At 45.5% G+C, this 244435-nt stretch overlaps 17 protein-coding genes across 46 annotated transcripts; 8 read left to right on the top strand and 9 right to left on the bottom strand.

The window, feature by feature from the left end:
* Positions 1 to 1183: 1183 nt before the first annotated feature.
* On the top strand, positions 1184 to 24037 carry LOC114852121 (frizzled-3-like). 2 transcript variants are annotated; one of them, XM_029144262.3, is made up of 11 exons: positions 1184 to 1338; positions 2155 to 2870; positions 15425 to 15621; positions 15707 to 16009; positions 16124 to 16286; positions 16425 to 16724; positions 16919 to 17170; positions 20951 to 21099; positions 21471 to 21585; positions 21758 to 21921; positions 22000 to 24037. In XM_029144262.3, the coding sequence occupies exons 2-11, from the start codon at positions 2580 to 2582 to the stop codon at positions 22220 to 22222; spliced, it is 2157 nt and encodes a 718-aa protein (XP_029000095.1). In that variant the 5' UTR covers positions 1184 to 1338; positions 2155 to 2579; the 3' UTR covers positions 22223 to 24037. The 2 variants fall into 2 exon arrangements, with proteins under 2 accessions (XP_029000095.1, XP_029000097.1); XM_029144264.3 differs by having other exon boundaries at positions 21474 to 21585.
* kif28 (kinesin family member 28) lies at positions 18199 to 29700 on the bottom strand. Of its 2 annotated transcripts, XM_055507313.1 has the most exons (29): positions 29537 to 29700; positions 29140 to 29331; positions 29012 to 29062; positions 28762 to 28914; positions 28656 to 28691; positions 28459 to 28578; positions 28285 to 28392; positions 28064 to 28218; positions 27885 to 27996; positions 27738 to 27805; positions 27510 to 27652; positions 27315 to 27436; positions 27115 to 27205; positions 26964 to 27024; positions 26741 to 26864; positions 26533 to 26668; positions 26347 to 26465; positions 26175 to 26282; positions 25991 to 26083; positions 25789 to 25923; positions 25646 to 25716; positions 25432 to 25566; positions 25184 to 25350; positions 25006 to 25094; positions 24755 to 24887; positions 24552 to 24685; positions 20999 to 24473; positions 19786 to 20769; positions 18199 to 18799 (listed from the first exon to the last, which is right to left on the bottom strand). In XM_055507313.1, the coding sequence occupies exons 1-27, from the start codon at positions 29588 to 29590 to the stop codon at positions 24315 to 24317; spliced, it is 3069 nt and encodes a 1022-aa protein (XP_055363288.1). In that variant the 5' UTR covers positions 29591 to 29700; the 3' UTR covers positions 18199 to 18799; positions 19786 to 20769; positions 20999 to 24314. The 2 variants fall into 2 exon arrangements, with proteins under 2 accessions (XP_055363288.1, XP_055363289.1); XM_055507314.1 differs by lacking the exons at positions 18199 to 18799; positions 19786 to 20769; positions 28656 to 28691; ... (2 more) ...; positions 29140 to 29331; positions 29537 to 29700 and having other exon boundaries at positions 23292 to 24473; positions 28285 to 28599.
* An 802-nt stretch (positions 29701 to 30502) lies between these two features.
* ahctf1 (AT hook containing transcription factor 1) lies at positions 30503 to 47075 on the bottom strand. Of its 8 annotated transcripts, none has more exons than XM_055507392.1 (40): positions 46846 to 47075; positions 44672 to 44798; positions 44324 to 44474; positions 44135 to 44237; positions 43732 to 43912; positions 43380 to 43587; positions 43088 to 43204; positions 42914 to 42998; positions 42611 to 42761; positions 42240 to 42372; positions 41924 to 42105; positions 41710 to 41771; positions 41479 to 41607; positions 41294 to 41384; positions 41085 to 41174; positions 40835 to 40975; positions 40496 to 40600; positions 40277 to 40373; positions 39800 to 39923; positions 39625 to 39681; positions 39302 to 39448; positions 39027 to 39217; positions 38773 to 38917; positions 38491 to 38622; positions 38254 to 38401; positions 38001 to 38151; positions 37810 to 37911; positions 37513 to 37657; positions 37161 to 37376; positions 36433 to 37036; positions 36170 to 36349; positions 35903 to 36011; positions 35679 to 35800; positions 35276 to 35574; positions 33378 to 35090; positions 32997 to 33240; positions 32311 to 32458; positions 32152 to 32239; positions 31968 to 32059; positions 30503 to 31621 (listed from the first exon to the last, which is right to left on the bottom strand). In XM_055507392.1, exons 2-40 carry the CDS (start codon positions 44790 to 44792, stop codon positions 31426 to 31428), a joined length of 7500 nt encoding a protein of 2499 aa, XP_055363367.1. In that variant the 5' UTR covers positions 44793 to 44798; positions 46846 to 47075; the 3' UTR covers positions 30503 to 31425. The 8 variants fall into 8 exon arrangements, with proteins under 8 accessions (XP_055363367.1, XP_029000036.1, XP_055363368.1 ...); XM_029144203.3 differs by having other exon boundaries at positions 32152 to 32243; positions 32315 to 32458; positions 35903 to 36008; positions 36191 to 36310; positions 46846 to 47074; XM_055507393.1 differs by having other exon boundaries at positions 32152 to 32243; positions 32315 to 32458; positions 36191 to 36310; positions 46846 to 47074.
* A 474-nt stretch (positions 47076 to 47549) lies between these two features.
* On the bottom strand, positions 47550 to 52273 carry si:dkey-127k13.1 (PWWP domain-containing DNA repair factor 3B). Of its 3 annotated transcripts, none has more exons than XM_055507395.1 (14): positions 52035 to 52273; positions 51350 to 51499; positions 51017 to 51255; positions 50625 to 50871; positions 49957 to 50103; positions 49793 to 49863; positions 49503 to 49576; positions 49152 to 49212; positions 48993 to 49068; positions 48783 to 48833; positions 48427 to 48665; positions 48054 to 48275; positions 47867 to 47955; positions 47550 to 47781 (listed from the first exon to the last, which is right to left on the bottom strand). In XM_055507395.1, exons 2-14 carry the CDS (start codon positions 51354 to 51356, stop codon positions 47712 to 47714), a joined length of 1593 nt encoding a protein of 530 aa, XP_055363370.1. In that variant the 5' UTR covers positions 51357 to 51499; positions 52035 to 52273; the 3' UTR covers positions 47550 to 47711. The 3 variants fall into 3 exon arrangements, with proteins under 3 accessions (XP_055363370.1, XP_029000038.1, XP_055363369.1); XM_029144205.3 differs by having other exon boundaries at positions 50978 to 51255; positions 52035 to 52272; XM_055507394.1 differs by lacking the exon at positions 52035 to 52273 and adding an exon at positions 51790 to 51810 and having other exon boundaries at positions 50978 to 51255.
* Positions 52274 to 53191: 918 nt separating this feature from the next.
* Positions 53192 to 107191, top strand: kif26ba (kinesin family member 26Ba). 4 transcript variants are annotated; one of them, XM_055507427.1, is made up of 28 exons: positions 53192 to 53882; positions 54720 to 55097; positions 69846 to 70526; positions 75401 to 75549; positions 79543 to 79750; positions 88273 to 88485; positions 88601 to 88694; positions 90817 to 90962; positions 91326 to 91442; positions 92011 to 92197; positions 92601 to 92799; positions 94694 to 94865; positions 95414 to 95731; positions 95916 to 96086; positions 96176 to 96284; positions 96365 to 96650; positions 96718 to 96819; positions 96897 to 97024; positions 97486 to 97665; positions 97821 to 98110; positions 98196 to 98835; positions 98962 to 99845; positions 99922 to 100175; positions 100405 to 100554; positions 100643 to 100857; positions 102592 to 102854; positions 103912 to 104059; positions 104231 to 107191. In XM_055507427.1, the coding sequence occupies exons 1-28, from the start codon at positions 53823 to 53825 to the stop codon at positions 104377 to 104379; spliced, it is 6891 nt and encodes a 2296-aa protein (XP_055363402.1). In that variant the 5' UTR covers positions 53192 to 53822; the 3' UTR covers positions 104380 to 107191. The 4 variants fall into 4 exon arrangements, with proteins under 4 accessions (XP_055363402.1, XP_055363401.1, XP_055363403.1 ...); XM_055507426.1 differs by having other exon boundaries at positions 53196 to 53882; positions 103909 to 104059; XM_055507428.1 differs by having other exon boundaries at positions 53196 to 53541; positions 103909 to 104059.
* A 3337-nt stretch (positions 107192 to 110528) lies between these two features.
* smyd3 (SET and MYND domain containing 3) lies at positions 110529 to 147595 on the bottom strand. Of its 7 annotated transcripts, none has more exons than XR_008694214.1 (13): positions 147369 to 147595; positions 140571 to 140634; positions 140245 to 140352; positions 139991 to 140048; positions 137323 to 137462; positions 119246 to 119313; positions 116745 to 116847; positions 116174 to 116284; positions 115584 to 115671; positions 114980 to 115154; positions 111144 to 113953; positions 110933 to 111041; positions 110762 to 110792 (listed from the first exon to the last, which is right to left on the bottom strand). XR_008694214.1 is itself a non-coding variant. In XM_029145343.3 (12 exons), the coding sequence occupies exons 1-12, from the start codon at positions 147527 to 147529 to the stop codon at positions 110694 to 110696; spliced, it is 1284 nt and encodes a 427-aa protein (XP_029001176.1). In that variant the 5' UTR covers positions 147530 to 147593; the 3' UTR covers positions 110529 to 110693. The 7 variants fall into 7 exon arrangements, 3 of the variants coding, with proteins under 3 accessions (XP_029001176.1, XP_055363404.1, XP_055363405.1); XR_003785436.3 differs by having other exon boundaries at positions 111144 to 111266; positions 147369 to 147594; XM_029145343.3 differs by lacking the exon at positions 111144 to 113953 and having other exon boundaries at positions 110529 to 110792; positions 147369 to 147593.
* A 312-nt stretch (positions 147596 to 147907) lies between these two features.
* On the bottom strand, positions 147908 to 170366 carry cnsta (consortin, connexin sorting protein a). Its single transcript, XM_029145448.3, has 13 exons — positions 170211 to 170366; positions 167957 to 168045; positions 167453 to 167869; positions 165601 to 166175; positions 155721 to 155751; positions 154917 to 155003; positions 154593 to 154671; positions 153678 to 153699; positions 153545 to 153587; positions 152068 to 152597; positions 151408 to 151590; positions 150647 to 150800; positions 147908 to 150545 (listed from the first exon to the last, which is right to left on the bottom strand). The coding sequence occupies exons 2-13, from the start codon at positions 167967 to 167969 to the stop codon at positions 150337 to 150339; spliced, it is 2343 nt and encodes a 780-aa protein (XP_029001281.1). The 5' UTR covers positions 167970 to 168045; positions 170211 to 170366; the 3' UTR covers positions 147908 to 150336.
* A 376-nt stretch (positions 170367 to 170742) lies between these two features.
* On the bottom strand, positions 170743 to 174884 carry tfb2m (transcription factor B2, mitochondrial). 4 transcript variants are annotated; one of them, XM_029145453.3, is made up of 10 exons: positions 174744 to 174884; positions 173384 to 173734; positions 173092 to 173275; positions 172773 to 172864; positions 172496 to 172649; positions 172264 to 172412; positions 172042 to 172131; positions 171854 to 171913; positions 171617 to 171765; positions 170743 to 171483 (listed from the first exon to the last, which is right to left on the bottom strand). In XM_029145453.3, exons 2-10 carry the CDS (start codon positions 173666 to 173668, stop codon positions 171294 to 171296), a joined length of 1353 nt encoding a protein of 450 aa, XP_029001286.1. In that variant the 5' UTR covers positions 173669 to 173734; positions 174744 to 174884; the 3' UTR covers positions 170743 to 171293. The 4 variants fall into 4 exon arrangements, with proteins under 4 accessions (XP_029001286.1, XP_029001284.1, XP_029001285.1 ...); XM_029145451.2 differs by lacking the exon at positions 174744 to 174884 and adding an exon at positions 174336 to 174460; XM_029145452.3 differs by lacking the exon at positions 174744 to 174884 and adding an exon at positions 174267 to 174436 and having other exon boundaries at positions 173384 to 173691.
* On the top strand, positions 174772 to 180366 carry LOC114852802 (saccharopine dehydrogenase-like oxidoreductase). The gene is made up of 12 exons (XM_029145454.2): positions 174772 to 174970; positions 175811 to 175923; positions 176780 to 176860; positions 177323 to 177452; positions 177535 to 177584; positions 177684 to 177814; positions 178179 to 178296; positions 178393 to 178512; positions 178646 to 178702; positions 178805 to 178916; positions 179147 to 179228; positions 179335 to 180366. Exons 1-12 carry the CDS (start codon positions 174772 to 174774, stop codon positions 179423 to 179425), a joined length of 1284 nt encoding a protein of 427 aa, XP_029001287.1. The 3' UTR covers positions 179426 to 180366.
* Positions 180367 to 180532: 166 nt separating this feature from the next.
* On the bottom strand, positions 180533 to 186580 carry gcfc2 (GC-rich sequence DNA-binding factor 2). Its single transcript, XM_029145447.3, has 18 exons — positions 185968 to 186580; positions 185782 to 185883; positions 185530 to 185694; positions 185134 to 185391; positions 184833 to 184930; positions 184479 to 184618; positions 184105 to 184288; positions 183671 to 183794; positions 183301 to 183352; positions 183073 to 183164; positions 182736 to 182935; positions 182500 to 182644; positions 182061 to 182182; positions 181795 to 181871; positions 181603 to 181669; positions 181340 to 181486; positions 181137 to 181264; positions 180533 to 181030 (listed from the first exon to the last, which is right to left on the bottom strand). Exons 1-18 carry the CDS (start codon positions 186431 to 186433, stop codon positions 180898 to 180900), a joined length of 2700 nt encoding a protein of 899 aa, XP_029001280.1. The 5' UTR covers positions 186434 to 186580; the 3' UTR covers positions 180533 to 180897.
* A 204-nt stretch (positions 186581 to 186784) lies between these two features.
* Positions 186785 to 208620, top strand: itsn2b (intersectin 2b). Of its 2 annotated transcripts, none has more exons than XM_029145446.3 (40): positions 186785 to 187017; positions 191698 to 191775; positions 192689 to 192781; positions 192895 to 192958; positions 193069 to 193256; positions 193385 to 193636; positions 194049 to 194151; positions 194661 to 194797; positions 195387 to 195450; positions 195649 to 195786; positions 195905 to 195987; positions 196266 to 196528; positions 196607 to 196756; positions 196893 to 197033; positions 197176 to 197263; positions 197347 to 197486; positions 198144 to 198322; positions 198485 to 199239; positions 199321 to 199442; positions 199539 to 199805; positions 199892 to 200082; positions 200697 to 200731; positions 200904 to 201070; positions 201158 to 201188; positions 201291 to 201412; positions 201552 to 201648; positions 201760 to 201954; positions 204192 to 204304; positions 204549 to 204655; positions 204759 to 204936; positions 205041 to 205139; positions 205217 to 205300; positions 205375 to 205458; positions 205565 to 205627; positions 205973 to 206122; positions 206211 to 206329; positions 206406 to 206488; positions 206571 to 206654; positions 206734 to 206907; positions 206995 to 208620. In XM_029145446.3, exons 2-40 carry the CDS (start codon positions 191769 to 191771, stop codon positions 207141 to 207143), a joined length of 5559 nt encoding a protein of 1852 aa, XP_029001279.1. In that variant the 5' UTR covers positions 186785 to 187017; positions 191698 to 191768; the 3' UTR covers positions 207144 to 208620. The 2 variants fall into 2 exon arrangements, with proteins under 2 accessions (XP_029001279.1, XP_029001278.1); XM_029145445.3 differs by having other exon boundaries at positions 186787 to 187017; positions 199889 to 200082.
* Positions 208621 to 211585: 2965 nt separating this feature from the next.
* On the top strand, positions 211586 to 215671 carry eva1a (eva-1 homolog A (C. elegans)). 4 transcript variants are annotated; one of them, XM_041070051.2, is made up of 4 exons: positions 211586 to 211713; positions 214080 to 214282; positions 214350 to 214709; positions 214868 to 215671. In XM_041070051.2, the coding sequence occupies exons 2-4, from the start codon at positions 214180 to 214182 to the stop codon at positions 214978 to 214980; spliced, it is 576 nt and encodes a 191-aa protein (XP_040925985.1). In that variant the 5' UTR covers positions 211586 to 211713; positions 214080 to 214179; the 3' UTR covers positions 214981 to 215671. The 4 variants fall into 4 exon arrangements, with proteins under 4 accessions (XP_040925985.1, XP_029000555.1, XP_055363426.1 ...); XM_029144722.3 differs by having other exon boundaries at positions 214080 to 214273; XM_055507451.1 differs by having other exon boundaries at positions 211656 to 211717.
* Positions 215672 to 216239: 568 nt separating this feature from the next.
* Positions 216240 to 223290, top strand: xkr5b (XK related 5b). Its single transcript, XM_029144720.3, has 13 exons — positions 216240 to 216590; positions 217420 to 217509; positions 217605 to 217710; positions 217787 to 217953; positions 218037 to 218170; positions 218273 to 218351; positions 218424 to 218593; positions 218677 to 218788; positions 218885 to 219052; positions 219132 to 219322; positions 219412 to 219495; positions 219611 to 219791; positions 220024 to 223290. Exons 1-13 carry the CDS (start codon positions 216287 to 216289, stop codon positions 220641 to 220643), a joined length of 2406 nt encoding a protein of 801 aa, XP_029000553.1. The 5' UTR covers positions 216240 to 216286; the 3' UTR covers positions 220644 to 223290.
* Positions 223291 to 224430: 1140 nt separating this feature from the next.
* On the top strand, positions 224431 to 229245 carry ctsba (cathepsin Ba). Its single transcript, XM_029144273.3, has 11 exons — positions 224431 to 224645; positions 226413 to 226540; positions 226622 to 226707; positions 226808 to 226922; positions 227028 to 227143; positions 227415 to 227500; positions 227576 to 227722; positions 227929 to 228045; positions 228139 to 228267; positions 228416 to 228496; positions 228664 to 229245. The coding sequence occupies exons 2-10, from the start codon at positions 226418 to 226420 to the stop codon at positions 228487 to 228489; spliced, it is 993 nt and encodes a 330-aa protein (XP_029000106.1). The 5' UTR covers positions 224431 to 224645; positions 226413 to 226417; the 3' UTR covers positions 228490 to 228496; positions 228664 to 229245.
* Positions 229246 to 229805: 560 nt separating this feature from the next.
* adpgk2 (ADP-dependent glucokinase 2) lies at positions 229806 to 236079 on the top strand. Its single transcript, XM_029144272.3, has 7 exons — positions 229806 to 230069; positions 231071 to 231230; positions 232585 to 232775; positions 232865 to 232961; positions 233053 to 233189; positions 233292 to 233428; positions 233940 to 236079. Exons 1-7 carry the CDS (start codon positions 229874 to 229876, stop codon positions 234486 to 234488), a joined length of 1467 nt encoding a protein of 488 aa, XP_029000105.1. The 5' UTR covers positions 229806 to 229873; the 3' UTR covers positions 234489 to 236079.
* Positions 236080 to 236439: 360 nt separating this feature from the next.
* Positions 236440 to 239117, bottom strand: efcab2 (EF-hand calcium binding domain 2). Its single transcript, XM_029144277.3, has 7 exons — positions 239007 to 239117; positions 238494 to 238578; positions 238182 to 238254; positions 237257 to 237333; positions 237050 to 237092; positions 236894 to 236960; positions 236440 to 236786 (listed from the first exon to the last, which is right to left on the bottom strand). Exons 1-7 carry the CDS (start codon positions 239026 to 239028, stop codon positions 236668 to 236670), a joined length of 486 nt encoding a protein of 161 aa, XP_029000110.1. The 5' UTR covers positions 239029 to 239117; the 3' UTR covers positions 236440 to 236667.
* A 26-nt stretch (positions 239118 to 239143) lies between these two features.
* Positions 239144 to 243195, bottom strand: cgref1 (cell growth regulator with EF-hand domain 1). 3 transcript variants are annotated; one of them, XM_029144276.3, is made up of 7 exons: positions 242796 to 243195; positions 241770 to 241872; positions 241587 to 241658; positions 241003 to 241070; positions 240776 to 240900; positions 240593 to 240694; positions 239144 to 240353 (listed from the first exon to the last, which is right to left on the bottom strand). In XM_029144276.3, the coding sequence occupies exons 1-7, from the start codon at positions 242803 to 242805 to the stop codon at positions 240090 to 240092; spliced, it is 744 nt and encodes a 247-aa protein (XP_029000109.1). In that variant the 5' UTR covers positions 242806 to 243195; the 3' UTR covers positions 239144 to 240089. The 3 variants fall into 3 exon arrangements, with proteins under 3 accessions (XP_029000109.1, XP_029000108.1, XP_029000107.1); XM_029144275.3 differs by having other exon boundaries at positions 239144 to 240356; positions 241770 to 241869; positions 242796 to 243186; XM_029144274.3 differs by having other exon boundaries at positions 239144 to 240356; positions 242796 to 243183.
* Positions 243196 to 244435: the final 1240 nt, after the last annotated feature.

Here is a 244435-nt window from a genome sequence, read left to right on the forward strand (position 1 = left end):
TGGCCATTCCAGCCGATGTGATGCGAATGTGTCCGCCGCCGCTGGAAATTTATATTTTAATCACAACATGGCTGAGGGGAAAACACTGGATGTGTTATAATATAGCAGATGCATGAAATTATATAGTGACAGTTTTATAATCTCTTGAAATAATTGAGTGCATTTCCATTCATTCGTGTAAGTAGGATGACACTGTTTGGCTCTAATATGAAAAATACAGCATAAATAACGATGTCCCTTCAGACCAGAATCACAAATCTAGAATTTGCCTTATGGAGCTTTATGAATTTGTTTGTCTCTCTTCCAAGAAGGAGAGACTATCACATTTGTACACTGGGTCATTATTTAGAGGTCTGTCCACAGCTTGAAATTTAGGAGGTGAATTTAGACGCCAGCACTAGATGGAATTGAATACTTGTGTGCAGGATACCGGTGGTGGACGACCAACAGTCTCCAGTCTGCTGGACATGTTGGATGAAAACTGTAAAGGTATTATCACCTTTGACTGTGCTTAGTGAAAAATGTATTTCTCCTAAATGCTAATATTAATTATTTTCTTGCAGTATGTACACAGAGCAGCCCAAAACAACCCCCGTGGGTGAAGGTTGAGTCGTTGGGGTTAATATACTGACTAATTGGTGCACATTTAATGTAAATAGCAAACTATTCATACGTTATTTATTCACCATATACTTTTAGTTGAAATGACAGCAGGGCTGTCTCTTTGCACCCTGAAGGACAATCTCTAATTCCAGGATTGGAGCCTGGGCCTTTTTTTTTTTCATGTTCTGTCCTGCAGACATTAACGTCTTAGACTGGTGCTGGGCAATTTCAGGTGCCTGTCTGACCTTGAGAAACATGAATGATTCTTTACAGGCTGAGGGGTTTTATTCTAGTATAACTGCAAGCGGAACAATGTAGTGTGTGTAAGAGTATATCTTAAAATGTAGGCTACATGTCAAATGACAGGCTATAATCACTGTTGTGCACCAATAAACTCCCAATCATCATGTTACACAGAAAACGAACACGCAGCTTAGATAAATAAGCGTGTTCTCGTCCACTTAACACAAGTCGCATGATAAAAAGGTTTATCCGGTATTTGTTAAAATGAAACGCACAACATGCACAATTTCTGCAGCATCAATCACACTGTACGATTATTAGTATTTGATCATACAGTACGTGCACAGCAGCGTGCATGCTGCGCGGGCACGACGAGTCCGCGGTCACGACATGTCGGCGGCGGGCTGCGTGGAACCAGCTGCAAACGGCGGAAGAGCGAAGTGCTGCAGTGTCCGGAGCCGGTGGAGGAGCCGCTCGTCCCCCGTCCGCGAGGTAAACAATGTGTTGTTGTGACGGGAACCGCGCGGCTCGTTACGTTCGTTATTGATCATCGTCGGGCGTTTCTGCGGCGAAGGCGCCGCGCGCGCTGCTGGGGGTGGTGCGGGAGGAGACGCGGCGGTGACAAACGCGCGCCGCTCCCCAAGATTGATGCGCTGTCCTCGGCGTGATCCTCGCGCGTGACCCCGCGCGGCTGCGGCTGCGAACCGCGAAGCCTTAAAAACATGCGTGCGCTTCGTAAAAGTGGACGAAAGGGAGATGGGTCCGGTTCGGTGTGACGTGTAGCGTTAAACGGGCGACTAACGCAAGTTAGCCTTATCAGTTAAATCATTTAACGCTAGCTAGCTGTCAGTTAGCTCCGGTAGCAGCCGGACGCAGGTGCACTCGAACGGCGGCTCCGGCGCTCGTGTCGACACCGAACGCTCATTTGTGAAGTTTGGCGCGTGAGCGAGTGTGAGAGCTCGCGGGGGAGCGCCGCCGTTGCCCGGGCAGCCTCGCACAAACACGAGCGCCGGGTGGGAGCGTCCGGCGGTCCGCAGGTGCGCGGCTCGCGGTAGCGGCGGCGGGATGACGCGGTGCCGCTGACGCGGGTGATCCACGCGCAAAGTGGCTGCGAACCACCTGACGGGCCGGCGTGGTTTCCAGCAGACGCTGTAACTCGGGGCGTGGCTGATGAGACGAACCCACGCGCGGCCTCAACTTTCCAGACCTCTCTGCCTGTCTGGGCGCTTTAAACCTGCAGGACCTGCTGGATTATCTCTCTCCGGTCTGATCGCTGAGTGTGGACTTAACCCTGTGTTGTCTTTGCAGTGGAACCAGTGAACACACTGAAGATATGGAGGCTTGAACGGCTACATTGGATGAAGGCCACATCCAGCCAGGAGGAGGCTGATGGTGGAGCTGATGCCTCCAAGCCATGCTCTGCGCTTGGGGATGGGACAAGGAGAACCTGTCTTTGACCAGAGGAGTACGAAGAGGTGGAGACAAACCACATGATGTTCCTTTGATGGTAAACAACTCGCCGCCTGGGACTCGCACCGAAGCGTCTGCTGAATTGACTCCATTCATGACCCTATAAATGATTTAGCACTTCACCACATGTGAGCGGACCCGCTCTGTGGAATTACTGCCTCTCCTTCATCCATAATCCTAAACATGGCTTCTGATGTCGGGAGGCTTTTGAAGTGATCCCCGCGTTCCGTTCCCGCTGATAAAGATCTACGTCCGACGCCAAGATGCGCGCACCTGTGCAGCGAGGATGCGCGAAGGCGCGTTCCCCGAGAACTGTGCGCTCCAGACGGGGAGGTCCCGCCGGCCTCTGCTGCCTCCACAGCCCCGTCCTTGTGCTCCTGTTCTCCCTGCTTGCACCTGCTCTGTCCATTCATATGGAGGCCATAGAGAGCCACAGTGAGTTTAGCTGTGAGCCCATTAGACTGAGAATGTGCCAGGATCTGCCTTACAACACCACCTTTATGCCCAATCTACTGAACCACTACGACCAGCAGACAGCCGCTCTAGCCATGGAGGTAGGTCCTAGTGTGTGTGTGTGTGTGTTGGATTATATATATCTATTGTTTTTATATATATATATATATATATATATATATATATATATATATATATATATATATATATATATATATTTTACACCTAACGTACAGGTCTTTGTCTGGGAGACAAGGTGCTGAGATTTCAAGGCCCTGCAGTGTTTTTTATTGTATTACCACACATCACCTGAGGACAAAAACACTTCAGATGCAGCATGAGAAGTCAGAAATGACAAAAGTTATTACAAGTGTAATTTCCCCTTGGGCACATTAGTGATTTTAGGTAGGTTATTTATCATGACATTAGGTAGTCTTTTATTTCTCTTATGGTATCTATGCACCACAAGGCGCTACAGACCGACGCGAGGTGCCCTCAGAGCGACAGGGGTTGTTAGCGCTGCCTGTCTCACGCTGAGACACAGCCAGGTAGCCTCCTTAAAATGTCACCCACGGCGCATTATCTGCAGGCCGTGGGAGAACAAATTGCCCACACTGAGCCGCACTCGGAGTGAAGTGGCTTTCACACAGGCATGGAATATCAAAGAGTTAGCAGGAGCAGCGAAACAGTCGGAAAGGGGAAAAGGAGCTCCCCTCCTCACGTTACAGCTCCATCACTTGGCCACGTCGCTGTCCCAGTTACACACAGACCCCGTGTGCGAGCCCGGGCGCTCATTGTGTGCGTGGACGGCAAACAGTACCTGACGGACGGAAAAAGGAAATGTATTGCATTGAGGTTTTGTGCGACTGATACCTGCGCATTGGTTTTAAGCAGCACTGGAGGAAAAGTGCCACATTACAGCCGTCCGGGCGCGAGAGCAGACGCACACTATCCATCTGTATCGTGTTACCCCGTTTTTTTCCCCACTCCTTTGTTACTCCCAGAGAAGCAGAGCGAGCTCGGGGAAAGGTGTTGCTCAATAAAGACTGTAATTACCTGTCTAGAGCAAGTATTTGTTGGTACCAAAGGCAATCTGTGGCACTTTATTTGGGATCTTGGCACGTTGGGGAGTGTTATTTGTAGGAAACTACTGTACTGCTGCCCAGTAATTCCCTAACTGTAAAACTAGATCATTTTAAAATCAAGGACTAAAGGGTGAACCTGCTTTAGAAGGAAGCCAGGTTGGTGGCTTTGTTTTATTTTGTATATAATTATTTTCATTTCAAATATACAAGTTTAATCTTTAGAAAATAGTTCGGGCCAGTACAAGAATTAGGAAATAAAATTAATTGTTTTTCTTTAAAACAACAGAAAATATAAAACACTACCTAATTCTAAAGGACACTTAAATAATAGACTATACAGAAACATTAGTCAATCAAGCAAAAAGCGCAGTTGAATATTTGAAATTCACTCTCACTCTCATTAAAGCAGTTCTCTAACTCACTACATTCTGATCTTCTCACCGGTTGTCCCACATCTTCACAATCAGATTGAGTTGTTTTGTTGTGCAGACCGAACCTTGTCATGTCCGTTTGCGTTACATCTCCAAAAAATGCGGAAGGTTAACCAATACAGTCATCTGAAATAAGTCTGCCTCCAGCTGTGCAGTCGGCCTATTAAATTACCGTTTTGAAGCGCAGATGAATTTAGGCAAAACCACTGGGCTGTGCACTTAGTGAATTTAATCTTGGGGGGATTTTATTATTTTTAGTTAATGCTTAGGTAATATTTCCTCATGTCAAAACCACACGAATGTCAGCCAGAGGATGAACTGAGTATTTAATCACAGAAAATGCTGCTGCTTTGTAAAATACAGGCCCGAAGAACAGCTTTCTCTTGAATTGACAGCCGTTTGTTTTGAATGAAGGCTATTCCTGCCTCAGTCCCAGCCTTCACTCAGCACATTAAGCACCATGAAAATGCTTGAACCACATCAGCGCCGTGCTCTCATGTCAAAACACGCCGCGTCAGCGAGGCTCCGAGAAACGTCTGTTGTCGAACTTGCTTTGACCCACATGAAGAAGCAGCCGAGTAACTGACACGTTCTGTCCCTGCGGTCACGGAAGAGACGCTGAGGACGGTTGAGTAGCAACATATGAGCCCTGTTAGTTTTCCTGCTCTGGTTTGCTTTGACCACAGAGGGGAAGTCCTGGTGGGAACCCAGGAGGAAATTCAATAATGTCTCTCGTGGGACCCTGGCTCCATAATACCAAGCTACCAACCTGTGTGTTTGTGCATGGACACAGACCGACTCAGGTGGTACCTCAGTAAGATATCGTGTCCTAAAGGAGCTAATGTGGGCTTTTAGTGTGTAGAGATTTTAGAGGCATTGGTTAAACTTTAGGACCAAGGGTCCAGCTGGAAGATGTGATTGTGGTGAACTCCAGCCCTACTAGCAGGCGTTTCAGTGATACAGCCACATTTTGATTTCTACAAATGCTGGAATGACCGATCGTCTGTGTCACTGTCGCAGTATCTACGTGGAAGTGAAGCGAAATCGAGCGACATTTGTCTTGACAGACGATGATGGACCTCGCGTCCGCGCTGCTCAGCTGTTGTCTGATTAATGGTGCAGCGCTGGATCTGGAGGCAGGTCTGGTTTCAGAGAAGGCTTTGGAAACATGGGTTCCTCCAGTGGGTTGGGAGTTCCACTAGTTGTAACCAAATATAAAGCAAACAAACTGTGGGATTGCCGTGAAGGATTCCCGTTGCCTTAACGGAGCTGGAGTCACTGTCACAGCTGCTGTCGTCACTTTTTGGGTCACATCACTTGATGCGCATCTTCTCTGTCTCAGCGGCAAAGCGCTCGTCTTTCTTTTAAAGTAGCTACAGTATGATTCTTCTGAGCTGTCAAGTCACGGGATCGTCTTCAAGACGTATGTCGGGACATATGCAGGTTCTCTTTTTAAAACTGCGGAGGCGTGCGCTCGGCTTTTATTTTTACTTTAGGTTTTTAGCAACGCCAGAAGGCGTGTGCATGGTTAAATACAAAGCTAGGCCACTCTCCTAATGGCCTAAGTGACGAGGAGATGGAGAGAAGTGTTTTTTTATTCTAGTGGCTGATCATATTCTAGTGTTTCCTGTCTGAGACGAGAGGTTAACGGTGCCAGCTGTCGTCTCTCCCTGGTGCTAACTAGCTGCTAATCGCTCTCTCAGTTCCACTATGAAGGCATTGATTCCAACAGACCAACCACCACCCCATCTGCCACAATGGACAATTTAACAGAGCGCGACTGAAACACAGGAGGAGACCACAGAGGGGCCTTTAGAATCATATGTATGTTTTGTTCTTAATTAACCATCTTTGTATGGTTTTCTGTCTGTAGTTACCAGAGTATGTGCTATAGGCCATGAAATGATTTGAAGTTAGATACGTCTGGTGTGTTTTAATAATTTAATTAAGACATTACTAATTCTAAACATATCCTATTGGTGTTTAGTAGAGGAATGAAGCAGATAAAAAAGATGATATGCAAAAGGGGAATCTAAAGCCTCAGAAAAGCACAGACACTCTTGTGCCTTTTGTTGTTTTGTTTAATATATAAATAAGCTAATGGGGATGCTTCATGCTCGACTCGCCCTGCCTGGGGCCTCCAGATGCTGGTTTGGCCGGGGACTTTCCCTTCCAGTTAATTTGTAGATATCTGGCTGCAGTAGCTGAGAGCGAGGCTTTATTATTGAAATAAATAATGCAAGAATATCACATCCTCAGAGACTTGGTTTATTGCTGATAATGTGAATATTGTGTGTTTCATTTTTCTTATTTCTATGCTGTAGACAGAAGGGCTGGGCCAAATCATACCGCCCACCAGAATACTGATATAAATTTGTATATATCATATCATGATATGTTATTTAGATAGTATTTTCATTCTGAAGGCGCTCACAACTGTCTGAGAACAAAAGCAGCACATAAACGGAGTAATTAGCTGTGATGTCATTTGTTCATCCTTTTGTTAAAAAATTAAAAAAATGTGGTAGCTACTTTCTGTTTTCAGAATAAGATGTCTGATCAGTTCCAGTCATTAAAAACACTACCAAGGAAATATTGCATACGTATGATACAGCATAATGTCAGACCTAAAGCAGTATTTACTTGTTTTAGAGGAAGTATGCCATTATCTCTCAAAGATCTGTGGACTCTTACTAGTTTAGGATTAATAAGTAGTTGACACTTAAAATATAAGTACATTTTTATCAGGAGATGATGGTGTACATGCTCCAAGAGTCACAAGCTTAAATTATTTTAGTTATTCATTTTAGTTAATCATTCAGCTAAAGTGCTGCTATGTTATACTTACAATGAACAATGTCACTGATGATCTATAATTTGTTAGTACCAATGGACGTCGCTGTCTGTGAGCTGCGTGTGAGTGAGTCATCGATAAATGTTGTTCAGTTTTTTTCTATCATATTGACATTGATATAGATCTCATGATATCATTTTGAGCTTTCATTGCCCACTTTTAATATAGATTTATTTACAAACTATAGAGGAGGAGGGAGCAAGGCCAGGGCAATGAATTTATTTACAGCTACTACTTTTACATTTACACTGCAAAATCAGGCTTAAAAAGGAATCATGATGCATTTGCTAATAATCAGATACATAAATTCCCACTTTTTCAAGCAGAGCTGACAGTTGAGTGTTTAGGTGACAGAAAATGCTGGAGCGGCCTTTGCTGATGTCAGTCAACTGTAACCTTTGGAACCACATTAGTTCTTTACATTTGGGAAATGAAGTTAATGCTGAAGGCTGCAGTACTTAAGTGCATGTAAACGCTATGAGGCAAGGTTCTGATTACATGCTCAAGTGGGCATTTGACAGTAATGTGATGCTAATACGCTAAAGTGGAGGAATATGATTCCACATTAAAATCATGAGGATCCATTGAAATTATTTAAGGTTGAAGGTCGGCCTCTGGTAGCATGTGCTCCTATTTTTTTGTCGATGTTGCTTAGGTTTTTTTTTAATGTCTCCTAAGACTTCAATGCTAATGACTTATTGCTAATTCTTCATGTGACACCATGTGACCTGCTGAACCCTAAAACAGAGTGTGTAATGATGTACTGACAGGCAGGCAGTTGCAAACGTAATTACTGCAACTGCAGGGAAAAGATGCTTAAGAGCTTTTCTGATCCCACATGACCACCCTTGTTTTATAAATCCAGCCTCTCAATGAACAGGACTGAGGGGAGCAGGTCATAATTTAGGTTGTGATCCATATACCAGCATATAATAAAATTAACATCTCTGGGTTCTTTACTCAGAGGAGATGCTGTCTGAGCGACAGGCTGTGTAAAGTCTTTAGTGGCCTACAGTCTCCGGTGTTTGTGTTTCCCTCAGTATGGGTTCTGTCCTAATATAAGACTGCTCTGTTTCCGAAGGGCCACACTGGGGCCACCAGGTCCCAAGACAGAGACAATGTGTGTGTGCCAAACCTTGTCGTGCTTAAATGTGGCCTGTTGTGTGAACACCAAAGCTTTTACGGAGGTGTGTGACGGTTTGATTGTGTGTGCACGCTCGTGGTGATCAGCGCATCTGAAGAGGCTGATTACCCCATTCACTGTGGCAGAGACAGACAGCGCCTCATTCAGGGAAAAAGTTCCCATTTATGTTGCTTGAACTCTTGATTATCCTGCTTACTCTGACAGAGTCTATTGAAGCTGCCAGTCCAAATGAAGCAATCATTTATTTACGCGCAGAACAAAGGCGCTGCCTGGTGCTGTTTGTTGGCAGAGCGTTCCCATCGGCATAGCTGCCATCGCCGCTTATCCAGCTTCACAATACCTCGTAAAGAGAGATTTGAGGAAAGACTGCAGAGGTTTTTCACTGCCCAAATGCTGTGGCACACTGTAACCAGGGGGCTTCACGCCACCATGATGCAGTGGTGTGTGTCCACCTGACTAATGCATCTGCATCAGGGCACAAACAACAACTTTGCTATTTCCCCACTTTTTAACTTTGAACATTTTTCAAAATGAGACTGTAGATGGACTGAAAATACGTATTAATGATGTTTATTAATTACCTTTAGGAAGTTAAAGTCTAATAATAGCAGCCAGATACGAACAAAAATCAACCAGTGAATATATAATAATCTTTAATCTTTTTAGTTCTGCTCTACACCAAATTCATCATTAATCATCTTTTGTCATCACTGCTTGGCTAAAGAAACATGGTCATAACTATTTCTGTCAAACAATTTACAATATGTAGTATATGGTTCTAAATTAGGTACTTTGGGATTCTGCACACAGTCTTAGTTCTCACATCTTCCAGGATACCTGTTTTTTGTATGTCCCCCTGCTTTGTATTTACTCCATGTAGCCATGCCTGAATCTGTCTGATGTACAGATTAGGTTCTGCCTGTTCTTCACTGTGATCCACTTAGTTGCTGTAGAAAACACACACACACACACACACACACACACACACACACACACACACACACACACAGTCGGGTTTGTCATTAACGTGGGGACTTCCCATTGACATAATGCCTTCCCTAGCCCCTTACCCTAACCATCACAAATACAGGCAGACGTCTAACCTTTGCTCTGATCTGAACCAAAACTCAATTCTAACCACAGCCCTAAAATCACATCTTGACCCTCAAAAGCTTTCGGACCGGTGGGAACCTGCCAAGTGTCCCGACATTGTTGCAGTGTCCTCACCTTGATAGCAAAAACATGGTTTATGGTCCCCACGTCGAAGGAAAAACGTGTCCACAAACACACACACCATTGATCCCCTTCTCACGCAAAGCCGCTGAACACAAGGCACCTCTAACATTTCCAGCACACTGCAGGTCAGCACCAGGATCGGTATTAAGGGCTTTAGTGCTACTAATTGTTCACTTATCAAACCACATGCAACTTTTAACTCAAACCTAAAATAGCTTCCACAATAATGCATTTAGTCACATGGATTTTCAACATTAACAAAAGAGAGCTCCTAAAGTATAAATCACTACCTGGAGACCTGCACTATAATAATGTTAATGTCTAATTAATTAATGTTATATTATAATTTAGGTCTACCGTTCGTCTGCTTCATTTTGACTATCCTGTCTTATTTTTTTATTCCTTAAGCTCCAACAGCAACATTGACTGTCTGCATTTCTGTCCAACTGGAACAGCACGTAGTTCCATGTAAGTGGCAAGCAGATGGATATGCACAGGCGGTTTACATGGTGTTAGGACATGTGTGAGTCTATTATTCGTCTCCATTGTCACAGTCTTGGCTCCCTGTCTCCTATCATTTTAACGGGACTCTCTCTCCTTCCTCTCAGTTCCTTTTCTCCTCACTTTCACACTTTCTCTGTTTGCTATACGTCGTGGACGGTTTCACCATTGCTAAAAACTACTGTGTGTGTGCGCGCGCATGGTGTCCTCAATGAGACATGGTCCTGCGAGAGTTTCCACATCACCTGTTGCCATGGCAGTTAAATAGGCAGGGAAGGAAGGGGAGGAATGGAGGGAGGCAGGCGAGGGGAGGAGGGAAATTGGATGATGAGTGTGTGCTCTGGACTAAACCAAGGGGAGGAGGGGGGGAACCACTGCTAATAAAAGTCAGAGGATTCATATTTCTAGCTAAGGAACTTGTTTGGAAAAATGCTCTGAAGGGATTTGGGAAGCAATCATCAGAAATGTGCTGTCAGTGGAAGCTGTGTAAATGTAAACATGGAGAACCACCCATTCCTAGAAAAGACCCCAGACCCTGCTTTCTCTTAGCTTTATTTTTACTAGAGCAAATTGAAACCAGAAGAGAATGCATCATAATATTCAAAACCGATCTATCTTTGTTTGAGATGTGGGTGGCGATTGAAAGATCTGCGACCATGATAATGCTCTTCACAAAGACCAGTGGGCACACAGAACGTTTTATCTGATTTAATATCCACAGCTGAGATTTAGTTGTGAGGTTCGGGGGTTTACAGGAGCAACAGGTCACACAGATATCATTTATATATATATTTCAGGCTTAGATGAGATAATAAAAGATATTTGAAAAGGAAATAAGGGATGAGGACAGTGAAGGACCGACAGTATAAAGAAAAAAACAATGGACGAAGAGTCTCTATTGATCGTGTAATTAAACGGTTTCTGTCAAACAACAAAATGACGGGATGAAAAAGTGGAGGACGTCGATGAATGCTGATGCTGGAAGAGTAAAAATGGTGAAGAGGCGGACGAGTGCTTGTCAGCGTAATTGGAGGAGTAAATGGGAGGCAAGAAAAATAAGAGATGAATGCAGAAGAAAGGGGAGGAGGAGGGGACGGGAACGTGAAGGGGAATGCCATTAACAGCTTTGTCCGGTCCTGGTGACTGAACGATGGATGAACAAGGATAAGCGAAACAAATGAAAGCGCAAAGGAGTGTGAGAGAAGGCTGCCCTTTTCTTAACTGTCTTTTCAGAGATTACGGAGGAGAGCTTCACAGTCTGTTCAGTTCATCTATTCACGGCCAACGCCTGTCTCTCACTCTCTCCCACAAGTGCGATTGGAGAGAGCAGGCAGGCGGCAGCTAGGGAGACCAACGGAGAAAGCAGAATTATCTGAAACAAGAATTCGGCTTAATCCTCGCTACTGATTGGGGAGAATAGAGAGACACTGTTTAAGAGGATATTAGGAAATGGGGGAGGTGGTTCAGAGAGTGGTGAAGACATGTAATAGCTGCGATTGAGAACTAAAATGCTGCACTTATCTCGCGCTGTGGAGACAATGGAATGGTGTCTAATGTACGGCTGCCCTGAAGAAAATTGCAGTGGCTAGTCTGAGTTTAAGGAAGAGAAAGTGAAGGACTGAGTGGCAGGTGGGATCTGGAAGCAAATTAAAAACGTGTTTATTCTGCGGAAAGCCAGAGAGCCAGAATGAGATGTGCAGCTGATGGAGAAGGGGATTGTTATGCTGGAGCCAGTTAATGGAGGCAGAGCTGACGTGCTCTGACAGCCACTGTGCTGCAGGGCTGACTGTCTCACACCGTGACTTACTCAAACAAAGCAGGCGGAGATGGAACAAGAAACAGGAAGAGGAGCCGTGTGTCCAGACGGACATCAGCAAGGTTCAGGAAGCCCGAGTTCTCTCATCCGTCAGAAAGCAGAGGGAAATATAGATGATCAACTACATCAAAGTGTAATAAATAAAAAGGAGAGAGACTTAACAACAGATCAAATAATGACACAAAAACCGCTTTTTGATCGGACTTTGCTGCCGGTTCAGCGGCCAAGAGCCTGTCACCTTGACGTGACCACAACACAAAGCTGGTGACAGCTTCAGGAAGTGCGTTTGTCTCAGCTTCTCACACTTGGAATTCTCCTTCCAATCCATTTGACTCACTAATCCACCGGCAAGCCGCCTCTTTTCCCCACTATTCTCCTCCCTCCCTTCGCCGGCTACGCTTCGCAACATGCATGACTTTCTACGGACGTGGCTAAATGGATTTTCTCCAGCTGTTCTGATAAGCAACCACACAGACCCCCAAACTGTCCCAGATCATTACAGCCTCATACAGATTGGCAAGCAGGGACAGAGGAAAGAACAGATATGTAATAATATGTAATTAGCTATTATAAATAATTAGTTAAAGCTTTTAGATTCTTAGTGTGGTTATCCTGCCGTCAACATGGTTTGTGGTTAGGACCCCTCTTTATACCATCATGGGACAAACTGCTGCCAGTTCAGTGGTTGCAAACCAACCAATTTAAAGCAAACTTCTCATGTAATGTTCCAAGCGTGAAGGAAAACTAAATAGTATGGGACACTCTTATTCAGTTTTGTCTCTGCTGCCAACTTGACAGCAGTTATTAGCGTATTAGCGTCTGCTTGCAGTTTAAACGCTGGCGTCCTGTGATCGTAGGCCTCCTTCCGTCTGTCTTCAGGTTTTCCCTGTTGATTTTTTTACTTAAAGTTTTTTCCCTTTCTCCCCCCGGGTTTCTGTGGAGAGATGAAGTAAAGAGAAAGAAACTTAATCCCTCTATTGAACGAGAGGTGGACCCGTCGAAGCCTTTTTTTTTTTTTTTTCTCTCCCGTTGCTTCTCATTCCACCCTGCACCACAACACGCACGTTAAATCACCTCTGGTTTGATTTTAAATGTGATTTAGATGCTGAATTGTCTGTTGACACGCCGGTGTGTGTTTAGTGGCACTGATTTGTGGTTTGTGCTAACTAATGGACATTGTATAATAAGAAAATGCGCCCAGGAATTCCCAATTCTGTTCATGGCAGGAACTCGTTGAAACATTTCGCTGAGATCGTTCTCACAAACGCAGTTGCCAAATAGCTGAGGTCAAGCCGCCATTCATGCCACTTTAGAGCAGCTATGTGGGGGACGTGTCAAGTGGAAGCGTTGCATGATGGATGGCGTTCCGGTAGCTTGTGGTTTGCATGATAACGATGGGTTTTAAGTGGCGGTTCAGTTATATGTTGTTGAATTTTTAACTTTTTATTGAGAAGTGTTTGCAAGTCTAATATTCACATGCAGCTAAAAGCGCCATCGTCGATGACTGCACAACAGTCATTTATCGTAACACTAACGACCTGTTTTAAATTGTTAACATCAAAAAGCTTCCATTTAAAGCTGGTTATACATGAAGTGGTAATAATTTCGCTCTAACAGAACTAGTCCGCTGTCTCTTGACGGTAGGTGCATTCATATTTCTACAGTCCACTACAGAGAGGAAGCTGATTGCAGGCTCTGATGGACTCCCTACAGCCCGTCCATCTTTTGGCGTTGGTAACGTTCTGTCTTTTCTCCCTCCGGCTTTGGCTGCAGGCTTCTCTGCTTCCCTTATCCTGCTTCTCCATCACAACTGACTATGAAATGCCACATTCTAGTCGGTGAAAGGCTGATTGCCACCCCCACCCCCTCCTCCCTCGTCGGGTGGCACAGTTAAGCCACTTAATATCAATATTCTCTTTGTTGCGGGAGATGAGGGGCAATTGCCCTGACTGTCAGAATAATTGCTCCTACAGTAGATATCTGCGCACAGCCATTGACTGCCACACTGGAAAACCTGATAACTGGGACTTAGCTGAATAAGAACAATGCAGACACATGTAACTACATGCAGAGCAGGAGAGCATCAAATGGGAGTCTTACGTGTTCACTGCAGAGTACGAGGAGACACAAAGAGAGGCTCCGTTCTCCCGGTCAGTGAGACACTCTTATGGAAAGTAGCTGCCGCGCCGTTAAGTGTGGCCTCGGGCTCGAACAAGAACTGTGGCAGGCGGGAGGGAGGGAGGGAGGGAGGGAGGTGGGCAGGCAGTTCTTCAGCACGATGCCCAGATCGCTTTTTGTTTGAGGATAACAGGAGACGTTTTCTGCTGTCATGTCATAAATGACACGACGTTCTTACATTACAGGCAACACAAGTGCCTGGACTCTAACAATGAGTCGGTTGTTGTTGACACATGAAGTGGCTTCAGAAAGCAGATCCATCACTTCACTCGCATCGTTCTTCTGTACACAATGCATTTCTTCGCCATCATCTGTCTCTGTCCGCGATGTGTTGCGGAGGTTTACGGCTGCTCTAGTTCCGTTCTGGTACAAAGTTTTGCCTGACCAAATTTCAACCAGTACATGTTCATGTATATAGATCGATTGTTTACATTGTGTCTGTCTTTGTGCTGTGATTGAGAAGAAAAAAATTAATGGATTGTAAAATGTGAAAATGATAAAAAAGACTTTGTGTGCGTGTTTCTATACAATACCAGAAACTGTGTCACAGCTCTCATGCGCCGCTGCACCCATTTACTGGTGGAGCATCTCTCCAATGAGCAGATTTGGAACACGGCAATTGAGAACGATCAAAACATGCAAGACCTCACTATGCACGCACCGCATTCATGCGTTCCTTTTTGCTTGGGCGCACTATAGTCTATGATCACATACTGCGGCTTTTGTGGTAGCAATCAATGTAAGTGCACTGCTTTGTGCCACATGTACACAAAGTGCTTTGTAGCGAGCGCGTGGTCGCTCCTGCCTCTCGCAGGTTCTCTGGGTTCTGCTCTGGTTTGTCTCTCCTCACTGATGAAACACCAGATATTAATGTAATCTCATCCCGACCAGTGTTTAACAATAATTTTTGTGGAGGAACTCCATCTTCAGCCACAGGAAATACATCATGTGAACATCATCATAGCTGTGGTGTTTGTTGTACCGCTCAAATTTGGTGGCAGAGCAATAAAAAAAACACAAAACTAGAAGGTAGCATAAGGTGATGAGAGCTATGGTTGGTGAGTGCACATTTGCATCATTGTGGTGTATAGCCACAGCACCACCTCTGCAGGAGGCCTAACATGTATAATGGTGTGTTTGTTCAGTTTATTGGCTTATGGCTGCTTCTACTTCAAAGGGATGTTTGGTAATATGATTGCAGCTATACATATTTCATATGCCTCTAAGTGCTGATGGAATACTGAGTATGTTATACACACTCCTCTCCTCTTTGATGGCTATTTTAGCTTGAATATGAGCCTTCGCATCTGTGCCACCGATAGCTGTTAACGTTCTCCTGAGCCTGTGAGTATTGATATGAGATTTTCAGCATCTTCTTTATCTCCGTCTCCCTCCCCGTGTGTCCTGCAGCCCTTTCATCCCATGGTGAACCTAGTGTGCAGCGACGACCTGAGGATGTTCCTCTGTGCCCTGTACGCGCCCGTGTGCACCGTGTACGGCCGCGTGTCCATGCCGTGTCGATCAATCTGCCAGCGGGCTCAGGTCGAGTGCCACAAACTCATGGAGGTGTTCGGAGTAGCCTGGCCAGATGACATGGACTGTAGCAGGTGTGTATTTACACAGATGCTTTAACGTTCCTTCACGCCACCTATGTCACAAACGCCTGGATGATGTGGCGGTTGGTTTTTCTAGGTTCCCAGAGTGTGACGAGGCCTATCCTCGCCCAGAAGATCTGCTCACAGGGTCTGAGCCCACAGACAAGTCGTCCATGACGGTCCAGAGGGACTACGGTTTCTGGTGCCCCAGGGAGCTCAAGGTTGACCCAGAGCTGGGTTACAGCTTCATGGGCCGAAAGGACTGCTCTGCCCCCTGTCCCTCCATGTTCTTCAACCAGCAGGAGCTGACCTTCATCAGATACTTCATCGGCGTCATCTCCATCGTCTGTCTGTCTGCGACGCTCTTCACCTTTCTGACGTTTCTCATCGACGTTACTAGGTGCGTTGCTTGAGCGTCAGCCAACAACATCATTTTAGATGATGAAATCTGTGAAATGCAACGTTATTCAAGAAGATAAATGAATCCTGTGTTTGTTTTGATTTTTTCCATTAGGTTTCGGTACCCTGAGCGTCCAATCATCTTCTATGCTGTGTGCTATGTTATGGTGTCTCTGGTGTTTTTCCTGGGCTTCCTGTTGGAGGACAGGGTAGCATGCAACGCAGCCAGCCCCTCCCAGTTCCGAGCGTCAACCATAACACAGGGCTCTCACAACAAGGTTTGACAAACTTACGTGTTGACTTACTTAACTCATTTCCTTTAAAGTATGGACAAAACCTTTTAGATGATCAGATTGATTGAAGATTGATTTGCCGGTTAATCCGAAGTGATTGCTGATGCTTTCTTCTTCTCTCAGGCGTGCACTCTGTTCTTCATGGTCCTGTATTTCTTCACTATGGCCGGCAGCGTTTGGTGGGTCATACTGACAATCACTTGGTTCCTGGCTGCTGTGCCTAAATGGGGCAGCGAGGCCATTGAGAAGAAAGCCCTCCTCTTCCATGCCATTGCCTGGGGTCTCCCAGGGGCCGTGACTGTCACCCTTTTGGCCCTCAACAAAATTGAAGGCGATGGGATCAGTGGAGTGTGCTTCATAGGGCTGTATGACATAGATGCCCTAAGGTGGTTTGTTCTGGCACCGCTCTGCCTCAATGTGGCGGTGAGTACAGTCAGTCAGAGGATAAATGGGTGAGTGGGTGGATGAAAGCACTGATGGGTGGATTGGATGGCTGTGCAGATTAATGGGAACATGGATGAAATGATACAGTTCACTGTTTGCAGGATTTATGAACTGATGAAAAGCTGTCTCTGGCTCAGCGCCATCACAGACTTTCTGGTCATCTGTCTCTTCAGGTGGGCATCTCTCTGCTGTTAGTGGGCATCGTGGCTCTGAACCGCGTGCGCATGGAAATCCCGCTCGAGAAGGAGAACCAGACCAAACTGGTCAAGTTCATGATCCGAATGGGCGTGTTCTCAGTGCTCTACCTCGTTCCCTTGTTTACCGTGATTGGGTGCTACTTTTATGAACACACCTATCGGACCATGTGGGAGATGACGTGGATGGAGGAGAACTGCAGACGCTACCACATCCCCTGCCCATTCAAGGTAGAGACAATGAGACCTGTTTACTGTATCTGTATTTAATATGGAAACATGTCACACACATCTTTATTAGTGACATACTCAGTATTTGTCACCACACCAAGACTAGCTGGTGTGATGTACTCAGATATGTTCTGTGGAGGATTAGCTCTGTTTTATTCTCAGGTCATATCATGTTTATGAGAGATGTGAGGTGATTTGGTCCTTTTGCTTTCAGTTGTATTATTCCACATCAGAGGCGCCTGTTATTGTCTAGACACAAGCAGTAAACTTTAATGTAGTCGGAACAAATGGATGCAACTGCAAGAAACTGGAATGGATCTCTTAATGAGCTGAGGCTGATGGGGGGTGGGGGACTTGTGTAGCTGAGTGATTGTATTGTACTTGTGGAGAGGAAGAAGCGGAGTGCATTATGGGTCATTAGCTCAGCTAATACAGCTCTCAAAACCGACTCTCCTGGAAAGCACCATTTCTGCACTGACTCTGCGTCTTTGTCTCCTCACATCTCATTTTGTCAGCTGGTTCTCACACACTTCTGTCTGAGCCTCTCTCTCAGGACTTGCTCAGTCATGCTCTGCTGCCAGTTCTCTATAAGGGCTTTATAGCACTGGTAGGAGTGGGAGTTTTTTCTAGTGTGTTGCTAAGTAAATAACCACATAAACATGGAGAACGCAGCACAAACACAAACCGCCACTGCCGATAAAACTGTCTTCATTGCAACAAAATGAAAGCTTTTCTTCATTTTCACATAAGCTGTTGGTCGAGAACAACTCATGTGGGATCGTCCTAGTGTGCGAGGAAAGTGGAATGTAGGAGCTTGTGCTGCTGCTTTTTTAAAGCATACTAGAGCTTTTTTTTTTTCAAAAATACTATTTTAGTGTGTGTGTGATAACGTACTATACTAAGGTATTTTTGATTACATTAATTGGAGTCAGGGATATGACCTTAACAATATGTCTTGATTTTTTAAGACTATTTGCAGTAATGATGATTATAACAGTATATAAAAAAAGAACATGGATGATTGCAGCTCGTAGACAGTCACATTTATTAAACAAACCTGTGTAAACAAAAGGAAGGCATTTCTATCCTACTCTTACAATGAAATACTATTAGTGATGGCAGATTTTACATCTTAAGAAAAAACTGACAGTAAGTAAAAATAAAACTTTGCCAGCCTTTTAGAGGCAGCGCTGATGGTGGGAATGCATAGGTGTTTTTTGGCTGAAGGGCTGATCCGAGGAACGTTTACGTCATGCATTTAACACCAAGTGACAGGATCACTCTTGCCGTCTGTTGGTGGACAGTTCAGGTGGCTGTGAGAGTCAGATGTCATTTTTCTGCCTGTCTTCTGTGTTGCTTTTGTCTCTTGAATTCACCTTGAGTCAGACGGATGCGTGCTGCTGTTTTAAGAGGTTCAGCTGCAACTGTGTGACTTGCTTTGACGGAAAAAATTCTGCTTCACAAACTGCTCGCTTGGATGGCGTTGTTCTTAGTTACGCTCATGTATGAAACGTGATTCAAGCAGAGTTGACAGGTTGATTAGTTCCTCAGTCAACGCATCTCCATATTTGCTGTTCTTGAAGTCCAGTGTAGACTGCTCTGTCAATCTTAAGGTCATTTTGAATGCATCTTGAAAGTAAAGAAAATATATAGATTAGAGACAAAGACTTTGGCTGATTTTTGAAGTCATAACACCACTATGGTGTTTTAATGACAACATACTATACTATGTTATATGGTATGCTTCTTGTTGCTATGTTCTTGTTTTTTGCTCCATGGATGAGACAGCTTGTCAGGAGAGACCACCTTTAAGGCCTATTGTAGTTCTGGAATTTCAATATAGCTACGTGTTACTTAATCTTTACCCTCGGGGTGTTCATGTGTAGTTGTTTGTGTGGTTAAGTGGGTAACGTTGCACATTAGAGGATAATTGAAGATTCTGCACATAAAATCAAAGAACATTTAATCTCTGGGCTAGAAAGGCTAAATCATGTTATCTTACTATTAATACACAGCAATTGTTCTGGATCCTAATTCTTTTCAACCCCTCAAGTTTCCAACATTCTTGTATGTTCTCCCTCCCTTGCCGTAGGAGATTCCTTTGTGACTATAATCTTTACTTTTAATCTTTAATCTCAGAGCTACAATACACATCTTAAAAAAGCATTAGCACAAGACTCAATGACTTGGCTCTGTTCCACCCAGCTGCCTGCGCTGTGCCATGTGCTGCAGGTACAGCCACTGAGAGAAAATAATCAGGTTCACTGAAATTCTCTGACTGCTTAGAGGGTCGAGGTCCTGAATATAAAAGCTGTCCAAAAGGTTGACATTTTGACAAACTCATAACACAGCTTGATTTTTGATGTTTTTTATTATCTTATCCTAATGTTCTGAAGCTAGATAGATAGTTGATAGCTACAGTCCACTTGATAGAGTGATCGGATTTTTCAGGTAGGTACAGTCATGATATAGAGGAAGAAATGCTGCGTTCCTAACTCTTTTTATTTCATTATTCTGTACACGACCAAAAATTTAGTTATTCAAATCATCGTCAGTAACAGAGTAAACGGGGAAACTTTTGGAAGAAGTAAGTGGTAAGTTTGAATGTGACTGACCTCACTGCAGCAACTCTGCCCTCTGGTGGAGACATACTGTCATCAACACCAGAGGTCCAGTGTAGCAGGAGAGAAAAATTCAGACGTTTTTAGGATTTTGTTCCCATCCATCCATCCATCCATTTTCATCCGCTTATCCGGGGCCGGGTCGCGGGGGCAGCAGTCTAAGCAGAGAGTTCCAGACTTCCCTCTCCCCGGACACTTCCTCCAGCTCTTCCGGTGGGACCCCAAGACGTTCCCAGGCCAGCCGAGAGACGTAGTCTCTCCAGCGAGTCCTAGGTCCTAGTCCTAGTTCCTCGGGGCCTCCTACCGGTGGGACATGCCCGGAACACCTCCCCAGGGAGGCGTCCAGGAGGCATCCGAACTAGATGCCCGAGCCACCTCAGCTGGCTCCTCTCGATGTGGAGGAGCAGCGACTCTACTCCGAGCTCCTCCCGGGTGACAGAGCTCCTCACCTTATCTCTAAGGGAGCGCCCAACCACCCTGCGGAGGAAGCTCATTTCAGCCGCTTGTATCCGTGACCTTGCCCTTTCGGTCATGACCCAAAGCTCATGACCATAGGTGAGGGTAGGAACGTAGATTGACCGGTAAATTGAGAGCTTTGCCTTTCGGCTCAGCTCCCTCTTCACCACGACGGACCGATACACCGACCGCATTACTGCAGCCGCCGCACCGATCCGTCTGTCAAACTCACGCTCCCTCCTTCCCTCACTCGTGAACAAGACCCCAAGATACTTAAACTCCTCCACTTGGGGCAGGAACTCTTCTCCAACCTGGAGAGAGCAAACCACCTTTTTCCGGTCGAGAACCATGGCCTCAGATTTGGAGGAACTGATTCTCATCCCAGCTGCAAACCGCACCAGCGCACGCTGGAGGTCCTGGCCTGATGAAGCCAACAGGACAACATCATCTGCAAAAAGCAGAGATGCTATCCTGTGGTCCCCAAACCAGACCCCCTCCGGCCCCTGGCTGCGCCTAGAAATTCTGTCCATAAAAATAATGAACAGAACCGGTGACAAAGGATTTTGTTCCCTTTTTTGTAATTCAAAGGGAGGGATGATGATAATAATAATAAGGGCAACCGTTCCCCTGGCTTTTCCACATGTCAGTCTGTATTTTAGTACTGTGCTGTCATAAACGTATTTATCATCTGTTTTCTCTGTAGGTGGAGCAGCCCAGTCGGCCAGTTATGGTTTTGTTCCTCATTAAATACCTGATGATGCTGGTGGTGGGGATTCCCTCTGTCTTCTGGGTGGGCAGCAAAAAGACGTGTTTCGAATGGGCCAGTTTCCTGCATGGACGCAGACGCAAAGAGTAAGAGCAGATGCCTCATGTTTTCTTTGTTTGTTTCCAAAATGGTATTGAATCATTGAATTTAACCAAGTAATAAATGTGTGAATGTATTCAGATAAAACAGTAGTCCATGTACATAACAATCACTACTCATGTTTCTATGGTGACCATGTGTATGCTCTGCACCTGTGTCCTCTCACCCTCAGTAACGGCACATTGCATTAACTCTCCCTCACCCCCTCTATTGGCCTGTTCCTCCCCCCCTCCACTGTGCACGGTTTCCTGCTAACATCACGCTACTTCCTCCTATCACTCCCCGTCCTCTCCCACTGTTCTCCTCTGATTCTGTGCCTGCCACATCCTGCACCTCCTTCACTGTCTTCTCTCCGCAGCAGTGGGGTGAATGAGTCTCGTCAGGTGCTGCAGGAGCAGCCAGACTTTGCACAGTCTCTTCTGCGTGAACCTAACACTCCTGTTATTAGGAAATCCAGAGGAACGTCCACTCAGGTAGGAGCTGCTGCAGACTCGACTCTTTGTTAATAATCCAGTAGAGCCAGTAATCAAGCAGGAGTAGCTGTAGTACTACAAAACATTTTCAGATGAAAAGTATAAAAGCTGATTTGTTTGACTTCTTTAGAACCTGTTGTCCAAGGTGTAACGTACATGTGTCCTCCTGCAGGGTACCTCCACCCACGCCTCCTCCACCCACTTGGCGGTCTTAGACGACCTGGATGAACCAATCCGAACGCACCACGGACACCCTGCCTCTACCAGGAGTAAGGCCAGCAGCATCCACAGCAAGGTCAGCTACCACGGCAGCCTGCGGCGCCCTCGCGACGACAGGTAGGAGCACACTTACGTGATGCCGGTCATCTGGCACATGGTGCAGATCAAATAAGTACGTCTCCCTTCCCCCGCCAGGAGTGACACCATGGTTTACAGAGGTCCCGACGAGCGCAGTTTCCATGGCAGCATGCCCCGTCTCGACCACCCGCTTTCCGCTCACAGCAGCCTTCTCCAGGTGGACGCTCGCTCGAAGCACGGCAGCCAGCAGGACGTGTCTGAGGCCCCGTCCACACTCATCATCCATGGAACCACCGTAAGCGAGAGCAGAGTCCCAGAGAACGACGGCACCAGCGCCTGAGACCCACAGGAGTTGTCAGGATGCTGTTGATGCCTTTTTAAAGGAAGATTTCCCCCAGCAGATACACACTCAGCTGTTTAGTGTCAGCAGTGTCGCTGAAGGTGGAGAATATAGACGTGAAAGATGTGCTGGTGATTTGTTAGTGGCTAAGGAAAGCTAACAGTTCAGTCACTTAAGTGATATCTAATTAATTCAGATAGGTTTCACTTTAAGCTGAACAAATACGTTTACCTAACTATTTGAATGTACACGTTTACAATCAGGCTGAGCCAGAATCCACCTCCTCAGACTTTGGAGATGGTGGTGGTGGTGGATGGTTTACTGGAGCTGTACCGTAAGGAGACGAATGTTTAGATTGTACGTGGACCAGGAGGTTGGACCAGTTCGACTCAAAAGCAGTTTGATCCGTCGTATGGTGGCATTTCTTCTAAACATAATTTTTGCAGAACCTTTGTGAATATTGTTAAATACATGAACATTGCTGAGTAACAATCTGAAACGCGCTCATGAGTCTTAACTTCTTCCAGCGCGATCGCATTCTGTCTTTATCTTAAACTGCGGCTCTTTAATGAACTATGTTTGTCTTTGTGCAGCTTCAGTGGCTGAAACATTTGGGCCTAATGTTAAACTGTGGACCTCTGTGCTGGAATATTTTTATACTGTGAAAAGTGTCTGTCTGCTGAAAGCTTTGCTGTGTGTGTGTTTTTCACCCTGTGGTGAACGGAGAAGCCAAGAGAGGGAACCTTGCGTGACCCAGAATGTAAAAGAATTGAGTCAGGAAGACGATGAGCTTGTGTGGAGTAAATTAGGCTGAAGTCTGCACCGTGGCATCAAACTGGTAAAGACAGGACGAGCCAGTGTTTGTTCAAACATCAGCCGATGAATCCTAACCAGAATAAAACCCTTCATGTGCAGCCACAGGTGAAGCTTCTGGTCCCAAACCTGCAGGTCCCTGTGTTGATGTGATCCTCAGTGCTACTGTCCATGCTGTGATTGTACGTGCTCATGTTGGTCAGACTGCGACGGATGGACGGATGCCGGACTAGAAAAAGAAGCGTTAGTCGTCGCGCTTTATGTTCTGACATTTATTTCACAGTTGATAAGTAAATACAGGAAGTGAAGTGAATATTGTAAATATTTTTCTATGGTTTGCGTTGCGGTTCCAGCCCCTCGATGCCCAACTAACCTACCTCACCTGCACTGTTAGCCTTCTCTGTACCTGCACACACACACATTGGGGAGCTCACCTACTCGGTACATACAGTAGGCGCGGTGCTGATTTCAAACCACTCGTAGGTTCTGCCTTCCACACCAACACACCAGTAAGTTATGTATAACTACTGTAGCTTCTTCTGTTCCCCTCAGTCTACCTCTTCAGTTCACACCTACCTAGACGACTCTCTGGCCTTCCACCGCTGCCTCTCCTCCCGTCCGCGTGTCCACCCCCCTAGGTTTCTGCACCTCTGCTGTACATATTTCCCCTTGTGTGATGACTAATGTACCTCACACCTGCCTCTCCTGTCATGTGCCCACACAGATCCTTCTTTTGGACCTACAGCAACTGTCTGTGATATAGCGAGTCGTGAGCGCGTACGAGCATTAACTGATGTGCTTTTACTCCTGAGTTTGACTTACTTGCAGTAAAAAATGCTGCATCTTTAAAATCCGTCGCCCACAGACACGAGGAAGAACTGACTCCTGTGTTTAAGTGAACTGCGTAGCTTCAAAACTTTAACGTAATATTGTGAACTCTGAACTTGGTTTCTATTCGTTTGGCTGGTTTTACATGCAGTCTAATAAAATTTTATAACTGAGGGTTTCTGTTGTTGTTCTTGGTAACAAGACTAGTTCTAGTTTGTACATCACACAACATAACATTGTCTCCAGTGTGAATCATTTCCACTGCAATGGAACAGGTTTGGTTAAACCCACAGGTAAGAAAATAGGTGACTGAAAAGCTGCTTGAGCATTTCTGCTGCCCGACTGAATCTTCACCCTGCTCACATGTCACGTCCTCTGGTGTAAAACGACGGGTGAACAGATATGTTCTCTTCTCTTTAATACCTGACGGACTCGGCCGGCTGTGGCTCCGTCAGGACCAGACTCCCGAACGTTCCCGCTTGCGGCGGACAATGGCGGCGACGTCCTGCTTGAGCGTGGACACGCACTGTTCCAGCTGCTCTGAAAAGTCCCTGAGCAGACGGCTGTGTTCGTCCACGAACAGTCGGAGTCCCAGCAGGTCGGACTCCTCCTGGAAGCAACGGCAGCAACAGGCGCGTTAGTGTAGAAACCGCGTGTGTGTAGCCTGAATACAGACGGGCATACGTACGCTGGGCCTGTGTCTGCGCAGGCGCTGCAGCTGCCCCCGGACGGAGGTCATGCTGTGGTAGAAAACCTTGAGCGCACGGGCAAACTCTGCATCACAGCTGGGACGCACCGACCGGCCGCGCACACTCTCCCCCCCTGAAATAAAGAGATGTCTGACGGAACAAATTCACCAGTGAAGTGTCTCCGATCCACTGGTCCCAGTACCTGTCCTGGCTGTGTGCAGTTGTTCCCTCAGGCTCTGGTTTTCTTTACTCAGTGAAGTGTTAATAACTTTTAGTTCCTCCAAGTCCTGTTGAAGAGCTCTGACCGAACAGCTGTCCTCTGCAGAGTCTGTGGGCTGCAGCAGATGCACAGGAATACACTTACAATATCACTATTATTTCTTTTGTTACAAGTAGCTTCTCAAATTTATCCTGCAGTCTTTTGTGTAATGGTTAAAGATTAAACCCACTCACCGCAGTGTTCGCTGTTTCGTCGATGATGAAGACTTCATCCGCTGTCGTCCTCACTCTTTCCAGAGACGAGCTCATGTTGGCGCAGCCCTCTGAAATCAAACAGCCGTCACCCTTTGACCTCTGAGGACGACCGGTGTTGCAGCCAAACATCTTCCATGCCTTCACTCCTCACTCCCACCTTGGAGGCCCCACAGCTCCAGCACCACGGCGCTGCTCTGCAGGTAGTCCAGCAGGCGCTGGGAGGTGTGGAGGGAGGCGAAGTGGACTCTGTGATCCAGCAGAGGGTTGATGTTGTGCCACACAGCTGGAGTGTAGAGAGGCTGGGTGCAGTCAAACAACCTGAAACTAAAGAGAAAGAAAGTGAAAATACAGCCTCAGGCTCGTCCTCTGCAGATGTGCTGCATCCATCTGCTGCTTCCGTCTCACCCTATCTGAACTCCTCTGTTTCGGGCGTCTCTGATCCACCGCAGCCCAAAACACTGCTCTAGGACCAGCTGGAAGTCCAGCCGTCTGCCCAGTAACTCACATGGGTCGATCAAGATGTCATCTTCACCTAGTGGGCTGATTTACAGAAAAGGTTGTGATGATGTTACACACCTTTTATCATTTGGATGATTTCCAACGTGAGCCTGTGTCTTACAGTCCAGAGGAGCTGCAGGGAACCAGCTGTGCTTGCAGGATGGCCTCCTCTGTGCCCTCTGACCCCAGCACCTGCACATATCATTCAGCCGCTGCTGCAGATTGATCGCTGTTAATTACTTGATTCAATAATCTCTGTTTTACCTCCAGCTGCTCTTCCAGAGGGATGCGGAAGGCCAAGGACTGAAGCCAGAGGTGAGCGGTGCCCAGGAGCAGAGGCTCCACTGGGTCCCAGAACGGGTCTTTGTCTCTGGGTAACGCAGACGTCGTCTCTAACGTCTGACCACAAAACAAAGGTCAAGGTCAGGGTGCAATTGTTTAACTTTCAGGTTTCACAGTTACTTACAGTGTCTTCGCTCTGCTCAGCCCGTGCCTGCTGGTAGACCTCCTCCATCAGGAATTTACGGTTCACAAACTTGGTCTTGGACCACAGCCACACCTGAGAGTTTAAACCAAGAAACCAATAAGAATGTAACCTTTAAAATAATGACAGAAACAGTCTGTGTCGGAGGGAGAGAGACGCGGCCGACCTGCTTTGTTCGCGCAGAGTTGACTCTGACAACGATCTCTTTCTCCAGATCGTGGCCTTTTGAATCCGAGAGCGCCAGATTCTTGATCTCCAACCTAAACTCCACCCCCTGGAAGCAGCAAAGAGTTGCATCAAATCTACTCCAAAACGCAGAATCAGAGTTGGTGTTTCACCTTGTTCAGCTCCTGGCTCATCTGGTTGGCGTCGGCCACCATGGGCATGAGTTTGATGTAGTCGTAGAACACGGCCAGCAGACTGGGGTCGGTTTGACGGGAGCCACCGCTGGACTCACCTGAACACGGACACGTGAAACAGAAACGCTCGACCATCTGAGCTGCGGCGCGACGCGTCCCACTCACCCAGGTGGATGCCCTCAGCTGCAGCCAGCTCAGACTGGAAGTAGTCGTAGTCATAGCGGCTCCAGTCGTCGCCGCCCCTCTCGCAGGGAAAGCCGATGAACAGGTAGGTAGAGTTGGACCCGAGGATGAGACGGTCCTGCAGGGAGGGGACAGAACGATGCGCGGGTTCCTTACATCACACAGGGACGAGTCAAACAGTGAGACCCACCAGGTGCTGCAGCTCCGTTGACTGGGAAATAGCGCTGCCGTTAATAATGACCTTTGACCCCGCCGTGGGGGTCAGCGACACCCGCCGCTGTTCGTTCTTAAACACGGCATGACGTTCCTGGATTCTAACACACACACAGCTCAGTGTTTGATAGACAAGTTACACATTCATCCTATCAAACAAAGTGTGTGGACAGATTAGTAGTTTTACAACGTAAACTCACCCTAAACCTTTGATAGAGATCGACTTTGGCGAGGAGTCGCACAGGCCGATGTCCCATTCACCTGAACAGTAATAATAATAATAATAATAATAATAATCCACATTATCAGCTTTCAGCAGCTACAGAGGAAAATAGACAGGGTTGTACTTACCCTCCTGGATGAACAGCTTGACCACCCCAGACAGCTGAGCGTCCTCGTTGATGTTCAGGATGTAGGGATGCAGCTGCATCATCCTCCTCTCCTGCCAGTAAAGTAAGAGCATTTATGCCCAGAGCTCATGTGCTGCTGGAGCCTCTGTGTGTGTGGGTGTGTGGGTGTGTGTGTGCATGTGCGTGTGCGTGTGTGTGTACCTGTGTGATGCTAGCATACTGTTGCTCCCAGTCCCTCAGTGCCTCCTGTAGGTGCTGCTCCCACATGGTTTGAATGGCTCTGATCTGCAGCTCATTGTGGGTCAGCAGCTCACGGAGTTCCTCTGGACACACACACACACACACGATGACCCACTGCTGCTGAGCTCCACCGTCCGCTCTAACCCTGACTCTTACTGGTCTCGTCGCTGGCTCTGCGTCCGTCCTGGCCCAGCCGGCTCAGCCGCTGCAGCAGTCTGGCGTTCTCGGCCTTCAGCTCTTTAACCAGGCGCTCAGTGGGGCTTTCGTTCACCACAGCCCGGTTCTGGATCCGCTTGGCCCTGAAGAGGTTGGGGAATGTAGGCCAGTGAGGTACACAGGAAACCAGAGATGGGTGCATGTTGAGTATAGGTTCGGACCGTTTACCTCTCAGCATATCGGAGGGTGGAGAGAGACTCCTCATAGCAAATATCAGCAGGGCTCAATGTGGCGATCTGGGAAATGTGGGATTAAATGATGTTTGTACCAGATGAACAGCTTTAAGAAATGCTCAGGACGCGGCTGTACCAGTACCATGACGGTGCGACTGTTCCCTCCCAGAGCAGACTGCAGCAGCTTGGTGAGGACGGAGTCCCTGTAGGGAATGTGAATGACCTTCCTCCCCACGGCCACATCAGCCAGGGCGCTGGTGTGGAGAGCAGAGAGTGGGTGATCAGAAGGCGCGGACGGCGCGGGCGCGGCCGGAGGCTCACCTGATGACGTGGCCCAGCGTGGTGAGGCTCAGGTTGATGGCCGTGCCCTCTCTGAGCCGGTCGGCCTCCGAGCTGGACGACCTCTGGCGCTCGCTGCCGGCCAGGTCCACCAGGTTGACGTTGGACTGCTTTGTGACGTTCTCCTTGGAAAACATCTGACAAGACGTGGCTTCAGCAGCGGGCGCGTGGGACGCGGGCAGCGAGAAGCTAATGTCCGGTACCTGTTTGAGCTGGAGGATGATGAGCATGTGCGAGCGGCTGCTGTTGGCGTTCATGTGCGTGGCGGCGGTGGTTCGGGTCCTGGTGCCCTGCTCCATCAGCTGCTCCACCTACGGGAACAGCTCAGACGGTCCGTCCTGCTCTGCAGCTTCGCATCCGACACACCCTCTGTCTACCTGAGCGTCACTGTCGCAGGGGATCGTGCGGAGGCCCTCCACGTAGAAGCCTCTCTGCTGCTCCTCTCTCACTCGGAGACCCCCCGGAGGCCGAGACCCTCGAGACAGCAGGTCCAGCACCTGAGAGGAGACAAACAGCAGTGGCCACGCAGGAGCAGTCATGGTGAGATGCCGCACGAAGCAGCTCCCGCCGTTACCTGCTCGTTGTAGATTTCCAGCATGCTGAAAAACACCTGCGCAGACGTAGAGACGGAAACATTACGACGAACCTCCACCAGCAACACGTGCTCTTGTCTCTGTTACCTGACACTGTCTCGTTTCCTGGTTCTCTCTGATGGTCTGAAACAGCCGGTTACAGAGTTTGGGAACCAGGCCTTTGTTGGGCCCGTAGCCCACCATCGAGTAACTCTTCCCAGAACCGGTCTGCCCGTAGGCCAGCAGCGTGGCGTTGTATCCCTGCAAACACGGTTCAAAGCGAGATGATAAAAAGATAGAGAACACGGTGAGTGAAGCCTGTGTCTGTTCGGATCCACCAGCGTTCGCTCAGCTCTACCTGCAGCGCGTTCTCCAGTATTCCTTCTCCTAGATCCTGGAACACACTGTCCTGAAACAGGAAACGCTGTGAGCTGCAGCATGTACTCCTCTAGTCTAGGGCCTGTCTAATGCTAGCCTGGAGCTGACCTGGTCGGCGTATCGCCCGCCCTGCTCCTCAGCCACATACAGGCCGCTCTGGTCCCGCGTGAAGCCGCTGTGGGACCAGTAGGCGTAGTCGAAGCAGAACGAGCGGCGGTTCTGAGAGTCGCGTGGATCCGCGATGGTGATGGAGCTGGACACCATGGAGACAACACAGTGGCTGCCTGCATCCCGCTCCCTCTGAATGAAGAAGGACAGAGAGCAGCGTGAGTGTGGAACACAAAGCTGGGTGGAGTTAGGTGGTGGTGGGAATTAGCATCAGAAAAAAAAAAAAAAAGAGCAGCCAAAACATCATCATCACCCCAGTACAACTGAAAGCTCATACACATGGATCAGTTATATGACAAATACAGGACGGAATGACAGCTCTCAAAGCGACACTGACCTTGTTGAACGGCCGGACCCGGGCGGCTACTCTCACACAGTCCTTGTTGTGCATGTCTGAGGCTTCGGGCCTGGTGTAGCAGCAGGTCGTCAGCAGCCGAGCGATCGGCTGCCGCAGACCAGAGCTGGGTCGAGTTACACGGAACAGCAGGACGGGAAACGGTGGATGTTTTTTTTTTCCCTCCGTGACTGAAAACGCTGCTTATAATGTGGAAAGTAGGGCCCAACTGACTAGAATGTAAAAGAGTAACAGCTGTGTCCAGGTCAAAATTAAGAAACAGCAGAATTAGATCTGACCCATTAAAACATCACAAACTACTACTATAGAACAAATTTACTACATATATTTCTATTTTATTCGTTGGGCTAAGTTGGTGGTTGAACAGGTTTCACTTTCAGCTCATCTGCCACTATGAATTATTTACAGGGTATTTGGTGTCAACAGGCCTACGTCAACATTTCTGTACCCTTGTAAAGCGAAGCGTTAACACTGAGCCAATTTTAAGCATTAAAGCTGCAGCACGTCTCCACATCAGCTGGTCTGACTGAACAGATGCCTTGGTCACACTTACACACACACACACACACTTACACACACACACACTTACACACACACACACTTACACACACACACACACACACACACACACACACACACACACACACACACACACACACACACACACACACACACACACACACACACACACACACACACACACACACACACACACACACACACACACACACACACACACACACACACACACACACACACACACACACACACACACACACACACACACACACACACACACACACACACACACACACACACACACACACACACACACACACACACACACACACACACACACACACACACACACACACACACACACACACACACACACACACACACACACACACACACACATCGTAAGGAGGAGGAAAAAATTCAAAAAGATTGAGGATTTACCATGTTTATCAAAGAGCAGTCGTCAAAAATAAGACATTCTACATACATTCATCAGAAAACAGCCTGTGTCAGATGGTGGTTGCCATGGATTCAACTAAAGCCTATTAATGTCCCAAAACAAGTTCTATCTACTCCAATTCACCGTGTCTTTGCTCCAACACAACAACCCTGTTACAGTAGTTTAACTCTGTTAGCAACAGTGTACAAGTCCCCAATAAACCACGACTTAAGACTATGGCACAGGCATCTGATTAGAAGATCAAACGCAATGCAGGACACCTTAACTTTGCAAAAGAACATAATTCTTTAGGATTTATTTATTAATTTTATTTGGAACATAGCAAAAGACTATATACAAACATAGGAGTAGAAATGTTTCATTCCCACCGGGTCGGTTGCCTTTCTTCTTAAATAGAAAAAACAGCAGGCCTCGAAATTTAAAAGTAAACAACTACAAAACAAACAAAAAATTAAAATAAAAGACTTTATTAAAACCCCTTTGTCGGAGGTGAGTTCAGTCTCTGGTTTTCCTAACTGGAACTTCTTAAAATCCACACTGATCGGTTGCTCCTTGCGAGAGTTCAGCTGATAACAAGGAGCTTCGCAAAATGGCCACAGACACAATATCAAGTTAAATGAAGTTATTACAAGCAGAAGATGAAAACTCCAAAAATATAGTCCTCTCTCACACCGATGTCCACCAGTGTGTTTTTTGTCGCAAAAATAGATTTTCCTGCCTGCATTTTATTCTCCCACAGGGAATTCGAGATCTGAAGACAACGCCCACGCTTTGAGGCATTTGAGGAAACAGAACCATAAACACTTCAGATGGACAATTTTTATTCAACAGCTCCTGACTGAGGTCAGGTGTCCGTCTGAGGTCCACTGGTTAAAACCACCACAAACCTCGTTTACAGTTTCTTCCTCCGGGTGACGGGTTTGGTGAAAACGTTCTCCATTATGCGCTTGCGCCGGAGGTTCATGCTCGAGGTCGGCGCCTCTCCTCCCTTAGCCTTCTGAGCTCGTGGGAGCGGATCAGCAGGGCTGGGTGGAGGCGAGATCAGGTCCACCTCTGCTACGGGCGGCGGCTCCAGAGCCTCTTTGGATCTGAAAATGGAGAAACCATTAGGTTTTTTTTTTGTCCTGTCCAACAGTAGCAGCATGTATTAGGCTGAATGTGATTACTTTAGTTAAGAAGAGTATATATTATTCATAAACTAATGTTTTGTTTTTATTGGTCGTTTGTGGATAAATAACAGGCTACAACAATTACTGTAGTTTATTGATGGTGACTAATTTTCCACTGAAGCTGCATTTGGATTATAATCATGTCCAAGTTGGTCGTGAGACAAAACATTTTTCTTCACATTATTGCTGATGAGCAAAAATACAGGAAAACCATTAAAACTAAGTTTGTTTTCACTGTTCACTGTTCTGAGTTAAAAAGTCCCACCTGGCTGTTCGTTTGCTTGGATTTTTACTTCTAGAAGCTCCTCCTTTGTCCACCCCCACATGATCATCCTCTTCTACAGAGGTAACCTCCTCCTGGAAGGAAAACAACAAGAGAAAGCCAAAATTATTCTAATGTCTCCCTGATAATTGGTAATTGGTTCCGTCATCCTTGCTGAGGCTTCTACCTGAGCAGCCCCGTCCCGGTTGGCTCTTCTCCTGCTGCGAGTGGCAGGCGTAGCAGGCTCCTCCATTGGGCCAACGGACCCGGCTCTGCTGGCTGAAACAAAGACACCAGATGGTTATTACAGACAGATGGGCCGAGATATGGGTAAAGTGACAAACACTTGCCTCTTGCTCGCCTCCGTGAGGGGGAGTAAACAAACGAATGCTCGCCAGGACTAGTTTCGTCATCTTGAGGTTCTTGCACAGGCTCCACAGACGACCTTGTACTCCGCTGGTTAGTTCTCACCACCTTCGAGAGCTCTACTGCGCCTGGAATTTAAGAGAAGACGACAGATGTTCGTATATTTAATTCAAATTCATTTATACAAACTTTATATGTCTGCACCCTGCTCCCTAACGTACAGTACTTCTGAATGACATGTTGTGCTTCAATGAAAAATATGAAATTACATAGCCTCGTGACCCACTATGATAACATGTATTACTAACCCAAATTCAATATACACCGACATGTATTCACCCATCGTATCAGTACCTTTTTTGTTGTTAACATCAAAGAAGCTCACTATTTCAGAGTTCTTTTCTACTTTAAAGTCGAGACCGAGGTCCAACAAAGAGAAGAGAAAGAGACTGGGTGATGCCTCAGGCAGCTTCATAGACATTTCTTCCATTTTTCATTGGACTGGAATATAGTCAGTCAATTACACTACTTCTAAACTGAATGACAGCAGCAGCACCATCATTTTATGTTTTGGATATCAGTCTTAGTATCTGATCTGACCTGCTATGGTCAGTTTATACAATGTGGGTGTGCTGTCATTTCTAACCGGCCAAACCTCATTCGTACCTTCCCGTTTCACTTCCTCATCTTGGAGTCTTTTTATGAGCGCGTCTGCGACGGGCGTCTGAGAATCCACCTCCAATGGCGAGTCCAGTAAGAGGAGATTTTCTTCCTGGTGGTCCCAGAGTTTGCTCCTGGTGGGTCGACGGGAGTTGGCGCGACTGGCGCTGCTGTTGACTTCAGCCACATGTAGATCCTCATTTTCATTCATGTTTTCAGTACGTTTCTTCCCTCTCGTCGTCCTTGTGCTCTGAGAAAGTGATAAAACAACCAGTTTAATGTAAATTTTGTTATCACCAAGAATGGATGAACTAATTTGATCAACATGTAACATGAAGGAAAGATTTTTTTTGGCTAGCATTAAGGAGACTTTGTTTGAGCGCTTACTTGAGGTAAGGCATTGAGTGAGACCCGGTTGGACTGTCGCGTTGTTCTGCCAGGGCTTCTGATCGGCTGTTTTGTGTCCTCCTCCAGTGCTGACTGTGTCTCTGATGCTTCTGTGTTTGTCTTTCGTGTGCTGCGACTGACAGGTGGAGCAAAGACTTCCTCCTCCTCCTCTTTTAAAACCTCTAATGGTGTCACCTCCACCTCCCTGCTGCTCATTATCTGCCGCTGTGACCTCCGCTTTGGTGTGCTTTCCTGGGTTGCCCTGCGTTTGGCCGGTGTCAGTGTCTTGGAGCTAGTTTGTGGAACAGCTATTTTCTCTGTGACCTCGTGTTCTTGGTTCATGCCTTCCTCAACCTCTGCAGCAGTGGACACCTCACTAACACCTTGGGTCTTTTGGCTGGACCTTGTAGAAGCAGACTTCTGTGCAGTCCTCCGTCTGGCAGGAGAAGCTGCCATAGAAGCAGCTACAGCGGTGATATCATTTTCTACAGCCTCCTTCTCTTCAACCTCCTCTTTAGGAGGCTCCTGCTGAGCTTTGCGGGTACTTCTTCGAGGCGTGGTTGCTTGGACTTTTTGTTCTGCGGCCTGTTTAGTTTTTCTAGGTGTACGACTAGGTGAGGCAGGAGCTGGAATGTTAATCTCTATGCCTTCCCCTTCGTCTGTGACAGGAGAGACAAACGTTACTGTCCTCCTGCCTCTCGTGGTCATCCGTGTTGGGGTTGAAGGAGCTTTCTTCCTGTGAGACATGGGGGTCTCCGGTACAGGTGGTTCTTCTGACTGGCTATTTTTATTTGCAACATCTTTATCTTTTCTCGCCTCATCCTCTTTCCTTTCTTCTTCATTATGCTCCTCTGTTCCTGGCAAGGCTGCCTGTTCTTTCTGCTGCTCCTTCCCAGCAGGTAGCATTTGTGCACCGAGGGCACTGTCTGCATCTATATTAACAGGCCCATTTATTTCAGTCTCTTCCTGGTACTCATCCGGTGCGTGTTTGTCCTCCACTGCTCCCGTCTCCTCCGCAGCATCTTTCTCTGGTGCAGTGTGCTCGTCAGCCACAGCTGTTGTGAGATCTCCCATCGGGGCTGCAGGTTCCTGATCCTGAGGCAGTATCACCGACTCTGTTTCCTTCTGTTCTTTAGCATCTTCTGTAACTGGGTTTGCCGCAGTGTTTTCCGTCTGTAGACTAACTTCGAGTTTTACAGGCTCAGATTCTACAATTCTATCAAACTCTGGTCCATCCAAGCCGTCCATTTGATCGAGCTGCACTTCTTGTGAGGAATCTCCAGTCTGGGGGTGTTCCTGGTGATTCGGGTCCAAAAAAATATCCTCAGGTTTGATCATGTGTTCATCACCAGCCTCCTCTGCTGGACACTGCGAGAAAAGATCAGGAGGCAGCAGATCATTCTCAATGGAGAGGGTGTGCGCCTCTTTATCTACATCCTCCTCCATGTCCAGCATCAGAGAGAAGTTGCTGTGTGTTTCAGTTCTTAGTTCTTCTTGGACAACAGCATGCTGAAGCTCAGATAGACCTAGCTCTGCACCATCGACCAGGTCCTGCTGTTCCTCTACAAGTTCCAGGGGTACCAACAGGGTGGTGGAGGGTTTGAGCTCCACAAATGGTGATGCTTGTACTTCATCCTGATCTGGAAGCATTCCGGCTTCATCTGCTCCTAGTCTCACCATCACCACCTCTCCTTCCATATCCTCTTCTACCATCTGTGAAGGCACAAACACACCACCATTTAATCATTTAGTCTATCAAAGGCTAAAAACTTTCAAATACTTTGAAATTCAGAAACATCTTGTTTTGCTAATTTACTGACATTAAAAACCAGAGAAGTATACAACTTAAAACAAAAATCCAAGTTAGAGTTCACAGGTTTCTGTAACAAACCCCTTACCTTCATCTCTGCACCAGGTGTGATCAGAGAGAAATGAGCCGCCTCCTGCTCTGACACAGTTGGCAGGAAGTGGGTGTGTCCTTGTTGTACAAAGACTGATGTGGACTGGAGGGGGGGCAGCCTCCCATTACCCTGCACCTCTTCAATGATCTCCACCTCACTACCAGAGTCCTCCTGCTCCTCCTCCTCCTCCTCAGCTTGATCAGACTCCGACTCCTCCTCATCATCATCATCATCATCCTCCTCCTCCTCTGACATGGGGCTGGAAAGTTCTTCACTATCGTTTACACTCACAACAGCTAGAAGATGTAAACATGGTGAAGAAATTGTGTCAGATTAAAAAAACAAAAAGTTCGGGTAACATTGGAAGCACCGGTAGTGATGTGTAGAAATGTTTACTCACAGTGGGAGTCTGTGCCTGTCGGCTCCGAGGATGTGACAGAAACAGAAGACTTTTGGCTGCTGAACACTGGGGGAGCTTCAGCTGCAGCCTGCTCCTCCTCTTCATCCTTACCCACAAACTCACTTTAAAAAAAAGCAGAGCAGGGTATTTTAAGCTTGCCACAAAAATAACCATGAAAAGAAGAACTTTTACCCAAATCTGTATTTGCACAAAAGGCAACGTACCTGGTAAATGAAACCTGAGTCAGTGACGCGTCATGGATTCCTGAGCGAGTGAGAGGAGATGCCAGATCACTGCCAAACAGATGCTGCTCCACAAACTTTGTTAGATCTGCTAGAAAACAGTACAAGGATCAAGCATTACTGACAATCCTGCACGATACATCATCCATATCAACATGTTAATAATGTTAACAAGGCTACTACCACAAGACAGTGTAAATCTGATACTATATGTATTATCACACACACAAATCAAACTTAAGGATGGACCTGTTGATTGGTCGACTTCACCTTCTGCTTCATTGGTGGGTTCATAAGTTTCAGATAGTTTGTGAGACACAGTGAATCCAGAGGCCTTTGCCTGGTCGTCCTGCTCAGTGCTGTTCACTTGTTGACCCTCAAACCAAAGCTCTGTGTCAAAGTGTGTGTTCTCTGTTACTTGGTTACAAACTAGAAGCAAACAAAATGTATCAAATCCAAGTTTAGAACAAAACACATTTATTTTTAGAAATCAAGCTTCCTAACTTTCTTACCTTGGCTGTGACTGGGTGTCTCTTCTTGTTCTCTACTTGACTTAACATCATGTTTTTCCTCATCTTCCTTATTTTCGGCCTCCTGCTCAAGACCTCTTTCTATCATATCCTCCAGTGCTTTGTCATCTGTCACCATTGCTTCATCTTCCTCTCTATCCTCAGACAACAGACCAGAGGATTGCTGTGTGGTCGGCGAGGTCTTCTCTTCATTTGTGGTTTTGATGTTGAGTGTGACCATGTCTTCATCTTCCCCTGTAGGCATTTGCCCCTCATCTCCTTCCAGTTCTTTGTACTGAGGTGCATCGTAATACTCCAAAGTGGTGTCTGTTGATCGGGCAGATATGTGACTTGTGTCAAAGCTGATGCTAAGATGTGCTTGTGTTGCATCGGATGGTCGGGTCTCAGAAGCTGCTTCATGGACGGAGGATGCCTCGCTCTCAGAACATCTAAGCTGTGGTGAGGGAACACCACCTTCAGGAGGCACGAACTTAACGCGAGGCTCATCCTCTTCCTCCTCAGCCAGCTGTGAGGGCCACGTTTTACATGAAGCCTTTGACAGAGTCGAGCTTCTGGTCAGCAAGCAGATATCAGTGTCTGCTGCCATCTAGAAAGTAAAGTGGTTACAAAGAAGATTGGAAAATTCTTAATGCAATGAGAAAAATCTCAATATGAAAAAAATATGATGATTGCCAATATATTGTGTGTTTGTATTTAACGCTTGCTCTTACTCCGTTGGTCCATCGAATGCCCTTCTCTGGTTCTGGAGATTCCATCTCTTTTATGAAGCTGATCCGGCTCTCTTTGGTGCGGAGCGGTGGGGTGATGGAGCGCCCTGGTGAAGCAGAGGGTGTGGCGACAGGTGTGGGCCTGAGGCTGCTACGCAGGATGGACTGGGGAGTGAAGCCTGAGAACACAGGGCCCGAAGCTGCCAAGGCCCGCGCTCGCTGCATAGGGCAGGTACAGGTAGAGAGAGAAAATGTCAACCATACAAAAACAGACGACACTTTTATTATATACGCACTCGTTTCACACTACATATTGTGACAGGTTAAGAGAAAAACAGTCTTATTTGTCTTTTACCTTAACAACTTGTGGTGTTTGCAGCAGACTGAGTTCAGGGGCTTTGCTGACCCTCTTTGGAGAAACCCAGGAGCTGGGAGGTCTAGGGGGGCTGAGAAGAGGCCGAGGAGGCTGACAGGAAGGGTGAACAACCAAGTCCAACAGCCTGGATCACAAGAACAAGACATGCAGAGAACGAATCACTTAAAAATTCATTCAGATACAAAGTCATCTTAGAATTTGTGTCAAATTTGAAAAACACAAGTATCTATTTATTAAAATTATTAGTGTCCCTTTTTTTGCTGGAGCTCAACGTACCGTGACTTTCGTTTGGAGCTCATGGTTATAGGAGTCCCCAGGAAGGGATCTGGGACCAAACCCATGGGGCTTGAAGTTGAACTATGAGATGCTTTAGGACTACTAAATGAATAAAAAAAGTAACAAAAAATAAATTCAAATCACAATATAAAAAAGTGATGTGAAATGTCTATTTTGGTATTTGAGTTTACCTCCTGGCTGGGGAGGACTGTGGTGTGGCTTCTTTGCCTGACCACACCTCTTCAATCTTGGTCAGGACATTGCTGATGAATCCAGCCCTAGACATCAGCTTGTCGCTGGCAGAGCGCTTTGTGATAGTAGACAGCGGCTGTGGCCGAGAAACTGCAGCACAATGGTGTGAGAGATGTCTATTACCAATTCTGAACTTTCACTGCCCCCATTGTAACAGTATGTTCTCACTGTGGTGGTTACTTCTTTCCTTACCTTCTCGGTGGACAGTGTTCGGGTGCTGGTAGGGTTTGGATCGCTCCATTGCCAGTTTCCTCTGGACTCTGGGCAGGACTTTGCCATACTGTTCCATTATTGCGTTTCTGGTGATGGATCGTTCTTTGAGCTTCGGATCTCTCTCGTTCTATGAGCACAGAAGCAGACAATCAAAAAATATGTATGATATAATGAGGAAGCAATTTTAAATAAGGCAGTGACTTGAGACAAACTTACCACCAAGTTCATCTTGAGGCTGTGGTTAAGCTGCAGAGCAGGTATGTAGTTGGCGTGTTGGAGGTAATGAACCATCAGTAGTTCTCGGTTCTGGAGGCCTCCTGTACACTGAAGAAACTTCTCCAAACATTCCTGTAACACAAACAAAGTTTTAGAAAAAAAAAAAAAAAAAAAAAAAAAAACAACTTAAGTCATCTAGACACAAAAACTACAAGCAGCTACAAGCTATAAAAACTTTATACTTTTCGAACTTCTGCATTGAACATAAAAATTCTTTCACACCTGTTCATTGGGCATTAGAGGCAACTTTAGCAGCTCCTTGATGAGGCCTAGCTCTTGACAGCTCTCGTACAGGAAGCCAAGCAACTCATCCATGTTAAGACGACTTGAGTGCAGCCGAATTAATGACCATGCCTCTGTAAGACATCTTAGGGGGGGTGGCAAAAAAAAAGTTGATGTAAATTTACTAAGTCAACATTTAAACATTTATGGGCCTAACATTTCTACTGGTGAGAGACAGAGGAGTCTCCTCTTACCTGTTGTGTAGTAATACAGACAAGCAGAGTTTGGCCTGAGATGTGGATGAAATCGGGGGTTTTGTAACGTGGAAATATCTGAGAGCCACTGAATGTTGGCCTTGACACATGAGCGCTTGCAGGACACGTTCATGCTGCCAATCAAACTGACACCGACCGGCAGACGGATGCAGGAGCAGCTCAAAGGAACTCTGCCAGAGACGAAGAAAGATTTTTAACTGCAGGTACAGACAACACAAAACTATTAACACAAAAAGTGTGTTAATCTGTTTTACCTGATGGTCATGATGGTCCAGCAGCCAGAGGCCTTGTACTAACTTTACTAGTCCAATAGGGATGGCAAAGGCTGTAGGAAAAGACTCAATTGAAGCTCCCTCTTTGTTGGGAAACGAGTACATGACATCAAGCAACAGGTAAATGACCTGGGGAGATGAGTCAAGGCTTGTACAAGCAGGAGATTTAATGTAGTTTATTTTACACATTTGCTAATTTTTCCCATCAACAGCAACCACACAAGCAGGTTGAAATAAAGTATTCTAATAATGTGCAATTACATCTGACAAAGATGTAAAAAAGGTCAAAAAGCATTGAAGGATACAATTGCATGTTTAGTGGCTTCATCAATGTTTTCCAGTAGATAAATGTCCAGCAAAGCCTGTGAATTAAACATGCATGATGCTCTTTATAAAATTTGATGTAAACTTATTTTAACTTAATTCGAACAAAATAAATTAAGTGCAAGACCACTTCTTTGTGTTTATGCAAGACCTTACATGTAATGTAGGTGGTGGGTATTGTCCTGTCCCACCCTCATCTCTCTTCCACAGGTTGGTCAAGCGTTCGCCACACCGGTTAACTAAACCGTCAATCATCAGACAGTCTGCACACCACTTGCCTCTGAAGGGTAAATATAGTTTCAGGAAAATCAAGACGTGCTACACAAATGATGTTTCTCTACCGCATAAATCTAAGAGACACTAAACCTTTACATGAAGCTATGGACACTCAGGCCTTGTCATGCTCCAAGTCAAGTCAAGACAGCTTTTATTGTCATTCCAACCATGTACATATAAGCAGTAGTACGAAACTAAAGTTCTCCAGGGACCAAATTGTTAATGCAACATAATGTAAATGTTGTAAATTTAACTTGTACTTTATTATACAGATAGTCAATTATACACTGTAAATGACTTTGTGGCCCAACAATTGGCATGTCTGCATAAACTGTGTAGTGATTATACATTACTCACTTGGCCAGCCTGGTGAGCTCCTCCCTACGGATAGCATAGTAGTTGCTTATGACAGAGTGGGTGTAGAAAGGCCGGGAGATCTGAAGAGTATCCTCATCTAACAGGGAGAGCAGTAAAAGTCAGAGCAGGGAAAAAATGGGTGATGCTTTCTAACACTACTGGTAACGTTTCTAAGTACTGAACTTTAATCTTAATCCTACTTGAGGAAGCCTTAGTTACCTGATGCCTCGGGTAGTAAACCGGTTCGACAGAACCAGAGGACCACCTGAGCGTACTTGGAAATCAGACTGGACACCATGTTCTTGTTTATGAGACCCATCAGTCCTGCACAACAAGAACACAAGTACAACTGACCAACTGCACAGCTGACTACAATGACAACAAACTGACGTTTCATATACTGTACCTAATCAAAACCTTATACCTCATTATTAGAGAGTAGCTAGACATCCCCTGTTGGGTATTATTTTAAAGAAAAGACAACCGGCTAGTGCTAATGTCTGAGTACAGGTGGCAGATAAAGCAATGTAGTAACATGTGACTGTGTGAGCACTGCACCTTTGTGTGTGAGCTCCTGGGCTTCACTGAGCAGACAGTGGAAGATGGTACTGAGGTTACCGAGCAGCCTCTGGCTGTGCTGCAGAAGCTGCAAGGTCTGAGGGTCTGTGAAGTTGGAGGAGCTGTCAAACAGTGGTGCACCTAGGGAGTCAATGAGGGAAGCAGCAGATTTATACACTGAAATCTACGCATTCAACCCTTTGAAAAAGGATAAATTGTCATTTAATTGACAAAGAACTATAATCCATACAAATGCCATCCAGTTCGTCCTTGGTCTGCACTACTTTATTCCAGGCCCAATCAAGAATGTAGCGCAGGTTTAGCGCAGATCCTGGTTGTTCTGTTGGACAAGGATAGGATTTTAAAGAAGAGACGGTAGCGGTGGTAAATAAACAGATTCTAAAATTTAACATTCATGAATCTGTGAGACGAACAATTTTAATAACTACAACTTCCCACCTTCAGCGGTCCACTGCTTGATACAGCCAGTGATCAGTCCCAGGGAGCTTGTCTCCACAGCTGTGGACAAGATGGCATCTAGCTGCTCCTCCTGACCGCCAAAACAAAGTTGCATGAATGCTTTTTTTTAGCTTGTAAAACATTTGATATAGTTAAGTAAGTATTGTTTCTGTTTGCTACTGTACCTGAGAGAGGCTGGAGGCCTGGGTGTCAGCCAGGCGAGATGAGAGTAGACCAGACATGAGACAACGAGAGTAGCTAGTGGAGATGATGTCACTGGAGCAGGGAGCAGCTTTCCTTAAAAAGCTCAGCGTCTAGTTTTAATAACAAGAGTAACTCAGATGTCAATCTTTCATTTCAAACATGTGGACATATTTAAATAAAATCCTTATGGATAAAAGAACAGAAAAACCTGCCTCTTTCTGATACCCGGAGCAGGTTAAGTGCACAATTCCAGAGTTGAGCAGACAGGTTGCATCTGTACCACAAATCAAGAAAAAAAATTATATATACATATAGACATAAAAAAATATTCTCTGTAAGACAAACACAGGCAACAGAATATTACAAGAATAAACTTGGGGGGGAAGCACCGATCAATATCACGGCACATGCCGTGTCAAATCGTACCAAAGTTATAGGTGGTGGGATTAAAATATTGTTCTGGTGGGGGCCAGGTGAATGGAAGTCCCCTGCTCATGCTGCGGTCGTGCACAACCACATCGATGAGGACATGAGGAGACACCATCTGCTCCACTGTGTCCAGGGACCAAACAGCCAGGTAGGGACAGTTTTGGAAAGACTCCCCCATTCTGACAACAAAACACAACACCAAGTGAGATAGCTTCAATAAAACTTGAGTTCATTACCACCAGCTCACATTTTAATCAAACGTTAAATAAAAAGAATCACTAATGAACAGCTCTGACACAAGCTCCCACTGTACCTTAAAGAGTCTGGCATTTGTGCATGGTACCATCGGTTGATGTCAAACACTCCAATGTAGCTAGATGGTCTTCCCTGACCATATGCTTTGACTTGCCAGCTGAAGATAGACACACTCGTATCCGGAGATGCAACTGAAAATGAGCAGCAGTTGAAATATAGTTAGGAATGGCTGCCAGGTAGGTACAGTAAGAAGAAACAGGTTCTGCACTGGGTAGCAGTTTTCTTATCAGAATGCAAAGCTATAACAGAAGTGGGATCCATTGTCTTTATTACCACAATGAAGACAAAACATTTAAGCTTAAAAATGGTTTAAACCTCCAAACATTTGCTTTGCATGTACCCACAGTTTTTGTAGGGAGGCAGCCTCACCTTCATTCATGCTGTCATCCCTGTCAGGGTGGGGTCTGAATTTCTCAATTGTCTGACAATTCAGCAAGCGGATGTTTGTGCTCTGTGCCCTGGCAGGGAAGGCTGTGCCACCCAACTCCTGACTGTAACGTTCCTCGCAGTACTCGAGACCCTGTGTTACAGACAGACAGTCAAAATAAGGTGAGAAGGCAAATAAGTTATAGATTTGTTGGAACTAACACACAATCACCATAACTATCATAAAAGAATAAGTGATGTAAAAAGAGAATTTATGTCATTTAGTATGTTGTCATTAATTAGGACCTCATAGAGGATCTTCCCCGAGGGCAGACACTTTCGTTCGCTGAATGCCAGCTGAAGCAGATGGAGGCTGACCATATCTCCCTCACTGAGTGGAGGAAGACAATATAGTGGAAACATTAGAGCGTCGAAAATTGTCTTGTTTTGACAGAAGATTCTTTTTAATTCTGGACGTACAGATTTTGAGAAGACTGGACAGCCCAGAGGTAGCAGCAGTTCCTAGGATCGTTCTCTGGCTCCTGGAAGGTGAAGGCATGTACAGGCACCCGACCAGCCTCCAACTGGGAGTGGTATCTACACACAAATAAATGTTTAAGGATGCTTCAAAAGGTAATCGCAATAGAACAATGGAATGTTCTAGTTCTCTATGAATAAAAATAAGCATTAGCATTGACATTTATTAAAGCAGTCTTGTTAGTGGTTCCTATATTTTTGTGAAGGATTCTCAAAAAATAAGACAGTGACTCACTCTTTCTTTAGAGTCTTCATGTTCCATAGCTGTAAGTGTCCATCAGAAAATCCCACAGCCAGGTGATTGGTCCTGGAGATGTACTGCAAAGCTGTGGCGCTAACTCCACTAGGCCCATTCAGCTGGAGACAAAGATGTCTGCTCTCTCTGGTGCTGACTTCTCTCAGCCTGGGAATCTCTGCAGGAGCTTTGGTCACTATCTGCAGGTCTGTGAACAGAGAAGAAAGGGGCTCAGACATAAAATAATGAGTGGAGAGGTTAATGGCCTTTATTTGGATTAGTTAAACAGCAGTGACTAAGTGGCAAGAGAAAGCAAAATCATAAACCCAGTTTGTCATCACACGATCATCACCTGAAGCTTCCAGTTCAGTTTGGCTGCAGGACAGGTCATCGAGGCAGAGGTCCACAAGCAGAACATGTCCGAGATCTGTTACTACGGCAGCTATGCCGAAGAACCAGCGCAGGCTCTGGTGTAGGTGCTGTGTTGAGGCGCTTGCTCCACCATAACTCACCAGTGGCTCAATTGCAGTAATCTAGATTAGAGAAATGGTTTGGTGTGTTTAAGCATTGAGTATACCTCTATTCCAAAACACAACTGAGCCTTGATAAAACCCATAAAAAAAATATAAATAACATTAGAAATTTAACTCATGGCAAGAGCCATGCTTAATGTAATATTTGCCAACAATGTACACAAGCTATCAATGCATTCATTTATATATATTGTAGATTAATATGTTGCAAAGCCAACTCACCCTGCCTGGTATAACCACAGCTTTGACCACTCTTGACAGTCCCAAGTCATAAAGACATAGCACGCTGCCCTCTGTTTCCTCTAAGCCAACCAGCAACCCAGACCTAATCAAATTGAATTTGTAATTTTTGTAAGTTAAAAAAATAACAGCCATACTGCTTAAGATAATAATAGTAAAAAAGGTTCTGACCGTTTGAGCCAGCTGAAGTCCCTGGCAGCAAGGACACTTGGTGGGTGTTCTGCTCCACTGCTGAAGCAGTACGCAGACAGCCGTTCTCCTGTCACCGCATGGACAACCTCCAGATGTGGGCCACACGCCAGCCAGGCCAGGCCACTGCGGCCTAAACAGATGAAGAGGAAAATAAAAACTTTAGTCGGTTGTTACCTAGAGTTAATAAATCACCCCCCACAGACACAAACCTCATGATGCAAGATAGACCTGACACCACCTGTGACTAACTTTAAATGGACGGTAGCTGTGATCATTTAACAATGTTAAATGATCACAGGAAAATGTTTTATTTCTACTAATGCTTACCAACAGTGAACCGCCCATGAAGAATAGAGTCCAACGTGATCTCATCCTCCCCCAGAGCATCTGTAGTAACTCCTGGGAAAGGCAGCAGGCTGCTGGTGACCTGTGCCGTCAGGTCATGCATTGTTCACTGCATAAGCAACATAGGACAGAAGGTACGTTGGTAACAGCAGCAAGTACAGCTCTCGCAAAACACCAACATGTTTGTTATGTGGCCAAAAATACCACACCATGCCTTAGTTAATTGGCTCACTAATCCAACATAAATGAGTTGAAACAAAATGACAACCACCCAAAAAACAGTAATCCACTTCGGGGTTTTTCTGCCCAGCAGGGATTTACAGTACAAAGGGATCTTCTTTTCCAAGCAGAGTCGCACCCCCAGTTGTCAGGAAACAAGCTGTCACAGCAAGCGAGCTGACAACTGGAGCAGCAACAACATAAAGCACACGAGCACACATTTGTTAGCAGATGAAGTGTCTGACACAACCTTGTGATAGAATGATGAAATTGGCTCAAACTAAAAATGCCAAAACTTATCTGTATGTTGTCCTGACAATAATAATTTCATCATCAAGACATTCATAACGTGACTAAGAATAATTTTATTAGGAAGTATTAAATTTATTAAAGAAATGATCTCATTTAAAAATAATAATAATTTATAACCCAAAACACACTGAAATCAGTCCAACATCTTATCCAATGTTTTAACATTAACATTATTTTTTATTATCAAATACTATTCTTTGAGTTGCACCAGCACTTTCTCAAACAAGATGACACTATCTTTATCAATCATTATTCAGAAGCCAACTGGGCCTGAATCTAGGTTCTGCCTGGTTTCTATGCAGCAGCGGACACAACACTGCCCTCTGTGACCGTAATGGAAAACAGAGCGGATTCAAGCGAAATCCCGCGCAACGCGCCTGTCACTGCGTGGCCACATGCCATGACTCCAGCATGTAGGGAACCAAGTGCTGCAAGCAAAAAGCGAGTCCGGTCTTCACAGCTAAAGCGTCCAGCTGCAAGAAACAGAGGCTTCACAGCGATAACGAAAGACCAAACCCGGTGCCAGTGGAGACGCTCAGAGCTCACGTGTGTCAACACTTGAGAAGTTGGCGTGCAACAGCACTTCACTTTTGTTGTACTTACAATGCATTACAACCCAAAACAAGTACCAAATAAACAAATCAAACATACGTGACCGGCTTTACACAATACAAATGTCACAACGCCAGTTACTTTGCTAATATTAGCCCTTTCGTTAGCATCTGCTGAGCTTCATCAGTCTACTTGTTAGCACTGCGATAGCTAGCTAGCTTGGCATCATGTAAACAAACAACTAATCGCGGTCTCTGTACAGTAAAATACACAAAGACATCAATACAGGCGTCAGCAGAGGCATGCTTAAAAAACGCTGCTGTTATTTGGTGTCGAACAAGTCTTTTCACACCTTTCTCAGTTACATTAGCAGGCTATTCAGTTAGCTTGCAAGGTCACGGAGGATTGCAGTTTATACGAGTTTAGCGCTGAAGTTGAGCTAGCGTAGCTATAGGAACACACGCACGCCGACTAAAATAGTATCGAATAGCAGTTATTTAACTTTAGATTAAGCAGCGGGTTAACTGAACCACATTAGGCAAGCTGTGAATGTGATTAACATTTAACCACGAAGTTAGTACATCATAATTCCAGGGTCAACAAGTAAGAGATGTGTCAGCGTGGTTAGCCAGATTAGACTTGCTGTGCTAGCTAACTTTCGCTAACGTTTGGCGATCGCCTGCGTTAGCTAATACTTTCCAAACAATTTGCTGGTTTGTCCCCGGTCAACTGCTGACAAGCAGCCGCAGACTTTTAATATACAGGTTAGCCATTGAATCTAGCTATTTGTGCTAGAAAATTAAAGAGCGTTTAAGCAAACGTTTGCAACGGGGCTTTAGCTAAATTAAACAGTTAAGTCTGACAGTAGCTTGTAGTGTTGGGTGACAACACCACTCTACAGTGGATCTTGGCTGGGGAAAATTCATATTCGTACTGTAGATATTCATATGGATTCAGTCAGCTTTGCGAAGTTACGAGAGTTCGCCTGTATAGTTAGTTCTCAGCCAACTGCCATGGAAAACGTGCAACGAGCGGCTAGCAGCTACTAACGTTAACGTGACATTAACAGTTACCTGTGCGACGGCGTTATCGGTGCCACGAATGCTTTGCGTTACTTGACGAATCCGCCGACTCCTTCTGTCATCTGTCATAATCCGCTACTCATAAAATTACAATTCGTGCGCCGAATCCTCTGGAGAACTGCAACTGACAAGCACGGAAAGCTCCCTCCGACTTCAGGCTTCCACAACGTAGAGCGCCATTTCCACAGTCGGAAGGTGCTGAACGTGGTTCTTCTTCGGCAGATCAAGTAGATTATGCGCAGCAGCGACTCGTGGTCGCCTCCTCTGTTCAGGCGAGTTACTGCTTAGCCATTTATTTAACACAAGTCCCAAACTAGTACACTCCTTTCAGATTCATCTAAAGGTTAATTTACAAATGTACTCTTGACATGTGCAATCAAACATAAAAGTGTTATGCTAAATGGCTTATTTAAAAATGTTAATTTGTAAAATAAAATAATTAATAAAAAAATTGTGTTTATAGATAACATATACTATAAAGACACCAACATTGTAGATGTCATATTAGAATATAATGAAGATTAAGCCCAACACAAAAGAATAAGGGACATAAGAACTATCACATTGCTGACTGATGCATAGAAAAAAAAGTTCTGCTGTGTTGCAACATATTGGCAAGACTTTTAAAAATATTAAACACATTTATTGAACACATTTTTTAAAAAAATAAGCATAATGCACACAACAGCAGCAGGAAGTGATTAATGATTTATTATGGGCTCGTTATTCGGTATTTACATGGGCAATGCTGTTTAAATAGGAGACAATAAATCATATTTATATATTCAAAAGGCACACAGATATGGCTAAAAAAATACAAACAAAAGATAAAAAAATAAAATGCAACTTTTGGCAATTTATGCTGTGATATGCTTCGATTTATTTATTATAAGGCGATCTATCATCAAGTCAATCTCTTCTTTTTCTCTGAAAAAGACAATAGAAGAGTCATTGAAATAAATCATTATCTTCTTCTTGCTTCGTTCATTGTTTATACTCATCAACCTCTTACCTGTTACTTAAACAACGCCCTCTTAGGTATTTTTCCTCTGCCTTCTCTATAGAGACATTGTCCACCCCAGCTATGGCATATGTGATAGCCTGTATAGAAAAAAAAAATTTTTTAAAGCAACACTATGTATTTTGAATTAAAGGCTAATAGCTAAAAAATAAAAATCAGCCCTGAAGGTTTGACCCACCTCAGGAAGAAGCACGTCCAGAACAAATGGGACACTATCCACTGACTTATCCACAGCTAGACCAGTGGCAGTGGCAATAGCATTGGTGTAAAGCTCACTTAGGTACCAGTAGACCTGGTCCAACTGATGGTCATCTTCCAGGTATATGTTCACTTCCCGTCTCCGTTTGGCACTCAGAAAGGACCGGAGCCATCTGGACTGCTGCTGCCCACGGATCACAGCCTGCATGGAGGGTGATGGAGTAAAAGCAGTTCCATAAAGGCTTAAAAAAGTATTAAATTTGTATTTTTGCATTGTGGTGGTTCCAAAACACTAAAACCTTTACTATAAGCAAAGATAAGATTTCAGTAAACAAAGGCTCCATTGTGCGTACCAAAAGGTGGTCGTCCACCATGCGCTGTTTGACAATGAAGTGTACAAGCCTCTCATTAGCGCGGTTGTGGGCCGCCTGTGTCCGGTCTGGCAGGAGCCTCTTCAAACTACTGGCCCCCGTCTGCTGCTCATTGAAGCTATCCTCTGTATGATCGTCAGACAGCTCCTCGAACACTGTGTCACTGGCAATACTAAGTTGTTCTGAGGCTGCTTTTGGGTATGTCCTCCTCACTGGATAACCTGGACCAGGAAAAAAAAAATCAGGGGTAAAAGCAAAACCATGATCAAGCAGGTGCAGTCAAGTAGCCTGAAATTCCATGGTGCCATGTCAATTAGGGCCATAACATGAACACTTACTCATGTCATGAGCAAAGTACTCGATGAAGGAGCCAGAAAATGAGCCACATGCTGTAAAAACAAGACACGATTAATACTTGATATGCTTAAAATTCAGTTTCTTTCTATAGCACCAATTCACAACAGTCATCTCAGGGCACTAAAAAGCTTTGAGAGAAGGACTCTAAAGCTAACGATTTACGCACTATATTATTCTTTCCCTCTACTTACCAATCCGTATTCTGTAGTCATTTATAAGCTCCAAGGACCAGTTAATTGCAGCATGATAACGTTCTTTGGCTTTACACTATGACAAAACCAACACAACAGTTAATTTTCCAGGAGGTTAGATAAACACTGGTCTTGGAAAACCAAATGAGCAAATCTTACCACCAGCTCATCATGTTCTTCACAGTCAAAAGGCTTCAGAATTTTTAGAGTCACACGATGCCTTCGGGAACATAAAAAGAAAAATAAAAGTTATACACAATATTTTACATAATACACATTATTTTAGTGCCAGCAGTTTGCTCGTGTTCAAAATGTTTGATTGGTGAGACACATCTGACTGGAAAGAAGTTTGTTACAGCTACAAGCAGTTGCACAGGAATCCTGAACGTTTAATCTCATTCTTTGTGAGGTGCCACTGTGGTCAGATGTTGTGAACACATCTTCTGTAGAACCAGAGTTCAGAGGCATCAACGCGCAAATCAGACGAGGAAAAAACATTTTATATCCTACCCTTTTTTGTTTATCATTGGGTCATCTATGAAAATGATACTGGCTTTTTTCAGCTTATGGTTCACCTTTTTTACCTACAGGGGTAAAACAATAAAACAAACAAACAAAAATGTTAATGCATTATGGTCGGGGGCATTTATTAAATCAACCATTGTGTAAAGTCCAGGTCTTGATTGATTGAATAATGATTTTGCTGATTTAGTTAAACGAGAATTTTGCACTGTTGCATCAAAGCAACACATTTGTTTATGTGAAATCAATTAATCAATCAAAGCAAGTGTTGTACTCACCAGTGCAGGCCAAAATGGGTAATTCCTACATTTATACCACACAAAATGACCGTCTGCTATGCACAGGGCCTCTGAAAAAAAGTCATACAGAGAATATTAAAATACCAACTCATATAAAGTCCCCCTAGGATTTATTTCCATCCAGTTAATGCCTCATCTTTCACCTTTGTCCATCTGCATTGAGAAACTGGGTAACTCATCATCGTCATCGTCATGCTCACTGTCCTCATCTTCCTTAAAGGACATAATTGGCAATGGTTCCTCACAGTGGCTCAGCTCTATTGATAGGTCTGAGGACAGCCAAGAGTCATCTGTGTGGAGCAATCAGGAACAAAAACAACAGAATTAGTAGAGAAACTGTTTCTGACTTGCACAACTTAAAAAAAGTTGGTAGTTAACAAGCCAAAGAGCATTTCCGGCAGTTTTATTTTCATTTCTACCTAGAAATCACAAGAAAAAGACATATGAAGTTGCCTTTCATATAGAACAGCTCTGGACATTGTTCTTTTATTAAACAGAATGACATGATCTTATTTATGTCATGTCCACAGAGGTATTTCTGTCTCTCTACATGGTGGTGTGTTTACAGTCCTTCTCTGCCAAGTAGCTGGGTGAAGATGATAACACTTGATGATAACCAGCCAATTCAAACCATGCTCATTATACATGTTATGGTCATTATACCATGATTTCTTCAAGTGTCCGTCGGGAAAACACTGATCAGCAAAGCAAGCACATTTACACTGCAGTATAATTAGATAAAATCAAAGTAATGACCTACATAACTTGTACAAAGCCTCTGTTGATTCCAAATGAACACTGAGGAACCTACCTTGCTCTTTCAGCTCAAACTTGGGCCTAGAACGCTTAGATGACTGAATGCCGGGATCCCTCTGTAAACTGGCTGTGTCGACCTTCCGCCTCCTGCCACGCCGGGGTTTGACTGGTGGATTGTTGGTTTCACTGCAGACGTCCACCTGCTCCTTCATCGCTCGCGTTCTAAGTTGTCTCGGCTGAGGATTATGAGCCCTTTTACGTTTCCCTTGTGATTTTGATTGGCAGCATTTTGACTCCGACTCCTACAAGAGCGGAACATTAAATGAGTTCAAGGATCTCACCGGACATAAACATCTATCCCGTTAAACTGCATAAACAATATGCATCAATAAAGACAAAACCAAGCACCTTGATCTGACTAATGGGTTCAATGTATTCGACCCCTGCCTGTTTTGCTCCACAAGGTGAGGCTGCGGCTGTGGATGAGCCGTGTTTGGGTGTGGATGTCAGCTGGGCTTCTTGTTTCCATCTTGTTGGAGTACTTGGTAAGGAACTTGGGGTGGTCTGACTCACGGCTGCAATGTCATTGCATGGCACAACATCTGAAACCTCAGTGCTCAGAGATGAAAGAGTTTTTGAGGATTTTTTCTTTCTTTGTGCGGTTTTAGGTTTCGGTTTTCCTCCACCTGAAAAATAAGATATTGTGGCAGTGCGACGTCTCAAGGAGCTCCCTATTTTTCTTTGAAGTTTTAAAGGACTCCAAGAAATAAACTAGATTACCTTTCATCGTTCTAGGAATTGGTGTAGTCCTCTCTGTAGAAAAAAATCATTTAAGATAATTGGATGAATAAAAATGAGACCTTCATTCAGCTGAATGTCCTTCACAGTCTCCAGCGCTGAGCCGATGGACGTGTCAAAAAACACTGGCAGCTGTTTGAAAGAAAACGAAAGTAAAATGTGATCAAACTGTAACAAAGTAGCGAGTGCTGTAAATGAACATTACTAGGCACATATCGAGTGAAGACGTGTTGCAAAGTGAGATAAAATGCCACTTCCACGCCCTTAAGATATTTAGTTAAATGGGCAAAGCCAAAGCAGGAATAAACCACGTCAAAGGAAGCTAACAAGCTGCAGCAAGACATCGCCCATGTCACGTTAGCACGAGCTACTGTAGTAAACAAAGCAGCCACCTAAAAAGAACACACGAGCAGCAACTGTACCCTGTTAAAGCACAACACACGCCAACAAGCTCGTTAAGTAACACGTCCGCTTCCATGTGTACGTAAACGCAGCACGCAGTCAATGTTTATGTTAGCTAACGTTAGCATCACAGACCCGTGGTTAACTTCAATGCAGCAGTGGCTGCATACCAACTAGTGACACACACATGTTTCACCACACACGTAGGAGCGACACACACGACGTTGCAACCAGAACGAGCAGCAACTCGTCTTTAAATCACAACCTCAGCGTTTAGTTGGGAAAACGAAGCCGCCGACGACTCGCATCTGACGCTGTGAGGGGGACTCCAGCCACCGTCCGCACACATTCACTGTCGAACGCATCGACAGAATGTACGGCCATTCAGGATGCATTCAATTCGTAGCTGCACGCTCTTGTGAAAGCGCACGTCCTGCAAAAAGCTGGGCGCAAATAACGCTTGTGCTTGATGTTTGTTGGGCGGCGACGTGCGGCGTCGTGCCACCTGCTGCAGCGGAGGACGAACTGGCCACTGCTCCTTTCAAATAACGACACACTTAGGTTGGCGTCCCTGTAAACAATAAATTGTTATATTTTTATAAATAAATATATTGTTTTATATTTATTATAAATGAATATAAATAAACACAGTGGGCATCTTCATAAATAATAGTCGCTTTGCTATTTCCTCTTTTGTACGTTTTTCAAATTTGGAAAAAGATAAAAAGGACATTTAATCTAATTACAAAAAGCCCTGCATGGAATTTACAAATGTTACAATTGTTATTAATTTATTAATTCAATAATAATAAAAATATTTAAATACCCAGTAGGTATTTTATTCTCAATGCTTGTGTCATAACTAACAGAGAGCAGCAGATGGCGCTGTGCAACCATTTGTGCATTGCTCTGTACAGCATCGTGGATCCTACAGCACTTACACATGTGGGACTTCATGCAGCAGAGGTGACTGCGCCATTACAAACAAACACTACACGCTAAAAACCGAAGGATGGACGGTTTCCTACCGTTTCCTACAGCTAAAGGCCTAGGTTGTGATCCTTTCCTCATTAAGGTAGCCTTGTTTGAAGACGCGTACAGAGCTGTGGATTTCAGATCTGAGGTTGTTCACTCAGGTTGTGCACCTGCAAAATGAGCAAAACTCCTCATTTCATTCCCCGATGTGAGGCTTAGGCTTCAGTTCAGTTTAACGTGAGATTGTGTTGGTTAATAAATGGCCGATGTAACATATTTGCATACTTTGGCACATATGTGCACTTTCTAAAATCGGCGTAATTTAATCACAGCCTACTCCCAGTCCCGTCGTGGCCACCTGTCACTCAGCAAGAGTCTCTGAACGTGGTGTGGCTGACGAGGGGCAGGAAAACCCCGCCCTCATCCAGATGTGCCCCGCCCTCATCCAGATGTGCGGCTCTCTGACGCTTCAGTGCGCTGCGGGATTCGGAGGAGTGCGGAGCTTCGAACGGGTACCAACAACTATAAACTGCAGCATAAGCGGAGACGGGCTGACTCCCGTCCACGCCACCTCCTCTTAGCGCGTCCAGCGGGTCGTGACTCGCGCGCCCGTGAGACCCCGAGCGTCGGCATTTGCCTCGGTCGCGGTCTTTGGATCACCTGGGCAGCGTGAGCCGCCGAGCTGATGGAGAGACGCGGGTCTGGTGCCAGCCTGGAGCGCAGATGAGCGCGGAGCGTGACGGAGCGCGGCGCAGACTCTGCAGGCTGGGAGAGGTCCGCTCTCCCGCACCACCCGCGTGAGTCCACAAAAAGGACAACGGCACCTCCGTGGATTTTTTATTTCCGTTTGTTCGCCGGAGACGCACGGGGGGATGTGACCACTTTCCACATGCGTTTGCGAGTGGCACGAGCTGGTGTCCAGATTGAGAAGAGCGAAAACTGCAGGGGCGTGTAGTTAATTGAAATCGATCCAGAGGTCTCTCTTTTTTTTAATGTGAATCAGCAGCGGCAGAGGTTTTCATCTCCTCTCCTCTCCTTCTTTCCTTTCCTCCTCTCCTTTCCTCCTCTCCTATCCAACATGACTTCACTATCGGGGACCAAGGAGAGGTCTGTGAGCAGCCGGAGCAGGAAACATGGGGTAGGTTGGTTCCAGCAGCGGATGGCTGAACCTAAAGCTGAACATCAAAACTTCTCATCCAGGGCTTCATATCATTACATCAGGGTGGTTTAAGAAACTGTTATTTGTTGACTGTTTCATTTCCCAGCCTGACAGAAATAAGCCAAGCTCAGCAGATCTGTGGTTGATACAGGGGATGATCACGCGCTGAGGAGCGAGCGGCGCTGTCCTCATTCGTAGCATGAGTCACGTCGCTCCAGCCTCCCCACCTATCAGCCTGCCAATTACTACCTTATTATAGAGCTTGTTGGGGCATTACTGTAGCAGCAGTACCCAACCTCTGCAGTCACCACCACATCAATGGGCTTCTCCCTTCTGACTGGCTTCGCAGCTGCAGACGGTCTAGTTTTCATCTTCGTAGTAGTTCATGTGATGCTTTCATGCGTCTGAGTCTAAGTCTAAGGAGGAACAACACAGGTCTGCCTCCACTACGTTGAGGGTCTCAGTGTGGAGATTTTCATAGCAAACACCTGACTAACTTCTTGTTTGTGGGATTTTTGGGTCCATTTGGTTTAATTCCATAATGGTAGTTTAGACTCAAGTCGACCCGCTGTCTTCCCACGGCCTCTGTGCGCCACGGAGATAAGAGCATCTCCTAATATAATCCACTCCAGTCTGACTCCAGCTCCCACCGTGACCTAGTAGCAAACACTGTAGAATTATTACCTTTCTGACAGCTTCAGCCTAAAAACGGAGAAGTTAAAAACACGCTCTGCTCTTTGGCTCATGAGCGTCTGCCCTGGCATTCATGACATGACTTGAACTGCAATCATCCCTTTTTCGTGTCACTCTTTACAGATGCCTGACACGTCGCCCACCAAGTCCGCCTCCTTCTTCCCCGACGCCTGGTACCAGAGCAGCCGATCCGGGACACGTCCCGCTCCAGAGGGTGCCGGCTCCATGCCGAGCTCCACGGGCACCCCGTCCCCCGGCTCGGGCATCTCCTCGCCCGGCTCCTTCTCCGGCTCGCCGGGCACCATCTCTCCGGGCATTGGAACGGGCTCGCCCGGCTCTCTGGGCGGCTCCCCGGGGTTCGGCACTGGGTCGCCCGCCTCGGGCAGCGGAAGCTCACCCGGGAGCGAAAGGGGGATTTGGTGCGAGAACTGCAACGCTAGGCTCGCGGAGCTGAAGAGACAAGCGCTGAAACTTCTGATCCCTGGACCTTACTCCAGCAAGGTGAGAAGCAAACGGGTCGCGTGGGTCTGTTTGTCGTAGATTTTTCTCCACTCCGTCTGTCGCCCACTGGTGGGTTGCTCGTGGTGAAAATAACTTTTTGTGTTATTAACTGTGGCATTTGGACAGTGACACTTATTAACTTGGTTGCTCATGAAAGATTGGGCCTCTAATCATTTCCTTGCTTACTGTGTTGCTGGGTAGACAGAGTTATTGTTCCCATAAATCACAGGCTCCTGTAATTTGTCCAACCCTTATTTGACCAGCTGTGAAAAAAAAGCCGAGACCAAACAGCTTCGGGCGTCTGGGATACTTTCTGTATCTCACGCTACTTATCAATGCCAAGAACAAAATGATAAACACGCTAGATTATTTACCTGATTGATCATGTGACCAGATGTGATGAATTGATTCTATTCTGATGGAATTAATCTGATGGATTATTGAAAGATATTCGCTTGAAGCACAAATTAATCCACATGGATTACTGCCCCTCTCGAATGTCCTTTGACAGGTAATTTCTTTTTTTTCTCTGGGTCCATACAATCAATTTTAATTCCATTAACGTGGTGATTAGAAAAAAAATCATAGACAGCGATGATGCAGACTGTAGGTATCTCATTTTATCTGACTGAGCAGTTAAATTATGAGTAAATGTCATTATTTTTTGCTGCTACACTATAAAATCGTGCAGGTATAAATTGAAATCCAACCCTCCTGGCAGAGGTTATGATTCACCACCAGTTCTAAGCACGCTGCCCCCGGGTCTCAAGTTGTTCTGCTGCACTTGACTGGATTTTAGTTATGTGTACTGTGGGGCCACACATCAGAGTTAATTGGTAACAAATACGCATGTATTATGCTCCGTGGGGCTAATGAAGTGCAGCCGGTGAGGGAGCGTCAGATATACGACAGTGCAGCGAGACAGAGGTTTCCCAGCAGAGACGCGGACGTGGAGACAGTCTGCTCTTATTAACCCAACAACATGATGCTGGAAGTTGTTGGTGTGCCGCCTAATGTGGACGGTTAGACCACAAATTAATGTTATTTCTGAGGTCGGTCCGGTTCAGGCTCGTTCATAGAAGTGTAGGCTCAGAAACTGGTGCGGGTGCTGCGGAAAAGGCCTCTGCATATGAACTATATGACACTTATACACGCCGACTGTCATTTTAGGCCGGCCAGGATTCCTCGGCTAATTTTACTTGCATTACATCTTGGCTCCTTCCCCAGACTCCTCTTACCGGAGTGGACCGACCCACGCAGGTGTTTCGTGTCAGGGGAAAGCAGAACCTGTGTCCTTGGTGAAGCAATGTGACCTAATAATAATGCTCCTCCTTCACCAAATGTGCCAGAGCAGTGTGTGTGTGTGTGTGTGTGTGTGTGTGTGTGTGTGTGTGTGTGTGTGTGTGTGTGTGTGTGTGTGTGTGTGTGTGTGTGTGTACCTTCCTGTTGTGTCAGCAGGAGACCTCGTGTTGTTCTCACAGGGCACTGGGACATACGTGACCCCTCACAGCTAGAATATAAACACACAGAGTCACTTTTTTATATAAATACATTATTGCTCATGCTTGACTCAGACCAGCCACACACACACACACACACACACACACAGGCAATGCTAATTATGACCTTCACCGATTCTTAGTGTTGAACACAGCTTAGTTCTGCCATGTGTAGGGGATTGTGCTCATTTGTGTCCATTTAGCCTTTACTTTGTGTGGCTGTGAATACAGAAGACAGTAAAATAGGAGCAACTGACTACAAAAACGACTGTGTTGCATCATGTTAACAGATTATTTTGTCCTCTTCGCATTTATTAGTAAAGCTTTGCTTAATAATATAAACCATATAAAGTCGTTCAAGAGCTGCATCGACACCTCTAAAACACTTTCCAGAAACTCTACTCGCCATGAAGCTGCATTTCCCTCAGATCTATTGAATTAGACGGCATTAGCTTTAGGGATGTCTACCTGCTGTAAACCGCAAATCGAGCGTACTGGATATATAACACGCACTGCTATGACCTCAATGTTACCCTCAAATTAAATGGAAATCCATTTCAGGACATTTTGCCCACATGCGTTTATTAGTGCTGTTAGTCAGCCATAGACGGAGGGAGGGAGGGAGGGAGGGAGGCAGAGACAGGGAGGTCATATAGCTGGGGGCTGTATGGACGAGAGCACTCTGAAGGGATTAGAGCGGGCAGAGTAGGTTTTCAGGTTTAGGTGCTCGCATGTGAAACGCACAGGGCTCGAAAAGCACATCTGGCTGCACAGCTGTAATCACTTAAAGCCGCTGTGCTGGTGTGTATGTCAGTGCAGCTCACTGTGCATGTGTGCTCATGCCTTACATCCAAATCCAAGTCCACGCTATGAATGAATGGAGGGCGACCTGTTTGCGATTGGTTCAGATTAGGAAAGTGGGTCAGTATGAGACTGCATTCGCTCCCTGAGGACCACTTAATGTCATCTTGAGATTTATTGCGATCGCTATCAGCTCTACATTTTTTTTTAATTTGTCATATAAGCAAGAGGGACTGAGGACCTGATGCCTGCTCATCTAACCAGACTCATGGATGTTTTATTATTAGTATGTATGCAATACATTAATACACATACATTTTCTGTGGTCTTAATTAGGTTTGCATGTTAGCATAATTTACCTGGGTGCGATCGGATGCTTTTATATTGCAACATAGCCCAAAAGCTCCACATCTGAACATCTGCGAGCTTCCTGGTTTATCTGCTGCATCAGATGCCTTTCCAGCCCACAAATGCAAGGGGAGTCAATGCTCTTGCGGATAGAATCAATTTAACTAATCCCAGTCACTGGGTCATTTTCACCACAAACCAGTAATTAACCAGTAATTTGCCTGTAATTAGTCTACTTATCAGATCAAAGGCTGGCGTGTTATTGCTTAGCGGTGTCCTCCGAGGGATGTGTTTCTGCACACAGGTAGCTAGCCGCCATCCCATAATAAGCAAATCCCATAATGCTGCGCAAGCAGGCCTCCGGTAACCACGGCAGCTGGTGTTGCCACGGCAGCGACATGTGACAGATGTGAGCCGCATACATATCTCCATCAGCGTTAATGGGCCCCTCATAGCCGCGTGTGCGTGTTGGTGAGAGGCTGGGAGAGGGTGAAAATATATGGAGCCCGTGTGAATAATGGCACGTGGTAGCGCGCCAGTGTGTGTTTGTGGCGAGAGTGTGGCGTAGTTGGTGTGTTGGGGCGTGCACACGCGCGTTTGAGAGAGTGCGAGAGCGATAATGCCCTCCTGATGCCTTTCAGGTGTGAAAGACATTACCATATAAAGAGGCAGCTTCATCAATAACGATGAGAAGGTGTGGATGGATGGGTGTGTGTATATGAGCAGAGGGGAAGGATGCTGATGCAGGCACAACGGAAGAAGTCACTGGGTTTGTGTCGAATGGAGCCAAAGCCAAATGCAGATACAGTCGCATCCTCCCAAAGTCTAGAGCTGCTCATTTCTTAAGCTAGTGTATATTTCAGGCATTTAATTGGTCGAAAGTCTAATAAAACATAATAAACTATGATCCTTGCTGTTCTGGATTGAACCACACTGTACAGGTGCCGAACAAAGTGGCCAGTGAGTGAAGTGATGCTTTAAGAGAAGCGGATCAAAACATGTGATGTGATACAATCTGAGAGTTACAGTAAGTTCTGTAACAGACGCAGCTCCTCGTTAACGGCCTGATTTCCTTCAAGCCGACAGATGGACCTGTGTCAGGGTGCAGAAATCCCATCCTGCCGCAGCAAAGGTGAGGGACTAGCAGATGGTTCCCTTTATCTAATGGTGAAGTTTGTCCAAGGAACGTGATTCACGTGAGCCTCTGTAGGAGCCTTGCTATTACTTCCTCCGTCATCTACACCGTCTTCAGCTCTCAGTTCATAGTAGTTCGCTGTGTGTTAATGGCTGTTGAAGATCAGTCAGGTCCCAGAGGAACCTCTGTGGAAGCTGTACCTTAAGGATGAGACGCAGCTCTAACGTCTGTGGACGTTAGTGTGCAGAGACATTACACCAGAAACTCGTCTTACTGTCAAACCGTCTCGCACAGACACAGACACACACTCAGAGGACGAGTTACAGTGAAGAAAAGGGACGGAGAGGACGAGAATGGCCCCTAATAGTACTATCACCAGCATTACAGGCGCTGACCCAGAGCGGACACACTTAATTAGACTAACTACCGCAGCCAGCTTTACACATTTAACCACAGTGTGTGTGTGTGTGTGTCTATAAAGAGCCAGGCAAGCTACAAAACACTTTGCCAATTTCAAAAGACAACAGATGATGATTTTGAGTTTGCCAGTGTTCATTAATTGGGAAATTTAACACAAAAACACATTAGATCCAGTAGATGAGTGTGTGAAATGTTGGCACTGTTTCTTGAGCCTCAGTCATTGTTTACTGGCTAATCTTCAAAGAACACGACTTGGTTGTAAACCTCTATTTTGTCTGACATGTCAAAAACTCATTTCATGTTTTTTTTTGGATGTTTTTTTGTGAATTGTACCAAGTGTGAGATGGAGTGATTTGACAGTTGAGCTGTCTTCATCCTACGACTCGGCCTCTACTGTTCAATACACGGAAAAGCAGCAGTCGTCCGTTTAAAGCAGAGAGGAGAAGCCAGCTTCACGTTTATTGCACCTCTGAGTAGCTCACAGGCCCAAACAGTCCACAGACACTCAGCACGTCTGCACACGAACAACACACTGCAATACCAGGGAAATCACACGCACGAGTGAACACACCCAAACACAGACGGGCACTACGCACGGTCACATGAACAGACAAACTGGTGTGTGTGTGTGTGTGTGTGTGTGTGTGTGTGTGTGTGTGTGTGTGTGTGTGTGTGTGTGTGTGTGTGTGTGTGTGTGTGTGTGTGTGTGTGTGTGTGTGTTCAAGATGACGCACTGGATGGTGGTGAATGTGGCATCAGCAGCTGCTGCCATGAGGTCGGCTGCCATGGCAACTGCCTCTCCATCACCTCCAAAATACGGCAATAACTAGACAACACCACACAGTAGTGGTGCAGGTGTCTCCTCTGCCTCCTCATGTGAGTGTGTGTGCGTGTCTGTGATGACACAAAGTCTTTTATTTTGGGTCTGGATCCACCTGCTACATTTAGTCCACTATTGGACCCTGGGGTGTGTGGATGACCCACTTTTTCTCCTGGTCCATATGTACCTAGCCATCTACCTGCTGGTCGGTCCACTGTAGCTGTCGTTTTCAAACTTCTCAATTCCATCATGCAGAATCAAGATGAAAAGCACAAACACCCCAGTGTTCCAGCAGCCAGTGCCAGATCCAGAAGCCTGCGACTCTGTGAAGTCTTGCTCGCTGAACAGTTTATTTGAAGACCTGCTAAATACACTTCTAACATTAGCCTGCCTGCTGTCACATGCTGATATGTCACACACACACACACACACACACACACACACACACACACACACACACACACACACACACACACACACACACACACACACACACACACACACACACACAGTCACAGGAGTCGTTACTTAGTCAGACATAACACATCTATCTTCGATCTCACACTTGGAAAGTCTCCTGACAGGGCGAGGTGCGAATGACGGGGAGGATGAGAACGTTTATCTTTAAGAAACTTTTACAGACATTTAACAGACTTTACAATGATGCAGACACGACATTTGCTTAAAATGATGTCTGCTGTGCACATTTTAATAACAGCATAACAGCTCCAATGGTGGAGCTGTAAGATTCGGTGCAAGGTTTGTTGTTGATTTAGTGAATCTACAGAAACTCTCATGAAACTGGAACAACGAAATTTAAAGAGGGGAGAGAAGAGAGATGTTGAGAAGAAAGAAAGAAATAGAAACAGAGGTAACGATGAGTGTGTGGGAGGAGGTGATGGAGCTGAGTGGCTACTGGCTGAGAGTGAGTCAATGCTGTGTTTTTAGTGTTACATTTGTATGTGTGCATACCTTCCTGACGCTAAACACTGCGCGAGTGCGTATTGAGCAAGACTCTGAATCTATTGTCTGAACAAAGCAAAGGGCAGGAGGTAAAACGGGAACAAGGATGACATTTAAGCTGCGGGTTCCAGGTTGGACCTCACCTGCGTAGTTGTCTAACAATTACCAGGTTCTGTTATTCACACATTAAATTCCAGCCTTAAAAATGATTATTTAAAACCTCAACAACCTTCAACATTTGTGATTTCAGTACATGAGGTTTGGTTTGAAAAATTGCACATTTGTAAATATGTAAACTAAAAACCCACCCATTCTTTGGGTTGGTCTGTTACTCATTCCCGCTGTACTGACTAACAAGAGCATCATTCGATCCATCCTAATGTTTATCATTCATCTCTGCCCAGCAGCATCCCCTGCTTCCTCACATGATTCGTTTCTACAGCAACAAGATGGAGGAAGAAAAAGGGTCAAAGGAAGTTGGAAATACAGCTTTAAAGAAAAGCAGAGGCAATAATTCCTATAAACTACAAAAAGGTGTGATTAAGAGACAGAGACAGAGAGAGAGACAAAGAGGGTGAATCAAATTGGCTGCGTGTTCCCAGTCTGTGCTTCAATCAGACACAGACAACAGCCTCAAGCTGTTAAACTTTCCAATTACCTTGAGCAGATGAAACCTGCAGGGCTCCATTCAGAGGCTTTGAAACGGCTGTTGTTGTTTACTGTTGTCTGTCATTGAGCGTACGTACAGCGTGGGCCAGGCGCCGTCCTACAGCATGGCTCAGCTCATCATATTCATAGTCATCCTAATACCTCTCCCATCAGATATATAGTGTGACGAATGATAAACGACACCTGAGTGACTGAGCGAACCTCTGGAGCGAACATCTGGCAGCGAGAGATGTTCGCTAGTGGACGGACGTGGGGCTTTGATGTCCACGTCCAGCGTGGAGGAACAAGCCTCTCCTCTGTGCGACTCTTCCACCTCCCTGCTCCCTGCGAGGAGCCTGCTGGCCAACAGTGCAGCGCTGTGGTCGCTCTGCGGAGCTCCCACGTATGAAAGAGAGCCACTGTGAAGCCGCGGAGCCTGGAAAAGAGCGGGCGTTCACGGACGGAGGGCCGGGAAGGGCCTCGCGGGGTGATTGACGCTCGCCCCGAGGAGACGCACACAACCTCTTTGTGTGATGCCTGAAGTTGGTTGAACGGCCTCGTCAGTGAGCTTTACTGCGTTACATGGGTTGTTTTTGCTGTAAGCTGCTCAGTAAAGTTATTTGTGGTCTCGTGATCTGTTTTTATTGGCTGTGTGAGTATTTCTATCATTTTTTTTGGAGATTACACAGATGCCCAATGTTCATTCTGTGCAGCAAACAGTAACAGATGCTTGAACAAAATCCTGTCTGTGATATTTAATGTTTGGCTGCAGCATCTTATTGAAATCTAAACGAAAGGATAAAGTCTCCGGCCACTTTATTAGGAACAGCTGTCCGGTCTGACAGTGAAGGTTATAACTTGATATATTGTACGTGTATTGTATGTGTGAGGGTGAAGGTGGTCGGTACAAACGCACATATGTGATTCTGTGCTCGATTTTCCTTTCCTATTAAAAGTTCTGCAGCTGTACAGAAGTTTGCAGCTCCTGCAGTAGCTTCTAGGTTGGGGCCCGTGCCCCTGTGTGGGCACGCGTGTGCACAGTAAGCAGGACCTGTCAGGCGGATCTTTAACTTCAGCTCATCCCTAACCTTGGAGCGGTAGGATGCTACAGGGAACAGAGGAGGGATAGAGGCTAGTTGGGGAGGAGTAAGAGGGCGTTGGAGAACGAGTGCTCGGGTTTGGGATACGACAAGATGGATTACCCCACGCAACAGGCAATTCGTCACTGTCAGGTGGAGAGAGGGAAGGAGAGACTGGGGACAGAGGGAGAGAGAGAGGGCGCGTGAGGGATTTCCTGTGGAGAAGGTAGAGCTGCAGGCAAATAGAGCAGTAGCGTGGATGCGGACGAGAGAAACCCACTGAACCACCAGCCGTAAGTGCGATAGGAGATGAGGTGAAGCTAAATGCGGCTAAATGTTGCTAGGTGGCTTTAGATTCATGCAGCCTGGCATTGAGGGCACCACGCTGTGAAGGAGTCACCCACTGTCAGGAATCACGGCCTGCTCCTTTTCCTCAGGCTCTGACACAAATGGACCATCCATTTACACCGAGGTGAATATCTGGATTGGATCCATGAAACACAAGCGACTCATTTCTGCTCAGTTGAATGCATCATCTTAAACATTATTGCTTAAATCGGGGTTGTGTTATGGAACAAGGCCAAGTGTCTCATTTGCCGCACACCCAGGCACCAGACTACCTAATTGGAAACTAGCGTGGATCCATCGTGGATCGTTTGCACATATAGCATTGGTAGCAAATGCCTCGTTTACAGAGCAGCCCGGGCGCAGATGGTGGAGTCATTTGGAAACAAGCAGCCGAGTTTATATGCAGTTCATTTGCAGACAGGCACCGGCGAGGATTGCCAGATAATTTAAAAACAGGCACCAGCGAGTACCTTTCACACCATAAAACAGCACTAACAACCGTTTCATTTATAGCCGGGCACTTTAAGGATGGCCAGTTAATAAAGAGCAGGCTCTCTTCATACCGGACTGACTGTGGAGGGGGGCGAATGGGAGCTCCCGATGAGGGGGAACATACAGCAACGCACGCTCTGATTGGCTTTAACTGCATCGTGTTTAGCAGAACCCTCTGACGAGGCCTCAGCCCATGATGATGCTCGGGCGGCGGGCTGTGAGCCGCGGCCCGACGCACGTCATCAGCGTGGGCTGAGGGAGTCCTTCAGCTGCTGACGGCGTCGCTGAAAGGCCTTGGCTGTGACTCCGCAACCATTCAAGGGCGATTTCAAAGGCTACAAACATCCACGGAGCCCAGAGCATCAGAGCGAAGCCAGCGTCTCTGTCCTCTGAACTGACAGCGACCAAGATGGTCGTCTTCACTCATCACGTCACATTTTGGGCCGTCACCTGTATGATTTAATTGCAGTGCACCGTTCTCCTCAATCACTGTCATATTTTGTCCTATATTTGTGGTAAACATTCACATTAACATAAGTACACATGAACGCCGTGAGTCTGGAGGAAGACACAACGCAGCAAGTAATTTACATCCCCTATAGCCACTTAGCTGCGTTTGCTAATTAATTTCTGTGTATCGCTATGGCAACACAGGCATTCTAATGCATTTTGCCTGGCTATTAATACAGCATGTCAGCATCACAAGGGAGCGTGTGCGCGGACAAAATTGTGCGTGTCTGTTTATATAAACGCCTGCGAATGCAAATTTATGCGTGCGCCGACACGTGCGTGTGCGTTATTGTGTCCCCACGTCTGCATGTCTGCATCAATCACTGGGTGTGAAGGAATGACCAATTATAAAGGTGACGGGAGGCGATGGGGAGGGGGGGGTGCTCCAGGGGATCAATAATTCGCCCACGCACCCGTGGCTTCGTCGCCATCGTCAGCTTCATTTTCATCCTCACGTCTGCTTCCAGCTCTGAACACCAGTTTCTCTGTCGTGGAACCAAACCTCCTCTTCCTCCTTCTTCCCTCATCCTCACTTTGCCCCCCCCTGTTTGACACAGTCAAACATTCAGTCCCCGCATCATTTTCTGGACGCGGCCGTGATTCAGTTTGATCTGTGACTCTGTTCCTCCACTCATAAATCTCCAGCCGTTTTCCCTGCTTCACCGAGACGCCCGAGCTTTGCATTTATGGCTGGGTGAGAGCGATAGAGGGAAGAATCGGAGGGAACGTGTGAAAGCGCGACACCTGCGCTTGACCTCTGTCGGCGGAACATTCGTCCGTACGCGAGCGCGTCCACGCGCGTGGGCGTAATTCATAACCCGGGTGTTACTGATGTCGCGCCGGCTCTCAATCATCTGCATGCGCACACACACAGACGCGCTGTCCCTCTCCATCATGAGGTCTACATGCGCGATCACGGCACGTTTCAGATTTACTGTGGGCTTTGCTGGTTCCCGGTGTGTTTGTGTGCAGTAGGTGTGTGGGTGGGTGTTTTCAGAGCAGGTGCAGGAGACCGTCTGCAGCTCTTCTGCATGAATTCACTGATCCCAGACCTGCTGAGAAACGGGTGCGTGCGTGTGTGTGTGTGTGTGTGTGTGTGTGTGTGTGTGTGTGTGTGTGTGTGTGTGTGTGTGTGTGTGTGTGTGTGTGTGTGTGTGGGCTATATATAATACATAGTGTATGCAGGAGCAGTAGAGGCAGAATTAATGAGGACAGAGATGAGAGCAGAGGAGGTAAATGAGTAGGGGGAGGAGAGGAAAGGTTTACTTTCCTTGGTCACTCATCTGGAACTGATTACATATACACACATACACATGCCTTTACTCCCACATGCTCAGACGTTATACGTAGATCTAAAGACAGTCCCTGACATGAAGCATTAACTCCAACTTAAGCTTAATTCACATCTTAAACATAAATAGCTTCAAAAACAGCCTAAAGATAAAAAAGACAGTTGAATTTTATAAACATTAGTCACGTACACATACGTGACTCAGGTGTGTTGATTATTTTTTCCGTCTCTTTGCCCTGAACTGGGACAAAGGCGTTTAAAGAAGCATTTGCCACCACAGTCGTGGACAGACAGTATCCTGCAGCTCGTCACACGCACACGAAAACAGACCTAAGCTGTCGTTGCCTTTCGCTCCTCAATAACAGCATGGTTCTGGTCGGCCGTGCACAGTCACTGTCAGAACACGGAGTCACTGAGGTCACAGAGCAGCGGGTCTGGACGCTGGCGCTCTGCTGTAGGTCAGTCACTAGTCCTGCAGTGTGGAGCTGGGGCTGGGTTTGTCTGTGCATGAGGAAATGAATCACACACACGCACACACACACGCACACACACACACACAGATCTATCTTTAGTGCTGAGACTGATTAAGTCACTGCCAGAATACTGATGAATGCAGAGGTGAGGAGACGCCTCGAAGAGACAGTCAGATGAGAAGAAATGAGGAGGAAAAGGGAGGAGAGCAGTAAAAACACTGAATTCATGGTTCACAATGAAAAATACTTAACCAAAACATGATTAAATGCTCTAATACTGTAAAATATTTAAAAGATGTGGAAAATTAAATAGCTTCCCATTACAGCCACTCTGATTGTTTCCTGGACACAGCTCTTGTCTGGCAACAAAATGCTGCGCTAATGAGAGCTTGTATGTGTGTGTGTGTGTGTGTGTGTGTGTGTGTGTGGGTGTGTGTGTGTGCATGCGTGTGTGCGTGTGTGTTTGTGTGTGTGTGTGTGGTCCACAGGAATGTAAACAAACTCAAAGTTATTCTGCAGCCCTGAAAGATGAGCTGAAATTAAGATCAGAAAAACATGGACAAAGCGAGGGCACATGGAGGGAGACAGTATCTGTGTACATTTATCCCTTAATGACGTGTGTGTGTGTGTGTGTGTGTGTGTGTGTGTGTGTGTGTGTGTGTGTGTGTGTGTGTGTGTGTGTGTGTGTGTGTGTGTGTGTGTGTGTGTGTGTGTGTGTGTGTGTCTCCCCATTTCCCCTCTTCCTTTTCAACTGTCCGACTTGGCTGCTCCTCACATCTCAGCTAATTGGGAACAACAGGGTCCTCGTCTCAAGGACCGGAAGACGTGTCCACTTCATTGTTCCTTTGGTCGCCTGTCGGCCGCGCGTGTGTCTGAGCGAGTGCGACGGCGAGATACAGAAGCCAAGAGAGATCAAACGTTCCTTTTTCTCTGAATGCTGGCCGAGCTCCGGCTGTTCCCGTTCTTTCCAAACAGTAAAAGTAGGGATAATTCTCTGGCAGAGACGTGCTTCACAGCGTGTTCGCTGCCGTGAATTTGACCAGCTTAAGGCACATCTCAACATGAATAGTGAGGGTTCTCTGCTTGCTAGCGTCTCTCAGCTTCACACCATCACATTTTCAGGCCCGGGACCCACTGCAGCTCCACAGCTCCAGGGATTCTGGGCAGTAGTGTATGATGGGGACGTGTGGGGAGCTGGAGGTCACACTCACGTCCTTGTTGCTGTGAGGTGACAGTAACTAGAGTGTTTCTAATAAAAAAATACTTTTTAGGTAATTTAGTTTCCACAGGCAACACTGCTTTACTGTGGATTTAAAGCCACCACTGAACATTTGCCAATTTGATAAGACTGCTTCCTTTGTCTCCCACTCTTCCTCTTCGTGATGGTGCCTTTTCTTCCTCGTTCCCGCGGGTCGTGGACGAACGTGGTCGAGGCGACATGACACACTTCCAGTACAGCCGCAGAGACGTGATAGCGGAGTAATTCCCAGCGCTCACGCAGCAGAGGCTCCACATTAGACGAGGGAGACGTGCCAGTTTGTGCTCTACAGATGCTGTGACGAGCCAGAGGGCAGCGAGCGACTGCCGCACATTGGATTAAGAGCACTGAAGTGCGTTTTGTCCTTATTATCACCGCTGCCATTGTCACGGCTCCGTCCTCAGGTGACTGCAGCAAATTTTGTTAGGTCTGGGAAATTACAAAATTGTTGTACACCTCTGGGAAAGCACAGCTATTGAACACGCAGTAAAGAATGGAGCACATGCATTTGGAAATAATGAACCTCGTCAATATCACCGAGCTCATACACTACGAACATAAAGCTGTGTGTGTAAACACATGGTGAAAGGTTGTCTGTATCCACACATGCACGCACGCACACACACACACACACACACACACACACACACACACACACACACACACACACACACACACACACACACACACACACACACACTTGTGGTTTACTGACACAACCCAACAGGCAGCTCTCAGGTTGAGAGGCTGCATTTTCCTATTAGATGAATCGCTGCTTTGTGTGCACGCGTGCTTTACACTCACACAGTGTATTGACTGAGGGAAGGAGAACGGCTCATTGACAGTGTGTTACGTTCACTCTCTCCCTCTTCTCATTTCATTATTAGCACAGAGGCCACCTGAGAAGCCGGCCCCACACACGCCAACCTACAGCAGAGGGAGTAAAACCCGTGACAGCTGTCATCTGTCAGTGCGTTATTATTAATGGTTTCATGTCTGTCAATCATCTCTTTGTCAATATGTCTGATTGTCTGCTGAGAGACAACCTGCGTCCATCACGTGGTTATTGATTGGACACAAATATACACACGTGTACAAACTGAGAACCTTCATGAACCACACATTGATTAACCTTCACTACATAAAGACAACTTACACATCACTTTAATTTATACTGGACTCAGCTTCATTTGAAAAACGCAGCTGGAAGTGTTTTACATTTTACTAGGACAACAGTTTATCCTGTTTTATGGGGAGGTGGTTGATGTAGAAGACAGAAAATAGTTCCTATCATCTGCAGAACAAAGATAGAGGACGACATTTCATTATGGCAGAGATGAACGAACGCACCCAAAATAAAACAGATTGAAGATCATTACAACAAAACTGCTCCTGTGAATTAAGTTATAGCTTCTTTTAGCAGCAGTCAAATACATTCTCCCAATAACACGGCTCCTGGGGAGGAGGCACCTGATCCTACAGGAGACCCGGGTTTGATTCCAGGGTTGTGGAAACAGATTTAGAAGAGAGGGAAGCAGGGAATGAGACATTGCAATTAAAAAAACATGAGATCATTTTTTTCACTCTGTCATAACGATCAGTTGAGCAGAAAAGGCGATGGCTGCACAGTTACCTGATTTCAGCGATGCAGAAGAGGTGGGTTGTTACAGAGCAGAGGGTAATTACAGGCATCAGATCCAGCACCACCTTCCGCAAATGTTGTGTTCAATTACGCAGCTACACTCGCTGATAATACAGTGACACTACACCCACACTTAAGCTGACAATTAGCCGGGAACGTCACGCTCGCTGTTCTTAATCCCACCGTCGGTCTCCAGGGACGCACATAAAGCCAAGCAAGTTCTGTTTAATGACCTTTTGTCACACAAAGTGCTTATTAGGAAAATATTAAAGGATATTTTCGCTGGGTTCAAATGAGGCTTAGACACGGACACAGGTTGAGGTGTTTGGCCTGTTAAGCAGAGAGTGGTTTAGGGGCTTTGCTCTGTGAGAGTGGCTCCGAGGAGGTAAAAAAAAAATGTACTGTAGGTGCACATACGCACACGTGGCCCAGAGCTGCACAACAAAGGGGACAAACATCCTGAGTTCTGTTTGCGGTGAGAGCGGCGTGATTGTCGACCGACCCAACGGGCCTCCTCCTTCTAACGGCGCTGTCGATGTTTGGATATTTGATTGATCCTTAAAGAGAAAATTGCAAATCGCACTGCTGCTGCTTTTATGTTAAACGTGCTCCAGCATCGTGAAAGCTGTAGTTCAATAAACCAATCTGACGCCTGACAATCGTTACAGGGCCTGAATATTTCAAGCTTCCTTGGGACAGAAATGGTTTCTATAATCTTTGTTAAACTGTTTCTTCTTAACTCTTTCTTAACTATTTTATTTGCCTTTTATGATGGATAAAGGGGGGGATTTCACATTAATATCAACGATTAATATTAGATTTAAACCTCATCTACTGAAAACACCTAGCAAAGGAAACGATGGAGGAGGAAATGAGAGCGAGTGTTGTGCTTTTCATCTTAACTCCCATTGTTTCAACCTGAAGGACGCAGTGATGAGTCCCTCTGTACGTACAGTACGTCTTCCCTCCGGCTGCTCGAGGGTGAACATTCACGATCTTGTGTTTGTCTTTCTCCTCCCAGGATCCCTCCTTCTCTCTCCTCCTCCATGACAAGCTCCAGGTGCCCAACAGTTCCCGCAGGGCGTGGAACGAGCGCGACAGCCGCTGCGACGTGTGCGCCACGCACCTCACGCAGCTCAAACAGGAAGCCGTGCGCCTGGTCCTCACTCTGGACCAGTGGGACCTGTCTCCCCCGTCCTCCCCTCCCTCCCTGACGGGACGATACCCCTCTCAAGGTCCTCCGGGTCTAATGGCAGCATCCGGGGCGCACGGGTGCCCAGGATCCCGCGACTGGCCTCCCGCCTTCCCCCCTTCAGCCTCCCCCTCCGCGGCCTCCGCCTCCTCACATCCTCCCCCCCAGTCATCCCAGTCCCCCTCCCCGAGCCCCAGTCAGACCCCGACACCCAGCCCCAGCAACGGACCCGCCGTCCCCAGTCCGTCCGGCAGCGCCCCCGCAAACCCACAGGCTCAAGGCCACAGGCTGGGGTCCAAGCCCAGCTCCCTCGGGCTGGGGGGTGGGACCGACCGGAGGAATGGGTCCCCGGGTTCAGGAAAAGCGGCTGGTGTCCAACAGCAACCCATGACCGGAGTCAACAGCCCGGGCAGCAATAACGGTGGCGGAGCAGTACTGAGCGCAGCCGCCCTGCAGACCCATCAGCACACCAACAGAACCAATGGAGGCGTCACACTGTACCCCTACCAGGTAAGACTCGTCTCCACAGCTCATGTAAAGTCCATCCATCAGGCAACGTGCGCGACGCGTGCTCCTCCGAGATACGGAGGAGCTGCGAAGCAAGGATACTGCATGAGGTGAAAGAGGGAAAGGATCTTTGAAACTCATGCTTGATCGCTGCACGCATTGAAGTTCAACAGTCTGTGAAATGCACTAATCTGACATTGTCAGTGTGACCACTAGAAACGACATTACTCAGAATATCAGGCCTTAGATATTTATAAATTTCCGTCTGTGTCAAAGCAATCCGATGAGCAGAAGCGACTCGTGGCTTCTCATCCTCACAGGTATCTATTGCGTGTAACGCTTCAGAGGTTTGATCAGATTCTCGGAGCTGATCAGCACCGCGTGCGGCTGGTTCAAGGCGGGGCATCGAGCGAAGCAGAAAAGAACAGAGGGTTCGGATGAAAGAAGTGAGGCAGGAAGGGAGGAGAGGATGGTAGGAGGGAGAAACGCCCCCCGGTGACAAGCGGTTAGAGGTTTATGGAGGGAGGCTGAGGCTCCAGGGGTGTGTGCGTGTGCGTTACCATTGTGTGTAGCAACGTGTTCTACAGACGTAATAATTCATACAGTGATAATTAGGACTGTGGGGACTCATGTCACACACCCCCAGTACCCAACTCTCTCTATATACTTATTTCTGAGGCCTATTTATTTCCTTCTGCTTCTTCATAGTCACCCCAGCCTCCATCTTGCTATTTTCCATCTCTCTATAGGTTTGTATTCAGACCGTGACTTGAATCAGTTGCACAGACGGCCTGTGAGGAGAGTTAAAGGTGACCATTATTATGCGCAGTTTCCTGAATTGTCTTGTTTTATTGGTCAGCAAAGACCCAAGTATGAAAGACTTCATTTATTCCAGCTTGTGCTTTGTTCCAGAGATGCAGACGACAACTATTGTTATTTTGAAATGTGCTTTGTGCTACTATGCTAGAAATAATATAGCTAGAAAATAGAAGCCTTCTCTGAGATCCACTTGCACTTGTGGTGTCGTTTACAGCATCAGGGGAACATTTGACCTCTGACCCCTGTAGCTCCATCCAGGTTGGTTCACTGTGATGCGGTCAATGTGGTGGCTACTGACATTACTGATGCCTGAAGACATAAATGAGTGTCCCGCCTTTGCCTTTGCCTTGATGGGGCTAATCATTAACTTCAGGGTGAACTGTGGGTTGATGTTGAGGGTAAGGTTAGGTTCCAGTTAAGGTAAAGGTAGAGTAAGGGTTAGGCTCAGGGCAGGTCCAGGGGAAATGGATGTGAGTCAATGTAATGGCCCTGAGCTGATGGAAACACTATTAGTGTGTGTGTGTGTGTGTGTGTGTGTGTGTGTGTGTGTGTGTGTGTGTGTGTGTGTGTGTGTGTGTGTGTGTGTGTGTGTGTGTGTGTGTGTGTGTGTGTCACTGCGTGCAGTGTTTCTGCTGTAACTTTGCCAGAGCTGATGTCTCATCAGGAAAGAAGGAGCAGAGCATCACAATAAATCACCATCGGTTAGACTCAACCCTGGGAGAGAAGGGAGGAGAAAAGAGATGATCCTAAAATAGGAAGTGAAAGTCGACACGAGAAGATCAAAGGAGACGTCGGCCTGTCAAGTAAATCTTAAACTTAAAGATGACTTAACAGCCGTCTGGATTTGCTGCTGTACAACACTAAGCTTTAGAAGCTCCTTCAGTGACACACGACCCGACGCAGGCCAAGTGTGAGCTCTCCTCCCACGTCTTGTTCTCCAGCAAAGAAGTGAGAAAAGCCCAGTCGCTGCAGCAGGTCCACATTAGCGGCGTCGTTAGACACAGGTAGTGTTGAAGTCACCGTGGCCCAAAGAGCTGACAGAGGGAAAACGCAGGAGGGAGGCGACGCGTCCGCCTGCGTCGCTGACATTAAAATCCGGCTCCGTCAGCAGTTTGAAAGGCGACAGCCTCTATACTTCATGTTTACTGGGTTTTCCTTTTTGGGAGACAATCAACGTCATTTGGTGCGGCAGCAAACGGGCTCAAATTCATCACTCTGAAAAAAGCACCCCCATGTCTTCGTCCTCACTCACCTTCAAGCAGCTAATTGAAAACAGGTTTTTACAGTCCGCTGTTTCCATGTTTGTGTGCCTGATTTTCACAATAGGTAGATTAACTCTCCTAATTGACCACAGATGTTATTGTGCCACAACACACTCCCATTGTGTGTTTGTGGGCATAAGTCATTGACGTACTACGTTCCTCAGCCTCACCGAGTGCCTCGAAGCCTAACTCTAACTCTTCTACACTTTCCAAATTATTGAGGACAACCTTTTTCGTGGGCTTTTCTTCCTGTGTCGCAAGCTGATTGTTCAGATTGTCCATTTATGGTAGAATACACACAACTGTGGACATCAAAACTAGTAAGACACAGTGTTGTAGAAGACGACAGGTCTCCTTATTCCTACGCTATGAGTGTCAGTAAACGCGCCTCCTTACCTCTGTTATTACTAAAAATCATGTTTGCTGCAAACTGCATAGAGTGCAAGTGTTTTTATTTCTGCCATCAAATCTTGCTCCTTGTAGCCTTGAGTCCGCGTCTCATTTGATTTGCTGTATCAGGTTTTCTTCTCTCGCGCTGCCTCTGTCTACACTTACACAGTATTTACACAATGTGCTCCCACTCTTTACTCTCCGCCTCACTCTTCCCTACCACGAATCACCGCGTGCATGATTCCTTTCATGGCACTCGCTCTGTCTCCAAAGTGGACTCATTTCTTGCGTGTCCCCACTTTTCACCCCCACTTCCATCCTCAGCGCGGCCTCCTCCTCCGCTGCCTCGCTCCCCCGCAGTCACTTCAACGCACCGCTCCTACTTTCAACCGTGAGCGCCTCACTCATGGCGTGCGCCTGGAAAAGGATGGAGAAATAGAATAAATGGGAGCGAGACAGATGAGGACGGCGGGCGTTGGAGAAGTGGCGTTTGTGGCGTAATGAAGATGAACGAGCGGCGCTTGGGCCGTTTTTTTAAAAGCAGGTGAAGGGAGGTGTGGATAAGTGATGTGGTGTGGAGGCAGAGGAGGAGTGTGAGTGACAGCAGACGGGCGCGCGCCTCGTTTTTCACCCCGCGTGTCAAAGAACATCAGACGTCACATTAATCCCACACAGACAGGTGGGGTCCCGCGCTGATTATCAACATTCTCATGCAACTACATGATTACAAGCTCGACCTCCTTCAGTGGGAATCTGAAATCAAAGCAACAGAACAGAGCATCAGGATGCAGTGGGCGACGTCTATCTAGGTCTAATGAAAAGACAAGCTGACTGATACGTATCCATATGTAGGTGCAGCCTCGCCTTCTTGCTGTGGACCGTAGTCCTGAGTGGCTTTGTGGCCCTCAGCCCAAGCCCGAGGCTGTGTTTCTGTGCAGCTAATGCAGTTCGACAGCTACATATTATTTAACCAGCTTTACTCCAGTTTGCAGCTCCCGTAACAACCCTCTGTGGGGGCGTTCTTCCCCCCCTCGCATTCATCAGGGTAAATGATTAAGCGGCGCCACCGCGCAGGTTCCCCCGCGTGGCCCCGGACCGTCGCTCCACCCGTTCACCGGTCAGAGCCGGTCCGAGCGCTCGAAACAGGTGTAAACGCACAGGGGCGGACGACACATAAACCGTGGCTGCTCATTTACAACGGGCCATTCGTCATGTGCGCGCGGTCCCCGGGAGCTCTCAACAGTAAATATACGCGCCATGAAAGTGATTTACACGCACGTGCAGCGGGTCCAGAGGTGCGGCCGCATGCAGGAGCAGCACCGCTCACACACACATTCACCGCAGACATGCACGCTTGCAAAACAGCTCCTGCAGGAGAGGGGGGGCTGTGATTTAGGGGCTCTGCTGTGTAGCTGCTGGCAGCGCATGAAGAAGTATGGTCAATAATCCATACCTGAGATGGAGACACACACATCGCAGCACAAAGCGACGAACCAGCAAGACGCACAACAGCGAAGGCTCCACCTGTTCTGACCGAGAAGACGGAGACGTGACGAGCAACTGGGGAGGTTTTAGCGCGGGAGCCTTGTATCAGTTCACACACTCGCAAAGTTCAGCTGCAGCAGGAACCTCTGTTCTCACATCTGTCTCCCGTCTGCCGTGAATCCACAGATGTGTAATAAAGGCAAATGTCAAACATTAACCTTAAGGAATAATGAATACAAAGTATACAAACACGAGTTAATACACACACACACACACACACACACACACACACACACACACACACACACACACTGCATCATAAATCTGATGAAACCTTTCCTCGCAGCAGCATTTCATTCCTGCAGCACCACCAGTTTGAAGGTCTTCCTCTTTTCACCCTCACTGTCTGTGTTTCCTGAATAAAATCCAATAAGGCACAAATGCCAAGAGTCACAATCCAATAATAACAGACGAACGTGAATGAGACGGGACGATGGAATAAGGCACAAAGGCATTGGGTCAAGAGAGAGAAACTGTAGCAGGGGGTGTGTGTTTGTTTGTGTGTTTGTTTGTTTGTGTCTTTGTGTGTTTGTTTGTTTGTGAATATTTGGGACCACATTCTGCTGCTGGTTCACTGTGATCTCTGAGCCTGTCAGCCAGAGAAAACAGACACATGGGCCATAACAAGGCACTGCAGCCACATGCTGGAGGTTTAGGCAAACCGCTCGGCCTCCAGGGGGAAGAGAGGAGAGGATGGTGGTACACAAAACACAGGAAGTCAAACCAAAATGCTGATCCAGCAGATCTAACTATACAATCTCTATCGGTTTAATCGCCTAGTCCTCTGCAAAAAATGAAATATAAATGTCTATTTAATTAAGTCCTGCTTGTGTTTTTTCCATTTTTTCCCTTTTCCACCAGATTTCCCAGATGATCTCTGAAGCCTCCAGGGACGGACTGACTGAAGCCGCCCTCAACCGCTACAACACACACTCCCCTTCACACAGCAGCTCCCCCTCTCACACCCCAGCTGCCACCGCCACCTCTGCCGCCGCGTCCTTCTTTGCCAGGTGAGACGGCGCCGTCGGCTCGCACATGTGGAGCGCTCCGTCCCGCGGGCGACGGGTTCTCGGCGCCAGGACGCCGTGCTTTTATTTTGGCGTTCGGCTGCTGCACACGCGATGGTAGAATAATTGGCTTAGTGATTTCAGCTTCCACAGTAAATTAATTATGCCTGATCTGGTGCACTGCAGAATGTTTTGCACCATATCTCCAGTTCTGCTAATGCGTCTGCTGTTTGATTAAAGAGGCGTTTCTAAATTGCAAAAACCCTCCTGCTAATTCACTACATCGCTGTTTAGCACGCCAGCGTTCGTCTGCGGAAAAGGCTTCGTTCGAATACAATTTTAGATTTGCGTTTCAGTTCATCAGAAAGCTGCAGAAAATGACCGAGGGCGACAAAAGAGGAAGAACTTCACCAGAGCCCGTTGAATTTTAATTATAAGAAAAACCCTAACGTGCCTCACCTCTGCTGCACAAGACTAATGGTCATGAATGTCCTCACATCCCAATATTAGTCATATAAATAGGAAAGAGTGAAACAATGGATTTGGTGGCGATAGAGAACAACATCACATACAGAATGTGCAGCAGCAACGTAAATAAGACAGGTGAATTATTGATGAGTGAACATGGCATGTTTAAAATGAATGGCTGAATTATTCATGGGTAACACCAGGAGCGGGTCACAGAGTCTGAGGTATTGCTGAGACCTTGTATCTAATGAGCTGCTTTAAATCACATTTTAAAGGATATCGATGGTTTTAACGGCGACGCGGACTCCTCTGGAGTTTTATTTCCTCCGCTGCGTTTCTCTCTCTCTTTCGCGTCCCTGTCGATCGTTGGGCGAGCGGCCCGGTTGGCAGACGCACACATCCCACGACCCCATGAACTGTCAGGGAGCAAGGTTGTTACACGCAAACACACACATGATTGACAGTTTGAACTCAGCTGCTGTCTGGGCTCCATTTACGAGTATTAGGTGAAGGAGCGGGTGTGTGTTGACAGTCTCCTCTCTGCGTTTCAGCTCACTCTTCATATGTTTCCGCGTGTGTTGAATAGGTTTTCATTTAAACCCTGACGTAAACGCCTTTTAAACCCGTTTGTGGAGGACGGATGCAGCCGTACGGCGCTTCTAGATCTTGCGACCGTCGTGGTCTTTTCTCCCAGACGTGCGCTGCATGCAGACACCCTTATTAGACAAAGGCACGCACACACTCCAGCCTCCTCTGGCTCCGTGTCTGCACACAGTGAAATCCCTGCGTCCGCCAGGCCTCCTCTCAGCTGATCCCTGTCTCCTTCCTCATCCCCACTTCGACAGTAATTGCTTCCCTTCTTTTACTTCCCTCCACTTCCTCCCACTCGTTTCTATATTTTGCCGTTGTCTTTTTTATCCCTTTCCTAATTTTTTCTCCATCTCGCTGACCTTTGCTTCACCTCGCTTAACGTGCGTGTGAGTAATACCTTTCATTAGTACCAATCTGTCTTTGAATATGTCAGACTCACAGAACGGAGCCCGTCTGCACTTTGCTGCAGTGGCCCTCTGGGGACGGAGGACGGAGGTGTGTGTGTGTGTGTGTGTGCGTGTGTGTGTGTGTGTGTGTGTGTGTGTGTGTGTGTGTGTGTGTGTGTGTGTGTGTGTGTGTGTGTGTGTGTGTGTGTGTGTGTGTGTGTGTGTCTGCTCACTGGGGGATGGGAGGTTCTATCAGTGAAGGAATGTTTGCAGTGTCCACTCCGAGGATTGGATCTTTGGGGATTTGGCTGTGCGTGACCGTGTGTGTGTGTGTGTGAGACTGTGTTTGTGTGTGTGTGTGTGTGTGTGACCGTGTGTGTGCTGCTGGAGGTAGAGGAGTAAATGAATAGGTCCCAAGTGAACCGATGAGGCAGCGAAGCGATATCTTGGATGGATGATGGCTGTTTCTCAGCCCTTTGTTTACCACTTCCTGTCTTGTTGCTTAATTCTTTAATTGATAAATGACCACAAATTAGTAAATCTTACAGCAACTGACTATTTGTAGTAGGAGCCAGCGAGTAGTCAGTGAAGGCCTTTTACTGACCTGCTGTGACACACACTCCATCGCTCCGTGTCTGTCCTTATATCTGCCTCCACTGACGACCTGTTAAGCTGGATGTAATTAGCTGCTGAGCCCACAACACAGCGCAGCGACACCGGTCGTAAATCAGCTCCGCGTGAACCTTTTGTGTTTGCGTCGGTGTCATGAGTCTTGAACCGCGTGCGCGTGTTTGTGATTGCGCGAACACGGGAATAAAACACAACAACAGCATGTTAGTGGCCGTGTTGTCCGTGACCCGCGCGGCTTCGTAACAAGAGAGAGACACATGGAGGGGCAGAGGGGAGGAGAGGCAGTGATGGATGAAGGGATCGATACGCGCTAGGATGTCTGAATGGATGGGAGGCTGCACGGAGGGCAGGGGAGAAGGCAAAGGATGAAGGGATAAATATAATGAGCGGGAGATGAATACAGTAGAGAGAACGACGGGATAAGGGAGAGTTATGAAGTGAGAAGGGATTTAAAATGAAAAGACTGACAGAGGAATGGAGAAGAATGGAGGGATGAATGTGGGTAATGGGGGGGGGGGCGTGATAGACGAGGAGCTGATAGATGGAGAAATTGAGTAGATGGATGGGAAAACAAGAGCCCTTCACTTCAGGGTCTGATTGGAATAGATCCACTTGGCCAAATCCCAGGCCACTTGTCATTAAACGCCACCAATTAGTTTGTGCGCGCGTGTGTTCACCGCGCCTGAATTGTGCATTAGAGCGAAGCGCTCGAAGCGCGGGAGAGCAGGATAGGCTGGGACGAAGGAACGGGGATCCATCGCAGATCGCGGCTCGTCCAACGCACCGCGGATTTGACTTCTGCTCATCCGACGGGACGACCTGTAATTGCTGCTGTGTGCGTGAGATTAGCTCACACACAGTGAAAAGCCAATTACAGCTCTTCTTGGCGAGCACTTGCGCAAACACACAGCTACACCCTGACCCTGGGACAGCGATGCTTCATACCTGCGTGGGTCCATGAATCCCTAGTTCCCTCTCCCTCCTGTCCCCCCTTCCTCCCCCCTTTGCTCCTTCTACCGCTGACTCACCCCCTCACACTCATTTCTGTAACCTGCTGCAGTTAACTGAAACCCAATGGTGTGAAAATATGGATCTTTGACAGAGAGAGTCTCATCTCCTTCTTGCTCCCTCTGTCTTTTTGAAAAGGCAGATTGTCTCATGTCTGTTTAATAAAATAGAAGGCTGCATGTCATTAAAATGATCAGAAATCTGCCTGTTTGGTGCCTTCTTAGATTCTACAGGAGATAATAAAAGATTTACGTCCTAATCGCAGCAAATCACTTCATTATTGCTAGTAGAGACACAGATAAACAATAATATAAATATAAATTCCTTTCACGTACAGTTTGTTAAACCAGAAACAAACATGTGGTGTTTCAGCTCTGGAGGAAAGAAAGAGAAAGAAGTGGAGGACGAAAGGTTAGAGAGTAAAAATGATGACTGCCTCTGTGCCAAGAGAAGCCGACGCCGTCAGAAGATGAGAGAACAGAAGGTGAAAGTGATGAGATTTAAATGTTAAAGTGAAGCAGGAGAAAAACAAGGCGCTTCTACGGGTTTGAGTTAAATGCTGCAGGGAATTGAGCAAGGAGAAAGCAAATGAACCACTCCCCATCCAGATGTCGCTGCTTTTGCTAGCACCAGTGTGTGTGTGTGTGTGTGTGTGTGTGTGTGTGTGTGTGTGTGTGTGTGTGTGTGTGTGTGTGTGTGTGTGTGTGTGTGTGCGTACAGTACACAGTACATGTGTTTATGAGTGTAATCAAGCTCTGTTCTGCAATTAGCTGGTGGTGATGGTTGTTCTGTGGTAAAGTGTAAGGGTGAATTTAGACCCAGGCCTCCTCCTTCCTGCCTGTCCCCGTCTCCTAACATTAATGGTAATATCTGCCGACCCTCACTGGTCATCTCTTTCTTCTTCCTCCCTCAGAGCTGCACAAAAGCTGAACTTAGCCTCCAAGAAGAAGAAGCAGAAGACGGCCACAGTCGCAGCCCCAGCGTCGTCTTCATCGCTGTCATGCGACCCCCCTCTGTTCCCCACTAACTTTAGCTCCGCCCTGCTGATGGCTCCTCCCCCAGCCCCGCCCTGCCTTCTTCGAGCAGCCAATAAGATCAAAGATACTCCTGGCCTTGGAAAGGTAAGGGAAAACATCCCTTTAATGTCCCACCTGATGTTAATGTTGTAGTTTGATTTTTATGGCTGGTGGCTGGAGACTTGTCTCAGATGAAACCAAAAAAATTAAAAGCATCAAATCAACAAAAGTCAGAAACATTTCTCTTCATCTGTGGATTCTTATTTTGTTAATGACAAGGCCAGATATCCTGTACTGTATAATACTGACATATTTTGAGGCATCTAATTCTTTGATCAAAGAGTTGATTTGAATCAGATGGCAACTTTCACGCTGAACCAGCTATAAGGGTAAAAGTATTTTGATCTGTGTAATTTACTCCACACAGAGCTGGAATGCGCAAAAATACTGAGCTGTAACGTGTTATTATGACCTTTGGCAGTTTATCTAACCGTGTCTACTGGTATGTGCGAGTGTCTTTCACCCCTGCTGTACCACACAGAGAGGTAGCCTTGGGGTTACCATGGTAACGCACCCCAGACTGACAAAAGTCATCTGTCACCACAGTCAGGCATGAAACATGCATGCATGCGTATGTGTGTGTGTGTGTGTGTGTGTGTGTGTGTGTGTGTGTGTGTGTGTGTTGTGGATGCAGACGGTGCTTCTCAAGTGTGGGCAATATTGATCGTCCATGTAATGAGTTTTTAGTGCCCCCTCCTCCACAGTTTGAGTGAGAGTGTGTGTGTGTGTGTGTGTGTGTGTGTGTGTGTGTGTGTGTGTGTGTGTGTGTGTGTGTCCTTGCTGCAGGAAAATGAATGACTACAGTGGACAAAATCAAACAGACATCAACCAGGAGAGGCTAATAAAGAGAAGTGAAGGGACCCCACACGTGTCCTGGTGTGTTTGTGTCTATGTGAGGGCGTAGATGTGAGCCTGCAACATGGCTGGGTATATGTGAACCTCATTCCTTCACATTAAATGTGTGTGACACATATTAAACACCAGTTGAGAGGACAAACCCACTCACTCGTGTCATTTCTATTGCATTTGTAATGAGATATAGTGATGTTAATAGATGAAAACACCAGATATTGTTTGATGAAATATAATGAAAAAATCTAAATCCAACAAGGTTTGAGTTTTGCCAAACTCACCATAAAAGGAGGCTTTGTGAACGTTTTCCATCCCTGTCACTATTCGAGTATTGAATAGTTAATACATTTTCCTGCATTTATGAGCCAAATGGACTCACATGAACAGCATTTGCTTCAAATCTCTGCCTTACACCCAGTTTAGCTGTTCCACATTTCCACATTTTCTTTGTGCAGCTGATTATTTCATGTGTTGTGGGGTTTGCATGGCCCTCATTCGAGCCTCCATCAGCATTTGTCTCCATATGGAGGTGACAGATGTCTCCACAGTTGTCAGGGAGACAGATTCACACTCACATAATTACATGCACGCTCACACACAACAGCCAAATAATACCCACAGTACATCATACACCCTGTTTACACACTGGACGCCAGTCTCTGTCTCTCATACATGGTTTCTGTCTCCTCTACAGCATCATCCTCTGTGATCTTGTGAAGGAGACAATGGGCTTGTGTTGCAAACCCTGCTGTGTACAGGGCACACACTCTTCCCCACAGTCATGCAGTTTTCTAACAGCATTAGTTCTCGTGTGGACGTCTGATGAAGGCGTGTAGTCATTTTAGCTGGGGACCGACTTCTGTCCTGACATCCTGCATCTGAAACTAATAGCGTGGCATTAACCTTAGGTCCAAGACATCATCTGTTCAGAACAGACTTAGACTCCTGTGTTTTTAGAAAACAAAGTATAATCTGAGTGGTGATATTGTTTTGAGTGAAAAGGAAGTGAACCAGGAGAAAAGATGCTACAAGTGATTTAGACCAAAGAAACGCGTGAAAAACTAATTGAACTTAGGGATTTGGTTTGGTACTTCCCACCGGTTCTGTCTTCATGCCAATCTAAGATTAACAGTTCCAATCAGTCACAAACTCAGAATTCACAATCTACATTTTCCCCATGGCTCTTGAGCAAAACAAACAGGAAACAAAAGCGGGAGAAGAAACGGAACAAAGGCCAGGAGACATTCTCGTGTTTGGAGCACAAAAAGCCTCTCCTGTGAAATCAATCGAGGCTTGCCAAGACCTAATCACACACACACACACACACACACGCACACACACACACGTTCTCCTAAACATATGGGAAGAAAATGGCTGTGGTGACATTTCCCCAGTAAAAATGTCACCTGCCGCAGGGGTCGGCTCCCGGCCGTACTCCCTGCTGAAATGGCATTTGCACACATTCCCGCTCGCACACGGCCTCGCATGCTCACAAATTCACAGGATTACAGCATTCAATGAAAGACGCCGAGGCGGCGGCTAAGCCCCTGGTGGAAGGGAGCGCGATACATCCTGCAGAATGCACGGGCTTGTCTGCGAGCGTGATGGGGGGACGCCGTTCCCCCAGATGTTAATACGCTGAAAACAGATTGAGACGTCACAGCCCAAGCCGGGGGAAATCAACCGGCTCAGGTCAGTGGCGCCGCGTGTGTGTTACTGTCGGAGATAGTGAGACGTCAGCCTTATTCCAGGCAGGGATGTCAAATTAAATCACATCCTGAGTGGCGTCTTGAGTGGTGTCCGTATCTCAAGGTCCCCCCTGTTATTTCTATACATGTTGCTTGTGAGCCTCGTCTCATCTAAATCAAATCAGCCAGCTGGGAGCCAGGCCCCCGACTGCAGCGGGAGATGTGCATCAGTCAAGGAAATAAAGCTGAGACGTATGACTACGCAGAGACATACACAGGTGCTAGTGTGAAAAAGGAATTCAGACTCAAAGGTTTGAATCATTTCGATCGATTTGGTCTCATGCTCTACAACGGTATGACCTTGTAGCAGCCAAACCGGCGACATTCATTCTTAGCTGCTGTGCATTTAGCCCAAATCATCAGCTGTTGGTGTGTTAAAGAACTAAACTCACTAACATTGATGCCTCTTTTAGATCAAGGCCCGCTACATCTGAAATGTCACCTACTAGCACGGATTCCCTCACCGTTTTGATCTGATCCCCTTCATCCAGCGTATGGATGAGTCTTATCTTCTGCCTTCCATCTCTCCATCTCCACCCTCTCTGCTCGTCTCCATATCTGAATGACAACGAAGGACTGTGGCATTTTTTTCCATCTCTGCAGCCATTACTTTTGCACACACACACACACACACACACACACACACACACACACACACACACACACACACACACACACACATGCTCACAGATTGCGACTTGACCTTGGGGGAAAATGACACTAAGACAGCTAATCAATTTTTAATAGCAGCTGCGATCCCTCTCAGGCCGCAAGCTGTGCGCGTCCGTGTCGTGACTTAGTCTGAGCAGATACATTTTCCACGGACGTTTGCATGGACGTCCACGAGTTGTATCTAAATGAGTAAGTGAGCCTGTTATGGGAATTCAGTAGCCACTTTGTTCCACTTCATGGCTGAAATATTAATGGTGTCAGTATTGGCAGCGCTGGCGCTATTGACTGATGTGCACGCTTCCCTCTTTCCTGCGGAGTTCCACCTTCGTGTGTAAATCTGTCTGACGTCGCGATGCTTTCGGAGATTAATCTGTGAGCTCTAAACAGCAATGGAGCTTTTAAGACCTTGCTTTGAAAACCTTAATTGAAACCTGTCTGATTCTCCCATTTAAGCACAGACCCAGACACAAAGGCCCCCATCTTTTATAATATTACAGTAAATAGTTGCACGCTACAGTTTTACAGTGCAGTTAAACGAGATCACTGAGGAGGGTTTAAATAAGTTTATGTCTTTTATCAATGTTCAGGGAGGCTTTAAAGTCCAATAACGTTTCTAGTGACATATTAAGTGACTACAGAACATTACATTTAGTCATTAGGCAGATGCTTTTATCTGAAGCGAGTCATACTTCAACACGTAGACCGGTGAAGCTGTGGTCAAACTGCTAACAGTTCCCAGTAATGAGGATGTATCACATGCCTTACATTCACTCTACTGTGGATGTAAGATATGCACTTTGATGCATTAATGTCAACGTCATACCTGCTATAATTGAAACTCAAACAGAAGTAAATAATATATTCATATGTAATGAATTCACATGTATTCAAATAAACAGTTTCGTCCCAATAATAGAATACACAGTTGCATCTGGTGCAACATTGTGGCTGTGGGGAGGTCCACCAACAAACAAACAGGCTTAATCAGCTTTATGAGATTATTCAGCTTTATGCACTTGACCAAAATCCAAGCCTGTTAGTTCAAATCTACCGTGTGGACCAACGCTGGGTTCTGTTCCTGCGCTGCCTCAGTTTGAGAACAGCCACCATGACCTATAATGACTGCAATAGGAGCTACAGTGAATGAATTAGTTCAGTGTGAATTGATCCAGAGCCTTAATGCACCATTCCCAAAAGGCGTTGGTGCGTCTCTCTGTTCGCGTTTCTCCGAACGCGTGTTTCTGCAGCGTTTACGAACCAATTAGACCGCAGTACCGGCTTCTTATTGATTTTGCAGCCAATAGCGATGAAGCGCTGCTGTGAGGAGCTGTTGAACGATCGCTGTTGTTTGTTGCCGTTAAGCTGAATTCCTTTGCTCGAAGTGGCTTGGAGGCTTCGTTGTGGCTCGTTTTGGTGTGTAGAGTGTAGGAACAGGAAGCGTAGGAAGGGTCAGGACAGACTCTCAGGAGAAACATGTTGCTCTTTACCCCAACTCATGTCATGGCATTAATCTGAAGCATGGGAACGAAGCCCCGGGCTCTTCCAGGCGTGATCATCAGACCTATACGTCAAACACAGGAATTCATTCATGCACCCATGAAAATACAGTGTAGACAAACATTAGAACAGACTGTGGTTTTCCCTGTCACTCACATGGAGGCGAAGGGAGAAAGTTAGAACCTGAAAGGAGGGAGATGAGCCAAAAAGCGCAGGGAGTGAAAGCAGTGGGTGGACCATGATATCGAGCAATGCATTTTCTCTCAAACGTACAATGAATAGACTCTGAATCAAAGAGAGGTCTGAGTGTGCATTGAAAGTGGGAGGCAGAGAGCCGAATGGAGGGAACAACTGGAGGAGAATAAAGAATGGAAGAAGAGGAGGATGAAAGGATGTGAATGGACCAAGAGTGTGAAACCACTGCACGAGTGTTGTTGAGTTTCCAGTGGCCTATTTCCAGCTCCTCCATCTTCCTGGTCTTAAATAAACATCACTAACACCTCATTCGCTTCCTTCCCTGCCATCAAACAGGACAAAGAGTCCATTAGCTCTGAGTACCTACGTGTCTGTGTCACACTGGCTCCAGCGCTGAATCACAAGTGGAACTAGGCCAAATATCTTCTGGGAGCAACGTGGGTGTAGGTTTGCTACCGCGTATAGATGTGCAGACACGCAGGACGCGGGTTTAAATGTTCAGCTGAGGGTGAAGCAGTTAGCAAGCAACAAGCAAACCATATTCACACAAATTAAGAACAAAGAACACATGGCTGCATAATCAGGCGCTTTGACCTTCTTGGCTTTCAATACACGCCTGATGTTAAAAAAGTCACTGTGGAAGCTTAACGATGTCGCTGCCGTGGTCATGTTGTTTCATGGTCATCGTCACAGAAGGTTAATGACCCAACGTACAGTATGAGTCCTGTCACACACACCTTTACTATTATAAACATCAAACATGGAGGAGTTCTGTGCGCACACACACACACACACACACACACACACACACACACACACACACACACACACACACACACACACACACACACACACACACACACACACACACACACACAGAGGAAATGGCCTCTCAGGGGGAAAGGCTTTATGAGTTACGCCTTGTAAAGTGCGCAACGGCAAAACCCCCCCCCCTCAGGCTCTTACTGATGTGATGGGCTGCTTTATTGGGGTCAGAGGGCGCAGCAGTGGATGTGAATGTGGCCGAGAGCGAGAGCATGTAATGTTTGCGTCTATGCTGTAGTGTTGCTTCTTTTTCAAACACAAACCCTTGAACTCAGATTAACCCTTAATTCCTTGTTAATATTTCTTGTATTCAGACGCTACGAGTGCATTAAATGCACACACAATCCCTTATACAATACTTTCATCTGAGAAAGACTTTCTCTCCCACACACACACATTATCCATTGAACCAACTCTCCTAAATGGCCCATGGTCATTTAATGATGCAACCAAATGAAAGCCTGTTAATGTGTTGTATTTGGTGAGTTACAGACACAGAGAAGCGAGTATAAACAGAAACATAGTAAGAGCTCCTAGAGTTTTATTTGCCTCTTTTAATAATTTGGCAGCGTGTTACCAGCAGCCTTTTTTTTCTTATAAAACACTTATCATTCGAGGTGAGTTTGTTCAGTGGCACATGACCTTGTTATCGGTGCCTTTGGCTCTCTGCCCCAAGGCCCCAAAATAATTAATCGCAAATAAATTGGGCCAAAAATGACACCAATGTCTTTTGCATAAATTCCTTCATGTGTATGAAAATGTATTAATTATTCAATTTAAATGGAAAAAAATACGAGTGCAAATACACGTCTCTAGCACTTGACAGATCATGTAAATTTGTCTCAACCTGAAAAAGACCCTGATGAGGCCAAGTGAAGTCTATGAATATCTCATTACAACGACACCAGCCACTGGCTGGGATGTAATAGAGAGGATGTGAGGCTGCTTTTATCACCACGGCTGACGGTCGTATAATTAAATATTGTATCCTGCACAGTTTTTGTTCTCGTTGTTTGTTTTTTCATGAACGCATTCCCGCTGAGAGCCTCCGTGGAGTTTGGACGGCTGTGGGATTATCACGGTATGCGATTTATAATCCCACAACGGTGTTTACTGGAAGTGCAGCCTTCAGATGATGATGCATCTGTGCTAACAAGCGAACAGATGAAGGAGCCGTGTTCCTCTCTCTCTCTCCTAGGACCCACAAAGAAACTGCAGCATTTTTCATACCTCGCACTGATGCACCTTGTCAACAAGATAATATTGGATGTTTCCTGATTAAGAGTTTTTGTCATATAAACTATTAATTAGGGATTGTTTCTTCCTGACGTCTGGCTTCTCCTGCAGAAATACTTGTCTGACTGTCACCCATCAGTACCACACTTACATTGTACAGGGCCTGGAGGCCTTGTGTCTGTCCCACTCTGCACAGATGCTGCTCATCCTCATTTAGTTTGGATGTGGCTTCTTTCAGGGTCTGAGAGAGACAGTGTAGTCACACAGAGGCCAAAGCTAACGGTGCATTCATGCACTTCTCCTGCCTGTCAGACTGTGTTCAACACTGTCAGATGCTTTGCAGTTTGCAGCATTTTTACTATTTACCACAAATCTGACCTTCGTAGAAAAGTTAGTTTTATTCCTCATTCTTCTTCCTGTCAGTTAGAAAATGTCCTTACTATAGTCTCCTAAACAGCCTCTGATGCTTTATTGCAGTCCCCTCCCACTTTAGGACCCGTCCAGTGTCCCAGTGTAAATATCAAATGCATTTAATGCTTGGGCGGCTCAGATCAGTCCCCGGCACAGCTGGTGTGGTTAAGACCTGATCCACAAAGCACCCCCTGTACCTGACAGTCTCAGCCTCACCATCGTCTGCAGGGAAGGTCTAAATCTTCCAGAGAGAGAGATTTGTAGATAAACACGGGAAGAGGACGGTAAACAGGCAGTAATGTATGCAGCGAGATCAAACAGGAGCGAGGCGGCGATGAATTTAACCAGACGAGCCAGAGGACGAGATTAAGGACGTTAATAAACTGCCAGGAAGTTCTGCAAACTTTAAAACACCATTAACTCACACAGGAAAAGGTTGTTTACGTGTTAGAGCCTCCTAGAGCTCAGATTTGATGACGCGGCGTTTTGCTTCATCGCATATCAAAGAAATCAACAGCAGCTGCCAGGTGATAAAACGGGAAGCGTTAACGGTTTGTGACAGGAGTGGGAGGAACCAGAGAAATCCTGCATTTGAAATGTGGCAATGAGCCGAGAGAGAGCGAGAGAGAGAGAGAGAGAGAGAGAGCGAGAGAGAGATGGAGCGCTGAGGGTGAGTTACAGCTGGCGATGAAAGGTCGTGTAGGTACTTAAGTAAAGGAACAAGATCCAAGGTGCAGATAAGTTCAGTTTCTGGCAAAGATCCTTCAGAAATATCAAATGTGTTTATAGTTTCAGGTTTACAAAAATGTAAGTGTCTTGAAAATAATTTAGCATGAGGAAAAGAAAAGAACAGTCCCAGAGATGATGATTGACACACAAATGATGTCAGACGAGCTTCAAAGCCGTTTTCATGAACATAAATCTCAGGCTGTTCTTGTTCAATTTCTTGCTGAAGCATTGTTTGCATTGTTTCTTAATTCGTGACCGGTGTTTGTTGATTATAGTTTCGTTCTCTGGATTGACACAATTTCCCTTTGAAGAAAAGCGACTGAACAAAGCAGTGCAACAATGGAGCCTGATTCTGATTCACTCATCTGTGTTTGTGTGTAACTACCTGTGTTCTGTTCTCAGGTGAAAGTGATGGTGCGCGTCTGCCCAGCGTCTCAGCTGGATCCAGCTGAGTCCAGCTCCTTCCTCAAGGTGGATCCCAGGAAGAAGCAGATCACCATCATGGACCCCTCGGCCAATCAGACAAGCACTGCCTCCCAGAAGAGGGCCGGCTCCAACCAGGCGCCTCCCAAGATGTTCACGTTTGATGCCGCGTTCCCTCCGGACGCCTCACAGGTAGCTGAAGCCACAGTCTGTTATCTTATCCAAACCTAAACACTGTCACACGGTATGTTTTTATATTCTGTCCCCCTTTGCCCCCCACACACACACTCTCTCCTCCTGTTGCTAGGCGGAGGTGTGCGCCGGAACGGTTGCCGAGGTGATTCAGTCAGTGGTGAATGGAGCAGATGGCTGTGTCTTCTGCTTTGGACACTCCAAGCTGGGTAACACACACACACACACACACACACACACACACACACACACACACACACACACACACACACACACACACACACACACACACACACACACACACGGTGGTGCTGTGCGTCCTCTGAACATCGTCAGTCTGTCACTCGGCCGTCTCTCCACCGGCCCTCGTCTCTCTCACACAAAGCGGGGGATTAGTGTCTGCTGAGGCTGAAAGGCTTCTCAGCCTGCTCTGTGTTTCTCGCTCCCTTCGCCTCTATTTGATCCTCCTGCTGCTGGTTTTAAGCAGCCGTCTTAAAAAAAAGGTCGCGACCTCATACCGCAGCATGCCTGAACCCACACGCGCGCACGCCGGCACAAACCAGGAACCGCGACGCGCCGCGCGCCGGTAAAGTGCGGCTCCCGCTCATCCTCTACGCGCAGCATTAGCGCTCTCGGCTTGTGATCTTCAAACATCCAGCCGGAGACTCCAAGTCCCCTTGAACTGCTGGCAGACAACAAAGGCGGGGAAGGAAAGCGCTGGTGCAGATCAGCGGGGAGCACGGCGTTAGCGGCTGAGCCATTTACTGGAACAAACAGTGATGAGGTTTTATGTAAAAACATGCGAACCGCTGTGGAGCGCTGGGACCGTGGCAGCAAAACCAAACGCATTCATTCATTCATGGACCTTAAAAGACACCCCTGCAACGTCCTTGGTCCGAGTCTGGCTGAGAGTTTGTGTCATTTCAGATACGCTGCGATGGCCATGACTTTAAATCCTATTTTAGGTCACATTATAGACGCAAACACGGCTGCAGCGTGAGCAGAGGGAACCGGGCCACGGTCCGGACAGATCAAACAGACAAACATCCCACCATGCTCTCACTCAGCCGTCAAATACTGACGGGCCAAAACCTCAGCTGTGTCGTGATTCATTGCTCACATTAAGATGGAACAATGAGACAAAGGCTGGAACTAAGCCCCTTAAAACTAAAGCTGTTAATGTTGGTGTTTAATTGTGCTGGAAGACACAACTGAAGCCTCAGGCTTTGCTCTGGCACCTGAGGAATCCATCAGAGAGAGTTCTGTTCTTTCAATCCACTTTACTGTCATTTTAATGATGTGACCTTGCTAGTTCACAGCAGATGAGATGATCGACTTGACTTCAGCGTTTCTCTAATTAAACAGGGGGGTATTTATCTTATGACACATATCAGGGGAAGCAGCCGCTGAGACGTCTCATACAACAGGCTGATGTAAGAGGCCACAGATTTCTTTTAATAGTTCATCATGAGTGACTGTGTGAACCCGTGATACAGTGCTTCCTGTACACTGGTTATTCTCACCTCGCCTGCGGCGCTGTGTTGGTCAGGGGAGCAGTGAGTTAGTGGAGCACAAGCGCCTGTGAATCGACAGAAGGAAGCATGTGGTAAATAGACAGTATATGTACAGCATAATGTAGATAAGCAGGTGCAAGGTGAAAAGGTTAAAGACTCTCATTCACTCACTCACTCTGTATCTTGGAGGCTCATTCCTTAAGTAGAAATAAGATATGGCAGAACAGGTTCAGGTGATTGACTTGATGACCAGGACACCAGACAGGAAGTGACAGAAGTGGGAAGGTTCACCTGTCATATTATTATTTCTTATTTTAGACATTTTGACAATAAACTCAAAGAAAAGTCTAAATGAGACTATTCCTGGACCTCCTTCTGTCATTGTGGCCCTAATTTCACAGTCTCTCTAGTTAAACTTTGATGATTTGGTTTTATCACAATTCACGAAGCACATCTTTATTTTGGCAAATCTTGATGTTTTGATGCTCCGGGAAACACCGAGGCTGAACAATGTACTGTAAGCTGACAGAGTGAGTGACAACATCTCAGAGCGAATTGCACGCGTGTCCCTGCATCACAGGAGCCGGTGTGTTTGATCTCCAACTGTGTGTGTGTGTGTGTGTGTGTGTGTTGGGGGCCATCGTCATCATCCTCAGACACATGGATGTTCTCACACACACACACACACACACACACACACACACACACACACACACACACACACACACACACACACACACACACACACACACACATCTATTCATATGGAACTTTTTTGATCTTTTTGAACTTTTTCCATCGTCTCTGTCTCCTCCAGGCAAATCGCACACCATGATTGGCCGTGACGACTCCCTGCAGACGCTGGGCATCATCCCTTGTGCCATCTCTTGGCTGTTCAAGCTCATCAACGAGAGGAAAGAGAAAACAGGAGCGCGCTTCTCCGTCCGCGTCTCTGCAGTCGAGGTCAGTGCTACAGACGTGTGTAGGGTCTGACCACATTAAGCTATAGTCAGTTGAGTATTGTGTGACTGGACAATGACCTGTACTTACCTTTCTCTTGTCATTCTGATACATCTCGTTTTCATCGATCCAAAGACTATTCCAGCGTTTTTAGATGGATTCTGGTCGAGTCTGTGTCATAACTGTGTCAGTGGTTTTACACCTTTGCTCACATGTTGATTGTGATGGAACGTATAGTCTCATTTAATGTCCACATATTTCTGGGACTTACTGTGGTGGATCCATCTGGGGATCAGGTCGGGTAGAAATAGACAGTGAGCCGTGTCCTGCTGCTCATAGACAGCGTGTCTACGTATGTGTTAATAGGTTTGGGGGAAGGAGGAGAACCTGAAGGACCTGCTGTCAGACGTGGCCACAGGCAGTTTACAGGACGGACAGTCACCTGGAGTGTATCTGTGTGAGGACCCCATCTGTGGCATGCAGGTACACACACACACACACACACACACACACACACACACACACACACACAGAGTTTTACATTTAAATGTATGATTCTCAAGCACTAGATGTTATTAACCCTTAGAAAGGCTTTTCTTGCCCATTTTTATTTTGATTTAGATCATTCATTAGACTCATCTGAAGTCACAAAACAAAGGGCTGGTAAAAAGCTCCTACAGTTGTACTGTACCTGCACAACAGAGACAGAACGAAGTGTAACGAGCGCCAAAATCCAGCGAGTCAGAGGATGCTCTGGAACGTGTGTGCAGTTTTCTGTTTATAGGATTAGAAACAAGCACATCTGTGTAATCCCCAACTAATCTGACATAATCTCATCAGTAATGATATCCTGCAGAACCACACACACTCACACTCAGCGTCTGTCCGCTTTCCCTCTGAGCTCCAGGCAAATTAGAAACATGCCAATCAGCCCGATACGCGTCGACGCCGCGCTCCTGGGCCGCGGTTCCGTCCCGTTCAGCCTCTCGCTGCTGCTCATCATCATCACCATCATCATCTCTGCACAGACATAAAACCTTTTCCTCTCCAGCTCCAGAACCAGTCTGAACTTCGTGCTCCGACGCCGGAGAAGGCGGCATGGTTTCTGGACGCAGCCATAGCGGCTCGGCACAGCAGCCAGCGCCTGAACACCACCGAAGAAGAGCACAGGAACTCCCACATGCTGTTCACGCTACACATATATCAGTATCGCATGGAGAAGACGGGCAAAGGAGGAAGTGAGTACTCTTCTAACTGGTCCCACTAAACCTTTATCCAAGTACAACAGCAACTAATGTGAGAAGCTACTTTTTTCAGGTGAAGGATGACTCAAACTTTAATTACAAGTTTCTTTAACAATCTTAACTGTTAGAAAAGTAGGACTCCAATAACCAGCTACAGCCTTTATTGTTGACACACGTTCCTGTGAGTCATACAAAGTTCCAAAATCTGGATACTTATTATCAATATTCAGTCTATGCAACACATCACTGCAGATACTGTTGGGGTCTTGCTAAAGGGAAATTATTACAACACACTGTGACGTGAATATTTACAAAGTGTTAACAATGAGCAGGTGGGCTACCTCACCTCGTACACTACCAGTACAGTGCTCATGAGCCCCTTTCTCTGCTTTCACAGTGTCAGGAGGTCGCAGTCGCCTCCACCTGCTGGACCTGGGGAGCTGTGACGTCAAAGTACTAGGAGGAGGAGGAGGAGGAGGAGGAGGGAAAAGCAAGGAGAACTCCTCACCCAGCTCGGCCCCTCTGTGCCTCTCTCTGTCCGCCCTCGGGAACGTGATCCTGGCGTTGGTCAATGGGAGCAAACACATCCCATACAAGTAGGGTGGTGTGTGCATGTGTGTGTGTGTGAGTGTGTGTGAGAGGAGGAGAGGGGGAAAAGAATGAATGCTCTGAATCAAGTAGGAGGCGTTCACATTCACACTGGAAACCGTAGGAGGCCCGGGAGCAGTGAAGGGCAGATTAAGGGGAGCGCCGGCTGATCTGGAGGCAAAGGAGCACATGACACATTTCTCCAGTTGATTCAGGTTCAGGGACCTAATGTTATAAACAACAGCAGCTGCTGTTACATATTCATCACGCTCCTTTTGCTGGTTAACCCACTGCCGTCAGAGCGGAGCAGAGACTGGAGGGATGGATGCGCCGTAGTCAGACACTGGAATAGGAGCTAGAAGCGTGGAGCGACCCACACGTTTACCCTTCTGTCCGTTCACCTTCCTCCTCCTCCTCCTCCTCCTCCTCCAGGCCGTGCAGCTCCCTTCTCCTTGCCGGGTTAATGTAATCACCAGCTTTTGCATCTACATGGCTGAACAACCTGCCAGCCAGCGCTGAAGCCGTAAGCAAAGCTATGACGAGTTTGGTTTGGCAGCGGTGACTCAGGCTCAGACGGGATTTGGAGCGGCCGCGCGACGGATGCCTCGGCGCCGCCGCGAAGCCTGACTGCGCGTAACCGGGCAGTCCTCTGCGATTCTTCTTACTTACTGAGAAACGGAATCTGCAAAAATACAAAAAAAACATAGAGGAGACAAACAGTCTTTTCTGTGACAACAACAAAGCCCCAATCGCCATCACGTCCCTGTGAGCTGCTCTTCAGCTCCTCATCCTGTCTCTCTGTCATCTGAGACACGTTTCTAATCTCCCATATTCAGTTTCACCAATGAAATTAAATGTAAGGACAGAAATTCTAGCACACATTAGTCTTAGCTATTGTCTTTCATGCGCCAGTAATGAGCGTGTTCATAGCTTCTCTATGTCGACTCCTTCATTTTCTTTATGAGGCTGGTTTTCATCATAGGAAGCATCCCGTTACAGACAGTACAGCCGTCTTCCCTTTTACAACTCTGGTGATTATCCACGCTGAGGATCCAGCCCAGCCTCCTCAGCAACTAAGGCAAATAACTGCTTTATGAGTCATGAATGTAGCAACATGCAACGTGGGGAGAGTTGTCAGTAGATGGAGAAGCATCGGGGGAGGGAGAGGAGTTTGTTGAGGCCTAGGGCGACGAAGGCACGACGATGAGAAAGAGGAGGTCGGGCCAGATGTGTGTGAACGCTCACATCTGCTAAGGTCTGACTCCTGGCTGTGTTTTTAGAAAAAGGGGGACAGCAGCATGAGGTACGGGGCCACAGAGGAGCTGTTCTCAGTCTGCAGACACACACACACACACACACACACACACACACACACACACACACACACACACACACACACACACACACACACACACACACGCTGTGAATGATTGCAGCAGCCCACCCAGGAGAATGTCTCTTCTTGAACACACAGCCTAGTTTCACTCTCCCATCTGCTCGTACGATTGCTCTGAGAAATTGATCATCTACCAATATTAGACAGCAGCACATGCATTGTGCTTCTTTGACGACCTTTAATCTGAAAGAGCTACTTTTGTGTATTTTAGGAACATTAATCAATAGATATGATCAATAATCATTAGCTTAGCTTTTAGCTGCATTTCTGTGAATGCATCGGTTTTGCTGTCCATCATCCAAGACCAGCTATTAATAGTTCTTTGTCAATTGAAGGCGTCTGTATAGAATCGACCAGTTTGATCACATTTCAGTGACTGTGTGCATTACCAGTGTGGTGTAACGGTGTGTGTGTGTGCGTGTGTGTGTGTGTGTGTGTGTGTGTGTGTGTGTGTGTGTGTGTGTGTGTGTGTGTGTGTGTGTGTGTGTGTGTGTGTGTGTTACCAGGGACAGCAAGCTGACCATGTTGCTAAGGGAGTCGCTAGGCAACATGAACTGCCGGACCACCATGATTGCTCACATCTCTGCCTCACCCAGAGATTTCTCAGAAACCCTTTCCACCATCCAGATCGCTTCCCGCGTCCTTCGCATGAAAAAGAAGAAAACTAAAGTCCCGGTGGTGAGTTGCGATCGATCCTTTATTGCTTCATTAAAATTTGGGAATCATTTCTCTATCATCACAGAACAAAATATCAAACTTTACCTTCATTCATTCATTTATAAAGTTAGATTTTGCTAAAGGCGACTCCAGTCACAGGACATCCTGCCTGATCTTTTACTTCCAGAGCCAATGTGAATATTCTGACTTTGTACAACCAGCTACATGCTTCATTTAAATAGTTTTGTCTGATTTCAAGTCAAGCGTTTTGCCACCTTTTCTCTCCAGCCCATTAAAGACGACTTACTGCTGCTGAGACCCTCACCCTTCATTTGTCATGCTTGTTCATCTGAAGAAAACAGTGAGCTGATATGATGCTGTGCCAGTCCATTATAGATGCAGGAGTAATCAAATCAAATGACATTAAATGAAGGTTCTCGTCTCGTCTAGCGAATGCATTGGTCCTGAAGGCCAACGTTCACGCTCTCCAGTGTGCGCTATCAATTAGAATCAGCACAAGAACGCATACATTCCCTCTCTCTCCATCCGCCCCCTCTGCCTCCTCTCAGCAATACACCTCCAGCTCCTCCGGAGGCGAGAGCTCCTGCGAGGAGGGTCGCATGCGTCGCCCCACCCACCTGCGTCCCTTCCATCACCGCGGCGACAGCGACTCGGGCCTCCCGCTGCTGCGCCTGTCCAGCGACCCCGACGAGTACTCGAGCAGCGAGCAGTCATGCGACACGGTCATCTACGTGGGCCCGAACGGAGCCGCGGTGTCGGACAGAGAGCTGACGGACAACGAGGGGCCCCCGGAATTCGTGCCAATCATTCCGGCTTTGCTTCGAGGAAAAACGTGCGATCAGAGTCAGGGAGCAGGAGCCCAGAAGGTAATTGAAGCATAGATTATATATATATATATATATATATATATATATATATATATATATATATATATATATATATATATATATATATATATATCTATATATATATATATATATATATATATATATATATATATATATATATATTTGTTAAAGGAAGAGTTACTCTCTGATTCCTAACCTGCAGCTGCAGTGTCAGCCAGAGGAGCAGCCCAGCGGGCCCGCTCAGCCCCAGGCCTCGCAGTCGCTGCTCGGGCAGCCGCTGGCCCCCGTCCCAGAGGAAGGAGCCGAGTGTCTGAAGTGCAACACGTTCGCTGAGCTGCAGGAGAGACTGGACTGCATCGACGGCAGCGAGGAGGTCCGGACACAACAGAGACAAAATGTAAACCGATTGTCCGGGGCAAATGGAAAACTAGTTCCTGGGTCTGCTTCGAATATTCGTTTCAGGTGGCAAAGTTCCCGTTCGAAGAGGTTTCGAGCAAACAAGCTGCCAAACCAGAGTCATGCCCCTCGTCATCGGCCCCAAATGCAGCTCCCGTTGCTGTGATGGATGCAGGTACGTAAGTGTAATTCTGCAGCTAATGCATGCTAATGTTATTCATACAATTACAGTTCTGACTTCGGGTCTCGGGACAGAACCAGTGTTCTTGCCCACATCTCCAGGCTCTGCGTGCGCTGCCGGAGGTGCGGTGCAGCCCCCCCTCACCTCGGCAGCAGCGGCGGCCAGGAGGAGAACCAATGACCAGCAGCTGCAGGAGATCAAGGAGGTGGTGGAGGAGGCGGAGCTGGCCCAGACGATGATCCACAGTTTGGCCCAAGGTTCTGGCTCCCCCATAGTCACCGGCACCAGGACGGTCACCGGAAGCAGCAGCATCAGTTCCAACGCCCTGCACAGAGCCAAGATCTCCAGCCTGCACGACAGGTGAGGACCCGGGGGGGGGGGTTCTCCTCCCGCTGGTATTAACGGACCTGTCCTCTCCTGTGAACAGCCACGAGAACCTGAACGTGGGCGTCGTCTGTGAGGGGAAGGGACGCCCGCTGGGGTCGCCGCGCCTCGGCATCGCCAGCCTGACCAAAACCTCCGACTACAGGTAGCATGCGCGCGGAGCATCGGACGCATCCTCACCCCACGCGGACGCGACGCTGACGTGACTGTGCTTCTGTGCAGGCCTCCGTCCTCTCCATCCCAGCGCTGCAAAGTTTACACCCAGAAGGGCGTGATGCCGGCGACGCCGCCGCCGTCCTCCCACACGCTGGCTCAGGACGGCCAGGCCGGGGACGCGCTCACCTCAGACAGTACGCGACGCTCCCCCGCACGCCATCGCTCACTTGCTTTGTTTCTTTAAGAGGCTGTGAAACGTGTCTCGGCCGCACGGTGATTCCTCTTTAACGTTAAACACAGAGACAGTTCCCTGAACGCACCCGCAGCTCGTTGGCGTTCGCTTGTAAAAACACGCTTCCATTGTATTTAGATTTATTCCCTCTATTTAACGTTGAACCCATTTGGATAGAGACCAAGAATAAACAACTACACCACCAGAATGTGAGTGTTAAACACTGTCAGTCTTTCATCCGCCATTAGTTCACAGCCAGTCGTCTTCTTTGTGGATATTTCTATTTATTTGACCGAACAGTTGGTTTTGCTGTGATTTGCTGCTTATGTCGTTGCATTCAAACCTGTGAAACACACTCACGCACTCGCCTAAGGGCGCCATGGTGTGGTGCCAGCTTTCTAAATGACCTTTGTGCTCCTGCAGACAGTCTGGCTGCAGACAGCGGCCGCTCGTCCACGGAGTCTCCGCTGTCCAGGACCTCTCCCGTGGGCATGAGCCCGCAAGTAGCAGAGCCCCCCCCCTCCCTGTCCGCCAGCCTGGGCTCGGCTGAGACGCTGTGCGACGATGACGTCCCGCCGATACCCATGGATACGCACAAGGAGGGTGAGTTGCATAAAACGCGGCTATTTTTACCCGGTAAATAAGCAAGTGGGAGTCAGAAACCCTGCAGTACGTACTGGGCCAACGCGTGCGAACGCAGCGGACACAGAGGAATGCAGGGATGTGCTAATCGTCCGTTCTGTTGCCTTCGCCCGGAGCCTCGGGACTGGCGGCGTGTGCGGGACCGGGCGGAGGCCTCCGCGCGGGGGAGGATGAGCTGGGCTGCGCCGGCGCTGACGACGCAGAGGCAGATCTGGGTCCGAGCTGCCGCCCGATGAGCATCGTCAGCTTCAGCAGCGACTGCGGCTCCGTCGGCGCTCCGTCGTCGGGCTCTCAACCCGTTCACATCCTTGGTGCTGACGAGGAGGCGCTCCCTGTGGAGCGCTATCACGCGCCTGCGGGTCTGGCAACGAGCTCGGGGGTCACGGAGGTCGTCGCCATGGCGGAGGTTAGTGCAGCAGAGTTACTCAGATGCAGACACGCTGCATGTGATGTGATTACGTTTACATCTTATAACACCCCACCTGCTGCAGGTTGCAATGTCCAGGCTGCGCATGGAAGGCGAGGCCTTAGCCACAGTGATGTCTAACTGCGGCTCCCCCATGTCCTCCTGGATGAGTGACCTGAGCATGGGCAGCGAGGCCGACCAGTCCCTGCACAGCTTCAGTCAGTCTCAGAGCCAGCAGGGCGAGGCCCTGGCCGAACCCGAGCCCAACACAAACCCGGGCATCGGCGGCACGAGGAGAGGGAGTCTGGACGGAGAGGTTGTGCTGTCAGACAACGGGAGCGAGAAAGGAACTCCCACCAAGGACAAGCTGAGAAAGCTGCCGCCCTCCATGGCTAAAACCAACATCCAGCTCCTGGCCGGACCCGGGAGCCTCGCTCCTTTCAAGAGCTGCATCAGCGTTCACCCGTGTGTGGCTGTGAAGCCCATGGTGCTGCAGGAACCGACCATCCTCTCCTCGCCGACAAAGTCCAGCTTCACCAAAGACTCGGGCAAGTTCAGCGCGGCGCTTTTAGCGTCTCTTTCCACCGAGATGAGTTTCGAAGACCCCTGGTTGAAGCGCAAAGTGGACGATGGGAGGAGCGTTTGTGAAGTGAAGCCAGAGAGGAGGGAGGCGGCGTATTTAAAGGCCAACGCTGGGAGCGGAGACCTCCGGAGCTTCAAGGATGGTGAGGATTTATGGCCTTTCTAAGTGTAGACTTGAGGCAGACGTCCAACCACTCTAGCATCTTGTTTGTTATATTGTAAACTGCCTTGAGAACTGAAGTGACCTGAGGTTTTGCTGTTGTCACCAGGCGCTGATCGCGGCGGTGAGGCGGTGTCGTCCCCAGACTCCTCCAAGAGAGTGGTGGACGGCTGCGAGATGGTCCTGCTCGTCGCCCAGGGAGACTTCCTGACCAGCAGCTACAACCCAGACGTCCACCGGACCGCCAGCCTGCCGCGCGGCTGGCACCGCCTGAACCGCCACGACGGCCTGGACCACGGCCCGGAGTCGGGCGGCCCCGGCGTCACCACGTCCACGCCCTGCAGCCCTCGGGCCACGCTGGACCGCCGCGGCTCCAACGGGAGGCAGGGCTTCTTCTCCCACAAGAAGGGCGGGGTCCCACCTCTGCCGCCGGTACGGAAGTCCAGCCTGGACCAGCGCAACCGGGCCGCCAGCCCGCTCCACCCGCCGAGCCTCGGGCCCTCGGCGCCGGGCGACGACGCCGGCGGCACCAGGCAGCGGGGCTCCAGCATCGACAGCAGCAGGCTTTTCAGCGCCAAGTTGGAGCAGCTCGCCAACAGAACTAACTCGCTGGGTCGGGCCCCCGGCGCCCACGCGGGCTCCCACCACTATGACTGCTTCTCCCTGGAGAGAGGCGGGAGCCTGAGAGGGGGAGGAGCGGGCCCGAGGGGGGACACCATGCCCCGCACCGGACGCAGCCTCACGCGCGCCGGCTCCGTGTCTTCCAGCGCAAACGCAAGCGCCTTTAGCACCGGCTCGGGTCCAAGCAGCGCTCCGCAGTCTCCGGCCAAAACCGCCGGCGGGTCGAAGATCTCAGCTGTCAGTAAGCTGCTGATGACCAGCAGCCCTAAGGCACGGAGCCTGTCGGCCTCCAGCACCAAGACCCTCAGCTTCTCCACCAAGTCGCTGAGCCAAGCTAGCAGCCGCAGCTCCAGCCTTCCTCCCAACGGAAAGGTGGGAGTGCGTCCTCGTGCGTTCACCGGCATCTCAGGGCAAATAGCCTGATCCATGCATGTGTGTGTTCCCTCAGCCACAGAGCTCAGCTCAGGGCCCGGTGCAGCAGCAGCAGCAGCAGCAGCAGCAGCAGGGACCCTCCCCCGCGTCCTGGTCCACTCAGTCTCTGAGCCGCACCCGGGGAGGGAGCCTGACTGCCAAGCTGCCCCTCCGGGCCGTCAACGGCCGGATATCGGAGCTCCTGCAGGGCAGCGCAGGCTCCCGCTCCAGGAATCAGGCCCAGAGCGGGGGAACGGATGCCGGGAATGAGAAAGGAGCCGCAGGGGCGAGGTTAGCTGGGTTTTACCCCAAATTATGATTGGAAACAAAACGAGAAAATGCAAATGGGTTTGTTATGTAACAAGGTTTATCTGTTTCCAGGCTGCAGACATTATTCATGGGTTGTATAAGAAGATTGTAGCAGTGATTGACTCTGTTTTACGTTTGTTGAATTCCCTCTGCTCTCTAACAACTATCTATTACCCCGAAACGGTGAATTTGACACCGCGCTTGATTTCAGCGGCTGGGGAAGTGGAGCCGCGGGCAGCGGAGGCGGCGTCCAGGCGGAGGAGAAGGCCGACGCGGTCCAAACGCTGCCGTCGCCATACAGCAAGATCACCGCTCCCCGAAAACCGCACCGCTGCAGCAGCGGCCACGCCAGCGACAACAGGTAGGAGCTTGGGCTTCACCAAAAAAAAAGCCAAAAGGCGACGCGTTGGACCCGCATCGCTGACCGCGGTGCGTGTGGCCTCTAACAGCAGCGTGCTGAGCGGGGAGCTGCCCCCGGCCATGGGCAAGACGGCCCTGTTCTACCACAGCGGCGGCAGCAGCGGCTACGAGAGCATGCTGAGGGACAGCAGCGAGAACACGGGCAGCGCGTCCTCGGCGCAGGACTCGCTCAGCGAACACAGCTCGGCCACCGCCTCCTCCAGACGCAGCTCCAAGGGCGGCAAGAAGAGCAGGAGCAACACAGGTCAGGAGCCGAAACGCCAAACGCACGCGTGATCGCGAAGCAGAGGAAGCTCAGGTTTAATGAAATAAAGAAGGGATCCGCAGGTGGGAAAGGTGACCCCCGACCACCCGTCCGTGAAATGCTAAAGCGAATCTGCCGGCGTGCTCCGTAATGAATATATATTCACCAGAGCGGCACAGAGAGAGGCGCCTAATGTGCCCCCCCCCCCCCCCGCTTAACCACAAGGACAGATCTGTGCATGGAACCGAAATGGACACGGGCGCCGCGTCCCGGCGGCCTTCTCATTATTGGCTGAAATTGGAAAGAACTTTTTTTTTTTTCCATCCGCACGCGTGAAATGAAACGTTAGCTCCGCCCACGCGGCGCCGAGTCCGAATTCGCTGCCGTCTCCCTTTAACCAGGACCGATTCTGCGGAAGAAAGAGCCCATTCGCCGTCAAGCTGTCGGCAGAAGACGCAGCGACACAAAGCGGATTACGCTGTCTGCTGGAGGTGAAGTCAGAGGCTGCGTTCCAAATAGATAAAACAAGTTGGCGCTAAATTTGGGCAAACAGGATATAAATGGAACTAGTCAGACTCTGAAATAACATGGGAGCATGTTAGTCCAATCAAAATGTTAATCACATCTGCAGCAGAGATGCTCTATGTGCTTAACTTACACCAGCTTCAATCCTCCCCCCACAACTTTGTTTTATCTATTCCTCTAATAAAAATTCTGCCCTAGTCGTAAAAACCTGCAGCGTCTCTTCCCTATAGACTCAGGCCTCCTCTGTCCCTTTATATGCTCCTTCCTACTATGTAATGAAATACATATGTCTCTGCTTGACCTTTCTGAGCTGCACTGAGACCACAAGACAGCTGCAAGCGTACAGAAATCACCACTGGCTTCTCTCTCTCTCGCGCTTTTCCTCCTTCAGTCTCTGGTGAAGCTGATAAATCTCATTCCTATTGACACGGCTGCCAATTTCTATGCAAAGCGTGTGTTCACTTTGCCGCTGTGGGCGGATTAGAGGGTGACCCGCTGCTCGTTTCTGAGAGCTTCTTCAACAGAGGCTAAAACTTTGATCTGATTCCCATTCTCTTCGTCTCCACCTGGGGTCGGCTGCTCATGGAGTCCAGTCTTCTCAGGCAGGGTTCCCTCGTGAGAGTCTGCGTGGAGACGTAAAAACATCCCATTTGCGTGGATGTTTGCAAGGCAGCACTAAAGCTCGCTAAAAATATGTATTAGGCGTAAACAAACGAAGTGCAACGTGCCAGTTCAGTCTTTTACTATCTGATTATTTCTATTTTACTCACCTGAATCAAAATAGATCTTCATCTCTATTTTGGCAGGAAACAAATGAGCACAGTTCCCTAAATCACAAACTATTTTAAGTTAATATTCCCATTATTAAATATAGACTATGTTGTAAAAAACTATGTTAAACATTTGGTGAGAGGATTTTATTAGTTGGTCTAGTATGAAGTTTATTCATAGCAATAAAGCCAGTTGAGTTTATAGTCGGAATTTGTGTGTTAAACGTTTATTGTCTGCAGTTTTTATTATCACCCTGTTTACAAGCTATAGACTAGTGACTACAAAATAAAGATCGGGTAAACACTTCTCTCTGTTTGTCCTGCACCCCACCTCTGGTCCAGCAGCTGGATTGGCTCCACGCTCCCCTGAGGAGGAGCGTTGGGTAAATATTAGTGTGGATGGACTCTGTGGTCATTTCTGTCTTGTTTGTTTCCTCAGGCCTCCAGCGGCGGCGTCTCATCCCTGCGCTGACCTTGGACTCGTCCTCCTCACCTTCTCATCGCTCCTCCAAACAGCCCATCACATCCTCTTCTTCGTCCTCCTCCAGCCCAGGTGCATGCTGGGTAGACGGCCCGCTGGGTCCTCCGGCACCTTCAGGCCTCCGGGGCGCGACCGCGACGACAGAGACCTTTGAGATCAAGGTGTATGAGATAGATGATGTTGAGCGACTGCAGAAGAGGAGAGACAAGGGCGGGAGCAAGGTGAGAGGACAATGACGGGGAGAAGGAGGTTCAAATTTCACTAAGCACAAAGAAATAGCAGCACAAATATAAGTATAGGGAGGAAAATCTGCAGTTCCCCGTCTCCCCGGGGAAAATGAATTCCACTGTAATGGAAATGTAAGATAAGACTATAAAAGGAACCAAACAAAAGAAAAGAATGGAATAAAATAGAAGCAGGGAAGGGTTAAGGCTGTGAGGGGAAGACAGCAGCGCGGTAGCATGGGGAAATGAAGAATGGATGCGATGAGGGAGTTAAAGAAGATGGAGAGCAAAGGAGCGGCAGAGGGGCCCAGAGGCCACCGGGCATATTGCAGTTCATGTCAATGAAATTGATTTGATGAATGATGGTTGTGGGACACGTTAAAAAGCGATACGTGGTCCAGTTTGTTTGTTGGCAGTGAAGAGGCTGCAGGAGAAACCACACGCATGTAGGCGCGAGAACAGTAAAACCAACGGATCTTTAAAAAAGGCATTAGCATTTTCACCAAAGGTCTGAATAAACATTAGCTCCAGTCTGTGTGAACAGGAACATTAATATATGTCCTATTTCTCCATCGTCATCTTTTTTATAAATTTGCAGGATTTTGCAAAAAAAAAAAAAAACCCAGAGAACAGAGTGCTGCTGTAAAACTCAGGGAATCGTTGCAAATGAATGCACGGTGCAGGTTTTTGAAATGTCTTTGTATTCAGAGGAGGGCGCGTTGTGGGCTTTGTGAAGGAGGAAGGCAGAGAAAAGCATGAAATATAGATTTTCCCTGCAGCGTCCTTAAGAAAGCCACTTAACCCCCAACAGCTCCAGTGAAGCTTCTCGGTGTCCGAAGGTACTCGAGCGCTGTCACGCTGCCAGTCAATGAGCTGTGGATGTAGGTACCGGTGTGAATGTTAAACAGGCTGCACGCGTCGCCCAGTTAGGTCCTCCGGCGACTAAATCCCACACTGTGTGTGTGTGTGTGTGTGTGTGTGTGTGTGTGTGTGTGTGTGTGTGTGTGTGTGTGTGTGTGTGTGTGTGTGTGTGTGTGTGTGTGCGTGCCAGGAGGTGGTGCATGTCAGCGCCAGGCTCCGGCTGCTGGAGCACCGCCAGCAGCGAATCAGCGAAGTCAGAGCCAAGTACCAGTGTCTGAAGAAGGAGCTGGAGCAAACCAAGCAGTACCTGATGCTGGAGCCGCACAAATGGACCAGCGAGTGTAAGTGCAGCAGAGAAAGACAAAGGAGGAGAAATCAGGATTCATGTACAGTAACTGCTCTTAGACTGGTGTTTGTATCTGGTTCTAATAAAACATGCTTCTGTCCTGACAGTGGGTTTCATTCGTTTGGAGCAGGTCGTGACTTTATTCTCCGCCTTTCTGTGTCTTCAGTTGAGCTGCAGCAGGTCTACGAAGTGGACTCACTGGAATATCTGGAAGCTCTGGAGACGGTGACGGACAAACTGGAGACCAGAGTCAACTTCTGCAAAGCCCATCTCATGATGATCACCTGCTTCGACGTGTCCTCCAGACACCGGTAGGCCGGAGGAGCAGCGGACGCCCGGACCCGGACATCCAGATGTGGACGGGCCCAAACGACGGAGGGACAGAGGCCACAAACGTGGTCACTTATACAGAAAAGAAGTGGAAAAGACACATTTCTAGTATCTTCCCAGAGAACTGAAAAACTGCTCTGCTGGAAAAAGCCCCGACTGAGACGAACACAGAGGAAAATAGAGAAGAGGGATTTTTCATCCCACAGATTTGAAAGCACACTTTTTAGATCAAACACGGACGAGGGCCACTGACTCCAGAACCAAGAGGAGGACAAAGAAAAGGATTTAGATAAGTGCCTTGTGAACATTTCAACAAAACCAAGACGGCTTCTCTCCTCTTCTGTCTGAGGATGCAGTGAGTTTGGTGCTAGCATAGAAAACAAAACACGACAGAGCAGCGTCCTTGGAAAATCTGAATTAAGAGCCATCCATTAAAGTGATGTTTTACTGTGGGTTCACTATATCATAAACGGTTCATACAATATATTGAGCTGTACTCGATGGACTGAGATACTAGACTAGATGTAAAGGCTTCGGGTCCCAAAAAGTGAATCTGAAAACAAATGCAGGAGTTTTCCAGGACACAGATGTTTGTGTGTTTGTTAAATCTTCATCTTACTGGTCATTTGCAGCAAATTCCCTGAAATTGCATTTTGTTTGTGTAAATCAGGACACTTCAAACTAAGCTCTATTGGTTTGGTGAGAGTTTTTTAGGACTGAAATATTATCTATCAGGTAAATGGACACATCTGGATGAGTAAGCGCTTGGTTGTGACCAAGCTAACAAAAATAGGGACACACTAACTGTAGTGGAAATTTGTTGTTTTTCAAACAAATTGATTAAAATATTAACAAATGAAAAACCAGTTTCCAGGAAAATGGCTGCAAAGTACCAGGAAATAAAGTCCTGCTGTTTGACTTGACGAAGAAAAAGAAAACGCTGATGCTGGATTCTGTGAAGTTGTTTTTACTTTAGCTTCGGTCACAAATGCAGGACACATCTGAACTTTGACCTTTCGGGCCGTACGGCTGATTCAGTGTAGTCCCTCAATACAGATGATGGCTTTGTAATGTTCACGTTGCAGTGAAACCTCCAAGTCGCGGGGGAGTCGCTGTTGTCTCTGAACCAGAGCATTCATCGACTGAGCGACTTTGTGGCCGACAGACAAACTGTCTTTTATTTGTATCTGTGTTGTTCTGCTCTAATCTAAAACTGAATGATTCGTCCACGTGTGTGTTTTATAATAAGCTATGCTTTTTTTTTATTTCAGTACAATGGGACCATGTAGAGATTATGTGAGGTCATGAGAATGGACAGAAAAGACAGGACAAATCCATCAAAAATACTGTACAGTGTTAAAATGAGTGAAGATAAAACCTGGACTGAAGTTTTTGTTTCTATTCAATTCCTCTATTATGAGCAGACGTTGTAAAGGAAGCATGAAAAAGACTAGAAGACAAGATGATGACCAAATCAGAGGCATAGATCTCTGCCTGGTTCCATGTTTCTTGGATGCATAGGAACATTTACATTTTGTTAATATTACTATCTATGGTGCTTGAGATGTTTATGATCTAAATGTTTGTATAAATATACATATAAGAAAGGGTCTGTTCCCGCGCTGATACAGAACAACACCCACTGAATGCTTCTTCTGCATCGCCGTCATCTAGTCCCTTGTTCCCACCGTAGGGGAGGTAGAAGGAGAACGAGGCTTCACGGGAGAGGAAACGTAGGGCGAACACACAGGAAGCGTCCCAGAGAAGCCTCCTCTCGTCAGCTCGCCATGCAAGTCGTGAATGAACCTTTTATTTATTTGGGCTCGGAGGAACAGAGTCGCTGAACAGTGTTCTTATTTATTTTCACCTCATGTTCTTAAAGACGTTACTATGCATTATAAGAAAAATACCTGTACATACTCAGCTGAGCCCATGCCACATATACCTATATATACTGTACACATATCGTACATACTCATCTTTATTTTAGATATTTTCTGTTAGTTTTCGTTGATTTGCTCCCGTCGTTCTTGTTGGGATGTTAATGGGTTTGGGTTTCCTGAAACGTCCACATCCAGGGCAATTATGCAGATTGAAAAAAAATATATAAATGCACAACAAATTTAGAAGAATGAACAAAAAAGTGTTATATTAAAAAGAAGACATGTGTAAATTGAAATTGTGTATTTGCCGGTTGATGTTTTGGGAACCCCGCCTCTGGATGAGCTGTACTTGTCTCTAGGTTTAAGATGCTGCGTGTGAGGTTTCCTTCCTCAATACGTCACTGCCAAATGTACCACGGTAGCGCTTTATAATTCTAGCAATAAACATCGGCCTGCCCCGCGTTGTTAAGAGCCCAAACAAAGGTTTCAAAAATGGTGCTTCACATGAACCCACACCTCGAAAGCCGCCTGCTCCAGCAGGTGCGCTGCTGCATGCCGTGCAGGGGCCTTCGGGAATTCTAATGTGCTATGTGGAAACCTGGCACGTGGCATCTTCTCAAAGCGTGTCGTGTGTTAAGTCCTGTCTCGGTCTGGACCGCGTTTTCCAAAGCCACGCGTCATCGGCGGCAGTCGGAGACGCTCCCGTCAATTCAGAACCGATCACAGCTGCTGAAGTGCCGCCCGCGGCACACGATCCGCGTGAATCCCAGAGGTTAAGTGCGAGATTGTCACCGCGCACGTGTTTGCTGAGACGCGCGATTCAAGTCGCGTCCTCTGCAGATGTTCGGGTTTTGGGAAATGTGGTCCGGCACCAAAACGGAGGGGATGTAAATAAAGGAATGTACTGAAAGAGGTTCACGCCGGGTTCTCTTCATTCATCACGCATGGGCTCTGCGCTAATGAAATACACACAGCTCCACATTATGATTCAGGCGCATAATACATCCAAATCCTCTTAAAGCGCGCTGGCAGGCAGCCGGCGGACGGCTCCATTCACACCGACGCGAACATGTGTCTGCATCTTCCCGTGACTCAGTGAATCCCAGCAACAAATCAGCACCTGCTTAAAACCCGTCGACAGCCTCCGGCAACATTTGAGAGGATTTTATATCACAATGAGCTTTTGGTTGGTTTAAGTCACAAAGGCTGGCTGGCGGCCGCTCAGAGCATCCACAGACAGATTTTAATTTTCATAGTTATTTGTTGTTTGGGTAAAACAGGGACCACGTGTCACACTTAGGTGGAATAAAGCTATAACTGCCTGCATCTGTCCGATAACGTCTAGCACCTGTCTGTCAAGAACACTGATCAGCTCAGAGTACGTGTTCCCACGCTCGCCTCCTGTCTGGCTCCGCGAGCTCAGGCTGAGAAATACAGTCCTGTGGCAGATGATAAGGGCCGACGCGCCTCACCTGTCAGTGTCACGTCAGAACTTCGTTCCAGAAAGGCCACGAGGCAGAGCCGACGCCATAACAGGGACCTGCTCCCGATCGGCTAGAAAAAGGCGGGACGGGGGCGCGCGTCTCATCATCGCGCGCGCTGCAGTTTCCGCGGCCCCGTGCGAAGGCGCGGCGCCTTTACTGCCCCGTAGGCAGCTTCCTGGGTGACATCTCGCCGGGCTTTGATCAGCCACGCGCAGCGGGGGAACCAGAAAGAGAGGAGGGGGAACCCGGGGGCAGAATACACCACAGACGAGCGGGGAACAAAGGACAGCGACAGGGACATGGAACGGGAGCGAACGGGTGTCGAGGACCGCGGTTCAGGCAGCGAGGGGTGGAGGAGCTCAACAGGAAGGAACATACTGTAGCTACAAGTAAATATAGTAACATGGAGAGAAACAGGGACAGGTCTCCTGGGTAACAGCTGACCAGCGCTGTAATATGACATAATTAACAGCTCATTAATGGGCCGGTGGTCCTCTGTCACTGAATCATTTACCTCAGTAAGTGGAGGGCTTTTATTTCCTGTCCAGGAGTCAAGCTGCCCGCTTGCTGCTCCTGGAGGCTAATTTAATAACCGCTAGGTCCACTCGGCCTCGGTAACTGCTGTGCATTATGTGAGCAAATCGCCTCGACGGCATCCTGCTGTAATAGTTAACATATCCATTGGTAATCGGCCTTCATGGGTTTAGACGCGGACGAACCGAACGCTCATCGAATGACTCAACAGTTCTTTGGTCTAAAGAGGAAACCCACTGGAATATGACGGGAAGGTGCAGAGCTGATGAGGAGATAATGGGCCACCGCGAGACGCCGTCTGCCTGGAAGATTGCGCCAGTCTCACCAATATGCGCTCATTTCCACCAATTTCTTCTCGCTGAACCCTGAAATGCAGGACGATAATAGAGAAATGGTACCTGGGATAAAATCCAACACCTCCCCCTGTTATTACAGAGCTGCCGCTCTGTGTGGAGAATGAGTCGAGAGGAGACCGAGGCAGTCCGGTCTCGAGCTCCGTTTGAGCAACACAATGTGGTTTAAGGTAAAGACACAATGAGAGGTGAGACGTTCTGAGGGCGGGGAGGGAGAGCGGGGGTGAGGTGGAGCGGAGCGTCTCCGGAATCAAAGTGAAGATTGAAAACGGGGGAGAGCAAATCGCAGCGGGGGTGAGTGAAAGGGAGGGACGAGACTCCGGCGAGCGGGGAGTTTAATTTGAAAGCCTCTGGGGAGCGAGCGAGCGAGCGAGCGAGAGAGTGAGTGACAGAGGGCTGAGGCGAAGCCGTGGCGAATCTAATTTGATGGCTGTTATGAGGCAGGAAGAGGGTGAGAGGCTGTGGGCCGCAGTAATGGAGGACAGACTCTACCCACGGCCGCACGTCTTCACACCCCGTCCACGTGACTGGAAGGTCTGTAGGCTAACAAAGCGCTAATCACACGCAGATCCTGGTATGATGGGCTGGTTCTTCTCAACAGACAGTGACGGCCACTATTCGTCAGCGCAGCTTTAGTATCAAACCGTGGCTCACTAATGTGCTTTTAATTGTTTTCTGACAACAATGGATGGGTCTGTATTTGGGAAAATTGTTTTACATTCCTTAAGGTCAGTGGAAGCAATATAGCGATATTTTTCTATTTCCAATGATGAATAATTGCCTCTAATCATCATTATGTCCATCAATCTTCAACATGTTTATTAATAGGTGGTGTGGGGTGGAGGACACGCAGAAGCAGGTGACCCATCTGTTCCTCACAGATACCGGGACCGACGTTTTACTCACACAGACAACTGCAAAGGAAGCTTCTATAATCTATTCGTACAAGGTTACGTTCAAGGTTCAGGCCACAGCCAGAGAACGAACAGTTCACGGCCCACTAATCCTGGGTGGAGGCAGGATTCGGGTTTTCCAACGGGTCGAGTGCTGCAGCGATGAGCAAAGAGTGTGAGAAACACAAGCTTTCGCTGGGTACCGACTCTGTCCTGCTGCTCACAGTCTCACTGTGGCAAATAAAAACAAATCCACTTGAAGATGAGCCACATTATTCGAAGCTCACAGCTGTAAACAGGAAAGCTCCCGACAGCAAACATCCTCCTTAACCTGAATCTGAATGAATGTTTTCAGGACGTGTGGCTGGTCGAACAGCATCGCTTTGATGCAGCGTGAATAGAGAAGACGAGGGTCCGCTGCACAGCGTCACCATGTTACAGTAACATGTACACATGCGTCATAGCAGAGCAGCACATTTGTTCTTTAGTTTGGGCTTCATGTTTTTTTTTACTTCAACCCAGGTCTTAGCTGCTAAATTGCTCAGTTTAAAAGCTTGTCAGAAAGTGACAAGTGGACAAAACGTCCTCACTGTCAAACCACACACGGTTCCCTCAGAGGAAACGCTGTCATCAGGTTGCAAATGGTAGAATTTGGGGATTAGTGTGTGTGTGTGTGTGTGTGTGTGTGTGTGTGTGTGTGTGTGTGTGTGTGTGTCACCTGCTGACGGAGGAACACACAGAAGCATGGATCAACATGTCTGTGTGTGTGTGTGATGTGTGTGATGTGTGTGTGCAGATGAGGAATGGATGTTTTCACACCCTGAGTTTACTAAACTAACACACGGAGCTTTTGGCCGTGACATCATTCATTCATCATGATGGAACCTGCAGATACACAAGGCACACACACAACTACAGACCAACAACCCCCACGACAACCGAGGCTGCAAGAAAAAACGTTATTTATACACTACTTAAGTACTTGAGGACTGTTTTAATGTATTTTATTCTCCCCGTTTTAAGATTAACTCACAAAGATAGAGAATAATTTTTATTCAATTATTAATTATTTTAATGATATTAACTACTGGACCAATGACTTGTAACCATGTATAAAATAGGAAAAGTACTAGTTTGGTTGTTTTGCATCGATCATTCATCCGTCACACAGCGACATTCTTCCAGCTTCATCAACAGATCTGTGGTCAAGGGGTGATCACCCCCGTGAGTGAGCTTCAGGATCTGATAGGCCTGAAAAACAGAGAGCACAGACACTGGAACAACATGCTACATACGAGCGCTGCACTGGACCCGTGTGGCACAGCACACGTGTGTGCAGCCTGTCGGGTCTGCGCTGTTGCAGGTATCCTGCACCGGCCTGATCCTCACACCTGTTTGAATGTGTCCAGTGCGTCCTGGGTGTGCTCCAGGTAATGCTGCAGCTTTCCAACTCTCATCAGCTGGACTCCGTGAACCGGATGAGGATCAGGGAAGTATCGTCTTAAACACAGGAACAGAGGAGCAGAGTGAATCAGGTGCCAAATACCTACATACATTAGCTGCGGTCTTGCCCGTGCTTAGGTCAAGTGTCCCAGCTGTTACCTGTTCTCCAGCCACTGCCTTAGCCCCTCCTGGGGGATCCATCAGGACTCACAGATCTCCCTCTGGTTAAAGCCAGTTGGATGACTCATTTCAACAGCCCTGAGGTATATGATTAGAAGCCCTCTGCAAGATGACAGGCAAAATCCCATCATCATCCCTACGAGTGTAAATAGAAGTGTCGGAACAACCTCTGCATTGTTCCTCAGCCTCCTGCCTACGGCACTTTCTACATCCCAGCCATGAAATATGCACTTAACGTGCAACGGCACAATCATGTGTGTGTCCTCCCGCTGTCGAGCACGAGGCAACGCATCGACATTCAGTGCACGGACGGTGGACAAGACAAGATGATTAGACAGACAAGACTAATACAGGTTGTTCTGCTGGTCAGTGCATGTGTGCAGGTGTGTGCATGTACAAGCACTGAGTGAGGAACAGCAGTATTTGGAGATTGAAAGCTTGCATTATGCATGTGTTTCTGGCTGACGGCTCCTGCTGGGATGCGGATGCGTGTGCTCGTCTGTGTGTCTCCAGCTTCCTTTCTTTTGCATTTTGACTACTTTCCAGAAAACGACACCAGGCACAACAAGCGCCACGCAGTTTCCCAGGATGAAAGCACAGACGGAGACAGAGACAAACACACACACACACACACACACACACACACACACACACATCATGTGCATTGTGCATGTGTGTATTCGTGTTTATTATCCGCCACACGAACGTGCACACGTCTGTGCTCGGTTTCTTTCGCCGCGCTGATTTTAATCAAAAAGACGCAGGAGCAGCGAGCGCCGTCGGCGAAGGTGTGTGGATTGTTAACGAGACGCGCTGATGCTCAGTGACCTCTGTTTAAAACACACATAGAAACACACATAACTGTCAAAACTGGGACAGTCCTGGTCCTACAAAGATAAAAACACACTGGGGGCTTCTAGTAAGCAGCTTTATTGTCCGCAAACACCAAAACGCTCATTTGCTGTGTTCTAGGTGTTCCTCTCCGTCCTTCCCCTCTAATCTCCCCTTCTCCCACCTGTTTCTGTTTGTGCTCCTTGCCTCGCTACAGTAGCTGCAGGGATTAAACTTGGCGATGCTCCTCTGATGCTTTCCATTTATTCCTCTCCACCTCTGCTCGTTTCCCTCTTGATTACACACGCAAAGCGCTTCTTTAAAGGTTTCACATCACCCCCGACGCGCACGTTAAGATGCTCGCAGACACAACACACCTTATCTGTTCCCATTCTCCCACTCGCTTTAACATGCTTGAGTGGTGAGGTCTCGCCCGGTCCGATGCGCTCACACAGGAACAAAAAGGCCTGTGAGTAAACACGGTTGCGTCAATACGCAGCGGCAGCGTTAACATACGGAGATAAGGTGAGAGTCCGCCCCCCCCTCTGTGACCTGGTGCATCCAGCAGCTTCACCGCTCTGCAGATTAAACACAATGAGCTCCCAGCTGAAGGTAAAAGGTGAAGGGAGTCTGCGCGGCATCGGCTCCTGCTGCATTCATCTTAATTATTGCTCTACTCCAACCCGTCCATTACCTGAGCCGAGGTGCAGGAGTCCATCCCAGCTGTCAGCGATACACCCTGAACACCTGAACAGTAAAACCCACCAGCACCAGCCACTAAACACAGCAAACTCAAAGTGAATTAACTTCCAGCTACAGGAGTCATTTCAAACTCTGTGGTTTTGATTATTCCCACTCGCTAATTGCCCACTTGTTTGTGCCTTCACGTTGACCGATAATCTGAGCACTTACAGAGGTTAGCACTGAATCATTACACACAACCACTGGCTGCATAATAACCAGTCACAGAATCAATTCAATTACAAACCGGTGCCTTCAGTTCCCCAAACGCGCGCACACACACACACACACACACACACACACACACACACACACACACACACACACACACACACACACACACACACACACACACACACACACACACACACACACACACACACACACACACACACACACACACACACACACACACACACACACACACAGTATCCACAACGACGGCAGTAATCAAAATAAAGTACATTAAAATCATTCCTATTCTTGCCGTCTGCTGATTTCCCACATCTTATTTTGCCCTAGAACTGTAAAGAGTGTCGTCAACGCCGCAGCTCGGGGCCGAGAGCAGGAGGAGGAATTAGTAAGTCGTGGAAAAGTGCAGCATTTTCAGGCAAACGCAGTGGAACTAATGAAGCGCTGGTTGGGGAGCAAAAGATCAGAGCTGATGTTGGCGACAGACGTGGATTATGTTATTTAGCAGAACATCAAGGAAGTAGAAGAGAAACACAGATTAGCAGCGAGTGTTGGACAGTGAAGCCTCCGTATCATCGCTTATCAGGACAAAGGACATTTAAATAAGAGTTAAGCCTGACACTTCATCAGGGACTAATCCCATCCCGCACTGACCGTCCATTAACCCACCTGCTCACCTTTAGCGGCTGGATAATCTTTGTCATATATTGTAAAGATTTACTTTTTGCCAATTAAACAACTTTGTTCACAGATTTGTGGCTGCACAGATATCGATGCAGCAATGATTTGCAGCTGACATCCTGCTGAAGGTTACTGTAAAACCAAGAGTTTATAGACAGAGAACCTCTGCCTTCTGTGAGTCATTGAGGGTTGAACAGTGAATTTTGATCCACAACACTTGTTGCTGCGCACGTTTGCATGTTCCGACGGCCACGGGGACGCGCGCGGCGTCGCATCCAGCGCGGCGCGGAGCCGGGCGCGTGCAAAGCATCTATCACATCACGTACTGAGGAGGGAGACGGAACCTGCAGACAGAGCCAAAGAAGAAAGGAATCCAGATGAGGAGAGGATTCCTGCAGCTATCGCTCCTCTCTGCCGCGTGAGGAGCCCAGAGGAGGATGGGAGATGAATATGGAGGATCCTCCTCCCACTCGCTCGCACCTTCATTTCTCCTGAACGTGTTCCACTCCTCAACTTTCACGCTCTTTTATTCCTGCCTCCACTCCTCACTTTCCTCTCCCTCCTCCATTCTACACCTTGTGATTTTTGCACTTCCTTCATGCCTTCCTTCATGTCTCGCTTTTCTTTTATCTCCTACTCATCTGTAATTTTACTCACTTCCATCCTCACCCAGCCACCCCCCCCCTTAAAACTCCCCACAACCATCCGTCACTCTGGTTTTCATCTCTACTTCCCTGAGACACATTTCCCTCCGTTCCTTTCAACCGGCGTGGATCTCTCCATCCCCTTCTTCTCATCACCATCCTTCTTGCTACAGTACAGCTCGGAGTCTAGTTATTTATTGATAGGCTGTGCTGCCGATTCTCTCCTGTGAATATGTGGCTGTGTGTGTGTGTGTGTGTGTATGTGTGTGAGAGTGAGTAAGAAACTAGAGCCCTGCCCTTCACACGAGATCAATTAGAAACAAAGTGAACCAGACTGCAGAAGACGAGTGGTACTGCTGTGGCTGAGCGGGATCATCCTAAAGCAGCAAAGCAAAACTCTTGATGCAATTTCTTGCAACCTGACATGCAGATTTAAAGACCATACGTCCAGGGCCGAAGGAAATCATACGCACATATCTGAGTAAATATTGAAGATTTAATTTTCAATGCTTGCTCAGGGCTGATGATTATAGGAATGATCATGTATGTGAACAGTCAGTGTTTCATCAGATGGACGTTTGGGGGGTTTGTTTTATTTAGGAAGAAAGAAATGGGTCTGACTTGTGAGTGATTTCTGTTTCCTAGCAGAGTCCATACAAGACTCAGGAGGGACCCATCCAATCCACTGATCCACTGATCCACTGAGCCCCACACACACCGGCTCACCTGTATGCTGGCAGGGTCGTCCTGCCATATCTCAGCGCCTCCTCCCAGTCTCCCAGGTGGATGCAGGCATCTAAAGCCATGTCAGTCATCCTGAGCTTGTAGAGATTTTCATCGGGCACGTCGCCTCCGACGGCAGATAACAAACGACAGCATCGCTCCGAGAGAGATCTCCAGTCTGGAAGGTCACTTAAGGATGAGGCGCTTACACGGAGAAAACGTTCACGTTAAAGTAGCACCAATATCGTCTCTATTTTAAATTCAAGAACCGAGACTGAAATAAAACACCTGTGTAAATGTATAAATAAAGTATAAATCTGTTGTCTATCACTTTGGCTAGAAAGCAGAAACTGCAAAAAATATTATTAAAAAATTCATGGTTTAAGACTTTATAGTACATTTTAAGATGAAATAAAAAGGTTTACCACACAGTGATTAATTTATATTTGTCTCTGTACCCTTGAGTCTGCTCAAACAATTACATGTCTGACCATAAAACCATGAAGCAGCGGGTGATGAAATGCTGAGTCATCTATAAGAATCATTATCAGCCAGTGATGTGTGATGGATGAATAGCTCTGCTCTGTGTCCTCTGGCTGAAGGATACCACACTCTGCCTTCAGCGCCTCCAGGCCGGGAAGGGCCTCCTTCAGCTTGATCCACGCGGCTTCATCACCAGCGAGCATGAGGGCGTCCTACGAAGCAAACATGCACGTAAAAGTCATGACCGAGGAGAGCACAGCTAGGAGTGGCGGCGGCAGCACTGAGAGGAAGAGACGGACTGACGGGGACAGAAAGGCGGAGTGATTGAGACGGATGGCGAGGAAAAGTGCAGCTGAATGCAAGATAATTTTTCTCATTTTTCAGTAGGTGGTCAGAGAGAAGCGAAGAGGTGGAGTGTGACGGAGTGATGGAGAGGAGGACAGAGGGAGATAAGACAGAAAGGGAGAGAAGAGGAGGAGGAAGAGGACCGGACTGGAACAGGAAATTTCCCACTCAGGGATGATTAAAGGTTTATCTCATGACATCACTCACATGCTCTTCATTTTGTTTAAAAACAGGTCAATGTGATTGTTTCTATACAGGAAATTAAGAATATTGCTTATGTTTGCTTTGGTTTTTATGAATCTAAATCTTCAGCAGTAAACGTGACCGTGTGTGTGTGTGTGTGTGTGTGTGCGTGCGTGCGTGTCTTACGTCGTCTTTGGATTCGCATCTCTGGCAGAGGCAGGTGAAGTGGTACTGCTCCTCCAGCTGGACCCGTCGCTCGTCAGTCAACAGCAACGTGCCGATGTAACTTATAGTCAGCTGCGCACACACGAGGTGGATTAAGATTAAACGCGTTCATGTGTTTACATTTTGCCTTTGCTGGTTGCTGTGTGACGAGTAAACTCCAGATGCGATGGGTGCATCTCATTATGTTTAGTCAGGAGGGACGATGATGTATGGAGGTGTCACCCCGTTTGTGCTGAAGTCATTTTTCATTCGGCTTCGGTTTTTAATAATTACTTCATAACAGCCATTTCAGCATCCGTTGCTATGTATGCAATTAAGTTCACAACAATGACGACGTGATGCCACGTCCATTACGGTTTTTAGTTTCCCATCATTTAAAATAGCCTCAGGCATCAGCTCCTTCATCTATGACAACAGCAAATAGAAAAACATTCAATAAAAACTGCTAATAAAACCGTGGCAGTGGAGAAACAGTCACAATCAATAGGAACCACTGCCGTCCGTGTGCAGGTGGAGCACGGGTCCGTGTTACCTCCTCCTCTGGGTTGATTTCCCGAACAGCTCTGAGGTGCAGCGTTGTCCCCTCAAACACCATCACACAGTTTGGCCTACAGTCATGGTTTAATAGAGACAGGCTGAGACAGAGCAAGAAGGTGGAGAAGGAGAAGAAGCCCCAGGGAAGAGGAAGAGGAAAGAGGGAGAGCAGGAGATTGGGAGAGGGAGGAGGGGAGTCAGTCGGGTGAGGAGGAGACTTTTTCCTGTGATTAAATATTTAAGTTTCAAACCATTCCTACAAACACGTCCTGCCAAATCTGATGAGACATCTCATCTTGTAAGTGATCCCACATGTCGTTGTGCATCTGAGTCATGCTGAATAACCTGATCTGGCTGAACCGCAAACTGTCACATCTCCAGCTGTCTGGGTTTTTATTACTGAAATGATCACTTAAGAAAATATAGTTGAGACAGAAATGAGAAAAACACAATCGCACACGTCAGTGTGGAGAATCGCCCAGTCTGATCTTCTGCTGGGTTAATTATGGTGACTAGACCTAGTGTGAGTCCTGGCAGAAGTTGGGATTGAGCGCTCAAATCAACCAAACAACAAAAAACTAATTCCCTGCACAAAATAAGCTTCTGTCATAACAAATGTCACTCTTCAATTCCTTCACTGGGTCGATCAGATTCTGCGCCTCAGACACACGCTCACAGACCCAGGCTACTCCACTTCTGTCACAACAAAGCATTTGACTCATTTCCCAAATTTAAAACAGACACAACAGATGCTGTCACTGGTCCACAAGGAAACGCCTCTGACACGTGACGGCGTCGAGGAGCTGATGTCAAACATCAGTGCTTCAATTTATACTTCACACTTTCTCAGCTCACATTTAATATTTACATTAGTGCTGTTGGACTTAACATATGAAGCATATTAAATAAAAATTGCACTATTTTCCCATTTAATGCAGGCACAGTTCCAAATGCTAGAGTCAAAACCAGCGACACAAGGGTTTGACTCCACAGACGTTATTTATCTCAGTCACAGAGCAAAACAATGGGTCACAGAAATCAGGTGTGTGTGTGTGTGTGTGTGTGTGTGTGTGTGTGTGTGTGTGTGTGTGTGTGTGTGTGTGTGTGTGTGTGTGTGTGTGTGTGTGTGTGTGTGCCGTGCGTTGTGCATGCGCTTTGTTCCTCAGCAGCTCATTAACATACTAATTAGATTAATTAATTAGATTAAAGCCCATCTCCCATTAACAATAACTGCTCACAACCTCTGTGACTATCTGGGTGCAGCATCACATGGATGAGCGTGTAAAGACAGTGCAGGAGAACTGAGCCTCATCTAACGTGATATTTCCTTTTCCTTTCTTTGTGTGTCTTTGTCGCTCAGTGATTCTCCAGTCGTCATGTGAACCACAGGAGAGCTGAGATTAAACTGAAATATCTTTAAAAAATGAAACCTGACTGTTCATTCTGGCAAATCTGTCAGTCTCCAGACTAATAAAGCTATTTATGCACACGTTTGTGCTGAACAACCAGTAAACGTTTGGTTGGTTGTATTTTACAGTTGTTTGTATTTTCGTATTAACATGTCGGGATTTGTCTCCAGCTACATGTGAGTTTAAGGTGCTCTCCTTGAGGTAGATTATGAGAAACAAGCAAAGGTGTGTCGCATGAATTCAAAGGTTTTTCCAGCACCTTGTAAAGAGCTCAAGACAGGACTGTACATCATGATTAGAACAGCCAATTAACAGTGAATGGGAGCCGCCAGCGTGAGGGATGAGTTCAGTGGATGAGAGAGTCGACAAAAGGAGAGAAGGGTCCTTGACATGAAGCAATGAGCAGACTGATGGGGTGAACAGAGGTGTAGCCTCACCACACTAATCCCCTTCGCGCCTGCTAGCCCGCGGTTGCTAGGCAACCCAAAATATGAATAGGCAGGGGACCGTCCCATCATGTATGGATGAGTTACAACACAAGTCACACATAGTGGAGACACGCACGGTTTGGCTGAGCAGTGACCATCTGACACCAGGACACAGGCCAGACGCCTGTGTGTGTGTGTGTGTGTGTGTGTGTGTGTGTGTGTGTGTGTGTGTGTGTGTGTGTGTGTGTGTGTGTGTGTGTGTGTGTGTGTGTGTGTGTGTCTCCCTAACACATGAACCATTCACACATGATACAGTACCAGTGTCACAGTACAGGACTGCTGTGTGTGTGCATCTGTTTCAGTCACACATGCCAGACAAGAATCGCACCCGTGTCCAACCTCGTATTTCTCCTCCAGCAAACGCTGTAATATTCTGTCAACATTCATTACCATGTTTTCGCTTCACTACAGAAACCCCAGCTTCCTCCGTTTCCCCGTCTTTCATAGAACTGTCGGCAAAACACAGTATGGGGAATGAATGGAAAAGGACGGGTGGAGTCTCTGCAGTGCATTCAACGCACCACCTTCTGATTCTGTGTGCGTGCGTGCGTGCGTGCGTGCGTGCGTGTGTGCGTGCGTGCGTGCGTGCGTGCGTGCGTTACCTCGGGTACAGCCCGACTCCAACCTCCTGCAACTCTCCATCACTGATGGTGAAACAATTACACGTCACCTAAAAAAAGACAGAAGGAAGGTTAAAAGATTAGAGAAGGTGGAGATTTAAACAACACATCTGCTCTAAGTCGCTTCAGGGCAACAACAACAGCATCTTCATTCCGTTTACATATCTTTGGTTCATGCAAGAGCCCTAAAGGCAACATGACAGAAATATGACACACTGAGGTACAGACTGTGTGAAGCTCCCACTAAGAACTGGCTCTTTAAACTGTTCATGTCATGCTTTTCCGGCTGGTTAAATAAAATCATCTGTGATCCAGTACAGACGCAATGATGTTAAAGATGTTTGTTTCTAAAGACCGGTGAAAATGTTAGTGTAATAAATGGCTAATAAAGATAGCAGCTAAACCTCAGTGTTTATGGGTTGTTAGGATGATACTGAACAACAGATGAGAATATTAAAATCATGATTAGGAGAATTATTCATGAAACTATGAAAGTATGAAAATTTTAAGAGAAAGTTCTTCGTTCTTCCTCTCCCTCCAGGACCTGAAGCTCAGCAGAACGTGGACCCTGCACTAAACCTGACCCCAAACACACAAGTTGTTCTATTAGTGGCTGGTTAATGTAACGGAGAAGCTGAGTCCAACCGGATGACCTCAGTCCTACACAGATGGACCCGGAGGTCAGATCATAGGAAGCTGAGCTGAAGCTGGTTGTAGGAGGAACCCACTGAAACCTCTCCAAGCCAACACGCAGCGCTGAGGAACACGGAGCGGCTCAAGTTGTTGGAGGAAGGTCACAGCAGCAAACATTTAAAGCCCCGAAACTGGAGTCATGTGATATTTATGCAGGAACAGATTAGTAGCAGGCCTCAGAAACCTTTGCCATCACTGGGTTTCTGGTCTTTAACTGCCTGTTAAATCTGATATGCAGCTGTGATGCAGCGTCACAGAGAAGTACGTTCGCACCACCGCGATGCATCAAGGTGATTTACAGGACACGCTTCTGGAATAAATCAGAGCAAGATCCGGAAAAAGACTCACACGGAAGACGTCAAAGGAGGCAGAGATGGCTGGAATAATAGAATGGAGCTGATTTAAAGACAAAAGCAGCAATAAACACATTTGAGCATAAGGCAACAAACTCCATCCTGCGGACATGAAGGCCAGAACCTGATTCTGTTAGAACCTGTGGTGTTTAAGTTCTGTTAAAGTCAGGACTCGTAAGGAATGAAGCTGAGAGGAGGCAGCTCAGCATCACATCCTGGGTGAGTATGTAAAGTATTTCACAAAATCCTCTTCTCCCACACACACACACACACACACACACACACACACACACACACACACACACACACACACACACACACACACACACACACACACACACACACACACACACACACTTCATTCTTATTCACTTGTTCTCACACACATCCATCCCCGGCGCTGTAAGGCATGAATTAAAGCGGTGGAGTCGAATAAATCATATTATACAGCAACGTGTCAGATAAAATATACAACACATCAAGGCAGAGTAAGAGTTAGAACTGAAGGAGTTTCACACTGGTAGGAAAATGATGGGACGTGTGTAAATTATGGCAAAATGATTCTGTTGGGCTTTTGTGAGTAATTTGGCCAAACATGACATAATGCCGGATAATAATAATGAATTCGACGCGTCATTGTTCAGCCTTTTCAGCCGTCCTCACCTGGTTATGACCTACTGTACTTGCATCAAGCTACTACTGTACCTGGGCCTAATGCCACCATTACCCTGTTATTACCCAGCTTTTAGGTACCACTAGGCTCCGTCTCCAGCACGCAGAGGGATGTGAGCGTCCCCTGGGCGTCTCCGCTCATTAGGAGGAGGCAGCCCGGGCTCGCTGGCGGTGACAGCGGGGGTGCGGGGAACAGACAGGACGGTCGGGAGACGACACAGGATGGAGGCGACGGCGAAGGGAGGACCGAGCTGCTGCTGCCGGCCGTCTGCTTCTGAGATTTGCCTTCGTCTCCGTCTCGCACACGCCGACTCACATCGGCTCCATCTCGGGGGGTGAAAATCAATCTAGCGGAACATGCACATCTGTAGAAGTGGCTGGTGGACGCGATGGGCATCCAAGATGCAGACGCAGGCCTCCCTCCCTCCCTCCGCCTCGTTCGTCCTCACCTCACTCTCTCTTTCGGCCCCGTCTCGATGGGTTACGGCTGCAGCAGCAGCATCTTCCTAGTGAAGCAGCAGCTCACATCAGCGTATGTACAGGAGAACAGCATGGAGTCACACAGTACATGCCACAAAGTGACTTCAGCTCTGCAGATATTTACTGAAGGTCTGAACAATAAACAAAAACTTGCCTGACATCATGTTCTAGACTTCAACAAATGCAATTATTATTCCTTAGACTCTCCTTAGCTGAAAAGAGTCAAAGGCGTCCAATCAGAACAGCTCTTATTCATAAGCTAGAAACTGAAAAACCTTCTCACTTTCACAACTACAGTACATCCTGTATTGGTACAACAAGCTGTTTGAATGTGCCACCTCGTCCTCTAATCACACAGACCAGCGGAACCCTCCATCATAAGTACAGTATCTGTGAAATGATTGTACAAACTACAGAAATACGACGAGCGTCTGGTGGAGCGCGTCCATCATTAACCATGGCAGCGCCTGTTTTCCTTCTTATGACGGGAGGTGATTATAGCCTCCACAGCGTTAGAGTTATTTATATCCTCCCTATTAACAAAGACCGTCTCCCACAGCCGAGAGTTCACGTCCGGTGACACTTTCCATCTTTCACTCCGTCGACTGTGGTGAGCGAACGAATGGGAAGAAAGGCCCGTTCACAATACGGCGGAATCTTAACAGCGGCTCCTAATTGGAAATCAGCCACTGAGCTGTGGAGAATCCACGACGACGGCATCTGCACAGGAGTCAGTCTGCGGTGGTTCTGTTGAGAACGTCCGTCCCCACATCCATTCACTGGTCCCGTCCGTTTATTTTTCCGCCTGTCACCCACAGTTTCTGTGCTGATTAAATTTGGATGAACCGTGTGGAAATGATGAAGGTGAGACGGAAGACGGGAGGCAGAGACACGCGGCTGAGCGCAGGGTGTGGGGAGCGGCCTGTGATGTGGAAAATGGAGAACGAGATCAAAAACAGCCTATTCTAAAAGTCACCGCGCGCGAGGAGCCGACAGGAGGAGAAAACAGCACTTCTCAAAGCTAATGATCAATTCTGAACAAACTGTCAGTTCTCAAACAGTAGAACAGAGAGGAGCAAACCAATGAACGCCACGCTCATACAGATACTTCTTTTAAAGGCAGGAAACAACCCCAAAAGATAAACATTTGTGTTAATTGCTAATTTCATCTCAGCTCTTTGCTCAGATATTTGTGTGCATTAAGGAACGACTGAACTCAGGGTTTGAGATCATGATTGAATGTTCACCACCAGCGTGTCCACGGCGCTTGTTTATCAGCTCAACAGCTTCTCCTCAATTAGAAAGTCGGTTACATAAAAATCTGTCACTCCCGGTTATCCTCTTAATCTTCATCACTCAGAACACAGACGCGGATGGAAACGCAGGTGTTGCAGACACGAAATGAGGAGGGACGTGATAGAATCAAAGCCTCAACCTGCACATTCATCACAGCCACAGTACGAGAAGGTTCCAAGAATATGACGGTGGACAAAGAGTGAAACGTTCCTTCAAATCCAAAGCTGCAGACAGTCAGTAAACCACTGGTGGAGGCTGGGTGGATGATGCAACACTTTGAAAATATTGTTAATTGTTAATATTGCTGGGATTTGGGACTTTGGTGAGGAGCAGGTCACATGTCCTGATCAGTGCAGGCAGGAAAGCAGCATTCTGTGTTTGGCGACAACTGGCACATTCCTCTGGGTGTGGACGGGCTTCGGGACGACAGGGAGTTCTGTTTATCTCACGAAGGGGAAGTTCAGTCGCTTTGACGCTTTGTCCTGTCACAGCTCCAAAAACATGCCACTGGATTGTTTACGCCTTTAATGTTGCTGGAATCAGTTCAATTACTGTCAGTCTGGAAGAAACTACAAAGGCAGTTACCCTCATTCAAATCAAAAGAGAGAGAGAGAGTGAGAGTGAGAGAGAGAGAGAGAGTGTGTGTGTGTGTGTGTGTGTGTGTGTGTGTGTGTGTGTGTGTGTGTGTGTGTGTGTGTGTGTGTGTGTGCCATTAATGCTTTGATTAACTATTTATCATCTCATTGTGGTTCTAATATCATTCAGACGAGGCATCGCCTCCTCGTTCACTGTTGCTTTCCTTCATATCATTGCTCATCGTTCATGCTCATCACATATCAGCACTTGATTTAAAAAGGGTATTGCTTTAAACTGGGGTTAGAGCTGATGACGACGTTGACCTTCAGACTCAATCGAGCCTTGATGGAAGTCCCTGAGGCTGTTTTGTCTCTGGTCTCTGGGCCCCTCTGCTACCTGCTCAGGCAGCTGGTGCGCTCAGGTGTGTGTGAAATGGTTTTGCTTCAACGCTGACGCTCAGTAAATATTGTTTTATAGCCCCAGGTCCCAGCTGGAGCTATGGCACCGTATGAAGGACACGCTCCAACTTAATCAATGTCCAAGCGCCGTGGACAGCTGACAGTGGACTTTACCTTATTATTAGCAGAACGCTGACACGCAGCCTCAACCAAGACACAACAAGCGTTTACTCCTGTCAGCTCAAGTGCTCCTGCCCACAACATCACGTTTTCAGGTCTTTTCCTGACTCCTAGGTATGTAGCTATTTGGAACCCTGAGTTATCTGTGATACACACATGCAGACTTTTATATTATGTAGATTTATGTACTGTTAAGGGTCCAGACTCCCTCCCACCTTCCAACTGTGCTATTTTCCCCACTTATTGTTAACTTTAACAAAAGCAAGACACACAGACACACAGACGCACGCACACACACACACACACACACACACACACACACACACACACACACACACACACACACACACACACCAGGGATGGAAAGAAGTAAGAGAGACAGAGCGCGAGAGAGAGGAGTCAAAATGTGCTTAGAGTCATTAGTAAACTTGTTAGTGAAGTTGCTGAGCGTGAACGAGAGCAGGCTGGGCTGAATTAGAGAGGTGCACCCTGGGAAAACACACAGCAAAACAGAGGAAGGTCGGAGGAGAAGAAAAGGCAGATATTAGCATCAGCTCTGGAAACCGCAGCTAAGAAGATGGGTAGAGCACCAAGAGGCTCCCTGTGGTGCAAAGAAGGAAAGACTGCATGACTAACCATCTACAGGAATCTGAGGACGACAATGATTCCTACATTACAGTTTCATTACATCCTGTCACTATACTTAAATTTAATTTGCTTCAGCTACACTTGAATTTATTTTAAATTTAAAGCTAGTGGTGAAAAGGAATCAAACGAATACGACTATAAATGACAGAATCCATCCCCCACACGCACGCACGCACGCACGCACGCACGCACGCACGCACGCACGCACGCACGCACGCACGCACGCACGCAGTACATGTACAGTACATTGCACACTGAATTAAATGTCCCAGGCCTGTATACTCACAGGCCATTAGCCCAGCCTGTGTGGGTAGTAATCGAAGTTGAGATTGCCTCCTGCTCCATAATGACTCATTTCGACGCCCAATCATCTCCCAGAGAAGTAAGAAAAGAGAGTCTGCGCGTGTTTTTGTCAAGCTGGCACAATATCAGCTGCTGAGCTGCTGAACCGTGAGCACAAGGAGCAGCGAGCAGCCGAGTCCGTCCACGGAAGCAGATTCATGGAAGAACGTGTCAAAACGTGTGTTGAGGTTCTTCTGGGCACATTTCAGCTTCAGAAGAATCCTGTACAAACCCAAACATCTGATGTTACTCCTTCTCACGTAAAGACGTGACCCCACAGGTCAATATAGTTTCAACTTATTTCTTCTCTGACTCTCTCACTGCAGCAAGAAACAAGGCAATAATAAAGCAAAGACGGCATTTTGATAAAAGACATTAGCAGGAAAATAGGAAAAAGAGAATTAGTGCTTGGATTAGCCAAGTGGTCGGTTCGGGTCCGTTTCAATCAGAGGCGGGCAGGAGATAAAAAGCAGGTTATTGTTTTCCTGTAGGAAATGGTTTTTCACTGCTTGACTGCTCCGCCGTAGTCTGAATCAAAGGCTGCTTCACGGGGGAATAACTGTTCCTCCTTCCACTGAAGCAGCAGTCAGTCAGCCCCGAACACGATTCCCTCTGAGTTCAGTGCAGTCTGAACTTCTGCTTCACACATTCAAACAGGCCTTTCATCCACAACCCTGAGTAAACGCAGGTTAATAAACATGTTGGTGAACTTTATGAATACAAACACTAAAATGCAACAGAGGTGATACTGTGTGTTATATGTACGGCTAGATTATAGAATCTATGAAATAAGTGGACGATTGCCCAGTTTGGTACTGGTGGTACTGGTGTGACCCCCAGCTGACGACAGCCAGGAGCACAGCTGCGTCTAATGCTCCTCTGTCAGACCTGCAGCGTTCCAGCACTGCTGCTGCTGCTGCTGCTGCTGCGTGTTTGATTGACGCGTGCCTCCAGGACAAGCAGACACACATAAGAAAGATGTCAGCAGCCACGCTGGGATCAGGCCTTGCACCGTTCAGAGCCGGACCCCCAGGGCGGACGAGTGGGGAGTCTGCACACGTTTTTGGGGGCCGGTGCTTCAGGAGTGCGATGGTTGCCAAGTAACTGGGAATCCATCGGTTTCAGAAGCGACTGTCCCGTCTGCTTTGCTGGGAATAACGGCTGAGCTGATCCCAATTCATTTACAACTTCTTTTAATGATGCCACGGTCCAAAGCCACGGTTAACATCACTCGCATCACTTTAATGTTCTGTTTGGGGAGGTGATCGGCAGACCTGATTCACGGCAACGCCATGGCAACCACAGCTGTGGGTTTAGGATTCTCCACCACACTGATCCATCTTTTAATGGTTTATACAGCCCCTGTCCATCACAGGGAGGCATATTGCTGGTAATGCTCCTGGGCATCAGTACTGAACCTCAGCCCTCACTTTGTGGCATCACTAAAAAACATGTGGAACCTAATCAGACATTTTTCTAAAAATAGTCACTGTCCAACTCGCAGTGGAAAAGCAAAATGATATCCAGGTAAAGTGCACTTGTGTCAAGCGCTATAATTACCTCCCACTCCAGGAAGCTTCACCCCAGACCTCTGTGGGCCTGATGTGTACAGACCTGTCTCAGCGCTGACACACAACAAACACAGCGAGCGAGCGCCGGTGCATTCATATGCCACATGTGTCCCAGGCTGCTTGAACAGAGGCGCTGGTAACGATAATGGCGTTTTTATGGCGCAGACAGCGTTTAATCAATACTCATCCTAATGACGACACCATAACGTTACTGCTGTGCTTAAGACAGATGCTGAGTGCGGGTCCGCAGTGGAGCTGGTTTCTGCAGTCATCTAACACCCATGGGTTTGGAGAAACACTGAGGAGCTCATTTAGGATGTGAGTTAAACTACAGAAAACTACTGTTACTAATGTTTAAGTCTGTGCCTAATTACCACAACTCCATACAAATTATTTAAATGTTGTGCATTGGTTTGAACATAGGTCCGGAGCTGCAAACAAAGCAATAAAGATGCAAATATTTGTTTTGCAGTGTGAAGCACAATCACACATACAGTAATTACAGCCTTTCTGAGAACACTTGAAGGCAGCTTTTGTAGCTGTGTGCAGTCAGGTCAAAGGTGATGCGATACATCATCCTGACTCTGTGTTGTTGCTGAAGTTTTAAGATAAATGTACTAAAGTACGTCCTTGTATTTGCCTCTTACATACAGCGGCCTGGGAACACAAAGAAAATGGAAATGTCCCAGTTAATTACTTCACTACTCAACTTAAAAAGCGGAGATTAAACTGTTTTCTCCTGCAGAATTTTGTTCAGAACTAGTGAGGCTGACTTATCATTTAGGATCATCACGAAGCCGTTTTAAATGTTATAAACAGCTGGAGTCCTTTTAAGTCATGTCAGTAGATGACGGCATTTATTATTTAATCTGGTTCATAATTCATGATTTTTAATATTTCATTTATTTATTCCTGCTCATTTATTAAAGCCAACACAACAAATACAACAGCTAGAACTAACCTCTTACAGATTGTCATCCTGGGAGAGACACAGTAACGATGTCAACACGCACGCGCACACGCTGAGTAATTAATCAGTGGAACTCCGCCGCTGCGTTATTTTTGTCTCAGGAACAAGGCAGCAGCCCCCGGAGCAAAGAGGAGAGTTCAGATAAACAGAGACAAAGTAACCGACGATGAACGGAAAACAAACAAGGCACTAAGAACATAACTCACATTACAGAGCAGCTAAACTGGAAGAGTGGGAGCAAATGTTCACTTTACTGTGAAGATGCAACAATTCTATGGGACTTATTGCTGCGATTAATCAGGGAAACGTCTCCAGTTTCCTTTACAACTTTGATCTGGAGGCTGAACCTTTACATCCTGCCTTTGGAGTGTTTAAGTTGGACATCACTGCATGGAAACATCCCTTCATGTGAACTGGGCTCTTTCTCACATTCTGCAAACTCTTCCTTTTATAAAGTGCAGTTGGCTCCGAGCCGACGATGACAAACTGTCACACTGGCTGCGTTCAAACACCGCGGGGCGCTTATGGATAGAGACGCCAATCTGATATCTGACATGTGACGCAATAAGTAACACTTTGCATAAACACGCAGCTCAGACGAGAGTCGGAAGCTCCCGAGACAAAAGTCTGGCGCAGCAAATGTTTGATAAAGTGACACTTACAGACGAGCGTTTGCGTCTGGAACTGACGGCTTCTGCACAGACACATGTTTATAAAACCTCCTGCAGCAACTCCACAAAAGTAAGAAGAGAGTCGTCCTGAGAGGAAGATGACTGACACCAACAACACAACAGACGAGACAGAGACGAGACGAGAAATGATGCGGGAAAAATAGTCAGATGAAGGTGTAATAAAAATATTAATCAGTGACTGTGATTTGATGCTAAAAACATCAATAGGTGATAGATTTTCAAGAACACAGAACAGGTTTTATTGTTTGAGTCCACGAGTCAACAAAGACATTTAGACAGAAGCGGGAATCGCTACAGGGAGAAATAAAGAGACACAGAAAAAGAAGATAAAGAGACTAGAGAGACAACGAGTAAATCAAAGGCTGGACACAGAGAGGCGACTGTCTGGAGGCCAGGTTCTAACGGCTCTCTCTCACTCTCTCACTCACTCTCACACACACACACACACACACACACACACACACACACACACACACACACACACACACACACACACACACACACACACACACACACACACACACACACACACACACACACACACACACACACGCTTCTGTTCATGTCTCCCACTCGGTGAAAGCTTGCACCGAGAACAAAGCATGAATACTTTCATTCATTCATGTAAAGGAAAGAGGTTTAAAAGTGGACCGAGGTTTTTTTTTCCCACTGGTCTCGCAGCACAAGGCGCTGCTGTCTAGCGCCTAGTGCTGCTGTCCTGAAGCTGAAGCTGCCGCCGCTGCTCTACAGGTCTCTGTGTCCCTGAGGTTATTGATTCATGGACCGCCTGAGGGAATTATACACAGATATTTAAGGTGACCTCTACAGAAAAGGACAAGACAAACCCACTGCACTGACGCTGACAGGACACGTGTGGAGGGAAGAGAGCAGAGAGATACAGATGTTACAGATGAGACCTCAGTCCAAGTTCTGAAGGTCTTTGACACTCTGTGTGAAGAACAAAGAGGTACTTTACAATGTAAGGATGCAGTCTTCATATAGAAAACCCAACAAATCTCCAGGTGTGAAGCCTCCAGCAGAACGAGGCTCAGGGTGGGAGGCGTGAGCGTTTGTTTAGGGGTGAACACATCAGCACGTGTGTCCGACCTGAGAGGATAAACCACATGTTCTGCAGATTCTAATGGCAGGAAAAAAAAAAAATTTGTCCACATTTTATTTCCACAGCCGCAAGATGAATGTTCACCACGGTAAAAAGGATGAAAAGTGATCAGAGACGAACTGCAAATGAAACATAAAACTCCTCACCCCTTCATCTCACTTCCCTCTCATCAGTGCACTGCCCATTACTTCAGAGGCGTAGGCCCGCGGTGAGTAACGCGTGATGAAAGGAGGATGGAAGGTGGGAGATGAAGGCGAGGCAGGAGAAGGGCGTGGCGAGCAGACGCACGGCTGCAGAATACACGATCAAAACCCTCTCGTCTCCGCGACGCCGGCTTCCTGCGGGGGGTTGGGGGTCGCACCCGCCGAAAAACCAGGACATCACCGCTAACGCTGATGATTAGGGCGTTTTTTTAGTTACTGCTGATTGGATTTCTTGAGTTTTTTCCTGCGGTTCTGTCTGTGCTTCATCTCTCTTCATCTCCCGTCTGTGTCTCTGTGCTCCTTCACCTGTGAAACTAGCAGATGTCCTTGACTTTAAAGGACAGAGTCTGTTCAGCTCCACGCACTCCGTCTCCATCTGTCACGTCACCGCCGGCCTCTCTCGCTCCTTCTCTCTCTCTCTCTGGCCAATCAGTCATTATCACTGTGATTGTCATTATGTGATACCTTTGCCGCGTGTTAAGCCTGGATTACATGTGGCCCGGAGACATTTACACAACTGACGCACACAGCCACACTTTGCCTGGAGGACTGACCATTCATCAAGCTATCGCCTGCTTTAATCAGAACGGCTGCATTATAGTGGAGCAGCTGTTATAATTATATATAATATTTTAAATCATGTTATCTTGGAATACCTTGACAATAATGATTTCTATCAGGTGCAGTCTCCTTCACCGGAAGCTGCCGTAGCTTCATTTCCTGTTTCCTTGTAACAAGGTAAAAGCAGATCAGCAGCGTAAAAGCTTTATGCGGCTTCAACGATACAGCATTCGTGTTAAACGTGTGGGTGTGAACAGACATTTACGCAACTGGCGCCGTCACAGCCAGGACTTTAAAACTGGAGGAAAATTCAGATCAGGTGACAGAAGTAAAGTGATGCTGAAAAAGGAAAAACAGAAGCAAGGTCTGATCCTTCATGTGCAAAACGTCTTTTCACACAGATGTGAGATGAATTTAAATTCAGTAAAACAAAATAAAGCACCTCCAGGGAAACAAGCAGCATTGAAATTACTTCACAAAATACATTTTCATACTGATTAACCTGAAGTTGTTTATAAAAGCACTTCTTCTGGGACTTTCTCTCTCTCTCTCCAACACTGGCTGCAGACTCGGGGCTTCACAGTGGGAGTGAATTAAAGGGGCTCCCCATTGTAATTACACTACGTTAGATATAGCGGCCCACTGGGACGTGCGTGTTTGTGTGTTTGGCCTTCCTCCTCCTGTCGACTTCCCCTCCCACCGCTTTACTCGCGCTTCGTCTTCACCTGAGGGTGTTTCCAGAGACGGGCTCATTAAATTCCTAAACCCCCACTGGTCTGTCTAACTAAGAGATGAAATACAGAGATTGGTTGTACAGCATCACTTTAAGTGGAACAGAAAATTAATGAAAGCAGAGCAGACAAAAAAAATCATATAAGTGGAAAAAGCAAAGCCACCAGATTTGCTAAAAACACACGGCAGGTAAAACCCGAACGCTGCTCCTCCGCCCCGTCGTCCGTCTGACGCTGCCGCTCGCTTTGGGCCAGAAACAGCAGCGCAGGGGAGGAGATGAGGGTCTTATCAGTTTGGGAATAAAAAATATATGCAAAAACAAAAAATGTTTAAAAACACGGCGCTCAAGTCAGAAATGCACCCTTTCTGTGAAAAGCTCCTGAAGCTGGACGTTCAAACACGTTCCTCATATGAACTACACATCCCAGCGTCTGCAGCTTATTAAGGATTGTGAATAGCAAACAGCAAGGACTGTCTGCACTACAGACAGCCTGTGTGTGTTCACACCAAGTAATTATGCCTTCATCGCTCTGACATTTTCCAACTATTGTATAAAATTAATTGCAGCTGCACGGACGGCCCTGCATTTTGGGACGGACAGTGATTTCTGATGTTTCTGTGCTTTGAAGCCACGTCAAATCACTTCACCAGAAGCTGGTTAGCTTAGCATCGTTAGCTTAGCACCAGCTCATCTGGCCTCCTCTAAACATGGAGCAACGCAAAGCTCTCTAATTAACGAGGGTTAACTGGGGGCAGCGACTTCCTGGGATCCCATGGAGCAGTCAGAGCTGCCAAGTAAATGGTTGGCACTAAATGTTTGCAGTAGACATACATTGTGAATTAATGAGCGTTAGAGGTGTTTCTGATATTGTTGCCTGGACCACATTGTGTTGCATTTAGACCATTTTACCATCTGATGCTCTCTCTGTCAGTGAGAGAAATCGCTCACATTAAACCTGTAAGTCTGAAAAGCTACTGGTGCCGAAGCAGAACAGTTAAAGAGGAACAAGGAAATCCAGCTCAAACAGCTGGTGGAGCATTTAGGTGAGGCCGCGAGTCGTGCGTTTCCAGAACCAGAACCGAGAGCTGATGACAGGAGTCCAAGAGTAAGACGAGAAGGGGAATGAGGCAACGAGCCCCTCGAGGAAACTCATTGGGATTCAGGATGGAGGAAAAAGGACTGATGGTTGAGCGTTGTTCTGCTGGATGCTTTACAGCCTTCAGAGTCTCATGTTACACAAGGCAGCATTCAAGGAAGATTTATGCAACTGGACAGACTCAACCAGAGGGAGAGAGGATGAGTCCACTCCAACCTGGACCGGCACCTGAACCTGAGCAGAACCACTGATTAAAATCTCTTCACGAGATATAAAGTAAGAAAGAGGCTGAAGATAGTGCTTTTATATAACGATGGAGCTGGACAGAACAGGTTCTCTGATACAGTAGCCATGTTTAAAACCTGATGCCAGTGAAAAACACTGAGACCTGTTGAGGATCAGGAGACGATTCATGATGCCGGCAAACAGAGATTAAGAAATCCCCCATTCTGCAAGTTTCCTCTGGAAAATATCCAGGGCTTGACACAAAAAGCATAAACACTAGCTGGTATTTTTATCAGCCTCCATCCCTGCTCCCATCCCTTTGAACCACCAAAGAACAGTAATTACTGTAAATGCTGGAGCGACAGAGAGAAAGCACCGCGAGGATAAAGGAGACGAGAGACAGCGATGGCGGCTGGAGCCAAAAGCTGTTCATTAAGCCAAAGCTGCGGCTCAGACTCGACGCAGCAGCAGCCAGTGTCTGCACCTCGGCCGCGTGGAGCTGTTTAGACCACTTCAATAAATACATGCTAAATTATTCAAATGACCAGCTCTTTATTTCTGCTTTCTATTTCCTTGCCTCACTCCACCCCCTCATTTTTAGGACGCTCTCATCTCCTTAACCTCCATTTATTTCTGCCCTTGACTGTTTCCACCCCCCTTCACCTCTCTGGCCCAGTTATCCCAGTTCCAGTTTGCTTCCCTCCTCACCTCTCCCACGGAGCCCACACACGCCTGAGTCAATTAAACAAATGCTTTTATTGTGTCTTCCTATTACACTGTCTGCGACTACATCCGTGATGGACTTAAAGTCATTACACTAAGCTGTGTGTGTGTGTGTGTGTGTGTGTGTGTGTGTGTGTGTGTGTGTGTGTGTGTGTGTGTGTGTGTGTGTGTGTGTGTGTGTGATGTGATTTTGTAAAGCCTAAGCTAATTAGGTAGCGCCTATAGCGCCAGCACACACAATGGAAAATGTAAGAGATCAGGCTCAACATGATAAAATACATACACAAAGTAATGACATGACTTCACACCCTAAGATTATAATTTTCATCTGTCAACGATGTAAAAGCCTGGTGAGCAGCTTCCTAGCCCCCTTTCCTCCTCCCCTCCCTCCTTCCTTCCCTCCTTTCTCCCTTCCTTCTGGGAGTCTGTTGCAGTTGCCTATTAAATGCTTCCACTTGTGAAAAGTTTGTAGAGCGGTAACTTCATTTGTTTGAGAGCCTGCATCCCATTTAGCCACTCAACAGATGGCTGATAGACATAAAGGTAAGCCATGAGAATAAATTACTCCTACTCACAAACAAGACGCCGCACTCACACCAAGGTCCACAGACAAACCCACAAATTACACCCACTCACAGGTAAACACCAGTTATTACAACTCACACAGGATTACGGCAACCAGGAATGAGAGTCAACACACACACACACACACACACACACGCACTCCTGCTCGTGTAATTGAGGTAAAAGTGTTTTCAGCGCCGCTGTAAATATATCACCACTGCGTGTCTATTGGTGATAAATTGCCTCTATACATAGGTAATAAACTTTTCCACTGGGAGGTGTCTTGCTTCCAACTTGGTCAAATGAGACGTGTGTGTTTCCCCAGAGGCCGACACACCAACACAGAAACACGAATACAGCGACTCCAATGTTTAATCGAGCAGAGAGCTGCGTTCTGCCTCTTCCCGTCCTCCTTCAGTTTAGATTCTCAGTCCTTTTTGGGCCACAGTCAATCCTTAGCGTTTTAGATTTATACAGCATGAGGAGTTAATAACTAGTATCTTGGCTTATACTAAAAAAGGTGTTGTATTAGAAGATAAAGGTCCAAAAACAATCATGTTTTGAGAAAGGCCCCCTTCAATCTAACCCTAAAATAGGACAGGACAGCAGCAAACAGTGTTCCGTCCTCCTGTGAAAGACCTTTAACTCTCCTCTCGCTCACCAAATACCTCGTCTTTCAGAAAATCCAAACAAAGAAAATAAATGAATGCGCCGTGTTTGTGTGCGGAGCCAAATTTAGACTTTTACATCCGAAGCCAACATTTAACAGTCACGCATTAGAGGCGTTCACAGTAATTACGGCTCTAAAAAGTTCCTGTGGATAAACTTTTGCAGAGTAGAACTCCGGGACTCGTTCTGGCTCTGAAAAGCGACGACGGGAGACAAAGACAGCGTTACCTCCGAGATAAGACCCAGCAGGATCGTTTCTGTGCAGTCACGGGATTGTTTCTCTCAACAAAGCGCTTGTCACAGTCAGCATCTGGAACTATTGCACAGGTTTTTAATGTGCTCCTCGAAAACGTGACTGGGACTTGGCCTTGGAGCAAATGGGACGAGGTGGAGGCAAGTTCGACAGCCAGAGGAAGAGAGCAGCACGGAAACGATGACCCAACGGTGCAAAATGACAGCGGGAGCGTTTGTCTGAAGCCTTTTGAGCTTTACAGCCATGGAGGAGAATTTAACATTTTCAGGAGGGAAAAAATATCAGCAGGACAAAGAACCGACAGTAAACAAAGAAGAAAAGGACCCGAGACTTCTGATGTGAAAGATGCAACATGTAGAAAAGAAAATCAGTCCATTTAATGCCACAAAGACACGAAACACACACAAACACACACTCCAGAGACGGGAAGTTGCTTGAGGGAAGCACTGAAATGTGCTGCGAACAGATCTCATCCGTCACTGCTTACTGCTCCGCTGCAGTCTGACCAACTCACACCCAGCAGCACCGCAGGTCCAGAGAGAGGCTCCAGACCAGAACCAGGCCCGGGCGCACACAAACACACAGCACTGCGGCGTCTCTGCATCACGTAGAGCTGCACGGACCCACAAGCGCCATCCGCCCACATACGCCGGCGTGCGTGTGTGTGTGCATGTGTGTGTGGGGAGAGAGAGAGAGAGAGAGAGAGAGAGAGAGCACACAAACGCAGCGCTCCCTCCCCCTGGTTCTCCTGGGTATATTAGCAGTAGTAATGATGTTGTGTGGCATTACTTCATCGCATGTGTGGGTGTACATACATGCGTGTGTGTGTAACACCACCGGTGCCGTGCGGAGAGTAGCTATTAGCGTGAAGAATGGTTTTATAGTCCAAACACTCCCCAGCTGTAAAAGAACGCCTAAACACCCTGCACACACTCACAGTAACGACCTATTTGGTGAGTACACTGAACATTCCTACTCCACAATAACAAACTGCTCGTTTGTTTTGTGCTGTACTTGGGCATGAGGAAGCAGAGGAGGAGAAACACGAGGGCAGTCATCAGTACCATCAGCAGGATGGATAAAGGCAGAGGAGAGGACGGATGAGAGAGAAGCAGGTCTACAGAAGCAGAGGAGGCAGAAACCAGTGACCACTGTGTTCCCACGCAGTCACAGTGCCCTCTACTGGCAGTCCGAGCAATGACACCCTGGACGCCCTTCACCAGCTCACAAAGCCTTTAGGTTTAAAAACGTATTAATCGCTTACTGGTACTTGTGGCAGAACATCCTGTCCAGGCAAATCAAAAAGTACAACACAATTACATTTATTTTTACAATTAAAACATGTTACAATTAAGTATCAAAGCAGCTACGAGGAGGAGGATTCGAGTTGCGCGTCAAAGCCTAGTTCTTTTTCAACAACATCACAGGTCACAGAGACGCACAGAAAGTCCGTTTGTTAACCTCTGACCCGGGGAACCGGCCTCAGCTCAGCCCAGAGCCGTTTACAGGAGGCCAAACCCTAAACATATGCAGCCACAGCTCCTGAACATTCATAGGAACCGTCCGGTGCTTCAGCGCCTCCATCTGATGACAGAGGCTTCCAAACGTCACTCTTTCAACATCTGAATCTGTTTATGTGTAGATGAGACAAAATCCACAACATACAGCGATAAAATGGAAAGCGAGGCCGTGAGCGGTGGAGCAGAGACGAGCCCAGGAATGAGTCAGCGCCCGGTGAGGAGCCTTTATCTGCAGCAGACACAGAGGAAGCAGCGCCCTCCACACTTCAGTCACACTAACCCGCAAATAATTAACGTCTCATTTTCCTGCCTCTTGTTTTTGAAAGGTAATACTTCATGTTAACTGGCAAATTAATTTTCAGCAATTACCGTTCATGGAGCCGATAATCTGGGCAGGAACCATCTCTGACATGCTGGCTATTTGATTTGCTGCTCTCTCTCTCTCTCTCTCTCTCTCTCTCTCTCTCTCTCTCTCTCTCTCTCTCTCTCTCTCTCTCTCTCTCTCTCTCTCTCTCTCTCTCTCTCTCTCTCTCCACTTCCTCTCTTCTCCCTCACCCGTCTCTCCATCGCTGACTTGTTCTTTTTCTCTTTAATCCACTGAGTGTTTGCTCTTCATCTTCCTTAGATTGGAGCCGAATTCCCATCGGAGTCTTGAACCTCATTTAATCTGTAGCCAGTTTTTCACAGCTCTCTCCCTCCATAATTCTTAATAAATTATTCAAAAACAGAAAAACAAATCAATGCTCACGCGTTTGCAAAATTAAACTCCACAGGTTAAAGCACTGGAGCGATTCTGCTGTCGCCACCAGCTGACTCCTAAAACAATGTGAACAATCTGAATTCAATCTGTACAAATCCCTGTTAGACTTTAACTTGCAAGAATATCTGACGTAATAAGTTGGTGGTTTGTTTGTGCTCAGTTGAAACCTGCATGTTTGTTTTCTGGAAACACACACACAAATATCTGTCTGCTTTTAATTAATACAGGTAAATAATGACTGCGATGCGCATCTTATTGGTATTCAAACACCTTGGAGCAACGGAAGCTCCGAACGGGAAAAGAGGAATCCACACACACACACACACACACACACACACACACACACACACACACACACACACACACACACACACACACACACACACACACACACACGGCGATTTGTGGTTTTCATTCCTGTGATGGCAGCTTGTGTGTTTTAGGAGTACGGCCTGAGGTTGTTCTGGGAATAAAAGCACACACACACGCAAACACAGCGCGGTAGTCGCAGATGCTGGGAAGATCTGAGACATATGCTGGGGTTCGTCCAAACACGGCGGGGGGCGCTAAAAGTAATAAAACAGTTGCTTGTGTCTTCCCGTCTGTCGTTTTGTGAACGGGTGGGCGCGCGTTCAGTCGCATGAGCGCGACTGCCAGGGTTTCTCTGAGCAGATTTACTATCGCTTGTACTTGGCTTCTTCCAACCAGGAGAGGAGCGACGCTCCAGGTACCAGCACAGGCACGGATCTGAGGCGGCTCACCTTAGCGATCAGACTGAGGGGGTCCCTGCAGGAAGAAGGCAGCGATGCTCTGCCCTCGGCCTCCTGCTGCAGATACACCTCCAACATGGCCGCCAGCTGAGACAGGCCCTGTTTCTTCTGCTCAGACATGGAACTGAGGTCTGCAGAAACAGGAAATCAGCAAGTACCGTATTTTGCGCACGAAAAGACGCACCGCATCAAAAGGCGCACCTTCAATAAATGACGTATTTTAATTATTTTTACATATATAAGGCGCATCGCATCATAAGGCGCACCTTTAATAAAACGCTTCGCATAAGGCGCTAAAGTAGAGGCTGGAGTTACGGTGCGTTATGCATCCATTAGATGCATAACGCATCCATTAGATCAGGGGTCGGGGACTTATGGCTCGCGAGTCACATGTGGCTCTTTTGACGACTGCATCTGGCTCTCAGATAAATCTTAACTTATATTCCTTAACACGATATGTAAGAAATAATTCCGCTGGAAATCACAGTGTTAAAATAACGATCACACTGTAACTTAGAGCTTTAGCTGCTTGGGCTGTTTCCGCAGAGATTTTGACTCTTACAAAGATCATCGCTGTATGAAACGATGCCACACTCTGTGATATTTCCTGACAATAGAACGCTAGTCACGCACAGAGAGAGAGAGAGTGTGACATCCTCACTGCAGAAAGGATCTGTGTTCACACAGACACAACAGCGCTGAACCAAACAGGTGACAGCGTCTTAGCAGAAGTGGAGCGCATTTCACTTTTCCTGCGTTTTACTCGTTTTTAATTAATTAAGTGCAAATAAATCTTGTGCTTATCAACGATTAGCGCCAATTTGTGATTTCAATAAATATACTTAAAATATTTTGGTCCTGTGGTGTGCCTCGTGTGTGCCTGACTGATGGATGCGTTATGCATCTAATGATTAGCAGTCAGATAGGTCAGTCAAACTTTATTAACAAGAAAACAAAACAACAAAGCAACAAGCAACAAGAACAATAATAACTCTGTAAACGTAAAGCTCACTTTCTCAGTTCCTTATCTAAAATCCCTCGAAAACTTCTTCTTCCGTGTCCGAATTGAACAGCTGGGCTATTGCGGCATCCAAAACGCCTGGCTCCGTCTTATCAAAGTCATCATTAACCGAGTCAGTGTCGCTGCTGTTGTCTGGCAGTTCGGTGACAATTCCTGCCTTCCTAAAAGCTCGGACCACAGTTGTGACTGATATACCAGCCCAGGCATTTACTATCCACTTGCAGATATTAGCATATGTCGTCCGGCGCTGTCTCCCCGTCTTGGTGAACGTGTGTTCGCCTTCGGTCATCCACTGCTCCCACGCAGTTCGCAGTCGAGCTTTGAATGCTCTGTTGACGCCAACATCGAGCGGCTGGAGTTCTTTTGTTAATCCACCCGGAATGACGGCGAGCACTGAATTAGTGTGCTTCACTTGTTTTTTTGACATGCTCGGTGATATGTGCGCGCATGGAGTCATAGATCAATAGGGACGGAGCTGTGTGAAAAAAACCACCCGGTCTCTTCACATAAATTTCTCTCAACCACTCACTCATCTTTTCTTCATCCATCCATCCCTTCGAGTTAGCTTTTATGACAATGCCAGCTGGAAAGTTTTCTTTCGGCAAGGTCTTCCTCTTGAAAATAACCATGGGTGGAAGTTTGTGGCCATTAGCCTGGCAGGCGAGAACTACAGTGAAGGACGTTTTCTCATTCCCTGTGGTGCGAATATTCACCGTACGTGCTCCTGTTTTATCCACAGTGCGGTTTACAGGGATATCGAAGGTGAGTGGAACCTCGTCCATATTGATGATATGCTCTGGCTGGATCTTTTTTTCAGTTATCTTGTTTCTGCAGTATGTGCGGAAAGTGGCCAACTTTTCCTGATAATCAGCTGGTAGTTGTTGTGACACAGTAGTGCGCGTACGGATGGAGAGATGACGTCGTTTCATAAAACGGAAGCACCAAGAAGGACCGCCTCTGAATTCACTGATGTTATGTTCGCGAGCTAGCGCTATTGCCTTCATACGAATTGTGACTGTACTAACACTTCTGCTTGCTGCTCTTTGTTCAGCAACCCACTGTTCAACTTTGTCCTCTAACTGTGGCCATCTCGCTTTGTTCCCGCGGAAACTCTGTGTTGTCTTCTTTACTTGGCGGAGCTCATCCTCATACTTCCTCCACTTCCTCGCCATTGATTCATTGATATTAAATTCTCTCGCTGCTGCTCTATTGCCGTGTTCTTGTGCGTGGCTTATCGCCTTGAGTTTAAACTCAGCGTTGTACGCGTGTCTTTTGGTAGGAGCCATTTCAGGGTATTTACAAAAATATTAAAATGGAAATGAAACGCCAGTTTCCCGGTATCCCAGCATGCACTGCGCACTATTACGGGGGAAAATCGAGTCGCGGCTGCTTACCGTAACTGAGACCTGTATGCGTTTTAATACTGGGCCATATACAAGACGCATTGTATTATTAGGCGCATGATCAGCTTTTGAAACGATTGAAGGCGTTTAGGTGCGCCTAATCGTGCGGAAAATACGGTATAGAACCCTAGTTCCTGTCTGGAGGAGGATTTCATCTGCAAATACACTAATACCAAAGGTAAATTGTGATGAAAGGGGGCAACTGTGCTTTTTTCTGACCTGGCATCAGACTTACGTGATTCGTGCTCCTCCAGAGTGTAGAGCTCCTCACTTCTGCCCTTAGATGGACTTAGCTGGAGAGAAGAGGATGGATGAGGGACGTTACTGCAGGTGAAAAACGACCCAGACAGCGCTTTTAGCATGACCTGCTTTTACTGACTGAGCTGGAGGTGGAAGCATAAAAGCCCAAATCACTGATGTGCAGAGTTGTGTTTTTACTACGAAACCTATCTTCGTGTGGGAGTCTAACAGCGAGAGTCAGAATCCTACCGAGGCCAAGACGAGTCTGGCAGCCAGACGGACTGAGTCAGTGGGAGTTCTGGGCAGGAGCCTCTGCAGACATCTACACTCTGTCTTATGGCCGGGCCACGCACGTTTCTGCAGAGGGCAGATTTTACCAAGCTGAACCAAGCATGGACGGACACACACACACACACACACACACACACACACACACACACACACACACACACACACACACACACACACACACACACACACACACACACACACACACACACACACACACACACACACACACACACACACACACACACACACACACACACACACACACACACACACACACCCCTTACCTGGCATGAGGCATTGCAGTAGCGAGCCGTCTTACACTGGGAACACCTCAGCAACTTCTCCTGCCTGGGAAGAAGAAGAGAAGGAAAAGTGACTAAGCGAGCAACAATAAAGACTTTAAGCCTGAGTCAGTGAACAGAACAAGAACCCACACGTCTGAAGCCACTGATGTCACACCTTCATCACTGTTGCTGTATTTGAGGTTTGAATAAAACCACATATTAATTCTGGTTTTGGCATCGTCAAGCTCCATCCTGAACGATGACGTCACACACTTGACCCGTTCCCACGTAACAACCTCTCTATTGGCAGCGGTGATGACGTGTGCCGCCATCATCGAGTCTACTGACGGGCAGCATATTACACACGCCCCTCACTGTCACAACCAGGGTCCCAGCATTTGAACGTGCGTCTGCTGGGCCTCTGCTCCTGAGCTTGACCCTCAGTACATTAACAGAACTCAGTCACCCAGTTTGCCAAGTTCCTGTGTGTTTATCATATGATCAAACATTCAGAGAAAAGATGGATGGCTGCTAATTCAGTCCGACGCTGGATGTGATGAGCTCACACGCAGTGAGGTCATGGAAAACACACTGATGTAAATACATCAGAGCTTATCGTGCTGAATACGATACGTTTGATTAGATGAGACATGCTTATGATGCTTCGTAGGACATACGACCTGCCTGTCATCACCGTTTATCAGTGTGGGACCAGAATAATCTGAAGCATGCGGCTCGAGGCCGATTCAAGTCTGGACAAGCTTCCAAAACACACTTGTCACGCTCAGCGTCTGGGATTTCAAGCTCTGCTCCCCACTGGACGCGCCTCTTTCTCGCCCTGCTGTTCCCACCCTCCCCTCACTCACCGCTGTGTTAAGGTAAATCGCACATTTATAATCTCAGCCTGGGATGAAGGATGAGTAAAACATAGCTGTTCCCATCACGGTGGGACCTGAAGCCACCCACAGCTTTAGAAACACATGCCTGCACTATGAGACGCGACGCAATAACAAAAGATAGAACCTGACTGTGCAGCTTCAACACAGGAGCCAGGGACGTAACCCAGACACGGCCTCAAAGCTAAGACCCAAAAGCAAAGTGGGGCTGAACACACGTAAACAGCAATAAACATAATGAGAAGAGGAAAGGTTGTCAGGCTGCTGGTATGTAACTATATTTATGGTTTGATCTTCATGAGACGCTGGCTGTGAGCGGCTCTGTGGCAGCTAAGCTGAGGATGTGGAGGGATGGAGCGCTGGCTAAACGCTACGGACTAATCTATTCTCACTTCTTTTTATCATTAAAGCTATAAAAATGAAACGTCTCATTTTTCCTTCCTTCCAAAAAATATTCCATTAATGCCATAATTTGCCTTGATTTGATTTAATGAAGCATTTTACATTTTACAGGAATGAGAGGGACAGAATATCTTTTACTGTATGTGTAGCTACTAAGCCACTAATGCGCCACAGCAACTGTTGTTATGGTGACCGCCTCCAGGCTGATAAGAGCTGAGCATTTACAGGATATCCACACACACACACACACACTTTATAGATATCGATCACATGATGCAGGAGTTCCAGCAGGACGGCAGAGGTCGTATCTTGGCTAAACAAAATTGAACGGTTCCTCTCAGCGAGGCCTTTGTTGTATAACACCAAACAAAAACCACCCGTTTTCATTTCAGGCGAGCGACACGTCGTCTTCGTTTTCATCTTCATCTTCCGCCCTGCAGCGTCCCTGCCACCGCTTACTACTCACCCTGTGTGATCAGGCACAAACAAACACCCGCATGTTGTTTACATACAAACATTTTAAAGGCACTCTTCAAATACGTAAAGATAATTCTGTGTCGCCCACCGGGCTATTATCTACAAAGGCTGAAGCACATGGCCTCCTTCATACAGAGCATATGAATACAGTATGATAACAATCAGAGGACAGAAGGGGCAGAAACACTCTATCTTTAGTTTATTGGCATAACACAAGCACACGGTTTGGTTTGATGACAACTGCTTGTTTCCAGACAGATTATGAATCAGATTAACCTTCATCCACACCCGCTCCTCATCCTTCCTAGTTCTTACTCCTCTCACACCTTTCCTTTCTCGCTCTCTCCGTCACGTGTTGTATGATGGTGTTGTGCATGGCAGGCCTCTGCTTGGTCTGCAGGCACAGTAGGAAAACTCATGAATAACATTAGATGGCTTTCATTAGAATCATGCGGCAACCCACAACGCAGCCTCCTCTCCCACCACATGTCATACTTCACCCAGCATCCAGGTCCTCACAGACCCGGCATCACTATCGTGGTTTAAAACAGGAGATCACAGAGAGCACGTCACCGGGAGCTAACGAGGCGGGGGATTCAGAATTCTGAATACACGCGAAGCAAAAAGACACGATCAATAAGCTGATTGATCAAACGACTGTTCACTGAAGCTTAAATCAAGTTCACTGTAATAATAATATTAAAAAGATATATGAATAGTTCAAACGGACTAATTTATATTTTTTCAACATGAATAATTAAGGGTCTCTTTGGTAGATTTCGACAGCCCTAATGAATGTATGTTGAAAGGTTTTTTTCATGCAGACCAGTGTCCACCACCACACAGGAAACACCAGGTGATGTCAATGTGGTTAATGTGAATTTAACACTGACACAAGCCAGTGGATTCACTTTGTGTCTACTTCCTGCACCAGCTGTTTAGGTTATGATGTGGCAAATACGGAAAGAGGAAAGCTGTTAAAGACTGTTAAAGATATATTTTTTTTTAGGTAATATGTTAACATGGCCTGAATAAATAAATAAAACCGGAACTGAAATAAAAGCATGAGCAAGAAAATTGCAAAGAGAAAAAACAAGCAGCCACTATACAGTAGGAAAAAGTGGTCTCTGCATTGATATGCAAGTGTGTGTGTGTGTGTGTGTGTGTGTGTGTGTGTGGTCAAGTCTTTGCTATCAGACACCTAATTAGGCTTAGCTCAGCACATCTCTGTTGGTTTGTGTGTGTGTGTGTGTGTGTGTGTGTGTGTGTGTGTGGTACATGGTAATTAATTTCCCCACATGTAGCGGCTGCAGCGCTGAGACTTAGCTCTGGTCTCATGTATATGTGTAAATTAATACACAGTTTCTGGCACGGCCCGGTCGTGCCTGAGCGGATTTTCTCATTTCCAGGCTGAGCGGCCGACACAGCAGGGTGCAACTCCCTCCCACATGACAGGTAACGATGAGCCGCTGCATGTGCACGTAAATTACCAACAAATATTAACACGAGTCAGTCAGCGTCCTGGAGCCATGGAAACAGTCAGAATATGAATAAAACACTCGACACAGAAACCGGTGCCTGAACTGACGGCGCCGGGCTTCTGGTGCCTGCAGCGGCTGTTGATAGTGGAGGACAACGAAAGTGAAAGAGCTTCATCACATGAATTCATAAACTAGCCCTTCCTGAGACAACCAGCGTCAGTGTACTACCGCCACCTAGTGATGCGGGACGGGACGGGGTGAGAGGCGGAACGACCCCATGCTGGGCTCCTGATGCCTCAGAGCCTGAGTCACTGACACCGAGGGGACTCCTCGCGGTGATGAGAGTCTACATGTACACACTAACACACAGGCAGGTGTTGTTTATGTGCAGTAAAGCCCTGGTCCCGTGCTGCAGTCGGACAGTGGGCATGTGCAGTCCAGTGAGTGTCCCTGAAGCAATGAGTGATGGGGTAAAAAGAACTGATCTGGTCCACAGAAGGGTTAAAGCAGTTTTGTGTCGCTTGTTAATCTTCCTGCCTTTAGGACTGGGACACACATTAGCATAACAAATGGCAGATGCACAAAGATCAATCTCTACGGGAGCCTTTTTGATTTCACCCAAATTTCTGTCGGGAACGAACAAACAAACGCAGACAAACAGTGGAGCTTCTGCGTTTCTGGGAACGAGAGCACACAGACGCTCGCTGATTGTGTTGAACCAAACTAAACAGCCCAGGAAAATTAAACGTTCCTCCTCATGAGGAACCGCAGAACATTCTCTGTCGAGAGCCTCGCTCCTCACAAGAGGAGCGAAAAGCGCCTGACACAGATGTTCTGCTTGATAAATACCAAGCATTACACACACGGGCGGGCACGTCCCCAGTTTACAGCGAAGCACTGGGTCTGCAAGCCATACAGCTGTGTGTGTGTTTTTGCTGAGACACCTGGGTATGTAGCTGCATGGGGCGGAAGACGAGGGGAAAAACAGGAGGGGGGGGGCAAAACAATCTGCTTCAGGAAGGGAGGAAGGAGCGAGGCAGGTGGGAAGATGAAGGATGAGGAGGAGGCGGAGGAGACGACAGCAAAGACGTGTTACATGGCCACACTGTGTCGTCTCCATCTGACGCGGGGACTTTTTCCACCGAACCATTAACTGTGGCTTCGACCGGATTCATCCTCTAATCATTATGTGGACACAAAAAAAAAGCTCAGGCCACAGTTTGGTCCGAGGCTCAGTGCTAGTACTCGATAATGGAAAACAGAGTTTGAATCTTCGTGGTAGTGATTTAAACTGAGCTCTTCGCACAAAAGGCTGCCTTTCAGGAATGGCTTCATTGTGTTATGGTAAACCAGCAAAACCTACATCAAATCATTTACCAGAAGGAGGAGGAAATCCAAAACACATCATTTGATTCACACGGCATCATCATTCAGCTGATGGTAGAAATACGGAGGCTCCCACGGCTCTCTGATGCAGATGTGCGTTTTCTCCTCAGCCTAAAAGTCAGTTTTTCTTTCTCATATTGCGAGAAAGTGACAGGTAAAATTCGACCAATGAGGGCATGAATATGTCTATAATCTAATGGCACAGAGCTTCACTAGTGACGCATCCAACATAAACACATTAGCCTGGATTAACATCAAAGACGCTTCAGGAACACACTGACACCAAAGTCATTATTACACAATGTTTTCTAATTATTAAGTAATGTGGGACAAATCTACAAACAAACAGCAAGAAATAAAGAGGATCTGGGCTACGACAAATAAAAATCCAATCTAACTTGCTTTGTTCTCCCCCACGAGTTTGAGAACCTTTAAATGTTGTTTGTTGTCCTCCGGCGGCTTGCATCCGGCTGATCCCCTGTGTGTGTGTGTGTGTGTGTGTGTGTGTGTGTGTGTGTGTGTGTGTGTGTGTGTGTGTGTGTGTGTGTGTGTGTGTGTGTGTGTACTCCCTCAGCATTTGTCACTCATTACTTACAAGTCCTGTAATTAACTTTGGCTTTGATACCCCCACACCTGCTCTACATGCAAGAGTCCTTTTCCTGCAGTCACACAATTGGGTGCAAGCTTTGCTCGCTCGCTCACACACGCGCACGCACACACAGGCACGTGCGCGCACACACACATTCTTCAACACTCAGTCACGCTGTGAGACTAATTGTGTTTCAGTGAAAAAACACACATGTTCCATCTCTGACACCGTCTCTGTCTCAGATTCTGCGTGACCTGCTTCTCATAGGTATTAAATCAATAGAAGCGCCGTACGGACATTGTGACCACGGGCCAAGCAGATGTAGCCATGACACTTGTTCAATACCTTAAAACATCATCCCATGTCACACAACAGGACTCTGTCTTATCTCACAACACATGCGCGTATTTGCCTGAAGCTCAAAGACAAATAATAGACATCAGTTGAGGCACAAATGTATTATTGATTTCTGTTATGACTCCATCTTCCTGTGACAGGATGAATATGTTTACAGATACTGAATAAAAGAAATCCTAAAGCTACACATGTTAGAACAGCCAAGGCGTATGACACAGAGCATGAAGACAATTTCAATTTCTTTCTTCATATGACAAAAAAAAACACACATGCCCATCCATAATAATATTAACAGCAGAAATACCACCTTCAACCTAAAACCATGTAAAAGCAGAATGGGTCTGACTAAAGTACAAAGCAGTACCTTCATGGCATCTTTAAATTCTCTCAGAGGTTATTCTGCATTAACTACTCATTAATCATCTTCCATTTGCTCTGTGGCTCATATATATCTTGTACGTAGCCCATAGTAGTTTCCTCTTCATTCACCTTGCAGTCTGCACACCAGGAAAACAGCACCAGTCACACAGCTGCCTCATTAAATTCACATTCACCTGCTTAGCCTGATGAAGTGCGACTGGATACAGGGGGGAAAGCAGCGGTGGAACTAAACACCCAGCTGGACGAACACGATGAACGAATGCAATGAAGATGAGGACACATCATCATCACGTCAAGGAAGAAAAGGCTGCACTGTACTTAATTCAAATTCAAAATGTCTGTATGGTCGGTCTGTATAACAGGAAACTTCACTATCACAGCATTATCTCATTTTAATCAGACACAAAATTGACAAATAAAAGGACAACTAGTATTAAACAGTAAGTAAGTATTAAACAATAATGCAACATTTTCCAAACACACAATTTTTTAAACCACACAATGTTAAACCAAAACATTATTCAACATAGTTGATATAAAAGTGAGCACAGTAGCATGGTATGATGACTATATAGGCTTCCAATTTTATCTTTCAAACTCACTTGAATACTGAATACCCAATTCGACTCCATGCTCATGCAGGATCCCGCCTCGTCGGCCTGTTCCTGGCCGTGGAACCATAGTGCCATCTAACGGCCAGTCGGAGAACATCAACTAAGTCATTACCGAGTTAGTGACGGACTCGTTCCGCGCGTCGCCACCAGCACCGACAGTTCTGCAGCCCACACGTGAACCCAGAAGCTACACGCCACCGCTCGGCCCGTCTCACCGTGTGAAGCAGTGGTGGCACACGTCCTCGCACAGTTTGCTGGACACACAACACGCCAGCGGCTCCGCGGAGTACACCAGCTCCCCCCTGCGGAGCCGGACGGCCGCCCGCAGGCCGTTCCCTTTCCCCGGGCTCACAACTCGCTCCAGCTTCGGTGCCATGTTCGCGTTTCCCCCCACACGCAGCAGCCACTGTTTACATCCGCGTTAGACGCAGCGCGCGCACGCTGCGTAGTGACGTCACCGACGCAGACGCGCACGTAACGATGATTTTTTTTTTAACTCAAAATAATATATTTATGGTAATAATTATGTACTGAAGATTTAATAGGAAACTCATTTGTGCAACAAACAATTTAAAGTTAAAGTAAAGTAAGTAAACAATGTTTAGTAAATGCATATAAATATATAAGTAATGCAGAACGTTAGACTTTCAGTGTAATTGTTATTTAAATATATGTACTAAACCTTCGTGTTGCTCTAAGTTCGACACAAGCATCATCATTTGACACAACACAATGAATGTGTCTACTATAACTGTAATATTGCAGGCAGGTTTATTTTCCAGCAAATGCTAAACATGCATCTTATGTCAGAGAAGCCAGAGGATCTACAACAAAGATACATTCACATAAAATGCACATCATACATGTAAAAGTTTGTGATCATAGCCCTTGTAACTTTAAGTCTGGTCCTCATGCTGCAGGGGCACAGTTTGTAAGACAGGAGGTGCTGTTGCATTGTTTGGTTGAATTAACTCACCCAGGCTAAATTTATTGATACCGAGAGTGAGTCTGAGTTTAAATGTGCCTTAATGTCTACAGTAAATACCAAGTTACCTTCTGACTATGTAAACACGACTATATGTCAGTACGGTTGTAGAAGAGACAGAATGGAGGCTCACAAACAACTTTTTTCCAATGGCTTTAACAAGAGACAAAACAAAAACATCTTATAACAAATTAAAACAAATCAGCAAATAATTCATGATTTAGGTCATCAAGTTTTTAACTGTACTGACCAACCCATATCAGGAATTTTCATTCCTTTCTGATGTTGAGAAAAGCCAACAAGGCAAAACTAATAGATCGATGTACAGCCTATTATGCCAGAACAGAAGAAATAGGCTCCTTTTATGAATCAAGAAAAAATTAACCAAAAAATGAAGCCACAGATTATAAAAAGCCTCATATGGTATAGAGAAATTAATATGCTTTGCAATGATCATAACTGAGCAAAGCAAACAAAAACAGCTGATGCATTTCTCTTGCTTCCACATAAAAACCCCAATAATGATAAATAATTAAAATCACATAAAAGATTAAATAGGAGATTTTCTAAGTGATGGTCATCTGAACCAGCAGAAGACATGTGCAAATAAAAAGAAGCGTCAATCTATAATTTCTTACAACCTGGGAAAACCTCATATCTAAAAAAATGTCAAATATTACACGTATATACGTTCAATGTTAAAAATGTAAGTAAGATGTTTAAATGGGCCGTTTCTCTATCGTTGTGAAGTAGGACACTTTTTCTCACCAAAAATGGCAAATACTATTCTAAAAAGACTAACTGGTTTGGGAAAATAGTGATAGTCACACTTTAAGGATGATGCCCAGAATCACAAACAACAGCAAAAGAAAAAAGAAAAAAAAAGCAGTGCAGGACATCAAATCCTGTACAGAATGATTATAGTTTTATCGGTACATTTCTCAAACATTATTCCTTTGCTGATTCTTTAGAGCGATACACAGCATGGGACGAGTGGAGAGATCTCCAATCAAGTGATCTGCCAGCTTATCACTGAAATCTCCTTTTCACACTGAACCTGAAAACCTTTTGGATATAGAATTTTTTTGTTCTGATTATATGGAAAGCCTGTGAAAATAGATCAAATCGTACCAGTCTTTTATGCAACATGTAAAACATTCTTTTGACAATATATACAGAGTTGCTCTGTCCTGTACATGTTGCATATGCTACACAAAGCTAAACTTAGCTCATTGAAGCCCATGTTCAGGTAGTTTAGAGTTTATGCTCCAGTGGCAGCCGTGTTAGCTCGCTACAAATTTATTGGTGGTTGTTAGAGAGAAAAGGGCATTGAATGGTCAGATGCGCGCAGAGGGGTGAGTGCCCGTGGAGCTCTTTATGTTCTTCATGCAACTGCACTGACTTCCCCCACTGGACGCATCTGTCCTGCACATTGCTTTTTAGCAGCTCAGATTCTGACAAATACCAGAAACACCCGCTCTTTGTTCTGACATGACACATTACTGTATAAATGCCCTACAAGTGACACAAAGGTTAACATTGAACTCCAAACATTCACTCAAAGATTTAAGACACGATTAAGACACAATGAGTCCATTTCAAGTAGCAGACCACAGAAAGGTTTGTTCATTTTAAAATTTCATGTAATTTAAAAAATAATAAAAGCAACACTACTGGTTGCAGCAGTTTGTAAAATGCCTGTCGAGACAGCTTTCCTTGTGCAGTGTGTCCAGAGAGCATCTCTGCGCAAAATATACGTCATATAGAATCTGCTTTTACAGCTTGGTGGATGTCACTTAAAGCTGACTTTAGGTATCCAGTGTGACAGAGTTATGGCATTACTAATTACTAATTTACCAATGACCTTTAAGTTAGGTGGCACTGACTCTTAAATATTTAAACCTTGATACTTTATGTCTTATTTCATGTGGACAGGGCTGAGAGGGCTGTAGGTCATTATCCCTCTGTATTGTTTCAACTTTCAGAGAAGTGTTGCAAATGGACATCCAACCTATGACTTCTCAGTGATCCCTGGAGTTGTCCTCACAGAGCATTAAAAATGCAGTAGTTCAGGCTCCAAGAGGAAGGGTCTGTAGCAGCTGTCCTGCACCATTACCCCAGGTGGTAGCTGTATCTACTGTGACCTACGATGGAAAAACGGAAACGTCCACGGGCCTCGCTGTACTGCAGGTTCGTTGCTATGACCCAGGAGCAAACCAGTGATGGATATGAGTTATCCCACGCTGGATCTGCCCAATGTAGAAGTCTGCGTTTCTGGAGAAGTCCTGACAGACTGAAGAGTGGACGTCACCCAGAGCACAGTAAAGGGCAGTTCCACCCACGCTGATCACAACTGTGACCAGACAAAGCAAAAAAAGGAGCAGGCAGGAGTCTCCACCACCAACATCTACACAAAACAGACAAAGGAAGTCAGAGACAAAGCAGGGTTCACACAGACGGACAGATATTTATCTCTGACTTGTGCAGTAAGGACACTCAGACACACACCCTGCTCGTAGCCGTCGTCGGGAACCTTGAAGCGAACACGTCTTTTGGCAGTGGGTTTCTCCGGCTGCAGATCTGAGGAGGTAGTTGTGCTCACATTGTCCATACACACACTTCGCCTCTTTAATATGGAGACCAGGCCAGAGGCAGGAGACATCTGAGAGGGGCAGAAAAACATTAAGACACAGGTAGGACCTTTTCTGAAACTTTTCTTAATCAGACACCACAGTATTGCATCACTAGATGTCAGTATGGAACACAACAGGTAGAGCTGAACTCACAAGTTATACTAGCATTACAGGCTCAACACAAACATTAAAAATATTGTATATTGTATATGAATATCAGTATATCACAAATGGACTTTGTGTTAGAAACCTGTCATGTTTGTGCAGATGATTTCATTAGAAAAAAATCTGATCTGCTCTACATCCTGTCTTTTTTAATAAAAGACTACAACCACGCCTCATCCCATTCTGTCTCTGACATCTCTCTGCAGCGAACCCTTGTGCAGGTAGATGGTAGGCAGATCCATAGTCATGGATCCACAGTAATGGCTGGGTAATATCATTAGTGCTGCCTGTACTGGGTACTGTGTTGCCTCTTATACAGAGCCCAGACACAGACAGAACAATATCAGTATGAGTTTGTGGTTCTGCTTACGTGTTTGTTGAGCTTTAGGTTTGAAGGCTGACAATAACACATCACAGTACACATAATCCTAACTTACTTCTTAGTGTCTCCACAGCCTGTACAGTACTTACCTCCTCTACAGTGATGAGTTTAGCCATGTCATCCAGTGTAGCAGCTTCTTTGATTATGTCAGCCTGCTCTTCTTCATACACTTCCTCCTCCCCATCCTCTTCTTCCTCCTCACCTGGTTCCTGCTGCTTCACATTCTCCTCTTGAGAGTGGGCTTCCTGGTTCAGATGGGTTTTTTCGCTGTCCTGTAAGGATAATGGAATGCAGTTATAACCTGTCAGCCTATCAATACATCTCCATAGGGTAAAACAACAGTGAGCCACTGTGTTGCTCCAATCTCTGTTGCTGCTATAAAACAAATCTGTTTCAAGCTGTATTTTATGACCCTGTTCCCAGAAAAGTAACAAAACTAAGTGATGAGACTATGGTTTTACAGTCACAGCAACAATAAACAGAGGTAGTGAGCTTTCTTTCCGTTGCCAATAGATACCATACAATAAGAAACCTAGAGCTACTACATCAGCACAAGAAAACAATTACACCCCCTGTGCTGCTGGCTTGTTAAACTGAGTGTTGTTACCATTAGTGCAAACACAGATAACTAATGGTATAGGTGGCAATTTTAAAATACAGACTCTATTTTGCTGCATTCACGTTGACTTTCTATCTGTACTTTTCGAACATTTCTAAAGCTTTAAAACGCATTCTGCTGTAGACTGTACCTGGGATTCCTGATGCTGCTGTGCCCCCATCTCTGAACCACTGACTACAGTCTCCACTGGGAGATCCTTTTGAGCAGATTCAGCGTCTCTGTCCTTCTGCTCCTCCTCTTCCTCATCTTTCATCTCCAATGCCTCCACTGCCACTTCCACGTCTGTCTCCTCTTCTTCCACTTTTGCCTCTCTTCCCTGTGTCAGACCTAAATCTCCTCCCTGCTGCTCTGCAGGCTTGGACTGATCCATTACTCCAGCTGTAGGGGGGTGCAGACCATTTCCTATCACTGTAATGGTGTGTCCTACGTCTCTTTGTGCTCTTCCCTTCTCATTGTCGCTGTGCTCCATGTCAGTCAGCTGAGATCCATGGAAACTGCCCCTTCCCTGTAATTCTCTGTTTGGGTCTTCCTTGTCCCTTTTGGAGATTTCAAAGGCCTTGAACTCATCTGACACATTAATGGAGGGTGTGATTGAATGGCCAGGCTGAGAACGAGAGGAGTCTTCAGTTCTCTGCTTTATCCCTCCATCAACCTGATGGGCTGTATGAAATAAGAAAAAGAAAAAACACAGGGTGAAAATGAGTTTTAAGGGAGCTGGGGTGTGGCCGGAATACAGGAAGAGAGGATGTCAGGACTTTCAGCTGTAATGACTTCCTTTTAAATACACCATAAAGTACAAGTTAAACTTGCCGTGTACAGAAGAAACCATATATGACTTTCATAAAAATGTGAGTAAACAAGTCATCAAATTTAAATAGAGTAACAGATTTTATTAAAACTACTTAAGGAGAAAACAGGACGAACAAAGGAGACAGAAACACTAAAGCAAGTTGATAGATATTTGGAATTAAACATTGTGGAATAATGCAGTACAGGCCAGTCTTTCAGTCTTAATGAATACATAATAATAGGCTGTGTATGGATGAGGAAGTGGAAGGTTCCCAGCGTCTACAGACATGAGCCAATAACAAACAAAACCCAGAGCTTGCTGATAAAATTCGTTCAGGGTTGCTTAGGCCTATGGAGTCATGTCTGCAACTGGAACTGAAAAACCACAGCCTCACTCAACTTGGAGCAGCTTTTACTCCCCCAGGAAGTCTACAGGCCAAAACAGCGGGTTCTGTGCGTGTGTGACCACATTTTGGGGAAGTAAAACTAACCATCTAGAACTGACCATCTCCTCCTCCACCATAGCACACAAGGCTTTCCACACCTGGGGCCATTTGCACAATGTGGAAATAGTATGACCACCAAACTAAAGTCTTAATATCTCATTACATCTATATCTATCCTGCATATTTGAACTATTTAGTGAAAATGAGATCATCAGCAAACCTCAGTGATTTAACAAATATTTTTCAAAAACCTACAAAAGAGTACTACAGTAAAACCCTGGTGAATAGACGTGATATTTCCACTACAATATTTTAATATGGTATTAAAATCTAACATGCAAAACAAACCCACTGTGTCACACAGTCACTCACCTGAGATACGTTTCGCTCCCCCCTCTTCTAACGTAGATGCAGACTGTTGGCACACACAAACAAATGAATAAATATTGCTATACTACTGACTGATTAATATAGACACACTCAACGAAAATATCAAATGTCTTACCACAGCATCTCCAGCCACTGGTCTATAAACACAAGAGAGATAAAGAAACAGAGTGAGATGGAGAGTTTTAAAAGTCTGCTCTTGTTTTTAGTAAACGAAGACCTTAAAGATGGGTCACCCTTCTCTACTCTCCCGATCTAAAATTAGCCCGAACACTTTTCTCTGACTCTTGCGTGTGTGTGTGCGCGCAGAAGTTAAGCGAAGTGAAACCCTAGACGTGTGAAGGCTCAAATGTCTGAAAGTGCAGAAGCAGCAAAGAACCTTATGTTTAAACTATCACAGCAGTGCTCACCACACACAAAGACATACAAGCTGACAGCTCACACAGACACACACTTTCCACCTGTATGGGGGCATGAGGAATGTGAAAGTATGCATGATGTAAAGATTGTGTCTAGCCAGGTATACAATGCTGACAACTTCCTCTTAAGCGTTGAAAAGGGGAAATGATGTCAATGTCTAATTTCTTATGTTTGAAAGATTGGAAGCAACACATTTATAAATGTACATTAAGAATTACAGTAGCAGATAATAAGATTTTGATTTGCAGGGAACTTATTATTGGTAAAGACCATTTTCATGTATTACTGAAAATATTAAATTGCACTGCAAAACTGCAGAAACCATGAAGAAACACAACAAATGCAGCAAGTGAACTAGTTGTAGTAGACCATTAATCCTATGTCTGTCAACGATACGTCCACAGAGCAGAACTGTAGGGAGACAGAAATTATGTTTGCATTTCGGAGAAAATCTAAATACCAGAAACTAATGAATTCTTTCCATTAAATGGTTCAGACTGTAAACGACAGTCAGGAACAAATCTGTTTGTGCAGCTCCAATATTTGCTGTACAGCTAAGTGACTTTAAGAAAATGAAGTGAGCGTCTGTGATAGAAACGTATAATGCACTGACCGGCTGTGCGTCAGGCAGATGTGTTTAAGACTGTCCAGATGTTGAATTTCCAGGCTGGAGGAAGTCCTACACTTACTCTCTACGAGAAGAGACACAAGGTTAATACTTGAATGAATGAGCTCCCATGTACTGTAAGCGTCACAAGCATGAACACAACCAAGTCAAATCCTGGAGATCATTATCATCACTGAAATTACTTTAATATAGCCTGTTGTACGTGGACAGAAGCCCAGAGGCTACAGTCATTCATATCACACATAATAATACCCAGACGGTAAACAACTGTGAAAATGCGTGCCCCTGGTGTACGTGCTTATGTCCTACCCCACTGTTCCTGTAGCGTATTCAGGTTGTCCAGTACTCTCTGGTGATAGAGTCTCTCTAGTTGGAGGCACCACAGTGCCCGCTGGTCTGGAACACCTCAGGCTGAGGAAAATACTGAGGCTTTGATTTAGAAGCTTCAAGACTGTGTCACCAAAGCATATATGGTTATCTGTATGGTTGTCTGTTCACAAACCACTACAGCCAACAAGAGTCGAAATAGAAAGCACGAAGGAGTTAATGCTGGGAGAGTGGAGAGAACAGGGGGAAGTATAGACAGAGGGAGAAAGTGCTTCAGGCTGCCGTCTCTCATGTTTATGGATTTGAGCAGCCAAAACACAATCCTTCTTTGACACGGCCCAACGCTCTCTCTCCGTTTCCAACTAACCCATACACATGCATGACATAGCTAAGCTTGCTTTGCTTTGTCCCTCCTCCCACCTCATTGTTTTCCTCTGATTAAAATTTCCAATTCTTCTCAAGCTTGTTCTCTTGCCTTCATTCACTGTAAATGCTGCTGTCTTCTTCAATGAATATTTTGGCACCTTGCTGTGGTTTTTGTTCTCAGCGTGACCATAAAACCAACTTGAGTGTGAAGCATCTATCTAACTTCACAGGTGACTTCTTCCTCTCCTTAGAGCTTTTGATGCTCGCTTTTTGATTCAAATTCTTTTCATTCTAAAGAAATAATTTAACAGGCAGTAACGTCATGAGATAGGAATAGCACAATCTTTGCTTTTTTAGGAGAACACTATTCCCTCCACCCCACACCCAACATATATGAAGCAACTCAGGTGATAAGGATACAGTCTTCATGAAGGACAAAGGTCTCAGCAATCTGCAGAGAGACAGAGAATAAGAGACATTATAAACTTTTATGAAATGCAGGCGTTTATAATTTCAAAGTAAAGATTGTGTGTGTTTTTAAGCCCATCGGTTGAGTCACAGAGCCAACATGGAACTGTGGCTCAGTAGAGATTTGAAAAAAAAAAGATGGAAACCTTTGCTCATATTAAAGTGGCTCCAGAATAAGACACAACGTCAGAGCAGCTTATTAGTGGGAGAGCTGAACAGCTCTCACACTATTGAGATCTTCGCTCTTTATTATTAGTGGGAGAGCTGAACAGCTCTCACACTATTGAGATCTTCGCTCTTTATTATTAGTGGGAGAGCTGAACAGCTCTCACACTATTGTTATCTTCGGTCTTTATTAGTGGGAGAGCTGAACAGCTCTCACACTATTGTTATCTTCGGTCTTTATTATTATTATTCTTCTTCTACTTATTCCGCCCTTTTTTTGATTGCTATCTACTTTTTAACGCTTCATCGTAGAATCGTCGTTCAACTTTCTAAACGTGTGTCATCTTTAGGAGATGTGGGCTATTACTTTTTATGTTTTCAGCTTTTCAACTTTTAACGTTATTCAACTTTTTTCATCGTTTTTTTATAATGGTTGTCTATGGGAATCATCGTTAAACTTTTTGTCAACTTCCCTCTTTTCATCAGCGTCTATCATCGTCATACTTTGGCGTAGAAACGTCATTTCAACTTCAAAAGCGTCCATCATCGCTCAACTTTCTCCTCGTAAATCAGCGTTGTCGTATCTTCTATACTTTTCGACTAGTGAGCGTTTAAATATGGTGTGGTTTTTGTTAAATTTTCAGCTTTTCCATTAGTGTGTATTGGGTCATTTAGAGTGCGTGATGTCACAGCCAGAGTGCGAGGGTGCGCTTTTTAAAGACAGAACTTCGGTCTTTAACTTGTCGCTACAGCCACAATTTCTACTCTATGAACGTAATTATTTCACTAAATCGTAGTCATACTTGTCTTCTTTTAATGATGTGTCTGGCTTTACCCTCAGACTTATACTTTAGTCGCTATCGACCTCAAAGCACAGAGAGATCCTGAAATTCTCCCATAGACTCTAATGATAATTTTTGGCAGACGTCTGGAAAAAACAAGGAGGAGACATATTTTGAAATTGCGACTGTGGCTACAAACGTTTGTCCTCAAACATAAAATTCACACCATTTGCTCATTGAAGCCTTGGGACTCGAAAAATGAAATAATCTTTGTGATAACTATTATGGTTTAGCTGGAACAAGCCTGTTTATACAGGGTGAAACTCTGCTTTTTACAGAGCAGAATGAGCCTGATTTTCCCGCCTTTTGTCTCCATGGCGACGGCGCAGCTGCAGATTTGACTGACAGGTCAAACTGCTGATGCTCAGTGTACAGAGCAGTTCCATGCTTGTTACTGATTAGTCAACCACACTATTGGATTGTGTAGTGATTAAGCACGCACTTCCTCTAAATCCTTTCAAAATAAAAGCACCAAGCCAAATAATTATCTTTAATAGCAATATTTCTGCTTTTAGATGGGTAATTATGACGATTTAAAGATAGATTAACAGTTTAGTAATTACCCACACATGCTTCCTCTACATCCTTTCAAAGTAAAAGCACCAATGTCAATTATTAGCTTTAACTGCACTGTTTTTGCCTTTGAATGGGTAATTATGATTATTTAAAGACTAATTGACAGTTACGCTATTACCCCCACACATTTCCTCTAAATCCTTTCAAAATAAAAGCACCAATTACAATTTATTACCTTTAATGGCAAGATTGATTAGAAAATTTGTGGTTCTGAATACTTGCCAATCGTTATAGAGACTACTTTAGAGTTCAGTAAATAGCCACTCAAACCTATTAAGGTGCTTTTATTCTGAAAGGGCTAAATCTAAATCTTTTGCTTTAATAGGGCTATTCTTGCTATTGAATGATAAATTATGATTATCTAATGACTATTTTATAGTTTAGTAATCGCCCACACACAACCTCTAAATCCTTTCAAAATAAAAGCACCAATGTAATTTATTACCTTAAATGGCAAGATTTTTGTTTCTGACTGGTAAATTTTTACTAGTTATTAAACTATTACACAGGTAATTATTTACAAATACTTTCTTCAAATTAAAAAGCTAGTCAGTTCTTTATGATTGTCAACAATGCACTCTGGTCAACTTTTTAATCTGTGATATATTTTTTACCTTGGTCAACTTTTGAATCATTGTCATATTTTAATCTTGTCCTAGTATGACATTGGTCATCTTTTTAATCGCCATCTTTTGTCATCGTTTTATTCTTTGTCAACGTTTTCTCGTTTCATCGCTTTGCCGTAGTCAACTTTTGGACGCAGTCAACTTTTTTGACGTCAGCAGCTTAATCAGCGTTTGTCAGCTTGCGGCAGCAGATCAGCTCTCCCACGTAATTTCTCGAGAAATTACTTTTTCTAGTTATTATTATTATTCTTCTTCTACTTATTCCGCCCTTTTTTGATTGCTATCTATTTTAACGCTTCATCGTAGAATCGTCGTTCAACTTTCTAAACGTGTGTCATCTTTAGGAGATGTGGGCTATTACTTTTATGTTTTCAGCTTTTCAACTTTTAATGTTATTCAACTTTTTCATCGTTTTTTTATAATGGTCGTCTATGGGAATATCGTTCAACTTTTTGTCAACTTCCCTCTTTCATCACGTCTATCATCGTCATACTTTGGCGTTAGAAACGTCATTTCACAACTTCAAAAGCGTCCATCATCGCTCAACTTTCTCCTCGTAAATCAGCGTTGTCGTATCTTCTATACTTTTTGACTCGTGAACGTTTAAATATGGTGTGGTTTTTGTTAAATTTTCAGCTTTTCCATTAGTGTGTATTGGGTCAGTTAGAGTGCGTGATGTCACAGCTACAGTGAGAATGTGCGCTTTTTTAAGACAACTTCTGTCTCTAACTTGTCACTACACCGCCACAGTTTTTACTCTATCACGTAATTTTTCACTAATCGTAGTCATACTTGTCTTCTTTCTAATGATGTGTCTGGCTTTACCCTCAGACTTATACTTTTAGTCGCTATCGACCTCAAAGCACAGAGAGATCCTGAAATTCTCCCATAGACTCTAATGATAATTTTTTGGCAGACGTCTGGAGAAAAAAAAGGAGGAGACTATTTTGAAATTGCGACTGTGGCTACAAACGTTTGTCCTCACATAAAAATCACACCATTTGCTCATTGAAGCCTTGGGACTCGTAAAATGAAATAATTTTTGTGATAACTATCATGGTTTAGCTGGAACAAGCTGTTTATACAGGGTGAAACTCTGCTTTTACAGAGCAGAGTGAGCCTGATTTTCCCCGCCTTTCGTCTCCATGGCGACGGCGCAGCTGCAGATTTCACTGACAGGTCAAACTCCTGATGCTCAGTGTAGCAGCAGTTTCATGCTTATTACTGATTACTCACTACACTATTGGATTGTGTAGTAATTAAGCACACACTTCCTCTAAATCCTTTCAAAATAAAAGCACCAAGCCAAATAATTAGCTTTAATAGCAATATTTCTGCTTTTAGATGGGTAATGACTATTTAAAGATACATTAACAGTTTAGTAATTACCCACACATGCTTCCTATACGTCCTTTCAAAATAAAAGCACCAATGCAATTTATTAGCTTTAGCTGCACTGTTTTTGCCTTTGAATGGTTAATTATGATTATTTAAAGACTAATTAACAGGTACGCTATACCCTACCCCCACACATTTCCTCTAAATCCTTTCAAAATAAAAGCACCAATTACAATTTATTACCTTTTAATGGCAAGATTGATTAGAACATTTCTGGTTCTGAATACTTCCAATTTTTAATGAGACTATTTAAGAGTTCAGCAAATAACCACTCACACTTATTAGGGTGCTTTTATTCTGAAAGGGCTTAATCTAAATTTTTTGCTTTAATAGGGCTATTCTTGCTAGTGAATGATAAATTAGACTATCTAATGACTATTTTATAGTTTAGTAATCACTCACACACAACCTCTAAATCCTTTCAAAATAAAAGCAACAATGTAATTTATTACCCTAAATGGCAAGATTTTGTTTCTGACTGGTAATTTTTAATAGTTATTAAACTATTATTTTTTATTTGCTATTATTTTATTTTTTTATTATTTAATTATTTACAAATACTTTCTTCAAATTAAAAGCTAGTTAGCTAATTCATGATTGTCAACTTTTTAATATTTGACATCTTTTTACCTTGGTCAACTTTTGAATCATTGTCATATTTTTATCTTGTCTTAGTGTGACCATGGTCATCTCTTTAATCATCATCTTTTTGATCGCCATCTTTTGTCATCGTTTTAATCTTTGTCAACGTTTTCTTGTTTGTTTTCATCATCGTTTTCATGTTTTGCCGTAGTCAACTTTTGGACGTCAGCAGCTTAATCAGCGTTTGTCATCGTTGCGGCAGCAGATCAGCTCTCCCACGTAATTTCTCGGAAATTACTTTTTCTAGTTATTATTCTTATTATTTCGCCCCGTTTTTCGGTCGCTATCTACTTCTCAACGCTTCATCGTAGAATCATCGTTCAACGTTCTAAACGTGCGTCATCGTTAGACGATGCAGGCTATTACTTTTCACGTTTTCAGCTTTTAAACTTTTAAACGTTATTCAACGTTTTTCGTCGTTTTTTTATAATGGTCGTCTATGGGAATCATTGTTCAACTTTCGTCAACTTCCCTCTTTTCATCAGCGTCTATCATCGTCATACTTTGGCGTAGAAACGTCATTTTAACGTCAAAAGCATCTATCATCTTTCATCTCGTTCTCCGTGTAAATCAGCGTCCTCGTATCTTTTGTAGTTTACAACTTGTGAGCGTTTAAATATCGTGTGGTTTTTGTTAAATTTTCAGCTTTTCCATTAGTGTCTATTGGGACAGTTAGAGTGCGTGATGTCACAGCTACAGTGAGAAGGTGCGCTTTTTTAAGACAGAACTTCTGTCTCTAACTCGTCACTACAGCCACAATTTTTACTCTATCAACGTAATTACTTCACTAAATCGTAGTCATACTTGTCTTCTTTCTAATGATGTGTCTGGATATACCCTCAGACCTATACTTTAGTCGCTATGGACCTCAAAGTGCAGAGAGATCCTGAAATTCTCCCATTGACTCTAATGATAATTTTTGGCAGACGTCTGGGGAGAAAAACAGAGGAGACTATTTTGAAATTGCCACTGTGGCTACAAGCTTTTGTCCTTAAACATAAAATTCACACCATTTGCTCATTGAAGCCTTGGGACTCGTAAAATGAAATAATTTTTGTGATAACTATCATGGTTTAGCTGAAACAAGCCTGTTTATACAGGGTGAAACTCTGCTTTTACAGAGCAGAGTGAGCCTGATTTCCCGCCTTTCGTCTCCATGGCGACGGCGCAGCTGCAGATTTCACTGACAGGTCAAACTCCTGATGCTCAGTGTAGACAGCAGTTCCATGCTTGTTACTGATTACTCAACTACACTATTGGATTGTGTAGTAATTAAGCACACACTTCCTCTAAATCCTTTCAAATAAAAGCACCAAGCCAAATAATTAGCTTTAATAGCAATATTTCTGCTTTTAGATGGGTAATTATGACTGTTTAAATATAGATTAACAGTTTAGTAATTACCCACACGTGCTTCCTCTACATCCTTTCAAATAAAAGCACCAATGCCAATTATTAGCTTTAACTGCACTTTTTGCCTTTGAATGGGTAATTAAAGACTAATTGACAGTTACGCTATTACCCCCACACATTTCCTCTAAATCCTTTCAAAATAAAAGCACCAATTACAATTTATTACCTTTAATGGCAAGATTGATTAAAAAAAATTGTGGTTCTGAATACTTACCAATCGTTAATGGGACTACTTTAGAGTTCAGTAATAGCCACTCAAACTTATTAGGGTGCTTTTATTCTGAAAGGGCTAAATCTAAATCTTTGCTTTAATAGGGCTATTCTTGCTATTGAATGATATTATGAATCTAATGACTATTTTATAGTTTAGTAATCGCCCACACACAACCTCTAAATCCTTTCAAATAAAAGCACCAATGTAATTATTACCTTAAATGGCAAGATTTTTGTTTCTGACTGGTAAATTTCTACTAGTTATTAAAATATTACACAGTTAGGTAATTATTTACAAATACTTTCTTCAAATCAAAAAGATAGTCAGCTTATTTATGATTGTCAACAATGCACATTGGTCAACCTTTTAATCTTTGACATCTTTTAACCGTGGTCAACTTTTGAATCATTGTCATCTCTTTAATATTGTCATAGTATGACCTTGGTCATCTTTTTAATCATCATCTTTTTAAATCGCCATCTTTTGTCATCGTTTTAATCTTTGTCAACGTTTTCTTTCTCGTTTTCATCATCGTTTTCATCGTTTTGCCGTAGTCAACTTTTTGACGTCAGCAGCTTAATCAGCGTTTGTCATCGTTGCGGCAGCAGATCAGCTCTCCCACGTAATTTCTCGAGAAATTACTTTTTCTAGTTATTCTTATTATTTCGCCCCGTTTTTCGGTCGCTATCTACTTCTCAACGCTTCAACGTAGAATCATCGTTCAACGTTCTAAACGTGCGTCATCGTTAGACGATGCAGGCTATTACTTTTCACGTTTTCATCAGCTTTTAAACTTTTAACGTTATTCACGTTTTTCGTCGTTTTTTTATAATGGTCGTCTATGGGAATCATCGTTCAACTTTCTGTCAACTTCCCTCTTTTCATCAGCGTCTATCATCGTCATACTTTGGCGTAGAAACGTTATTTCAACGTCAAAAGCATCTATCATCTTTCATCGTTCTCCGTGTAAATCAGCGTCCTCGTATCTTTTATAGTTTTCAACTTGTGAGCGTTTAAATATCGTGTGGTTTTAGTTAAATTTTCAGCTTTTCCATTAGTGTGTATTGGCTCTGCTAGAGTGCGTGATGTCACAGCTACAGTGAGAAGGTGCGCTTTTTTAAGACAGAACTTCTGTCTCTAACTCGTCACTACAGCCACAATTTTTACTCTATCAACGTAATTACTTCTCTAAATCGTAGTCATACTTGTCTTCTTTCTAATGATGTGTCTGGATATACCCTCAGACCTATACTTTAGTCACTATCGACCTCAAAGTGCAGAGAGATCCTGAAATTCTCCCATTGACTCTAATGATAATTTTTGGCAGACGTCTGAGGAGAAAAACAGAGGAGACATATTTTGAAATTGCCACTGTGGCTACAAGCTTTTGTCCTTAAACATAAATTCACACCATTTGCTCATTGAAGCCTTGGGACTCGTAAATGAAATAATTTTTGTGATAACTATCATGGTTTAGCTGAAACAAGCCTGTTTATACAGGGTGAAACTCTGCTTTTACAGAGCAGAGTGAGCCTGATTTTCCCGCCTTTCGTCTCCATGGCGACGGCGCAGCTGCAGATTTCACTGACAGGTCAAACTCCTGATGCTCAGTGTAGACAGCAGTTCCATGCTTGTTACTGATTACTCAACTACACTATTGGATTGTGTAGTAATTAAGCACCACTTCCTCTAAATCCTTTCAAAATAAAAGCACCAAGCCAAATAATTGGCTTTAATAGCAATATTTTCTGCTTTTAGATGGGTAATTATGACTGTTTAATATAGATTAACAGTTTAGTAATGACCCACACATGCTTCCTCTACATCCTTTCAAAATAAAAGCACCAATGCCAATTATTAGCTTTAACTGCACTGTTTTTGCCTTTGAATGGGTAATTATGATTATTTAAAGATTAGTTGACAGTTACGCTATTACCCCCACACATTTCCTCTAAATCCTTTCAAATAAATGCACCAATTACAATTTTTTACTTTTAATGGCAAGATTGATTAGAAAGTTTGTGGTTCTGAATACTTACCAATCGTTAATGAGACTACTTTAGAGTTCAGTAAATAGCCACTCAAACTTATTAGGGTGCTTTTATTCTGAAAGGGCTAAATCTAAATCTTTTGCTTTAATAGGGCTATTGTTGCTATTGAATGATAAATTATGACTATCTAATGACTATTTTATAATTTAGTAATCACTCACACACAACCTCTAAATCCTTTCAAAATAAAAGCACCAATGTAATTTATTATCTTAAATGGCAAGATTTTTGTTTCTGACTGGTAAATTTTTAATGGTTATTAAACTATTACACAGTTAGGCAATTATTTACAAATACTTTCTTCAAATCAAAAAGATAGTCATCTTATTTATGGTTGTTAACAATGCACCTTGGTCAACTTTTTAATCTTTGACATCTTTTAACCTTGGTCAACTTTTGAATCATTGTCATATTTTAATCTTGTCCTAGTATGACATTGGTCATCTTTTTAATCGCCATCTTTTGTCATCGTTTTATTCTTTGTCAACGTTTTCTCGTTTTCATCGCTTTGCCGTAGTCAACTTTTGGACGTAGTCAACTTTTTTGACGTCAGCAGCTTAATCAGCGTTTGTCATCGTTGCGGCAGCAGATCAGCTCTCCCACGTAATTTCTCGAGAAATTGCTTTTTCTAGTTACATTTGAATCTAACCAAACATAATAAAACAGACACACTAAGATAGAGTCATAAGAATACTGAAACCCAGACTGTACAGAGCTAAAATACAGTATGTACTGTATACCGCTAGTACTGCAAGAACGTCTATAATCATATATAATTAACTGACAGGAACAAACAAAAAGACAATTAAAAAAAAAGTCTACCGCATTTATAGTGACTGTGAAAGTGAGTGTAAAAAGAAAGAAGCAGGCGAGAAAAGCCACAGACCACAGTGGACACTGTACCTCTCTTCAGCATGTGTCCCTTTAATGCTGCTCAGCTGATCACAGAACAAGAGACATGTGAGTGAGTGTGTACGAGTGAGTGTGTGCAAGTGAGAGAGAGAGAGAGAGAGAGAGAGAGAGAGAGAGAGAGAGAGAGAGAAAGAGAGAGAGGAGGAGGAGGAGGAGGAGCTCTTACATTTCTAATGAAGTGAGGGGTTGCAGCTACTGAATGAACTCTCTAGTTGTCTGTGCAGCTGTTTTTTAAATACAAAGTCAGAAAGAAGTTTGTATTCATATAAATTTACATTTGTTTCATTTGAAGGTCACATACGTTCATACAGGTGCAGTCTGATTTAATATTTATTAATATTGTGTTTGACCATGGCTGCCTGGCAGAACATGGGTGAGCATGGATGAACAGTCACCACAGTCTGGGTTGTTGAGCAGGAGGAATGTGGAAGTAGGCATGCAATTCCAAAGTCCTTGAGCATATGGCAAAACTGAGCAAACCTCTGGTTATCAATACATATCACAAACCATGTTTATTCAACAATATATTCAAGCCAAAGCCTTTTTTGTTCTACCGCCTACACACACTCATTGTTTACTATGAGCTACTGAATTCTGCTGTTCTGAGTCATGACCATATACTTACACACTCTCACTATCTCTGTCTATTTAACTCACATATGCACCTGTTTGGCTGGAAGGAAGCAAAGCTCAGGTGTGCCTGGTGAAGACCTTTCTGAATCAAATTAATGAAATATTCTCATACATGTTTAGTCATGCAGGTCTGTATGTGAGAGAAAAAAGCAGTGAGAGACTGGGAAAGCGTTTTTATGTGATGTGTAAGTCTGTTTGGGTGCACAGACAATGAACACGCCCACGCCCCAGGGAAGAACCGGTCACTCTGATTTTAAGTTGAGTGGAGAGAAGTTATTTAATAGTTGGTGTGAAATCAAAAGTTTAAAATGATTCAAAACACTTGCTACAAGTCAAACAGAAGTAAAACAGATGGGTTACCTGGTGGAGGTATTGTGGTAGGCGAGTGTCATCCCCTTTATGTGCCAACTGCTCAAGGCACTCCAGTGGAGAAGTGCACTGAATAGGTCCTGTGGTGCAGGTGGAGACTGAAAAGCAAGGGGGCACTGACATTGAGGTAATATGTCCCCAGTGTAAGTTTATAGGCCCTGCGGTCGAGGTGGGTTCTGTACTAGTAGTCTCAGAACCTGTAGTGGAAGCAACGAAAGTGCTGAGCCTTGAGGCTTGAGGCTCCGCGTGTGAAGTGGCAGGCCCTCTGGTACATGTGGGCCTGTGCTCTGTGGATGAGGTAAATGAAGTGTGTTCTGCAGTGAATACACTTTCTGCTGTGCTATCTGTAGTCCCCGAAACACAGGGAAACACAGGTGAGCTGGTTGGCCTGGTGTCTGATGTTAAAGGTAGGGAATCAGCAGCTGTGTCTCCCACTGTAGTTGGATGTGTGATGGAGATCTGAGAGTCCACTTCAGTATCACTCAGTGGACTGACTGGAACAATAGGGGATGTAGGCTCTGGACTGGTCCCAGGGCTAAAAGGATAAGGAGACTCCAGCAGGCTGCCTACAGACAGCACACAAAAGAAGATGAGAAGAAGAGCAGAGTTAGTGGTTTAGCAACCACTAAGGACAACTCATAAACAGCTGTGTAAAATTTGTTCTGATAATAAACAGGTCTATAACAGGCTTATTCACGTCTAAACTTGAGATAGAAGAAGAATGGGTCACAATCCAAGTCACTAAAGTGTAAAACAATCAACAACAGCTTGGTATTAGGATTTACAGGATCAGGTTGGTTTGTGTGGAAACAAAGCTAAACTAACCACACAGCACAGAGTAACCTTTATTAAGAACGCTTAATCTTAAATATTTTCAGTAAGTAAATGAATGTTAACAACAAATCAAGTCAAACTGTTTACTGTATATTACCCATAGAGGCTAATTAGGTGAAATAAGATATCCAAGCAAGTAGCAAAAATGAATGAATGATAATGGTTAATAATTTACTATACTGAACTATTGGCTAAACCTTCTGTCACCTACATAAGGTAAAATGTGAACTGCATTAGCTGTTGGTTCTGACAAACACTGGCTGCATGTTACAGATTAACATCTTTGGGCAGCAGTAAAGTCTTGTTTGTGTACAGAGTTTTTCCTATAAATCTTTCTCCTCTACCTCACTTACCTTTGTCTTCATCCATTCCTAACTTAAAAATCCTTTTCTGCGTGCTAAAGTGTGCTGCGTTTCACACTTTTTTGTTCCAGTCATGTGATATAAGTGACGTCATCATTCTCAGTCATTCTGACCTCAATCTAAAATTTTGAGGGAGTCAACCATTCCATCCAGAATGCTGTCATTTTTAACAGCTAATCCGTCACTGCAGGTGGTGCTATTTCTATGCTGTGTTTCTAGGGCAGCCTGAATCATTATTTTTCTAACTTTAAATATTGTGGAAACTGGTTTAGAATAAGAGATTGGCCTTTTCAGAAAAGTGGCCTGCTTTAGATATTTAACATGTAATAAGAAAGGGGGCGTTCTCACTGTTGATCCCACATAGGTTAAGCTACTGCACATATCTCTGCAGTACACAACTTTAGCCTCTTGCAGCTAAGCCTGCTTTCTAGCAACAACAAGAATCTGCTTTGACTGATGGTTAGACTTGAGGTATGCAACCCCCTATAAGATTGGAATGCACACACTAATGATAAGTGAATGCAGCTGATCAGAGATTGCCATTTATAAGTTAGAGTGGAATCGAAAATGATAAAACCTTCAAATGAATTCTAAAACAGTCCAATTAGCTGTTACAAACATCTGCCATTGCAATAAATGCTACATACCAGTTTCTGAATATGAAGAATCAGTCATGGGAGTATCAGGCGACTGGCAGTGAATTAGAGCACTTGATTCCTCAGACTCTTCATCCTCCTCCTCCTCTTCTGGTGCTTCCTTCATCACCTCATCAGTGTCTTCTTCCTCTTCATCCTCTGTGCCTTTTCCTATGTTTCCCTGTTTATCCACTTCCTGCACTTCTTCGCCTTTTGCATTGTTGTTGAGGGAGGTATTAAGAATGATCCTGTGCTCTTGCTCCTCTTCATTTTGTGAGGAACAGGGATTTGAAGTCTGTGTGAGGGTGTTTGCCTCATTGAGGTTTCGAGTTTGGGCAGCAAGGGTTTCAGGTCTGTGTAGGTTATCGCAAAGGTCAACCCCACCCATAGGAACTTGCGACATTACTCGACCGTCCCTCTCAAACTGACCTGTAGAGTTAAACCATAATTATAAACAAATAAATAAAGTTTGACCCAATAAAATTGCCTCATTCTTAACAGCATTTAAATGCTCACCACCACAATCCATGGGTCTCCAGTCTTACAGCCTTTGACCTTTCAGCATGAAGGTCAATGCTGTCTGTTAGACAAGGCCTTCTTCAAGTCTGTAGTGATTAGGAGAAAAAGAAAGAAGAAATGCGCATGTGAAATATGACAAATATTTGAGAAACACAGATAAAATTCACTCAGAAACAAAGGCTAGACACACTAAAGGAGGAAAAAGGGAGACACACTAAACTAGTTTAGCATCATTCCAAAGCAGGCGAGCAAACCCTGCAACCCTGAGGCTTAAAATAAGAAAACAACACCTACTATGTAGAAAGATGTGCATGAATAGACGTTATGGAAATTTCAAATTACTTTAACTTACTCCACCTTTAAGGCCGAGGACATGTCAGTTACATAAATAGTATGAAAGAAAAGGCGTTTTGCTTATTTCTGTCTGCAGCTAAACATAATACTCTTTAAATATAATACAACTAAAATGTAAATTTTATTGAAAGCTCATTAATGTGTCTAAAATGAGTTCACATTATTCTTCAAAATGTATTATAACTAATGAATCACTCAACTGCATTTGCCTCAATCCCCGTATATTGACATTACAGTAACCCATTTCTATGACAGCCTTGCGACTTTACACTGAACTGTAACAAAGGCAACACAATCCACTGTTCTTTTTAGACTGTTGCTGCAAACACAGTCATAAAGGCATCACATGCATTGCAGAAATCCTATAAATACATGTTCCTTTTAAAACAATAACTGCAGGTGAGTAAATCATTAGAGTCTTATTACTGGTCTTGCACAGACTACCTATCATGTTCATACAGTACCAAAGCCTTATGTTGACTTTAGTAGTAGAAGTTGTAACATCTAAATTCCCTGCAAACACACATATCTAGGTTACGAAGTGCTATCTCAGAGGAGTAAAGCTGTCCTGATTTCTTGCAGCTTTAAACCCACTACTTCTCCTGTAGCCCTAGGTTGGCCTGTGTAAACTCAAACACGGGCCAACCAAGACAACGAAGAAAGCCAGGACAAACACACCCAACAATTTTAGTTTGGTGTGCCAATTCACGGGTGTCTTTAATATAGCAAGACACAAATGCTCCTGAGAAATACCTTGGAAAAACAGCCATCAGCTAATCAGCACTGCTATCTCCATAGAAAGCGAGTGTCTAGGGGGCACCGTAATTGTTTTGCATTTAGTTGCATAAGCTCTATACATTATAGACGTCCCGTCTGGAAACACACTCAATCCACATGGGAAATGTTGTTAGATATCACCATGGATTTGAGATAGTAAGGAAGCTAGAAACACGTTCACGTGTAATTATCCAAGCTCTGAATGTCTCTGAAGATAAAACAGTCCCAGATCACAACAAACAACTGTGACACGGAGGCTTATGCAACAATAACCTCCAGCTTACACACACAGGTGTTATTATATCGGTGCTTAGTAGACAGTCATGCAGTTTAATGTCCCCCTCCTACAAGGTTTTCTGTATTTGGAAGTATTTATACACTTCTCATTTTGTCTGCTCCACGGGGGGCAAGAATAATTAGAGATAAAAGTACTGACTGAAGAAGCGAATTCTGCTAAAAACACAGGTCCTGTGAAAAGCGCTTATTCACAGGGACCCACAAAGGATGAGAAACGGTTAACAAATGAGTCGTAAAATGTTTGCCTTGTAATTTAAAGTGGTGTAAAATCTTAAGGTTGTGTTCGTGTGTTTAAAGTTAATAGATGGGTATAGATCATGTGTGACAGCAGGCAATGACAGAAAAGACGCATCCAGTGACAGCTTGTGGTGAATGTCACATCTACCCCATTAACGCTAGCTTAGTTTGCTAGCTACCCAGCTAGTTTTAATGTAAAAGGATATGCACGATTACGTAATTTACGCATCTTAATTTGACTGTACGGAAGGGTTATTAGCATATATTAGCTTAAGTTCCACGCAGTGCTAATTGGTCATCACATGTTTTTACAGCTTCACTAAATTGCTACGTCCGGGTTCAGCTAAGCTAATGAGCAGCTGTTAACCTATGTTAATAGTAGGACACATATCGCCAATGATGGAGATTATTTGGTATTGATGCGTTGCTAGCTAACGTGAGCTAGCGGGGAACAGCAACACAGCTGGCCAGCGCCGCGGAGAAACCCGGCAAATACACGTTCATGTATTTTCACGCACCACGAAAGCGAGACATCAACTATGAACTCATCCCGTGACAACAGCGTTCAAACAGTAACGTTACTCACAGCTGAATGGTAAAACCTCGGGAGTCGGACACCTTGCTGGTGATGTTTTTGTTGTGCAGGCTGAGTGCGACTGACAGCCACGGGTCGTCGCTGCCGCCGTCACCAGCTCTGAGCTGTGGCAAAGCGGCGCGCGCGCTGTCGCCATCTTGTGTCACTTTACTGAAGGTACGTGGCTTTCAGTAACTGCAGTGACGGTGTCCAGAGGACGAATTAAGCCCAGTTTGTAGTTTATATTTATTTCTATGTTGAAAGAAACCGATTCAGGAGTCTAATTCATATTATTCTAAAATATTATAGCAGGATTCATCAGTATGTCTTATTTAAATCAAGTAGGGAATCTTTGAATTGTATTGTAAAAGTTTCTGTTCATGTTTCATCACAAATCGTGAGTCTAACCATTAAAAACACTGCAAATAATTCAGTCCAGTGCCTTTTGTCTATCTATGTCCATCTTATGGTGCTGCTGAATTACATTCTATACTAGAAATTCTGGGTTTAAATTTGTTTAAGCACTAAAGCAAAACCAGATAACTGAGGTAATATGCTCATTTTATGCAGACATGTTATAAGCATTTCTGATGCAAGCACAAACAAATTATATTATAATTATAAAATGTAATAAAGAAGTTTCTTCTACCCCAGAACAAATTATGATTTTTTAAAAAGCAGCTTAAACACTTCATAAAACACAGACAAGTTTATAAACTCAGTCAATATACAAAAATATACAAGGCATGAAGCTGTACAGTGAAACCCCTAATTCGTTAGAGACAACCTTCTTTTTGCTGAGCACTTCCTGCACTATGTCCAGATGATGCACTAAACACTGTTTTTTAAGAACTCATTAAGACTATTTATTCCAGAGGATTTCTGATGACAGGATCATTTGAGGTCATTATCATTTGTGGTATTTCTGCAATGCCCATTTGATTTAAAACTGACTTACAGCTTTATGCTTTTCTGCATGCAACTGTTACACAAAATCAGATATTATAGCTTTATATTCCATCATCTATACGACTTTAGATAGTCTTCAGTGTTTCAATATTCAGAATCTATACATGTGAACTCATGGTTTGTATTTTACACCCAACCCTCTCTCAGTTTGTTCTCCAGTATCTCCTCATAGAGCCAGCTCTGTGTGAACTCCTGGCTCTTGTCCATCAGCTGAAACAGCCGGAGGTACTCCTGCGGGTATACATGGCCTGTCAATATGTCCTCTGGCATTTCCATTTCTGATAACAGCTTGCTCCCACTATCAGGCGACCAGAGGCTGAAAAAAAATAATGCAAAAACACACAAGAGTGAAATACATTTAGATGATCAGTCAAGAGACTAGCCTGGTAAATGCCTGGGTATATCATTTGGTGCATCATAAAGTCCATTTCTGCTATTTCATTGCTTACTTCAGCCTGTCGATGAGCTTGACCTTTCTTTTTGCCAGACACTGTTTGACCATCATCACTAGAGTTGAAGAATTAGAGGGAGTGAGGCCTGCGGAGAACAGATCAGCCCGCGGACGCAGACGCACCAGGCACAAATGGTCATTGGGAAGCTGAAAAAGAAATAAAGAGATGTGTTGGTTGTTTATAGAACACCACACTAAAACTAACTTAACAGTGATTACTGCTCCTCCTCATTACCTTGCCTTTAGAGCAATGTACGTTCCGCTTTGAAGAGATTACAAATGATTCCCTGGGCTCCTGTAAAGACAAGTTGACATTTATTACAAGCCTCTTTCCATCAAATCTGACTATGTTGCAGGCAAACAGAACAATGCCACAATCTTCAAATTGCTAAAAATGTTTGGCTGTTCTCCTTCATATGTTACCTTATGCAAGAGCTCAATATCACAGGCCATCTGCCAGAGGACACTGCAGGCTCTGTAGTACATCATCTTACCTGGTTGTGAGACCAGTTTCTGAGGGAGAAACAAGTGTTTAATATTTTACACAAGATTAATATACTATCACATTGTAACATTCCAGACAGAATAGATCAATACCTTGTTTATAAAAAAGTAAAAGTAAGAGGGGTTAAAATGTCCCTTTACCAGATATTCACTCTCACTCATGAAGAGGTTAAGCTCTATTCTTCCGTATCTATAGAAAGACTGTCGTTCAAACAAAGCATAGACCATCTTCAGCAGCATGCCACGCTCATTTTGATGGGGAAGAAATCCCACCACCTTCACTGGGATGTCTAAAGAACACACACATGTGAAGGCATCATAGAGACAGAGTCTGTGGTTTGTTGTACAGTTCATTCATGTAAATCTTTCTTACCATCAGTCCAATTAGCTTCTGATATCCCCAGATCCGTGAACAGTTTGTCTGTGAACATGATAGGAGGTTTCATGTTTCCAGTGCTAATGGGGTCTAGTCTGAAGAAGTCACAGTGGACCACTTCCAACTGACCATCAAGATGACCTTCCAAGTCCTGGGATATAAAAAAGACCAGTTTAGTAAACAACATCTGATATTTACAATGATGAGGACTAGAACTGTTTGAAGATAGAATAAGTAAGAGTAGCCATTTGATACTTAGATGTATTTGTGTTACCTGCAGATCACGAAGAAAGGACGTATCACCCTCTAGAGCAACAATTCTCTGAGCTCCTGCATTTAGCAGTGTTCGAGTCAACACTCCAGGACCTAAGACAGGCAGACACATATGTTTTTTTTTGCTGTTGTTTTATCATAAGAACACAATTTCAGGCCATAATATGCATAGATGTATTTTTAAAAAATCTTTTACTTTTTCAACATTTTGCCAATTTATTTGAAAATTACAAACACATGGAACAGCAAGAAAACAAGAAAAGCAATGTACCTAATGTCTTTTTGTTTCATTTTGAATGAAATATTCAAAAGACACATACCTGGGTTACATTCAAAAATAATAGCTTTGGCATCCTCTGGACTTAAATGCTGTGTTACTAGTTTAGCCAGGTCTGGGTCCACCAAGAAGTGTCTGATTTTTTTACAGGCCTGAGCACGAAGTACATTCTCCTCTACTTTACCAAGGTCTAGAAAGTCATAGTTACTAAGAGGACGACGCTGACCCTGCATAAAAGCACAGCACATATTTTTCTTACACAAATGTTTTTAAGTTTGGTTCATTATAGACAACATGAAAGATGCTTACAATTAGAGTCAAAGATAACTGCTCACCTGTATAGCCACAGCAGACAGGTTTCTGTGAGTGAGTGTTGAGGACGAAGATGTTCTGTCTGTACGAGATTGCTGAGAATTCTGAAGTGTGGGTCGACCAGCACCCGAAGACAGAGAGTCCGGGCTGTAAGCCCTTCTTTGAAGCATAGGGGCCCCAGAAGCATAGAGACCTGAGGGACCCACAGGGGCCAAAACTACCTTGGGTAAGCAGGATATACTTCTGATGGTCTGGTAGCAACCAGAGCGCAAGATTAGCTCAACCCCTTTACACATTTGGGCAGACATGGTGCAGCATCGAATGGGTAGTTCTGAAGGTGGAGAAGGAGATTTCAGGACCACTTCAGGCTGTCACTGTTTATGAAACAAGGACATGATTCATTTATCCTATAATAAACAACAGACATATAAAAATCTCCACAACTAAATATAAGTTTTGTCTACATAAGTGTTGTCCCCTATTCAGGTTTTTAGTTTTGCGAAATCTCACACTAGGATAATTCCTATACATGAAGTCACACGTACAGATCTAGTAAATTTCCATCAAACAAACAGCCATCAAACTTAAATACAATACATATATAATACATATTAAACTGATTAAAGAAACAATTAATACATAAGCATGCGGTTAAAAAAAGAGATTACACAAATCCGTATAGCATATTGCTGTTAACACGTGGGGACGTAAACGTCTCCATAGCACTTGCCAAATAAACCCTGGCTAACGTGTTGGTCATCTTTCAAACAGACGCAAAATACCATATCAGATTTTTTGTTACGACAATGGTATTCAAGTTAGACGAGACTAAAACTCGTCAAGTCTTTGCTAGCCGTGCGCTAACGTCAGACTGCGCGAAACACATTAACACAGTCATCAACATACATATCTCACTGTAAAATATCCCGTGTATCCAGATCTCACAACAGCGATGATTTAAAACTCAGTCTTAACTGTCTGGTTGCTGCTAAAATTCTGTGACATTGAGCGCAGACCATCTTGACCCTCCGCAGATTGTTTTTGCAACTCTCGTGGTGAGACGGACGCGTGTAGATGTCGTCACTAACGCGACCTCTGCGATGACCAATAGAACGACTGGAGGAAGTGGTCATGCTAACATGCAAATCCTTAAACATAAACTACATTAAACATAGACTGTGCTTTCTGGGTTGCTTAAAGGACTGAAGCATGCCAGACATACGATAGTAACGCAACTGCCTTCATTTAACACTTTCAGTAGCTAATTTGATCGCCTTTGTCACTATATGTCAGCTTATTAGCATAATGTTGCTAGGGAAGTAGACATAGGGAGGTTCTAACAACCTCACGCAGTTTGTGCTTTCTCCAGTCATTCTGTCTCACCGACTCCTGCAGACTGTTTGCTGTCACCATGGCGCGGGTTGAAACAACGGCCAACAGACCGTACCACCTGGTCATTTTCGGAGCCTCCGGGTTCACTGGGCAGTTTGTGGTGGAGGAGGTGGCCCGAACCGCAGCCGAGGGTCCGAAGGGGACCCTGAAGTGGGCTGTAGCAGGCAGAAGCAAGCAGAAGCTGGAAAAAGTTCTGGAGCAGGCCGCTGGATTCCTCAGTATGTGTCTGGGTAGACGGTTGGTGCATTTTGAGCAGATTGTTTGTAGAATTTCCAAACTAGCACCAGTTATTGTTTTTCACATTTGTAGGTAAACTAAGGAATTGTGTAATACACATGTTGAAACTGCTGGTGCCGAATTAATCTGTTGCCTCATCACCTAATAGATAAGATTTCCAGGTGGCTGATAGTGATCATGACATGATTGTGACTGAATTCCAAAGTACAGTTAAGTTAAAAACGATTAGTTTTCTTATTTGACAGACGCAGTATTTCTAATCTGCTAATGAATGATGACGTAGTATTAAGGATTAATTGGTGCTTAAAAAGAGCCGCATCTTTACCAGCTGCTCTTTCTGTTCTGTACCAAGTATCTGAATAACAGATGTCTTTGTCCACGTTTTGGTTCTGTTGCTTGACCAACTGAAAAGTCACTGAAAGTCACTCATATTAGCTGTTTAACAAATATAGATTTGACTTAGGAATGTATTTAAATGCATAATGTGTAACAAACAAAATATGTTTAGATGGTCTCTGGTATCTATGGAAAGTCATGTTTAATGCTAGATGACAACCATGGAGCTATTTTTCTGTCATGATGTAAGTTTGCAGAGGATTAGAGTTGCTTTGTTTCCCCCTCCTCTTTGGCTTTCTCATCAGGGAGTGTACAACAGCTGATGGAACATACCCACAGTCCATGACAGCACAAACACTCGCAGCCTGACAAGTCAGCCAGTCCAATCAATCACTGAACACTGGTTTTACACTGCTGCAATGACTCATCCTCATTTTTTATATCAGTAGCACCTGTTCTCAGTGTGTGCCGCTGTGTGCATGCAGGTAAACCTGAGCTAAGGACAGAGGTGGACATCATCGTGGCTGATGTAGAAGAGCCTGACACCCTGGCATCCATGTGCAAACAGGCTGTGATTGTTCTTAACTGTGTGGGGCCTGTAAGTAGACACTTCCATAAAAGCATGCACTTCTTCAGTCGTATAAGCAGGTTTTTCCTGGCATTATCTCAAAAATTTGGCATGTTGGCATCTTTCTTTAGAAACAGTTTCGCTCAAACCATTTCCATTTTCCTCTGCAGTCGTCTCTCTTTTGCCTTCCCCCACACAGAGCAGCTTTTATTTGCACTCTGATGACTTGCAGCACACAATCAGTCGTATTGTGTTAATCACAGAAAAGGGAGAAGGTTTTCAGTGGTGCTGCTTCACATTCTGTGCATCCTGCAAGTTCTACCCAGCTACACCACCACTAATTGCATCATTCAGAACCCTGCCAGCTTGATTTTAAGGTCAAAGGTGAAGTGATGTTGTTTTGACATAACTCTTATCTCTACTGTTAATTCAAAAAACAATAAATCTGGTTGCAACTGGAGGAGGAGACTGCCCGTGCTTTATAGAGGCCATTTTGACACACAAGTCCAAGCCTGGGTAATAGAATAAATGTACCATGTATTGAAAGTTCTGTATAGTATACAGAGACTGAAGGTTTAGGATTATATCCAAAACCTGCAAAAAGAAAGCACAGTGAATATGAAATGTCCAGGGGCAGTTCTGTATTTAAAGTGTGCACCATCAGATATTCCTGGAGCGTGTCTGTACAGAAATTAGAGGTGCCTTGTTCCTGCATGTGGATGACAGTGAGATGGGATGTGGGACTGGCACTGACAGGTGAAAATAGTTGACTCGGAATTCAGAAGAGGATATTCTCTCTGTATATCAGAGAAGATTTCCGCACCTGTATTTAGCACTGTTGCAGGATGTGCACTGTTAATTTTTTTGTCTCTCTGTGGTTCTATAGTACAGATTCTTTGGTGAGTCAGTGGTCAAAGCCTGTGTAGAGAATGGAGCCCACCATATCGACATCAGTGGAGAGCCTCAGGTATGTCTACACGTTACAATCGTGTGCATTTGTTTATCTTTATGAATCTAACACGCACCTCAGCTGTGTGGAAAATACTGATGCCCCTGCAAAGGTCAGTTTAGACCTGGCTATAGGTGATTGACAAGGTGCAGATGTCCCAACATTCAGCTTTACAGTTGTTTGTGTTTTGGATTAAATTGGTGGCATGCTTGGGTTCATGCTGTAGCTCATTAGATAAAATGATCTACTGCTTGGCCACATGACACCCGTTTTATCCCGCTATGAAAGGCCAGTTTGTCCATCCTAGAATATCTGATACAAAGACAACACCGCTGCCATTTGAAAATGTGACCTTTAATCAGTATTTAATACGTGGCCAATTTAATTTATGACCTTTAATCTTTGTAATCAAAAAGAGCAATCATTCCCTGAGATACGCATAGTAAACAACTGTGTGTATGACTGTCTCTGACTGTGCAGTTTCTGGAGGGCATGCAGTTGAACTACAATAGCCAAGCTGCTGACAAAGGCGTGTACATCGTCGGCAGCTGTGGATTTGACTCCATACCTGCAGACATGGGAATCCTGTACACCAGGGACCAGTTCAAGGGTATAGAACATGCACACTTCAATAAACACAGCATCAATCAAAGTGTTCTAGTCGGTTATATACGTTTTCTGTCCATTCACAGGTACACTGACTGCAGTCGAGAGCTTCCTTACTGTCAAAACCGGACCTGATGCAAGTCACTACTGCACCCATTAACAATAGCATTGTTGGTCCTTGATCAACCCATTATCTTTTATCTGTATTTTATACATGTGTGTCCGCCCCTATCAGGGTGGGAGTATCCATGATGGCACCTGGCATTCGGCTATTTATGGGTTAGCTGACCGGCCGAAGCTCCGGAGTCTCAGGAGTAAATTTAATCACAAACCTCTGCCTACGGTTGGCTCCAAGCTTAAGCGCAGGTCCGTAGAGCAGTAATACATCTAGTTTAAATTCTATGTACAAACAAGGAACACAGCAGAAAACACGACATCACTTCCAGCTTCTTTAATTTATAAACATTAAATACATAAAATAACCAATATGTCTTATAAGCATCTTAAAATATATGCATTACTTCTTCTTGTTGGACCAATTATGTTATTACAATATAGTTTTTAAATTTATTGTTACAAATCAGTTAAATACACACAGACACTATATATACAGTGTGAGGCCTGGCGCTGTAGCAGACTCTGTGCTGGTTAGTTTGTTGGGTGCTCTGTCTTTGACAACCTACACAGATGGATAAAGTCCTGATGTGTATTTTCGTGCTGTGTTTTTCAGAGGTGTGCTGTTCTACAGTAATGAGATCCAGCAGTACACGGTGCCCTTCATTGGCTCTGACCCGGCTGTTGTGAAGAGAAGTCAGCGCTATCTGGCAGAGGAACATCAGGAAACGCCGGTCAGACTCCAGCTGGGTTTGACCTGACCTCAGCAGACATATTACAGCCTCTGCTACGTTACTAGTTCAGCTAATGAATTTATCCCGTTTCCACAGGTTCAGTACGGGGCCTATGCAGGAATCGGAGGTATCGGAAACGTTGTGAAGATGATATTTGCAGGCATGATGTTCTTCTTGCTGGTCAAGTTCAGTTGTGGACGCAGTCTGCTCCTCAAGGTGAGACAAGACACAACACGAGAGTTGATAAAATTCAGCACTGAGTGTACGTGGTAGTGATAGAAATCACTGAATTTTGTGTTCCTGGGAGAGATCTGGTGCTCATGTCTGTTTCTTATAACCCCCTTCCCAGTATTCAGAATTCTTCTCCTTTGGCGCTTTTACCAAGACCGGACCAACCAGAAAACAGGTAACATGTTGCAGAAACCCATACACAGGTTCTTTTGACGCATCTGTCAGCAAATACATAGGAAGAGCCACTGTATTTAAGATGTATCCATGTGTGACTTAGATGGCGGACACATCTTTCCAAATTGCCTTCTATGGGGAGGGCTACAAGGAGGGAGACGATCCATCACAGGGCAAACCTAACAGCAAGATCCAAACTCTGGTTAAAGGGCCAGGTGAATGGAAGTTGATGCTTTTTTGTAGTCTGAAGTGACGTGTGTATTGTGGCATTTGAAGCATGAGAATGATGCTTAGTGACAAAAACACGTATTTAACGCAGTGTGTAGCCTTTGTAGCATGAACCGTGTTAGTACAGTAACGTTAGTGAGGTTAGATAATCAAATTCACCCATGTAACTAGTTTGACCTGTCTAATCTCTTGCTTTATGGTCTATGTGTTTATTCAGAGTGTGGCTATGTGACCACACCTATCGCCATGGTGCAGGCTGCTCTAACGATCCTCAACGAACCTGCAGCTCTGCCCAAGAAGTGAGTTCTCACAGCACAGATCCAATGCCTGACACGAGAAATCCTGTTTACAGCGTAGTGGCTCAAAACCCTTTCGATAGTAACAATTAATTTGTCTTATTTACAGGGGAGGGGTTTATACTCCAGGAGGTGCTTTTGCCAAAACCACACTGATCAGCCGTCTGCACAAACATGGCATCCAGTTCTCCGTCGTCTAAGTTTGTCCCCTCCCTGAGGATGTACTCCAGATTTCTCTGATCATTTATGTAACAACAGCTGGAATTTGTCCAGCTTCAGAAGCATTAAGCATGCAAGGCTTTACTTTAATATACACACACTGGCACTGAATTTTCATTTAATTCAATAATTCATTTCCTTATTTTGTGTTTTACATTAGGTTAATGGTTTTCAATTTTGTTTCAATAAACAGTCTGATTGTAAAAGACAAATGGCACAGCTGTTGCAGCATTTCATATCTGAAAAAAAGCTTTACTATTACTACTACTAACAATCAGACCAAAGAACAGCTGAGTTTGTGCATAAGGCACCCACTGACCTCCTGAGCAGAACAGCTGTAGAGTCCATTTTGGGTGGAAAACCAAGCTTGAGGAACATGTCCCACAGTTGCGTAAGCTGATGAATTCATAACATTCAGCGGAACGTTCCCAGATCCTGTTGATTGTGGCAGGAGGAGGCTCAGTGAGGTAGCTTGACTCCGCTATCAGCTGTGTATGAAAATCTAGTCGTTAATCATTGTTCTTGAAATATATATAGAGCTGCCATGTATGTACACGTATGTCTATCAGTACTAATGTGGTAGTTGATATACATGAAGCTGTCAATAGAGTAGAAACCTCTGTGCACCACCACGCTTGTCTTGGCCTGAGCTTCTAGTTACAGATGAGATTGCTCTAGTTAGTGTGAAATAGCACTACATTCAATGCTTTTTTTGATTTGTGGCTGAATAGTGTGTTTGTGGTTTCCCTGTCCAAACATACATCCAACATGAAAATCTCCTCTCTGCTGTTCAGTTGAAGCTTTAGTTGTAAAAACACAAACAAAGTTTTGGGTCCATGTCGTAGAGACTGAGGCTGTTTTGGGTTGTTTGATGTCCTTTGCTTGTGTGGGCCCTAAATAAAGTCTGCTAGTAGAGAACGTCTGTCTTTCTATATATTGTCTATTTTTATACAATCATTGTTTCTATTTGAATTTTATTGCAACTTTAAAAGGTAATTAAGGTTAAAATGCAGATTAACTAGACTTTCCAGATACATTCACTGAACTCTCAACCCAACTGGCCTGATTCTTCAGTTACTGAACACATCTTTATATTTTCATTTTAATAAATTTGGTCAAATAGCATTTGACATTGTAAAAGCTTAAACATGACAACAGAAAACATTACATATTAGGAAAATCCAAACATTTGTTCATAAAAATATTCATGAAAAATAATGTGGAGGGGAATTTCTTCAGATAAGTTGTATTAAACTCTCTCCCATTTTACATTTTATTATACAATTACATTGTTTTCATTCAGAATTATTGCTAGTTGCACTATGATGTCATCCAGAACATTGTTTTCTGCAGCAGTACAATAATTCCCTCCAGAGAGGAAAAATACTCGTTTCCAGCTGCTGTCATAATGACTCATCTGTTTGATCTATTTTCCAGTGCTCAGCGCTGTTGTTCATGCTGGCTCTTGGTTCAGTAGTTGATGGGAGTAGATGACATCTTCATAGTGATAATTCTCTGCTATAGCCATGATGGAGTCATGGCACCGGAGCCTACTCAGAACTTGAAGCACTTCCACTACAGCAGACCTGCGGTAGACACAAGTTCAGGGAGTAGAATTAGTTACACAAGGTAATTTCTTCAGTACTCCTGTGTGTAGTACTACTTTACTGTAGTTTTTCTTCTTTGTTTTACCTAGTCTTTGGATCTTTAGGAGACTGCTGTTTGCACATCCTATGAATTTTCTCAACCAAATAGTTTCTAAAATTCTGGATCTGAGGCAAATCGCTGCTGAACCATGACAGAGGTAGGCTTTCTGCTATCTAGAAAGAAACAGACTGAGGTTACACTGAGTATTCAAATTGCGAAAGCATTTCACAGCTAAATGATTAATATACCTTTTTGCATGCATGACCAGTACTGTGGGATTGATCCTGACTGCACAGTGTGATCATGAGGTATCGGTTCAGCAGTTTGTCCAACATCAGTTCTTTCAATACAGACTCAGGAAGCAGCAAATCCCATTTCCCCATGTTTACTAGTAGCTGAGATGAATACAAAACAACTGATTAACAGCTTGACAAATGCGTCAGTTTCCAGTTTGGAAGACGGAAATAATAATAAAAAGAAATATTCATGTTTATATAAGTAATAGTATTACTTTTATGGCCATCCAAAACTGCTGCTCCCTGAATTGACACTGAGGAGATGATCTGTCTTCAAGAAACCTGAACAGGGGATTCAAAAGAAAGTAATAATATTAATAACATAGAGCATCATAATTCAACACAATTTTATACTGTCATGATATTTATCAAATCATTAAAAGTAGATCAAAAACAAACAAACTGACTTTTTGGGATACAGCGGGACAAAGACATCTTCATCTACACAGCTCCTCAATCGTCTGACCACAGCCTCCATGAATGTCTGCAGGCAACAACACTTTGTTATTCACAGAATTTGTTGATTGCTGCATATTGATGGCAGATTTAAATATCTCAAATACAACATTTTGTTGAGTTTGGCATTTATTGCTTGAGTAGAATATTTTTTTTGAAAAATCAAAATCTACCAAAGCAGCTGTACAGAATAAAAGGCGCGATGACTCTGTTTTACCTTCACTGGTTTACTCTGTTCGCCTTCAAAGATGGAATAGTCGTCCTTGAGTCTGTGGCAAACCTCAGACAGACAGACGGACTGATGGTGGGACATGGGATCCCACACCAGCTCCACAAAGACTAAACAGAAAGAGACACAAAGACACAATATGACGTTGTATTCAACACATTGGTGGTAAAGGAAAGTTTGTGCAGACGTAAGAGAATTGAATATTAGGAAGGTCTTGCACTACAATAATTAATGTCAGTTCTGGCCTCACTTTATTGGCTTCTGGTAGTTTTTTGATTTCAAGGCTCAGACCAAGCTGTTAAACCTTTCGACCACTATGGGATCTCAGGTCCTCTAACTCTTTGAGCTGTACTCGTAGACCTTTAAAAACGATGGAAATGCAGATTTTAAAACCTGCATAACAGGTATTAATGCAGCTGAATGATACCTGTTATTTTGGGAAGGACAGTCTTTTCTATGACGTTAGACAGCGTCTGTCTGTCTGTGTGGTCCAGCTCCTCGTGGCCGTGTCCATGGCAAAAGGTCTCGAGTGCTGTGAACCATGGGAGATTCTCAAAGTCTCCACTAGCATCCTGAGGCACAGATGACATCAAGCACATTATGTCCTATGTTTTGTAAGAGCAGTTTTATGTGTTGTCTGTGTGTATCCACACGGATAGGTACCTTTAATGGGTTCCATGCTAGTAATTGATGTCTTATAATGGGATTCAACAACTTGGGTAGACATAGTGAGATGTAGGCACTGTGGTAGGAGTCAGAGTAAGAAGCTCTCCATTCTTCAAAGCGGGACAGAATCTTTTTAACATCACAGAAATCATCCTGGACGTCAGAAAAGACTTCCTGGGACCTCGACAGGATATCAGCTATGGAGGAAGCAGAAGCATACCTACATGAATATGTATTCTTTAACTGCAATTTTGAGTGTGATTTGGGTACGATGACTGTTGAAGAAACACTCAACTTATATTTCATACAGCTTTAACATTTAATTTTTTCCTACCCATCATTCTCTGCAGCTGCTCTTCCTGTTCTTCGGAAGGTTGTGTGTCTTCAGGGATATCCTGTGTGTCTTCCTTAGCTTCACTTGCTTTACTGTAAAATAAAACAAGACTATGAATATCAATATATCAGAGAAAGATTATGGGCCTGTCTCACAGACCTTGCACATACAGCATAATTTTGTTTCGCAAGTATTTGATATGAGAACATTATATTATATACAACTCACCCTTGTGTTTCTGTTCCCTTGGCTGAGTGTTCACTCTGCTGATCTGTGCCATCTAAAACAAGAAAATGAAAAATCTGCTTATTCTAAACATTTATTCATAAACTCTTAAAAGCACCTGCCGGAAAAGCTTTAACTAGTGTAAAAGTAAATAAAAAGCATCACTGTCCATGACTATTAGTAACCATACCAGAGATGAAACAACAGAAAGCAAATTGGAAACTGTTTTAACTTGTTTTTGTATATTATGTAAGACTATAATACAATACAATACAATACAATACTAACTAAGTGCAATCGCCTAAAGATGAGACCAAACGCTCCAGTGTAGATTATATAGGTGTGGCATAAATTAACACTGTTTTAAACTCACAGCTGAGCTGCTGCAGGCGGTCGGCCTGCTCTTTTGTTCTCTGTTGTCGCTGAGCCAACAGTGCCTCCATCTGGTCAGAGAGCAGAGTGTGAAGCTCAAGCTCCAACTCGTTGATCTCGACAACCTATAATAGAAAAATTACAGTCATTCAAACAATTATCTGCATTCATCCTTAATGTCCCACAGGCGTATATCTCATACAGACGACCAGCTACACCTCATCAAAAATAATGTCAAATTCAACAGACAGATTATTCTCTGTCTTTATTCACAGTAATAGTTATATATTTATTCACTGTTTCGTTATTTACCAAAACTTGATTTTTTGCAAGACAAAAAGATTCTCATACACAAAGGTTAACATTAACTGTATTTGTCTAGATTTGTTTGCCAGATAACAGTGAAGATGATACGGCTGGACATTTATTTCTGACCTTCTCCCGCAGACACTCCACCAGGTTGTGAACATAGACGGTCATTTCCCGGTAAAACCTCAGCTGCATCTCTGAGGAGCTTTCCTCTAGAATCTCCACCGAGGATCTTGCATTCTCAATGTCACCCGCCATTCTCCTCAGCTCTGCCTGCCGAGCTCTGTGCACTTCCATCAGGGAGTCTAACCTGAAGTCAAACATAGAAACAATGAGTAAAGTAAAAAAGAAAAAAAAACACATTGCTGTTTATGTTTGATTATTTCACACATTACAGTAGATTAGATGATATTCTGCAGTTTATTTGGAACTATGTTGTTAGTCATATGTCAAACTGATATGGTCTGGCACTAATGTGCATTTAACTAGAAGACTCTTACTTTCCAGTAATTCTCTTCTTGACAACTGAAACACTGATGGCAGGAGGAATCTTTGGGATTTTGGCCCCTGCTGATCTCTTCTTCTGTCTTTCTCTGTCCCACCTGCTCATACAGCTGCTGGATTCACTGCCCGATGGGCTCTGAGAAAGAGACAATAAAAAGCTTGTAGAACAGAAAGGAGCAGCTACAATGCTTGAGTCTTCAGGCTACTTCAGACTACTCTCCGATACTAGAATGACCAGTTTTACACAGTGGCACAGATGAAAAAGGGGGGAAATATTCATGTACAGAAAACCACATTGGAAATTGAAAAAGGCACAAAGACAAACAAATGAGTTCAATAAAACTTTCTACCTGTTCACCAGGTCGTCTCTTGACACCTTTGCCAATTTGTGTCTCCTCCCAAAGTTCCTGCTCTTCGCCATCAGTCCCTGAGAGGCTGCCTTCACTTCCTAGATTACACAAAGACATAAGAACAGTACACTTTATGTTACCAAAGTTTTGTGCAGAGTATCTAAAACAAGCCTATGATAATGTATGTCTATAATGTAATAATGTAGTACTTATACAATAACAATTTTCTATACACTATTAAAACAATGTGCTAAAAAATTGGCATCTATATATGCATTAAAACATTCTTTATATTAAATACCAAGTTTCTGTGCAATCCTCTCTCTGATGCTCTTTTGTCTCGGGGCAAACTCTATAATTCTTTCATGATCATCAAGGTCGTCATCATCATCATCATCATCATCATTGTCATCATCTTCCTCTTCCCTGTTGTAGCGGTCTGGGGTACTAGCAGCGGAGCTGTGGCCATCTCTACTTAGGGGAATGAACTGTTTCTGTCCTCTATTAGCACGACGCTGTCTCCTGGCTGCCTTAATTTCTGCAGCCTTAGGGATAATTACTGTAGAGAGAAATTCAAGAACACAAATAGGCAAATGCACACAAATACAACTACAAGTGGCTTTATAATGCAAAAATCCACCCACTCTCTATTTCAAATGTTTTTCTTTATGACACACCTACACCCAGTAAAACATACCAGGGTCTGCAGCAGAGAGCCTGGAGCCTGAGGAGGAGCTGACTGAGGATCCTGAACCACTTTGCACACTTTTGTCATCATCGCTGCCACCATCACTACTGTCGTCATGTTGCAAGGCATATGGTGAAGGTGAACTGTCATAATCCTGTCTAGGAGAGTGAGAAGCTACGAGATGAGAGAGAAAAACAATCTAAGGTCATGTTTGCTATAACACATCCATTTTCCACATGTCCATGTAGTTACTGTACCTACCTGCATTGCGGGTGGCCTTTACAGGCGAAGCTTCTTTCTTTCTAACTTGAAACACCACAGCTTTGTCAGAAGACTTCTTCAGCTTAAAGGTTGGTTCTGCAGCTAAGACAATAAAACCAAAGATCCATGAGCAAAGACGTGACGTTTATATGTAGACTTTAAAACGACACATCTACACTGACTTACCTTCTTTCTCATCAGAGAAACTGAGGACGTTGGTTTTCTTACTCCCCTCATCTTTGTTGTTCCTCTTCTCGTGCCTTTCGCCTGTCAACGCTTCCCAGTCCTCCCCGTCACTACTGTCCGCTTTGGGCGGCGTCGCCTCCCGCTTGGAGCTGCAGGAGATGCCGCGGCCCTGAGCCGCCTTGAGCGGCTTATTTACGGCGGACGCTCCGTCCCCGTCCTCTTCCCCGTCCCCGCTCCTCTGCCGCTGCCCTTCCTCGTCGCTGGAGTCCGCTTTTCTCTGGCGAAAGTTTCTCCGGGGCTTTTTGTTGAACATGCCGCCGCACTTAAAAAGACACCTGAGTCCTGAGATGTTTTGTCGCGACGCAAACGTAAACCTCGTACGTCGTGTTGTAAATCGCTTGAACAAGTCGCAAAATGGAACGTAAATCACGCGCAATGCATCACGGGCTATGTAGTGCGCACGCATCGGCTAGCCAAAGTTTTTAGCAAAAGACTCAACTTTTAACATAAGGCTTATTATTTAACAACGTATCACAAAGGGGTTTAATCATTTGTGTTGTGAAAACCCACTATGTCCTGTCAATTATAACATTTTTATTGGGGCAGTCTGGTTTAAAACGAGGCGTATTATATTTAGAAAATAATTAATAAGGTGCGATGAAATGACAAAGTCAGGCGTGTCAACAGTTACGTCAGCTGCGTCAACCCTAACTACCCCGTAGAAATAACAAGTTAGCAGCTCCGGCGTTGTTCTTTCCTGTCCCATCGGCGTCTCCCCCGGTTCCTCTCTCCTCCCACCCGCCGGACGCTCAGACGTTAACAGCCTCACACAGCTCCTCGTCAGCCATGTTGTTGGTGTGACACACGGAGCTGTCAGCCAGCAACAGGTCCTCTCACTAGCACCGCAGCTAGCTCAACTTTTATCGCAGCACCTGCTCTCCCTGGACAGAACCGAGCCTCCGCAGCGAGTCCCGCAGAACTTTCTGATGCTGTAATCGCTTATTCACTCCTCGACAGCTCGGACCTTGGTGTTTTCTGGCGGCGACCAAGGTAACGTTCACAAGCGAAACTGCTTAACTAAGCACGATAGTAAGTTTGTTATTGTTATGGAAATGCGTCTTTAGACAGACTTTCGGTTTTATAAACTCGTTTTTACAACTTTGAACTGTTTTACAACTGCTTGTTGACTTTAATTCTATAATGTTAAAACACTGGCTTTATATTTTAAGGGATGGGATGATTCTCCTCAACACTGACCAGTGATGGTGCAGCTAGCCCAGCTAACCAATAATTTCTCTAGATTATATTCATTATTGATACCCAGATGTTCAGTCAAATTTGCTAATCACTGTTCGAAATTCCTCTCCGTTCAAACTAGTTCAGCAGGTTGCAGGTAGGTTGGTGACAAGAGATCAGGGAATGCAACTCTGTCAGATCTCACAGACAGACAAAGGTAAACGTGTGTAGCTGTCCTCTTATGGGGTCATTTACCATTTCTTTTACACATTTGGCCATTTAAAGTTGGCATCTAGATCAGACAATGGGTCCAAGTGAGCACCACTAGCAAAGAGGCATCACTTACAGCATCGAGCAGCCTGCAGTAATAATACGTTAGAGCTGGTGCACATATTAGTTTTCTTTTTAAATGAGTAGCTTTGTGCAAAGGAGGACTAGGCGACCTCGTTTTTCTTGCGTGACTAAAAATGACCTGCATTCAAAGAGAGAAAAACCTGCAGCCATTATTTTTTGCATGGGTTCATACGTAACCAAAATGCAAATATAACAGTGGATCTTGTGGTGTCAGAATGTCAGCGAACATGTCTGCACGGTCGAGGTGGATTGTGTGTGGCTGCTCAGACACATGATGCGTTCACGGTTACGGCACAAAGGGAGCTTGGTTCTCGGTCTACATGTTTATTGTGGTGGTATTGCAACCACAGTATTTGAAAGTTGTGAAACTGAGAAGCCTCAAAACTTGAACGTCTACTTTGAGATTCCATTGATGTCTGCCCTGGCAAAATTGCAGCCAATACAGCCTAGCCATGACATGATTAACCTGACTCAGAGCTTGGAGTCTATAGTTAAACACACACTAAGTTTAAAAGACTTCTAAATTTGTATTTCATACAGTCAATGATGTTTGTCTTTTTATTACTGAACACTAGAATCTGAGGCATCCACAAGTGACATTGCACCTTCATTCCTTCTAACATCAGGGCTGTGGTTAATATTACTACTGTATGACATTGCTAATTTGCTAAATCTACTGCTAAGCTTCTTAATATCAAAACCGCTGTTATACATCAGACTGAATGACGTGGTGCAATACACTGAACACAACGATTCAGCTGCTGTGAGGTTTTTATCTTTAAGTCCTGCTTCATAAAACCTTCCTCATCAAAACTTCAGCTAAAACGACCACGATGAAACACACAAACCTACAGTACGAAAAGGAATGAGCCTATTTTTATACTACTTTGATACTAATGTCGATTTAATAATATCAAAGAGCCCTGTAAAAAAAAAAGTTAAGTACATTCTCCAGTCCTGCCATGTCACATTAAATAGACAGCTTAGGGCAGGTCGATGCATGAAGGAGGGACAAGCAAGCTTTACTTCTTAAGAAAACAAAGGCACAGCAGAGCAAACAGCATTAATCGAGTCCAGCCTAAAACTCTTCAAAAAGCCTGTACAGCACTTTGAGGTTTTCTAAAGGCCAGTCGCTCAGTGGGCGGGAAATGCAGTGTGGTCAGAATTCACTTTCTAGTTTTCAGGTGGGAAGGAGAAACATGATGAAATAATGGCATATAAGACAGGAGGGGTGTGTTTAACTCCACTGTATATAGAAACAAACACACACCGGGGGATGGGGGTTGATGTCATTAGCGTGAGGTCACCAAACGAGGCAGCTGAGAATCAATCATTTCTTGGAACAAGGGGCCGTGCTCGCTTCCGCTCGCTTCTGGGCACGGCAGTGATGAGCGCAGACCGGGGTCATGCGGCTGGTGGGGTGTAGATCGAGACAGAAATGGATATGCAGTGGCACAGACAGGCAGGGAAACATAAGATCATCAGAGAATGGGGAAGCAAAAGGACTAAACCAAGGACAAACACGTCCTTTCCATCGTCTCATCCACCTGTGTATAGTTCACTGTTCTCTTTATTCCCTTCCGCCAATGTAAAAGAGTCACATGGCAGCAGGGTGCAGTATGAAAAGTGAACACACCTAAGAGACGGTAGTAGCAGTAAGATCTAATGTAACAGGCCTGAAAGCTGCTGTCAGTTATTTATCTAACACCTCTCAGCGTAGTTTGAGCCGAGAGACTCAACAGAGCAGGTCCTCATTATTTTACACCATTATCTGTGCACTGAGTGCTGTACACACTGAAACTGGGCCAGAAGCAAAGAGCTGCCTGTGCAGTTGTTTAGACGCCCAGTTAATCTGTATTAAGACAATAACATCCCAAACGCTGCATTCTGCCTGTATCGGTATTGGAGTGGAACTATGCCGAGCTTGCTATGTGCTCCTACCGGTTGCTTTTCCTCTCATCTTGTTTAAACCTACGAGAAGAGGCAGACCTTAGGGAAGTCGCTTCTCTGTGGTTTGAAGAATCTGGTCAGACTGTACAGATTGCATTTAGTCCTGCTTGAGCTTCGAGAAACAAAAAAAGAATCTGGTGTTCTCATCATAGTTTGTGATCTTGCTCCAGGACCTGGGGAAGATTCTGGGGCTTCATTATAGATTCTGTGTTTTTAAATGTAAACTGCTACTGGTTTTACCACCTTTGCTTGATTGTGCAAGAGCACTTTCCTAAACTGCAGGTTGGAACACAGGTCTGTTTATATTCAGTCATGACAGGTGTATAATAAGGTGACCAGTGCTCATCTCATAACATGGTTGTTAGGGCGGACGGAGCCCAGTGGACCCTGAGCCTCATACTACCTCTGTATCTTTATCACTATGCAAATACTGAGTGCTGTGTTCATCCTGCAGCTCAAGGCCCCTGCTGCAGCAGAGACCACTTGTGCATGTTTATGTGTGGTGGGGGGGCGTTTTTTTAGAAACTTTGCATGAGGTTAGCAAAACTGAATCTGCCACTAAAATGTAAAAAAAATGAAAAAAGAAATCAGTGTAATTGATCAGATCATCAGACAGCTGTGCAGTGTGACAGTGTCTCATCTTCCTCTATGGAGACGGCACAGCTTCAGGCTGTTCTACCTCTGTTTATTTAGTAAAATACCTTTCAGCGTTATAATAATGATTGGTTTGCCGAGAGTGTTGCTGTTTGTACAAGCTAATGACCCGCGTGTGTTGTCTTATAGGTGCAACCAATTCTTGTGCGAATGTTGTGCAGTATATTTGAAATAGTGACGTATGTGGTGGTGGAAGAAATTCCACGGATCAAATAATGTGCTTTGCATTATCTGAGTCGATTTGGCCTGTTTATAGTAGTTAAGTAGTTTAAAAGTTTAAATGTTTAAAATGTAAAACGGTTTTGCTGCAATGTTTTAGTTTCCAATTATGATTAATTGTTGCTGGAGAAGTATGTTTAGTTTACACAAAATATACAGAATCTCTTATTAGAAATGTTTGAAAAGTACAGCTGTTGTTCAACTAGAGGGAATAATTGAGGCCAAAATAATGTTTTAGCTGACAAACGGACGAGCTCAGATGCAGTAAGCAGTGACTTTCTTGTGTTGATGAATGTAGTCTTGCTGCATATGTTCAGTGGAAGACTTTGAAGGAGAGGAGGATTTCACTCCAGGGCAGTAAAGGAGAAGCAGGGAGCGACAGATGGCAGCCAGTGGATTAGGTCCTGGCTGTTTTCTGCCCTTGTAAGATCATCCGTCAGGCGGCGTTCACAAAAACTGCTCAGTGTCACTCTGTTTGTGTTCCTTTCATGTGCCATCCCTTTTGTTTCATGTGTGTTTCCTGGATTCAAATGAATGTAGCTTCTAAAATTCAGAAAAGACTTCAAAGCTTAAATGCACAATCACTTTCTGTCGTCTGGCATTTGATGAGGAAAGACTTGTTTGATTGTGAATTAACGGTCAGGAAGCTATGAGGAGTGAGACTGGAATTTCACCCTCCCTTTGCTTCTCTGAATTCATCATGTGAGTTCATCCATAACTCCTGTCAGGGGATTTAGAGCAGGTGCATATGCAAAATTAAGGCAATGTAAAAGTTTGGGAACAAACTACAGCGGCACAGAAACAAAGGGAATCAGTTTTATAATAATTAGTTAATAAACCCAAAGCTTCACGCTGGGTCAGAGCCCAAAATGCTCAATAAAAATGTTTTCTTCAAGCAGTTCATAGCAGATGAACATAAATCACTGCTTAAAACATTAACTTAGATGTCGGACAATAGATTCTTGTCATGAACATCTGCAGCGGCATAGAAATCCAATAGCTTCATAATACCAGGACACTGACCAACTTTGTCAGCCAACAAAATGGCGAACAGGGGGTTTATAGTCCTCTAGATAGCAGTGTAAGTTCGCCGGGCAGTGTGGACAGCCTTGGAGCATGTCCCAGTGGTTTAAAAGGTTTGGGACGTGGCCAGAGTCCCCCTGACAGAGGAGAACAGGAGGAGCCCTGTCCGACTCTGCTGACTGACCACAATCGCTCTCTCTCGCTCTTCTTTCCCTCTACGTTTCTCCCTCTCTCAGTTCCCTGTCTCAGCTGCAGTATTGACTGATGACTGGGCTGTGACTGTGTGTTTTGCAGATGGCCGTGAGCTGCAGCTGAGGACGCCACCAGGAGTTTCCCCCCCGTCTCTGTCGCTTCCACCTGCAAATATGAATGGTAAGGCCACTTCAGATTGTGTGTGGGTGTGTAAAAGGGGGGGGGGGGACTGTGGAAAAGAAGAGCTGTGTCTCTCGGTTCTGCAGAGCCATAACTCGAGTTCTGATAATAATTCCCAGTTGTGTGCAGCTCAGTGGCTGGGACTACACGGTCAGCCAGGTGCCGTTTTCTGAGTTTTCTTGAGTACGCTGACTTTCTCCCACAGACATGCAGTCAGGTGGAGGTAGTACTGTTGAGCCATGTATGTGTAAATGATATGAAAGTGTGGCCCGTGGTAGACGGGTATACCCACTACACCTTAAGAGGACAAAGCGCTAGACATTGAGTGAGTATCTTCACGTGGACCCGTGAATCTCCCCTTATTGTTGCTTATTCCTTGTGCGTGTGGGGATCTTCTAATTTTGAAGCAAGTGTCCATTCTTGTTCGTCAGCTTTGTGCCAGTCAAAGGATTAAATTTGAATTAGCCGCCTGTGTGCGTTTGGTCATAATCTGGTGACCTGTCCACTGAGCCGTGTCTGTGGAGCAAACAATGATGTGTAGTCAGCCTTGGTTGACTAAACAGTAGCAACAGTGAGAGTTTGCTTTAAATAAACTCATCCAGCTTCGCCGAGGTTCACTATCACTTTGTCAAATGACTGTGACCCTGACTGCTGCTGAGGCGTCCTCTCATCTCATCTGTGTTTGCCTCTCATAAATGATTCCTTGCTCTTTTGTGTTTGTGATGTGTCTGTGTGTGTAATTTACAATATGGTTCATTTAAAATGCTTACGCCTGTTCATGTGACATTAAATACTGAGTCAATCAGCTCCAAAGAGCGTGTTTTTAATGTTACAGTATGTAAGTCTGGTGGTGATGATGTATTTACTGCCTTAAATGTGTTCATACCTGTAACTTAGTATTTTTCTCTATGAGGTGGTCCAAGAGTGTGGGCGATCAGCCCTGAGGAGAGGGACAAACATGACCAGAAGTTCGACACCCTCTCTCCAGCGATGGGCTATGTCTCAGGTAATTACACACATGCTCTTGTCACTGTAGTAGGAGCAGCTATGAAATGCACCCCCCTATGTGGCATTTTCAACAGAGTCATATTTTTATCTTCCCTGTTTCTTTTTTTGCAGGCGAACAGGCAAAGAAGTTTTTCCTCCAGTCAGGGCTGCCTGCTTCAGTTTTGGCCGAGATATGGTGAGAAGCACACGCCCTCGCGTATTCTGAGCAAAGCACTCTCTAGAAGCATTTACTGACATCTATTATTTGTGAATAACTCGACTCTCCTCGTTTTGTCTCTGCCACAGGGCTCTGGCCGATATGAATAAAGATGGGAAGATGGACAGGTTGGAGTTTTCCATCGCTATGAAGCTCATCAAGCTGAAGCTCCAGGGTACGGCACTGCCCTCAGCTCTGCCAATCATCATGAAGCAGCCTCCTGTGTCTGCTCCCAACCTCAGTAGCCTCACCTCAACCATGACCAGTCCAGCCTATGGTACCGCACTACATTCACATTCATCTTAGTTAGAAACATTGTGCTGAAAAAGATAAACCTTCCTGAAAAAGTAATTCAAGGAGTTTAGCTGCTTCTTTAACTGGTTTCTCTCCTACCTACATGTATAGGCATGGGTGTTCTGCCCACAATGCCCGGAGCAAACCTTGGCATGTTGACCCCCATTTCCATGGCAACCCCTGGGCTCTCATCTTTGACACCAATGGCAGGCATCAGCCCTTTGGTTCCTACAGCAACAGGCCTGAGTCCTCTGATCGCGTCTACCCCCACACGGCCCCTGATGACTCCCATGGGAAATGCCACAATGCCAAATGCTGCCATGGGGATCCTCCATCCAGTCCCAGCTGTAGCTCTGGCCACTGGTACACTGCTATCCATGTTTCTGTCACAGAGCTGTAAAGAAAATCAACAGGAGCCTTCAGCATGATTACTATCAGTATTTTCTGTATCACTTGCTTTACACTCTCTTTTGGTTTATTATTAAATATGCTTGCAGCAGTGTTTGGATGATGCAGCATTTATGTAGTTTTGAGGAGGGAAAATGCAGCAAAGGAATGAATCTCTCTGTTTTTGCAGAGTCAGGTTTCCATTTCCATACAATATTTTCCTTGCCCTTGACAAGGAAACAAGGGGCCTACAGTAGTTACTGAACCTGTACAGGGCTCTCCTCATCTTTTGAAAACATGAAGCGTCTATGACAGCATGGCTTGATTCTCTTGTGTTGAGGAGTTTGATTGAAATGTGTCAAATCACAGACTTTGTTTGTGTTGCCAGGTCTGCCTCTGTCTGCGTCTACTTACCCCTCTCCTCTAGGACTTTCTGCTTCTCCTGCTGGTATAAACAAGGCATCACCTCTGCTGGACCTGGGATCTAACAGGTGAAGCACACAGTACACACTCATACAATGCTCTCCTAGTTCAGCTGTATAGTCATGCAAACGTGGCAGAAGAGTCACCAAAGTTTGAGGCGTAACAAATGCTAAAAGTATTTTAAAAATGATGCACTCTGTATGACTTTTATCTTATCACAAGATCAATAGGTTAAATCTGTCCACTTTTCCCCATTAAAAACAATTCTTAGTGCCAAATCATGGCTAGACTGTAGTTAAAGTTGACTTCTGATACCTCCACTTAGCTCTGATGCCTTGTTCCCACCATCGTAGTGCTGCTTTGTCAGCAGTGTTGTGACTAGAAACTTGAGGCAGGGACGTATTTATAACAGGTGAACAATAGCAAACACAATTTTATGTGCAGAAATCTGGAAGGACTACGCAATTTCCTTTTTGCACAATCAGGGCCTTGTGTATCTTGTGAATGTTGTTGAGTGCAGCCACAGAACTTCCTGGCTCTATGTTCACATCGTGTTTTGCCATTGCTCGTCTTTCAGCTCTGCTTTGTCGACCCCCTCTGTGATGTCACCCATAGCTTCTGCTCCCAGTGACTGGGCTGTGCCACATGCCTCCAGACTAAAATACAGACAGCAGTTCAACATCTTGGATAAAGACATGACTGGATACCTTAGTGGTATGGTGTCGCTGTGTCTGTGTGTATGGATGTAATGCATAGGTCATACAAGACCAGGACGTGTCACTGAAGCACAGAATATTTTCCAGCATTTGCTCTTGTATTGGCAAAGTCTGAGGAAATAGAGATTGTGTCTGCACCTGTTTTGTCACTAAGACACAATTAAACGCACGTGCACAGCGCACGCACACATACACACACACACACACACACACACACACACACACACACACACACACACACACACACACACACACAGACTGCCTTTTCATTCTGTTACTACAAGCCTTGTTGGACCAGTTCTTTTGAAAGAGGCATGACAATTTATACATGTGTACATTCACACACCTTCACCCTGACAAGTGATTTGGTTCATTATATGTGGTCCGGCACTAATTAAACCGCATGATTGTGAGTTTGTCTAGTGCAGGGTATGGTATCAAACACAAGGTGCTTTTTTATGCTTTCATGAAAAATGTCAGATGATCTTAGATTATTAGAGACAATCTGTACCTACTACACTGTACACACCCTCTGTTCTTTTCACCTTTATGCTCATACATTTCCCATTTGTCACCTTTGTTGTCAGGTCAGCAGGTGAGAGGTGCTATGGCAACCACAATGCTGACTCAGACACAGCTGGCTTCCATCTGGTGAGAATATCAGCATGTTGGGTCTGAACCTGTCTTGTGTTTACTCAAAAAGAGCAGTTGAATGAAGCGAAGCAACGTTTATTTATGTTATGTATGTACTGTAGAATATATGGGCAGCTCCAATGTTCTGTTCTTCCTCGCTCGGGCCTCGTCCTGAAAGTTAAATATGCTGACTTTGACTATGTAAACCGTCCACAGGACGCTGGCTGATGTAGATAAGGACGGGAAGCTCAAAGCCGAGGAGTTTATTTTGGCAATGCATCTGGTGGACATGGCAAAGTCTGGGCAACCGCTTCCGTTGACGCTGCCAACGGAGTTTGTGCCTCCCTCACAAAGGTATGCGTGATTCACATTCACTGTTATTTACATTCAGTATTAATTTATTTAATAAACAACAGCAATGTATTTGTTATCACTTTGCTAATAGTTTGTTGTTGGTCCTACTATCTTGCAGAAGTGCAGTGAACGGATCCAGCTCTTCCTACTATGATGCTATGACTGACGACTTGGAACCACCACAGAAAACCAAGACCAACTGTTAGTGCTCATATTTACACGCTGGTAGAGGGGTCGTACCTTGCTTTAACTGCTGGTTCAACTCCAACCTACTGCACAAACATTACTGTGACATGCACAACTCAAATGCTAAGCTACATTGCTGCTTTTATAGATTCAAGTTTTCATTTGTCAATAATGATCTTATAAGTGCGTTTTTGATTAAGGTCAGGTGTAGTTTTAAATAAGAATTCAGGGACTTAAGGACTACATCATTTTAGTTGGTTGCACTAATTGCAACTTCCCCCTGTCATTTTTAGTTACGTTTGAGGACAAGTTCAAAGCTAACATGGAGCGAGGGAATGCAGAGCTGGAGAAAAGGCGGCTGGCTCTGCAGGAGGCAGAGAGGAGGGAGCAGGAGCGGCGTGCTCAGAAGGAGAGGGAAGAACGAGAGAGGATAGAGAAGGAGGCCCGGGAGGCTGAGGAGAGGAGGCGAAAAGAGGAGGAGAGGAGGCTGGAGCGACAGCGGGAGCTGGAAAGGCAGAAACAAGAGGAGCGGCAGAGAGAGATAGAGAGAAAAGAGGTGAGGTACCCCAAGACAACACAGGGTTGCTTCTTGACTAGAATATGTGTACTGAGCTTCCTTGTGGGTTCATTTCAGGCTGCGCAGCGTGAGCTTGAGCGTCAGAGAAAGGAGGAGTTAGAGAGGAGGAAACGAGGAGAGCTCCAGATAAAGAAGAACCAGGATCAGGATGACATCATCAAACTGAAAGCAAAGAAGAAGAGTCTGGAGATGGAGCTGGAGGCTGTGGTGAGTGAAGAGACAATACGTGGGGTTTTATTTCAGCCCATAAGATGCGTACAGATGTACCCTCCCTTTTGTCCTGGTGTCATTGACTCATCCTTAAATTTCACTCGTTTCTTTCGCCTTTCCCTCTTCACCTCAGGGAAACAAGCATCGGCAGATCTCGGGCCGACTACGTGACATTCAGAACAAGAAGAAGCTTCAGAAGGCAGAGCTGGATGTCATCAGTCAGGGGAAGGCGACCCGCCAGAAAGACATTAGTGACCTGGACAGACAACTAGAGGTGTGTCTCTCTCCTTGATGTTCTTGCTTTCTCTTCCTCTTGTCCCATATTGTCCCAGATTTTACTCCACCTCTCCCGTTTTATTATTTATTTATTTTTATTTTTTTTAAGTATCGTTTCTGTTGCATTTCCTGTTGTTCAGGAGTTCCAGAGGAAGTTGTCCCAGCTGACTCCGGAGCAGAGGAGACTGACGGAGAAACTCAAAAACATATCTCTGAATAACTTGCCTGGTTAGTACTGATGGCTCAACATCTTGCATGAAACCACTGTATTTTGCTGTGTTTTTTACTTTGTGGACGTCATCCCTTCATAGTGACGACCGTGTCCACCCTTAAAACGGGCGTGATGGAGAAAAAACAGACGTGCACAAAACTGCACGAGCAGCTGGAAGCGCTGGAGAAAGAGACAGCTGCTAAACTGGCTGAAATGGACCGTTACAACAAAGACATGCTGGTAGTAAAATACAACTAATAATAAGAACAATGTGCAGCTTCAAAATAACCTCTAACACTTTTATACATATTTATGTTGTTTTTGTGATGTTTAACCCTGTCACACCTTTGCTAATCTCATGCTTATACCTACCTGGCTTTGCATGCGATTTCTCTACACTACTCATTTTCTAACTGCTCCGTCCCAATGTGACGTTCTCTTTTTCATTCTTCATCATCGTCATCTATCTACTGAATTTCTCTCACTGTTTTTAACCTTTTCCACCTTTTCCCCTAACTTCCAACCATCTTGTATCCTTTTTCACCTCCTTTACAGTATGTGGGGGCTGAGGACTCTATGCTTCAGGCTGCCTTCTGTCTGCTGGTCTGCCTCCGTAACCTCTTCTACCTACTAAAGGTTTCGGCTTTAAGCCTCTTTGTTGTTCTGCCCCTTTGTTCTGCTCCTGTTTCCTCATCATTTATGTCTTGTTTCTATGCTGCTGTAGCCTTCTATTTCTTAATTCTCTTCTTTCTCACTCACTTGGCCACATTTGTGCCTGCTATATGTTTGTGCATGGTGTGTGTGCTTAAAGCCCTCATCTCATTGTAATGTCTGCGTTGTCATCTTAATCCCTGTCATGTATCATTTACCAGTAAACGTGTGTTTTGTTTGTGTTAGGAGCTTAAAGACAGCCAGAGAAAGCAGCAGGCAGCATTAGAGAATCTCCAGAGCATCAAAGAGGACAAAAGGCGTGAACTTATTAGAAGGAAGGAAGAAGAGGAGCAGAGAAGAAAGAGGGAAGAAGACATGAAGCGACTGGAGGCAGAAAGGAGGCGCCGGGAGGAGGAGGAAGCTAGGTATTTCTGTTTAACATACAGTAGATTTACTCTTAACTTAAGTGACAATATGAAATAAATATATTTTCCTCACTAAATAAATGTCCAAGAGAAGTACCTCGAAAGGTTTTTAATCCTTTATATTTTTAAAAATGTTATATTGTATCTTTTTACCATTTGCAGGCGCATAAAGGTGGAGAAGGAGCGCCAGTGGCAAGAGAAGCTGAAGAGGGATGAGGAGGAGCGTCAGAAGAAACTACAGGAGGAAAGAGAGGCTAAACAGCGGGAGGAGGAGGAGAGAGAGAAACAGGCTCTCATTCAAGCTGCCAAGGAGCAGGCCGAGCGAGAGTTCAGAGCAAAGGAGGAGGCAGAACGAAAGAGACGAGAGGAGGTGGAGAGGAAGAAAAAAGAGGAAGAGGAGCGTCAGAGGGAAGCAGAGAGGCGGAGGCAGGAAGAGGAGAGGAAAAGGCTTGAGGAGGAAAGAAGGCAGCTAGAGGAAGAGAAAAGGAAATTAGAGGAAGATAGGAAGAAAGAGGAAAGGAGACGAAAGGAAGAGGAGGAAAGACGCAGGAGGGAGGAGGAGAAGAGAGAGGAGGAGCGAAGACGAGAGAGGGACGAGGAGGAGAAGAGGCGACAGAGAGCAGCAGAAGCTGCCATCCGAGATGTGGAGGAGAGAAGAAAGCGAGGAGAGGAGGAGGAGAGGAGAAAACTGGATGAAGAGCGGCGAAGACTCCAACAGCAGCTGGAGGAGGAGAGGAGGAAGGTCGAGGAGGAGAGGAAGAGGGCAGAGGAGGAGAGGAAGAGAAGGGAGGAGGAAGAGGCGGAGAGGAGAAAATTAGAAGAGGAGAGAAAGAGGAAAGAGCAGGCACCACGCCAGCAGCTGCTAGTTGGACAAACGAAGGTAGCAGCTCTGCTGAGAGGACTGGAGGAGAGGAAGGGTAAGACACACGTGCATCACCTCACCACATCTACCCAGGTGCTCTCTCCCTGTTTAAGTCTGATGCATGTGTGTGTTTTAGGCAAAAAACCCGGCATCACACAGCACAGAAAGTCAGCAGCTCTCACCTCTTTCAAGGCCCTTTACCCATTTTCTGCACGAAACAACGAAGAACTCAGCTTCGGTGCAGACGACATCATCGAGGTAAACATGAAAGAGACGCTCTTTTAGTGATCGCCAGTGTACTTGTCTCCTTTCGCCGCCTTCGTCATTCTCTGACTCTTCTACCGCCTCCTTCAGGTTGATGAGACAACAGAGAGGGAGGAAGGTTGGCTGTATGGCAGCAGACAGGGGAAGATGGGCTGGTTCCCAGAGAGCTACGTGGAGAAGGTTTCTCCATCAGTCACAGCCAATGCCAGTACTGCTGTTGCTGCCTCTCCAGTAGCTAAGTTGGCCATCCAGTCACAGCTCACTAATGCCCTGGAGGCTGCCAAGGTATCAGGGACAAAGTCTGCCTTCACACCGACCCATTCTCCAAACTCTGCACCCTCAGAGACACAAGGACAGGTGAGAGATCTGCAGAGTGGTTCTAGTCTACACAAATTATCAATGTACAGAACTACTGTATGCATTTGTGTTTTTGTGAACAGCAGGTAGTGGGTAACGTCCTAGCCCAGGCCTTGTGCTCGTGGACAGCAAAGACAGACAACCATCTAAACTTCAACAAGGACGACGTCATCAAGGTGCTGGAGCAGCAGGAGAACTGGTGGCTGGGGGAGCTGAACGGTGAACAGGGCTGGTTCCCCAAGACGTATGTGGCGCTGCTAGGAGAGGAGGGCTCAGAGTAAGTCTCACCAACTGGCATGAAGTTTAAGTGGCAAAATACCAGGAGCGGCTTTACATTTCAAGCTATGCTTTAAGATCGATGTTACACTGAAAAAAAAACACTGTGGTAGCATTCCAGCGTGCCTGGTATTCAGGCACAGAGACTGCTTCTTCCTCAGTGTGTGTTGTGGAATCTGCTGCATCAAGAGTCACTCACACATGAAATAACTCTTCAGCATGGAGTTGCATCAAGAGTTACACTCGCCTTGCACTGTATCACAATGTTGTGGTGGAGGCAGCTGAGCCTGAAGGCGGAATTCTTGTTTTATTAGTCAGGAGCATGCGTCGGCGCTTACCTGTGATCATGCTCTTTGGCTGGAAACCAAAGGCACAGTGGAAAGGTACTAGGAGGAGCCAGCTGGTGAGCTCAGCCTCTCCATATCCTCATTGTTCATAGTCCAGACACATCAAACATGTGCTGCTCAGAGCTGAGCCCCTATAGCAGGTATTGGTTCTCCATGCAGCCTAGTGGAAGTGAAAAGGTTTTGACTGTCATTTGCTTCTTGACGTTCTTATCCTGAGTGTTTGTTAGATGTGTCAATGTGTGATGGTGTCTTCTTTGTGTGTCTACAGCACTACAGAAGCCAGTGACACCTCAAATCACGAAGGTACGTTAACAATGCTCTTTGCGTATTGCATACATTAACTTGTTGCTGTTTCTTCAGCTTATTTAATGTTTCATTCAAAGCAGATTAAGCGTTTGTGCGCCTGTGTTCACCTTCCGGCCTTAATCTGTCATCTGTGACCCTGCTTTAATGTTTATGTTCTATTCTGCTCCAGAACATGTGGCGCTTTACACCTACGAGTCTCCAGAACCCGGTGATCTGACGTTTAGAGTGGGAGATGTGATCCTGGTGAGCAAGAAAGAGGGAGAGTGGTGGTACGGTTCCATAGGCGACCGCACAGGCGCCTTCCCCGGCAACTACGTCAAACCTAAGGAGAGCGATGTAAGCACACGTTAGGGAAACCAGCGCCCACGGTCTCACCCTGTTTTGTTTAGTAGTTTCTACTTATTGCTCTTCGGTTTTTTTCAGACATCAAGCACATCTGGAAAGAAGAAGCCAGGTAAGCTGCCTTTTCCTTCTTGTTCATCTATTACAACAGAAAACAGGCCTAGGTTTTCACTTTGCAGACATTTAAAGTCGTATTTTTGCCTCGTGTGCACAGAGATCGCCAAGGTCATTAGGCCCAACTCCTCTACGAGCCCTGAGCAGCTGAGTCTGGAAAACGGCCAGCTCATCCTGGTCCTTGGCAAGAATGTGTCTGGCTGGTGGCTTGGAGAACTGCAGGTACCAAGTGTTTGCGTATAGCATTACTGTGCAGAGACGCAAAGACTCTAGTCTTCAACGCCGTAGCAGTAAAACATAAACAAACGTCATTTTCTGATTTAAATATATTAGTCACTAATATTTTGTTTTTAATTTTTAGGCCCGAGGTAAAAAGCGACAAAAAGGCTGGTTCCCTGCATCCCATGTCACCATATTGGGATCCAACAGTGGCAAGTCCACACCAGCACCACAACCAGGTAACTTCCACACACGCACACACGCTGCAACTCAGTTAAGGAGAAGCTAATCCAGACGTCCACAATAACCCTCTGATAAAATAGGACAGTAACAGTCTGTCTGTCGCTTAGTCTGTCAGGTCATCGCTATATACGATTACACGGCTGCCAACGAGGACGAGATGAGCTTCTCCAAAGATCAGGTCATCAGCGTTCTGGACAACAACAACCCCGACTGGTGGAAAGGAGAATTCAACGGCAACACTGGACTGTTCCCCACCAACTACGTGAAGCCGCTCTCAGGGGACTCTGACCCCAGCCAGCAGTGTAAGTCCCGCTATGCATGGGCCTGACTACTGTGTGCGCTCAAGCTCTACTTGGTCAAACATTCTGTGCTTCCATCGCTATGTTTTCATCCACCAGCCTCTTTCTGTTTGGTCTCCCTTACACTGATGTGCACCTGTTGTCCTCCTCTCTGTCTCTCTATGCCTGTCTTTCTCCTTTTTTAGGGTGGTAGAAAGTCTCCTTCCTCCTCCTCCTCCTCTTCCTCTTCTTCATCCTGACTTCAGAGAGACCCACTATTGCACTGTGCTGAAGGGGTGGAGTGTCTGGACTTCCTGACTACTAACCTCTCCCACTGAGTTAATGCTTGTTTGTGTTTGTGTGCAAAAGAGAAAGGGAGAGAGAGCAGCGAAGACAACAACAGACGTAAAGACATCCTGTGAATGATTCAGGCTTGAAACGTTCTTTTCCACTTTCTCAGAGCTGATTTGTTGAATTGTTGATGCCTCTGTGCCTTTTAAGGACCTCAGTCCTCATTTTGATGGGGGGCTGACGATCCAGTGGGTCTCTCTGTAGCTTCTTTCTTTTCTTTTCATCCATTCTAATTTCTAGATCTCACTTTTAGTCTCATGTAATTTGCTTTTCCTTACAATCTCCTTATTGTCGTCTTTCCCAATTCCTCTCCTCTATCTCAGCAGTTCCGCTCACACACAGTTCACGGTTTATCTCAGAGGTGACTAAAGTCCGACACGATCCACGTGTTAACAATGACTTCACCTTTACTATAGTATATTTTTAAAGCCTAAATTCCCCTCTCGTCACATGCTCAGCAAAAGAGAATAAAGCAAGATTTATAATCTGCTGTCATCATGCTCAGGGTTCAATTAGTTAAGTGCTACTGGGACGAGTAACACTGGCCCAAACACAATCATCGCCTCTGCTGCACCTTTAACTCAATGCTGCTTTGCTGCTGCTCTGAATGTTTTTATGAACAAAGCAAACGCATGTCTGACTGCGACTTGCACAGGAAAAGACAACACAGCAGTTGTTACAGTCAGGTTTGTCTGTCGCCTTCAAGTGACAATAATCTATGCAATCTTCAAAAATATACAACGACACACTGACAGAAACAGGCAGTAAGTGCTGAAGTAGCGTTTATTTAACACTAATGTGCAGATGTGCTATGCTGCACTTGTTTCTTTTTTTATTTTGAAGTCAGCTTTGTCGTTTTTAGAGTTAAAAAGCTACAGGAAGGTGAAGCACACTAACCAGAAACAGGACAATTAGTTAATCACAACTGGGGCTAAAAGCGTGCGGGACAAGGCAAAGGAACTATTTCTGAAGATGTATTATATATATTTTTGGATCTGAAATAAAAAAAAGGTGAAACAGATACTGGTGGTTTGTTATTGTTCAGTGGTAACTGTCGGTCAGTTCAGCTGACTGTTTAGTATCCGGTGTTTCTTTTGTCAACACAAGACGTGATTAAGATGAACAGATATGTCAACGAAATTCCTTTGACTTCATGAAAATAATGCTCTTGTTTTCTTTTTGTCATTCATTTATTATTTACTCATGGTCCCAAAATGGCTTTTGAAATACGTTAGAGTTTCATCGGTCCTCCTTTTTTTAAGATTTATAAAACAATGTATTCAGTCCTTGCGATATTGGCTCAAGCATAAAGGGGTAAAATTAGATATTTGTTCTATAGGTAGATGGAAATCTTCCTTCAGTTTCCGAGTCTGGATTCATCCATTTTGAACATAAGAGAGCCTCCTCTTTGTTTTGGTACAAACAGATTTGGTCCAGGAGAATCTGGTTACAGGAACAAGAGGAAACAGACAGACGGTAGAACAGGAGAGAGACGGAGTGTGGATGAAATCAAACGCAACAGATAGTCTGTAATATTCATAGCAATGACTTTGCAGGGAAGATTTTACTTTCTAAACCTTTGGAATGAGGATGAAGGTGAATTCAGAGAGATTGAGGATGGAAAAGGATCAGAGGAGAAGCCAGACATGGTTTGTACGGGGCCCTCACAGTGGGTTAATGGACAACCAGGTGATGTTACTGTGTTCTCCTATTGTTACCTTTGTATTCTGCCTATTCTAAAGCTCTAAACGCCATTAATCTCCAGCTAGATGTGAAGAGTTTTTGTTTCATGTGTAAGCACCCAGCAGGGGGCAGTAAATGCATCTCATGTGTCGCTGTGGTTTAAGCGTGGCCTGTGGTTGAACATGGACTGAGTGTTGTGTGTTGCTTCCCCTCTGCGTGGTGTGCAGACCCAAACAGCCAGGACTCATCAAGCCCCCAGGAGAAGAAGAGACAGGGATACGTCGATGAGCTACTGCAGTCTGAGGAGAGATATGTGGAAGACTTGAAGATCGTGCTGGAGGTGAGACACACACATACACACACAGCAATATATGAAAGTGACACAGCACCTGTACTGTATGTTTGTAAATCTGTCCTTTCTTCCTTTCTGACACTTAACTGTGTGTGTGTGTGTGTGTGTGTGTGTGTGTGTGTGTGTGTGTGTGTGTGTGTGTGTGTGTGTGTGTGTGTGTGTGTGTGTGTGTGTGTGTGTGTGTGTGTGTGTGTGTGTGTGTGTGTGTGTGTGTGTGTGTGTGTGTGTGTAGGTCTTTTATAAGCCGATGTCAGAGTCTGGTCGACTCACTGATTCAGAGATGCTGAAGATCTTTGTGAACTGGAGAGAGCTGCTGGATTGCAACACTAAACTTCTCAAGTAAATATAATGAAGGGACATCTAATCAAATGTAGCACCTTTAGCTATTTTAAAGCTGCATGTATGTGGGTTGTTGTTTATCCACCGTACTGTGTGTTTCCAGGGCACTGCAGCATCGTAAGAAGACAGGTGGGGACACCATGCCGAAGATTGGCGACATCCTGGCGGTGGAGCTGTCCCAAATGTCGCCCTACATCCACTTCTGCTCCTACCAGATCCACGGAGCCACTCTGCTCCAGCAACGCATTGACAGTGAGCCCGACTTTAAGAATTTTCTTAAGGTATGAGTCTAGTTCTTTAAGTTTGACAACCTTCCACCATTGGATGTTTCTGGACTTTGCCTAGACTTCAGAATCTTACCGGTCTTAATTGTTGTTCCCATCAGAAAATTGCCACAGATTACAGGTGCAAGGGCATGCCGCTGTCCAGCTTCCTGCTCAAACCCATGCAGAGGATCACTCGGTACCCGCTGCACATCAAAAACGTAAGACACCGCGTTCTCCTCGTCACGTGGCTCTAGTACCAGGCTGGTCGAGATATTGATGCGTGGTTTGTCTGTAGATCCTGGAGTGCACTGCAGAGGGCCACGCAGACCGAGGCTCTTTAAAGGAGGCTCTGGATAGAGCGGAGGAACTCTGTCAGCAGGTTTGTGTCTTCTCTGACCTGCTCCTGTTTACACACCTCAGCAGAAAATGTGCTCAAATGTCAGTGATTGACAGGTGAATGAAGGCGTGAGGGAGAAGGAGAACTCTGACCGTCTGGAGTGGATCCAGAACCGTGTGCAGTGCGAGGGTCTCACTGAGGTATAAGGCTCACTAATTCACTCACAGCTTCATTATTAGTGCTGAGGATTGCTAGAAACACTGTCACACCAGACCTTACACCTTCCTATTACGTTATCCTCCACAGAACATAGTCTTTAACTCTCTGACCAACTGTCTGGGTCCAAGGAAGCTGCTCCACTACGGTAAGGTGAGTAAGGCGGCGCCGTTTTGGAATCCATGACCCTGGATTACCGATCAGTGAGCAACACACAAGCTCCTTTTGTAACTGGATAAATGTTTTAGAATCTCAAGAGACCAAACAGACTGGGGACGTGGCGGGAGATGAAACTTCAAACATTAATGGGTTAGATGTCTGGATTTTACAGCCACAGTAGAGATACAGTCTCATGCTGGAACACTCAGCCTCACCTTTCTGCCCTCAACAGCTCCTTTTACTGTTGCTGATCTGTATGTGAATTCCTGACCTCATCTGTCCGTGATACATGAGTATTTTGAGTATTTAATTAATGTCTATTCGCTCATTTCTTTCCAGATGTACAAGGTGAAGAGCAACAAGGAACTCTGGGCCTTTCTCTTCAACGACCTCCTGCTTCTGACGTACTCGACCAAACCGTTCAGCTCAACTGGACCCGACAAGCTGTTCAGCAGCAAGAACAACATACAGCTCAAGATGTACAAGCCGGTGAGAGACACACGACCTGCGGAGGCCACATGAGACACATGAGATGTTCTGTTCTATCACATGCCTAACGTGTGGTGTGCTCTTGAAGCCTGTGCTGTTAAACGAGGTCCTGGTGAAGCTGCCCGATCCGTCCAGTGACGAGCCCGTCTTCCACATCTCGCATATTGACAGAGTTTACGTGCTGAGGACCGACAACATCAACGAACGGTGGCTCTGCGCGCTCACACACACATTAAGTCCAGGGTCTGGTGAGCTGTGGGTCTAATGGGTTTGTGTTTTCCAGCACGGCGTGGGTTCAGAAGATTAAAGCTGCATCTGAAGACTTTATCGAGACAGAAAAGAGAAAACGGGAGAGGACCTATCAAGGTTTGTCTCCTACGCTCGCAACCACACTGGCGCCAGCGAATGTGCCTATATACGACAAATCCATGTGTGTTTGTGTCTGCAGCTCGGTCCATAAAGGCCACCGGCATCGGTCGGCTGCTTGTCACCATCCTGGAGGCCACTGAGCTCAAAGCCGCTAAACCCAACGGTGAGAGTCCCACTCATGCTGCAGTCGTCAGCCTTCCTCGTCACGTATCCGTGTGTCTCATGTGTCCCCTCCCCTGCAGGCAAAAGTAACCCTTACTGCGAAGTGACCATGGGAAATCAGGTCTTCATGTCCAGGACACTCAACGACACTCTGAACCCCAAGTGGAACTTCAACTGTCAGTTCTACGTCAAAGATCTCTACCAGGACGTCCTCTGCATCACTGTGTCTGAGAACAACCTCTATTCACCTGATGGTCAGATAGTCACTGTGATATGAGGATAATGTTACTTGAATTGAATTATGTTGTAACTGGATCATAATGTCTCTTCTCTTGTACCAGACTTCCTCGGACGGACAGAGGTTCCTGTGGCAACTATAAAGAAGGAATTGGAGAACAAGGGAGCAGTGACGCGGCGTCTTCTGCTGCACGAGGTTCCTACAGGGGAAGTGTGGGTTCGCCTCGACCTGCAGCTCTTTGCCGCCAAATAGCCCCCTGGGACACACTGTAAAGAAAAACTACGTCTTCCACCGAGACAACCAAATAAGAAACACGGCTCTTTGTCACAAACAAACTGGGACGCTTCCGCAGCATACGCCCAAAACGGACGCCACTGGACCATGTTGCACACATTCTGCCTTAATATTTAACATGAAGCAGCTCTAATAATACCTCCTCTGATGTCATCTGAACGCTCCAATGAGGGCTTAGATCACTCGTGATGGCATAAGACGGCAAGGGAAGCTTGGTCAGGGAGCAGATTGCACGATACTCAGACTCTGAAGGAGTTAAAAATAGACACTGCAACCCGGCGGCATCAACCTTAGAGAGGGATAAATAATGTTACATCTGACCCAAAGGAAGACAGAACCTGAGAAGGCCTGTTTATTTTAAAGCTATTAATAGAGCAGTAAGTCCATACTAATGAAGACTAACGGTTCTCTGCTCTGTAGCTCAGTTAACACTGTACCAGCCTGGTTGACCAGGCTGCTTAGTTTGTGTAGCACTATTGTTTCCTTTGATCTTCCAAGATATGTTAAGGATTTTATTTTTGAGGAGTTTGTGACTGATTGCTTTAAGCGACTCTGCGTCGTCACCTCTGATCCTGAGCTGTCCAGTCTGGTTGTCATCATTCCACAGTGACAGAGCGTCTTAAACAGTAGGTGGGAGATGATGGACGGCTGTGTGAGGCCGATCAGACCCAGTGGACCAGATGACTTTGATCTGGACTCGGTTTCCTGCTGAGCTTTGGAGGTTTCTCTGTATTTTTTTTTATTTTTCACAAAGTGCATCTTCAGCTGCTGAGATGCTGCCTTGTCCATTAGCTTGTAGAGATTGTATGACTTCTGCAGAATGATTGAATCCCCTTTACTTCCAACAGCTCATCCTGCGGGAGGGGAGATTTTCTGTGTCTCTATGTTCAGGTGACTCCAGAGGGTTGTTGCCAATGATCAACAGTATTTGCTCTCTCCTTCTGCCCGGACAGGTTTTACTACCTTTCGTCTGCAGCATTTGCCTTGTTTCTACTCTTCAGGTCTCTGCATCTGTTTTTTTTCTGCTGAAGTCCTGGCTATTAATGAGAAAGTGTTGTATTTATTATTTTAATTTATGCGCGTGTGACTATCCAAACTTTAGAAGCGGTTTCATTTGCTGTGTCATCTCTGATTATCAGATGGCAGCCGCCCGTTTGTTTTGACGTCATTTATTAAAATGTGTTGATACGTTTTTGAAAGGCAACATTCAGTAGAGGAGTCTGTGTTTTTAGGTATTGTATTCATTTTAACGTTAATGGTTGTTTTCCTCTGCCGAGGTGTTGGTTTGTCTTTTTGTTTTGCTTTTTATTTTCTGTAGCCTTCTGCATTAACTGCTGTTGTGTTTGTGGCCTCAGCCTGGAGTCTGTAACCTGCTGTATACTCACCTTCGTCTAAATCAGGGTTTCATAAGTCAAATTAAAGGTATTAAAATTGACCACGCTGTCAGTTTATTCCCTGACTAAAGGAAGCTGCTGTATAACACTACAGGACCTGCTGCCACTAAACTCAACCTAATGGGAATCCAGGACGTTTGGTTTTATTTCCCCTGGTTTCCTGGTGTCCAGCCACCGAGTCCGCTGAGCTTCCACCACCTCTTGAAGTGCTTCTCTGCCCTCGTCTGGCTCCGGCTCCCGCTCCACTGGAGCAGGCTGACGTTATGTAACCACGCAGCTCTACAACTGAGTCAGCAGGACTCCAGAGCTTCGTGGAGCAGAGGGTCACGGTGCTGCTAATGGATTCGGTGCTGTGGGGTAAGTGGTGATTAAGTGACGGCAGCTAATTGTTTTACACAGTCGAATCTGAACCGACGACTGTTGGCTGCGACTTGAAATGTGCCTCAAACTGTTCATCATCTGTTCCTCATAGCAAACGGTTCATCTGCTAAAGTTGATGATCGGGTTCATTAGATCAAAGACATCCCATTGTTGTGTTTGAGATCAGCCCAAGGCTTTGGCCTAAGGGTCTTTTTAAAGGTCAAGGTCACTGTGACCTTGTGTGTCTCATGTCAACAATCGATTAGATTGTCGACAGGTAATGTAGATAATGCAGATAATCGATAGATTAAAGGATTTATTGGCAAAATAAAAGGTTTCCCCCTGTTACTGTAAAAGCGATCCCTTCATTTTTACCTGAGGACGAAGTTAAAGCGAAGTTAAATGGAATTAAGTCATTTGAAAATTTGACTAAATATAATTTCTCTGTTTCATCACTTTGAGCTGAATTAATTTCACAGTTTTTCTACAAACTGTAGTTTTCATTGAGTCCAGGTATAAATTATTATAGTCTGTAAAGAATAGGAACAAATCATGCATTCAGTAATAAATAACCATGTAGCTGAGTTAAACCTCATGTTTTTCTTAATATTGAGTATCCCCCAAAGCAGAACGAAGACAGAGAATGCAAGAAATGAGACAAATGGGCAGAAAGGTATAAAAGAAAAGTGCAACAGGGCAGAATGAGGTGGTTGTGGTTTGGAGAGAGAAGAAAAAAAAGAGACAGAAGGGAATAAACACATGGAGACACGAAAGAGAGGGAGAGAGGGAGACATGTGCAGGGAGGATGAGTCCAAGAGGCCCCCAGTTCCATTTGACTCAGTCATGGGAATGATTTGATTATCACCACATGAACTGCTGTCTTATGTAACACACACACACGCACACACAGAGAAATAATGAGGGGTCTGTGTTCTGGCCAGAGACCCACACGAAGGTGGCCAGTAGCGAGAGAGAGGCCTGTGAAACAATGAGCTGTCATAAAAATTACAAATCAGGATGTGAGGAATGAGACAGGATCCTAATAGGAGTGATGGAGGATCCCCAGCGTTCACTAACAGGACGTTAGTGAACAGGCGGCGTTCCTGTTTACGTCCAGTCCTGCATTATTCACCGCCGTGTGTTCTAACAGCTCAGCGACACCGCGTTCAGGAGCGGGTTTGGTCATTTCCCTTTATATTATTTAAACATATTTACAATCCTGGCAGCACGTCCCAAAATCCGTGTGGAGCTTTGGCTTTATTACGTGTGGATCATCTGGGTCTGTGGTCAGGGAGACCGCAGGTGGAGGCTCCCCTGCTGCTCCCGGCATCCTGGGGTTTCATTACCGACACCAGAACCTTCTAGTTAGAGCTCGACTTATTCCTGCAATGAGCACATATTTGCTTTCACTTGGCTTCAACCTGCCCAGCATTCCTGCTCGTTACATCACGTTGCCAGGTCACCGGCAGAACAATGTTTTTTGTTTTTTTTCTCACTGTTCTGACAGAACCGACCCGGTCCCCCGGTCGACAGCTGCATCAGCCAGAACTCCACTCACTATGTGCTCGCTGACCTGGATGTTCCCCTTTAGTCATGAATAATCAAGCGCGGCACCGGCGTTCCCATCCGGCAGCGCCACTCTCGTCGCCGGCTGTTTCAGAGACGACTGACGCGGTTGCCTGCAGAACCACGACACTGCATAGTGTTAACGGGTTAATATTTAATTAGCCGGAGCAGAAGGTGCAGACGTGGATGCATTATGGATTTGCATCAACATTTACTGTAGCGGGTGTTTTTATTCAGCACTGATGAACTTGGTTCAAAGCGTGGTCCTCAGAGGATGAACCCAGATGCTTCAGATTGTCTTGATGCTACAGTGTATGAATAGATTCAAATGGATTAAAGAGCAATAAGTGCATATGGTATCAAAATAGTCATCTGTAATATTAAACATTTATTACGCATGAGTCTAATAATCTGCACAGAGGAGAGTTACTGTGATGACATATGTAACTTCACATCTGAGCTGAGTCTCAGGTAAAAGCCACTTAGTTGCTTTCACTGCGTCCAGAGCTCAGAGGAAACGCTTTCTACCTGAAAGCTCTGCTTTTATAAGTCGACCTGTTGAGAAAAACTGCTGCTCCGGCAAAAAAAAAAGCTGTCAGCCCCTGAAACGGAGCAGGAATGTGTTCAGGTCTTTCTTACATAACTTCAGCACCGAAACGATTTTAAAGAAGTTTAATACGCAGCATCTGAAACAAAGTAGTCGTTGCTGACTGCGACCTGTGGGAGTGAGACGAATGCAGACGTTTTTCAGCAGAGGACAGAGATCCAGTGGACCTGTCCGGTTCTGTCTCGTCACATTTCTGCCCTCGGGACTTGACCTCTGTCTTCCTGTCTGCAAAATAACCTGAAAAAGCTGAAATGGACCATTGGACAACAACTGGAGCAGCACCCTCCTGCTCCTGCTGCGATGCAGCAGGAGCGGAGGGAGGACGACCGGACCGGACTTAAAAAAGAAGGCGAGAGGTAAAAAAGAGATGGAGGACTGTGTGCGTGGGCCCAGCTGACAACTGGAGGCGCACACAGAGGATTTATGCTCATAATTACACCGCTGGAGTTTTCCCGTTCTGTCTGTGAGGGAGAGGGGAGGGAAGGGGGGAGGGAGAGGGGAGGAGAGGAGAGAGCGGAGTGGAGCACGGCGAGCAGAAGTGCAGAGCGGAGGAGAGGAAGAGGAGCAGACACGCACTCCTGATGGGATCTGCACGAGTGATGTGAGTACGTGCGCTGTCTGTCTTTCCGTCTGTCCTCTCTTCGTCGGTTGTTTCTGAAGCGCATCCGTTACCGGCTCCGTTAGTCTCAGCAGCGCCGCGTAAAAACGCCCGGTGTCACGTTGTGTTTGAGGGGAGGAATCCGCTCCAGCTGTGACGACGGAAAACAACGCGCGCGCGCGCGCGCGCGCGCGCGTGTGTGTGTGTGTGTGTGTGTGTGTGTGTGTGTGTGTGTGTGTGTGTGTGTGTGTGTGATCTAAGTTGGAAACAAGTACCGGAGCAATAAAGGCTTCGCAACCACACGCACAGAAACAAAGAGCTTCTGACTCAGACACATGTTTCATCTGATCGGAACAGATCAGATTTAATGTAATGTCGGTCGAAATCTTGATTGAAGAGATGAAAAATAATATCTCACTGATCTTTGATCCTCATTGATCCTCAGCTCCTCTGTCCCAGTGCTGGTGCTGTAGAAGCTGAGCTGCTTCATACTGGCATCATTATATAACACACGGTTCACTGTGACACCGAGAGACGTCTGTCTTCTGTTTTAATGACTTTTGTTTTACGGCTGCAGTTTTGCAACAAACAGACGTAAATAGAAAAAAAGAAAGGTGTGAGTCATGAAATGCAAAAGGAAAAGCAGCTCCGTGTTCGTCCCGGCTGCTGAACTGGGAACGTGCGGTGCCACAAACGGTCAAATCCAAAAGACAGAAAGTGGATGAGAGAGAAGGTCGCTGACGTCCCGCAGCATTTAAACGCAGCATCACGAAAGCAGCCTGACAGCGCGTTCAGAAAAGCTCCCAGCGTGTTGTGTTGTGTTGTGTTGTGTTGTGTTGTGTTGTGTTGTGTTGTGCAGCAGCTGTTTGACCTTAAAGAAGGTGAGGAGAAATTGGCCACATGAAGTCCAGATTATTCTGAGCTGGTTGTTTCTTCTGAAACGCTCCTCTGTTTGAGCGTCTTCATCTCGTAAATGCCCAGTTTGTGGCAACAAACAAATGTTTTGTTAATGAGGAAGAGCTCATAATGAGCCAGAGATGAGATGTAACGTTCAGGTGTCGTCTGGGGAAATCAGATCGTGCTCGTAAAATTAAAAACGTTCGACAGCAGATCCGAACAGGTGGACGTAATGAGGCTCCACACTCGTCTGCACAGCCTTTCAGCGTTCGATCAACAGATTCCGGAACAGCGCACGAGGCCGTCCGCGCTGCTCAGACTCGCTCGCGGCTTCTCTGTGCGTGGACGCAGCTTGAAGTTGCGGGTTTCTCGGTGACTCCCGAAAGTGCTGATCTTAAAAACACGCTCGCGCTCCTTCGCCGAGCGTCGGCTGCTAATTGGCATGACGCTCCGTTAGGGGCAGCTTTTATTAGCCGGAGTAGCTGATGCGGACGAGGTTATTTCTGGAGCTGCCTGTCAAAGCGCATCGCGCTCTGAGTGTGAGACGCGGCCGCGGGGAGACACGCGCCGAGCTCCGCCGCCTCACTTTTACGCCTCCGACAGCGCGGGACACTCAGACTCCGAGTCAGACGCCGGGTTCGACACCTGGCTGCGGGTCTGTTCGTTTCTGTGTCCACAGTTCAACCTGTTCCCTGTAAGACGCGTCAGAGGGCACAAATACCCACGGATACAGCGTTTACTCGCGTACAGGACTGTGTCCACCTCTGTTTCTGTCTAGGTTGGATTTATGTTGAGATGAATAGGTTGTTGGTTATTTATGCCATCTCGTGGTTCTAATCACGTCCCTTGGTTTCACAGTTGGTTCTATGAGCTTTTACATTTGTATTCACACATTTGCAGACGTGTTTGTTTCCACATGGCCGCTCTTATTGTGAAAAGAAAAGATGATGGAGTCCATGTTGATATGTTTTGTCCAGTTTGCATCATCATCATTGATTTAACTCTGAGTTAATTTCTACTCATGCAATGAATGAAAAGTGTGTGAATGTGTCCTTTTCACATTGTGCGTGAGACAAACACGTGATGCTGCGTTCAAAGTCTGGCGTTTGATGGAAGCAGGAGCTGCTCAGGTGAATCCGAGGCGTTGATGCCTCCTGGCTGTCGTTCGCCCAAACATCAGACATGTTTAAGCACAAGTGGAAAAGGCGCAGTGAGTGATGGATAGATTGGGGGGTAACGCAGAAAGCCTCCCAGCCTGCTCTATAATTAGCGACTCTTCCTCGATTCGTTTGGGGATAAACGTTTTGTTCAGGAGCAAACAAGCACATGCCTGCGTCCATGAATTCTTATTAGAACGAACGTGTTTGCTTTTAAAAAACGAGCACGACACAGGTTTGTATTATTTCACTTTTTAGGTGAACACTTTTGTAAACAATGATGTGACAGTAACAAGTGTCACTCTTCCACACCAGGCTGCACTCACACGCCTCCATCCGACAGTCCAGTGGAGCCACGAGGTGTGACCTCCGCTGACCTGTGCCGGACCGACCCGCTCCAGTCCCCCGTGAAGCGATGAGCGCCCCGACCACCGGGAGTCCCACGGTGGAGGCGAAGGTGGAGATGGCGCTGCTCAGCAACATGCTGGCCGCCTACACCTTCATCGCCGGTGAGGCCAGTGAGTGAAAGCTGCCACGCGCGGCGAGACCTCTGAGCGCCGTGACCGATTCCCCCTCTCCCCCCAGACCGACCCGAGCGCACGGCGCTGGTGTTCCTCGGCAGCGTGTGCGTCGGCCTCCTGGTCACGCTGGCCGCCATCGTCTTCCAGATTCACTGCCGCGCGGACTGCCACTACGGCAACACGGACAAGCCCGGCCGTCGCCATGGCAACCGGCAGCATCCCCGCCGCCCGCGCGGCTGCCCCCACCACGGGCCCGGCGACGGCAACCCGGGCGGCGCCGCGGCCGCGGCCGCCGCGGGCGCCGCGCCCGGAGGAGGGGACAGCGACGCGGAGGAGTGGGACGAGACGTCGGACCTGTCGGCGCGGCGGCGCCGGCGCTTCGAGAGGGCTCTGCTGCACGCCACCATGTTCACCTCCGCCGAGGGTAAGACGTCATCAGCGCACGTGCAGGTCGCGGCAGGCAGCGTCGCCGCGGGCGCTTCGGCCGGGGACGCTTTAAATAGAAAGCCTGCTGAATAGCGATGGGAAGTGTGATGGAAATGTGAATGGACGCTTTGTGCGTGTTTGTGTTTGTGCCGTCAGAGCTGGACCGCGCCCAGCGGCTGGAGGAGCGGGAGCGGGTCCTCAGGGAGATCTGGATGAACGGGCAGCCCGACATCAGCACGGTCACACAAAGCCTCAACAGATATTACTGACACACAGGCGACGGGGGCGGGAGGCGGTGCAGCAGCTGGAATCAGACGGGGTGTTATTGTGGCGTTTGGAGCCTTTTTGTAACAGCGACAGTGGGAAGGAGCGGCCTCACGCCTGGATGGACGTACAACACTGGTGCTTTTACTGCTGCAGTTTTTCATCCGTAAATAAACTGGAGGGACCGCGGCCCCCGAGGAGTCGCCCGGCGGCCCCTCACCCGAAGGTGCTTCAACAGGACGGCAGGCAGACCACATAGTGTTCCTTTCCTTTGTTTGGTCCCTGTGGATGAAGAGCTAAATAAAATCAGTGAGTTTTTTTTTTTATGAACTTCGTCTTGTGTGTGTTGTTGGGTCAAACCGAACAGAAGCGGTAACACACGTGATGTGTGGAGACTTTTGTTTGTATTTAACTGGAGTTTTCCATTTCATGTTACTGTCACTTTTACCCCAGGACATTTACCACTAAATATGTTTACAGCACAGTTATTTTTTTTACTTTTAAAGTCTATAAAACCTTGAAAGAAATGCTGATGTATCATTTACTGATTAATACTCACAATTAACAGTTCACAATTCTGATTTCACAGTCAAATTTAAGATTTTATAGCAAAACACTAAACTACTCTTTAACTGAACAATTTTTATATCTGTCCCAATCCATTTGTACATTTGTCGGAATCAGAAAACAAAAGCTTAGAGAAACAAAGTCACTAGTGATGAATGATGTGTCAAACAGCAAGAGGCCCAAGAAAACGAGGACAGCAGCGACACCTGGTGGCGGAATAAAGGAGCTACACAAGGCAGGAACTGTGACGCTGCATTAAAGTTAATTTTCCCAAATACAAGGTGGAATTATCCAGCGAACCTGGAGCAAAATGAACAAGTCAAATAAATACTCATTTTGCTTAAATGCTCATATTCATGAGGCATTTTGTGACTCCATATAATCCATACAAGCATCATCATTATGGGGAATCACCAGTGAGAGATCATCTTAGTAAAACTGTTCGTTGTGATTTAGAGTAAAATTCCATCCATCTTTAGGATTAAACGGGATTTTACACTTTAATCAGAAAGAAAAGTGGTTGTTTGATCAAAGTCACCCTTCGTTGCATCTGTCTGAACTTTAGACTTAGACTTTAGTTTAACGTAATTATTCTGGTGAATGCCCACACTAAATATCTTGGCTTGCTCATCATAGTAAAGGTGGAGTAGGTAAAACCTAAGCGTTTTTCCTGGCGTGTTTAGTTCAGACCACATCTGAGCTGCGTCTGCAGCACCTCGTGTTTTACCTGAGCCTGACCACTGGATGCTGCTGAAGTCTGTCTCCTATCGCTTTAACGGGACGGGCGGTGACGCTGGGACGGGGAACACGGAGGCGAGAGAGAGAGAGAGAGAGAGAGAGAGAGCGGGCTGCTGCAGCTGGACCAACTCCCGAGCGGGACCAGAACATCCCAGCAGCGGCCTACGCAGCCTGTCTCCCCCGAACCGGACCGGAGCCGCCATGAGACACTACACGGCCACGCCGAGCCACGACGGCGCCTGCACGCCCTGCTGCCAAGTTTGCGTCTTCTTCCTCACCGCATTCCTCCTCGTTGCGGAGAGGACGGCGCGTGAGTCCTACCTGGGACACACACACACACGCACGCACGCACACACGGGCGCGTGCACGGTACATCGCATGCACACACGGGCACGAATAAGGTCTGTGTCACTGTCTGCGTCTTAATTGTCTTATAAGTGGGAGTTTATTCGCTGCGCAATGCAGTTGTTTGTTAATTGACTTTATCGCGTGCGCCTTTGGACACAGCGCGTCGTGCGTGCGTGCGCGCGCGCGCGTGAGGGCTGCAGCTGCTCCCAGCGTCCGGAGGCGACAGGATGTTTTCACACTTTATCATCTGCAGTGGACGTCGTTGCACCTTCGCCACCGGCCCAGTCTGAGCTCGCCTTGTGTTGAGTCCGCACCGGCCTCGCTCCTATTTTTACACGCTGCGTCTTATGAAACACCGCGCGCACGCAGAACTGCAGACTCACGCGGGACTTCGCTCCTGCGCGTCTCCGTCTCGGATAAAAAGCGGAGCCGTGACGTTATGTTTGAGCGCCCTTTTTTTTTTTTTTGGAGGTGCATGAATGGACAAGGAGAGGGGCGTCCCCTCCCCCGGGCTGGGGCCTGGTCTGCCCACAGCCCATGCGTGTCGGGTTCCAAGCAGAGGGGGGGGGGGGGGGGGCAGAGCTGCAGGGTGGGTGAGGAGGGGAGTAAAGAGAGGAGGATGGGATGCGAGGTCATTTCAAACGGTGGACCATCACAGCACAATCGCTCCAAACAATACAATACAGAGTTACTCCAAGAAGTTGAATGAACAACATGCATTGATCTCATTTCATTCTTCCTACTTTTCCCGTCACGCTTCTGCTGTTCGTGGCCTGCGGCCTCTGCCCCAGTGATCTACTGCTTTGTCTACTACCTGTGGGTCGGCCACAACTACTGCTACGCGCACCTCGCCGGCTTCACCGCGCTGTTCCTGCTGCCAGGTGAGGCCGCGCCCACTCCCACGGCGCCGTGGACGCCGACCCGCTGACTCACACTGATCGGCTGCGTGTCCGTGTCCCCTCCTCCCGCGCTCCAGGCTGGGGCCCCCAGTGGCTCAGCTACCTGTGGTACCTCTCCGACGGACGCATCCGCCGCAAGTCGCTCACCTGGACTCACGTACTGCACCTGGGCATCTTTAAAAGGTGCGTGCACCCCCCCACACCCCCCCAACGCCAGCGCTTCACGGCGATGATGGACGCCCCCGCTCTGACTCCGCAGGCTGTGGGAGTGCATGCGCCTGCCGGACGAGGACGCCCACAGCGAGATCATGCAGCAGGCCGACGCGTCGGCCCTGCGGCTGCTGGAGGCGCTGGTGGTGACCCTCCCCGAGACGCTGCTGCAGACCTACGTGCTGATCTGCACGGACATAGGCGTCAAATCCCCAGGTAGAGGCGGCGGCGCCACGGGGTTGTTCGCCGTTCGGCCCGTCGGGTCCTAAACGCGCTCCTCCCTCTCGCCCCCCCCCCAGCCTCCGTGTGCTTCGCCGTGTGCCTGCTGTCGCTCGCCTGGGCCCTGGTCCTCTACGCCCGCGCCTGCTCGCTCATCCGACCGGGACACCTGCAGATGACGCCGGCGGCCGTTCTGTGCCGCCTGCTGTGGAGGGTGGGCTCCGCTGAACGTCCTCGGAGCGGCTGACGTGTGAGCGTCGGCGGCTTTGACGTAAGCAGCGTGTGTGGGTCTCTGTGCCCCGGTCTCTGTCTGCAGGTCAGCATGCTGGGCTCCAGGTTCGCCGTTCTCATGCTCTTCACGCGGATCTTCAAACAGTGGGTGCTGGGAGTCATTGGTCAGTAAAGCCCTGGACCCACGCGCTTTGGTCACGGTGAGCGCTGGTAACCGCTGCTTGGGTTCTTGGCAGGTGTTCACTGGCTGGGTGCGACCTTCTGGATGGTGTCCCAGCAGACCGACATCATACGCTCCACCAATCGGTGGAGGCTCTTCAACCTCGTCCTGGGCGCCGTTCACATCTTCCTCTTCCTCAACGTGAAGTGCGGCCCGTCGCGGTACCGCATGGCTGGGTTCTACCTGGTGCGAGTCTCGTGGCCTCAGACTCTTTCATTGAGTTTGGTCTGTTATTACATATTAAGCTGCTTCTTCTTCTGTGTTCCCAGGTCATGTTTTTAGAGAACGCTCTCCTGCTTCTTGCTTCCTCCTGGTTGTTCACCATGGTGTCCTGGGACACTGTGGGCATCCCAGCTGCAGTGTTCTGCAGCTTCCTCATCGGTTAGACACACAGCTGCTCGATATTAATACACTGACACGTATTTTAAGCTTCACGGGCTCTTCTTGCGGTCGCTCATCTGTTGACGTGCTCTCCAGGAGTCATATCGTTGGTGCTGTACTACCGCTTCCTCCATCCCAAATCCTTCGAGATCTTCCAGAGCATCCGTCACCGGGGCATAGGCGGGGCCTGCACCGAGCGAGGCTCCACCCTGTCGTTGGAGGAGAAAGTCACGCCCACCTTCCATCGCCACGCAACTCTGTCTGGTCTGTCTGGTCTGCAGCGCATCCCGTGTCTGTGTATAGGAGCGCCGTCCTAACGGTGTGTTGCTGCTGTTCCCATCAGGGGGCGGGACCCTCATGGATCTCCCAATCCAGTGGGAGGGATGGAAGCATCACCACTGGCTGCTGATCTGCTTGGCCCTGAAGACCGGGGACGTGACGAGGATCTGGTCGGCGTACGGCGAAGGGGGCCTGGCTGGGCTGATGGGCCTGTCGGAGGAGTTCCACTCCCCCGATGAACCTTACGTCCCGCGGGTTTGTTGCCGCTGTTTTCACGGGACACTGAGATCAAATGTGCTGTTTGCTTCAACCTGTCGTAACCTGATGTTGCACCCTTTTGTCAGATCCAACCTGTTCGACCTCAGGTTCCTCAGAGCTCACAGCCAACTCCTCAGCCGGCTCCACCGCCGGCCGCCCAGGCTCCACAGGCAAGAGCGTTATACTAATGATAATTTCATATAGTAGCTGAATGTGAAGGAAGTAGAGATGAACGAGCTGGAAGCAACAGACACACAGCGTTCTGGTTTCACATTCTGGCCCCAGGCGAGAGAAGAGGCCCAGCCACCGAAGCCTGCTCCCACCTGTGCCGTTGCCAGACCCGTGAGGAGGGCTCCTCCCACAACAATACAGGATATGAGAAGGTTTCCAGAGATCATCCCAGTCCAGGAGGTCATTCCTGAGGAGACAGCGGAGGACGAGTCCAGCGCTGCAGCTTCAGAAAAAGGTTGGAGGCCCAGTAAAAAGGGGACGTTAGGCAGGTTAGCTAAAAGAAAAGGGGAACAAGGATCATCTGCCAGGGAGCTAGAAGCTTAGGAACTGGTGAAAAAAGGGAGTGGAGGGTACAAAGGGTCAAAGGTCAAAGGGGCTTAGGCATTCAGCGGGGTTGGGAGCAACTCCTTCTCTTCCATTAGTTCAAATGCTCTCGACATTTATTTCACTGTCTTTCTGTTTCACAGGCGATGACGACTTTCAGAGCGCTGCCTACGGCTCGCCCACGCCCTCGTCGCCGCGGCAACCGGGGAGCCTCCGCCACATCGACAGCCAGGCGGCGAGCCTCACCGAGGCCTCGTCCTCCGTGGGCTCCCTGGACATCAAGACCCCCGGCTGGTCGCCCGAGCGCCGCTCCCCTCTCCTGCTGGGCTCCCCAGAGAAGAAGACGGGCTTCCCCGGAGAGTCCAGCACCACTCTGTACTTCAGCGCCGACGCACACTCTCCGTCCAGCGGGAGCTACCTGGGCTGGGGCTCGGAGCTGTCGCCCATCTCCACCTACCGGAGCCCCTACCGCATCCGGGAGGCTCGCTTCATCACGTCCACCCCGCGGCTGGAGCCTCGGGCCGGGGCCGAGAGTCCCGGCCCGGCGCCGGTGGTTGTGACCCCGGCCACTCCAGGTACGACACCGGGCACCACTCCGGGCGGAACCCCCGGAACCTCCACTCCGGCTGCTTCAACTCCTGGCGCATCGACCCCTGCTGCGGCTGCTACTCCCGTCAATCCTGTGATTGCCCTCACGCCCGTCATCTCCCACGCGCGCAAACAGATGGTCCAGTTTGTGGACAGTAGAGAGAGAGCAGTGTAGGGAGAGAGCGGTAGTTAAAAGAAGATCCTGGAATAAAATATATTGGAGTAATATTCATTTTCATTTTCCCCATATGTGCAGTTCCAGATGTGAGTTCTGTTTCTAACACTGGTTCCTTTGCTGAGGGTCAGAGCAGCTGATGGACCTGCTCACGTGTTATTGGTCTTCTTCCTTCCAAACCATCAGGGTGAGTGTTATTAAACCAATTGGGCTAAAAGTTGGAAAAAATATGTTTTAGGAGAAATAGAATAACTTTCCACTTAATAATCCATAGAGGAATAAAGTCAAAGGTTAATGTTAGTCATTCAAAAGAAAACTGGCAGATTTTACAGGTGCAGATAACACATAAACATGTAGACGTAATTTTCTATCTTTAGTAACAAACCAGGTAACGTAAAATAAAAAAGATTGAAAAAATCACATCATTTTTCTAAATGAATCAAATAATTACAGCGGTTTACAGTAAACAGTTGTCTCTTGTCAAACCACTCACTAATGTTTTAAGTGAAAACAATGTCTTTGTAAATAAGACCTGAGCGTCTTCATTCAGTCACTCGTCCACATGTTCCTACTGTACATTACGCTGCTGGTGTTAAAGACCACGGCCACGTTTCATGCAAACGGCTCAGTCAGTTATTATGTCTCTTAGTGAAGCCTTGAGAGAAAACACCTGATGATTCTATTTCCTTTCACTCAGTGCTTCACAGCAGTAAACGATAAAGCTGAGGTTGAATGTTCACCACCTGCCAGTTTGCACCTGGATCCCAATGTGAAAAGTTAGATTAAAGGGATTTGAGCTGATATTATTAACACTATATGCATTTTATTTTATTTGGTTGTAGTTTTAGTTTAATTTAATAATCTGATACATATAAATTAATATCTAACGTATCTTAGTGAAAAATGTTTAAAAAGGCTTTGAATTTAAGACTTAGACTATTTACATATACGCAGTATTTTTTTCTGACAATATAAAATACCTTGGTGATGTTTTGGCCCAAGCAGAGGAAACATAAAACCAAATAATAGAAATAAAGAAGAGAAAATATACTTTTTGGTTTTAAAGGGAGATGGATGTAAGATGAGCTCTAAGGATTCTATTACAGTAAGAAGCCTTTGAATGTTTCAATTTTAAAGCTTTGCCATCTTCTTTTAGATCATTTAGCATCAGTTTGATTTACTGTCACTTACAACGTAAAAGTAAATCAAATCTAGCTGTGTGATTATGTCTGAATCCAGCTGCTTTTTAAATTGACAGCATCAGGGCTCAGTTCTCTTCCTGTAGAGGTTGTAGCAACAAATGACCAGTGGCTGTAAACGTTCCAAACTGTGACTTGTCACATGTATTTGCTTGTCCTGTAGAGTGTCGTAGAGCAGCTTATATAACTTTATGATTTACCCACTATACAAACATGTCTTCTCATTAGTTTGCACTTCCTACCTCAGTAAACTCTCTTTCTATACAACAAAGTTGATTTTATCTTATTATCTTATCTTATTTTTATTACAATAATAATCTTGGTGACAGAGTTTTTGTTTTGAAAAATAAAAGCCTTTTTTTTACTAATGTCACTATAAGATAAAAGGAAAGTCGAGTTTTCAGAATCAGAACGATGCACTGCTATACTGAAGGACTTATGGAACCATTAATGCCAGTATGATGTCATGTTACGAACATGTTTCCTTTCACTTCTGTAGTTGTAAAGTGTCCCTGAGAGCTCAACACAAAAAAACACATGCAAATAACTCAAATTGTAAAAGGAAGGGAATAGTCACCATGTTCCAGTCATATTTGTATTTCCCTGGAAACATTTTGTTTCTTTTCATTTCTATATTTGCAGCTTTTTGTGTTTTGTTGTGTTTCTTCGGGCTCCCGGGGCTGCTGTACAAATGTGTGTGTGACTTATGAGTCTTCCACGTACACTTTGCTTGTAATTTGCCATTTTTTAAAGTCATATATTTGTTTCTAAGCAAAATGATTACTGTGAAGTGAGAAGTATGCGTATTCGTGAAGCACTTAAAGTAAAGGACGCCTTGGCAGAACCGCTGTATCCAACCATGTCCTGCAGCCTGATAGATGCATGCTCCTCATTAATAGAACAGCCAGACAAATGTACTTATTCTCACCTGCTGTAACAAAGCACACATCTCTACAGTAGCTAACGCACATGCTACAGTGTAGGCGTAGCAGCAATAAGCCAGCAAATGAAATGTATATTAGTGCGCAGATGTAACGATGCCTTGGCCTAATCATGACTCAGCGCTTTCCCCTGTGCAACCGCAGCTTCCTGCATAGTAACACGCTTTGCTTTGTGCTGAAGTGTATTACAATACAGTATTTACTTGTATGGGTTGATTTTGTATTTTTTAAAATGCTCTTTTATATTTGCTCACAGTGATTTCACAGGTATGAAACATGTAGAGAGCCGGTACAGTGTTTGGAATAGTTTCCGTGTCACATTCTTTGTTGTTGTTGATGGACTGTTTGCTCATTGACCCTCACGTTGTCACTGGACGGCGTCCATGTATCGACACACGTAACCTCATCTGCGTTGATTTCCACAGAGCAGCTGTGATTGTTGGTAGTAGAGTCAGTAACTGTGCTCTTGGTGTGACAAAATAAAGTCATTCATCAGTCATGATCAAAGCGCTTGATTCTTGCTTTGTTGTGTGTTATTGATCACGCATGATTAGTTCACCATCACTGATGTATTGATGTTATATTATAAGCTTCAGACATGTGACGTGAACCCCCGTGACTGTGGCTTCTTAACAATGACAACAGAGATAAAAAGAGGATCCACTCCTTTATAATCTGCTTGGTTAGATTATGGCATACAGTCAACATGCTGAGTCTATTACTTTTTTCAACTCATCATCATTTTGAGTCATGGGACAGATTTATAAAAAGGAAGGGAAAGTGATTAGACAGTTGATGTCTGTGAGCAGGTGCTTCTCAAAGGGTAGAATCACGCAGTTAACCCAGTATCACCACACACGCTATGCTTGTATTTTTTTTTTAAAAAAGCCATCATGTTGCATGACTGCATGCAAAATCAGCTCTCTAGTATAAGTGTAGGTACTTGACTGAAAACTTAAACCATGCACCACTACACGTGGAAGAGCAAGTGAAGTACAAGTACTACATGCTCTGAAAAATACTTAAGTATACTCCAGTAAGAAACTGACTTCTTTTGTCTTTAAATTATTCTAAGCAACGCTCACATGTTCAGGTCTTGCTGAGTTTAATCTATGTACAGATTAAAGCAGACCCCAAAAACAGTTTTATGAATATTATTATCATTTGTTTAGCTTGTTCTCTTTATAATCTACTCTCTTGTTCTAGTCAGAAGCAATATAATTAAAGAACAACATAAATCATTGATAAAATGCCATCCCACATTTCACAAAATACTGTGTGTGAATTTGTTTTACAAATATTTGAAAATAAGGTCACCCTTGTTTAACCCTTTTTTAAATAAGGATCCATATTTGATCAAGATCTGCTGTTGGAATGATAAAGTTATATTTTGGAAGAATCTGGTGGTTTTGGCCAAAATAAAAATAGATATGTCTTAGAAAGCTTCTATTATACTATTAGTACTTAGTCCGATGGTGTATTTCTACAGCTTTTCACTTCGACTGAATGTGGCGCCCCCTGTGGCCAGCGTGAGTATTTCAGTCCTACCACGTGCCTTTAAACCAAACTCTCGTCGAAACTTAGGTTTTGTGCATCTGTGCTGATCCGATCCAGATTCTAGGCTGACCCAGTCACGCTCAGGTCGCAGTACAAAGAGAAAGGACAGCGATGACGGTTTGGACATCGTTACCGATCACATGAGCCGCGTTCATGTGACCGCATCACGTGATTTCGGGGCGTTTACGTCAAACGAAACGATAAAGTAGGCTGATCGGCGTGTTTGTGTCTTTAGAGACCGACGGTGACGGAGGGGAACCTGGAAGTGAAGACCTGATCACATCGTAGCCGACGAACCGGTTCAGGTACCTGGAGTTTACTCAGTGGTTGTTGGGCTGTTTAGCACCTTGTTTTACTCAGACGTTGAGCTGTTTACATGGGCCGTTAGCAGTTAGCATGTAGCTAGTCGTGCGTTTTTACAGGACAACTAACTTATATTTAAAAGTCACATCGACTTGATGAACAGTGGTTAATCAGCATCAAGCGGAACAATCAACGGTTAGTTCATTATTTACAGTTGTGCGGATACTTTGACCTTCTGTAACTTTATTATCCGTAATAATAACAGGCGCTCGTGTGTCCAACCCTGCGCCCCTTTTAAGTAATCAGTAGGACACAAAGGTCAATGAAATCTGACTCTTTAATGTGAGGCTGCAACAACATCTGATATTATGTTGCGCGTGGGACCGAGAACTGAAATCCCGGTGCATTGAATGGGGAAAGTGAAAGTTCTGCTTCCAAACAAAGTAACGGTCTGAAAGCTTTTGGGTTTTGTTACAGTCACGCCTGAGGTACAGCAGGAGGTCGTCGCCGACGGAAATGAGCCTCTTTGCGTTTACATAAAAGAACAGATTTAACGGAAACCATAAAACCAAATGGCGCAAAATAAAATCCACATTTGCATGTGAAAGTGTCCTGGTGGCTTCCCTACGAACCAGGAAGTGAGTTTTGTGTCTGCAGGCAAAGGTGGAAGTAGCTAACATTCCTGATGAATCACAGCTTATGTTGACTTGCTACTGTTCATTACTAAAAATGGACGATAAATTATGTTGCAATTTGTTGACTAGGCGTCCTTTTAATGTCTGCAGCAGCCGCTGCTCATTTGTTCCACTTGAACTTGAGCATCTTTGCTCAGCCGCCTGGACGCTGACTCACTCAGCTGTGTTGATGTGAAACCTCCCACACGAGAGGAAACCGTTCACAGCCCCGTGCCCTTTTTGAAACCATTAACACCAGATTCGATCATCAGTGCGAAAGCGGCGCTCCTGGTTTCTGAGAAGTTGCCTTTAAAGACGCAAGGGAACGGCAAGGCCTCAGCATGACTCAGCAGGTTAAGTCAGCATTAGTGTTGATATGACAGAAAGCTGTTGAAGGTTGGATGAACAGGGAGGCTGATTGTTTTTGATACCCAAAATTAAAAATGCTGAAAACCACCTTGTGGTATCGATGGCTGAACAGTTACAAAAGCCTGGTTTCTTCAAAGTATGTTCAATGATTTCACAATGACATTTTCTTTTGTTCAGAGGAATTTACTTCCCTGTGTACTTTTTGCTGGCTTTCCTCAGTCATATGATTTCAAACCAGTTCCCTGTTCCTGTCTTCTGCGTTCGCCTTAATTTCTTTCAAAATGTGAAAATGTGCCTGAACATGTTTGACTAACTCAAGACCAGTGCTCAGCTTAAGCCCATTAAAACTCACTTCAGCAACTGAACAGTTTTAAATTATTTTTAGAACAGCTTGGTTACATGTAAACACCTTTGCCACATGCTTGAAGTGAATATTTCTCCTTCTGACGAGCCTTTGTTCTCTGCTCCTGCTGATCAGAATTGCAAAACCTGGTTTGTTGGGCTGTTCTGAGTGCAGCCCGATGCTTCCTCTGAGATCATTAGGAGGCTCGATATCTGCACTGCTATTGATTTTTCTGCTGCTTAGAGCGTCGTACTTATAAGTGCTCTCTGTGTTTTGGTTGAGCTTCAGTCTGATGGAACTTTGAGTGGTTTCTACTGTGTCGTATTTTTGTGTTGTTATATGCAGCATTCCACTAAATCAACTTGTATTTTTATATCTTTCAGACATAATGTTTCGTGCGGCCTTCCTGCTGTTGGCTGCTGGCTTTTCAGTGAGCCTGGCCAGACCCCACCTCCATGCTCTCTCCAGTGAGATGGTCAACTACATCAATAAGCTCAACACTACCTGGAAGGTGACCGGTCTTCTGTTCGGTGTCCACCAGTGTCGTTGATGTGAGTCATTCAATCGCCTAACGCTCACTGCTTCTCTTTAGGCTGGGCACAATTTCCGTGATGTTGACTACAGCTACGTCCAGAAACTCTGCGGCACAATGCTGAAGGGCCCCAAACTGCCACTCATGTGAGTGTTACATGTATTAGATGTTTTTAATGCTTTTATGTTGGCATCAGGCAACGTGTACTGGAGTTACACACAGTCATTCTGGACTTTTTCTTTGCAGGGTTCAATATGCTGGAGATTTGAAGCTGCCTAAAAACTTTGACTCTAGAGAGCAGTGGCCCAACTGTCCGACCATAAAGGAGATCAGGGACCAGGGCTCCTGTGGATCCTGCTGGGTGAGAAGAACTCATATTTGGTTAACTGACACTTAATGCCATCTCGTATGTTTTACTGCTTCGTGTGTGCGTGGTTGTGCTGAGCCTCGGTTCTTTTGCCCACAGGCGTTTGGCGCTGCTGAGGCCATCTCCGACCGCGTGTGTATCCACAGCCAGGGCAAGGTCAATGTGGAGATCTCCTCTGAAGATCTGCTGACCTGCTGTGACAGCTGTGGCATGGGGTAAGAGACAAGAGCCTTAGCTGTGTGCTGCTGGGTTAAATTGCGGCTTTTAGTTAGTGGGACATGAAATCAGACAAGGTGCAGAAATGTCAAAACAGCAGAATGGGTTTGATGGATCCACTTTAGCAATGCATTTATACATCATAGCTCCAGTCACTGTTGTCTGGTGGCTCAGCCCTGATGTCAGATCTACTTGGTAATAGATGACAGTGAACCAGTTGTGTAAGCTGCCGTATTAAGATGTGTTTTTTTTTTTTTCTCTGCTTCATAGATGTAATGGTGGATACCCCTCAGCTGCCTGGGGATATTGGACCCAGGAGGGACTGGTCACTGGAGGTCTCTACAACTCTCACATTGGTGAGTGATTTGATTTGTGAGACTCCTACACTGGACCAGGCATGTACTACAACTGTGACACCGATGTGTCTGTAGGTTGTCGGCCGTACACCATCGAGCCCTGTGAGCACCATGTGAATGGCAGCAGACCTCCCTGCTCTGGAGAGGGTGGAGACACCCCCCAGTGTGTCCAGCAGTGTGAATCTGGATACTCACCCAGCTACAGCCAGGACAAGCATTATGGTAAAACATGAAAAATTAGGATTAACCATGCCAGCAGGAATTCTGAGGGACTGGCTTCAGTTTGACACACCTGCTCTACTTTCATAATATTAGTTGCATATATCTTGTGCCACTAATTACTCTGACATGCACCAATAAGGACCTTGGTGAGCACAGGTGTATAAATACCCATGAAGCACAGGATCCTAATTCAATGTGTGCCGTAGGTAAAACCTCCTACAGTGTGGATGACAGCGTGGAGCAGATTCAGACTGAGATCTTCAAGAATGGCCCAGTCGAAGGAGCCTTTACAGTCTATGAAGACTTCCTAATGTACAAGTCTGGTAAGTTCACAAGCACGGGGTATGTTGGAGGCAGGATAACGGAGTTTTAAGAAAACCGTAAATGTACAACTTTTCTTTTACTTTGGTCCTAAGGTGTGTATCAACACAAGGCTGGGTCTGCTGTGGGTGGCCACGCCATCAAAGTCCTGGGCTGGGGCGAGCAGGATGGCGTTGCCTACTGGCTCTGTGCCAACTCCTGGAACACAGACTGGGGTGAAAACGGTGAGCAGAGACAAACTCCTTTGCACAGTAGCCTCCTAGCATCATTTGATAATCAATCCACTAGGCATCATTCATAATACCACTGTAGGCAGGTTTTATTTTTTAAGTTTTTACTAAGCTGACTTCTGTTTCTCTTACTGTACATCAGGATTCTTTAAAATCCTGCGTGGAGAAGATCACTGTGGTATTGAGTCTGAGATTGTTGCCGGAATTCCTAAATAAACCAAAGGTAAGACAACAAACCTGCTGTTTGTTTTTGTTTTTTTTTCTTGCAACCAGTAACTGTTTTGTCTGTTTCCCTTTAAAGTCTAAGGCATTATTGCTTACTATGTCTTAATATTGATGTGACCTAAATTTGACTTTGTTTTTTTGTTTTTTTTTGGTTTGTTTTTTCAGGTTGTGAGCTGCAGTGTCTTATCCATGATCACTAGAGGGCAACACACTCCTGCTTTTAGTCATTACACATGAAGCCCACTGATCAACGTTTACATTGGGGTTAGCAGAATAATGGTCACTATGTGCCGAGCAGATTATCACCTTGTTTAAACTGAAGGTGGTTCTTTCGAATCATCTGTATAAGGTTCTGCTGCTTTCCCCTTTTAAAGCAAGGAAGATTAAAATGTTTGACATGAGTGGTTTTAAACACATGCATGCACATTCAATCTATAATTTCTCAGGCAATTTGAGCAGTAGATGATTTTAAACAAACTATGACATTCTGCTTAATGCAGCAGAAGCCAGTTTAACTGAATGTTCCTACTTTTTTATAATTGAAGCTTTTATATAGAATTCCATTTTAGTACTCTGTGCCACAAAGCCACTCAATAAGGCGTAGACATAATCTTTGTTACTGGTGCCTGTTAGTGTTTTTAAACTATTCGTTTTTAAACAAACTGTATCATTGGACATGAGATGTGTTGTCTGCCAATAATATTTGCACATATGTTCTGAACTAAATAAAACAAACTTTGAATCCCATTATATTTCTCTTGTGTGTTTGCAGCTATTTTATGTTTTTGTTAAAAGCTGTGCCTGAAGATGTTTATCAAGCTATTTGATAAATGAGATGTGAATCTTTTTTTTTTTATTTTTTTTTTTTTGCTGCAGAAAATTAAGACTGACCTGCAGTAATGGATTGTGTTTTTGTGACATTATATAATAGATTTCTGCTGACATGCAAAAAAGTCTAACCCTAAACGTCAGACTTTTTGAAAAAGAAATATTTCCGGATAAACGCTCAACGCTTGCGCCTTGCTGTCAATAGACACGCCTCCTCTATAAAAGGGCTGCTCGTTAGTCTCACCGGTGTCAGCCTACCGGAACAAACCTAAAGAACTTGCTTTATTACAAATAAAAAAATATTGTAAACACAGCTAATGTCATGTGTAATGTGTGTGTAATGTAATAAACAGTAACTATATGCAGACCAGACAAACGTATTGCTATATAGATGTTCTGTGTATGAATAGCTGGTTTTAGGTTAGTACCCGTCCACCCCGGATCACATCGGCTTCAAAAACAACGGCCAACCAAACGCTCCGCTCTGACAGGCTGAGCGGTTGACAACACTGGGTGAGCGCAGCTGTAGCTGGGTACTCTGCGAGCGATGGAGAGGGCAGGTTCGGCTGCGTGGATGAAATATGGGCCGGTTGTGTCCTTGTTTGTAGTGTTTTTGGCTGTCTGGTTCCGGGCACCCTATGATGAAATGCTGGACGACCGGCTGGACACGGTCCTGTCCTCTTTGCTGCGGGCCGAACGCAAAGTCGGGAGGAGCAGCGTCGCTAGACCGAAAGTAGCCATTGGTAAGTGGAGTTAGCCTTGAGCTGGCCACAGCTAACGGCAGCTACATGTAGCATTTAAAGGTTTACGGACGTTATGGCGCTCTGGTTGGGAAGCTGTTTACTTTTATTTATGGAATCGTTCCTACTGTCAAATAAAAAAAAATAGCCAAAATGAAACGTTGCACTTAGCTGCTAAATTAATTAAAATATATCTAAAAAGAATAGGCAATAGGTAAAACCTTCATATGCTTCATATTTGTTGTTTGTGCATTTGTCTTATCAAGGCTCAGGTGGGAGATATTAAGTTTGGTGAGAGATAAAGGTGAAGAGCTGTGACCATGAGCTGCTGTCAGTACTAATCAGCAAGGACAGTGTGTTTGCAGCAGCTATGCTCAAACAAACTGACTCACCATGACTGTGTTTGAAGTGACGAGGGGTAAAGATGTGTTCTGATCGTTATACTGTGTAAATCTCAAATATATAGCAAACTGTAGGTATGTAATTTAAGTTTGTTGTGTCTCCTAAACTTAATCCTCATATGTAATCCTGAAATCTTGATCCTTGTACCTTGACACAAACAACACAACAGAGTGGCCAATCTATCTGCACAACTTTTACCTAATTGAGCAGCAGGCTGGGCCACACATCATGGTAGCCAGGCCTCTAATGTAGTCCTTATGTATACTGGTTGGGTGCATTAGGTTACATTCAGCATGTCTGCTGTGAAAACAGGACATTCACTGAAACATGGCGAGGTCTCAGTAGAAGCACAGATGACTCGGCTCAGGTTTGCTTGATGCCAGACATGGGCAAATTTTTAAAAGTATTTTAAATATAAAATACTTTTGCTTCTTGTAACAGGATGCCTGAGGCTTTCGGTTATACAAGGCTTCGTGATTCATAAATGTCTCCATTCCTCCTTCCTTAAAGCTGTTGCTCATGTTCCTCTTTCTCACCAAGCATCTTTATATTTATTGCATGTTGAGTCATTATGTTTATTTCTCCCTCTCATTTATCTTCAGGATTTGGAGGCTGTGTTGACCTGATAGTGGACGGCGTATCACTATTAAAAAAGATTGGTCTCCCTCCCACAGACCAGCCCCTTCATCATGACTACATACAAAGTGCAGATCAGCTTGCTGAGAGCTTTGCTTACTTCTTTGCACCAGGAGCTGCCGCAGAGTAAGTGGTCTGTGGGAATTAGAGCTGTCCATTAAATAACTCTGTTCTAGTTAAGGTACTTGATCCTAAAGTCAGAGTTGGACATAAGTGCTACATGTTCACAGACACGCATTGAAGTTCTTTTCCTCAAGCAAGATGATGACAGAAGAATTTTTGATCATTTCGCAAAGACAAACTTTGAAGAGCTTAGAAATGTTTTTTGTCTGGAAAGAACAAGATATCACACGTTGCATACCATGATTTGGAAAATCCACAGAAGAGTTTCATTTTCTATACAGTACAAACTGTATAATACACTTTTGTGTGTTTGTCTTTATGCTAGTGCAGGATTGTGAGAAAATGAACAGTTTGAAGCTAGTCGAAAGCTCACTTAACATAGTTTCTGTATTGCACCCCTCAGGCTTCTCTTCCTCTACCTACCCATAGCTATTCACACACACGCACACTCGTACCAGGAATGTGCACAGCTGGCACACACACAGTTGGGTTACTGTTTGTGTTGTAGTCTTTGTTTTTTTTTGGGATTGATGTTTGTCATTTAGGTACTAAACCACTGTTACAGGCATTTGTGTGGTTGAACTCTCTTCCCCTCTCTATTCTCTCACTGCTAATCTCTCCTTTTCGGGCGACTGTGAGCCATTGTTCATTGTCTGGAACTAACGCATAAAGACAACAGACTCAAACAAACATCATGTTTAAACAGGCAAGGGAATGAGTGTGAGAGAATTATTTAGCTTCTATAGGTCACAGTTTCGTTCTGTAACCTTTTTGAAATTTTGAATCTGAAATGTTTACACCGGGTCATGACTAAAGTTGTGTTAGTAGGGATCTACCATACCAGGCAGGACCCCAGGTGCAGGGCTGTGCAAAGATGCCCCTGAAACAATCCAGCACAACAGTGGGATGCAAGATGCTAGCAGGCAGGGCATACATGAAACACTATAAACAAGTGGCCAGTGTAGTGTACAGGAACATCTGCACTGAATACACGCTGGAAGTCCCAAAGTCCAAATGGGACACACCTCCAAAGGAGGTTGAGAAAAACAGAGCTAAGATCCTGTGGGACTTCCAGATACAGACTGATAAAGTGGTAATGGCCAACCAACCCGACATAGTGGTGGATAAACAAGAGAACAAGGCTGTAGTGACAGATGTAGCAATCCCAGGTGATAGCAGCATCAGGAAGAAGGAGCACAGGAAAGGCGAGAAGTACCAAGGGCTGAAAAAAGAGGTAGAGAAGATGTGGAAGGTGAGGGCACAGGTGGTACCCATGGTGATAGGAACATTGTAACTGCCAAACTGGGAGAGTGATATATATATAACATTGTTGATCTTTGTTTTTCTCCTCCTGCAGGCGCTTTATGTTAAATGACACCCTCTTTAGTGAGCTGGTTGAGGCGTCCCGTGACTTACCTGGGAACAGATGGTCAGTAGGCGGTAATGCTCCAGCAATGGCTGGTCGCATGGCAACTGAAGGATGTGATGTGTTACTAGGGGGCAGTTTCAGCACTGATTTTACTGATGTCCTGTCCCAGCACATTACAGGTACACAGGCAAGACCCCAGCCTTTTCAAATATCTTTTTGTTTGTGCTGTATCCTTGTCCGTTCTCCTCAACTACCTCTGTCTTTCCAGTGGCAGGGAACACAGTGGAAGAACCAGATATCCATTTGATCCTTGAGTATCCGTCTGGAGCTAGCTGGGGGCGCTATACATCTCGTAGAGCAAACAGGTAGGAGTCAGTTTCCCCACTATTTAGAGAGCTGTGTTGTCTATCTGTATGTGTAGAAGATGATTGATGCTAATGGTTTTGGTCTCTATAGGTACATCATTCACAGTGATGACCATAACCCCTACCTGGCCTCCATGGAGGAGTTTGCTCAGAAACTCATAGACTTCAAACCAGACCTGTTGGTGGTCGGCGGGTTGCAAATGATGGATAACTTCCCCTTCCAGACAGGTAACAGAAAACAGTCCGTCTCTCTCTATCTTACTATCTGTATCGAGTCATCCCTTCACGTCCTTTTAAACACTTCATCCATCTGTTCCTCCATCGTTTTAGGTGAGCGTGAAGCTCTCCTCTCCCGCCTGGCCTACCTCCTGACCTCGTCGTCTCCTCACATTGGTGTGCATTTTGAGATGGCCAGTTTTGTGGAAGAAAGTTTAATGAAAGACCTGCTTCACTATGTCGTCCCTTACGTATGTATTTAACATTTACATCAGTTACAATACATATGTATGAGAACTGCTAGTGAGTAGAATTATACTAGACCCGAGAAGGCTCAATGTTCTTTCTAGACAAATGAAGTCGCACAGTAGAGTGAAACAATGCAAATACTACTGCACAAGGAAGGAAGAAACTTAATTTGTTTAGTCAAATTTGTTAAGTAAAGAAAACAGTGACGACTCAACAGAATCTGTATGTAACTCTAAGTACTGGGTTTTATTTCATTGTAATTGTTCATATGGTAATACCTAAATGAGCTGAATGTTCCCTAAATTCAAATTATTATTGCAACTACTCACAGTTAATAAATAACATCTTAGCAGCTAGATGAGGCTAATATGCTTCTTTCGGGTTGTTTTTGCATTGTTTTACATACAACACAGACATACGTAGAGAGGACTGCCGTGAGTGTTTGAGGGTTTGCTGTATTGGCCATGTTGAAGCTCACATCTTGAATCATCCCCTCCCTGTCTGCTTTCCCAGGCGGACTCATTAGGAATGAATGAACAGGAGCTTCCTAACCTGCTCAGCCTTCTTAAAGGCTCCAACATCACAGTGTTGTCAGATCCCAACCCTCGTGTAGCTACTGTCCTGGACCAGATGAGGGAGGTCTATCGCATTATGAACCAGCGTCACAGCGATGCCAGTGCCCCTGAAGCTTCGGGGAGGAAGCCACTCACAAGGCTCCATGTTCACACTCTGGCCTTTCAAGCTATGATTGTGACACGTGGTTCTCAGTGGAAAAACACCATGTCAGCCACAGCCAAGGCCTCCCTCACAGCTAACCGCCATGTCTGTGGCTCGAATGACATTAACCCCACCAAGGCCAGGCTGATCATGGATGACTCCTTCTCCGTTAGCCGGCAGGAGGGCAGCCAGCGTATCCCCCTGCAGGAATCCAGACCGGTCAGCTGCTGGGAGGAGGAGAACTACGAGATCTGTGTGGCACCGGTGCTGGTGTGCACCGAGGTCTATCAAACTGCAGGTGGAGGGGACAACATCTCAGCTGCTGGCCTGGTGCTGCAGATCTAAACCGACACTAAATGTTCTGTCTATGTGAAGGGAGCTGTTGGCAAACAATGTGATTGGAAACTTGAGCTAGTTGTGATACAGGCTAGACAGACTGTCTAGCGATCACAGGAGTCAGATGATGGGTATATTCGTCATTTATTTTTCATTGTAGATTAACTGGTCTGGCGCTACTGTGAATTTAGTGAAAAACCAGTATCCTTGTTGTCATTCTTGTTAATTGGGTCTGGAACCACATTACTGAAAATGATTCTTTCCATTAGGTTTCATTAGATGAATTACCTTAAATTATGTATTTTCAGTGCCTTTGCCTGAGTGCAACACCCCCCGACCCAAGAAATCCAAACACTGCCTACCTTAAAGTATGTATCCCATCATGTGACTCTAGTGATTCTGAAGGCCTGACTTCCTCCACTCCTCCAGGTCAGGATGAGATAAAGAGGGATAAGGTTTCTTCACAACGTGTGATTTTTAAAATTGTGACTTTTCTATGCAGCAGTTGTCTCCAATATTGTATAATTAGAGACATTTCTGGATCTTGGCTTTATTGGTATATTTGTTTCTTGGTATAATGTTTCTTAGTATGTAACAACTACAGATCCAATCAGTAAACAAGCCTTTGACCGTTCTTGCCTTGCACCAAATGCAGTTTCAGAAAAGGCCTGAAACTTGTGTCTTCTATTAGAAAAGGATTTAGGTTTGAACAGCGATTCTTCTGTGTGTGTTTGTGTGCGTCTACTGGTTCTGATGTGTATGATTTGTTTTTAGACTCCTGTGTGTCTGTTGTAGTGCAAAAATGCAAAAAATGTTGAGACCATTGCTGGTAGCAGGATATGATGTCAGAAATTTGCTCTACCTCCCCTGCTCTTTTAACTTCATCTTCCGTTGTCAAAGGACCAAATAAGTTAAAGGTGTGTCCTCTTTTCACATGACCTTTTTTCCTGAAGGAGAGGTCTGGCAACATGATGCGGGTCTGACTGGAAGCTAATAGACGTGAATCTTCTTTATCAGCAGAGCATTGAAACATGAATGTGAATGATGTTAACTCTTACTTCTGTCACTGCTTGGAATCAACATTCCACCACAGACCAAACTTCTCTCCATTCACTATGAAGTATGTATCACAATCACCTCAGATTCAAAGCAGAGTATTGTTTTTGTGCAAATAATTAAATTGTGTTTGTTTTTTAAAAGTTGCTTCAAGATAATCTTTAAGTATAGTTTGTTACAATGAGGTCAAGGAAAAAAGCTCAATGGTGATGGAACCCTTTAAGTCTTATCTGTGTATCAAGGCTGGACTGAATGCATTTGATTATGCTGAAGGCAAAAGAGCCTCGTTCTGTTGGGATGCTTGTTCAGTGAAAGGGAATGTCTGTTGGACACTCGTTGCTGTAGGGTTGTGCTTTTCGTCTCGTGGTTACTGCAAGCTGAGAGAAACGGGTCATGTTTTTTACTGTGAATTAAACCTTCTCATGTACTTGTGCTCATATGGAGAACCGCATGTGTTCTGTCATCCATGTTCCAAAGCTGTGCTCAACTCTTCCATCCATGTCAACACTTCAATCACTTTAGATAAACTATGTTGATAATGTCATCTGTGTTGTGTCTTGATAAAGTTCATTATAACTGCACATCACTTTGAACACATCACTATCTTCTAACATTTAACACGCTGACTTTCCGATCACTTCATCCTTTCATTTACTGCTGTTCATTAGTACATGTCAGTGGACACATGGTTTGTCACATTGATTAACTTTACTGCAGCTTAAGGCAGATTTGAGTAATTTGATAAAACATATTTCTATGAACTGCTGTTGTAAATATTCTGTATTTTGCAGAAGTATCCTCTAACACAGGCCTGTATTTGGATAAGAAATTGAAACTTTAACTTCACTTAGTGCCATCAGTTTTTTCCAGCAAATATTTAACAAACGTAATAAACATGCGAGTGGAATGTTTAGTTCTTTAGTCCTGGCACAAGAATCTGGAGTAGATTCACATCCTCCAAACATCCTGTGACACTGCATATACAGTCATAGACATAGACGTACACGATCATGTTACAGTATTAAGCTGAGTGACCACTCAGCCTTTTACATTTTATTACAACACATCAGAGCTACTAGCTTTGCTTTGAGCGTGTGCAGATCTCCGATGAAACACCAGTCTTTGAGTCTGTCTAAATATTAGGGTCAATGGTCAACTGGCTGATTAAGTCTTTGTAATAGATGTAGTTGGTCTCGGGATCAGCGAGTGCCGTCAACATCTCATCCATCTCCTCTTGAGTGAAAGGCTCACCTGGTGTGAAGGTGTTCAGCAGTAGAATAAACATGGCATCATATCACTGTACAATGACCTGCTAAATCTTTTCACTATACTAATATTTTTAAAGGGTTCTGCTTTACCTTCTTGTGTCATATATCTCATCAGCTCCTCAGGCTCCAGGTGCCCTTTCTTTTCTTTGTCCAGAACCTAGAACGACAGAGTGGAAGGGTTTTGTTAAAGTATATTTACTCTGCAGTGTAGATATTAACTATATAATGAAACAACACTGGTCTCACCTCAAATGCCTGCAGCAGCAGGTCCTCAGCAATGGGAGGAAACCTAACAGACAAGACAAGTTCAATGTGGCAGGTCGGCCGACGCTTTACAGCCTCTGCACAGGAGAACCATTCACTTTCTGATACTACTATGAACTGCATTTATTTCTTATTCATATTAACATAACTACTGGCTGGTACAGAGTGGAGACGAAAGCTCTGTCTCACCTGTTCTCTAGAAGCACCTTGGCCATGGCTGGAAGGAACCTGTTTAACTGGATGTATCCTGAGTGGTCCTCCTCCACCTGGGGAAGTGGCACAACACGGATGGAATTTCATGTCTTTAGAAGTTCTGACCAAACTAAAGCACCTTAACTAGGGGATATTGTTAATCCCAAAAACCACAGTGAAAACTACAGCATTTACTGTACACGTCACTGTTCGATTATAGTATCAGTAGTAACCTCATTAACTTCAATTTGCCTATAGGGCAAATAGAGCCACAGAAGACGCTGTTTTTTGTAGCAGCACACGGCTCTCAAGCATCTGGACAAGGGAACAATTGTGAGAATGCTCTTCATTAATTAAAATCCCATCTGCAGCTGGATATTCGATGTCTAGACTGAAGAAGTTCGGCATGAACACCGGCATCCTCACCACCGCTGAGAGTCTCCCAACACACAGACTAATCCACCTGCTACCTTCTGGCAGACGCTACAGGAGCCTGACTACACTAAAGACTAAAAGACAGTTTCTACCACCAGGCTGTCAGGCTCCTTAACTCAACATAACATCATGTTAACCGTTATCAGTGCAATATGCTACTCATTACTTACTTACTCATTCATTTTAGCAACTGTATTCACTGGTTTATTTTATTGGTATTTATAAAGCTTTTTTATTGTATTTTATTTTTATGAGTGAGTTCGCCGGTTCCTTCCTGTCTACAGTATAAGCATTTCATTGCATTGTTGACTGAGCGTTAACCTACACATGACAAATAAACCAATCTGAATCTGAATCTTCTTTTTCCCATTACAACCTATATTAGACACTGTTAAATAATTAACTTAAATGCTACGGCCTTAACCTGACGAAAGCATCACATGTTTATATGAATTATGAGCATGCTTTAAGCAGACACTGTTCTCACCTCAGCTATAAAGTCGTGTAGATCTTTCTGAGTGGGGAAGCAGCCCAGAGAATAGATGATGGTGCCAATCTCTCTAAAAAGCAGAAACAAGAGAAGCTTGTGTTGAAACCACAAATACATGTATTATTAAAATATTCATTAGATATAAATCTTCCAGCAGCACTGACCCTACCGATATCCCTCCACTATGTTCTAATATAAATAATATTTGATTATAGCCACATATAAAAGTAAAACACAATATAACGACATTATTATTTTATTGTCGGATGTGTTCATATAGAAAACACTGCTTGTACTGCAGGAACCAACCGGACGTCAACTGTGTTGTTAGACTCGTAGTCAAACGCTTCAAAAGCTGCTTTAATCTTCTTGTGAACATCCGACACCAGGTAACCTAAAAATGAAAGACAGGCGAGAATTATGTCAACTTTACTCACCAGTGTGGGTGAATGTGGTGGTAGGAGCCATACTCTATCCTTTCTTTTTAAACATACTAAACTATGATGTTCTGAGAAATAAACTATTACATGAGCTTTTCTCAAAACACACTATACTGACATTTTTGTAAACAAAAATGGTCATATAGACATTGTATGTCTTTTGTTTGTTTTAAAAATTTTGTTGGCTTACGGTTGATGTCGTGTGATTAACGACAAAAAGTCTTTCAGGTAGTTCGACCACGTTTGGACCTTCCACGCAGGTCGAACGAATGCCGCCATCTTTGTTTCGAGTGCGAACAGTTTTAAAGTAAATTCGAGGATGAACATGTTTTATTGTCAGGATTCGGCAAACACGCCCAGAACAACACAATGTGCTACGAACCTGCAGTCTGCTTGTTCTCCATGCTCGCTTGTTGCGGGCACGTTGCCTAGCAACGGCCCGTGTCAAAGAAGTCCGATGGCTCCCGCAAAACCAATTGGCACAAACTCAGTTTTGACAAAAAGAAAAGATAAACACAATGAAAGTGAAACGTAGTAATATTTCCTTTATTTTCTCCAGCATGGTAAAAATGCATGTATGATCACAAAATAAAACTAATTAGACCACATTTTTAAACAATTTCATAGTTTAAACACAAGTTTGCAAATACAGTCTTACAGTATTCCGTATTACAGTATACAGTATTACAACAGGGCCCTACTGTACTTACTGTAACTGTGAAGCTTGGTAGAACAGTGTAACCTCATGACTTAAACTTATTTAGACATATTCAAATAACAAAAAACAATAACACATCAAAAGAAATTAGGACCAAGTGTGCATGAAAAGGACATTTTGCAAATATTATAATTTTATTTCCTAAACAAATTAATTTTGTTGGTTGAGTAAATTCTCAAGGAAGAACAAATGTAGATTCATGACACAATTACATGAGTTGAAAAAGGCCAGATGTTGAGTTGAACTATTAGCTGTAAACCATGAGCCCAGTAGGCTCACATACAAGGTTTCTATTCAATGTGTGCATGAAACAGTCTCTATATACTGTACAAACACAGTATGATTGTATGCAAAACCCCTTAAGTAAAAGGACACAATTAAATCATAAAACAGTTACTTATTCTTACAATTGTTCCATTATTTAAAAACTACCATATTAATGATTGCATCCGTTTTTGCTGACAAACTACAATTTAAATTCAGAGCTGGTGTTCACATGAATGCAGTCTTTGCATTTATAATGAAATGACAGGGAGCGACTGCAGAAAGTGAATATCAATATGGTGGCAAATGCATCATCAACCTTCATCAGCTCGGTGAAATTTGCAGAGTCTCAGGACTCAGACCCATCCTGTGTGAGGCTAAAAATGGAGACGTTCTCTAAGGTGATAGTGGTATTTTTACCTCTTACGCAGCACGCTGCGTCCCACAGGCCGTGATGCAGCGGACGAGCCGGCGTGTGACTGTTCATATCTCAGGTTGCCCCTGATGCACAGCCACTCCCAGGCTCTGCTCCCGTTCTGTCTGTGCATCCGCCTCCTTCGCCGCTTCCTCTTCTTCTGGCTTGTCCTCACGTCGCGGCTGCTCCTCCTCGTGAGGCTGAGCCTCTGCGTGAGCCTCCTCTCTCTGCTCCTGTGCTCCTGCTTTCCCCTCATCAGCACCCGGGTGGGACAGCGTCTCCTCCGCTGCCACCTCCTGCTCCGCATGAGGTGCATTGTTGTTGCTGGAGTCCTGCTGTGGAAAGTTTGACGCAGCAGCCATTTAAAAGACCAAAAAAAACAAAACAAATGCAAAATTGCATTTGCAATATGACTATAATACTGTTCCGTGCATTGTAACAATGAACATTTTTCACCGTTATCTTAATAACAATAAATAGAATATTGTATATTAAACAACATTTAGAATGTTGTAACCCTTCATTGTCTCAATGGTGTGTTTGTGTAATTATGTATGGGCTTGTACTGCACCTGTGTGTGAGGTAATGCGGGAGACAGCAGCTCTGACGGGGCCAAAAGTCCGTCCTGGTTTAGATCCTGAGTCTGGAGTAAAAAATCTACCATGGAAACCACCTGAGCTCAGAAAGAAGGCGCACGTCAGATCACCAGGGCTGATGTGTGTGAGCGAACATACACGCGCCTCCTCCTCCTCACCTGCTCATCCACCTGTGCACCAGGTGCGTGGTGGGAGTGATAGTCGGACAGTAGCTTCATCATTTCCAAGCCGTCCAGGAGCCCGCTGCGATCGAAGTCATAGAGACCCAACAGGAAAAACACCTCTGACAAAAACAAAGAACCCATGAAGAACAATGTACGAACACGAACCCCGACCAGTGGCTACTGTGTGTTCTGATCGCAGCAGCGGGTGTAAACGTCTCCACCTTGCTCCCAGGTGCTGATCTCTGGTCCTCCATCTTTCAGACTGGACTGAATGTAGCTCTGCAGCAGCCTGTGGAACACAGCAAACAGGTTCAGCCCTGCACAGAGTCGCACTAACGATATCATCAGCTGTGAGATGAAAATGCTTTACGAGATGTCAGCTTCATTCAAGGTGTCATTAAGTCTAAATAAGACAGGCTTATAATGAATTTACCTTTATGCCCGCGTCGCGTATGAAAAGAAAGGATACAAAAGCAACAACTATGACTTAGCTCATGCAAAGGCCACACTAGCTGCACAGAGACGTGTTACTGCGTAATCTTATCAGTCAATGATGGAGGTGACGTCATTAGAACAACACAGCAGCCAAAGTTCACAGAATGTGAGTCAGTAGAAGCCACTAAATCTGATAGCAGGTTGGAACAATGTGGTTTTCAGTTGTATTGGGACTCAAATACCTCAATTTAATTCATGCACAATGTAAGAAAAACAGCTAAGCTTTCTTTCAATCCTATGCAAGAAATGAATGTTTGGATTAAAATGAGTGAAATGTGCAACAGTAGCCAATTGTGCATGTGTCGCTCACCGGTGGTCCTCCTCCCCAGTGCCAAAAGGATTGGGCAGAGCTGCAGAGGGAGGCTGTGCATCTGCTTCCTCCCTGTGGAAGGATGAATCAATAAACGCTGACAACATGTATATTCTCTTTACAATAAAACATTGATGAAGTGTGAATTTGAGAGTTTTCCAATGTTCTGCCTGGTGGCGCTACCTTTGTGTCCCACCCGGTGCAGCCCGGCACAGGTTCGTGAGCAGGAACAGGCACAGGACACATGGGGCCAGTTTGCCTGAGAGCGCCTCCATAAACACACCTACTGTACAAGCACAAACTGTGTTTAGCTGCAGCTCTCAGTGAAACAGGGCCATCACGTGTTTGTTCGCAGCAGCCACGACACGAACAACACACAGTGTCGAACCGTGCACATCGGGCCCATTATGCACAGCGCCGAGGTTTGATAGAAGAAAAATAATACCATGATACTGAAATATTCATGGAGACGGCAGCATGACGGCACAGACACACACACACTGCTGCTGGTTTAGAGGATCTGCCAGAAACCATCATAACTTTCATAAGTGACTCACAGGATGATTATCTACCTATCTACACTCAGAATGAACACAGTGCTGCAGCCTCTACGGACGGCGGACCTCAGTATATCACAGCAAACTCAATTAAACACACCACAAGTATTTTTAGCTCTGCCTGAGACAGGTTGACCTCAATAATAAAGACTATCAGTAATATTACTCATAAGAAATGAGTAAACATTACCATGGGCATGATTTACTGTATGTTACATCTAAAATACCACATACAGTAAATATGAGAAGGGCTCCGTCTGTGAATGGGATTTTAGATCAGTAAGACGTCATTTTAAGTTATTATAAGTTAGATGACCCACTGCTGAACTGGTCCATGTGCCACTGAGCCATTCACTCATTCACTGAGATGTGACAGTGTCATTACCACTGCAGCTGTGGAGCTTTGCTGCAGCACTAATAGTTATAAGCTGAACCCATCAGCACTCACAGTATCTGACCCCTGCTCTCAACAGCAGCCTTGTTTTAAACTGGAAGTAACACAATGACTAAACATCCTCGTGGGCGTCCTGCGTTGATGAGACGTGAAATGTTCCTATGAGCTGTGCCATGCGCACTGGCTCCTCCTGCGTGCGCAGTGAGCTGCAGCCCGGTACAAGGCTGCGCTACCGGTACCGGATGATGAAGGTCCTACCTGTCCGCATGGCTAGCGTGTGGCCGTTAAACGCCGTTAATCAGACAGCTTCCTGACTGGAGAACGTCTGCCCCGCACCGCACCGCACCGCACCGCTCCGCGTCGCTGGCGCCTCCCGGTCTGCACTGCGCAACGGCGGCGCATCCGCATCCGCGTCCGCCCACCTACGCTCCGGCTGCCACGGAGACCGGAGCGTGTTTTGGTCGATGACAGGGTCCACGTGGAAGAACGGGGCCGCCGTCGTGGCAGCGACTCTGCGCGTGCGGCCTCGCTCCGGGTTTTGCGCAACGCCACGTCCTCACCGGGGACAGAGCCCGGTAACGGGGCCGGTGCTCGGCGAGAGTCCTGATACAAGGACGCAGAATCATCGTCTGACACACAAAAGAGCAAAAACGGGTCTTGGATGAATCGTTATTAGCAAATATGTCTTGCTCATTTACTTTAAATCTATATTGTTGGATCATTTTACTGATGCATTAAATCATAAGTAAACGTCCAGTCAGTCAAAGGTTTGAGCTTATTTTTATAAACTATGTCGACGCGTTCACGCTAACGTGCGATGCGCTATTTGACCACTAGATGTCCTCATTTGCTTTAATTTATAAGCTTCCAAATAACGTCGTATATTTTGGAGAGAAGAGGGGTTAATCAACGTTACTCTTAACACATACCAATAGAATTAACACACTTATCGTAATTACTTATACATAACTTCACACACATATACAACCAAGAGTGTATCTGTAATACACTGGAGTGCGTCTAGAATAAGTCAGGAGTCACACTTTCACTATGACAATAATTGAGCATTTGTTTGTTTTCTTTTAAAATCCTGTTCAAAGTTAAAACACATAATAATGAACATGTTGATTGATAATTTTTACATAAATTGTAATGTTAAATCTGATTTGTGTTCGTACAAGTGGAACAGCGGCACGTGCCACAAGCCCACCTTCGAGCCCGTCTCTTTGCAGATCCATGAGCTTGTGACTCCACGTTGGTCCAGTCTTTTTTTAGTGGCCAACAGGTCACACTGTGCTTGTACTGGTTGTGCTGGGCAGCCTCCTGGTGTGAACGTGTGTATCAGATGTGACTGTGATCCTGAGAGTTCTGCGAAGATCCCGAGGCTGTGAGAAGGGTGGTGCCTCACGCGGAACCTAGTAAATATGAGGTTAGAGACATCAAAGCATCAAGAGGTTGTTTGGAACCGTTAAACAAGGATATTCTATTACTGACTGGGATTCATGTTATAGAACTTGTTTATAATTTGGCATCTAAAAATATTGCTTTGGTGAAACAGCAAGCAATTTCGAAACATATTATTTCTAAATATATGACTCATTTAGCTCTAATGAGGGATACAACGTATTACACATTAAAACAGGAAGATTTACATTTTTAAAAAATTAAAGCAGAATTAGACCCAACAGTGCATTGCAAATATACCTATATATATACTGTTACCTACAGACATTTAGAGACTTGGTTTAAACGTACACTTTATTTTATTGAGCTTTTTTTTTAGAGGCTGTTTTATTCCTCCCTCGTTCCCTCATCATCTAAATCCCCCTCAGTTGTGGATTTCTTCATTTGTTTTTATTTATTTCCCATCTGCCCCTTCTCCCTCCCTCAGGTCTCGG

The sequence above is a fragment of the Betta splendens genome, chromosome 3 (genome assembly GCF_900634795.4).
Source record: "Betta splendens chromosome 3, fBetSpl5.4, whole genome shotgun sequence".
Taxonomy (NCBI): domain Eukaryota; kingdom Metazoa; phylum Chordata; class Actinopteri; order Anabantiformes; family Osphronemidae; genus Betta; species Betta splendens.

Coding starts and splice junctions, on each gene's coding strand:
- LOC114852121 (XM_029144262.3), top strand. CDS start 2,580: ATGCGCGCACCTGTGCAGCGAGGATGCGCGAAGGCGCGTTCCCCGAGA. Junction 2,871..15,424: donor CAGCCGCTCTAGCCATGGAG/GTAGGTCCTAGT, acceptor TGTGTCCTGCAG/CCCTTTCATCCCATGGTGAA. Junction 17,171..20,950: donor ACATCCCCTGCCCATTCAAG/GTAGAGACAATG, acceptor TTTTCTCTGTAG/GTGGAGCAGCCCAGTCGGCC.
- kif28 (XM_055507313.1), bottom strand. CDS start 29,590: ATGCACAACAAGGACTGTGTGAGAGTAGCCGCCCGGGTCCGGCCGTTC. Junction 28,579..28,655: donor TGGAAATCTACAACGAGCAG/GTAACGGCGGGA, acceptor GTCTCCTCTCAG/GTGCTGGACCTGCTGTCTCG. Junction 27,206..27,314: donor AGTATGCTAGCATCACACAG/GTACACACACAC, acceptor CTTTACTGGCAG/GAGAGGAGGATGATGCAGCT.
- ahctf1 (XM_055507392.1), bottom strand. CDS start 44,792: ATGCATGACCTGACGGCACAGGTCACCAGCAGCCTGCTGCCTTTCCCA. Junction 44,475..44,671: donor TCATGGGCGGTTCACTGTTG/GTAAGCATTAGT, acceptor TCATCTGTTTAG/GCCGCAGTGGCCTGGCCTGG. Junction 43,913..44,134: donor CTGTGGTTATACCAGGCAGG/GTGAGTTGGCTT, acceptor TCTCTAATCTAG/ATTACTGCAATTGAGCCACT.
- si:dkey-127k13.1 (XM_029144205.3), bottom strand. Junction 50,872..50,977: donor AACCCATTAGTCAGATCAAG/GTGCTTGGTTTT, acceptor CCGCTCTTGTAG/GAGTCGGAGTCAAAATGCTG. Junction 49,213..49,502: donor CCAATGATAAACAAAAAAGG/GTAGGATATAAA, acceptor ATGTTCCCGAAG/GCATCGTGTGACTCTAAAAA.
- kif26ba (XM_055507426.1), top strand. CDS start 53,823: ATGACTTCACTATCGGGGACCAAGGAGAGGTCTGTGAGCAGCCGGAGC. Junction 95,732..95,915: donor AGGGAGCAGGAGCCCAGAAG/GTAATTGAAGCA, acceptor CCTAACCTGCAG/CTGCAGTGTCAGCCAGAGGA. Junction 96,820..96,896: donor ACCAAAACCTCCGACTACAG/GTAGCATGCGCG, acceptor GCTTCTGTGCAG/GCCTCCGTCCTCTCCATCCC.
- smyd3 (XM_029145343.3), bottom strand. CDS start 147,529: ATGGCACCGAAGCTGGAGCGAGTTGTGAGCCCGGGGAAAGGGAACGGC. Junction 116,848..119,245: donor GGAGTCGGGCTGTACCCGAG/GTAACGCACGCA, acceptor GCTCTGTCTCAG/CCTGTCTCTATTAAACCATG. Junction 115,672..116,173: donor GATGCGAATCCAAAGACGAC/GTAAGACACGCA, acceptor TTTGCTTCGTAG/GACGCCCTCATGCTCGCTGG.
- cnsta (XM_029145448.3), bottom strand. Junction 155,752..165,600: donor TACCACAATACCTCCACCAG/GTAACCCATCTG, acceptor GTCTCTCTGCAG/ATTGCTGAGACCTTTGTCCT. Junction 155,004..155,720: donor CTTTGTCCTTCATGAAGACT/GTATCCTTATCA, acceptor GAGGTGTTCCAG/ACCAGCGGGCACTGTGGTGC.
- tfb2m (XM_029145453.3), bottom strand. CDS start 173,668: ATGTCTGCCCAAATGTGTAAAGGGGTTGAGCTAATCTTGCGCTCTGGT. Junction 172,865..173,091: donor TATTTTTGAATGTAACCCAG/GTATGTGTCTTT, acceptor TGCCTGTCTTAG/GTCCTGGAGTGTTGACTCGA. Junction 171,914..172,041: donor ATATTGAGCTCTTGCATAAG/GTAACATATGAA, acceptor TTGTCTTTACAG/GAGCCCAGGGAATCATTTGT.
- LOC114852802 (XM_029145454.2), top strand. CDS start 174,772: ATGGCGCGGGTTGAAACAACGGCCAACAGACCGTACCACCTGGTCATT. Junction 175,924..176,779: donor TTCTTAACTGTGTGGGGCCT/GTAAGTAGACAC, acceptor GTGGTTCTATAG/TACAGATTCTTTGGTGAGTC. Junction 177,453..177,534: donor CACCAGGGACCAGTTCAAGG/GTATAGAACATG, acceptor GTCCATTCACAG/GTACACTGACTGCAGTCGAG.
- gcfc2 (XM_029145447.3), bottom strand. CDS start 186,433: ATGCGTGCGCACTACATAGCCCGTGATGCATTGCGCGTGATTTACGTT. Junction 184,931..185,133: donor GAGGATTGCACAGAAACTTG/GTATTTAATATA, acceptor TGTGTAATCTAG/GAAGTGAAGGCAGCCTCTCA. Junction 183,165..183,300: donor AAGGGAACAGAAACACAAGG/GTGAGTTGTATA, acceptor TTTATTTTACAG/TAAAGCAAGTGAAGCTAAGG.
- itsn2b (XM_029145445.3), top strand. Junction 192,782..192,894: donor AGCGATGGGCTATGTCTCAG/GTAATTACACAC, acceptor CTTTTTTTGCAG/GCGAACAGGCAAAGAAGTTT. Junction 205,140..205,216: donor ACCCGCTGCACATCAAAAAC/GTAAGACACCGC, acceptor GTTTGTCTGTAG/ATCCTGGAGTGCACTGCAGA.
- eva1a (XM_041070051.2), top strand. CDS start 214,180: ATGAGCGCCCCGACCACCGGGAGTCCCACGGTGGAGGCGAAGGTGGAG. Junction 214,283..214,349: donor CTTCATCGCCGGTGAGGCCA/GTGAGTGAAAGC, acceptor CTCTCCCCCCAG/ACCGACCCGAGCGCACGGCG. Junction 214,710..214,867: donor CATGTTCACCTCCGCCGAGG/GTAAGACGTCAT, acceptor TTGTGCCGTCAG/AGCTGGACCGCGCCCAGCGG.
- xkr5b (XM_029144720.3), top strand. CDS start 216,287: ATGCTGCTGAAGTCTGTCTCCTATCGCTTTAACGGGACGGGCGGTGAC. Junction 217,510..217,604: donor CGCGCTGTTCCTGCTGCCAG/GTGAGGCCGCGC, acceptor CCCGCGCTCCAG/GCTGGGGCCCCCAGTGGCTC. Junction 219,323..219,411: donor ATGAACCTTACGTCCCGCGG/GTTTGTTGCCGC, acceptor CCCTTTTGTCAG/ATCCAACCTGTTCGACCTCA.
- ctsba (XM_029144273.3), top strand. CDS start 226,418: ATGTTTCGTGCGGCCTTCCTGCTGTTGGCTGCTGGCTTTTCAGTGAGC. Junction 226,541..226,621: donor AGCTCAACACTACCTGGAAG/GTGACCGGTCTT, acceptor GCTTCTCTTTAG/GCTGGGCACAATTTCCGTGA. Junction 226,708..226,807: donor GGCCCCAAACTGCCACTCAT/GTGAGTGTTACA, acceptor TTTTCTTTGCAG/GGTTCAATATGCTGGAGATT.
- adpgk2 (XM_029144272.3), top strand. CDS start 229,874: ATGGAGAGGGCAGGTTCGGCTGCGTGGATGAAATATGGGCCGGTTGTG. Junction 232,776..232,864: donor CCTGTCCCAGCACATTACAG/GTACACAGGCAA, acceptor CTGTCTTTCCAG/TGGCAGGGAACACAGTGGAA. Junction 233,429..233,939: donor TTCACTATGTCGTCCCTTAC/GTATGTATTTAA, acceptor CTGCTTTCCCAG/GCGGACTCATTAGGAATGAA.
- efcab2 (XM_029144277.3), bottom strand. CDS start 239,028: ATGGAGAACAAGCAGACTGCAG. Junction 238,255..238,493: donor AACAACACAGTTGACGTCCG/GTTGGTTCCTGC, acceptor TCTGCTTTTTAG/AGAGATTGGCACCATCATCT. Junction 236,787..236,893: donor GAGATATATGACACAAGAAG/GTAAAGCAGAAC, acceptor CCTTCACACCAG/GTGAGCCTTTCACTCAAGAG.
- cgref1 (XM_029144274.3), bottom strand. Junction 240,695..240,775: donor GTGCACAGGTGGATGAGCAG/GTGAGGAGGAGG, acceptor TTCTGAGCTCAG/GTGGTTTCCATGGTAGATTT. Junction 240,357..240,592: donor CCGCATTACCTCACACACAG/GTGCAGTACAAG, acceptor AACTTTCCACAG/CAGGACTCCAGCAACAACAA.